Below are 270,583 nucleotides of genomic sequence, written 5' to 3'. Positions count from 1 at the left end.
CTGTCAGAGGGTGTGGCCGTGAGGGTGACAGTGTGGGCTGTGGTTGGGTGTGGCAAGTCTGAGCGACCGAGGATGTCCCGTGCCAGGATGTAGCCATGATGCTGTGTGACATGGGAGGCGGGAACTCACCCTGAGGTGGCACACCAGACTGCCCCGGGCCAGGCTCCCTGTCCTACCGGCACCGGAGAGGGAGGAGACAGACACAGGTGCCCCTGGCCACCCACAGGCTGCGCACCCCAACTGCCGCCCTTTGTACTCTCAGCTTCTGCCCTGCTCCGGGGCTGTCAGCTGGGGAGGGGCAGGGAAAGACTTTACCCTCGGGGCCAGAAGAGGCAGGCTGGGAGGGGAGGGGGCAGGCTCTGTCCCTGCCCTCCTGGGGACAAGATCCGGGCTACTCACCCACATACCCAGGGGCAAGCAGGCTTGGTGGCTCACCAGCGCTGCCATGTGAATTGTTAAACCACACTCCACCCCACCTGGGCACCTCCTGCTCCCTTTGGCCATAGCTCCTGCATTTCTGACTCCGGGTCGCCCACCAATCCCGTGGTCCTGCAGCAGGAGGGATCCCGCACCCCCCCCCCCCTCCGCACTGTGAAGCAGTCCCAGGCTAGCCTCCCTCCCCCACCCCGCCCCGCAGCAACACCAGCACCCACCACTCCCGGGCAGGACAAAAGTGCTTTTATTTATTGTGCCTGAGAGAGAAAATGAGAGGCCCTGGCTGGGCCTGGCTCTCCGCCCTCCAATCCCAGGGGCTGCCCTCCTGGCGGGGGGTTGGTCCAGACCCTCCGAGCTGGCGGGTGAGCTCAAGGCAGCTGGTCCAGGAAGGCGAGGAGGGCCCGGTGGAAGTCCCCGGGCCGGTGGAGGTAGCAGGCGTGCCCCGCGTCGCGCAGCTTCACCACGGAGTGCTGGGGCAGGTGGCGGAGCTGCCGCAGGGACTCCCGCGCCAGGATGCGGTCCAGCTCCCCGTACAGGATGAGCGTCGGGGTCTGCAGGGCAAGGCCAGGGCTGTGATCCTAGGCCTCCCAGGGCCTGGCCCTCCAGCCATCTCCTTGGGAAATCCTCCCCAAACACCCATCTTTTCCATCCAGATTGGGGGCGGGGGGGGCCGGCGGGCGGTAAGATGGTGAGTCCTCCAAGTGAGACCAGAGCCCTTTGCCCCCGGGAGGGGAGCCAGGACCGGGGTGGCCATCCCCCCGTCCCCCCTCCCCCAGTACCTTCACGGCCCAGAACTGCTCCCGCGTGTAGTTCTGGGTGGCGGTGGGTGCGATGGGCACGAAGCCGCGCAGCTGAGGGTGGTCCCGCATCAGGAAGGGCAGGGCATAGCGGCCGCTCAGCGAGGGGCTCACCAGCACCGCGTTCCGCACCTCCAGGCCCCGCAGCGCGCGCGCCAGCAGCTCCGCCCGCCCCGCCTCGGTGCTCGCCTCCTTGGCCGGTGCTGAGTTCCCGAAACCTGGGGTGGCAGAGGCCCCAGCTGAGGGAGGCTGGGGAGCCGGGACTCCCGCCCACCCGGCGCGGGGAGGGGCCGGCGCGGTGGCACGCGGCACGCGGCACATGCGGGCCCACAGGTCCTAGAAGCTGTTTTTGGTGATGTGGTAGGCCGGCTGGAGAAACCTTCCATCCATCATATCGGCGAAACGGAAGAAGACTGGTAACACGCAGTGTTGGGGAAGATGTGGGGAAATGGGCACTTTCATCGGGGACTGATGGGAGGAAAAAGCCAGGTAGCAGTTTTGGAGGGTCAGGAAATAATTGTCAACATTGAAAAGATGTGTGTCCTGCCCTCACCGGTTTGGCTCAGTGGATAGAGCGTCGGCCTGCAGACTGAGGGGTCCCAGGTTCGATTCCGGTCAAGGGCATGTACCTTGGTTGCTAGCACAGCCCCAGTAGGGGGCGTGCAGGAGGCAGCTAACAGATGTTTCTCATCGATGTTTCTAACTATCCGTCTCCCTTCTTCTCTGTAAAAAAATCAATAAAATATAAAAAATAAAAATAAGAAAGATGGGTGTCCTTTAACCCATCAACTGTCCTTGGTAGCTTTCCTACGTTAATGATTGCCCTCGTGCTCAAGGCAGCAGGGCCAAAGGTGCTTCGGCATCCAAGCATGTCAGCTGAAACCTCCAGCTCCAAATCCATCCCCCCCACGGCGCAGTGATGGTAGGATCCGAGAGACATGGTCTGGGGGAGAAGACCACGCTGCCGAGGGGTTCACGAAGCCGAAGGACACCTGTCACATTCACAACCCCCATCACCCAGCCCCGCACACTTTTCTTTATGTGCGGACATGTCCGGAGGGGCTGGCTCCCCCAGACTGCTGGATTGAGAGGGCCCGGGTGTCTGAGGGTGCCACTCCTATTTGATTTGTTTGTTAAGCCTCACCCAGGGGTATTTTTCCATTGATTTTTAGAGAGAGTGGAAGAGAGAGGGTAAGGCAGAGAAAATATTGATGTGAGAGAAACACATCGATGGGTTGCCTCCTGCATGCGCCAGGACCAGGGCTTGGGCCGGGGAGGAGCCTGCAACCCAGGTGCGTGCCCTTGACCGGAATCGAACCCGGGACCCTTCGGTCCACAGGCCGACTTTCTATCCACCAAGCCAAACCAGCTAAAGCTTGTTTGATTTTTTTAATGCCAAGAGTGATGGCATAAATCCTTTGACAGCTAAAAAAAACAAAACCAACAGCTCTCTAGTTTGTCATGAAAAATATGGTGAGGTCTCCCCCCGAATCCAGTGAAGCGAGGCACGGTCCATCTGCTCGGTGAGGCACAGCAATCCGCCCAGGTTACAGGTAGGAAATGCAGACCTTTTCCTGTGCCACCTGTGACCTGTCGCTGCTCGTCCAGGTACAGGGGTCCATCTCAGGGCTTTCCTACCCCCCACACCCCCCCTGGGAAGCCACCCCTTGGACCAGGCGGGGCTCTCACCTGGGAGGTCAAGGGCCACGGCCCGGTAGCCCCTGTGCGCCAGCAGCTGCAGCGTGCCCAGCCGCTCCCACGTGCGCGAGGTGAAGGCTTTCCCGTGGAGCAGCACCACCTCCACCCTGCGGGCACATGCGGGGTGGGTCTGAGGCTTTGGCGGGGCCCCCCTTTCTTCCTGGGCTTCTCCCACTGCCCTCCCAGCCCTCAGCACCCCGCGTGGAGCCGGGAGCCCACCCAGGGGCGCCCCTCCGGCCTCATCCTTCCACCGGACCCGGGGCAGCACCCACCTTCGCGCCCGCTGGAGCGGGAGCACCTCGCGGTAAAAGATGGGGGAGTTGCCAGGGGTGAGACCGGCCAGGACTGTGACGTTGGGGTCTCCCCAGAGCCAGGAAGCGTGCTCCGGGGGGCCTGGCAGCCCCACGTACAGCAGCAGCATGAGCAGCAGGCCCAGGCCCAGCAGGGCTGTGTGGGGCCGGCTCACGGAGGCTTGTACCACCGTCTGGAGGAGGAGGAGGAGCGGAGAGCAGGCTGAGGCCCCACGTGGCCCCGGGACTCCATCCCGAAACCCCACCGGGAAGCGCCCGCTGAGGAGAAGCTCCGCCTTGTGGGGGGCACAGCGCTGAGGCCTCAAAGGGGAAAGGCTGGGAGAGAGGTCCCGCCAGGACCTGTTTGGAAACGGTTCTTTTTATCCCACTGTGCAGACCAGGCGTCCTCAAACTACGGCCCGCGGGCCACATGCGGGTGTTTTTGCCATTTTGTTTTTTTACTTCAAAGTAAGATATGTGCAGTGTGCATAGGAATTTGTTCATAGTTTTTTTTAAACTATAGTCCGGCCCTCCAACGGTCTGAGGGACAGTGAACTGGACCCCTGTTTAAAAAGTTTGATGACCCCTGGTGTAGACTAATGCTAAACTCAGAATGTGCCTAACCATGGGTGGGAATAGAACTCCAGCCCAGCTGGTTTAAGTGGGAAGAGGGCACAGGGAGAATTCCAGGAGGAGGAGAAGCTGAGGCATGGCGGGGGGCGGGGTGTGTGTGTGAGGGGGGGGCAGGCAAGAGAACAGCACCGAAATGCAAAGGGCAGCATGGAGGCTGGAGAGATGAATGCCACCGCCACCCCCAGCTTCCTGCCAAGCGACTTGCTTCATGGACTCCTGGGCCAGGGTCCTTTGCCAGCCCAGAGGACAGGCCTCAGGGCCAGGGCCCAGCCAGAGCGGTCAGCCGGGCTTCGAGGCTCTGCTCTGCCGCTTCCTGGCCGCGAGTCTTCAGTTTGTCAGTAAAATGTGGAGGGCAGTCCCCGCTGCCCCCAAGCCGCCCCCTGTGGGATTTCAACGACACCGTGGACTTGACTGGGGTGGCCTCTTGGGCCTACGGGGAGCCCCCTGCTTGTTCCCAGATGCCAGTAAACACAACTTTATTGAGAGTCTCCAGCCCCACCCACCTCTCCTGCGATGTTGCCTAAGCCCCACCCCCAGGCCCCCAGGTCAGGGGGTGACCCAGGAGCTGAGCGGAGGCTGTGGATGGCTTAGGTTCCCACAGACAGGGCTTCCCTGCGGCCCCTCCTTGGGGTGGAGACTGGGCCACAGGGGCCTCTCCAGGTAGAATTCGGCCGTTGCCTTGGCAACCCAGGAGGCTGGAGCACTGGGCCACCTTCCCCGCCAGGTAGCAGGCAACCTGATCTGGCTCCTACAGATACAGGGCCTGGGCTCAGGGTGGCGAAGTGCCCACGGGGGCCTTGGCATCCGCATAGACAATGACACACAGGTGTACATGCGTGTACACAGGAAAGACACCCTCAAAATCATGCCCAGCATCAGGCACCAGGAAGGCAGATGGACAGACAGACAGACAGGAACACCGTCCTGCGCACAGCCCTAAAACTACACATGCACACAGACACTGCTAGCGCACACCCTCAAAATCACACGCTGAAATAGACACAGCAGACATACACAGACAACAAGCCGGCAGACTGACACCTTCCAACACAGGCAGACAGAGTCACGGACATGCTCCCCACGACACGCGTACACCAGACCCTCCAGAACACACGCAGGCAAACGCGCGCGCGCACTCGCTGCCCCGGCGCCTGCCCCTCCCTCCCGCCGGCCTCTGCCCAGGGCGCGGGGGGAGGAGGAGCCAGGCTGGCCCGTCCCGGGGACACTCACCGGGCTGATGGAGAGCACCCGGCCCGCCGCCGCTGAGCGGGCCCCGCCCACGCGGAACCAGCAGCCACACCGACCGGCCACCATGGCGCTGCGTCCGCGGCTCCGCGGGCCCGGCCCGCACCGGGCGGCCCAGAGCGACGCCGTGGCGCGCGTGCGCAGTCCGCGGTCGCAGGCCCTGCGCCTAGCAGCCCCGATGGAGGGGGGACAAGGGGCGGCGCCCCACATTCCGCGGCCCCTTCGTCCAGATTTTCCGGATTGTTTTAGGCCTGAGAGCCGGGGTAGAGCCACACAGCCTCTTCCCACCGGGGGTCTCCACCCCCGTTCCGCCTCCCCTCCGTAAAGCGGGGTTCCGTCTAAGGGTTGAAGGACGTGCCAAGCCTTAGAGCAGGGCCTGGCAGGGAGGCGTCGCAGGGTAAGCGCCATACAAATGCACGTCCGCACACACTGGGTCCCGCACGCACTGGGTCCAGCCCAGGGCGGCCTCTGGGTGCTTCACTCTCCTGTTCCCTTACCCGTTGGGCGACATGTGATGGATGTCGGCTCTGCCCCCAGCCTCGGGCACAGAGAGGCCTGGCACAGAGGCTGCGGGACTATGCACCCTGCGGGGTGGGCGCCCTCACAGCCATTCTACAGGCCAGGAAGGAGGCTCCGAGGCGTTGGGAGAACAATCAAGGCTGCCTGGCTGGGCATTGGCAGAATCCCGCACTCAACCCTGTCGCGCCCTAGCCGGTTTGGCTCAGTGGATAGCGCGCCAGCCTGCGGGACCCTTTCGGGTTTGATTCTGGTCAAGGGCATGTACCTGGGTCGCAGGCTCCTCCCCGGCCCAGGCCCTGGTCAGGGCATGTGCAGGAGGCGACCGAACACATCGATATTTCTCTCTGTCTTTCCCTCTCTTCCACTCTCCCTAAAAACCAATGGAAAAATATGCTTGGGTGCGGATAAATAAAACAAAACAAACAGTCGAGCCTCAACTGCATGCCTGGCGAACAACTCTGGACCTGGGCAGTGCAGGCTGGGGATGGGGAGGAGGAGAGGCGGGCACAGCCAGGATGCGACCCCAAAGGAACCCCCCCTCCTCCAGCCGCGCCCTGGGCTTGTGGAGCAGGTCGCTGAGGGTCTCCGAAGGCACCCAGTCCGATGCTTGGGGCACGTGGGCCCTGCCGCCCATGGTGGCCACAAGAGGGCGCCCCGCAGCACGACCGGGCCACCTCCCAGCTCCCCAGCCCCAGCCCCTCCCCGTGTCCCTGCCCCGGGCCCCGTTCGCCTCCAGTCCTCGGCTTCCTCCCGCTGTGCGAGCCCACGCAGCTCCCCAGGTACCTGCCTTGCGCCCCAACCCTCTCGCCCTCTCTCCAGTTAGACTATTCCCAGCTTCTCCCCTTCCCACTCGGCTCCCCAGCTCCCCTTCCTCGGGCGCCCGCCCTGCCAGGCCCGCCGAGCCAGCACCGGGTCCTGGGAGGGCGCAGAGCGAGCCTTGGCGGCGCCGGGGTCGCCCCCCCCACCACCACCACAGCGGCAGTGCGCCGAGCACCCTGCGTCCCTCGCGGGCGGGACTTCCAAATGCTTTTTCTTCGGAGCGCGGCGGTTTCCGCTTCCAGAAAGTGGGTGTTTTTCTCCAGCCCCGACCCGACCCTCTCCTTCCTGCGGGGCCAAACGACGACCCTTAACGGTGCCTGGAAGGGGAAGGGGTTGGTGAGCAAACTAGTCAGCTACTAACTGAGCAACCACCACGCTCAGGAGTGAGCGCCAGGCCGGCCCGCAGGGTTTCGCCACCGCGGCCCCATTTAACCCCATGGACTCCCTGGGAGCTGAGTGCTCCTGGACCGTCCCCATTTGCAGAAGAGGATGCCAGCATCTTCGTGGGAGCCCCCTGTGTGGAGTGCTTTCCGAGGGCAGGCACCCTCACTTCCCTCTTCTTCTTCTTACCTCGTTAATTCTTGATGTCGGCTTTCACGGCCCATTTTTCAGATGAGGAAACGGAGGCCCAAGCCCACACAATTAAGTGAACGGCGGAGAGAAATAACACCTTCGTTTTCCTCGCTCCAAAGCTTGTTGCGAGAGTTCTGGGAGCCTGGGGGAGGGGGAGGGGGAGGGGTGCTTGCTGCTCCCCTGGACCCTTGCCCTCTCTGTGGCGCCTTTCCCACTTTATCGCCCCCCCCCCCCCCCCCCCCCCCGTGGCTCATCAGCCTGGTCTTGAACCGCAGGCGCTGCAGGCGGCAGCATGGCGGACGTGGAGCAGCGGGAGGGCACCATCCAGGTGCAGGGTCAGAGCCTCTTCTTCCGGGAGGCGCGGCCTGGCGCGGGGCAGGCCGCCCGGTTCTCCGTGCTGCTGCTGCACGGGGTCCGCTTCTCCTCCGAGACCTGGCAGAAACTGGGCACGCTGCTCCGGCTGGCGCAGGCGGGCTACCGGGCGGTGGCCATCGACCTGCCAGGTACCTCTGGGCAGGCTTCTGTTCGGGAGCGGTGGTGGGGACCTCCTTGGGGACCCGGGTCTGGGGGTCTGGGGGGACTTGGGCCAGGGCCCAGGGCGCACTGCAAGAACTCGAGCCTCCCTGGTGTTGACCGGGATTTGCCTGGACACTGCCCAGCTGCTCCGGGTGTTGCCCAGGGCGGTGTCTCAGAGCCTCTGTGTCCTCGGCTGTAACGCGAGATAACGGCGCTCCTGTGGGGGTTGGCGCTGGCGAGAATGGAATGATGTCCGCGTGACTCTGGCCAGGACCTGACACAGTCACTGGTGCTCAGCCCACTGGAAGGAACGTGTTTTGACAGAGCCACAACCCTGGGCCCCGCTGGAAGCCCTGAGAGTGAGGCTGGGTGTCCGGGTGGGTGGCTAAGCCGCTCGGCAGGATCCCAGGAGAAAGCCCTCGGCTGGGTTCAGGTGGAGGCAGGGGCAGCCAGACTGGCGGTCCCACCCCCTGGTGCCGAGGGCCGAAGGGACTGCACGGCTGACCTGCTCCCCTCACTGGCCTTGGCTGGTGTGGCCTCAGTGCCCAGGGCGGGCCTCCAGGCCCAGGCGGGATTGGTCCTGACAGTGGGTTGGGCTGAGTTTCAAGGCGAAAGTCTGGAGCTAATCTTTCTGGGGGGACGATGGGACTAACCCTCAGCCCCGTCCTCGGGCACTCACCCTGCCGCCCCTGGACAGGTGCCCCCGAGCTGTTAGCTCCATTTCACAACCATCTTAAACGGCAGATCCCTTTTCCCCTTTATTTTTTTTTAAAAATACATTTTATTGAATTTTTTACAGAGAGGGAAGAGGGATAGAGTTAGAAACATTGATGAGAGAGAAACATCGATCAGCTGCCTCCTGCACACCCCCTACTGGGGATGTGCCCGCAACCAAGGTACATGCCCTTGATCAGAATCGAACATGGGACCCTTCAGTCCACAGGCCGACGCTCTATCCACTGAGCCAAACCGGTTACGGCCCCTTTTCCCCTTTAACAGCTGGGGAAACAGCAATGGAGAGGGCCGAGGGGACCCTCCCAGGAGCACGTGGATTGCTAGTGGATGGAAAATTGGGACTTGGGTCCGGCTGTGTTGGACTTCAGGGCCCGGTTCTGTCCAGAGCACTGTGCCGACGAGGGAGGGGCCTCATGGCGGCCACGGACAGGACCGTCCCGGCTGCGGCAGAAATAAAGCGGGGCGTGCTGCACGGAGAGACGGACCTAGGAGGGCTTTCTGGGGGAAGGGACCCCCCCACTCACCGGCTCGTCTTGTTTCTTCCACACTGAAATCCCTGCAGGCCTGGGCCGTTCCAAGGACGCAACAGCCCCGGCCCCTATTGGGGAGCTGGTCCCCAGCAGCTTCCTGGCAGCTGTGGTGGAGGCCTTGGACCTGGGCCCCCCGGTGGTGGTCAGCCCGTCGCTGAGTGGCATGTACTCGCTGCCCTTCCTCACGGCCCCCGGCTCCCCGCTCCGGGGCTATGTGCCAGTGGCCCCCATCTGCACTGACAAAGTCAATGCTGCCGACTACGCCCGCGTGAAGGTACCCCTGTGGGAGGCGCGATGCCCCTGCCAGGAGCCGGGGCAAGTCCCTCCGGGGCCTTTCCTCACCTGGGAGTGGGGTAGCCGGGGGCGGGGTAGCTCCTGGGCTTGACTTCGATCCCTGTGCCAAGCCTTGTGCTAAACTGCTCTGGGACAGACACGAACCCACACCCCGTCCCTTGGGCGCTGGCTCCCCCCATCCCACTGGGCCAGCTTGTCTCTCCCCTCATTTTGGGGTGACCCCAGAGAGAGGCTGAAGGGATGGGGAGGCCGGGGCCGGTGTGGCAGGTCCCCATTGATTTTGCCTCTTTCCTCTCTCTAGACCTCAGCTCTGATTGTCTATGGAGACCAGGACCCCATGGGCCAGACCAGCTTTGAGCACCTGAAGCAGCTGCCCAACCACCGGGTGCTGGTCATGGAGGGGGCGGGGCACCCTTGCTACCTGGACAAACCCGAGGAGTGGCACGCGGGGCTGCTGGGGTTCCTGCAGGGACTGGCCTGAGGCCCCGCTCTACCGTCCGGTGGTGGGCTGCTTGCCTTTCTGGGGGCTCTCTCTCTCCCTGCACACGCAACAGGTGTGTGTGTCTGTGTGTCTGTCTGGGTGCTGGTCTTTCGGGTCTGTCTGTCTGTCTGTCTTTTCCTCTTTCTCTTGCAGTGACACACTGAGGAGGTGAAATCAAGAGAAAAAAAAATCAGGAATCCACGGACGTGATCTGGTGGAGGGTAACCCATTAGATGAGCTTCTGCCCTGGGCTCTCCGGCTCGCTCTCCTCCTTCCTCTCTCTGCGCAGCCCACCCCTCCTGCCTCCCACATCTGCCCTGGCTGCCCCAAAGGGCACTCGCAGCCCCATCCCACCTCTTAGGCCACAGAACACACATGCCCATATGCATGCTCACACGTTCCCAAGTACGACCGCACCCCATAGGTACAGGCTCCTGGTGGGCTGCACACTCAGGTGCACACATGCCTGCTTGTACGCCTACAGAAGCATTCACAAAGGCACGTGCCCTCCCATCCATCCAGCACCCCCATGTCTGGGAGGGTGGGGACCCAGAGACCAGTCCTTGCAGGACATCCTCTGCCAGGCTTAGGCTGTGGCCTGCCCTGAGCTCCACTCCCGACCAGAACTGCCCCCCAAAGGAGAGGACCACCCTTCTGACCCTCAGATCTCCCCCTCCCCTTCTCCCTTCCCCCTTCCCGGAGGCGCCACACCCTCCCAGGTGGTTAGGCCTGGGTCTTCTGAGCCAAACCAAGCTGCTTTCCGGCGCCCAGGCCGGGGGTGGGGCGGAGCGTGGAGGTCCGTGAAATAAAGTGAAGCGATTAGACCCCTCAGGCTCTCGCTGCCTCCAGAGCGCCGCCCCTCCCCCGCCCCTTGGGACCGCCACCACCACGGGCCCTCCCCCACCGGCGGGACCAGATGGTCCCCTGCCCTTTGTCCACCGGGCCAGATGGAGGGGAAGGGAGATTGGATTCCCCTCCCCGCCCCCACACACCCAGGTGCCCAGAGACTCAGCTGTGGGGGGAGGTGGAGGTCAGTGGGACTGGGCTGAGCCGATTACGGGGGGGGAGGGAGGTGGCTTTGCTCTTGGGGCGGGGGGAGGGGGCAGGAGGGCCTGGGAACAGCCCAGCCTCTGCCGACTCCAGCCCATTCCCCACCGGAGTCTCAACTTCGCCGGCCCCCCCAGCGACCCCAGCCCCCAAAGGAACTCCGGGGGTGGCTTTGGGGGTATCGCGGGCGGGTGCCGGGTCACTTCGTTCTCAGGCCCCTCCTCCGGCTGCTCGGTAACCTGCCCTGGGCGGGCGGGGGCCGGGCCTCGCGGGAGCCGAGGGCGGCAGGGGGTGCGGGTCCGGGGGGGAGGGGGCCAAAGCCCCGCGCAGGGACGGGTGGCGCCGAGGGGGAGATAACGGACGCGGCCCGCGGAGGGTGGAAGCCACGTTCCCGGGGACCGAGCCGAAGCGGGGCAGTGCGGGGGCCGGCGGCGGGGTGCAGGGGGCTCGGCGGCGGCGCCGGGCGGGCGGGCGGCCGGAGGAAGGGACCCGGACCGGGCGCAGCGCGGGGAGGACCGAGGCTGGAGCTCAGCCCGCGTCTCCCGCTCCCGGGCCGGGGGCGCCCCGCGGGGAGGGTCGCCCGCTCTCCGGAAGCGGCGCCGCGCGGGGCGCACCCGGGCGCGCGGGGCGGGGCGGGGCTGCGGCACGGGGCGGCCGGGGCGGGCCCGCGCTGTAATCGGATCCGGGCAGGGGGCGGGGAGGGCCGCCGGGCGGGCCGGGGGGTGGGGGTGGGGGGGCGCGGAGCCGGGCTCCGGGCCGGCCGGGCTCCGCGCCTGTCAAACCCCTCATTGTTCGCAGCTGATGTCACTCGCAGTTGTGCGCGGCCGCCTCTCCCGGGGACAATGTGGGACTGAGCGGCCCAGCCGCCGCGCCGCCGCCGCCGCCGCCGCAGGACAGCCCCAGCGAGGTAGGGCGCGGGCCGGGCGGGGCACCGCGGGCCGCGGAGTGTGGGGGTTCGGCCGGGGTTGGGAGCCGGCTCCCGAACCCACAAGCCGGGGTCCTGGGTTTGGGGGCCTGGGAGACTGCAAGGAACACGGTCCCTGTCGCACGCGGACCCAGGCCTGCACAGATGGGGGGCGCTGGTCTGCTGGAGGAGCCCCCAACACCGGGGAGGAGCTTCCTGGACGCGAGACCCCAGATTGGAGGCCTCGCCCCACCTGCTGTTTCTGTCCTTTGGACCTGCCCTGGGTTCTGGTTCTGCCCATCCTTGTCCCCACCTGCCGTCCCCCTGCGGTCCCCGGCCCAGTGCACACCCCTTCCTATTCCGCAGTCCTCCCTGGGGCCACACCAGGAGGGTGTGGAGGTGACAGGGGGGGCTCCCAGGGGTCCCTGGTGCCTGTGACTTCAGCCCCTCAGCTCGGACCTGGCTTCTTGGCTGGAGCCCTTGGGGGTGGGGGGCTTTGGTGCCCTCCTGGTCAGAGGAGGGAGGTGACCGGCTCCTGGCTCCCTGTCCCAGGCCCGCCATCTTGAGACCTGTGGCACCCAGTGCCCCACCCGGCCCTGCACCCTGGGGAGTGGGACTGGAGGGATGCGTCCAGGGCCAGTTGCCGTCCCTGCTCCCAGAATGTGGGCTGCGGTCCCCACCCAGCCCGGGATGCTCCCCTTCATGCTGGACCATCAGGGCGTGTGTCCCCAGGGGCCCTCCTTCCCCACAAAGAGCTCTTCCAAGCCCAGGACTCCCTGGGAGCTGAACCTCAACTCCAGCCCTCCCTGTCTCTTGGGGTGACCCTCTTTGTCTCAGAGCCGGCACCTGGGACCCTATACTTGTCCCATCTGAAGGTCCTGGAACCCTCTCAGTCTCCAAGGCACCCCTACCCCAGCCCCCACCCCCAGCCTTCATCAGCATGCAGGCCCAGGCTGCCCAGACACAAGGGGATTGTTCTTCTCGCATGCTCAGGGCGGGGGGCTGGGAGCGGGCGGCCCACACACCCTGGCAGGCCCAGGCCACAGGGAGGCTTGCTTTGCCCCACCCTGTGTCCCCAGACAAGCTCTGTCCACCCTCCCTACGCCCATCACCGCCCCGCTCCAGCCTCCATCACCATGGCATGGCGCACAGACTTCTTGGGGAAGAGATCGGAGCTACACAAGGGGACCCCGAGCTCCCCCCAGCTCTGCCCCTTGCCTCTCCTGCAGCCTCACAAACCAGCCCCTTCCTCTCTGGGCCTCAGGTTCCTCTGGTGAGGCCCTTCCCGCTGGGATGGGCCCAGCCTGGCGGGGTGAGACCTACGCCACACCCAGCTGTTCTTCCAGCGCCCACGGCCCCTGCGGAAACGCACTTGGGGTCCCCAGAAGTCTCAAAGCCCAGGCAAATCCCCTAGCCCAGTGACATGCCCGGGGAGCCCCCAGACCCAGAGAAACAGCAGGGACAGGATCTGGGGTGCTGAGGAATGAGGCCTGGGCATCCCGTCAGGTAGATCCTGGCCCTCCTGTGACTGGTCCCCATGTCATCTCTCCCCATCCTCACTGCTCCTCGGGGACCCCTGACCCCCATCTCTGGTCCCTGATGCCCAGGCCCTGTGAGCCCTCTTTCCCCTGCACACTCAGCCCGGTCCTGGCTCCTGCTCTGCGGAGTGCTCCGTGTTGTGGAGAGGCAGGTTCGGGAATGCCCGATTGGGGCTCCCTTGAGTTGTAGACATACCTGTGGGGGCCCAGAGACCCGAGGGATTTTATCTGACGTGGATGGGGAAAGCTTCGCAGGCGAGGTGGCTTTGGACAGAGTGGGGAGGACGGGCATTTCAAGCCGGGATCGACCCGGGCAGAGGCCCAGAGGCCTCGGAGGTGCTGGGTGTGTTTTGCAGCCTGGTGTGTGGGGGATGGGATGGAGATGAGACAAGAGAAGTTGGCAGGGGCCCGATCGAGAAGGCCCTTGAGTGCCTGTCTGTGGAGCTCAGCCTCAGGCACTGGGGAGCCAAAGATGGCTATTGAGCATCCGCATGACCCCGGCCCCAGAATGGAGAACGGAAGCTAGAGGTCTTTCTCAATTTGGGTGAGACCGTGAGGGGATGGGTACCCGTGGGTGGGGCTGTGCCAGGAAACTGCCCTTTCTGCTGGAGCCCAGTCCGGACCTGGGCCTGCCTTGTTTTCCCCTGGCTGTGCGGACTCTTGGGGAAGGGGGCAGGGGTGCCTAAGGATGCTCTGAGGAGGCTGTCGCATTCCTGGCCCAGCCAGGTTGCCTGAGCTTCCCTTCTCTGCCTGGCACTGAGCGACCCAGGCCACTCCCCTGCAGGCCCCTCCTCCCCGGCTCTCCCTCTCCGGAGAAGTGGGTATGAATGGCCACCCTGGGAGGCCGAGCGGCTGGGCGCGTGGATGCTGGGGCAGCTCTGTGGAGGCCTGGCTAATCAGGAATGGTGAGCTCCAGAAGGCCAAGGGCAGGGGAGTCAGAATCCCTGTGTGCCCCCGGTCCAGTGTCCAGCCCCCGGCCGCGCCCTGCTCCGCCTGATCCCACGCATTCCCCAGCACCGCTGGGCGTGGCCACCATGGCTGCTTTGGGAGTCGGTTGCTAGGTTAGGCGCTGAAGGTGCTGCGGGATGCTGGGGGATGTGAGGTGGGGGGTGAACTTGGAGACTGGACCCCTCTCTCCCCAGCCCAGGTGGGCCTACAAGCCCTCGTCGGTCCAGATGCTCTGGCCAGCAGAGCCCAGGGAATCCCCCAAGGGGTGGGCCGGTCTGCGGAGCCGCCTGGCCCCAGGAGCCCTCCCCTCCCCCGGATTGTTCTTGCTCCAGAACAAAGCCAGGGTGGACACTTGATCCCTGCCTGTGGGGGGAGCTGGCTAAGCCCCCAGCCCTTTGATTGGGCAGCTGTCATGAGAGAGAGACAGCTGGGGGGGAGGGGCAGGAAGGAGCAGCCACCATCGCTTACACAGCTGTCACCTCCCCCCTCGGCCCCCTCCAGCCTGAGTGGCAGGAAGCCAGGGACAGGAGTGGGCGCTGGGACTGGGGAGGGGGCCGGGGAGCAGGAGGGAACCGGAGGTCAGAGCTGGCCTAAGCGGGCTGGGCTCTGCCAGGGAGCCTGCTGACGGGAGGGGCCTGGCGCCCCCAGAGGTGAGCTGGAGGTCAGTGTGGCATGAGGTGTGGCTGCCATGTGGGTGGCCCAGCAGGGACCCAGGCCCAGCAGGCTGGAGCAGCAGTGACTCCCTAGAGCCCAGGAGGCAGAGGGGAGCCGTGTGCCTAGTGGGGCCGATGGCTCTTAGGGCTCCTGGGAGAGTAATTTGGGTGGCCTGTGTCGGGACCCCTTGTTCTCTCCTAAGACAGGACAGACCTTGGGGGTCCCTCATAACAGGAAGGACACAGAGACCAGCATCACACACACACAACCAGGTGGGTAAGCAGGGCCAGGCCAGGTGGAGGCCTGGCCAAGGTCACCCACAAGATTTGGGGGAGGGGGGCTCCATGCAGACCTTGTCATTTCGGGGCAGGAGCCCAGTTCTGGCTACATTGCCGCCCTCTGACCCCTGTGTTTCTGGGTCCGAGGCCCCCAAGAGATGAGGTGGAGATGGTCTGAGGACCTGTCGGGTCTCCATGGTTACCACCCCACAGGGGTTCCTGAGCCTCAGGAGATTCTGAAGCCTAAGCCCATGGCTCTAGACAAGTTGTCAGTCCCTTCTAAACACGACCCTCACCTGCGAGCCAGGCAGGGGTCTCAGAGACCACCCCCCACCTTGGAAGAGCCCCCCTCCAGGACAAGGACTCACACTCAGCCAGGACCTGTGACAGGCACCCAGTCCCCCTGGGCTCGTCCCTCCGCGCCCGCTCTGTGACCTTGGGCAGGTTACAGACCCTCTGCAGGCACCAGGCTCCCTTTCTGCTCCGGGAATTCAGCTCTCCAGCTGACCAGCATGCTCTGAACACCCTCTCCGGCCTGTGGCCTGGCCCTGGCCTGAGCTCTGGGGACACGAGAAGGCGGCAGCCGTGGCGCCTGCTCTAAGGGACTCCCGGGCTTGGCTGTCCGGGGAGGCAGAGACCAGCGTCACCCCAAGCGCTTTGCGGGGGAAGTGCAGGCAGCCGGGGGAATGTTAGCAAGGGCAGCCAGCGCGAGGCTGGCCAGGATGTCCACGGGGCACTGTCCCTGCGTCCACAGTTGACCTCTAACCTCTGGAGAATCCGTGGGCAAAATTGGAATGGAGGGAGGAGCCGGTCGTGGGGAGGCAACAGTTACAGGGTGCTGGGGGGGACAGGGTCACCCCCATTGTACAGGTGAAACAGGCCTGATGCCACGCAGTGGCTTGTTAAGCCCCCCTTCCTACTCCATGCCCTTGACCCCTACATCAGGACAGGGTGGGGGCTGGAGGAAGGTGCCCCGAGGTCGTCTGGAGCGCCCCAGGCTGGGCCCCTCCTTTGCCCCGCGCCCCCCTGGGCAGGAGGGGTTTGCAGGGTTGGGGCTCCGTCTTGGCACCAGTTGGTCCCGCTCCCTGTGATCCTCCTCGGGGCTGGTCCCCCGTGAGCTCCCATCAAGGCTGAGCTTTGGCAGGAGACAGCCGCTGGAGGAGAGGGATTTCCAGGCGGGATTAAGGTTCAGGATTAAACCGGGGCTTGCCAAGGGGTCCAGTGGGGAGGGCTGGCGACCGGCTAATCCCAGCAGCTAATCCCAGCTCCCCTTTCTCCATCAGTTTCCAAACTTGACATTCCCCAGCCCCCCAAGTCCCTCTCCTACCCATCACCCAGCCCGGGGGGAGATTGCCTCCATTCTACGGGTGAGGAAATTGAGGCTCGGACTCCACGTGACTAGTTTCTGTACGGTAGAACGCGCTCCAGCCTGGGAAGGTGGCCAGCCCGCACACTTACCTCCTCAGCACGTGGGAGAGGGCTTGGGAAACCACGGTTTAGCCCCGACACCCCCACTCCCCAGTACTGAGTGGACCCTGCTCAGCTGCCTGCAGGGTGCCGCCGCTTTGGTGAGCTAAGCAGATAGGAGCAGCCTCTGGGGGCGCCATCCCCTCCCCAAGCCTTTGCCAGGCAGGGAAGGCCGGGCCAGAGGCCCTCGGAGCCTTGCTATCTTCGCGTCCACTCTCCTTCCGAGACCTTCCGTGGCTCCCCATGGCTGCTCCAGGCAATCCACAGGGTCCCCTCTTCCAGGAGGCCAGGGAGGGGGGCCTCCCTTTCTCAGGATCCTAGAGGCCCCCCAGTTCACGTTCGAGGGGGAGGGCAGGCTGCTCATGGAGACTGTGCTTCGCTCGTTTTAATTCCCATAACTCTTTGGGGGTGGGACTTGGCTTCCCCTGCTTCCAGTGGGGACTCCGAGGCTCAGAGGGGGTGAGCAAGCTGCCCAGGGTTGCCCAGCTCGTGAGTTGCCCACGAGCACCCCAGTCCGTGGGACATTTGAAACTCAGGGTCCCCGTCATCTCTCTTCTCTGGGAGTTTGGCGAGCCCAGCTCTGGGGCCCCCACGCAAGGGCAGGAGACCCGAGAGAGCTGAGCTCCTGTCTCACCCTCTGCCGCTGCCCCTGCCAGAGCCGGCCAGGCCGCAGCGTGGACGCACCCCCAGGCCGCTGTGGCCCCAGCCCCGCCTGACAGGATGAGCGGCTCAGATGCGGGGCTGGAGGAGGAGCCGGAGCTCAGCATCACCCTCACCCTGCGGATGCTGATGCACGGGAAGGTGAGGGGTCTCTGCTGCGACTTGACGGGGGCGGGGGCGGCGGGGGGGGCAAGGCTAGGTAAGGCCTAGCCAGCCAAGTTGGAGCTCAGGTGTCCTCTCTTCCGGGGGCGGGGTGGGGGGCAGGTCGGAAGGAGGGAGGGGCAGGGCTGGGCATTGGCACCCCCTGACTCCTCTCTGGTCTGTCCGCAGGAGGTGGGCAGCATCATCGGGAAGGTAGGTGCTGGGTTCTGCTCTGTCCCCTCCGACCTGCCCTGCGGCCTCGGTGCAGGAGAGGAGGCGGCGGGCAGGCTAAGAGCCTCCTCCATCTTTTTCTGCAGAAAGGGGAGACCGTCAAGCGGATCCGGGAGCAGGTGAGGGTGGAGTGTGGGGAGGAGCCGGGGCACCTGGTTTGGAGGGGAAGGGGGGCCGAGGTCCTGCCCTCGGGTGGGGTTTCCAGCTTTGCTGGGGCCTGAGTGGGGCGGGCGGCCAGGCTGCTGCGAGGAGGGGAGGAAGGAGCCCGCTGCCTGTTCCTGCAGAGCAGCGCCCGGATCACCATCTCCGAGGGCTCCTGCCCCGAGCGCATCACCACCATCACCGGGTCCACGGCGGCCGTCTTCCACGCCGTCTCCATGATCGCCTTCAAGCTGGACGAGGTGTGTGACCGGCTGGGTGGTGGCCCAGCTGGTTCCCTGGGAGGACCAGGACTTGCTGGGGTGGGAGGGGAGGCCGAGCCCGGCAGGGTTCCCGCATTCGAATGGAACTGGGGCGGGCTGCCCTGCAGGTGGGGGAGCCCAGGGGCCTGCAGGGGAGGGAACCAGTGGGGGCCTGCAGGGGGGAGCCCAGGGGCCTGTGTGTGGGGGGGAGCAGCAGGGGCCTGCAGGGGGGGAGCAGGGGCCTGCAGGGGGGGGAGCAGCAGGGGCCTGCAGGGCCCACCCTCCGTCCTCTCGCCCAGGATCTCTGCTCTGCTCCGGCAAACGGTGGGACCGTCTCCAGGCCTCCAGTGACCCTTCGCCTTGTCATCCCCGCCAGCCAGTGTGGCTCCCTGATCGGGAAGGCCGGCACCAAGATCAAGGAGATCCGAGAGGTGGGGGGAGACCACCCCAGAAGTCCCACCCTCCTGCCTGCCCCCAGGCAGCTCTGAGGGGGCTGCCCGTCTCTGGCTGGAGCTGACAGAGCGGCCCGTTCTCTGCTTGCAGACCACGGGGGCTCAGGTGCAGGTGGCAGGGGACCTGCTCCCCAACTCCACGGAGCGCGCCGTCACCGTGTCCGGGGTGCCTGACGCCATCATCCTGTGTGTGCGCCAGATCTGCGCCGTTATCCTGGAGGTTCTGCTCGGGGGCAGGAGAGGGGGCACACCGCGGGGGGCAGGCGAGGCGGCGGCCATGGGTCAGGACCCCCCAGGACGTCCGATGCGTGTTCCTGGGGGTCGTGGGGAGGGCCTTGACACATAGGACCCCTGTGAGGTCAGGGTGGCCTGGCGGGGTCCTGACCCATGACAGCTACCCCGTTTGTCCTTCCAGTCCCCACCCAAAGGGGCCACCATCCCGTATCACCCCAGCCTCTCCTTAGGCACTGTCCTTCTCTCCGCCAACCAGGTGAGGGGACAATGGGGGGCGGGGGCTTGTTGGAAAAGTGGGGGGGATGGAAGGAGGAATTGGGGGTCCAAGGAGGAGTGACTGCCCTGACCTGTCCCAGTAACCCCTTCCCCCGGGCGCTTCTCCATCCCCGCAGGGCTTCTCCGTCCAGAGTCAGTATGGGGCTGTGACCCCAGCGGAGGTGAGTGACCCCAGCCTGAGGCACCCCTTCCCGAAGCAAGCCTCCTCTGACCTCTGCCCCCTCTGACCTCTGCCCCTCTCCTCCGGCGCAGGTCACCAAGCTCCAGCAGCTCTCGGGCCACGCGGTCCCCTTTGCCTCCCCAAGCATGGTGCCAGGTGAGTAGCCTCAGCAGCAGGGCAGGTCCCCGGGGCCAGCAGCCCCCGCCATGGACGTGGGGGGCAGGAAAGGCCCGGAGCCACGCGCACCCCTCTTCTCCCTAGGACTGGATCCTGGTGCGCAGACCAGCTCCCAGGAGTTCTTGGTTCCCAACGACGTGAGCAGGGCCCCAGGGCCCGGGTGGGTGAGGGGGGGGGCGGGCCGGGCCTGGGCCTTGGGCAGGGCTGAACTCCCGCCTCCCCGCAGCTCATTGGCTGCGTGATCGGGCGCCAGGGCAGCAAGATCAGCGAGATCCGGCAGATGTCGGGGGCGCACATCAAGATCGGGAACCAGGCGGAGGGCGCTGGGGAGCGGCACGTGACCATCACTGGGTCGCCCGTCTCCATCGCTCTGGCTCAGTACCTCATCACTGCCTGGTGAGTGTGGGGTGGGTATAGGGTATGGGGGTCATGGGTCACAGGTCAGGGGGGCTACCTGCCTGAGAAAGGCACAGGTGGGGTGGGGTGGGGAGAGATGACCTCTCTGTCTGGGTCCCTCCTCTCCATCACTCCCTCCATCTTCCCCTCTCCATCCTTCCCGGGGTCCCCGCTTCTCCCCCCGCCCCGTACAATCTCTGCTGTCCCACCTTCTCCTGACCTTGCCCTCCTGGTCCCCTCTCCCCCCACCGTCTCCTTCCTCTCCCCCCATCTCCCTCTCTCCAGTCTAGAAACGGCCAAGTCTACCTCTGGGGGGACGCCCGGCTCGGCCCCCGCAGACCTGTCTACCCCCTTCTCGCCGCCCCTGACGGCCCTGCCCACGGCTCCCCCTGGCCTGCTGGGCACGCCCTACGCCATCTCCCTGTCCAACTTCATCGGCCTCAAGCCTGTGCCCTTCCTGGCTCTGCCACCAGCCTCCCCAGGGCCGCCGCCCGGCTTGGCGGCCTACACGGCCAAGATGGCAGCGGCCAACGGGAGCAAGAAAGCGGAGCGGCAGAAATTCTCGCCCTACTGAGGCGGCTGGGGCGCCCACGCGGGAGCAGGCAGGACCGCGGTCCCCAACACCACTAATGCTCAGAAGCGTGGATGCACCCTGCCTGGCCCCGCTCTGTGGGAGCCCCTGTGCTCAGAGTGGGTGCTGTTTCTGGCCCAGGGTTCTGGGGGCTGCGCAGTCCCAGCTAGGGGCTCCACCCCCTCTAGCTCTGTGCTTGGGTGCAGGGAGCATCCTTAGTGCCCCCAGTTTGGGGGTCACTCATGCACTCCCCATTCCTTAGGGCTTCCCAGCCTACTGCCCCCTTGTGGGGATCAGGGAGGAGGGCTGGGGCGGGGGCTGGGGGCCATGCTTCTCTCCCCACCTCCCCGCAGATTCCTGCTGCTTCCACGGATAACCCTTTTGACTGGAATGGACTGGCTGGGCTTGGCAGAGGGCAACCCAAAGAGGGGGCACGGCCAGGCCGCTCGGGGGTCCCACGGGGCAGGGCTGAGTTCTCAGCAGCAGACATTCTGTACAGTTTTTTCAATCCCCGTTTTTGAATAAATATTCTGAAACCAGGAAGCTGTGAAACACTGTGGGTGTTGGCAAAACTTCCAGAAAATGGGTGTGGCTAGCTCCAGAGGACCCCATCTGTGGCCCACCAGCCCTGGTTCTGGGCCCGCGGGACCCTCGGGGGCGGGGGACGTGTCCAGCCTCCTGCCTCGAGCACCAGGCGGACCCGGTTGTTTTCGGGCCTTTTAGAGGCGGAGAGAGGAGCTCCAGGGGCTTGGCGGGCCTCTCAGGGCGGCGGTCAGGGCGGCTCTGAGTCTCTGGTTCCTCCTGGCGTGGCCCACCCCTTCGGCTGCGAGCCCTTCGGACCCTGCCCGCCTCGCTCCTTCCCCGGCCTGAGGCGCAGCCACCTCAGCTGAGCCGCCCTTAGAGAGGGTCCAGGGTGCAGACGGGAGAAATGAAGACGGTGCACAAGGCCATGCAGAGTTAAGCCAGAACCCAGGGTTCCTAGGTCCCAGAAGCCTCTGGGCGTCCCAGGTTGCAGACCACCTTTTCCCGACAGAGACAAAGGAACCTGCCTGCGCCAGGGCAGGAGGCTGGGTGGTCCTCTGATACCACCGCCCTCTCCGGCCCCAGTTCAGTGCAGGAGTCAGAGCCCCTCTCAGGTGGCCTTGGGCATGCGGAGGGTCCCCCCTCCTGCCGAGTCCGGTTCTGGATCTGGTGCCTCAGAAGGTCCCAGGGCAGGGCCCTCTGGAGGGCCCCGTAGGCGCTGCAGGAGGGCCCGCGGGTGCCAGGTGCGCGGAGCGCAGTCCCGCCCGGGCCGGGCTCGGCGCACCAGGCGGCCCAGCGCCCGGCGCAGGGGGCGCTGCAGCAGGCCGTACAGGAAGGGGTGCGCCGCGAAGGCCGAGTAGGCGACCCAGGTGACGGCCACCTCCGCCTTGGCGGCCTGCGCGGCGGGCGCCAGGCACGCACAGCCGTAGGGCAGCCAGCAGGCTGCGAACTGGCCCAGGGCCAGCGCGGGCCCCAGGGCGGCTTTGCGCCCGGGCAGACGGGGCCGCAGGGCGGGCAGGATGGAGAGACGGCTGTCCAGGGAGTCGGAGCGCAGCCGGGGCCCGCGCGCGGGCGGAGGGGGCCGCAGGGCCGCGCGGCGCGCCACCAGGAAGATGCTGCCGTGGGCGCCGAGCAGCAGGAGGGCGGGCACCGCGAAGGCCAGCAGCGCCCAGAGCGGCCGGAAGGGCCCGAGGCCGCCGGCCAGGACGGAGCAGCGGGCCGGGGCCGGGGGCGGGGCGGGCGGCGGCCCGAGCAGGGAGAGCGCGCCCAGCAGCGCGGCGGCGGCCCACACGGCCACGAGCACCAGGCCGGGCGGCGGCCGCGCGCCGGGCCGCAGCGGGTGCACGATGAAGCGGCAGCGCGCCAGCCCCAGCGCCGCCACCCCGAGCGTGCAGGCGGGCAGCAGCGCGGCCGAGAGGAAGCGCGCGGCGCGGCAGGACGCGGGGTCCAGGCGCACGCGGCCCAGCCCGGGCGGTGGCGCGGCCAGCAGGCCCAGCGGCATGATGGAGGCGGCCGCCAGCAGGTCCACGATGCACAGGTGCATCAGGTAGAGCGCCTCCTGCAGGCCCGGCGTGCGCAGCACCACCACCAGCAGCGCGCCGTTGCCCAGCAGGGCTGCTGCCTCCACGATGGCCGCCAGGATCAACCCCATGGAGCCTGCGACTTCGGTGGCCTGGAGGAGCCCGGTGGTGTTGGCCATCCAGCGCTCGGGCTTCACCCTGGGTTGAGGTGCAGAGAGCGGAATGGGAGGACCCCCTCCCCCCCATCCCCATCACCCGCCTCTTGCTCCTCTGGCCCCTCACCTCATAGGCTGCCCAGGCTCTGGCTCTGCTGCCCAGGCCCCCATCCTCTTGGGGGTTTGGCCAGCCCCATGGAGGGGTGCAAGGCTGGGACGGTGGCTCTCTCCGCTGCCCCAGCAGCTCAGGCCCTGCTGGAGATGGTACTGGCTGTCACTCTGATGTTGCCCTTTGCAGGCGCGGAGTTGGCAAGGGCGGGGCAGGGCCTGGCACCAGCCCCCGGGTCCTCGCAGCTGCCAGCTGCAGGCTGCAGGCTGTGCTGTGAGGGGCCCAGAGCAGGACAGTGGAGGGCGGGGGGCGGGAGGAGCCAGCGTTCTCTCTCGCTCTGCGGGGGCTCTCCAGCTCTCTCCTTCGGGCAGCCCCCTCCGTGGTTCTGGTGCCTGCGGGTGGCCCTGGTCCCTGGACAGAGGGACACCATTTCCTCCCACGATGGATCCAACCCGAGAGCAGAGGCAGCTTCCGCTGTCGCGCATCTTTGGGGGGCCTCACGGTCCCTGTGGATTCCGTTCCTTTCCCGGATCTCATCCCTCTTGCCTGGAATTCCTAGAGTGGTTTCTGCGTTGCTGACTGGATCTTGACGGACGCCCGCCCTGCAGTCCACTCTCTGCACAGTGACTGAAGCGGGTCCCTCCAACAAGTCACATCCGGCCGTGGCCCTGCTCCCAGCCCTCCGGAAGCTTCCTGTCCTCAGAATGACATCCCCTCTCTCTGACCTCCCCCCTCCTGGCCTACCCTACTCCCGGCCCTAGCAGCCATCTTGGGGGTCCTCTCATGTGTCAAACAGGGTTCCACCTCAGCAGCTCGGCACCTGCTGCCTCTTCCAGCAGCACCGCCTCCCCTCCGGCCTGCCCACGGCTGCCCCTCACCTAGCCCAGGCCTCTGCTTGAGAGAGGCCCTCAGCGACTGTCCGTCTCTCCGGAGCTCGTTCCCCCTTCCCATCACCTGTCCTTTTGCCCGGCTTTGCTTTCCTTCCTGGCACTTTGCCTACCTGATCCTGAATTTCTCATCTACACGTATGCTTGTTTAGAGCCCGTTTTACTAGAATGTTAGTCCCGTGAGAGCAGGGACCTTGTCTGCGTCTTGCTCACTCTTGCGCCCCTGGGACCCATCACGGGCACGCGGTGGAGACTAGGTCATGGACACCCAGGTTTGACTCCCTCTCTGCTGGGACTTAAAGGGCCCAGCCCAGTTCTGCATTATGCAGACGAGTAAGCTGATGCCCGGTCAGGGAAGGCGTGTGTCCCCGATCACCCAGCTGAGTTGTACCTGGAAGCCAGGGTATCTGCTTCCGGAGCTCAGAGGGAGAAGAAGGCATTGGTCTCCCTGCCCAGTGAGGCCCGCAGGCCTGGGCAGCGCTGAGCCACCCGGCCTGGGCAGGGCTCAGCAGGCCTGGCAGGAACAGCGCAAAGAAAACAAGCTGGCGACGGCACTAGGAGGGATGGGGACCACGGGGGCGGAGCGTGCCTGCTCCTCCAAAGTCATTCATCTAAACTTGAAACTGTCACAACCAAGACTACTCTACCCAGCAAAGTTATCATTCAGAATTGAAGGGCAGATAAAGAGCTTCACAGATAAGAAAAAGCTAAAGGAGTTCATCACCACCAAACCAGCATTATATGAAATGCTGAAAGGTATTCTTTAAAAAGAGGAAAAAGAAGAAGAAAGATAAAAATTATGAACAACAAATACATATCTATCAACAAGTGAATCTAAAAGTCAAGTGAATTAAAAATCTGAGGAACAGAATAAACTGGTGAACTTAATAGAATCAGAGGCCTAGAATGGGAGTGGATTGATAATTCTCAGGGGGAAAGGGGTGTCTGTGTGGGGAGTATGGGAAGAGACTGGACAAAAATCATACACCTATGGATAAGGACAGTGGGGGGGAGGGGGGGAGATAAGGGCAGAGGGGGGTGGGAACTGGGTGGTGGGGAGATATGTGGGGAAAAAGGAGAAACAATTGTAATCTGAACAATAAAGATTCACTAAAAAAAAAAAAAATAAATAAAAAAAATAATAAACTTGAAACTGTCGTGTGACTGTAGCTTTTTAATTTGCCAAAACGAGTACATGAAGGCCAAGCCAGAAACTGGCTCCCCGCAGCAGGCAGGCGGCGTGCGGGGCCAGGGGTGACTCCCCTGAGCACCTGTTATTGTATAGGCTGGACTTCCGCGAACTGTGTGATTGGGACTGTGTTAATGTGCTGGCTATTGACAAAGTCAGTCAGTGAAGATGAGGAAAAGCCCGCCTGAAGGTGAGGATAAGCAGAAACTGAGGAACCTGCCTGTGTTTCATCCACGGCGTAACCACACCGAAAGGAAACGTTAACTAATCCGGGCGACATTTCACCTGTTCCCACTCCCCGCTCATCTAAAGACCAGAGGATAACGGTGAAGAGCGTGAGCGTGCCTGAGCCCTGCTCGGAAAGCGTGTGCTCACATGCATGGCACCCAGCTCAGGGAGCGTGTGCTCACATGGCATGGCACCCTGCTCAGGGAGCGTGTGCTCACATGGCATCCTGCTCAGGGAGCGTGTGCTCACATGCATGGCACCCAGCTCAGGGAGCGTGTGCTCACATGGCATGGCCCCCTGCTCAGGGAGTGTGTGCTCAGATGCATGGCACCCAGCTCAGGGAGCGTGGGCTCACATGCATGGCACCCAGCACAGGGAGCGTGTACTCACATGCATGGCACCCTGCTTAGGGAGCGTGTGCTCACATGGCATCCTGCTCAGGGAGCGTGTGCTCACATGGCATCCTGCTCAGGGAGCGTGTGCTCACATGGCACCCTGCTCAGGGAGCGTGTGCTCACATGGCACCCTGCTCAGGGAGCGTGTGCTCACATGGCACCCTGCTTAGGGAGCGTGGGCTCACATGGCACCCTGCTCAGGGAGCGTGTGCTCACATGCATGGCACCCTGCTCAGGGAGCGTGTGCTCACATGGCATCCTGCTCAGGGAGCGTGTGCTCACATGGCACCCTGCTCAGGGAGCGTGGGCTCACATGGCACCCTGCTCAGGGAGCGTGTGCTCACATGGCATCCTGCTCAGGGAGCGTGTGCTCACATGGCATCCTGCTCAGGGAGCGTGTGCTCACATGGCATCCTGCTCAGGGAGCGTGTGCTCACATGGCATCCTGCTCAGGGAGCGTGTGCTCACATGGCACCCTGCTTAGGGAGCGTGGGCTCACATGGCACCCTGCTCAGGGAGCGTGTGCTCACATGCATGGCACCCTGCTCAGGGAGCGTGTGCTCACATGCATGGCACCCTGCTCAGGGAGTGTGGGCTCACATGCATGGCACCCTGCTCAGGGAGCGTGGGCTCACATGCATGGCACGGTGATTCTGAATCTCCTTTTCGTGTGGGATGGAGCCAACAAGTCAATAGACTGATGTTGACCGGAACGGAGATGCTTCCTGTTAGAGAAGCAAGTGTGAGCCTGGGACTGGGAACGCAAGGCCCCCGTGGTGTTGGATTGGAGCTGGAGAAGCAGACACAGCACCCGCACCCTCGCGTCTGGGTAGGGTGACCCCCTGGGTGCTAATGGGCATCGTTCACGGTGGCAGAGCTGGGCGCTCGGTGTGTGCTCAGCTGGTGTGGAACATGCAGATCTGAGACACGTTGATGCCGAGACAGGAGCGATGCTCGGTTTGCCTGGCCCCGTGCGGGCCAGCGGACAGATGGCCAGGTGGGTCCCCAGATGGCCACCAGTCCTGAGTGGATGGTGAGGGTCTTTGAAAGCGCAGTGAGCAGGGGCGGTGGGGGTTGCAGTGACGGCCACAGATGGACCAGGGTGGGTGGGGGTGGGCCGTGGGGGGTCACGGTGGAGAGGAAGGGGCCCAGGCTCGTGCGGCTGCAGCACAGACAGCCGGAGCCTGGGGTGAGCGGACTCAGTGTTTAATGAACTTGCTGCCTGCAGTCCAGCCTCCACTGGCGGTCACACCTCTGGGACGGACAGGCTTGGCCTGGGTGGACGGCCCGGGCGGCTAAGGGGTCCGACACCCTCACTCAGCCTGTGCCCCTCTAACTACTCAGCCCGAAGAGGCTGCGGCACTGTGTCCCGGGGATGCCAGTCCCTCGCACCCGTCACCTCAGCAGGCGAGACTCGGGCCGCAGCCAGGCCAGGGCTAGTGGGGATGGAGGGAGCGGGGACCACTGTCTGGGACACAGAAGGGAGATTTGGGAGCGAGAAGCGGTGACGTGGGTGAGAAGACAGACGGCAGTCTGTCCCTGGCAGGGCCCGGGGAGAGGGCAGCGCTCAGAAGCACACCTCCAGCAGGTACCGCAGGCGGCACTGGCTCTCCTGGTAGATGAGGTACTCGCTCTGGGAGAACGAGGAATGGCTGAACTCGGGGCAGGGCGTGGGCTGGCCCTGGGGCACTGCCACTCTCCGGCCGTCTATCTCCAGCTCCGTGTCCTGGGTGGGATCTGCGTACACAGCAAGGGCCAGGGGTGACCCGAGGGTCACTGGTCCTTGGCCTCAAGGGTACGTTCCGCCCTATGCTCTCCCCTTCCGCCACGGAAATGCCCACACTTTCCGCCCTGCCAACCTCCAAACCACGGCACAGGCCGGGCCCCTGCCTGGACTATCCCCCTCCATTCCTTTGCCTGGGAGACTCCTGCTCATCTTTTTTTAATTTTTAAAAATTTTTATTGATTTCAGAGAGGAAGGGAGAGGGAGAGAGAGAGATAGGAACACCAATGATGACAGAGAATCATTGATCGGCTGCCTCCTCCACGCCCCCTAATGGGGATCGAGCCCACAACCTTGGCATGTGCCCTTGTCCGGAATCGAACCTGGGACCCTTCAGTCCACAGGCCGATGCTCTATCCACTGGCTAGGGCCACCTACTCATCTTTTGATGCTCAGTCAATGACACCTCCTCCTTGAAGCCCTCCTGGATACCCAGGGATGATTGGTGGGATGACAAAGGGAATGGCTGCAGGGAGGAAGCCTGCTTCTCCCAGCCCCTTCTCTGCTGCTGCCTCCTCCTGAAAGCATCCTGGGCCCTGACCTCAGCGCCCCCTCCCTCCCAGGCCCGCGCAGCCTCTGCGGCCTGGGACTCACCAGGCTCCGTGTGGCCTCGGGCGATGACGCTGTCGAAGCCGGGGGGTGGCTGCTTCAAGCCGGGCTCGTCAGCCGTGATGTGGTGCTCCCTGCCCAAGGCCACCTCCCCCAGGAACATGTAGGCGATGCGGTGGGCCCCACACAACATGGTGGTAACTGGGGGACACGGCGGCTCAGGAGGGCAGCTCGGCCCCAGCCCGACTCCCTGGGCCCCTCGCTGCTGCATGGGTACCTCCTCTCACTGGGCCCCAGCACAAAAGGCTGCCCACTCTTCCTCCTGTAGACACCCCTCTTCCTGGCCGCGCTCCCCCCACTCCCCCACTTCTGCCCTCACCGAGGTTGGCCATGGCCCCCCAGGGACAGACGTGGGTGGGGGCTTTCCTCCCTGGCCGCTCTGCCACTAGCACCCCTCACCCCCGGCCTGGACCGCCGGCTCCGGCTCCTGTGGCCACCCCGCCTCTTCCTTAGGCTCCTCTGCCTCCTGCTCGACCCCGTGGCCCTGGCCTTGGCAGCCTCAGACCTCCTGGAACTTCAGCCCCATCCGCCCTTGGGCCTTGCAGCCTCGGGTGGGTGGTGTGGTCTCAATGATGGGGTCAGCCTGGCTGAGGAGCCAGTCTGTGGGGTCCCCCCAGTGAAGACACCTCTGGATAGAAACTTGCGGGTCACCTTCTCCACAGCTGCTACCCCTCCTGCAAGTCCCTCACGGATTCTCTCCTCCCCACTCCACCGTCCTGGCCTGGGTGCTCATCCCCATGGCCTGGTGAGGGCACCGCCCCCTGCAGCCTCTGGCCTCTGCCACCTCCCCATGGCCACAGCCACTGAGGTCCTGTCACATCCAAGTCCCAAGGGCAGATAAGCCCCATGATCCTCCAGGCCCCCAGGCCCCACCCACACAGGCCTTTGCTCTGAGCTTTGCCATCTGGCCACACTGGGCCGGGCCCCACCTGCCGCACCCCAGCCTCTGCGCCACCCTGGCTGCTTGGCCCAGGCCTGGTTGGCACGCTCACCCACCTGCAGGGCCTTCGCTAGGAAGCGTTCCCATCCCAGGTGCCCCTGAACCCCAGGTGGCCCCACTGAGTGCTCTGGTCAGTCCCAGTTCAAGGGTCCTTCTCCCGGGTCCTCCCACCCTCTCAGGCCCCATGCCCGCCCAGGGCTGGGCCGAGGGCGCCTCACCGTAGCCGGCCGACTTGCTGTTCTCCGAGGCGAAGTAGATGCCCTTGCCCACGCGGCCGCCAGAATGTGGCATGATGCGCAGCCCGCTGGTGAGGATGGCGGCCACCACGGCCACGTTGGTGCCGTGCCACAGCAGCCTGCGGTTGCCCAGCGTGGAGTGGGCCTGGAACCTGTCTCCCTGGGGTGGGGGTGGGGAACAGGAGAGCCGTGCCCACCAGCTCAGGGGTCCAACTGAGGCCTGGGAACCCCGGGGCACTCACACCCTCATGCACACACCCACAAGCCCGGGCCCGGTGGAAACGGGTCCCAGAGGCTAAGACGATGCAGTAAGGGACACCTAAGCCAGGCCCTCCATCTCCCCGATCCGGGCAGGGATGGGAGGGCTTTGGGGCTCCCCTCACCTCCCCGTCTCGGTTCACTTTCCAAACGTGCCGTAGCTCCGGGCTCCTGTAGCTGCCGCCCGTCTGCTTCAAGTAGGTGTGGATCACCTGCGGGAGAGGGCGCGGGGTGCCAAGGGCCAGAGGCACGGGTGAACCCCCGCCGGTCCCCCAGTGGCGGGGCTCTCAGAGCTCAAGCCCTAGAGACACAGGGAGGAAGGCCAAGGGCAAGGGGCCGTGGGCAGCGGGCAGAGGGACGGTGCCACGGTTAGCCCTGCCGCTCGGGAGGCCCAGCCCACCTTGTACTCAGGCGCCTCTGGGTCCAGCAGCTGGAGCTGGCACCTGAGGAGCTGGTAGTCTCGGTCCAGGGGGTGCGGCACCTCCTCCACCTTCTCCTCCTCCTCGGGGGCTGCCTGCAGGGTCTGGGCCAGCTCGATGTCCGCCAGCACCTGCGGGGACGGCACCAGCGGCTCATCCACGCGACCTCTCGCCCCCCTCCTCCCACAGGACTGGCACCGCGGCCATCCTGTGCATCTGTCCCCCTGCTCTCCCCCCAGCTCTCTGTCCTCTGGCCTGCCCATCCCCGTCCATGTCTGCCTGCTGGGCCACCGGCCCCCCTCCTGTTTGAGCCCCGTCCCCCCGCCGCCCCCTCACCTGCAGCATGTCCTTCTTGGCCTGCAGGAGCTCCGGGGAGCTGATGGGCGGGGGCCGGCTGCGGCCGAAGTTGTGGGGAATGACGGTGTAGAAGTGGGAGGACAGGTCCTCCAGGCTGCGGCCGCCGGCCACGTCTGCGGGGCCTTTCAGGGCCGCCTCCAGGGCCTCCAGCGCCTCGAAGCCCCGCGCGATCTGCTGCTTGCTCAGCTTCCCCAGGGGCATCTTCTTCACGTCTGGGGGCGGGGAGCGCGGGGAGGCTCAGCCCGCTGTCCCCCCCCCCCCCCGCCCCTGCCCCCAGCCGGGCCCGGTCCTCACCCAGGTTCATGAGAGCCATGGCGTCACTAAACATGTCCTTGCTGAAGATGTTGGTGATGAGCTGCTGTGTGGCGGCGTCCAGGGAGCAGGGCCGCACACGCTGAGCCACGGTCCTCACGGGGCCTCCGTCCACCTGGGCGCAGAGGGACTGCACCTGCGGCAGGTCTGGCCTGAGCTTGCACAGCGGGCAGCTGGGTCGAGCCTTCCCTCCCTCAGCCCGGGGCCCGCCCACTCCCCGCGGCCTTCACCTTCACCACAGCCTCCTGGGCCTCGTCCTCGCCTTGCACCTCGATGAGCGTGTACTTGCCGGGGTGGGCCACGAAGTGCTCCCGCTCCGCCCAGCTGTTCTTGGTCTTTTCCCGAAATTTCTTCTCAAAGTCCTTCTTGGCATCCTCCAGGGACGCGAAGTAGCTGAGCTTGGACTGGCCCACCTCTCCCTGCAATGGACAGCCTTCAGGGGGTGCCCACCGCGCTGCCACCATAGCACCCGCTGGTCCGTGGTGCCAGGCCCTGTGCTGGGCGCCTGGCACCGTCAGCATCTGTGGCCTTGGGGCCCGAGGATGCGGTGGGACCCTGGGCAGCTGGGGCCTGTGCTGAGCCGGGGGGAGGCAGGGGAGGCGGAGCGGGCGGACTCTCACCACGCGGCCCCAGCGGTTCCAGCAGGCGAAGCGCCCGCCGTCCTCCAGCAGCTGGATGATGTAGAACTTGTTGTTGTTGTTGCCGATGTTGGTCTGGTTCAGGGTGCAGTCGTAGTCCTCGTGCACCTGGGCCAGGGGGCAGGGCAGGGCAGGCTGGCGCGGGCGGCCGCACCTCACAGGGGCCTGACTGCACCGGGCAGCAGAGGAGGCCCTGGCTGGGGAGGCTTGAGGGGGTCATAGTTCTGCCCCCCGGAGTCTGAGTGGCCATGGCTCACCTCGGGCAGTGGGGGAGGTTCTGGGCGGACAGGACGCGGCTGTGCTCTGGGGCAGGGACTGAGGGAGACCGGCTCTGGCCTGGGAGGCTCTAAGGGGGGACACACCCTCCCCGGTGGGCTGGTCTGGGGGGACACAGGTGCGCCGGCTCTAAGTGTGGGAGGGGGAGGCCTAAGAAGCCAGGGCCTGCCCTGCGGTCTAAAGGGCAGACAGGAGCCCGGCCGGCGTGGCTCAGTGGTTGAGTGTCAACCTGTGAACCAGGAGGTCAGGGTTCGATTCCCGGGCAGGGCACGTGCCCGGGTTGTAGGCTCCATCCCCAGTGTGGGGCGTGCAGGAGGCAGCCATCAGTGATTCTCTCATCATTGATGTTTCTATCTCTCTCTCCCTCTCCCTCTCCTTTCCTCTCTGAAATCAGTAAAAACACATTAAAAAGTAAATTAGAAAGAGAGCAGACAGGAGATCCCCAGGTCTGATGAGATGTGGCCCTGCCTGACCCTTGGGGTCTTGGAGACGTGCCTGACCCGGGACCCTTGAGCTCCGTGGCCAGAGCCAGCCCCACTGGGGAGGGGAGCAGGTATGAGTGTACTTGACCCAGGAGGGCAGGCCCTGGGCCTGGCTGGGGGCCCCCCTTACCTGGGCCCCGGGGCTGCGGCTGAGAGGACACGAGGCGTCCACGCGGACTGTGCGCTTCTCTGTGGGCGCGGCCTTGAGGGCCTCCGCAGTGGCCCGGAAGCTGTCCTCCTCCGTCCCCTGCCGTCCCTTCTTCTTGTCAGGGCCCTCACACTGCACAGGGGGCTTGCGCTTGGGAGCCATGGCTGTCTGGGGGCACCGAGAGGGCCTTCAGGCTTCCCTGGCCTTGCACCCCACCTGGCTGGTACAGCACCAACCTGCCCCGCCCTGGGCGTGACCTTTGGTGAGCTGCCCCTGTCTCGCCCCCCTTCCCCCCTCCCCGCCTCCATTCCACATTCCCAGCCCACAACCCGTTCTCTGCGCCCCAACATGCCTTGTCCCTGGTCCCGGGGCCAGGCCAGGGCCCTGTCCAGTGTGCCCACTTCGGTCAAGGAAGAGTGGCTCCCTCCCCTCTCTGGCTCTCCAGTTTGTCCAGGGCGCAGAGAAAGCGAAACACAAGCCTTCCCTCCCACTCAGGGGCTCCTCCTCCCTCCAGAGCACTCCGGGGCGCTGCCTGCTCCTCCCCCTTCGCAGCTGCCCGGGGCTGGTATGGGTGCTGGGCTGAGTCACCGCAGCTATGGAGGAGAATGGGCAGTGGGGGCCAGGGGCAGCACCCTTGGGGCCAGATTGGTTTCTCCCGAGGTTGGGACCCAGTGACACAGAAACCCTTCCCAGTGACCTCAATAGTTCAGGGTGCCAGCCTGGGTCCCAGCGGCCTTGAGTTGCCAGTGGGCAAGGGCAGTCCCACCCTGCCCTGCCCTGCCCTGCCCAGGACTGTGCACCAGGGCCATAGGGCACTCACCTAAGAGCAGCAGGGACCTGGGAGAGATGGAGGCCTCAGGCCCAGTATCAGGACCTCCCAGGGCAGTCCCCGTTCTAGGGGCCCCGCTAGCAACCCTCTGTCAGCCTGAAGTGTGACTTAGGGAGGGACTTCCCGACAGTCGCCAGAGGCGGGGAAAGGCTGGGCTGTGGTGGTGTAGGATTCCAGCTATTCGGTCACCAGCCCGGTGAGTCAGAGGCTGGGTCAGGCCGGCGCGTGCAGCCTGTCCCACGAGTGGGTGGACACGATCCCACACTGCCCGGGCCCAGAGGGCTGACGCGCCCTGAGGGCTGCTCCCCGGGCCCAGGCATGCCCTGCGTGTCCACCGGTGCCCGGTGGCCTTGGGCCTAGGTGTGGGCACTGCCTACCTCCCTCTGGGGGTGCCTGGATCCCCCACTACCCCACCAGTTACCTAGTGCCAGACTGGTACACCCTGGTCCCCGCCCCTGACGGGGTGGAGTCACGTTCTGGGACTCGGAACCCCGCATCTCTGGCGCCCCCAAGCGTCCCAAGGGGCGAAAACACAGAGAAGGCCCTCGCCCGGGTACGCCCCTCCTTCGATGGCAGCTGAGCAGCAGTGCGCACGCGCCCCAGCTTCGGGCCGGAAGAGCCCGGCGCGGGAGCCTATGGGAGTTCTAGGGGGCGTGGCCACAGGCGCGGACCCTCTGGGTGCTTGGGGGCGTGGCGGAGCCTATCAGAGGGCCCAATGGAGCCGCGGGAGGCGGGGCCTGCCGGGCAGTGGGGCCTATCAGGGCGCGGAGTGTTGCCAGACCGCCTGGCTTCAGCCACCACGTGAGGGCTCCGGCGGCCGCTGCCACACGCCGGGCGGGCAGCATGTCGGCGACTGCGGTGGCTCGGAAGCGGGGGAAGCCGGCCTCGGGGGCCCGAGCCGGTGCGGGGGCCGGCAAGCGGCGGCGAAAGGTGAGCATGGCGTTCCCGCGGCCCGGGGTCCGACCCGCAATTGGGACCCCCGTCATCCCGCCTCCCTCCCCTCCCAGTCCCTCCATCCCCCGCCCGGCCCTTCTCCTGGGACTAAAGCTGGAGTCAGCTTCGCCCCTCTCCGCCGGCCGAGTCCTGGAAGGCCTCGCCCTTGAGCCGGGGGGCCAAGGCCTTTCCCAGCCCCAGAGCTCTCGGGAGGCCGAGGGGCCCGCGGTCGGTGCCGCAGTGGCCGGGACCCCGACCACAGAAAGGATCGTGTACTTCCCAGGCCGACTCTGCCCGGGACCGGGGCAAGGCCAAGGGTGGCGGCAAGATGAACGAGGAGATCTCCAGCGACTCCGAGAGTGAGAGGTGAGCTCTTCGCTCCACGTAGCGGAAGGGACCGCTGAGGCCCATGCTTCGTGCAAGACTCAGTGAGTCGGGGCGGATGGGGGCCGAGAACCCAGGGCTCCGGTCCTTGGCTCTCAGATTTTGGCTCTTTCCTGCAGTTTCTGATCCTGAGAAATCTCATCTCCTTCCCTGCGGGGTCTCTGTGTGGGGAGGACCCCCTCCCCAACCCCCCAGTCCCAATGGGAGACCAGTGAGACCTCCCTGGCTCAGGGCAGGGAGCTGAGCACAGGTGACCCACCTGGAAGGGGAGAGGGATACAAGCAATGCCGGCTAGTTCTCCATTCCCTTCCCCACGGTGTCACAGGCAGGGGCCTCCCTCCCGGCTCTCAGCAGAGGCCAGGCTCCCGCTTCACTTTTGAGAGTGCGGAGGAGCAGGCAGGTGAAGACGGTCGGTGTGGGGATGGACTGAGTCCTACAGTGGTGTGTTCTGGAAACGGGAGGGGGCACTACATTGGGCCTGGGAGATGAGGAGGATCCCTGTGGAGAGGCAGGGAAGGCCTTCGGGGATCAGCCAAGTCCAGGTGTACGTGTGGGGGCCTGGAAGGGGGTGGAAGGCCCGGTGGTGGGGCCATAAGAGTTGGCTTTGGCGCTGGCCTAAGTGTTGGCCTGTGCGCCGTAGGGTGAGGGTTTGATTCCCAGTCCAGGGCACACACCTTGGTTGCAGGTTCCCAACCCCAGTAGGGGTGCATGCAGAGGCAGGCAATTGACATGTCTCTCTCATGTCCATGTTTCTGTCTCTCTCTCTCTCTCTCTCTCTCTCTCTCTCTCTCTCTCTCCCTCTCCCCCTTACTCCCTCCCTCCCTCCCTCCCTCCCTCCCTCCCATTCTCTCTAGAAATCAATGAAAAAATATCCTCGGGTGAGGATTGAAAAAAAAAGTTGGCTTTGGAAATTCTGCTTCTAAAATTGCATTTGTGTTGGCCTTCACCTGCTCACAGAAAGACTTTCATATACTTTCCTTAGGCCTAAGGTTACTATGGTTACGTGTGTTCCAAGCCCTTTGCTAAACACTTTGAAATATCTTTAAAAGGAGTTGTGAGCCCTGGCTGTTTTGCTCAGTGATTAGATCGTTGGCCTATGGACGGAAGGGTCGCAGGTTGGATCCCCGGCCCCGGTCCGGGTGCGTGTGGGTGGCAACCAGTGGGTGATTCTCTCTCTCCCCCTCCCTCCCACTGTCTAAAAGTCCGAGGAAAAGGTATCCTCGGGCGAGGACTAACAGCAGCAGCGAAAACGCGAAGTGTGTTAGATACGGTGCAGTCGTACTATAGACAGTGACGAGGACACGGCGGACCTCTGTGCCCCCACCACTCAGGTTAAGAACGAGGCCGTTTGCAGAAACTTAGAAGTCCCAGCCGCCGCTCCTGACTTGAGTTAGTAACTTATTTGGTTTCTTCCTTCTTCCCTCCTCCTCCTCCTCCTCCTTTTTCAAGAAATATTTTTATTGATTTCAGAGAGGACGGGAGAGGAGAGAGAGAGAGAGATAGAAACACCAATGACGAGAGAGACTCATGGATCGGCTGCCTCTTGCACACCCTACACTGTGGATGGAGCCCGCAACCCCGGGCCTGTGCCCTGACCGGGAATTGAACCGTGACCTCCTGGTTCAGAGGTCAATGCTCAGCCCCAGAGCCACGCCGGCCGGGCTCCTTTTTCTTCTGTTTCATCTTCTCTCTCGGGTGTAATGTACGGACAGTGACGTCCCCTTGCTCGGTGTATGGTTCTGAGTGTGAAGATACAGCAGGGTTTCCTCACCTGCGGAATCCCAGCTCCTGCAGTCAGTTCTCCTGCCGCCCCAGCCACTGCCCCTGTAGTTTCGCGTTTTCCAGAATGTCATAGGGGTGGGGTCACACAGCGTGTGCTTCCCTTGGTTTTCGTTTGCGTTCTGTCTGCTGTGTGTGAACATGGATTGATGAGTTCAGGTAAACTGAGTAGAAGTTCTGACCTTGGCTCTGTACTAACGAGCATGGTCTGGCCTTGACGGTTTCCAGGTTCCTTCCTGGGAAGACCATGGGCAAGGTCATGAATGATTCCCGGGAGCCAGCTGGGGGGCCTGACGTACTGGATATCTGCCAGGCCGTGATCAGGGGAGTGGCTGCCCCGGGTTTTCTGCTCCTGAGTCCCGGGACCATCGTCCAGCTCCCAGGAGCGAGTCAGAGGAGGGCTTGTCTTGCGTGAAGTCGGGGACGGGCATGGAGGGGGAGCGGAGCTGCAGCAGCACGAGGGCGAGCCAAGGGCACGAAGCTTCACTGCCATCCCATCCTCAGGTGGACGCACCTGTCTGCCTCGGGCTGGCCGCGGGCGGGTCGGGCTGGCTGCTCCCCAAGGCTGGGGTGGTCGGCGGTGCTCTGAGCTGCCTTGCTGGCCGGGTTGGGTCTCCATCCTTAAAAGAAGGAGAGAGGACCAGTTCTGTGGCACTTTGGACATCTGACACATCGTCACTTGTCATCAAAGGTGTGACGCGTGGAATTCCAGGGGTTAGCGTTTTTCTGCAGGATTTTGTGTGCGGAACGAGTCCGCCTGCTGTCAGGGTTGCTGTTGAGACGTCTGAAGCCATTTTGGCTCCTGACGCTTCACACGTGACCTGCTTTTCTCGGGCCTGTGGAGCCTTCCTGTCCTGCAGGGGGAGGGAGTCCCAGTGGCCTCTGGGCTGGGTCTGTTTCCTCGCTGTCAGGCCCTGGGTGGCCCTTGCCCGGTCACCTCTTGTTCTCTGCTGTGTAAGCACTGCCCGTGCGCTGGCAGGGGATGGGGGCGGTGACGGGATGGGGGAGCAGCCAGTCCTAGTGCCAGCGGAGTGGGGGGAGCCCCTCTAACCCAGCCCCCGCCCTCAGCCTCGCTCCCAGGAGGACGGAGGAGGAGGAGCAGGAGGAGCTGGAGGAGACGGCCCAGGAGAAGAAGCTGCGCCTGGCCAAGCTCTACCTGGAGCAGCTCAGGCAGCAAGGTGAGCCCAGAGCGGCAGGTGAGGGCGGGGCCTCTGCAGCGCCTGCCCTGAGGGTGACTGACCAGGTGCCCAGTGGGCCGCCCTGTGGGAGGGTGGTTTCCTGGGTGACCTTCTGGGGGGGCAGGGGTAGGCAGATCTGATAAGTAAAGGCAGGGGGTGGGCAGGAGGAGACACTGTGCCCGAGGCAGCCTGGACCTCCCGGGGGACAGGGCCCCAGTGTTGGGGCCCAGGACTGAGGCGGTGGTGGGGATGGGAAGGGAAAGGCGTGCCTTGCCCTGGCTCACTGCTCTGGTCTGCCCCGCACAGAGGACGAGAAGGCCGAGGCCCGTGAGTTTGAGGAGGACCAGGTGGCAGGGCGCCTGAAGGAGGACGTGGTGCGTGTGGAGGCCCAGTGGTGGGAGGAGGGGGGGCTGGGCTGGCTCGGGGCCCTCACCCCGTCCTCTCCCTGCAGCTCGAGCAGAAGGGCAGGCTGCAGAAGTCGGTGGCGAAGGAGGTGAGTGGGCGGGGCACTTGGGTGTAAGATGGGAGGGAATTGGGGGTCCCGTCTGGGTTAGTGGGCATATGACCCAACTGTGGACTCAGGCTGCGGGGTCTTTGCACGGGGACATGGTGGGCTTGCAGCCTGGGTCTGGTTTCCTTCTGGGCGGGGAGATGGGGGAGGGTGGTCTGTGCGCGCGCGTGCGTGTAGGTGGGGTGCCTTCCTGCCCCCAGTTGCAGTGACGCAGCCCTGCCTGCCCAGATCCAGGCCCCAGCCCCGGCCGACATTCGAGTCTTACGGGGCCACCAGCTCTCCATCACATGCTTGGTTATCACCCCCGACGACTTGGCCATCTTCTCCGCCGCCAAAGACTGCACCATCATTAAGTGTGAGTGAGTGCCTGGCGGGGTGCAGCCCTCTGGGACCTTCTGCGGGGGCTGGTCTGGGAGGAAGGAGGTATCAGGGCAACCTAAGGCCTGATGGGGAGGTTCTAGAGGCAGGTTTGTTCCCAGAAGTCTCTGGGTGACTGTGGCAGCTTCTGTCCAGGAGTGGGGCTCCTGAGCTCCCTGTCACTGTCATTGGAGATGAGGGAGCAGCGGCAGGAGGAGTCAGGGGAATCCATGCTGCTGGGCCTGGACTGGACCCTGTCCTGGGCCTCCTGGGTCCTGGCCTCTTCCCCCCACAGGAGCAGGAAGAACCGTCAGTCCCAAAGCACTTTCCTCTCCCTCCTCCTGGGCTGCATGGCTGCCCTTTAGGGTTATTGTCCCCACTTAACAGATGAGGAAACTGAGGTGACCTCTCAGTGGCTGAGCCAGATCTGACCTGAGGCCAGGACTTGTCCAGGGCCCCATGCTGCCCTGGAGGGGGTGGCAGCCAGGCCTGTTGCCTATCCCAGCCGCCTCTCTCTCCCCCGGCACAGGGAGCGTGGAGAGTGGACGGAAGCTTCACGTGATCCCACGCGCCAAGAAGGGCGCTGAGGGGCAGCCCCCAGGCCACAGCAGCCACGTGCTCTGCATGGCCATCTCCTCCGATGGCAAGTACTTGGTAAGGCCGGTGGGCCCTGGGGCAGATGAGAGGTCCGGGCACACGGGCGTCGGTGGCCACTGTCCTCCTCCCACAGGCCTCGGGCGACCGCAGCAAGCTCATCCTCATCTGGGAGGCCCCGAGCTGCAGGCACCTGTACACCTTCACGGGACACCGGGACGCCGTGTCGGTGAGGAGTGGGCCTCGGTGTGGACCTTCAGGGAGCACCGGGCGGCCGGGCTTGGTGCCGCGCCTGGGGATGGGGTGGATGAGGCTGAGGGAGCCGGAGCCTGCACGTTGGCGCAGTGAGTGGCGTGCTCAGTCACGACGGGTAAAGGGGCAGGAGAGAGCCAGGGGCTGGGTGGAGCAGGAGGCCTGGGAAGTCTGCCGCTGCCAGGGCAGGTGAGGGGCCGCCGCCTGCAGACAGGGCGGCACAGAAGTGGCCACAGTGGCCCGGGGAGCTGGCTCCTGTGCCCTCTGCCGCCTGCTGCAGCCCAGCCCTGCCCTCTCTCCGCGCCCCCCTAGGGGCTGGCGTTCCGCAGAGGCACCCACCAGCTCTACAGCACGTCCCACGACCGCTCGGTGAAGGTGTGGAACGTGGCGGAGAACTCCTACGTGGAGACGCTGTGAGTGTGTAGGTGCGCGTGGGGAGGGTGCGCGTGCGCGTTTGCGGGTGACCCATGCTCTGTGCCCCTCCAGCTTCGGGCACCAGGACGCGGTGGCCGCGCTGGACGCTCTGAGCAGGGAGTGCTGCGTGACGGCGGGCGGCCGGGACGGCACCGTGCGCGTGTGGAAGATCCCCGAGGAGTCCCAGCTAGTCTTCTACGGCCACCAGTAAGGCTGCGGGGACAGCGCCGGGCACGGGCGCGGGCACGCCCGTGGGGGGGCACGCCCTCACTGCTCCTTTCTCAGGGGCTCCATCGACAGCATTCAGCTCATCAACGAGGAGCACATGGTGTCGGGCGCAGACGACGGGTAAGAGCTGCCCGGGTGCCCCCCCCACGGCCCTGCCCCTGGGCCCTCGGCGAGGCCCCTGCTTGGCAGCAGTGTAACCGGTGGCACGGGTGCAGACGCTGAGGGGAGTGCTCAGGTGACCTGTGTCCCAGCCCTCACTGCGCCCTGTCCCCAGCTCCCTGGCCTTGTGGGGCCTCTCCAAGAAACGGCCACTCGCCCTGCAGCGGGAGGCGCACGGGCTGCGCGGGGAGCCGGGCCTGGAGCAGCCCTTCTGGGTGTCGTCAGTGGCCGCCCTGCTCAACACAGACCTCGTGGCCACCGGTGAGCGTCCTGGGTGGTGAGTGCCCTGCGGCACAGGGGCCGGGGCTGGTGCGGAGCTCACTGTCCCCCTGTCCCCAGGCTCCCACAGCGCCTGCGTGCGGCTCTGGCGGTGTGGGGAGGGCTTCCGGCAGCTCGACCCTCTCTGCGACATCCCCCTGGTGAGTGGGCCTGAGTGCCTGGCCATCTTGGCCGCACCCCAAGGTCCCTGGACTGCCTTTCTACCAGGAGGGAGCCTCCTCTCCTAGCCTGGGGCCCAGCAGGACCCTCCCTGCTCCTTCCTCTCCCTCCCCCCCTTGCCCTGCCCCTCCTCTGCACTCCCCTCCCTGCCCTGGGTGCTGGCTACAAGGCAGGGAGCCCATGGGCACAGGTGTGGCGGCCCGGCCCTGTGATGGGCTCTGTGTGGCAGTGCCAGGTTATGCTAAGCTGGGGCGTGCCCACTTGGGTGACCGCGGGAAGAGTGGCAGGTCTGTTGGTGACATCTGGGGAAGTGCAGAGCTTCGGTCAAGGCTGATGGCGATGGGGTCTCCAGGCCCCACAGCCAGGGGCCAGGCCCTGGGCCACACTGGCGTGCTTGGCACACACTGTCTCCTCAGTCCTCACAAAGCTCTGCCTCCCCGCCCGGGGTGACGGGCTGGTTGGGGTGGGGGTAGGAGGCGGAGCAGGGGTGGAAGGCAGGTCAGCTCAGGCCAGGCGGTGGGTGGGGGTGCGCTCCATCCCTCTCTCATCACCCCTTTCCCAGGTGGGCTTCATCAATAGCCTCAAGTTCTCCAGCGCCGGGGACTTCCTGGTGGCCGGGGTGGGGCAGGAGCACAGGTAGGAGGCACCCCTGAGGTGAGGGTGGGGGAACGGGGTGCTGGCTGGCGGCTGGGTGGGACCTGGGGTGGGACCTGGGTGGGACGGGGGCTGCCCTGGCCTCAGCTTCTCCCTCGCCCGCAGGCTGGGCCGGTGGTGGCGGATCAAAGAGGCTCGGAACTCCGTGTGCATCATCCCCTTGCGGAGGGCCCCGAGGCCCACGGCCGCAGGCTCCTGACCCCCGTCCCCTATTTAAGTCCTTCCCAGGCCCGCCCCGCCCTCTTGTACTAAAAGTCTCCTCTTTTGAGCCTTGTCTCCTGCAGCTTCTTGGCTGGGGAGGGAGGGGTGGCAGCGCCTGGGGAGGGCCAGGCTCCGCAGTCTGCTCTGCCGGCGGGGGGCTGCCTGCTCTCCGCCAGGAACTTCTGGACAGAGCCCTCGGCGCTCCTGGTCCCGGTCCCGGTCCCGCGAACCCTCGGTGACCTCGCTCTCTCTATCCAGGCGAGTGTCAGGCAGGCGGTGGGTCTGAGTGAAGCGAAGACAGCCAGGCCTCCTAGTCAGGCTGACCTGCCCCTCAGGCCAGGCCACCCGGGCGTGGGGGCGACACTGCACGTGCTGCCCGGGACAGGGGCAGAGGCTGGGTGCCCTCCAGGAGCCGGCCCAGCGGTGACCCTGCGGTGGGTGTGTCAGGAGTGTTGGCTCAGGCCCCTGATGTCACCCACTGGATGACTTGCTCCTGGGTGGGGCGGAGTGGGCGAGCAGGTGGCCAGGCAGCTGGAGGTGCAGGCGGCACTGACGTCCCCTCGGGGGGACGAGAAGGAGTGTTAGGGATCCCTTAACCTGGGGTGGTGGGGGGGGAGCCACATGGCTCCCCTCCTGCCCCCTCACACCTGCCCCTGCCTCAGTCCCTTAGGCCGGGAGGTCTGGCTGAGACTGAAGGCCTAAAAATCGTGTTGGATTAGGGGATGCCGATGGGATTCACTCCCCATGTCCTGCCTCAGATTGAGCTCATGGATGACAAACTTACCTCCTGAGTGACATGCCTGCAACACGGAGATGCCCCTAACATGTGAACCATTTCCATTGGCACACCCCCAGGAAGTAATTAAAGCTGGGAAGTGAATGCCCTTGGCATTGAAATGGTATGATTTCTCCTCCGGACTCCGCCGTGGTCAGCTGAGGCTGCCCTGCTGGAGTTGGGCTCGTACTTTTTTTTTTTCCCTTTAAGTATATTTTTATTGATTTCAGAGAAGGGAGAGAAAGAAACATCAGTGATGAGAGAAAATCATGGATCGGCTGCCTCCTGCATGCCCAAAGCTGGGGATCAAGCCCACAACCGGGTCATGTGCCCTGACTAGGAATAGAACTGTGACCTCCTGGTTCATGGGTTGACGCTCAACCACTGAGCCACACTGGCTGGGTTCTTGTTTTTATTTTTTAAATGTTTTCATTTCAACTTCATTTAAAAAAAAAAATCAAGCCCTAACCGGTTTGGCTTAGTGGCTAGAGCGTCAGCCTGTGGACTCAAGGGTCCCAGGTTTGATTCCAGTCGGGGGGTGTGCAGGAGGCAGCTGATCGATGTTTCTCATCGATGTTTCTCGCTCTCTATCCCTCTCCCTTCCTCTCTGTAAAAAAATCAATAAAATATATTTTAAAAAATCAAGGTGTAATTTATGTATAGTCGAATGAAGAAATTTTAAATGGGCAGTTAAACAAGTTCTGACCAATGGATCTATCCCATAATCTACACTCATCGGCATACAGAGCATGTCGATCTTCCCAGAAAGTTCCTTCATGCCTCTTTCTAATGAATCTCAACTCAGAGGCAAGCACTCCTAGCTTTCCGTCACTGTGTATCAGTTTTGCATGTTTTAAAACTTCATATAAATGGCATTAAACAGTATGTTCTGTTTTGGTTTGGCTTTCTTTGCTCAACATGATGACTGTAAGATATACCCAGGCCGCACCTGAAACTAATACAAAATAATATTGAATGTAAACTGTAGTTGGAAAAGAAAGCTACATCCATGCCAATGCGTGTGTCATTAATTAGTTCGCTTTTTACTGTTTAATAGTACGTCGTTTTATGAGTGTGCTAAAAAGTCACTGTAGACATTCGGCTCGTCTCCAGTATGTGGCTTTTATGATTATAATGCGACGAGCATTCCAACATTCCTGTACCAGCCTTGGAGCACACGCTTCCATTCTCCCGAGTAAAGCACGCCTGGGAGCGAGGGCTGAGCCATGCAGTGGGCGAAGGCATGCGCTTCGTGTTATCAGAACAGCCACCCTGACTTCCAAACTGGTGGTTTCATCTTGTCATCATTTGGTTCTCACGTTTTCCTGGATGCTTCAGCCATCTTTAATGGGTATGTTGTGGGATCCCACTGTGGTTTAAATGCTGCCATTCCCTAATAAGTAAGGGTGTTGAGCAATTTTCCATGTGTTTCGTGGCCATTTGAAGATCTTTCATGAAGTGTGGGTTTAAGCCTTTTGACCATTTTTATTGGGTTGCTTGTCGTTATTGTGTTGTAGAACGTCTTGTATTCTGGCTATGAGTCATTTGTCAGATATGTGTGTTGAAGTTCTTTTCCTAAGCTTGTGGCTTTGAAAGAGTGCCGTCTTTGGATGAGCAGGCAGTTTTAATTGGGACAAAGCCAGTCTCTCAGTACTTGAGAGTTTATGCTCTCTCCTGTCTTCGTTGAGTCCAGGGTCACAAAGGAATTCCCATGCTTTTCTTCTATAAGCTTTATTGTTTTAGCTTCAGTTTTCGTTCAGGCCTGTGATAGATCTTGAATTAATTTTGCTTTTTTGTCTATGATATTAGATAAGGGTCAAGATTTTTTTCCCATTGAAAAATGCATTTCCTTTCTGCATGGGATTATCTTGGTACATTAAAAAAATCAATAGACTGTAAATGTGAGTGTTTCTGGCTTCTCTGTTCTGTTTCATTGATCTGTCTGTCTCTTCTTACACACTAAAACCAGTAAACCATTGTCTTGAAATCAGATGATGTAAATCTTTAACTTTGCACTTCTATTTCAAGAATTTGCCAACTGTTTATTGATGTGTAGAATAGATTTTTATTGTCCTATGTCTTTCAATTTTGGGGGTGCTTTTTATTTTATCTTTCATGTTTATTTTTCTTCCCCTAAATGTAATGCAACTTAAAAAAACAACAACCTTTTTACTGATTTCAGAGAGAGCAAAAGAGAGGGAGAAAGTGATAGAAATATCAATGATGGGAGAGAATCATCAATCGGCTGCCTCCTGCATGCCCCCCCCTACTGGAGATCGAGCCCGCAACCTGGGCACGTGCCCCGACCTGGAATTGAATGGTGACCTCCTGGTTCATGGGTTGACACTCAACCACTGAGTCACATCAGCCAGACTTATCTGTTTTTTAAAGATTTTTAATAATTGTTTTTAGCAATTTTACTGTTGTGCCTCTATGATTTTATTTGTATTTATCATGTTTGTATAATTTTTGACTTGCCTTTGAGCTGAATAACTTCTTTTTTTGTTACTCTATCCAGTGAATTATTTGTTTTGGATATTGTACTTTTTAGTTTTAGAATTTCTACTTGTTTTTTTCCCTGTTTTTTAGAGTTACCATTTGTCTGCTGAAATCTCCATTTTCTACTCATTTTGTCTGCCTTTTTCTCCAAATTCTTTGTTCATTGTATCCATAGCTATATTAGTTATTTTAAATTCTTGTCTGGTAATTCCAATATGAGTCATCTATGATCTGCTTCTGTTGATTTTTCCCCCCTTTTGATTACAGGTTACACTTTCCTATTTCTTCATGTGTCTCATTAAAAAAAAAAAATCTCTGTCACCTGACTGGCATAGCTCAGTGGTTGAGTGTCAACCTATGAACCAGGGGGTCACGGTTTCATTCCCGGTCAGGGCACATGCCTGGGTTTTAGGCTCGATCCCCAGTGTGGGGCGTGCAGGAGGCAGCTGATCAATGAATTGCTCTCATCATTGATGTTTCATCTCCCTCTCCCTCTCCCTCTCTGAAATCAATAAAAATATGTTAAAATAAATAAATTTTAAAAATCTCTGTCAAACACTGTGGGTAAAAGCAGTAGAGACGCAGGGAGGTCATTTTTCAATTAATTAGGAGTTCATTTGGGTTGGGCGTGGGTTGCCACTTTAGTTAAATTCTCATCCGTGTCTGTTTCAAATGTCTTCAGAGGACTGGAGCAGGCGGAGGTGGGAGGTCCCACTAGTGTCTAGTGTCTTTGCGTGTTTCTGAGCTAAGAACGGAGGAAAGAACTTCCTGGAGGTTGCCCGTCACTCATCTGATTGTGGCCTGAGTCCCTCAGGGCAGAAGAAGACAGGAGAGCACTTGAGCCCATTGCACCTGAGATGGGACCCCCGCTGGTCCTGGGGGGCCACACAGAATTCCCTGGGCATTCTGTGGATGAGTGAGCAATTCAACTCTTGTCTCTCAAGCTAACCATTGGTAGCAATTCGCTGTATATACCTTTCTCCCCCTTTATATGCATTTACAACATCCATATATATAAAAAGCCAGCAACTGGAATGCCATAACAACCAGAATGACTGGTCGCTATGATGCCCACTGCAGCCAGCGAACCCGCCAGATCAGGGGGTGGGGCTGGCAGCTAACCTCTCTCGGCCCCTCCCCCTGGCTGGCTCTGCCCCTGACCAGCCTCTCCCACCCCAATTGAGGGCGGTACAGCTGGCTATCCCCCCGCCCCCTCTCATGGCCCTTCCCCCAGCCAGCCCTGCCCCTGATTGCCCCTCCCTACCCCAATAGGGGGCGGGGCTGGCTGGTCAACCTCCTACAGCCCCTCCCCCTGGCTGGCCCTGCCCCTGATGGGCCCCCACCCCCCTGATCAGCCCACAGCCCTTTCCCATGGCCGGCCCTGCCCCCAGTCAGCCCCTCCACCCCAATTGGGGGCGGGGTCTTCCAGCCAATTGCCCGAGACCCCTCTCCCCAGCCAGCCCGGCCAACCTCCTGACAGGCCCGGCCCTGATCCACCCCCATTGAGGCTGGGCTGGCTGGACCTCACCCGTGCACGAATTTGTGCACTGGGCCTCTAGTATAAGTATAATTATGTATCTTGATGGTTTTATTTACTTAAATGGGGTCATAATGATCTTCAACTTTTTCACTTATAAATGCATCTTGAGCCCGGCTGGCGTGGCTCAGTGCTTAGGTATCGACCTATGAACCAGGAGGTCATGGTTCGATTCCTGGTCAGGGCACATGCCTGGGTTGCGGGCTAGATCCCCAGTGTGGTGTGTGCAGGAGGCAGCGCATCAATGATTCTCATCACTGATGTTTCTATCTCTCCCTCTCCCTCCTCTCTGAAATCAATAAAAATAAAATATATTTTTAAAAAATGCATCTTGGATATACTTCCTCATCAGTACATATAGATCAAACTCATTGTTTTCTAACAGCTACACAGTATTCTATAGTGGTATGGCTGGACTGTAAACCATTAAATCAATCCCCAGTTTTACCCATCGGGGACACTGCCAATGACGGGTTACCTTTCACGCCTTTACGTCAGATGGGCCAGCACTCCGGGTGTCTGGCTTTTGTAGTCTGGGCTTTGGCCACTTCCCGCAGAAAAGAATGGAGAGACCTTTGTCTTTCCCTCGGACGGGGCTCAGCTATAGGGAGCCGTCCTGGTTCCTGAGTCATAGCTGCCCTTATGACATCATAGGTCTCCCCCCTCTCTTTCCCCATGCCTTGGCAAGAGTAACAGACCTGAGGGGATTTGAACCATCTACACCCAACCCATGTGGGACCAATGGTAAGGGACAGATGCAGGCTTTTCAGGGATGTCCCCCAGGATGAGGGGGCGCCCTGACGCCTGAGTGCGCCGGGAGCCCCGGGAGCCGGGGGCTGGGATGCTGAAGGGAGAATATCTCCTTCCCCCCAACTGCTGATTGCAGGAGGTGGACCGGCCGGAGAACATGGACGAACACGCTGAAGAGCAGCCTCAGCAGCAAGGGGAGCCGACGGGCTCCCCCCCAGCACCGCTGGCCCTAGAGGAGAAGGTGGAGGTAGGCGCCCTGACCTGGGTCCGGCCTGTCGCCTGGGGCCTGGGGCTGGTGTCCTCTGCGCGGCCCAGAGCTAAGGACAGGAACAAACTCCTCGCCTGTCCTCTCCCCGTTTCTTTTTCAGGCTAACAGTGCGGACACAGCTGAGGCAAAGGAAGTGGATAATGCTAATGAAAGACCCCAAAAAGTATGACTCCCCCAGACACACAGGGCTGGGCTGGGCTAGGGTGGGGCGGGGCTGCGGAACGGAGTGGCCCACACAGGAGAAGCGGGGCCTTGCGAAGGGTTGTGGCTTGTGCGTGTGTGTTTGCTTGTTCATTAGGGTTGAAGTGGGGAAGTGAGGATGGGGAGGAGATGGGGGGTGGAACTGCAGGCAAGTCAAACTCCGGCCGTGGCTGGGGGTGGAGGAGACTTTCCTTTTGGTGAATCTTCACCTGAGGATGCTTTTCCAGTGCTTTTCAGAGAGTGTGGAAGGGAGGGCAGGAGGGGGGAGGGAGGGAGGGGAGAGGGAGAGAGGGAAAGAGAGAGAGAGAGAGAGAGAGAGAGGTCATTGGTTGCTTCTAGCACATGCCCCGACCGGGGCAGGGAGCAAATCCCCAACCCAGGTATGTGCCCTTGACCGGGAATCGAACCCGTGACCCTTCAGTGCACAGGCCAACGCTCTAACCACTGAGGCCCACTGGCCAGGGCTGGAGGACACTTAATACTGTGGCATGCAGGGGAAGAGAGCATGCCGTGGACTAGAGTTGGGGTCAAAGACGAAAGGGCAGAATTAGCCAAAGATGCCACTTCTCCAGGAGGTGGGTGGGGCCTGGAGGGAGGGGTCCTGGGTCCTGGGCAGGTAACCACGGTAACCCTTTGACCGACAGCTCATGGTGCCCTTGCCCTAGGCTGGCCGCCAGGGCAGGTGTGATCCCATTTTATGGATGGGGACTCTGAGGCCCAGAGGTCAGTGTGTCCATGTCCGTTAGCCAGGGAGGGACGGGGACAGGACACCTGCTTGGCCCCTGGTTCCAGTCAGTGTTTCTGAGGCCCGGGAAGGAGGGGTGATTATTGATAGGGAGTCCGGTCCCTCCGTGGCAAACCCCCAGATCTGAAGTGGGTGGGTGGGGGGGAGGGCATGCTCTGAACGGCCTCTTTTTTTTTTTTTTTCTTGCAAGATCTCAGGAAACAAAAGTAGGCCGCCCCCCAGCGACCCAGAAGTGGTGAGGATCCAGGCCTGGTGGCGGGGCATCCTGGTGCGCAGGTCGCTGCTGTTTGCGGCCCTCGGCGCCCTGACCATCCAGCGCTGGTGGAAGCAGATCCACATGCGGGCGCTGGAGGCGCGGCGGCGGGCCGTGCTGGAGGCCTTCACCCGGAAGGAGTGGGCGGCCGTCCGGCTGCAGTCCTGGGTCCGCATGTGGCGCATCCGCCTGCGCTACTGCCGCCTGCTGCACGCCGCCCGCATCATCCAGGCCTACTGGCGGTGCCGCTCCTGCGGCTCCCGGGGCTTCATCAAGGGCCACTACCGAGTCACGGCCAACCAGCTGCACCTGGAGCTGGAGATCGTGCTGGGCTCGGAGCCCTGCTTCGTGTCGGAGTGTATCCCCCTCCCAGTAAAGCAGTGACGCCGGCCTCCCCGCCTGTCTGTGGGGCCCGCTCCAGGAGCTCAGGGCCAGCGATGGCGGGCGCTCAGAGGAGCTGGCAGGGGTTGTGGTCAGAGGAGAGGGACTTGGAGCCCCTGCCCAGGCTGAGCAGAGACTGGGCTCGGTGGGAGAGTGCCACGCCGGCCAACTCGGAGCATCGGTCGTGTTTGGTCTGCGGGTGCGTCGCCCCAAGGCTGTGGGTCATGGGAGCCTCGAGGGTGGCTGGGTGGTCACGGCAGTGGCAGCACGGTTGCCAGGGATTCGCCCACCCAGGCCTGCTTGGTCTCCCACGCCCATGATTGACAGGAGCCCACCCACCCCAAACTCTGGGATCCAGGCTGCTGTTGGTTGGGAATCGCCCCGGGACTCCCAGGCAGGGAGAGAGCGAAGGAAGGCAGGCTGCTCCAGGCTCCCGGGCGCAGGCCCGTCAGCAGGGAGCCCCACACGAGGCTGGTCCTGGGGACCAGGACGAGCGAACTCTGCACCCGCCCACAGGATGGAAGCGTACCGAGGCCTCACCGGATCCAGGCACCCGCGCCGTCCAGGGGTCTCACCGCTGCGCTTCCCCCTCCAGGCTGCGCCTTGGAAGCAGCTCCCCATGGGAACGGGCGGGGTACCCCTACTCTACATCAGCAGCAGAACAAGGGAAGTCGCTCCGCAAACCTCGAACCCGGGCTGTCGGGGACAGACAGCGTTCCTGGTGGAGGGGCAGCTGCAGAAAAGGCACCCCGGCCGGCCCGGGCGTCATGGTTGGGGCGCCGCCTGTCCCGGCCCTCGGGGAACAGGGAGCCCACGTCCGCACACCTTCCTGTCCGTCTCCCCTTGAAACGGGGGGAGCTCACCCTGGTGCCTCCAACCCCGTCTCAAACCCAGCGTCCCCAAGTCTCCGGTCACATTGCTCCTCCAGCGTCCGGACAGAGCTTGTCCTCCCACTCCCTGAATCCACCTTTGGATTTGATCCCCCCGTCTGTCCCGTCTCCCATGGCTGCCTCTGTGCTGGGCGGGCGCTGCGCCCCCTGCCTGAGCCCCCGGCCGGGCCATCACCCCCTCCTGTGGCTCCGGTGCCCGCTCCCCACATTGGCCGCTGCCCCGTGAGAACGCTCCGCTCCCCGGCATGGCTGGTGTGAGGCGGAGGGTGCCCTCTGCGTCCCGCCCGGGGGTGGTACCGGCCACCACCGTGACCTTGAGCCCTCCTCGCCAGCCTGGGTCCTGACTCCGTGCCAACTGGCCGCTGCGTGGACTCCTCTCTGTCAGGGCCCCGGGTGGGGCTCATCTCCGACGCCAACACCTTCCTCACCCTCTGGCATCCACACCTGCTCCGGGCCGCGGTGGCGCTTCCCCGCCCCCTGGTACACCCAGGACGCCTGTCCAGCCCGGTGCCTCTCAGACTGATGGTTCAGGAAGGGCAGGGAGGGACATGAGGGAAAGGATGAGTGGACACTGAGATTTCAATTAAAACACAGCGATAAGCCCTGGCTGGTGTGGCTCAGTGGACAGAGCGTCAGCCTGTGGACTGAAGGGTCCCGGGTTCGATTCCATCAGGGGCACACGCCCGGGTTGAGGGCTTCATCCCCAGGAGGGGGCGTGCAGGAGGCAGCTGGTCAACAACGTTTCTCCCTTCCTCTCGCTCTAAAAATAGTTTTAAAAAATGTTTTTAAGTAAATAAAGAAGGGAGCACAGACCCAGAAGCTCCCGTCGCGGTTGAATGCGTGTCCCGGGAAAGGAGGGGCGGAGCGGAGAAGGGAGCTGCCCCGAAGGTGAGACGGACGGGGCTCCGAGCAGGTCGCCGCGCAGTCCCCTGACGGATGCGGGCTCAGTGCTTCAGTGTCTGGGGGACCTCAGCCAAGGACCGCCCTGCTCGGCACAGCGGGGGGGGGGGGGAGGGACGGCGGGGGGAGGCGCCCCGAGGGAAGAGGCGCTGAGGCGCTGAGCGCTGCACCACCTGAACTGTCACCCAAGGGTGCGGGCGGGCGACGGGGGTTTCCATGAATTCCGTCCCCCTCTGGCTTCTCCCAGGTGTTTCTGGGCGGTGAACTCGGACCCAGCACACCGTCCTTAACAAACGTGCCGCGACGGGTGCCCGTGAAATGTGTTGCTACAAACAAGGGTTTTCTATTCAAATGTGTGTATTTCTTTCTAGAAATCCTTACCCAAGGACATGTATTTATTTAGTTTTTTGCTGTTGTTAATCCTCACCCAAGGAGTGAGGATATATTTTTCCATTGATTTTTAGAGAGCGGGACGGAGGGCGAAGAGAGAGGAGAAGCACCCATGTGTGAGACACACATCCATTGGTTTCCTCCCACACGTGCAACCCAGGTACGTGCCCCTGACTAGGAATCGAACCCGAGACCCTCAGGTGTGAAGGCTCTAACCATTGAGCACGCCGGCCAGTGCTGAGGATGTTTTTGTCGATTTGAGAGCGAGGGAGAGGAGAGAGAGGGAGAAACATCTATCGGTTGCCTCTGGTACACACCCTGATGGGATGGCACCACACCCTGGGCATGTGCCCTGATCAGGAATCGAACCCACAACTCTCCGGTGCACAGGAGGACGCTCTGGCCCAGCCACACGGGCCAGGGTGCACAGCAGGCACTTAAAGTCACAGGGAGTGAACTGTGAGGGTCGGTGGCTACTTGTAGGTTCTTGCAGCTCGAAGCAAGTTACCAGAAGGCTCAGAGCTCACCGAATGGGCAATCACAGTCTGTCTACGAGCGAGAGCAGGGGGCCTCCTCCAGCCTGGGACGCTCCACCCACCCCGAGGGGCAGAGAAGGCCGGGCCGGGACACGGGCGTCAGAGGGGCCAACCTCTCCACCCAGGTGGGGTGCTGGGCCAGACCCGGGCAGGAGAAAGAATGGACGTCTGACACGTGGGCTGGGGTCAGCTGGGTTGATGGCCCCCCAAAACTTGCATTTCCAGGTCCCCCGGGACCCTTTGAGTCTGAAGAAGCACGGCAGACCTCCCTGAGGTCACCGGTGGCCACGCGCACAGACCGTGGGGAACGGGTGACACAAGCGACAGAGGCAACTACCCTGCGCTCGCAGGTGACCCACCGCTGTTCCCGCCCCCCTGTCCCCTCGGCTCAGACCTGTGGGCCGACCGAGGAACATGCCGGAGCCTGACGTGCGGATGGTTAGGGTTAGGAAGTGCGAGCCAGCCCAGCAGACAGCCGGAGCCGGAGCCTCCCCCGGGGTCGCCCCAGAGGCAGCGGTGAGGGAGGGCCTGTGTGGGAGGAGGCGTGGCCGGGGTAGTTGATGTGGACCTTGCAGGGTGGTCAGCCTCCTGGGAACACCGGTGGCTAACACGATGAGTACCCACAAGCTTTTTATTAAAAAAATTGTGTTTATTGGCTTCAGAGAGGAAGGGAGAGGGAGAGAGAGAGAAACATCAGTGACGACAGTGATGAGAGGGAATCCTGGACCGGCTGCCTCCTGCACGCCCCACACTGGGGATGGAGCCCACAACCCGGGCCTGTGCCCTGAATGAGAATCGGATCATGACCTCCTGGTTCACAGGTCGATGCTCAAGCACTGAGCCACGCTGGCCGGGCCCCATAAGCTTTAAGCACTTCATATTTTCATAAATTTTGTCCAATTAAGCCTTATTTTTTTTTGGTTTGTTTTCAGCTCCACACATCTTCCCACCATCGGTTTTACCACATCTTAGCGGATCCCACTTCAGGGTGCAGTGAGTTAGTGTTTTCTCAGCGTCTCCCACCAACACTGGCACTGGTTTCAGGCAGACTCCTCACCGAGCCCGGGTCCCTCCGTCCCTTCCCGGTTGGCAGCCCCGCCTCGGACGCGCAACAGCTGAGCGGGACTGGCGACATCTGCCGGCTCGTTCGGAGCCAAGGAACCCACTCGAAGCCATCTGGCTCTGCCTTTAATTGACTATTGATTTTATTCCCAGTGTCTTCAACGCCTGGCGCCGCTCTCTCACGGAAAGGCTAATGGTGTTAAGTTTATTTTCTCCGGACACAGGTTTTGTCTCTTCCAGTGGCTACAATTAAACATGATTTAATTAACTCGCCGCTCGTAAACATCTCTTCCCGCCCGGCTAACGAACGAGCCATTTGGAAGCTGCTGGCAGACTCTTCCATCTTTTATTTTTGGGAAGACAGTCTGCTGGGAGGAGAGTCAAAGCTTCGCACGGCCACATTTCACCTGCAGTGCTCTCTCGGGAGCGGGGACACTGGGCCGCCGGGTGCGCTGAGGGTCTGCGTGATGCGCGCGCTGCTGGGCCATTGTCTTCGGTGAGACCTGTTCAGGGCCACGTCCCCCTCGTTTCTAGTTTTGACACGGCGGGTCAGCACGGTGGGTCAGCACAGCCTAGCAGCGTGTGGGGCCCACAAAACCCTGGGTGCTCTGCTGTGTGCAGCCGACGGCAGACTGGGGCGTTCGATGGGCCAACTCGTCTTCGGCCGGGCTCCCCGAAAGCGACTCTGAGATGGGAATCTGCATGTGCTCTCCTAAGGAAGCGAGGGGTGCAGCATGGGGCAAAGGACGAGACTGACCTGTCACACCTGCACACGGTCCCCGCCGATCCTACAGGAGGCGTGGCAGCCGGGATGGCTCCTCCAGACTCCTTCCCAGTTGAGGCGGGGGGAGGGGGGGGGCCTGGCCTTCGTCGTCTCCTGCACGCGTTTGCCAGCGCTTCTGTAACCAAGTACCATCCACGCGTGGCTCAGAGCAGCAGGCATCTGTTGTCTCACCTTTCTGGAGACCAGGAGTCCAGAAGCAAAGTGCTGGCAGGGCCGTGCTCCCTCGGGAACCGGCAGGGGGCGGATCTTTGCTTCCTTCTGGCTCCTGGTGGGGTTTGGCCGTCTTTGGAGTCCTTGGCTTACAGATGCATCATCCAATCCCAGCGATGCCAGGTGTCCTTTCTGCAGTCTGGCAGCTTTTGCTTAGCTAATTTTTAAAGATTCAGGATGGAGGTTTCTCGGATTTTCTTCTTCTTCTAGAAACAGTGAGACTCAGAAGCATCGGAAAAGCATGTTGAGAGCTGAGTCTCGGAGTGAGGCCGGGCTGGGACCAAGGGTTGGCTCCCAGGCTGATCCGCTGGGAGACCAGGGTAAGCCAGGTAAGGTCTCTGCACCTCCGTTTCCTCACCTGTGAAGTGCGGGAATGTCATTACTCCCTTGATCCTGCCAAGGACGTTAGAACTAGGGACTAGACGCTGGGGACTGATGTGGGTCTTCTTAGAATGGAAGAAAGGCCTTTTTCTTTTTCTTTCTCTTCTTTTCTCTTTCTTCCTTTTTTTTTTTTTTTTTTTTTTTGCTGTGGCCTTTCACAATATATGAGAAGCACCTGGTAATTAAACCCTAAGATTGTTAGCTCCTCGGGTTCAAACAGCCCCTCTGTTCAAACTGAAGGACAAGATGAGCTACTCTCAAGGCTACATTCTTACATACATACCCTCCTCCCTGCTGGTTTACCACCCAGGGATAATTAGTAGAAAGTTCCCTTCCCGCCTCCTCTTCAAACAAACCGCTTTGGAACTCTTCATAATGTTCACTCTAAGAATGTTTTACAGGCTTGGGGAAAATACTGATAAGTCACCTCCCGAGGACATCTGCCCCTGACGAACTAACAAACTTTGTAAAGACAGCCCCCCCCCCCCGGGAGTCTTCTCAATTTCACCAGCAATGGCAGCAACCTGAACCTCCACCTCCCCTCCTTGTCCAAGGCTTTAAAAGGAAGAGTAGCCCGGCCGGTGTGGCTCAGTGGTTGAGCGTCGACCTATGCACCAGGAGGTCACGGTTCAATTCCTGGTCAAGGGCACATGCCCGGGTTGCAGGCTTGATCACCAGTAGGGGGCATGCAGGAAGCAGCCGATCGATGATTCTCTCATCATTGATGTTTCTCTCTCTCCCTCTCCCTTCCTCTCTCTGAACCAATAAAAATATATTGAAAGCATTTTTAAAGGAAGAGCAGCTGTTTTTGTTCTTTGCATTGATTAGCAATGCCCTGGCCCTTTCCCTCTGGGGAAAGTAAAAATAAACTTTCTCTCTGCATCTCTCTCTCCTTTTAGTGGTGCATTCTTCCGCAGCCCGTGTCACTGGCCCCAAAACCCTAACAGGTCTCCTAGGGGCCAGGTTTCCCTCGCTTCACCGTCCATGCATCATACCCCATTATTCTCCCATTCTCCAGTTTACCCTGTCTTCCCCACCGCCCTCACCCCATTAACTTTACACCGACACCCACCTGCAGCCTTAAATGGCCTCTCCCTCTCTTCTCTATCTCCCCATAGCTCCATACTGGCCACCCCTGTATTCACTCTGCATAATGCAAATGCGATCCTCCGTGAGCCCTGGGCCGTGACCCTGAGAGGGGAATAGGGCCTCATGCCGACCAAGTGGGTCAAAGGCCAGGAGCAGGTGGGAGGGGCCTGCTCCCACAGTGGCTGCTCTTCACCCACCTCCCAACTGTGACCCTGAGGCCCTCAGGGGAAAAGGAGGACAGGAAAGTACCTGAGACCCCCTGAGCCTGAGCTGGGGGTCCGCGCTGGCCCTGGGGGCTTCCTGGGTTTTCTGACCTGCATGCGTCCTGCTCTCCCAGCGGCCCGATAACTAAGTAGACAGGAGGTTCAGCCATGACAAGGGGTACTCTGTTCCCCCAGTTTTGCTAGCTCCGTGGTCGGCAAACTGTGGCTCGAGAGCCACATGCGGCTCTTTGGCCCCTTGAGTGTGGCTCTTCCACAAAATACCACGGCCTGGGCGAGTCTGTTTTGAAGAAGTGGCGTTAGAAGACGTTTAAGTTTAAAAAATGTGGCTCTCCAAAGAAATTTCAATCGTTGTCCTGTTGATATTTGGCTCTGTTGACTAATGAGTTTGCCGACCACTGTAGCTAGCTCATCACAGATGGCCATTGCTAACTTTTGGGTATATTTTCCTAATAGCCACCTCTTTTAATATAATGCCTTTACAACTACACACACACACACACACACACACACATACACACACACACACACACATACTGTATATACATAAATTGCTAACTTTCTCTTTCTCTCTAGTTGCTCAGTGGTTAGAGCGTTGGCCTGTAGACTGAAGGGTCAAGGGTTTAATTCCGGTCAAGGGCACATACCTCAGTTGCAGGTTTGATCCCCAACTCCGGTTGGGGTGGGTGTGGGAGGCAACCAATCAATGTGTCTCTCACATCGATGTGTCTCTCTCTCTCTGTCTCTCCCCTTCCCTTCCACTCTCTCTAAAAAATCAATGGGAATAATAGCCTCAGTATTTATATTGAGCTTATCTTGATCTGATGAATTTGTTAATCTTACTAAATCCTGTACACCTGACTATATCAGTACACAGAGAGCATGCAATTCTCATGCTCGGTGCACGAAATTTGTGCACAGATAGGGTCCCTAGGCCAGGCTGGTGATCAGGGCCGATCTGTGGGGCGACTGGTGGGTGGGGTGATTGGGGCCCCCCGCTGGCACCCACCTTGGCTGGCGGCCTGGTGCTGCCCACTTGCCGGCCCTGGTCGGGGGCAGCTTCTGCATTGAGCGCCTGCCCCCTGTGGTCAGTGTGCGTCATAGCGACCAGTCATTCCGCCATTCGGTCAATTTGCATATTGGGTTTTATTATATAGGATATCATTGCTTAAATGAACTGAAATTCATTGAATGGATACCAGCCAGGCTTTCGTGAGTATCATTACATACTTTTGTGGCACTGGGTCAGTGTTTGGGGTGGCCTTTGTAGGCAGCACTCTGGCCACAGTGCCAGGAGAGAAAGGACAGGTGTCCTAGGTTTTCCTCAAGGGGTTCTGGTGCTGAGTCATAGGTGCCCTTATGACATCACGGCTCTCCCCTTTTATCTCTCCTGCCACCAGAGCTGTGGCTGGAGAAGCACAGACCTGAGAGGGATGGGAACATCTAGCCCCTGACCATGGGTAATTTAGTGCAGACCTGAGGCGATCTGACCATCTACCCCAAGTCCCAAGCGTTTAAGGTTTTGTGGGATCCACCCAAGGTTTCTCTGAGGGCGGTGCACTGCCCATGGTCCCCCCGGGTGGGGTTTCTCCCCCAGGTCTGAGGGCCTAGGACAGGCCAGGAAGACTGGGACTGGAACTGTGTGTGTGTGCACATGTGTGCATGTAGAACTTTATACTGATGTCTTATTAGGGTTTATGCTCTTTAAAAAAATATTTTTATTTCAGAGAGGAAGGGAGAGAGAGATAGAAACATTCTATCTAATAAAGAGAGAATATGCAAATTGACCGTCACACCATCACAAAGATGGCGGTGCCCACAGCGGAGGCCGAGTTCCCATAATGAGCCTTAAGGAGCAATCAGCAGGGACCTGAGGCTGCGTGGCGCTGGGCCGGGGCAGGGGACCTGAGCTTGCGCCCCCCGCACAGTGGGGCTTGACAGGGGCCCTCAAGGTGCGCCCCACACCCCAGTGCTGGGCCGGGGACCTCAGGCTGCTCCCTCCACCCCGGGCCGGGGGACCTCAGGCCACACCCCCCACTCCGGTGCTGGGGGACCTGAGGCTGAGCCCCCCCACCTGGCGGGGCTTGACGGGGGTGGGGCCGGCCGGGTATGGATCTTGCCCAATGGGGGTGGGGCCGGCTGGGTCTGGGTCTTGCGCGATTTTGAGGCGCACATGAGTGGGCAAGGATTTGACTCTGGTTCCTGTGGCATGCTCCAGACTCTGACAGGAGGAAGATTTTCATATACATGTTACTAATTTCTTTTCATCTCTGACACTTCTATTATAGAGAAAGGGCAAATAGCAATATTAAAATATTTCCTCTAATTAATTCCCTTTTAATGTGCACGGGTTTCGTGCACTGGGCCACTAGTCAATGATGAGAATGATTAGTCGGCTGCCTCCTGCACATTGCACACTGGGGATTAAGCCCACAACCCAGGCATGTGACCTTGACCAGAATCAAACCCGGGACCCTTCAGTCCACAGGCTGGTGCTCTATCCACTGAGCCATACCACCCAGGGCAGGGGTGTCTGTTGCTAGAGGATCTGGGCGCTTTCCTGGTGCACCTGAGGGCGGAAACGTGAGTTTCCTAAGTGTTCCGTTTTCTTTCCTTACAAGCTTCCTCAGAATCCACCAGAAGGGTTAAGATCGTGCTGACACCCGAGGGAGAGACACCCGAGGGAGAGACACCTGAGGGAGAGACACCTGAGGGAGAGACACCTCGGGAAGCGACACCTCGGGAAGCGACACCTCGGGAAGCAGCCGTGTCCATCCAGGCCTGGTGGCGGGGCACCCTGGTGCGCCGGGCGCTGCTGCACGCCGCGCTCAGCGCCTGCATCATCCAGCGCTGGTGGAGGCAGGTGCTGGCCAGCGAGCTCGAGGCGCGGCGCTGGGCGGTGCTCCGTGCGTACTCGCTGAGGGAGCGGGCGGCGGTCAGGCTGCAGTCCTGGGTCCGCATGTGGCGCATCCGCCTCCGGTACTGCCGCCTGCTGCACGCCGCCCGCATCATCCAGCTGTACTGGCGCTGGCACAACTGCCACACCAGGGGCTTCATCCAGGGCAATTACGACATCAAAGAGAACCAGCTGAACCTTCGCCTCGAGGTCTCCCTGGGCTCACAGGTCTGCAAAATACACCAGTCCACACCTCTCCCAATAAAGGAAACGTCAGACCTGTGATTCCTGTGTCCCCAGCTCCGTCAGGTCCACTTCAAGGAGGTCGTTGCGCCAATGGAGGCAAATACCGGGCATCTCCTAAAGCAGCTCCCAGGCAGCGGCAGGGGGACCTGGGGGGCAGGGCCTGTGTGGAGGAGGAGGATTCAGAGCCTGGAGCTGGAGGAGCAAGGGCCAGGGATTGATGAGCAATGTCTGCCCTGGGCAGGGGCGTTGGGGCTGCGCCAAGTCGGCCAACCAGGGACACCCCCTCCCCATGGGGTCTGTATAAATGGTATGTTCAGTCATTTTACAGCCCATACTAGGAGCCGTTGCACGAAGTTTCGTGCAATAGACCTTCCTTCACCCGGCTGCTGGCACCAGTTTTCCGCCAGCAGCCGTTTTCCTCTGGCCACCCGCCGATCGGAGCGCCTCCCTCCATCGGAAGCCACCCCGAGAGGAACTCCGATCGGGAGGCGCTCCGATCGGCGGGTGGCCAGAGGAAAACTGCTGCTGGCGGAAAACTGGTGCCGGCAGCCACGCAATCGGCCACCCCGAGTTCCCCCACCTGCGCCCTCCGCCGGCTCCATCGGTCCTCCCGCAGTGCCGGCCATTGGGGCCTACGGGAGGAATGGGGGGGGGGGGGCAGGGACTCACGCTCATCCTGTCAGCCCAATTGGCCACCCCGAGTCCCGCCCCCAGCCTGCCGCCGGCCCAATCGTGGGCGTGGCGGAGTGACGGTTATTTGCAGACTTCCCTTTTATTAGGTAGGACCATCTTTTGCTCCCCTCCCACAACCTTTAAAATACACTATTTTTAAATTGTGGTGAAATATACATAGCATGACATTTACCATTTTAAAAAATATGTTTTAAATTGATTTTTAGAGAGAGGAAGGGAGAAGGAGAGAGAGAAACATCAGTGATGAGAGAATCATGGATCGGCTGCCTCCTGCACACCCCCCACTGGGGACCGAGCCTGCAACCCAGGCCTGTGCCCTGACCCGGAATGGAACCGTGACCTCCTGGTTCATAGGTCAACGCTCAACCCCTGAGCCACCCAACATTCACCATTTTAACCATTTTAAGTAAACAGCTCATCGGCACTGGCTGTATTCACTTTGCTGTTGAAATTAGCAGCGCCATCCATCTCCAGGAGGTTATGGAAACCCCATTAAACACTCTCCATCCCCCCCCCTCCCCAGCTCCCGGCCCCGCCACGCTGGCCTTTCTCCCTGTGAAATCCACTGGCTACGTGCCTCCCCCGGGAGGACCCTACAGCGTGTGTCCTTCTGGGACCGACTGCTCTCCCTCAGCACAGTGTCTGCAAGGCTCGTCCTGCCGCGGCCGCGGCCGCGTCCCTGCCGTTCTCGGCCGGCCACGCTCCGCTCGTGCAGAGACCGCTTTCTGTCCATCCGTTCCTCCGCGGACGGACACGGCGATGCTTCTGGCTTCCGGCCAGTGTGAGTCGTTAACGCTGCTGTGAGCACGAGTCTCAGAGACCTCTGAGACGCTGCGTTAGATCCTTTAGGCCCGTGGTCGGCAAACGGCGGCTCACGAGCCACGTGCGGCTCTTTGGCCCCTTGAGTATGGCTCTTTCACAAAATACCACGTGCGGGCGCGCACGTACAGTGCGATTGAAACTTTGTGGCCCATGTGCAGAAGTCGGTTTTCGGCTCTCAAAAGAAATCTCAATCGTTATACTGTTGATATTTGGCTCTGTTGACTAATGAGTCTGCCGACCACTGCTTTAGGATATGTGCCCAGAAGTGGACTGGCTGGGCCAGATAATTCTATTTTTAAAAAAATATTTTTTTATTGATTTCAGAGAGGATGGGAGAAGGAGAGAGAGAAACATACATCAATGAGAGAGAATCATGGATCGCTGCCTCCTGCACGCCCCCTACTGGGGAACCAAGCTCACAACCCGGGCATGTGTCCTGACTGGGAATTGAACCGTGACCTCCTGTTTTATAGGTTGAAGATGCTCAACCACTGAGCCACGCCAGCCGGGCCGTATAACCTACTTTTAGTTTCTTGAGGAACTGCTCTGCCCAATTCCGTGGCACCTGTACCATTCTCCATTCTGTTGGGGGGTATTTGAAAGGTAAACAGGAAGGAGAAAAGAAAGGAATCCGAGAAGGCAGGTCTAGAAAAAGCCATTTGGGCAAGAGTTGGGAATGGTGAGGTGCAGAGCCACGCCGCCCGATGGAATGGTTAGTAGCTATTGAAACTTAAATGAAATAAAACTAAAAATTCAATTCTTCAGCTGCACTAGGCACATGTTGTTGCTGTTAATCCTCACCCGAGAGTATTTTCCCATTGATTTTTTTGAGAGAGAGTGGGAGGGAGGGGGAGAGACAGAGAGAGAGAGAAACGTCCATGTGAGAGAGACACATTGATTGGCTGCCTCCTGTACCTGCCCTGACCGGGGCTGGGATGGAGCCTGCAACCGAGATACGTGCCCTTGACCGGGAATTGAACCCGGGACCCTTCAGTCTGCAGGCCGACGCTCCATCCACTGAGCCAAGCACTGGGCACACTTACATCCTCCACAGCCCTGCGTGCCCAGTCGCTGCCCGTTAGGGCCGCACAGATGCCGAACATCACAGCGCTACACGGAGCAGCGCTGCTGACGGTGACCAGGGGAGGTGGCCGGGAGCACGCCGAAGGGTCATCAGACATAAGCATGGGGAGATGGGGAGGGACATCTTGGCCGATGGTAAGATCACCAAGAACGGAGACCAGGGCAGGGGTTCGGGGACTACGGAGGAATCTGCTTGCTGCTCGGTCCGCGGGGAGAGGAGTCCGGGTGCGGGACGGTGGGTGCGGATGAAGGGCCTCGAACTCGTTTCCTACTAGTGCCCGGGTTCCCACCTGCCCGTCAGCACGCCCAGCGGCCCCGCCCCCCCAGAGGCCAGCCTCCTGCCCTTCCCTGCGGCTGTCACCTGCTCCCCGGAGTCAGCCGGGTGTTGGCATTCCCCTAGGTTCTGGCCAAAGACCCCGGCGCCAGCCCGACAGAGGAGCCCGGGGCCCGTTCTCCTGGGCAGGGGACCCCACAGGCTGCCGGAGGGGCGTCCCTCACACCCCGGGGGGCGGGCAGGGGCTGGGACTGGCTCTGTCATGTGTCGGCATAGACCAGGACTACAGTTTCCGTTTGATAACCGAGTCAGCAGCATACATTCATTGTAGGTTCAGCACAGGGGCCGCGAGGCCGCGGGAGCTGTTTTCCCGGGAGCAGAGGCGGCGGCAGGCCCGCGTCCTAACCTTTCCACTCCCGGGGGCACCACGCGACAGCACATCAGCTCAGACCTTTACTGGGGACCGAGGGTCCGTGCCCCTGCCCCCGGCCTCAGGGGTTGGTGATCTCGATGTGGAACTGCAGGTGGGTGGCCGTGACCACGCAGTGTCCCCGGAGGAGCGCACAGGTCTGGCAGCGGTGGCTCAGCCAGTGGCAGCGGATGAGGTAGATGGCGCTGAGCACCTGGGTGTAGCGCCAGTGGACGCGCCACATGCGGACCAAAGACTGGAGCTTGACCACCGCCCGCTCCCTGATGGCGAAGCTGACCAGCGCCTCCCGCCGCTTCCTCTGCAGCAGCTGCTCCAGCGCCTGCCGCCACCAGCGCTGGATGATCCAGGCCCGCAGCGCCGCGTGCAGCAGCGCCCGGCGCACCAGCTGGCCCCGCCACCAGGCCTGGATCTTCCTGGCCGCTCTCGTTCTTCCTCGCTAGGCAGAGATCAAAGACCCCTCTCAGGAAGGCCCCGCCCCTACCTCCCAGGATTTGCTGCAAGGGTCCCTGGTCTCTTTCTCTCTCTCCCTCTCTCCCTCTCTCTCTTAAATATATTTATTGATTTCAGAGAGGAAGGGAGAGGGAGAAGGAGCAATGATGAGAGAGAATTATTGACTGGCTGCCTTCTACACGCCTCACACTGGGGATCGAGCCCACAACCGGCCATGTGCCCTGACCGGGAATTGAACCACGATCTCCTGGTATTGAACCATGATCTCCTGGTATTGAACCATGATCTCCTGGTTCATAGGCTGATGCTCAAGCCCTGGGCCACACCGGCCGGGCTCTCCATTCACTCTTCACGTCACAGTCAGACCCAGACCCACAGCCCAAGCTGTGCAGGGAGTGGCGGGAAGGAGCCGGCGCCCGAGGACAGAGGCAAGTGCTCTGGGTTTCTCTGAACCCCATGGGGATGTACCCACCGGCGGTGGGGGCGGCGGCTCTTCTTCTGGTAACATCACCAACTGAATGTCTTCTTCGTACACGACCTCAATTAAAACGAGATTGCCGTCTTTCTGGCCTCAAAATTAAACGGGAGAAACGAATGGGTGAGTTAGACGCTGCTTCTCTCCAGGGCCTCCCGCTGCCTCAACAGCCCCTCTTTTCCCAAGATCTCTCAAGCCCCGGGTGGTTCCCGCCCACCCCAGGCCTGCCGAGGAGCCCTGGCTGTGTCTCTTACACAAAATCGAACCCCCATAGCGGTCTTTAGATGGTTCACTAGCCTTGGTTTCTCTGCTCCCCGAGCCTGGTGGGGGTCATATGAGGGAGAGAGCGATGAGCTCACAATCGCATTATGACACGAGGGTCAGGACACCTGCCCTACAGCTGCGTCTTCCTCAGAAGCAAGCCCTGTCTACTTCCCCCGCGACAGCTGTCCCAGGGCCGCGGACAGGTGACGCACTTGAGTGCCCCCCACACCTGGGCTCCCCTCCAGGCCCCTGCATGTCCTCCCCGTGACGGACGGTTAGCGGGGACATCGGTGGTGTCCGCTTCCCACTGGGCGCTGGGGGGCGGTCCTTACGATGCCTTGAGAGGATGAGTGGTTTTTTCATTTGCGTGGAACCACGCCTCTGGGTCCCCCCTCCGTCCCATTCCAGCCGCAGAAGCAGCTGGGATTTCAGTAGAGCCGGAAGCAAAGCCAGCGGCCATTTCCCTTCCACGCTGCAGCCGGGCCCAGGTCAGCATCAGGCCGGCGACCCCTTCGTCCAGTGTGTGGGGGTCCACATGAGCGAGTGCCAGGAAGCAGGAGCGAGGGGGCCCGGCGAGCCAGGCGTCCAGCGCCACCCCCAGGGGACCAAGACCACACGCCACATGCGTTTCCTTGTCAAGTACCCGCGCTTCCGGGCTTGCAGCGGCCACGCCCATTCTGGCCAATGACCTGTTCCCAGGTGTGACTGACAGCCAAGTACCTTCCCCACATCACCCCAACTTTACGGGGCACGGGGCTGGTCTCCCCCTCTCCCCCCCTGCCCCCCGTGATCTGGGATCTGCGGGAATAGACTGGCGGCTCCACGGGGAGTGAAAGCGTCAGCCTCCGGGTGCCGCTGCCCACGTGACCTGCCCGTGGCAGTTCTTCCCGGCTCCTTTCCTGTTCTCATCACTAATGACCACGGAATCAGCCACGGGGGAGCGGGAGGGCCCACGGCAGCACATCTCCAGACACTTCTAGTGTCTTCTCAGACTTGGCACTTCCGGTCGGCCCCTGATTCGGGTTTCAGCACCCCAGTACCCCGTAGGAAACAGAGACCAGACGAATCTAGAAAACAGTAAACCAAGGAAGGCTATTGAAGATCCACCCTGAACAAGGCACCACACCCAGGTAGATTCCTATCCAAAGGGTTAAAAATTTACCCATTTAGATATTTCCAATGTGACCAACTATTCAAAGCTATTAGTAATGACTAGAGGCCCAGTGCACGGATTCGTGCACCGGTGGGGTCCCTTGGCCTGGGTGTGGCCACTGGAGGTTGGCCGGCCGGGGAGGGACCACGGGAGGGCTCCAGGGCATGTCCGGCCCATTTCACCCAGTCCCAATGAGCCGGACCCCAGCAGCAAGCTAACCTACCAGTCAGAGTATCTGCCCCCCTGGTGGTCAGTGGGTGTCATAGCGACCGGTTGACCAGTCGAACGGTCGAACGGTCAGACACTTAGCATATTAGGCTTTTATATATAGAGATAGACATTTCCGCCTGTTCGGTGTGGCTCAGGGGTTGAACATCAACCTATGAACTAGGAGGTCACAGTTGGTTCCCGGTCAGGGCACATGTCTGGGGTATGGGCTTGATTCCCCAGTAGGGGGCATGCAGGAGGCAGTGGATCAATGATTCTCTCTCAGTGATGTTTCTCTCTCTTTCTGAAATCAATAAAAAAATATTTTTAAAAGATAGACATTTCTGTCAATGCTTCCCCATTTCAGTGCTAGTCTCGCCAGGATCGTGACTAAGTGCATTGATCTTGTGGAGAAAGGCGGCCATCATGATGCTGAGTCCCTTCTAAGAATGTGGACTATCCACATAAAACTTTTCATTGACACATGAAACTGTGGACGTAAGGGGCCACATGCTGACCTGACCAGCTCAGGGAAGGCCTGCGTGGCGGTCTTGGGAACTCTAAGAACTATGGCAACCACAAAGGATGGTCTGAAATTAAAACTTTAACCCAAAGCAGTGATGGTGGGCAGTCATGTCCTAGGCCGGTATCTCCCCTGACAAGGTCAATCTTGACCTTAACTGAGCCCATCTGTCTTTTTGCATCTATGATAACACTAGAGGCCCGGTGCATAAAATTCATGCACTGGGGGGAAGGGGAGGGGTCTTTCAGCCAGGCTTGCACCCTCTTGCAGTCCGGGACACCTCACTCTTTACCTCCTGCCTGCTGGCTCCTTACCACTCAGCTCACTGCTCCTTAGCACTGCCGCGGAGGTGGGAGAGGCTCCCGCCATGGCCACTGCACTCACCAGCTGTGAGCCCGGCTTCTGGCTGAGCAGCGCTCCCCCTTTGGGAGAGCACTGACCACCAGGGGGCAGCTCCTGCATTGAACGTCTGCCCCCCTGGTGGTCAGTGTGCATCATAGCAACTGGTTGTTCCACCCTTCGGGCAATTTGCATATTCGGCTTTTATTCTATAGGATATCCTTGAACCGTCAGGGTAACTTGTAACTTCCCCTTTTTTCTGGACCCCTCAGGGCACAACCAAATGCCCTGGGCGCCAGGACAGAGACCACAGATTCCTTCATTGTTGTTGTTATCATGTTAATTGTTGACTGTTAGCTAGCCTGCACCCACCTAAGTAAAAGAAGTATGTGTCTCTCATTTTACTTTTTATCCATCCCCAGAGGTCCCGCCACCCGCCCCCACTCACTTTGCTTTCTCCCGCCTCCCTAACCCATCACCAATGGATTTCATGTAACCCACCTACGGCTCCTCCTTTGATTCTAATGTATAAAAATGGGTGAAAACCCGCCATTCTCTGGAGCACTAGCCCAACCCGTCGAGGTTCTGCTTCCTGGCAATTGTCGACAGTTTGGCTCAAATAAACTCACAAAAAATTCTTTACAGGTTTGAATGCTTTTCCGTTAACAACACTTACCCTTTAAACTTGTGCAATCAGTGATTTTTAGTGTATTTACAAAGTTGTGCAATTATGGCCGCTGTTTGTTGTTGTTAGTATCACCAATGCCCCCCATTTCCCCACTTTTTGTTCCCCTCCACTCAACCCCTGCCCCACGCCAGGCCTTCCCCAAACTGTTTTCTGTGTCCATGGGTTATGCATGTATGCATATGTGATCTTTGGTTAATCTCTCCCCATCCCCTACCCACCCTTTCCCCCGCCCCCTGAGATCCGTCGGTCTGTTCCATGCATCCAGGCCTCTGGACCTGTCTTGCTCATCGGTTTATTGTGTTCAGTGCATTCCACATGTCAGTGATATCCTGTGATGTTTCGCTAGCACAATAGTTTCCGTGTCCATCCACGCTGTCGCCAAGGGTAAGACAGAGACGCGGGGACACGGAGGTGGAGCAGACCTGGTCAGTTCTTTATTGGGAAGGGGATGCACTCTGTAATCCGACAAATCTGTGACCCCAGGAAGATCTCAAGTTCGAGTCCCAGCTGGTTCGCGGTGAGTTCGTACCTGCCTTGGAAGAAGCCATTGGTGTGGCAGTTATGGTAGCGCCAGTACATCTGGATGATGCGGGTGGCCTGCAGCAGGCGGCAGTAACGGAGGCGGACGCGCCACATGCGGAACCAGGACTGCAGCCGGACCGCCGCCCACTTCTGCCGAGTGTAGGCCTCCAGTGCCACCCACCGCCGCTCCTCCAGCAGCTGCGCCTGCACCTGCTTCCACCAGCGCTGGATGATGGAGGCGCAGAGCGCGGCGGACAGCAGCGTCCGGCGCACCAGGGTGCCCCGCCACCAGGCCTGGATCTGCTTGGCTCTCTCCTCTTCATCAGAGGGCTTCTTTACCTTGGGGGCGGGGCAGCAAGGAAAAGGAAGGGACACTCGGACCCGTTCCCCACCCGCCTCAGCCGCCGGATGCGCCAGGAAGGGGTCCTGTCCTCTCCCAGCCACAGCCCCTGCCCCAGAAGTCCAGGGCCCCGGGCCTGGCACAGGAAGAAGACCACACAGGTAGGTGCCCTGTCTCTGCCGCTCTCGGGGAGTGGACGCGGGCCGGTCACGCTGCCTCTGAGACTCAGGGTCCCCACCTGTCCCGGGGGGCGCCCCTCCCCAAGTCCTCCCCGGGTCCACGGACAGAGAGCACCCTGGTCTCTGGGCTCCACCTCCCACCTGAGGGCAGGGCTTCCCTCCGGCCCACCCACAGGCTGGAGACTGGAGCCCTTGGCTCTCCTCTCCTGCCGCTTCCAGCTCCCTCCGCCCCCCTCCCCCCCTCTGTCAAGGGCTAGGCGTTTCCTTGCTCCACAGTGTGGCCTCTTCTGGTTTCTTGCTCACGCGCATTCTCGGGTTCTCACACCTTAAGCGCGCACACGGGGGCACGCGCCTGCCCACACGCCACACGACGTGGGGCTTGGGTTCCCCTTTCCTTGGCAATGCCTTCCCCCAGCACGGCCCTCACCACCCCACTCTCTGCCAGGGTCTCTCCTCCCTACACGCGACTCTCCAGGTCTCAGCCCCGAGGCGCTAGGAGAAGGGGAGCCAGGGACGAGTCCATCCCTGTCCCGCCAGCTCTGGGTAGGCCGACCCTGCATCGGGGCCCGGGCCTCCTGGGTGTGTGAGGGCCGTCCCCGGGGCATCACTCACAGCACTGTCTCCCCTCACAGTGCAGCCTGGTTGGGGGACCAGTGCCTGAGCGCCCCGTGCTGTGGCCTCAGAGAGGACGTCCCATCACGGCCGGGCGACTGGGCCAGAGGGGGTGCGGGCTGGGGTCACAGTCACCCTCACGCTGAGGTCCCCACAGACCCACCTTCGGTGTGCTGGGTGGGGTCGGAGGGTCTTCTTCCTTCGTCTCTCTGGTTTCCTCACTTTTCCCTTGCTTGTATTTCTCAAGGTACTTCTTCACCTCTGCGTCCATGTTGTCTCCCCGGAACTAGAGTCAGAGGAGACAGGCGTGGCCGGTGGGTCTCCGCACAGCCCTGTGCCTGCAGCACCCACCCCCTCCGGCCTGGCCCAGAGACCCTCGAGGCCGGGTGGCCTCCTGAGGCCCCGGAATCCACCTTCCCCGGCCGGCACCGAGGGGACTTGCTGTTCTTTTTTTTTTTTTTTATTTAATATATTTTATTGATTTTTTACAGAGAGGAAGGGAGAGGGATAGAGAGTTAGAAACATCGATGAGAGAGAAACATCGATCAGCTGCCTCCTGCACACCTCCTACTGGGGATGTGCCCGCAACCAAGGTACATGCCCCTTGACCGGAATCGAACCTGGGACCCTTCAGTCCGCAGGCCGACGCTCTATCCACGGAGCCAAACTGGTGAGGGCCGCCATCTCTTGATCGATGGAGCTGCAAGGTCACATTGCCAAGAGGCATGGCGACAGGAGGGAAGTCACCTCGGCCATGTTTGTAAACACTCTCTCTCACCAGTGCCCTTCGGCCTTTAGTTTCTGTGGAGTTGAGGGTGTGAGGAGGGAAGCCCGGGAGAGGGTTAAGGAGGGACGGGAGGCGTGGGAGGCACAGGGATGCGTTTTGCTGGGAGGAGACGCAGAGAACTAGAACAGGCCGCCCTTTTGGAGGTGGGGACAGGTCGTGTGTTCCCTGAAGGAGACAAATGAAGCGGCAGGGTGACGGCATTGCAGAGTCAGGAGGCGATCGCAGGCAAGAGGGAGAGAGCCCGTGGAGGGGTGGTCTCGGCTGGGCAGGGACAACTCATTTCCACCGGAGGACGGCACTGTGGTGCGGACGCCGCCCAGATGGGGGTGAGCTGGTGGGAAGTGGGGGCACCCAGTCTGCTGCCCCCTCCTCGGTTAAGTGTGTGGTGACGTCATCTATGCTCAGGAGGAAAAGGGGGACAATTGCCCATTTGGAGAAAGAAGGGGAGACCTTCAGCTCAAAAAGCAAACTTGTCTTGGGAAGTTTGTCCAGCTGTGGCCCTGACATACGCAATCTGCAGATACGGTATTCTTCAGGGAAGTCCAGCTCTTTCTTTTTCTTTTTTTTATTTTTCATTCTCACACAGGATATTTTCTACTGATTTTTAGAGAGAGAGAGAGAGAGAGAGAGAGAGAGAGAGAGAGAGAGAGGGAAACATTGATGTGAGAGAAACATTGATTGGTTACTGCCTGTATGCACCCAGACTGGGGATCGAACCTGCAACCTGGGTATGTGCCTTGACAGGGAATCAAACTCGCAAACTTTTATTTTATTTTTTTATTTGTATTTTTTGCAAACTTTTATTTTTTAGCTTTTTAAAAATATATATATTTTGTTGATTTCAGAGAGGAAGGGCGAGGGAGAGATAGAAACATCAATGATGAGAGGGAATCATTGATCGGCTGCCTCTTGCACCTCCCCTACTGGGGATCGAGCCCGCAACCCGAGCATGTGCCCTTGGCCGCAATCAAACCTGGGACCCTTCAGTCCGCAGGCCGACGCTCTATCCACTGAGCCACACCCGAAAACGTGACTGATTAGCACCCGGTCATTATTCGATGCAGCTGGTCCTGACGTCACAGTGGCTGGTTTTGCTGCTTTTCTGGGCCTGGAGCTGGAATCCAACTGAGGCCTAGTTACCTCTAGGGAGGAAAGGTCAGAAGGTCCAAACCACGTGACCAGCGACCTGCAAGGGGGCAGAGGTCACCCTGGGGCGAGGTCCCACCCAGGATTGATTGTCCATTGCCTGTGCATTGTTTCTGTGCCTGCAGGTTAACACACCCCTGAAATGCCCCTTTCAGACTCCCCTCTCTCTGTGTCTCTCTCTCTAAAATCAATAAATTAAAAAAAATCAACACAGAAACAAACAAACAAAAAAACGCCCCTGCAAACTTTGGGCTCCAACCAACGGCGCCACACGGCCAGGGCAGCTCTCTGGAGCCGACCCAGTTCAGGTGAGGGGTGGGTTCAGCCGGGTGGAGAGAGGCCGGCGGTGGTTAAATGGTGAGAGGACGCGCAACAGACAGGGAACGCTCAGCTGGGGACGGGGATGCGGGGGGGATGGCGTGACGGGCAGTGAAACGTGGGCGAGGCCAATTCCTACGAAGTCTCAATGAGGACCAGAGAGAGGTTTGGGTCGATGCCTAAGAATCAGTGGCTCTGCCCTCGCCGGTTTGGCTCAGTGGATAGAGCGATGGCCTGCGGACTGAAGGGTCCCAGGTTCGATTCCGGTCAAGGGCACATGCTTGGGTTGCAGGCTCGATCCCCAGTAGTGGGGCGTGCAGGAGGCAGCCGATCAATGATTTCCTCTCATCATTGATTTTCTCTCTCTCTCCCTCTCCCTTCCTCTCTGAACTCAATAAAAATATATTTAAAAGAAGGCAGAAGGCAGAGAGCAGGAAGAGTGGAACCCCAGTGTTGCTGGGGTCAGCTCGAGGGGGCAGAGGTCACCCTGCGGCCTGGGGCGGGGTGGCTGGAAGGGGTCAGTGGGGGGAAAAGGAGACATATGTAATACTTTCAACAATAAAGATTTAAAAATAAATAAAAAGTAATGACAAACATCTTAAAAAACGTTTTTATTGATTTGAGAGAGAGAGGGAGAGAGACAAACATCGATGGGCTGCCTCCTGCACGCTCCCTACGGGGGATGGAGCCGCAAGCCAGGCCTGTGCCGGGACTGGGACCTAGCCGGCGCCTTTGGTGCCTGGGACGACGCCCAACCCGCTGAGCCACGCCGGCAGCGCCCGTCGACTTTTCCCATGGTGCATTTCTGTTGTTTGGCGGAAGAATTGGCCTGCGATGGGTCGGACGTGTTAAGGAAACGGCCCTTCCCCACAGACAGCCGCGAGGCAGCGGTGCCCAGCGAGCCCACAGGAGTGGGGGCTGAGGTCGCACGGGAGTCCAGATCGCTGGAGGTCAGAGGCAGGGCCTCACCCGCCCATGTGGCTGTCCCTAAGATGGGTCATGCCTAGCGAGGGGGTGACGGCAGTGGCAGCCCTGTCTGTGTGCAGCGCCCCGAGAATCTGGTCCTCAGGAGGGAGGGGCGGGAGGAGCGGACCTGCTGCTTCCCAGAGGAGAGGCCTGTGAGCCTGGGGCCGGCCACGCGCCTGCCCTCCATTGGGGGCTGGCGGGACAGAGAGCTGGTGCGTGCGAGCCGGAGCCCCGGCCCGACGGCAGGATGACGTGGCAGCGGGACCACAGGGACGGCGCTCACAGGAGGTGCCCAGTCTTCAGGGTTACAGAGCCCAGCCCCACCCTGGGCCAAGGTCAGGAGACCAGCCGGTGCTGGGTCCGCGTTTCCCAGGCACAGAGGAGGGCGGGGCTGACGCTGTGGGCTCCCGAGGCGTGGGGGTCACCGAGACACACGGGCCCGGTCAGACGTTTATTGGGGCTTAGAGCCACCTAGATGGTTAGAATCTCCACGCGGAACTCCAGGTCTTTGGCAGCGCCCATGCGCTGTGCCTGCGGAGCCTGGCGATCCTGTGGATCCTGCGGATCCTGTGGAGCCTGTGGATCCTGCGGAGCCTCCTGGATCTGGAAGCGGAAGCAGCTCTCGGGGTCCCCGGAGAGGCAGACGGTGCCGCGCATCCGGCAGTAGCCGCGGTGGCACTGCCACCTGCGGAACCAGGACTGCAGCCTGACGGCGCCCTGCTCCTCGACCGCGTAGATCTGCAGCACCCCCTGCCGCAGCCCGCACCCCCGCCGCCACAGCAGCCGCCGCCACCAGAGCTGGATGATCCAGGCGCGCAGCGCGGCCGCCAGCAGGGTCCGCCGCACCAGCGTGCCGCGCCACCAGGCCTGGATCCGGTCGGTGGCGTCGCTCTCCCCTTGGGTTTCCCGGCGTCGCTTCTCCTGAAGCTCCTGCCCAAGCAAAGCAGAGGGCTCCCGTCACCGCCGCCGGCCCCGCCGCTCGGCGCTCGGCTTCTCCTGCCGTCGGCCTTCCGCCGGGGCTCCCGAGGGCCTGGGAGGCCGGCCGGCCCCGCCTCGCTGCGATCTTGTCCGTGGCCGCGGCCACTTCTGCTCGCGCTCGGAGTCACTGTGTCCTCGCCGTTCAGACGGTGCGTGCTCGCCCTGTGTCTTCTCGGCTCCGTGGGAACCCTTTCCGGCCAGAAGCCCCGGCCGGCAGGTGTGCGGCGCCACAGGGTCCCCTCGGGGGTGAAGCTCAGCATCGTCGCCCGCGAGGCCGCCGCACGCCCCACCCCTGCCACAGCCTCCCTCCTCCCGACTTCCACCCCTCGGTCACCTCACCTCCTCTGGGACCTGGCCGCCCCCTCTCCCCTCTCCAGCGCCCCCTGCCCTGTGCCCGCCTTCCCTGTGGGCTGTGTGCCCTGCCCGCCCTCTCCATCGTCCAGTCGTCTGTCCCTCCTTAGCGTGCTGGCTCAGGAGAGGGCGGGGATGTGTGGGGACAGGAGAGCAACCCTGAGCGACGGCAGGGGGACCAGGGACGGGCCCTCCCCTTCCGAGCACCCCGGGTTCTGAGGGGCCACGGTGCGTGATTCCCTCCTGCTCCCCGCGCCCCCTACCTTCCTCTTCTTCACCGTCAGCCTTTTCTTCTCCTCCTCCGCCGCGGCCGCCGCCGCCTCCTCTGGGTCGGGCTTCTGTACGCAGAAGGTGGGGCAAAGCACGCGTGAGGGCCAGCCCCAGCCGCGTCCCCAGCTGCTCACCCACCCCCAGGGGCTGCCCCCGGCAGAGGGTGGCTCCCCACCCCGGGGCGCGGCCTCCCGGCGCTTACACAGCACTGGTTGCCCATGGCTGGAGGGCAGAGGCTCCGATGTTACCATCCCCTCAGGTTGCTGCTCCATGGGCCCGGCCCGGCCAGGACGGGGGAGAGGAGGGAGCGGTGATGTCACAAGGGCACCTGTGACCCAAGGACCAGCTGGCCTGTCCAGGCTCCGCGTTGTCAGATAAGAGGGGGCGCTGCTGCCTTCCTCCTGCGGGCGGGGCCGGGTCTCTGCTGGAGCCCAGTCCCGCGTCTGTCCTTCCCCGAGGGGGGGGTCTCTGGCCCGGCCCGGCCCACAGCGTCCGCAGCTCCCATGGTGCCGAGCGGGGAGTGTGAGCTTGGCTGCCCCCTGGCCCTCACCCCTGGCCACGGCGTCCTTCCTCAGTGCGGGGGGCGGGGGATGCCCTTCTTTTCTGGGGTTCGCACCGCAGGGTCGAGGGCTCTTCCTGGCCAAGGGCACGTACCTGAGTTGTAGGGTCCATCCCTGGCCTTGGTCGGGGTGCATGTGGGAGGCAGCCAGTCGATGTGTCTCTCTCACATCCATATTCCTCTCTGCCCCCCTCCCTACCTCTCTCTCTAAAAAAAAAAAAAATCAATGGAAAAAATGTCCTCAGATGAGGATTAACGACAAAACAAACCCTCGCATCCTGTGTCTGAAACCCTGGAGCCGGAGGACTTTTCCACGCGTGAGTCATGACGTGGGAGACCGGGCCCCCCACTGGAGACGCCTCTGTGGAGGAGGCAGGAGTCGTCGCTGAAAGATCCGACCCGTTATTCCGGCTGCTTCCGGAGCCAGCTGCGCCTGCTGCCCAGCCCCGCATCCTGGCCCCGTGTCCCAGCCCCGCGTCCCGGCCCCGCGTCCCGGCCCCGCATCCCGGCCTCTTACTCCTCCAAACTGACTCAGCGGGCAGCTCCCCGGAGGGGTCGGGGGCAGCGGACGAGGCCTCTTCCTTCCGGGGCACCATCTTCTTCCCTGGGGAGACAGGGTTTGGCGGCTCTTTGCCCTGTAGGCCCGTCACGATTTCATGTCCACGCTCCCGCGGCTGGGAGCGCTCCCCCCAGGCCCCTGCGCGCGCCGGTTCCCTCTCCTCTCTCGCACGGCTCCGCAGCGGCTGTGATGCTGGGCAAACGTCTCGGAAAATGTTGAAACACGCACAGAACGTGACCGTGTCTTGTGACCGTGTCTGGTGACCGGGCAGAGCTGGTTTTCTCCTTTCTTCTCCGCCGATGCCGTCACGGCTCCGTCACCCCGTGACCGTCCACAGCAGGCCGCGCTGTGAGGGGCCCCGTGGGAGGCTGGCGAGGGCGCCCCGGCGGCGTGCTGAGTCATGAGACCGGGGGCGCCTCCACGCCACGGAAGCGCGGCAGAGCGTCCCCACAGCAACCTGCCAGCCGCCTCCTAGTCTTCGCTGAGCGGGAGCGCGTGGCGCGGGGTCACCGTGCCGTGTGGAGGTGCATGCCTCTGGCTGCGGTTCCTGAGGGTGAGGACCCTGACACGGGCGGGCCCTGGCCGGCTGGGGGAGCTTGGGCGAGTCGCTCGGCCGCTGGCGTTGCCTCCGGGGCGAGGTGGAGCGCGCAGCGGCCTCCCTCCTGCGCGGCGCCCGGTGGGGACGCAGCAGGTGCAGCCCTGGGAGAGGTGCCCGTCCCGGGCTGCTCCGTGCCCTTGGCTTTTTATTTATTATGATTATTGTGGACTCCGCTGCTACGTGGCCTTGGACAAGTGCCCTGAACGCCCAGCAAGGCCTGCTGAGCCCACGGCTCCCCCTGAGGGCCCTCCGCGCCCTGCCCAGCGCCATCCTGGCATCAGCCACACGGCCCGCCTCCAGAGGTGCCCTCTAGTGTGGGAATCCGACCACGTGACCGGTGCCCTGGGCCCCTGGCCATTTTCAAGATAAAATCCAACCTGTTGGGCACAGAATACGAAGACCCCAGGACGGAGCCACCACGGCTCCCTCTGCATTTCCAGCGGCTTCCGGCCGCGTACACCAGCCCCAGCGCACTCGGCCCGGTGTCCAGGGCCCCTCCTGCCCCGCCCCGCCCCGCCCGGGTCGGCCCGTCTGCTTCCGTGCAAAGCCCCGAAGCTGAGGCTCCTCGGCTTTCGATGCCGCAGACTCAGAGTCCGCCCTACCCCGTCGCCAGCAGCTTCCCCAGCAAACGCCTCCTTTCCGGGAGGAGCCCCCCCATTTCCTGGGAAAACCAAGCCGTGGTGTCTCGGACACCTGCCGCCCAGCCGGGGACGGACGGGGCGCCCCAGGTCCCCCGGCACTTCCAGGAGCTCACCTGCAAGACACGAGCTCTCAGGGTTTTATGTTGTGCGTGTCCCTGTCGGCTGTGAAACGCTCTCGGAAATGCCCGGGTCTTAGGAAGGTGGGCAGCTGGTTTCCCACCCTAACGCCAGCTCTGCCGGCACCTTCATTTCGATGGCACCTTCTGAGATTCAAACGAACAAACCCGCATGCAAATATCACCCTCCAGGGAGGAGGTTTGCTTTTCACAGAAATGCGGATTGGTGCCCTGGCTAGTGTGGTTCAGAGGGTAGAGTGTTGTCCTGCGGACTGTAGGGTCCCGGGTTTGATTCTGGTCAAGGGCACATGCTTGGGTTGCGGGCTCGATCCCCAGTAGGGGGCGTGCGGGAGGCAGCCGATCCATGGTTCTCTCTCATCAATGATGTTTCTCTCTCTCTCCCTCTCCCTTCCTCTCTGACATCAATAAATAAAATGAAATGAAATACATGTGGATCGGTCATTCCGAACCTACTTCACGTGTGGCCTGGGACTGAGCACATACATGAATAAACGGAGGACAACGGAGCCGGGTGGAGAGAGGGCGTCCTGGGAGCGAGGGCGTGGTCCGGGATTGGAGCTGCACGCGTCGTAGGAACGGACAGCTCTCCAGGCCTCCCGGGCATGGAGTTGTGGTTAGTGGGCACCGAACTCCACGCAGAAGTGTGTGGTGCAACAAGCATGCTTCTGAGCTCCGCCCACGGGAAAGCCACAGAGCAGTGACGTCCCAGCGGCAATGACACGACCACGACCAGACCTTGACTTCTAACCCCCACCTTTTCCAGCAGCATGCCACACTCCGGCCCACGGGGTTGGTCCTGGCGGAGGATGGGGCACCCAGGAGAGCGGGAGAGCCCTGGAGAGTCCTCCTTCCTAACGGGCACAGAGGGCCTTCAGCGCCTTCAGAACCGCGTGTGCGCGCCAGAATGGCCGGCCGGGCCGAGGAGCTCGTCGCCGGGCCTCATCGCCCCGGACCGGCTGCCTGGCTCTGAACCCTTGGAGAGGTGCCCGGTCCCGTGCTGCTCCGTGCCCTTGACTTTTTATTTATTAAGTATTATTTTGGACTCCCCGGCGAGCTCATCGGTAGGCAGCGCCACAGCGGCCGGAGGTGACTCGTCCCGAACCTGGTGCGGGCCAGCGTCTGCGGGGAACAGAGCAGCCCAGCTCGGGGGGTCCTGCTGGGTCTCGCCCTGGCTCTGGGTGCCCAGACCACGCAGGACTTCGAAGTCCCGAGGTTTTCCCAGGAAAGTGACGGGAGGCCGTGCGTGAAGGCCCCTCCCGGGACGCCCGCCGGTGCCAGCTCCGTGCCCGTTAGCCCCCAGGGCTCCTCACTGCGTCTTGGCCGTTGGGTAATGGCCTGGCCCTGTCTCTAGCCCGTTTCCTACTGGGTGGCCGTCTTCCCGCGTGTGTCTGCTCAGACGACCCTCCGCCGGGAGGACGGTCATCTGCCTGACACTCTCTTTCTGTGTGCTGTCTCGTCGCCCGGATATCTGTCCACCCGTGTCCCCCTTTATAACGGGGCTGAGACATTCTTGAGCCGGCGCTTTCCGTCAGGGCCACACGGGCTTCCATTAGACGCTGGTGTGTTTTTGGTGGAGGTCTTTGGAGGACCCTGCACGCCGTGCGACCCTCTTTGTTGGAAATAGTCCCTCACTGGACAGGGCACCTCCTGTGACGGTTCCCTACGGGGAGAAAGGTGCATGGACCTAAGTGTGCGCACTTGCAGATCTACCCCGTGTGGAGGAGGCTTGGGGGCCTGGGGCTGCAGGAGCAGGGACGGCGATGGATTAGCAATGTCTGCCCTGGGCAGGAGTGTTGCAGGGACACCCCTTCTGTGTCACCGGTGACCCCTGCCCTTGTGCAGCATGGGTGCGCGTGTCATCTGAGGCTCTAATCCTTCCGCTCTCCCGATGACACTTAGAGCAATTCCAGAAGCCTCCCTGTGCCCACGGAAGCTTGCACGGCCGGCTCTGGCCGGCTCAGCCTCCCTGGCCTCCCTGGCGGCTCTGCACCCCCCGCCCCGTCACAGCACGTGGCCCCGGCCGACCCCTCTCCTGGGACCGAGTGCTTCCAGGGGGTGCGGTAGCAGGCACAGCGGTTCTCCACGCGGGGTTTCCTGGAGCAGCAGCCACGGTCTCGCCAGCAGCGTGCTAGAAACACATGTTCTGGGGACCCTGACGCGTGGACTCAGCACACGGGAGCGAGCCGAGCCACGCAGGGAGGTGAGGGGTGTAGGTCCCGCCCTCCGCAGCAGCTCCCTGGGCACGCTCCGGGGGCAGAGCTCCGAGGTCGTCCTGGAGGTGGAGGCTGCCATACACGTGCGCTGCATGGGGTGGGGTGGGGGGAGGGGCACCCGGCGGGAGAGGGACCCACGGCCCAGAGACTCCCAGGGCCCTTGCTCCAGGGGGGCTGCCGGTTGCCCAGGACGCTCCTGCTGACGGGTGGGGGAGGGGGCATCGTATCCAAGCACACACAGGCGAGGACTGGATCGCACTCAGCCCTGCCGGTGGAAGGGACTGGCTGGCTGAGTCAGGAACCCCGGCTGAGTCCTCTCGCCACTGCGGCGTCACCAGGATGGCCCTGTCCTCTGGGCGCTCAACTGAGGGACAGTCCCTCACTCGTCAGGAATCCCCTAAACACGCCTTCCGCCAGGGTCTCGTTTAAAAACATTTCTGAAAACGACTTCTTGAAAAGCAGCTCACGTAAAACTGACTTTTTAAAATTGTTACCCGAGGATATTGCCCCATTGATTTTTTTTTTTTAAGAGAGTGGAAAGGAGGGAGGAGGGGAAGTGAGCGAGAGCGAGAGCGACATGGATGTGAGAGAGACACATCAATGGGTTGCCTCCTCCACGCACCCCAACTGGGGCCTGGAATCTAACCTGCAACCGAGGTTCGTGCTCTTGACCAGGAATTGAACCCTCGACCCTTCAGTCCATGGGCTGACACTCTAACCGCTGAGCCAAACTGGCCAGGCCTACGTGTGTATTCCTCTGCTGAGATCTAATCCACTCGTTTGCTCTCTGTCTGAACTGACTTAAGTGAAAAGGGGCTCATGGGCTCCCAAGGCTAAGAATTCCCAAGTCTAGCTAGTGGCAGATTCAGGCATGGCTGGATCCAGGAGCCCAGAGGAGTCCTTAGGCCTTCGCCTCTCTCTCTCCATCTCATAGCTCTGCTTCCCTCTGTGTTGGCTCCATTCTCGGCAAGCTATTTTCTTTCCCTAAATGTTTTTATTTATTGATTTTAGAGAGAGAGAGAGGAAGGGAGAGGGGAGAGAGAGAGAAACAGCTGCCTCCTGCACACTCCTGACTGGAAATCAAGTCTGAAACCTAGGCATGTGCCCTGACCTGGAATCGAACCCGTGACCTTTTGGTGCACAGGAGGATGCGAGACCACCTGAGCCGCACGCGGAGGGCTCAGCAAGCTATTTTCCTGTGGTGCCCCAGGAGCTCCGGTCCCAGAACCCTTTTCGTTAGCAGTGCCGGCAGATTACAAAAGGCGGTCTCTAAACGTCATGGGGAGAGCAGGAGGATTAGAGCTCAGATGACATGAGCACCCATGCTGCACAAGGGCAGGGGTCACCGGTGACACAGAAGGGGTGTCCCTGCAACGCTCCTGCCCAGGGCAGACATTCCTAATCCATCGCCGTCCCTGCTCCTGCAGCCCCAGGCCCTCAAGCCTCCTCCACACAGCACCCCAGCCAATCCCGGCCGCTGCCTCCAGCTGACCTGGGAGACGCCCTGACCGCCACCGGCTTCTCTGCTCCGTCCTGGAGACGAGGACCCCCTGGGCTTGTCTGACAGAGACGCGGGGACACGGAGGTGGAGCAGACCTGGTCAGTTCTTTATTGGGAAGGGGATGCACTCTGTAATCCGACAAATCTGTGACCCCAGGAAGATCTCAAGTTCGAGTCCCAGCTGGTTCGCGGTGAGTTCGTACCTGCCTTGGAGGAAGCCATTGGTGTGGCAGTTATGGTAGCGCCAGTACATCTGGATGATGCGGGTGGCCTGCAGCAGGCGGCGGTAACGGAGGCGGATGCGCCACATGCGGAACCAGGACTGCAGCCTGACCACCGCCCACTTCCGCCCAGTGTAGTCCTCCAGCATCACCCGCCGCCTCTTCTGCCTAAACCTGGGCCCATACTGCCCCCTAGTGACCACACCTCTCTCCCAGCAAACAGACCTACATCCTGGGCTCAGAGCTACATCCGGGTCCCAGACTTTCATGGCGGGGCCCAGGGGCCCAGGCCACAAACACCGAACACAGTGTTGTGTCAGGAGACTAGATCTCCATGTGAAACCCAGACCACCATTCCATAACACAGATGTCCAGGTGAGGTACCAGACCTCCCCCGGGGCCCAGACCTCCCTCCCTGGCCCAAACTGCCCTCCCAGGACACAGACCTCCATCCGGGGCTCAGACCTTTATGGCGAGGACCAGACGGCCATTCCGGGGACCCAGACTAGAACCCAGTGCCTATTCCTTTATCGGAGTCTAAATATCCAGGCTAGTCCAGACCACCATTTCATCATCCCGAGGTCCTGCCCTTGACCCAAACCTCCCACCTGGGCCCATAGCGCCCCCTGTGACCACACCCCTCTCCCAGCACCCAGACCTACATCCGGGGCTCAGACCTACATCCGGGTCCTAGACTTTCATGGCGGGGCCAAGAAGGCCAACTTGGAGCTCAGGCCACAAACACCAAATCCAGTGTGGTATCAGGGGACTAGATCTTCATGCGTAACCCAGACTACTATTCCATAACCCACATGTCCAGGTGAGGTACCAGACCTCCCCCGGGGCCCAGACCTCCCTCCCTGGCCCGAACTACCCTCCTAGGTCCCAGACCACCATCCAAGGCTCAGACCTACATCCAGGTCCCAGACCTTCATGGCGGGGCCGAGAAGGCCAACCCGGGGCCCTGGTCACAAACACCGAACACACCTAACACAGTCTTGTATCAGGGGACTAGATCTCCATCTGTAACCAGACCACCACCCCATAACCCACATGTCCACTTGAAATACCAGACCTCCTCCCAGGGTTCAGACCTCCCAGGACCTAGATGTCCATCCAGGGCCCTCCCAGGACCTAGACGTCCATCCAGGGCTCAGACCTTTATGGCGAGGACCAGAAGGCCATTCCGGGGACCCAGACTAGAACCCAGTGCCTATTCCTTTATTGGAGTCTAAATATCCAGGCTAGTTCTGACCTCCATTTCATCATCCCAAGGTCCTGCCCTTGACCCAAACCTCCTACTTGGGCCAAAGCACCCCCTGTGACCACACCTCTCTCCTAGCACCCAGACCTACATCCGGGGCACAGACCTACATCCGGGTCCTAGACTTTCATGTTGGGGCCAAGAAGGCCAACCCGGGGCCCAGGCCACAAACACCAAATCCAGTGTGGTATCAGGGGACTAGATCTCCATCTGTAACCCAGACCACCATTCCATAACCCAGATGTCCAGGTGAGGTACCAGACCTCCCCCCGGGGCCCAGACCTCCCTCCCTGGCCCGAACGACCCTCCCAGAACCCAGACCTCTATCCGGGGCTCAGACCTACATCCTGGTCCCAGGCCACAAACACCGAATCCAGTGTTGTATCAGGAGACTAGATCTCCATTCGTAACCCAGACCACCATTCCATAACCCAGATGTCCAGGTGAGGTACCAGACCTCCCCCCAGGCCTCATACCTCCCTCCCTGGCCCGAACTGCCCTCACAGGACCCAGACCTCCATCTGGGGCTCAGACCTATATCCGGGTCCCAGACCATCATGGCGGGGCCGAGAAGGCCAACACGGGGCCCAGGCCTCAAACCCAGAATCCAGTCTTGTATCAGGGGACTAGATCTTCATCTGTAACCCAGAACACCATTCCATAACCCAGATGTCCAGGTGAGGTACCAGACCGCCCCCCAAGGCTCAGACCTCCCTCCCCCGCCCGAACTGCCCTCACAGGACCCAGACCTCCATCCGGGGCTCAAACCTCCATCCGGGTTCCAGACCATCATGGCGGGGCCGAGAAGATTGGGTTCTGTATGGAGATCTAGTCCCCTGATACAACACTGGATTCGGTGTTTGTGGCCTGGGTCCTGGATGTAGGTCTGAGCCCAGGATGGATGTCTGGGTCCTGTGAGGGCAGTTCGGGCCGGGGTGGGAGGTCTGAGCCTTGGGGGGCAGTCTGGTACATCACCTGGACATGTGGGTTAGGGTCAAGGGCAGGTCCTGAAGATGATGAAATGGTGGTCAGGACTAGCCTGGATATTTAGACTCCAATAAAGAAATAGGCACTGGGTTCTAATCTGGGTCCCCGGAATGGCCTCTGGTCCTCGCCCTAAAAGTCTGCGACCCAAATGTAGGTCTGAGCCCAGGATGTAGGTCTGATTTCAGAGAGAAATGGAGAGGGAGAGAGAGATAGAAACATCAATGATGAGAATCATCTTATATCAGTGGAATTAAAAAAATATATGTCAAATATCAAAATATACATTATATCTATATCTATATCTATATCTATCTATATCTATCTACATCTATATCTATATCTATATAATAAGACAAGAGTCGGCAATAGGGGCAATAGGAGATTTACAGTTATGAGCACACAAAAACAGTTTATTCTTGTGTTTTTTATATATTTATTACTTAACTAGAGGCCTCTTGTACGAAATTCATGCATGGGGGCGTTGTCTCTCAGCCCAGCCTGTACCCTCTCCAATCTGGGTCCCTCGAGGGATGTTCGACTGCCCGTTTAGTCAGACATCCCGAGGTCCTGCCCTTGACCCAAACCTCCTACCTAACCGCTTCTGCCTGCCAGCCTGATCACCCCCAAACCAGTCCCCTGCCAGCCTGATTGATACCTAACTGCTCCCCTGCCAGCCTGTTTGCCCCTAACTGCCCTCCCCTGAAGGCCTTGTCACCCCTAACTGCCCTCCCCTGCAGGCCAGGTCCCCCCCAACTGCTCTCCTCTGCAGGCCTGGGTCCCCCCAACTGCCCTTCCCTGCAGGCCTGGTCACCTCTAACTGCCCTCCCCTGCAGGCTTGATCACCCCCAACTGCCCTCCCTTGCAGGCCTGGTCCCTCCCAACTGCCATCTCCTGCTGGCCATCTGGTGTCCACATCGGGGCAGGATCTTTGACCACATGGGGGTAGCCATCTTATGTGTTGGAGTGATGATCAATCTACATATTACTCTTTTATTAGATAGAATAGAGGCCTGGTGCATGGGTGGGGGCCAGCTGGTTTGCCCTATAGGGTGTCAAGGATCAGAGTGGGGGTTCCCTTGGGGCATGGGGTGGCCTGGCTGAGGGGCCTGTGGTGATTTTCAGGCCAGCCATACCCCCTGGCAACCCAAGCAGAGGCCCTGGTATTTGGGATTTATTTATTTTATACATTTGAAACTTTGTAGCCTGGAGCAGAGCCAAGCCTCCTGCTCGCTCTGTGGCTGCAGCCATTTCTGTTGGAATTTATTTATCTTCTATAATTGAAACTTTGTAGCCTTGAGTGGAGGCCTGGGCTGGCCAGGGTGTGTGGAAAGCTTGGCTTTCTTCATCGCTGGGGAAACCCAAGCCTCCCTCCTGCTCACTCCGTGGCTGCAGCCATCTTGGTTGGGGTTAATTGGCATACTTTGTTCCTGATTGGCTGGTGGGCGTGGCTGGAGGGTGTGACAGAGTGACATTAATTTGCATATTACTCTTTTATTAGATAGGATTATTTATTTATGATGATGAACCTACTTTTGCCCACCCCTGTATATTGAAAGAGAGAGCGAGACCAAGAGAGGGAACCCGTGGGTCTAGGTCCAGGGAACGCCACACTGAGCCCAGAGCCCCTGCTCCCCTGCAGGGCACAGGAAATAGGGCGCGCGGGAAAATAACCTCAGGCCGAGATGGCGACTTCAAGCCAGGAAAGCAGAGTCAGGAAGACACCCAGGCAGGGGGTGGTGGTGGGGGACAGAGACCCTCGTGATGGAGGGGGAGCTCCACCTGGAAGCAGACAGTCCAGGAGGGGGGTCAGCAGGGGCCATGTGCTGTGACGGGGTGGCGGGCAGACTTGGTAACAGCAGAGCCGCCAGGGAGGCCAGAGAGGCTGAGGGTGCCAGAGCCGGCCGTGCAGGCTTCCGTGGGCACAGGGAGGCTTCTGGAATTGCTCTAAATGTCATGGGGAGAGCAGGAGGATTAGAGCCTCAGATGACACAAGCACCCATGCTGCACAAGGGCAGGGGTCACAGGTGACACAGAAGGGGTGTCCCTGCAACGCTCCTGCCCAGGGCAGACATTGCTAATCCATCGCTGTCCCTGCTCCTCCAGCCCCAGGCCCTCAAACCTCCTCCACACAGCACCCCAGCCAATCCCGGCCGCTGCCTCCAGCTGACCTGGGAGATGCCCTGACTGCCACTGGCTTCTCTGCTCCGTCCTGGAGACGAGGACCCCCTGGGCTTGTCTGACAGAGACGCGGGGACACGGAGGTGGAGCAGACCTGGTCAGTTCTTTATTGGGAAGGGGATGCACTCTGTAATCCGACAAATCTGTGACCCCAGGAAGATCTCAAGTTCGAGTCCCAGCTGGTTCGCGGTGAGTTTATACCTGCCCTGGAGGAAGCCATTGGTGTGGAAGTTATGGTAGCGCCAGTACATCTGGATGATGCGGGTGGCCTGCAGCAGGCGGCGGTAACGGAGGCGGACGCGCCACATGCGGAACCAGGACTGCAGCCGGACCGCCGCCCACTTCTGCCGAGTGTAGGCCTCCAGCATCACCCGCCGCCTCTTCTGCCGCAACAATGGCAGCTCCCGCAGCACCTTCCTCCACCAGCGCTGGATGATGGAGGCGCAGAGCGCCGCGTACAGCAGCGTCCGGCGCACCAGGGTGCCCCGCCACCAGGCCTGGATCTGCTTGGCTTTCTCCTCTTCATCAGAGGGCTTCTTTACCTTGGGGGCGGGGCAGCAAGGAAAAGGAAGGGACACTCGGACCCGTGCCCCACCCGCCTCTTCCCTGCTCCACAGTGTGGCCTCTTCTGGTTTCTTGCTCACGCGCATTCTCGGGTTCTCACACCTTAAGCGTGTACACGGGGGCACGCGCCTGCCCACACGCCACACGATGCGGGGCTTGGGATCCCCTTTCCTTGGCAATGCCTTCCCCCAGCACGGCCCTCACCACCCCACTCTCTGCCAGAGTCTCTCCTCCCTACACGCGACTCTCCAGGTCTCAGCCCCGAGGCGCTAGGAGAAGGGGAGCCAGGGACGAGTCCATCCCTGTCCCGCCAGCTCTGGGTAGGACGGCCCTGCATCGGGGCCCGGGCCTCCTCGGTGTGTGAGGGCCGTCCCCAGGGCATCACTCACAGCACTGTCTCCCCTCACAGTGCAGCCTGGTTGGGGGACCAGTGCCTGAGCGCCCCATGCTGTGGCCTCAGAGAGGACGTCCCATCACGGCCGGGCGACTGGGCCAGAGGGCGTGTGGGCTGGGGTCACAGTCACCCTCTCGTTGAGGTCCCCACAGACCTACCGGTGGGATAATGGGTGGGGGTGGGGGTGGAGGCACTTTCTCGACTTCTTCCTCCTGTTGCATATACAATGTGATCTCTTGAGTGTCTTCCACTACGATTTCCACAAGCTGGCCCTCCTTCTGCAATGAGAGTCCGAGGAGACAGGCGTGGGAGGTGGGTCTCAGCACAGCCGTGTGCCTGGAGCACCCACACCCCCCTCCGGCCTGGCCCAGAGACCCTCGAGGCCCCGGGAATCCACCTTCCCCGGCCGGCACCGAGGGGACTGGCTGTTCTTACACAGAATCGAAGGCCCATGACATGGAAATAGGTGGTTCCAATCCCGCAGGCCTCTTATCCCCTCCCACAATGCTCCATCGCTGAGCGTGGTGGTCCCGTCGCTCTCAGCTCTGCACTCCTCCGGCCCAGGCTCCGGCAGGAAGAGAGGAGGTGGGGGAGCAGTATGATGTCATAAGGGCCCCTATGACTCGGGGGCCAGGATGACTCCCCACAGTTGAGGCCTTTTGGGTGAAAACATGTGCAACGCCTCTCCATCCCTTTCTCCCATCCATGCCCAACCCTTGGCTGACGGCGCGAGGCTCCGAACGCTAGCCCGTTGGCGTAAAAAGTGCATAAAGATCCCCCTTTCCGTCGGCTGATGGAAACCTAAACTGGAGACAATTTACACTCGATCAACCAGGAACTCAAACGCATGGACGTCAAGGACCCAAAGGATCCGAAAGAACGAGGTGGGAGCCGCATTCTTAAACGAGTCCTTCTTCACAAAAGGAGATTTGCAAGTGGCCGGCAGCACATGAAACACTCCTTAGTCGTGAGGAAAAGGAAGTCAGAGCCCCTGGCTCAGCTCTGGGCAGATACAGAACGGCTACCACAAAAATATTTCCCGGAGAGAGCAACCAAAGGGCTTGTATGCATGCATGTAAGCATAACCCATGGACACAGACAGTAGGGGGTGAGGGCATGTGCTGGGGGTGGGAGTGGCTAGGGAGAGGTCAATGGGGGGAAAAGGAGACGTATGTAATACTTTAAGCAATAAATAATTATATATATATAGCCTAGCCGGTGTGGCTCAGTGGTTGAGTGTTGACCTATGAACCAGGAGGTCACAGTTCAATTCCCAGTCAGGGCACATGCCCAGGGTTGCAGGCTTAATCCCCAGTAGTGGGCGTGCAGGAGGCAGCCGATCCAAGATTCTCTCTCATCATTGATGCTTCTATCTCTCTCTCCCTCCTTCTCTGTCTAAAATTGATTTTTTAAAAAACACTTTCTTAAAAAAAGGCATTTTAAAAGGAGGGGTCAGGGGTGCATACACTATAACAACGTAGCCAGAATTATCCTTGAGGGTGATGGTGGGATTAGGGGGCAGAGTAAGTTTCTTGGTTGAATCCCCTGGGCCTGGCCCGTCAGCCGGATCCCAGTTGTCGACTTCTCAGGAGAGCGAGGAGCCCCCAGGACCAGCCGGGGCCCCCGGCTCAGGCTCCAGTGGCTGCCAGCACGCTTCTGTCTTCCTCTCTCTCTTCTTCCTCTTCCTCTTCCTCTCAGGGCCTCAAGGTCACAGGCAGGAGTGAGTGAGGAGCAGCCACTGCACGAGCAGGGCCCCCCTCTGCCTGCTCCTGACCTCTGAAGGTCAATGCGGACCCTCACGGGCCGGGCGGATCTGGTGTCTTGACCTTGACCATGGCCACCTGGCCTGGATGACTGAGCCCAGAGCGCCGACCCCATCCCCAGCCCCTTCCTAAGTGGCCCCTCCGCGGACCCAGCAGGTGGGGCTGGGAGTGGAGGCGGACGCCAGGACCGAGGGTTTCACGCAGCGACGGAGGCCTCTGCGGGGGCCGGTCCCACGCTCTGCTCACCAGAGTGACGGTCATGAAAGGGGGCACCAGGGCGGCCCCGGAGACGTGTAACAGGATGCAGAGGTCACACGATGGGGAGCAGGGCCTTCGTGTAAGACACGGACGGGCAGTGCCCTAACCGTACGCGGCCGGGAGCGCACGGGAGCGGTCACCACGGACAGGGGCGTCCCCCAGGCACTGGGCGCCCGGCAGGCCTCAGGCAGACAGACGGGCGAGGACCCGCATGCTGGAGCCAGGGCCGGAGCGGCCTTGCGTGTCCCAGCGGCCTCCCGGCCGGTCGGCACCACCTGCGCCTCCAGCGCAGCCCTAACTGGGGACCTGGAAACGCGGCTCCATCTCCCGACGGGTGACCTTGAGGCCCTGAGAGGAAGAGGAAGACAGAAGCGTGCTGGCAGCCACTGGAGCCTGAGCCGGGGGGACCGGCTGGTCCTGGGGGCTCCTCGCTCTCCTGAGAGGCTGATAACGGGGCACCTGGCGGATGGGCCAGACACAGGCAGGCCTGGCGGCCGCTGCCCCTCACAGCGGGCAGGGCCCAGGTTCCATTCTGGTCAAGGGCACGTACCTAGGGTGATGTGTCCCTCTCACACCCATGTTCCTCTCTCTCGGTCTCTCCGCTTCCTTCCGCTCTCTCTAAAAATCAGCGGGAAAATACCCCCAGGTGAGGATGCACAGGATAAAGGCCACAAAGGTGCAGACACAAAAGCAGGCGAGTGGGTCTTTAGGGTGAGGAAGGGCGTTGCAACAAATGACACATTTCTCCGGCGGCGAGGATGAAGGCGCAGCGGCCTTTATATGTTCACGCCCGCCCCCCCTCCCCAGCAGTTCCCCGGGGTCTCAGCTGCATCGCCTTCCATAGCCGCTTCACGGGGGGTGGGGGTGGGGGAGGTTGGCAAATAGCACTTCCTGTGGGAGCCTGTTTCCGAGGGACACTCGGGACGCACAGAACCGGCTCCCGGGCCCACCGCACACGCACACGGGCAGCCGCAGGAGCCGGGACAAGCCCTGTTCCACAACATTCCCGCCGAAGCCAGGACGGAGCTGCTCCATTCGGAGCCGCCTCAGGGCACCCTCAGTCCTGCCTGTCCCTGGCGAGACGGCGCCCCCGTCAGGCGGGCGTGGGGAGGGTAGACTTCCCGGCGGGGTTCCTGTCTGCGGGGGAGGGATCACCGACCCGCCTCTGTCTCCAGGCTTCCAAACCTCACCTTTGCCCCTGCCCGTCCGTCCAGGCGGGTGCCGGTCACGGTCACGGCAGGGCACGTCCCTGTGGCCACAGCAGCACTGCCGTCCCCGCGTCATGCGGAGGATGCCTCACGGGCAGGCCCCGGCCTGGACGACGGGTCCGTTCCCAGGGGTGCCTGTGAGCCCCGTGAATCTAACCCCCAACTACGCTCAGGCATCCCGCTCAGCGTCCCTTAGGCCCGTGCCCAGCGCCGCCGCCCCTGCGCACCCAACGGAGGGCGGCCGGGTGCCAGGGCGGGCACGGAGGCCCCTCCCGCTGCAGCTCAGACATCTTCTTTCAGGAACTGGACACAGACCCACGCCCGCCTGGGACAGACAGGCCCCTGCCGCTCCGGGAAGCCGGCGGGGAGTCTTCATTCCCACCGTGAAAGGCCTCGCTGGGAGGGACGCTGCCGGAACCCCTCTTCCCTGCCACTGGCAGCAGCAGCAAGAAGTGACTGGAGGGGGGGAAGAGCAAGACTTGAGTTACCAGCTGCGTGAAGGCAAGAGATCAGGGCAGGCCCCCGCCACGCTGGGAACCCAGCCATCAGGCCGCTGGTCCCGGGGTGAGAGACGCCAGGGGAGAGGAGAGACGCGGCTGAAACGTGGTCAGACCCACAGCCCGCACCTGCCTCTGCCCGGGAGCCAGGGAGCAGGTGGGCGGAGCCCCGGGAGGCGGTGCGTAACAGTTGAGGGCGGGGCCGAAGACTAGGGTGACCCCCCTGACCTTGGGTGAGCGTGTCTAAAGACCAGGGCCATGGACGCAGGACAGGTGAGCAAGGCCAGGACAGGAGGGACCTGCCCAGGGGGCGACGAGCAGTGTCTAAAGGTGAGTGGAGGGTCGAGAAGCGGACGGAGGGGACCCAGGCCAGGCCCCCTTCCTCGCGGCACCCGAGGCGGGGATAGCACCGGCGGGGGACCTCACGGCGTCTCCGCGTTCTCCCCTCCCCGGCCAGCGAGAGACGGCGGCCGTGATGATCCAGGCCTGGTGGCGCGGCAGCCGGGTGCGCCAGACGCTGCTGCACGCGGCGCTGCGGGCCTGGGCCATCCAGTGCTGGTGGAGGTCGGCGCAGGCCAAGACGCTGGAGCAGAGGCGGCGCCTGGCGCTGCGGCTCTACACCTGCCAGGAGTGGGCGGTGGTGAAGGTCCAGGCCCAGGTCCGCATGTGGCAGGCCCGCAGGCGCTTCCTCCAGGCCCGCCAGGCGGCCTGCACCATCCAGTCCCACTGGCGCTGGCACGCCAGCCAGACCCGGGGCCTGCTCCAGGGCTGCTACGAGGTCAAAGCCAGCCACCTGGAGCTGGACATCGAAATCCTCATGGCCTAGGCGCCCGCCGGCAGAGCCAGGGGGCTGGATCTCTCTTCCAATAAAGATGCTTACTGCCCGGCCGGCGTGGCTCCGTGGTTGAGTGTTGACCTATGAGCCAGGAGGTCACGGTTCGATTCCGGGTCAAAGGCACATGCCCGGGTTTCGGGCTCGATCCCCAGTAAGGGGCCTGCAGGAGGCAGCTGATCCATGATTCTCTCTCCTCATTGATGTTTCTCTCTCTCTCTCCCTCTCCCTTCCTCTCTGAAATCAATTAAAAATGTATATTTAAAAAAATTAAAAAACCATGCTTCCTGACCCCAGTCTCGCGCGCCCTTTGGGAATCAGACCCATGGAAGAGGGACTGGCCGCTGACCTTCCTGCTTCCACCCCAAAAAGACTCCCCAAGCCCTGGCTCCTCCTGCAAACCTGACCCATCTGGCACCGAAAAGAGACCCCAGGGCCCAGGTCAGGCTCGGACCCCTCGCCAGTCCGACCCGGCCCCGCCCCATGCCCGAGAGGCACCGGCTTTGCTTCTCTCCAGCCCCCGCCCAGGCATCGCCTCTCCGGGAAGGACGAGCAGCCAGGAGGCCTGGATCCTGCAGGCCTGTGTTTGTCAGGGCGGGGGTGGGGGTGGGATGGGGGGGGGTCCCCCCTCGCCCTGCACAGCACCTGGCCCAGAGCCAGGAGGACGGGGCACCCCGCTGAGTAACAGCAGGACAGGCGCTGCGCCTCGCGGGGGGCCAGGACAGGGCTGGGAGCAGCAGCTGTGCCCGCCGCTCACCTCCCCCTCTGGGGGGCCTGGGAGACAAGGCTTCCCTCCCCCCAGCCCGGAGAGCCAGGCGTGGGGGACGAAGGGGGCAACTAGCAGAGGGGAACTAGGGTGGGCTCGGGGCGGGGGGGGGAAGGCCATTCATTTGGGGGTGCAGCCTCTGAATGCTGCCACCTCCTCAGAGGCAGCTGTGCTGGCCTCCCCCCCTCCAGCCCCCTCACCCAGATCGCCTCTGTCCCCTAGCGGTCCCCAGAGGCCACACCCCCTGCGGGTCTGCGAGGGGGTGCTGGGGCCTCAGCTCCGCTGGGCCTCCTGTTACCTCTCGGCGTCTGTGGCTCACCCCTCTCTGTACCTGACCTCCCAGTCTCGGCTTTGTCGTCCATGCCCAAGGTCCCTCGCTCTCAGCCTGTGTCCCTCCGAGGTTTGTCCCTGAACCTGCCTCCCAGAGGCCCGAGGTCCAGGGCCCTCCCCGGGGCTTTGCGATGGACGGCCTTGCAAGGCCGCGGGATCAGTGCGGCGGTGCACACGTCAGAGGGCCTCATGGGCCTCCCGGCCAGCCAGGCTTTCCCTCCCCGGGCCAGTGTGTGTGTGTGTGTGAGTATGCACGCACATGTATGTGCACACATACGTGCACATGTGTGTGCCTATGTGTTATGTGTGTGTGTGTTTGGGGTTCAGGGCAGGGGGTCTCCAGAACAGCTGTGGCAGGTTCAGGCTCCATCAACACCCGTCCCCTCAGGCCGCTGCAACGGCAGCGATGCGGCCAGGCACCTCGCTCTTCCAGGGGACCCCCTTCAGGAGCTTCCGACACAGCCCCCCGCTCCCCCTCCCGCAGCAGCGGGCGGCAGGACCCGGTGAGGTCGGCAGCTGAGCTGAGCGTGAGGGGGCTCGGCAGGACCAGCCTGGAGGCGCCGCCCTGCCCGGAGGGAGTGGGTGTCGGGCTCTCAGCCTGCAGTGGACACAGGCCTCCCAGGGATGCGGAGAGGGCCCGCCCGGCCCGGCGAGGGCTTCTGCTTCCCCTGGGCGCGGCCAGGCCTGGGCCCCGAACCCTGGGTCACGGTCTGGGAGCCGCTGAGCGAAGGCGGTCCCAGCCCAGGCTATGCGCCCGCCTCGGCCCCTGTGGTTCTACCTGGGGACAGGAAGCTGATCGGGGCAAATGGAGGTGATACTGGCCGAACGGTGGGCCTTGTTGTGCGGAAGAGGCAAAGGTCGGGGGGCGGGGGGACAGGACAGGTGCAGCGCCAGCCACACAGGAAGCTTCGAACTCAGGGATGGGGAAGCGGAAGGAAGGGGATCGGGGGGGTGACCTGCGGGTACGTTAGACGGAGAATGAACAGGAAACCCCAAAGCAGATGGCTGTTACAAAACAGGACCTGTCCATCAAACTGGACAGTGTCCACCCAGTAGCTCCTGTCCTCAGGGTCTCAGCAGGGGACTGGCCGCAGGGACTGGGAGGGAGGTAGAAACGCTCCGCAGATGGCCGCCAGAGGGCGCTGCAGACCCTGTGACAGCCTCTCGGACGACAGGGGCCGTCCTGACCTCGAATTTATTTATTTCTCGTGGAGAAGGGACCCAGGCCGGGGAGCCCAGGCCCCTCCGGGCCCCAGAGGCACACGGTCCCCGAGGGAGGCACGCTCACCTGCGGGCAGCCCACCCCGGCGCAGGGCAGCCGCCTGGCACCTGTGCTGTGTGCCCGGCTCCCATGGTTGGGTCCGTGCATCCATGACGGGTTAACGGTCGCCAGGCCCCCCAGGACCAGGGCCCGGTGCGGCTGGAGGGCGTGGCCCCATCAGCCTCCTTCCTGATTCCGAGACTAAAGGCGGGGTGACGTCTGAGGCCCGGTGGCTGCTTTCGCACACTGCAGGGCTCCCTGGGGCGGGGGTACCGTCCGTGTGGAGGAGCCCACGTGGCGTTCAGGAATTGCTTCAGTTTCACTCCAGATCCGTCTTCAGTGAGAACCGAGTAAAATTAAACCGCCCTCACTGAAAAGGAAAACAGACATGTGGCTGGTCCCACGTTAATGCAGGATCTCTGAAAACGCACCGGAGCTGTCTAGGCGGCTGCCATACGCGACGCTGACGGAGCTTCTATTTGGAGGAGGAGGCTCGAGGCAGTATTTTTATTTCCCTTCGGTGCCTGGCGCTGCTGCAGAGCTTCACCTCTTTACAAGGCGCATACGCCCTGGCCGGGGTGGCTCAGTGGACAGAACATCGGCCCTCGGACCGAAGGGTCCCGCGTTCTATTTGGGTCAAGGGCATGTACCTCGGCTGCAGGCTCGATCCTGGCCCCGGTTGGGGTGCGTGTGGGAGGCGACCAATTGCTGTGTCTCTCTCACACCAATGTTTCTCTCTCTCTCTCTCTCCCTCCCTTCCACTCTCTCTAAAAATCCATGAAAAATTATCTTCCGGGGAAGATTAACAACCACAAAGATAATACAAGGAGCATCTAGTATGTTTACAGGAAGAATGAAGTCATTTTCCCTAAACACACTTCCTCATGTCCCTCTTCTCGCCCCCCCTTCCACCAGCCCCCACCCCTCCCCTCCTGCTTTCCCCAGATCCTCCTCCTCCCCAGACAGAGAACCCTGTCCTGGCATGCAGCCGGCTGGCCCAGGCGCTCTGTCCACTGAGCCACCCCGGCCAGGGCGTGGTAGGTTCCTTTCCTGGTTCTGTGGGAGGGTGGGGGGTGGGGGACATTTCCAGAGGGCTCTGGAAACTCTGTGACCCCTCTTTGCCTCTCCATTTCCTGGAGATCCCCCACCCCCCACCACACACACACACAGGAGAGGAGGTGGGAGCAGCTGGGTGGTGGGGGAGGAATGGACGGGTTGGGGGGGGGGAATGGACGGGTGGGGGGAATGGACGGGTGCTCCCCACAGGCCGGGTCCTCCCTCTGCATGCATAGGCCTGGGCGCTGGTCCTCACGCAGCACCTTTGAGCCGCCGTAGCTGTGAAGCATGTTAATCACGACCTTTTCAAAGCTGCTCTTCCATTGCAAGGAAAGCCCTGAGCCAGGTGGAGGGGGGCGGCCTGTCCAGGGGCTGGGACGGGGAACGGCCTGCAGGTCCCATGGGTGCAGCGCCCTGGTGCCGGCTGCGGGGGGCTGCACCCCGGCCTGCGGCCTTCGGGGCCGGGGATCTGGAACAGACTCCCCATAAGGCTGCCGAAATTAGCAAGTGCAGCCCGAGCCAGTTTGGCTCAGTAGATAGAGCATCGGCCTGTGGACTGAAGGGTCCCGGGTTCGATCCTGGGTCAGGGCACATGCCCAGGTTGTGGGCTCCATCCCCAGTGGGGGGCGTGCAAGAGGCAGCCAAGCAATGATTCTCTCTCATCATTGATGTGTGGGTCTCTCTCTCTCTCCCCCTTCCTCCCTGAAATCAATAAAAGTATATATTGAAAAAATTAGCACGTGCCAACACCGCGTGCCGTTACAGCCGAGTGTCGGTGAACAGCGAACAGGACTGGCCTCGGCTGTGGCACACGTGCCCGGGGCCGTGCTTGTACTGAGGAAGCAGCCGGTGTTCGCGTGCCGCCCGGACGTCCCTGGGCGCTCCGGAACGGACTGGGGACCCCGACACCCCCAGGACGGGCTGGCGAGGAAGAGTTTCCTGCCGTTTCCTCCTTCCGGTCTGGTTTTCGTTTTTTAAACGGTTCACCCGAATGTCCACAGCCGGGCCGGCCTCTACGGCGATGCGTTTGCTTAAAACTGGCGGCTGTCTCCGGCCTGCCCACCTCCCGGCGCAGGGCCCGTGCCTCGGAGATACCACAGTCCCAGGGCTCCCGGGAGCTGCTGGTTTGGGTTCGGTGCCCACTGCCCCTCGGCCACAGGGGGGCAGCGGTCCCTGGTCCCTGGTGCCTCTGCGCCCTCTGCCGCGGGCTCCTGCCTGCACAGCTGGGGAGGCCCAGGGCGCGGGGCTCCGGGACCCGCCAGGCCCTCTCCCCCACCTCTCCCCGGCCCACAGCGGGCGGCTCCCGCTGCCAGCCTCTGCCCTCACCGCTCATCTCCGCCCTCCTCTCGGGCTCCTTCTGACTGTTCGCACCCTGGGAGCCCACGCCGCCTCTCCGTCCCCTTCCTTCCTCACACCAAACGCTCAGCCTGGCTCCGCACTGGACGTTGGGGGGGGGGGGGGGGGCTCCTCCAAGTGGCAGGCAGGCCCCCCGCCGTGGCAGAGCCCACAGTTCCCGGCACAGCCAGCCGCCCTCCTGCCCCAGCGCCCACGCCATCCAGGCCGTGCCCGAGTGAACCTGCTGCTACGCCCGGCAGTGCCCGGCCAGTCCACAGTGGCTCCTTTTTTTTTTTTTTTTTTATTGATTTCCGAGAGGAAGGGAGAGGGAGAGAGAGAGAAACATCCATGATGAGAGAGAATCACGGATCAGCTGCCTCCTGCACGCCCCCCCCCCACTGGGGACCGAGCCCGCACCCCGGGCCTGTGCCCTTGACTGGAATCGAACCCGGGACCCTTCAGTCCGCAGGCCGGCGCTCTATCCACTGAGCCAACCGTCCAGGGCAGGCAGTGGCTGGTTTTAAGAGAGGGTGGTTGCCCTGGCCAGGGTGGCTGAGTGGATGGAGCGTCGGCCGGCAGGCTGGAGGGCATGCACCTCGGATGCAGGCTGGGTCCCGGAGTGCGGGAAGCAACCAACCGCTGTGTCTCTCTCACATGGATGTTCTCTCTCTCTCCTCCGCCCTCCCACTGTCTATAAAGATCAATGGGAAAATATACTGGGGTGCGAATGAATAAAAACGACAGTAAAATCTGGTTTTAAAAAAAGAGAGAGGCTGGCTTATTCACTCTGTCTCCCCCCAGGGCCCAGCATCAGGCACAGAGCAGAGCCCACAGCGCGGGCTGCGTGGCGGCTGGGAGGCTGTGGCTGGTGCGAGGACCTCCCTGGGCCGAGCGCCAAGAGGGCTGTTTTAAAATAAAGACACTTTATTTACAGGTAATACAAAATAAACCACAGGACACACTACTGTGCGGGGGGAAGGGCAGCCCCCCCATAACCCCCCGCCCCCCCAGAATAACTCATAGAAAAATGTAAAAGGCCCAGGAGGGGTGGGGGGCAGGGCTGGAAGCACCTTTGCTGACTGGGGAGCGGGGCCCGCAGGCCTCAGCCGCCGTGGGCCAAGGTCAAAGGGACCCTGGCGGCTCCCTCCCCTCCTGGGCCTGGCAGAGCCCGCGGCCAGGGCAGTGGGTGGGTTGCAGAGGTGCCCGGCCAAGGACCCGCCTTCTGACGCCGAAGGGCAGGAGTGAGGAGGTGGGCAGGTGCTGGGGGGGGCGTGGGGGCGGCTGCTGGCAGTGCTCCCGCCAACTCCCTCCCGGCTCTGGTCACGTCACGTCTGCACCGTCCCGGGAGCAGCTGTGCCGAGGCAGGGGTGCGGGGTCCTCAGAGCGACGACGTCGTGGAGTCCACCACCTCGCGGCCATTGCAGACGGTGGGGACAGACGGAGAGGCAGACCCTAGGGAGAGGAAGCTGGAGATGGGGGCTGACCCCGGTCCTCCATCGAGGGCGGGCCCCCCCCCACCCTCGCCTGTGCCCAGCGGGGGAATCGCAGCGGCCGCCCAGGGAGCGGCACCAGGCTGAGGAGCAGGTGGGGGGGGGGGCACAGGCGGAGGGGGAGGTGGGGGGCGGGGACGCTGACCTTGGCCGAGGCTGGGGCCGGCCCGGGCCGCGGTGCTGCCGAAGCGGCTGGTGGGCGCGCGGTGGCTGACCACGTTCTTCTGCGGCTGGAAGAGGATGATGTGCAGCTTGGGCGCGAAGAGGCAGCCGAGCACCACGGAGCCGCTGAGGCTGACGGACACGCACATGGTGGTGGTCTGCACCTGCGGGGGCACGGCCGTGGGTGAGTGGGTCCCAGAGGCCCGGGGACCCCCACCCGCCGAGGCTGCGGGGCAGGGAGTGGGCGAGGTGGTAAGCGTCCAGCACTGGGCCTGGGCCCGCTCGCCACGCCCCGGAGGGTTCTGGGAAGGCTGGGCACAGGCCAGCATCGGCCCCAGTGGGCCATCTTCCCAGGCAGCCCAGGTACCAGCCGTGGGGCGATCATGCAGGGGAGCATGTACGCGTGGGAGTGTGTGTGCGCACGTGTGTGCTCACGTGTGTGTGGAGGGACGCAGGTATGGAGGGCATGTGTGTGAGTACCTGTTAGGCATGTGTATGTAGGGGGTGGGGAGTGTGTGCAGGAGCAGGAGGGACGAGGTGGGTGTGTGCCAGGTGGACTGAGGTGTGCACATGCGTGTGAGTGTAGAAATGCATGCGTGTGTGTGTACCAATGCATGTGTGAGCACTCTGTGTCTCAGGTGAGCCCTTAGCCACCAGTGACAGGCATGCAAATCCTATGCAAATGCAGCTGAGTGAGCGCCACGCCTCCCACGCTGGCTCCGCCTCCCAGGCAGGTGGCCCAGCAGGTGCACAGCCAAGCCCAGCAGACCGGCCCCAGCGCAGCCGCCCGCCTACCTCTGTGCGGGGGGAGGGCCTGTGCAGGGCTCTGGCCTTGGTCTCCTGCTCCTTTAACTGTTAAGGTTGTCAGTTCAGACCCTGCTCTACACTCCCAAGCTGAGTGCCCTCAGGCAAGGACCGAACCTCCCTGAGTGTCCCAGTCGGTCTGTAAAACGGGAGAGCCACGGGGTTCGCTCCAGCGGAGGGGTCGCCGAGACGATCCTTCTCCCACTCAGAGCCCAGCTCCCCGTGGCCTCTGCAGACAGGCCCTCCCTGAGCCCCGAGCAGCCTGCAGCCGCCTGGGGTCCACCTGCCGTGCCTCCCTCAGCCCGTGCCCCGGCCCCTCCCCCCGCCCCCTCCCCCTGCCCCCTCTTTGCTTCTCCTCCCCTGCCTCCCTGTCTTCATCTCTCAACCCAGAGGGACACAGCCCAGGGGCCACCACACCTCACCGCACGGCTCCAGGGGCGTCGGAGAGGGTACCCACCGGAGCTGCATGCTCCCTGGCCCCCCTCCTCACTCCAGGTCTCCACCTGCACCTCTGCCGCCCTGCCCACCACGTGTGCCTCCCCCCTCGCCGCAGGGGCAGTGCCCACCCTCCGCTCCAATCAGCGCCTCCTCGCCACCGTCTCCACCCTCCCTGCTCACAGCTGCCCTCCTGCCTGCAGAGCCCCGTTCCAGGACTCCTCCTCCACGAAGCCTTTCCTGCCCTGGCAGCGGGGCTCAGTTGGAGCGTCGTTCCACACACCAGAAAGTGGCGGGTTCGATTCCCATTCCGGGCACGTACCCAGGTTGCGGTTCAGTCCCCGGTCGGGGCGCATACGGGAGGTCACCATCAATGCTTCTCTCTCCCTTCCTCTCTCTCTGCATTCTCACGGGGGCCTTTGTCAACCTACCCCGGTCGGCAGCATTTCCTGACTTGTCTCTGTCGTCAATCCCCTGCTCACCCACTAGCCCTGGAGCCCCCCCCCCCCCCCCCGCGAACAGAGTCAGGGTCTCCCCTCGTCAGCCAACCTCAGCAAAGCAGGGCAGAGACTCTGCTCATTGGACACAATTCGCACCCCCTGTTCCCTCCCTCCCCCTTCCCCCGACCAGGGGATGAGTCCTCAAGGCGTCTCTGCTCCCTCTCACTCCTCCGCGTCCTGGGCCGATTCCCCAGGCCCCCCTCAGCCTTCCCACCTTCCTCGGGGTCCAGTCCCAGCTGGGCCACCGCACCCTGTGGGCCGCCGGGGGAGCGTTTAATGGTGGGAGCCTCCGTGTTGTCAGGAGGAGGAATGAGATGCCAGGCGACAGGAGCCCGGTGCCCGCCCCGCCCCCGGGGGCCGCTCACCCGGTAGTCGCTGGAGGTGACGTAGAAGATGGGCAGGAAGGCCAGCCAGATGATGCAGGTGGTGTACATGGTGAAGCCGATGAACTTGGCCTCGTTGAAGTTCTCGGGGCACTTGCGGGTCTTGAAGGCGTAGAGCGTGCAGAGCGCGATGAGCAGCACGTTGTAGGCCAGCGAGCCCAGCATGCTGGCGTCGCGGTGGTTGCAGCGCAGCGTCACCACCTCCCGCCGCTCGGGCGCCGTCTCCTTGCCCGTGCCCGGCGCCTCCACCACCAGCCAGGCCGTCACGATGAGCAGCTGGCCCGAGATGAGCGCCAGGCAGATGGCCACCTGCGAGGCGGGGCTGATGAAGCGCGGCCGCTGGGCGCCCTCGCGGGCGCCGCCGAAGATGCGCGCGATGCGGTTGGTCTTGGTGAGCAGGGCGGAGTAGCAGACGGAGAAGGCGGTGCCCAGGCCCAGGCGCCGCAGCGTGCACACGGCGGTGGAGGGCTTGGCCACGAAGGCGAAGGTCATGCAGTAGCAGAGGAAGACGCCGCCCAGCAGGATGTAGCACAGCTCGCGGCCCGAGGCCTTGACCACGGGCGTGGCGTTGTGCCGCACGAACACGCCCAGCACGAAGAGGGTGGCCAGGGCGCCCAGGCAGGCGATGGTGACGGGGCCCACGGCCCAGGCGTCGCCCCAGCGGATGTACTCCTGGGGCAGCTCGAAGCAGCCGGTGAGGTTGGCGTTGGGCCAGTAGCCCAGGCCGCAGTCGGCGCAGGTGAACTCGTCCCGCCGGTACTCGTAGGGCTGGCAGGGGATGCAGAGCCAGCAGCACACCTCGCCCGGCTGCACGCTCTTCACCTCGTGGCGCAGGCAGGGCTCGCTGCAGCGGGAGGCGGGCAGGGCGCCGGCCGAGGGCGCGGCCCAGGGGATGAGGCTGGCGTCCAGCGTCAGGCCTTCCGCCCAGTAGCCCACCTTCTGGTAGCGGTAGCGCCCGCCGCCCGCCCGCAGGAAGGTGAAGATGTTGTAGCGGCCGATGCCGTCGCCAAAGCGGTCGAAGCGGACCTCGCTGTGGGTGTCGGCTGGGCGGAAGGGGGCTGGGGTGCGGGAGGGCAGGAGGAGAGGGCTGGGTTGGTGGGTCGTCCTGGTGCGGAGCCCCAAACCCCAGAGCTGAGGCCGGTCCCCATCCTGCTGATCCTGCCCCCCCGCCCCCCCGCCACACACACACACACACACACACACACACACACACACACACGAAAGCCGGCCCTGCCCCCCGCAGGTTGGCTAAATGAGAGGCTACAACAAACCCCAACCCTAAGCCCCAAGTAGACCCCAATCTTAAAGCCCAGGCATTACCACAACCTAAAGTCCACCGTGACCCCCAATCATAGCTCCCCCAAACCCAGCCCCAGATCTAATCTCCAAACCTTCCAAGCCAGGCCCCAGCACACACGTCCCTCTCCCCTAGCTTAACCCCGAGACCCCCAAAGCCGACCTGGGCCAAAGGTCCATTCCTGGTCCCCCTAAATCCCCCCACTGACAACCCCAGCTCCAGCCTCGCCAGTCCTAACATTGGGAGCTGAACCCCAACGCCAGTGGCCCCCTTAACCGCTGAGGGTCCCCCGAATGTGCTTGGCAGGCAGCTCACAAATCACTTCTACTCCCCCACTTTCCCATCCCATGAGCCTCACGTCTCCCAGCCACACTCAGGGGCACCCCCCTGGCGTCCTGGGTCCCCGTGAGAAATCAGGGTTCGAGCAACAGCTGATGGGCTCGAGGCCCCGTGGGGAAGGGTGCAGCCTGGAGTCCCATCAGGTCCCCGCAGCCCCCCCACTCCGTCCCACCACGCCCCGCCGCGGCCCCGCGCCCACATCAGCCGGCCCAGACCCTGATTCTCCCAGAACGCCAAACGCCAATCTTGTTGGCACGGCGACTCGTCCTGACCCCGCACCCCTCCCTGTCCCCTGGGATCCTTCATGAAGCATTCATGTCCCTCAAAACTGGAACTTGCCCTAACTGGTGTGGCTCAGTGGATAGAGCGTCCGCCTGCGGAATGAAAGGTCCCAGGTTCGATTCTGGTCAAGGGCATGTACCTTGGTTGCGGGCACATCCCCAGTAGGGGGTGTGCAGGAGGCAGCTGATTGATGTTTCTCTCTCATCGATGTTTCTAACTCTCTCTCTCCCTTCCTCTCTGTAAAAAATCAATTAAAAAATTAACAAAACAAAACAAACAAACAAAACCCTGGAACTTGTATTAGCATAACCTTTGGCTTGAGTGGAAAATCAAGATGAGGAAGAGAAATTCCCCAGGAAAATGGGGTGTCACCTGAGGCTCACTCTCAACCCACCCTGCCCTGACTCACTGCTGCTTCGCTGCCTGGGAACAGGCTCGGGGTCTCCTGGCCCCTGCGCCTGCGTGTAGAGGCGGGAGCGGGAGGGAAACGCCCCACAGGAACCAGAGACCCCCCAAGTGCAGGGCCAGCCGGACGCCCCTCTCCGGAGGGGTCTCAGCAAGTGGAACCTCGTCCTGGTCCCACTCAGGCCCTCCCGCCTCGCCGTCCCTGTCCCGGCCGGGACCCCCGCGAGTCCCTCACTTGCTGTTGGCTATTTTCATGGCCAAGCCCTGGACCCCAAGGGCCTGCTCCCCCCGCCGCCGGCCGCCCGTGGGCCCCGTTACCATCGAACTTGACGTTGAGCACGAAGTCCCTGTAGAGGCGCCGCCCGTTGACGGGCCGCATGGCGTCGCAGAGGCGGGTGGAGTTGGGGCAGAGGGCGCGGTGCATGTTGTGCAGCGCGTGGGCCATGGCGTACACGGCGTTGACCACGAACATGATCTTGGACTCCTGCTCGAAGGGCACGGCCCGCAGGGAGTGGGCCGCACAGTCCCGCCGCCGGAAGCTGCAGCGGAACCGCTGCTCCCAGAACTCGCGGAACCAGGGGTTGCGGCTGTTGTTCCAGGGGTCCAGGCCGCGGAAGTAGGCGGCGAAGTCGCCGATGGGGTAGGAGGCCAGCTCGATGGTGATGGCGCCCTCGGCGGCCCCCTCGCTGCCGGCCACCACGCTCTCCAGGGCCCCCCAGCCGTCGCTGGCCACCCAGGTGAAGCTGGCGTTGAGGCGCTGGGCGGCGGCCAGCAGCTCGCGGGCGTCCTCGGAGCGGGCGAACAGCACGGCCACGCGGGCGCTGGGCTTCTGCAGCAGCGAGCGCACCACGCCCTCGAAGGCCGCGCGGCTCATGGCGCGGCCCACCTTCTCCGAGGCGGCCACGCAGATGTTGCGGGCGCGGGCCTCCAGCTCGAAGGCCTCGATGCCCGTCTCGCCGTAGTCGCCCTCGGAGGCCACGGTGGACACGTAGGTCCAGTTGAAGAAGCGGAGGATCTCGGCCATGGCCTTGGCCTGGAAGAAGTCGGGGGGCACCGTGCGGGCAAAGTAGTCGTAGCGGGACTTGTCGCTCAGCTTGGCGCTGGTGGACGCGTAGCTGATCTGCGGGATCTGAAACAGCCGCAGGAGGTTGGCCACCTGGGGGGTGGGCAGAGAGGGCGAAGGTCAGACAGAGGTGTCCCCACAGCTGTCCGACCTCGGGGTCAAGTGTTCACGTGGTCGGCCGTGAGGTCACCCTCTCCCCAAAGTCCCGGATCCTGTGTTGCTGTGGCTTCCCCCCTCCCCCCGGGGGACAGGAGTTTTCTACCCCTTCCCAGGGGCTGGGAGAGGGACCCAGGCCGAGCACAGAGCCCTGAGCCCCCCTGTACCCCCCTCAGACACATGGCACATGGCCGTCGCCAACGTGGGAGCCAAGGAAGGCCCAGCCACGGGGGGGAGAGGTTGGCGCTCGGCTGCGCAGGGAGGAGGAAGGCGCCAGATGGCCTCGGGGATGCTCAGGGCTTGTAAGCCCTCGACCTGTCTGGGCAGTTAACCTTCCCAGAGTCGGTCCTGGTGGGATGATGGAGAAAGGAGGAAAGGGCTTCCCAGCAAGAAAGACCCCGATCTGAGGGCCCCCACAGCCGAGAGCCCACGGGTGGGTCTTCCCTGAGCCCCACCGGCTGCCTGGCAGCCCCTCTCCCACCCGGAGGCTTGGACCTGCCCCGACAGTGCCGTCTCACCAAGGACCCGGGGAGAAGGGGGCAGCGGGGAGCAGGAGAGGCTCAGGTTCGCAGGAGGAAGCCCAGGAGACCAGGGGGACCCTCCCCGCCCCCACACAGTCGGCTTCTCTCCCGCCCGTCTCTCTCCCCGGGGCTGCTCCTGGCTTCTATCTCCCACCCCTTTTCAGTCCACGGAGAGATGATCTAACAGATCCCAGGACCTTGGCTGAGAGCCCTAGGTTCCCATCGCCACGGGGCGAGGGCCTTGGCGTGTGGCTGCCTCTCTCCAAGCCTCAGTTTCCTCACCTATGAAATGGGTTAATAATAAGAACAGCCAGTACTGACCATGCCCTTCTGACCCGCCAGCCCCCTGATACATTCTGGGCACGTGTTACTTCATTACGTGCCCACCACAACCCTAAGAGAAGCAAGTGCTGTGAGTCCCGCTTTATAAGGGGAAACTGAGGCACAGGAGAGCCGAGTGGTGCCCGGAGTCACGCAGTAAGTGTGTGTGTGGGTGTGTGTGGGCGGGGATCCTGGATTCAAACCTGGAGCTCTGACTCCAGAGGCCTGGTATTGCCTTCTCAGGGCTGTTGAACATCAGGTGTGTGTGTGGGGGGGGGGGGGTTGATGGGAGTGTGATGCTTTCCCTGCACAGTCTCTAAAACTGGGCCCCCCATGTGACAGGGCCCTTCTCAGTCCCCTGTGCAGAGCCACTCCAAGGAAGCTCCTAGTTCCTCCTCCAGGGCAGGCAGCCCAGAGCCCTGCTCAGTGGGCATCTGGGGTCCCCGCCCTGGCCTCTCTCTCCAGCCTCAGTTTGAGCCGCGCACCCCCCCCCCCGCCCATACCTGGATGGAGACGTCACTGTAGGAGCCGCCGATGACACCCGTGATGGCGGTGGGAGCATCGTCGTGGGTGGCATAGGAGCCGTCGGGGCAGACGTGGCGTGAGCCGTCGGCGCCCCGGCTGAGCGAGGCGCGCACGAAGTCCAGGGCCTGCTCCAGGGCGTGCGTGTCCTTGGAGCAGGTGTCCAGGATGTGCGCGCCCAGGCGCACGCCGGGCAGCAGGCGCGGGTCGCGGTTGATGCGGTCCAGCGCGAAGAGCATGGCCTCCAGGCGCTGGATGCCGCGGTGCTCGTTCACCGGCCCGCACTCCTCGGCCGGGCCGCCCTTCTGGTGCACGGGGAACAGCCCGCCCAGCACCAGGTCCCCCTCCAGCGTCAGCACCTTCTTGGCCGGGCCCTCGGCCCCAGCGCCCCACAGCAGCAGTGCCAGGAGCCCCAGCAGTGCTCCCATGGCCCCAGGCAGGGGGGGGGGACCCCGCAGACCTGAGCCTCCAGGGGGTGAGGGCAGAAGCAGCAAAGGCAGAGAGAGGGGGAGAGGAGGAGCAGGAGCGGACAGACAGGAAGGAAGACGAGAAGGGGCCCGGCTCCTGCAGAGAGAGAAACAGACAGACAGACAGAGACAGAGAGAAGCAGAATCTGAGAGCGGCTACCCCTGCTGACTGCCTCCCCCAAACCGCTTCCCCAGGCACTCAGGAGCCGGGGAGAGCGATGACACGGACAGGCTAGGAGCTCCCGAGACACCCCGGCCCTGATCCGGGGCTGGAGCGGGCCCTGTGTCCATCCCAGACTCAGCAGAGAGGGCGGGAAACCCCAGCCAACACCCATCTCCCCGCAAATCGAAGAGCGTCCCGGACCCTCACTAACCTCCCAGGACCCCAAGGTCAACAACTTCGCAGCAGAGACCAGATCCGACTCACAGACGGGCCCAGTGCCCACCCCGAGCCACGGCTTTCCCGACGGGGCCCTGCTGGCTGAGAGCCGCCAGGGGAGAGGGTGTTCATCTCCAGCGCCCAGGGAGGCTGGCGCCCAGGTGAGCCCCCAGGGTCCTAGCCTCTGGTTCTTCAAAAGCCGCCCCCCCCCCCCGACCGCCCCTACCTGGGGAGTAAGAGAGACCCTGGGCACTGCCGTTAGGCAGCCAGGGAGCCCCAGGGAGGGACGCCGAAGTGGCCCCGGTCCTGAGGCAGCAGGGGATGTAGATGTGAGGATGCGTGTGTCTGTCGGGTGGGGACGGCTCCTCTGGTCCGAATCTCACAGCCTGCTCAGGGCGAGGCTTCCCCCCCTGAGCTCGGCGCTGAAGCGGTCTGGGACTTTGCCTGCGCTTCCTCTCCAGCTCAGAACCCAGCCGAAAAAGTCACGTCTCCAGCCTCCCCACCCGCAGCGTCAGGGTCCTGTTCCCCGGCCCAGCCCTCAGAGACCCGTCCCTCCCTCTCCCCCTCTGCACCCCTCGCGTGCCCTCCCAGACCCCTGCCCCGCACCGGCTCACGGCTCACGCAGTCACGCAGCTTGGGGAGCTGGGAGAGGGGACCTGAGCCTGAAGAAAGGCAGCAACTCGTCAAGGACCCAAGTCCTGGCCACGGAGGCTGAGCACTTACTGCCCTCTGCCCCTCGCCTCCCCAGGGCTGACCTGCAGCGGGTGCCAGGGTGGGGGACTGGGGTCCTGTCGGGGCCAGGCACACCGGAGAGGGAGGGGAGCATAAAGACCAGCTCGGATGGGGACAGGGACCCAGATGGGGGCTGAGGCCCAGATCTGTCAAGACCACGAACCTCTGACAGGGGCGGCAGGGACCAGAGCTCTGACGGATGGGGACCGAACCCTGAGAGGAGACAGACCCTGCAAGCAGGCAGCCCCAGGGGCCTGGGCCCCAAAATCCGGGCAGGGAGCGGTCCAGCCCGAGAGGCTGAGACAAAGACAGAGGCACAGACAGAAAGACAGACCAAAGGACGGAGGAGCAGAGGCACGAAGGGGAGGGACGAGGGAGCGCCGTGCAGGGCGAGCGTTTTCTGGGAAGCAAGGCGGGACGCCGGGGGCTGTCTTCCCGCTTCTGGATACCCCGGCAGGGACGGGGCGCCCCAGAACCAGAGGGCCCGCGGGACTCCGGGACGTGGGGGCGATGAGGTCGGCTGCAGCCACGGGCTTACCCTACCTGCGCGCCCGGCTCTGGCGCGGAGAGGAGCGGAGAGAAGCCGGGGGCGCGGGGCTCGGGCTCCCACTGGCTCGCTCGCCTGCTCGGCGGCTGTGAGCTCTCCGCCCGCCCGCCCCGCCGCTTTCAAGGCTGCCGCCCCGCCCCCGGCCCCTCCTCCGGCCCTCCCCGCTCCCACCTCCCGCTCCAGCCCAGCCTCCGCCCCGCTCCGGACTCCTCCACCCGGGCCGCCCGCCCGGAGCTGTCCGCCTCGTGGTGCTGAATCCTCGCCGCTCCCGCCAGGCGTCGGACCGGGCCCTTGGCCCCCTGGGCCCTGCGGTCATACTCCGCTCCAGAGGGCAGCGGGCATGGGGCACCGGGCTGGGAAGGTCACTGAGGCCCAGGAGCAGGGCAAGCGCTAAGGGTTCCCACCTGTGAGAGCAGTGGGGCTGGCCTGGGGTCGCTGGGTGAAGGGGCACGTTGGAGAAGGGTCAAGGGCTTAGACAAGTCTGTCCCCGTCCTCACATCCACACCCTCCCCCCCCCACACACACACACACACGGACGGCAGCTTAGTCCACATGCCAGGCCCGGGGCAGGGGCAGGTGTCTTCAGCCCCATGTGAGAGCTGGGGCCTGAGTCACTCGGAGGAAGAGATGGGGGGGCGGGTCAGAGGAGGTTGGGGCTTCCTCTTCTTCCTGCAGATGACCTTTAAGCTGCTACTTCCCCCCCACACCCACCCCCCAGCCTACTTCCCCCCCACACCCACCCCCCAGCCCTGACCCCCCACAACAATCCTCACCCTCATGTGCAAAGGCAGAGGGGGTCTGTGGGCCAGGGACTAGGTCCCCCTGAGGGACACGCTGGGGCTGGCAGGGCATCTGGGAGGGAGAGGATTGGGGAAGAGGCTCCTGAAACAGGCGGCTCCGTGGGAGGGAACGGGCTGGCGCAGGAGCAGAGGGAGGACAGCTCCGAGATGCTCTGGACTCGCCTCCTGCCGCAGAAAGGGGAAGGCGGCCCAGGGTACCGGCCCAGGGCCAGCCTGTGCTGAGGGACTTGGGAGGGGCCCGTGGACCTGCCCCAGCGAGCACACGCACACTGACACGTGCTGAGGCGCACGGCATCCCCACACGCTGCCCTGGGGCTGCCCTTTCTTCTACAGGTGTCAGCAGAGGCAAGGCTAGCTCAGGCACATGCTAACGAGCACATGCCAAGCCCAGGCCCTCAGGCACACGCATCTACGTGTGCGTGGCAGTTGCGGGGTGGGGGGGAGTGTCAGCACAGAAGGACAGGCTTTTGCCTGGACACAGAATCCCGAGGCCCCACTGCTCTGGAAAGAGCACAGCTGTGAACACACGAACATCAAACCCCAACAATCCAACTCCGTGGCTGACGGGCGGCGATGGGGCAGCGATGGGTGCGGCGATGGGTGCGGGTTCAGAGCTGTCAGACAGCTGGGGAGGGAGACAGGCTGTCTTCCCGCTCCCGCTGCTCTCACCTCACCTTTCGGGCTGGCTCAGGGACTGCTCCCTGGGGTGGGTGAGCCATGGGCCAGGCCTGAGCAGAGCGGTTGACAGCAGCAGGACGCTGAGGTGAGAGGAGCCGCTCACCAGACAGCCTCACAGAAGATGCAGCGCCCGCCCCATGGCAGGGCCTGCGGTAGCGGGCTGCATGTGCTGCACGGTCCCACGCAGCACACGGACATGCAGTTACACACCCAGCCCTACGGAGCTGCACATGTGGATGCGGCCATACGTAGCAATACATGTAAGCACACTCAGCTGTACATGCAGACACGGCCATAATACACAGATTTATTTTTTTATTTTTATATATTCTTATTGATTTCAGAGAGGAAGGGAGAGAGAGAGAAACGTCAGTGATGAGAGGGAATCATTGATCGGCTGCCTCCTGCAGGCTCCACACTGCGATCGAGCCTGCAACTTGGGTTTATGCCCTGATCCGGGATTGAACCGTGACCACCTGGTTCATAGGTTGATGCTCAACCATAGTGCCATGCCAGCTGGGCCATACATAATACACAGCTTTAAATGCGGACACACGTATAGCTGTACACATGGACACAAACATATGGCCATACAGCACGTCATGAATAATAGAGCCACCCCTGAGGCTCGTTCAAGCTGCCCTCTGCCCTGTGTGGACACACATAGCCGTATTCACGCAGACACACAGAAAAAGACAACTGCACACGTGAACACACAACCACACACACAGCTGTCCAGACACAGCCACACACAGAGAGCAGCGTGTGGAAAAAGCCCCCGGTGATGCTCCCCCCGCCAACCTCACACCCGGTCACACAGCATCCACACGGACACAGCCACCCCAGCACATCACACCCTCATGCCCACTTGGCACAGCCTCCCCAGCAGACCCATCCAGGGTCACACACAGAATCAAAAGCGCGAGCACGTGCGCACGCACACAGGCAGGCACACAGACGCGGGCGAGCACAGCAGGGACACCTCACCTGCGGGGCAGACGCCAGCAGGAACACAGGCACACTCGAGCCACAGACACGAATGCATCCCTTGCAGGCTGGCCAAGGCAGGCCGTGAGCTCCCCACTCCCGAGCCCGGGGGCGCCCTGTGCCCAGTTCCCACACCCCTCGTCCTGCTCTCCAGCAGCTGGGGGCCCTCTGGCACTGCTGCAAGGGAGGGGCAGCTGCACTGGGGCCACAGGGCAGGGAGTGGAAGGCCTCCCGGAACCCTGTCTGCCCCCCACCCCAGGGTGCTGTCCCCCTTCCTCTTCTTGGGCTGGGGTGCTCCTGCCCACTCCCCACCTATCTGCACAGGGCTCCCCAAGGTAGAACACACACACACAAATGCACAGCACAACCCCAGGTGCAACAATAAAATCTTTTGCTTTATTCTGGTTCCTGGAAGCTCCAATGTGAATCTGAAAAAAGATGTAACAGAGGCAGCAGCCCGGGGCGGGGGGCAGGGAACAGTCCCTGCTCCTTTGCCCTGGGAGCCAAGAGGGCAGTGAGGACAGGGCTTGGCTAGAGGCCGGGGTCGAAGTCAGGTCCCCTGAGACCCCTGGCCCTCGCCTGGGCCCGGAAGGTGGAGGAGGAGGAGGCTGAAGAGTCTGGTCAGTTCCTTAGTGACTGCAGCACAGAGGATGGGGCCATGGGCTACTCCTCACCTTTTTCAGGGGTACTGAGCTCTCGGGGCCACTTGGGAGCTCCCAGGGGCTCAGCCTCAGGGCTCAGCCTGGGCTCCCCCAGGGGTCCCTCGCCCTCCAGGTCCAGCTCCTCGAAAGATGAGCCGCTGGCGCCCGACTCGCTGTAGCTGTGCTCGCTGCGGGTGTCACTGTCGTCCCAGCTGCGGCCGCTCACCCCTGGGGACAGTGTGGCCGCGGACGTCTCCCGACTGCCAGGACCCACCTCCAGGCTCACAGAACTCCCATCGCTCAGCGTGTCAGCTCCTGGGGCAGGAAGAGGGAGCCAGGTTAGCCAGGACCCCGCCCCTCCTCCAGAGGACAGAGCTCGCCCACCAGCCCAGCCACTCAGCCTGCACTGCTCATGAATAATAAAGCCAGCCGGCCCAGGAGGCTCATTCCAGCTGCCCTCTGCCCCCTGCCCTAACCCGCTGCCCTGACCCGCTGCACTGACAGGGCAGAGGGAGCCAGGAGGAGGGGGGAGGACAGCCTGCTGTGCACGCCTCTCCCTACCCCGAATTAGCCTCAGCTCCCCGCACTCCCACAAAGCCTGCCCCCTCCAGACAGTCCATTAAGGATCACTGGGCCCTGAGGTGAGAAGCCAAGGGTAGAACAAAGAGACCCAATTGATGGCCCCCTCCACCCCCATTTCAGGCTTGGAGAGAGGTTTGTCCAGCGACTGAATGTGGCCCAGAAGGCGTGAGGATGGAGACTGTCCCCCTCCCCCCATGGAGGGCCCCCAAGGAGCAGCCACATGTGGGAAGTCAGCTGGCCCTGCCTGTGGCCCTGCTGAGCCTGACTGGAGGAGGCGGCGGGCCGGAGAGCGATGGAGTCCTGAGGAACCCTCTCCTGGCTGTTTGAAGGAGGGTGCTGGGAGGAAGCTCCCCTATGCCCGGGTCACCCAGGGGAGCCCTTACCTACCCCCACCACGGGTGGCTCCTGAGCCACAAAGCGGGTGTGTGGGGGGGGACCGAGAGCACTCTGCTGGCAGCCGGGAGCCTGAGACAGTGCTGCGCGGGGCTGCGGGGCCAGTCCCCCCATCTGCTCCTCCGCCCCATCTGCTCCAGGCAAGCAGCCCTTGTCTGCCCTGCTGAGGAGCATCCCTCAATTCACCTCCCAGATCAGAGGCACTGACAGCAGCTGGGGTGGCGAGGAGGGCAAGGCTCAGGCCCACCGTGAGCGGGAGCGGGACTGAGAGGAAGCTGACAGGCCCTCTCCTGTGGGAGGGGGGCGGGGGGGTTGCTGCCCAACATCACAGAAGGTGAGGGGGGCCAGCGTCCCAGATCCTGTCTCCATAGTGATGGAGCCCAGAGCCAGGCGCAGCTGGGACTGCCTGGCATTTGGAACTTTGATTAAGCCTCAGCTGGAATCGAGGGTGGGGTGGGAATTTGGGGTCTGCCCTCCTCGTCCCCTTGGCCCCAGGAAAATGCCCTCTGGGCCCATGGCGGAGGTGCAGTGAGCCCTGGAGGGACCAGGCTGCTGGCCCAGCGCCCTCTTCTTGCCGGGGCCCCAGTCACGGCTCCCCTGGTGCAGGCATTCACGAGTGAGCCCAGGCCACGCCCTGATTTAGGGGTGGTTCCCTCTGACTGGGTCACAACTCCAGCCCCACGTTTGCTCCTTAAATAGTGATCAGTGCCCCAGGGCTGCCGGCCTGAAAGGAGCAGAAGAGGCGGCCCCCTTCAGTTCTCCTGTTCTTCCCAGGCCCCGGCTCTCTTGGGACGAGGGCATGGAAACCTCTCCTGCTCCCGGGCTGGGAGTGGTCAGGGAAGGAGCCCAGGGGAGCCTTCAGGCCTCCGAGGGCAGCCCCTGGGACGTGGGGATGCTTCTGGCAAAGGAGCACAAGGCAGGGAGTCAACACCCCACCCCCCTCCCCAGGGATGCTGGGGCAGGGACGAAGCTGCCACCTTCACCCCAGGCCCACCTCCTCCGCTGCCCACAGCCAACGCAAGGAGATCAAATCGAATCGCCTCTCTGGAGCTGAATAATACATCAATGTAATAACAGGCACAGGCAGCTAATCACCCCTTCCCCTCCCAGCCCCAGAGGGGCCCAGCAGGGAGGCAGGCGGGACAGGCCGAGCCTTGGGCGGCCAGGCTCCCAACATGCACTGCTATGCACGTGTCAGGCACCTGGCAGGCAGACACCCAGAGCCGCCCTGGCCCCTGGCGTCAGGGCAGACCCTGTCAGAGGGGGCAGACCCCTCGGCCCCCACACCAGGGAGTGGGCGGGCAGGCTGGTGGGAGGACAGGCCCAGGCGCTAGGGCGTGGGAGCGCTGGCTGTAGCCAGCTGCAGCGGGTGCCAAGCAGTTCTTCAGTCCCCTGGCAGGTGGTGTTTGGGAGGGAGGCTGGGTGGGTGGGCCAAAAAACGGGGGAGAGGCAGCAGAGGGGGGTCGAAGGAAGGTCAAGGCACTGCCCCTCCCTGCCCTGGGACTGCCTGGGCCCGCTGACCTTGGGCCACATCCTGTGTCCACCGTCAGGGCACTGGAGCGTCTGCCAGCACTACAGGAGGGTGCGAGTGGCGCCCCAGGGAGGTAATTAAGCGGCAGATGAAGCTAACTGTGCTGGACGCAGCCCCCAGGGAGTGGACTGCCGCTCACACCCCCACCCGACAGCACAGGCCTCTCCAGGTGACCTTGGCTGCTGAAGGGACTGACAGAGGGAGTCTCCCAAAGAGGCAGTGAAGGGGGACAGCCACTCTCCTCCCAGCCTGCACCACTCCTACAGGGGCTGGACCTCCAGACCCACACGAGGCTCCACATTCAGGACCAAGGGTCAGACCCCTGGGACACTTGGGATGTTCCCAGCAGGTCTCCTCCCCCTTGGGGACAGTTCGTGGTCCTAAGAGGTCATGGCAGGAGGGAGAGCTGAGAACAGGCAGCAGCCTCTGGCCTGGACCTGGGTCTGAGGGCTGGCCCTGGTGGGAGGGCCGGGCACCGATCCCCTGCCCCTCTGCACGCTTTCTGGCTGCTCCTCGGCAGGGAGGAGGCGGCTGGCTCTGGGCGGGGCCATGTACTGGGGGCAGGAGAGCACCTGTTCCGCTGACCTTCCAGGTCCAGTGCCAACCTTGTTTCCCGAGGAGCCCCACATGGCGCCTTTCCCAAGCGCCCCAGCCCCTCCCCCGCGACCCAGCTGCCTGTGAGCCGTATTTCCAAGGGTACCCCTGTGGCCCCGGAGGGAATCAGGCAGAATCTTGTATCTGCATTGCCAGGGGTAACATGTGAGTCCACATCTACATGGCCCCACGTGTCTGGGAACAGCCAACTCTGCCTGTGGGTCCCGGGGGGGCAGGTCTTCTTCCACCTCGGCCAAGCTTCCCCTGGACACCCACAGGCAGCCCACGTGCCGAGTGAGGGCTCCCGGCAGGCCCACCTCGCTCCCCGGCCCTTGTACCTGTGCCGTCCGTTTGGGCATCACTGGCCTCCGCAGGCCCCCGGCCTTTCCGCTCTGTCTCCTTCACCTCAGGCACATAGAAGTCTCCCTGCCGGGCCAGCGGGCACATGAAGTAGATCTGGTCTTGCTGGTAGATCTCCAGCCGAGGGTGGGCACACAGCTTCCGCTCCTTGCCAGACAGGGACAAAAGGAGGAGTGAGCCCTGCATGCCTCCTGTCCCCGAGTGGCTACTGTGCCTTCCTCCCCAGGGCTGCTCTGCCTCGGGCCCCGATCTCCCTCAAGTTCCCAACCCCACACCCCAGGGGCAGTGGTCCAGGGACCCAGGAGTCCTTGGGGCAATACCCTGGGACAAGTGCTGGGAGAGCCCAGGAGCCTGTCCCCGTGAGTCCTAGTGCAAGGCTGGGACCAGAGGCTGTTCCAGAAACACTGGTCTCAGCCACGTAGCCTCACGCCTCACACCAGACGGGCCCACGAACCACGGCCCGAGGCGCCCAAGCCAAGGTCTGACTTGCCAGACTTTCTATCCCAGGACCCCTGCCCTGACCTCCCCTCCACCCTGGACAATACGGAGTGACCCACAAGAGCAGGAGAGGCCAGTGCCCTGTCCTTGCAGACACGTTCCTGACAAACCCTGGACAGGGCTCCAGGCCAGCTGAGCCTAAGCCCCCCTTCCAGTCCCGTTGCCCTGCAAGTTCAGGTCCATGCCAGCCTCCGAAACCGTCAGCGGTGGTTGGCTCCCAGGCCTTCCTGCACCCGGGCCCAGAGTTCTAGCCGAGGGGGAGGAGCCAGACCCTAGGCTGGAGGGGAAGGCAGGACAAGTAGATCTAACAGCGGACATTACCCCAACTCCCCAATGGGCCCCAAGTTCTGAGACAGGCACTCCCCTCCCCTCTGCCTGGACCCAGGCCCAAGACTCCCAGCCCTCGGTGTGGGTGGAAGGGGCACAGACAGATGCCCGAGTGCCCTGAGGCGGGAACAGTCCAGGACAGGGCCAAGTGCATCCTGCTCCTGAGCCTGCCCGCCCCCTTCGTGCGATGGAGCACAATTACCGCTGAGATGACCAGAGGCTCCTGCCCTGCCACTGCTCACCCACCAGCCTTCACAACATGGCTATTTATAGCGCCTGCCGGCTCTCGCCACGAGCTCTGAAATGAGCCTTCCACTCAGCAGTAATGAGAGACCCGGCGGCCGGCGGGCAGAAGCCACTCCAGGACTCCACTTGTCTGCCTGTGGCCGAGCCCAGGCTGAGGAGCCCCTCCCTTAAAGCACGTGAAGAGGGGAGAGGGGGAGTGAGGCAGAAAGCACCGGAAGGCCTGTGCCTGCGTCCCCCTGGGCTCGAACGCAGGGTGGGACAGCCGAGCCCTGACTCCTCCAGGGTCAGTGAAGGAAAGTCATTGTCTTTGATCGTAGGAGCCAATCTTTTCTGCCGACCTGGTGCCCTCTGGGCCATCTCCCGGGCCATGCCCCGAGCTCCTCCCATCGCTGAGCACACGGATGGCTGCCTGGCTTCTCCACCCGCCCACACACTCTGCCCTGGCCCCTCAGGAGGGGGCTGAGCAAGGACATTTCCAGCAGCAGGAGCGACCAGGCTTTGGGGCCCTTCCAACGCCCGCACTCGGGGTGGGCATCGGCCAAACCCGAGCCCCTCTCGGTGAAATGGGCCGTCTCCAAGGCCAGGGGGGGTCCGAAGGGGGTCCCGGGCCCTTCCTGGCAGCCAGAGGGAAGCAAAGGGAAAAGGGCCCCGGACCCAGTCAGGACACGGCCTTCCCCAGCAGCCCCATGCCCTGGGCATTCAAAGGGTCCACGGGGAGTGCCTCAGTGGCCATCAGTCACCTGGCGGCCTGGCTTTTGGGGACGCCCCTGGAGCCTGTGCCTGTGCTCCCCAGAAACTCCAAGGATAGTGGAGCCTACCCCTGCCTACACTCGAGCCTACTCAGCTTCCCTTCAGGAAGTAACGGGGAGTTAAGAGGGAAGAGTGCTCTGTCTACCCTCCTTTCTAAGCTGGGCACCAGGGTGGGCAGCGCCAGGCAGCCACCTTTGCCACCTGCTCTGCCATCCCCCTCATTGGCAGGCAGGAGGCAGCTCTGTGGCTGCTCTGCGCATCTGCCTCCTCCGGAGAGCGGGCTCTGAAGTTGCCTGGCTGTGGACAGCCCTGTTGCCATGGAAACTGCATCCTCCATCCCTGCCGTCGCCTTCATCTCAAAGCCATTGGGGAGAACAGAGGAACCGGGGAGACAGAGGAGGGAGAGAAAACTGTGGCCTGGCCACAGCCCCTCCTTCCCTGCCCAGCCCTCCCTCCTCACAGCATCCCACACAGGACGCACCAACTGCCCAAGCCTGCCCCAGGCCTCGGGAGGGGCAGCCTCACACCCCAGCCACCCCACCACCTGGAGACCCTGGCACTCACTGTTGGCAGGAGGTGCCAAGCTCACTGAAACCTCACTGACAGCTCAGCCCCAAGTCATTTTAACACATGCTGGGCCCTGTCCACATTCAGACGCAGGGGCTTGGAGAAGGCAAAGGCACAAACTTCCAACCCAGCCCACAGGCAAGGGTCGGGCTGAGAAACGTCCCCCAGCCTCTGTCCCCTGAGCAGCAGTGAGTGCAGTGGCGCTGGGGACGGAGGGCGCGGGACAGGACTCGCCATAGCCCTGTCCCTACGTGAGCGGGCGGAGGACAAGGCCTTTCCCTCCCGCCTGAGGGCAGAGGGGCCGCTCAGCAGGAGCTGTGTCCAGGCGGCATGTCCACGAGCTGGTGGCCACAGGACAATCAGTGAAGGAAGGCAAGGGCAGCTGCCTCCCCTCCGCCAGCCCCCGGGAGCCCTGGGAGACAGACTGCCAAGAGCCAAGGACAGAGGGCAGGGCCGCGCTGGCTGGTACTGCCGGAGAAAGGGCCCGAAGTCCTCCCGGCCTGGGCACCCCCTCCCACAGCCCGACGGCCAGAGGCTTGAGGAAGCGTCACTGGGACAGGGTGCCTGCTCTGGCCACTGGCCATCTGATGAGGCCACCACCCAGGACAACTCCCTCCCACACAGTCTCAAGGGGCCCCCGGGGGCCCCTCCAAGGTGGGAGATGCAGGCCGCCAGGTGCTCCCCAGCGAACAGAAAGCAGTCAGCCAATCAGGCCCGGGCGCCGCCAGGAGCTGCTGGAAACTGGACGTAGACGTTCCAGTCCCTGAGACTCACCTCCAGGGTTCCCTCCCTCCTGGACTTCCACAAGCAGAAACCAAGGGGGACATGGGACACGGGTGGCGGGGGGGGGGGGGTGTCTAAGAGACCTCACTTCCCCACCCCCCACCCCTGCACTCACACCGGCTCACTCACCAGGAGCTCGGGCAGACAAGGGAAAGAGCAGTGCCCCCAGGCCCCCTCGGTACCACTGCCCAGCTACCTTGGGACACAATTCCTTGCCTCGGGGGGTGCTCACCTCCTAGTTGGGGCAGGCATTCAGCCCACACAGCAAAGGGGCTAACCTGGCATGCTGGGCCAGGGTTTCCCACAGGAGCCACAGTCCTCCCCTGAAGTTCTCACTGAATGAGGGCAGGGGATGGGGAGGTTGCAGGGGAGAGAGAACTACCTGAACTACCCTCATCAGATGTTCTACTTCAGCTAGGGTGGGGGCAGGTGAGGGTAGATCCCACCCCCAGGCAACCTAGAAGCTACGTCTGCTCAGAGCTAAGTGACCTCAAATCCCCCAAAGGACGAGGCACTGGGTGCCGGCCCAGGACTGGGTCCACATCTCCTACAGGAGCTCTAGGCCCAGGAGGGGATGAGGTCTGCTCTTCCGGCTCCAGCCAATCACAGCCCCTTACCTCCTGCCCCCTGTTCAGCCTGAGCTGCCCAGTCCTACCCGTCCATCCACACCAGACTGGACAGCTGGGCAGCCACACAGCCAGCACACAGCTGTTGCATCGCACCTGAGGTGGTGGCATCCCTGCACTGGGTGAAGTGAGGCATGCTCATTTTTAATTACACAGACACTGACGCGCACCGCCTGCACGCAGCGGTCCCTGCAAGTGGGGGCTCCGGCCCAGGAGGCCCCTTAGGCAGCTGGTCTGAATCGCACATGCAAAGTGATGCAAAGGAGGGGGAGGCGTAGCAGGGCTGCTGCTGGAATGTGGCACGTTGTTATTATTCTGCCCCGGAACTTCTGTCAACTTCCCCTCCCTCACTCCCTCTCATCCCCACCGGGCCTCCCAGCAGCCTCTGGCCAAGAACCTAAACCTGTCTGTGGGGCCGGCTGTGACAGCAGGGAGAACCTGAGAAGCGGTGGGGGCTCCTTCCCCTCTGCAGCAGGAGGGCCCAGGGCTCTGAAAGTGACAGGCAAAGGGACAGGAGTGAGAGGGCTGCCGGGGAGGGCAGAGAGAGGGTGGGAAGGGGCCGAGATGGAGGCAGGAGCTGGAGCCTGGGCCTAGCTGCTGACAGATGGGTGGCTTCTCTCTGGATCAATCCCCCAACTGTAAGATAAAGAGATCGAAAGAGAGGATCTCAAAAGAAGTGAGGAATTGGGAGAGATGAATAAAACACCATTACTTAAAGATCAGGCAACTGTATACTTGAAAACCCCCAAAAGAATCAATGGAGACACTGCCCCAAACATTAAGGCCACTAAGTAACCAAAGCACAGCCTTTTCTGTGCATTAGTCAGACAGAAAAATAATGGAAGGAAGAGCTGAAGGCTCTCTTGGGACGGTCTAGCCCCTGGGTGACCTAGAGCCTGGGAGGACTGAGGAAGGGGAGTGTGAGGGAGTGGGGCGCTCGCTGTGCCTGCTGCTGCCACTGCCTGAGACTTTTCATTTTCACCTCAGAGCCGGCAGCGTGCCATGCAATTTACACCTCTGCTCATATTCCCGCGCCCAGGTCCTGGCTTCCCGGGCGGCGGCCCATGGGAGGGCCTCAGGGGCGCTAGAGACCAGGGTGGGCTGGGGCACCGAGGAGCAGGGGAGGGCGATTCGCTCTGAGCAGGCGCAGGGAACGCCAGCCCTTAAGCACCCCAGAGCCCGGGTGGGCTGGGAAGCCACCCCCAGGCCCCGCATCTCAGCCCTGCTCTGGCCGGGGAGCATGTGGGGGAGAGCCCCATGGGGAGCTGGGGGCGCAGTCCTGGGACCCCACCACTCTCCCTTCCAAAGGTGCGAGGGGCGCCAGGGCAGGCCCACAGCCCCCCAGGACAGCTGACAGCTGCTGGGGTGGGCCTGTGCAGTCAAGGACCTGGGCCCGCCCCGCCCGGACAAGCCCACGCAACGCGGCTGACTGATTACCCAGCAGCAGGAAGGCTGCTCGGTACAGATGGGCAGATGGAGCCGTGAAGCCGAGCACCTGGGAGCCAGAGGAACCAGAAAGTGCCAGAGAGCAAGGACAGGTGGGTGAGTGGGATGGAGAGGAGGGGAGGAGCGGAGGGGGAGGACTGGAGGAGGGAGGAGGAGGCCCTGATGTCTCATCTCAGGTGGCACCTCTGACCTCTGGCCCCTCGGGAAGCCCCTCCCCAGGAGGCCCTCTCCTGACCCTCAGCAGACAGCAGGCTCTCCTGATCCGAGGGCTCTCTGAAGGGCAGAGCTGCCCGGCTCTCGAGGGCCAGCCCAGCCTCCTTCCCGGAATCCCAAGCCTTCTGGAGAAGAGCACAGGATTTTTCCCAAGGCCATCTGCCTGGGAAGAGGCTCCCTTGGATTGGTAACCGCCCAGCCCACAGCACACCCAGACGAGCCTCAGCCCCCAGGGTCCTGCAGGGCTGCCAAGCGCACATACCCGAGCTGGTATTTTGAGAGTGGTAGCTCCCACGCCCGCCCCAGCAAAGGCTGGCTTTGTGCTTTCGGTCCTGGGGTAGGGGAGTGGGGAGGGGTGAAGCCAGAGAGGCTGGGGAGCAAGCTCCAGGCCTAGGCTGACAGAGCGGAGAGGCCTGGCCTCCTGTGGGCCCCCCCCCCATCTCAACATCCAGGGACATGGCAGGGAGTCTCCTCCTAGTTTGGGGGTGTCTGGGAGTAGTCACTGCTCCTCTCAGCTAACTTCTTACCCGCGTTCAGAGCCCGGCTGTGGCCTCTGGCTCCTCCTCCCCACCTTCCCGTGTCAGGTCCTGTTCCTCAGGCTCCTCTGCTCAGACGCCCAGACGCCATTCAGCCTCCTCTCCTGGGCCCAAACTCTTGCTCCTCCCGACTTAGGCCACAACGGGTACACAGGCCATGCCCATGTCTGTGCCTCTGCCCGGCCTGCCTTCCAGCTGGAGAACGCCACCTACCCTTCAAGGCTCAGCCCCAAGGCCACCCACCCCAAGGCTGCTTTGCTGCCCCTTTGAAGCCGCCGTCCCTCTGCATCCACTCCTGCTGGGCAGGGCCAGGCCTGTGGTGGGGGCTCTGGGGGAGAAAGAGTCCAGGGCTCCTCACGCGGCCCCAGGTCCTGGCGCTGCCGAGTGCCCTCCTCTCTGGGCTGGGTAGGCCGGTTAGCAGGGGGCAGCACTGGCAGGTGAGCTGGCCCTGGAGCTGCAGTGAGGGAGCCGGGGACAGCTGCTTCCGCCTCACTCAGGGTGAGGACACGAGGCTTTCTGGGCGTGTCTGCTGCCAAGCCTCCCTTCGTGGTGCCTGCTGGGTAGTGGGCTCTTCCTGTCCTTTGCTCCTGGCTCCCACTGCCTCCCAGACCACGGGCCAGAACCCCCGTGGGGAGCAGCATGGCCCTGGCAGCGGGCATCCAGGTGAGGAGGCCCCAATGCGAGTAAACGTTGGGGTCACCTCTCCCCACGTCTGCCACCTTTGCTGAGCTAATGTGGAAGGGCTCCAAGCTTTATTTTTAATAAGGGAAGCCCTCTTCACACCCCAGTGCAGTCCTTTTCTCCTCCAAACAAAAGCTCCCAAGGTCATCTGGCCTGAATACCAGGGGCAGAGCAACGCCCTCATCCCGGCGTCCAGCCGAGGGGCACCTCAGCACAGACCCTAGGCTCCCCAGAGCAGGCTGAGAACTGTGGTCGGGGTCCCTGCCCACTTTCAACCCGTGGCAGGACAACTCATCAACCCAGCTGTCCCTTTTTTGTTATTCATTTAACAAGCAGTTACTGAGCATCTTGCTGGGTGCATGCTCAACTAGGACGAGGCATATAAAGAGCTGAGCAAAGTTGGTAGCATGTTGGAGGTGTTGGGTAAGTGGCTTTTTGCTCAACTGAAAACCTAATATGCAAATGAGGTCTGTCGGCGGCTACGGCACTCTCCAGTTCCTCTCCAACTCTACGGAGAAAGAGCCAGTGTCTGACCTCCAGGGCCTGCCGACTTCCCAGCCAACCGCCTCCCCTCGGACAATGCCCTGGGCCAGGCCCAGAGCTCAGGGACCTCCCCCACCACTCCCACACCCGGGTCCAGGCCGCTCAGTCCCGGCTGCTCCGTGTGCCTGACCTTCTCATGAAGGCGGCTCCACCCTGCGGTGGGTCTGGGGGCCTTTCCCAGTGCTCTGGGCTGACACCTGGGCCTCGTTTCCTCTGTGGCCTGGCAATTTCCAGGAGGCCCAGGCCCCTCTTACAGCTACCAGGTTCCCCTCCAGGGTCAGGGAGTGCTCTCTCCAGCCCTGGAGGCCACCTCCCTAGCCTCCAGTGGATGTAGCAGCCTGACAAAGCTGGCATCGTCCACAGACTGGCAGTCACGCTGCCCACAGCGCTCAGCCGAGGCCCCAGTGGTTTCCGCGAAGAAAGGCTGCGTCCCAGCCCCTCCAGCTTAGCCTGCCGGGCTGCCGGGCTGGGGAAGGCGGCCGAGAGCCAGGGCTGCCACACGGACCACAAAGCTGCGATCCAGCCATCCTCCCAGAACCCCCCGAGACCTGACAAATGATGCTCGCTGGGCTCCTCACAGTGACCCCAGGACCCTCGCTGTCCCACGAGACCAATCCTGCCCCAGGCTCGCCCCCCTGTGACAGCCAGGGCTTCTGAGACCTCCCCCGCCACCCTGCCTCCTCCTAACACAGAAACTCCTGCCATTCCACGTGAAGCACCTCCACGACCCAGCCTCAGACCCAGAGAGCAGTCAGAGAGGCGGAGAACAAGGGCGTGTGCGTGTGCTCGCTCTCTCTCTCTCTCTCACACACACACATGAGCGCGCACACGATTAAAGGCAGCCAGCTGTCAGGGCTGAGAGTCAGAAGAGCCAGAGTCTCATTAGCAGCCTCCTCTCCCTGGTCCCAGAGCAGCGGGATGAGGGCAGCGTGGGAGGGAGCCTTAGCTTCTCTTCTGTCTCCTGCGCTGAGAGACACAGGACCTCCCCTGTCCACTGCGGGCCGAGACCAAAAGCAGAGCCAGCCCTTCCGTGTCTGTCACCTGGCTTTGCTCCCCAAGACACCAGGTCAGGCTAAACCAGGGGCAGAGGAGACCTCCGCCTCCAGATCCCCGCAGAGCACCTGGGCCCACCTCCCCGTGGGCAGCTGGCATCTCTCCCAGCCGGTGGCCAGGCCCAGGTGCCTCAGACACCCCCGGAGAAGCCCCCGCTCCCCCTCTCCCCGGCCTCCCTGTCCCAGGCCAGAAAGAGGACGGTACTGAGTCCCGCCCCCCCTCCAGCTCCAGCCCCACCCCGGGAGAACCAAACCCAGCGCACAGCTGACAGGCTCCCACAGGGGAGGAGGGGGCGGCACTGGCGGAGGGAGGAGGAAGAGCTTTCATCAAAGAGGTGACGTCAAAACCAGGCAACCTGTGAAGCTGTCAGGGGCCGGGGAATTTGGACAAAGGCGTCTAAAAATAAACCCGAACCAGGAAAAGGCTTTGGTGGAGGAGTTGCTCGCCACCTCGCCACATGCCACGCATCCTGCTCTGAGGTGGGGACCCAGGAAGCCTCTTCCCAGAGGTGCGGCTCCAGACTGGCCCCGAGGTAGAGGATGACACAGACAGAGCTGGGGACACCACCACCAGCCTCCCTGGGGCCTGAGAGTCCCCACCCAGGAGACGTGCTGCGGCCTTGGGCACTGACCTCTCCCTTCCTGCCCGCACCACCAGCAAGGCCCCCAGCTCCTGCCACACCCTGACCCTCAGCCTCCGGCCCACCCCACAGGCAAGCCCACCTCCCCAGCCCCTCAGCTGCCACCCCAGCTCCTAAAGGAAACCTGTGTGCTGCCCTCCTGCGGCTCCTCTTGACCACCAAGGCCACGGCCGGTCGGCCAGGCCCCATTCCCGGACTGTCCCCTCGGCCCGGCCAGTCTCAGCTTCCATTTCCATCACAGAGGCCCTGTCCCCCGGCCAAGCTGCTCTGGAGAACAAAGCCACCAGGTCCCTACAAACCCACTGAGTTCACATTCCTGCTGACTCCTCCCACCCCCGCTCCTCCCCAACATCCCATTCACCCCGAGTCCCCAGTGCTCCCCAAGGACAGTGAGTATCCACCTCGTCTGAGCTCTAGAGCCACAGCCAGCCCAAGCCCGGGCACACTAGGCTCCGGGACAGCCCCGAGCCAGGACCGGTCTCTCCGGCCCAGACCAGGTTCCTTTCCTGCGGGAACACTGCAGCGCCTCCCACAGCCTCTCTCCGCACTCCCTCCCTGGGCTCAGAGCCCTCTCCTCCCTCCCCAAGGGCTCCTCTAGAATTGTGCCCAAGGTTACTCCTCCGAGAGGCTGTCCCTGGCCACTCGGTCCACGCTGGTCCCATGCCTTTCTCACCCTGTTCTTCCCTGTGCTATGCCTCCCATTCTTGTCTGACACTGTCTCCACACCTCTCTGTACATGCCTAGCTCATGCACAGCATCTCCCATCGTGTCCAGCACAGCACCTAACACACAGACATTCAACACACACAAGCTGGATGGGTGACTAAGCAATGGCTTCCAAGCCCAAACTGGGGTCACTGCCCTAGCGCCCGAGTTCACAAAATGTTTTAGAGAAAGAAGGATGTGCAACAGGGAAAGTTAAAAAAAATCTCCTGGCGGCTGGCTCTCTGGCTTCCTCCTCTCAGACGGGTCCGCCAGCATTGCCAACAAGAAGATCAGGAACCGAAGGAGACGAGGCCCAGTCCTGGGCTCAGGAAACAGGGACATGGCCCCGTAAGAGGCAGGGCCAGAGTCAACACACGAACCCTGGCCTGCCAGCCACCGGGAGCCGCAGGCCCCTTGCTCCGCAGGCCTCCAGCACGATGGGGTCAGGTGGCCTGTCCATCCTTCTGAGTCTGGAGTGGGCGCTGAGCACTGAGGACGTCTCTGGTCCAAGCCACAGCTGAACCGACCAGGCCAGGTTTCTGCACGAGCTCCCTATGCTCCTAGCAGACACTCCGGTGCCCTCTCCCCAGAAAGGAGAGGTCAGTGCCCAAGGTCTTGGGCATCGAGAAGAGATGCCAGCAGCCTCTGCCCATCTTCCCGCCCCACAGGCACCTGCCCCACAGGACCCCAGGGTGCTGCCCACCCAGAGTACTGGCTGCACCCACCGCCCCCGGCACACACACTCCAGGCCTGTCTCACCTTGATGTAGGCATCCAGGGCAGGATGGACGCGGCGGGCAGCCAGCCAGATGGACAGGGCGGTGGTGTAGGGGAAGGTGGCTGTCACCACGTGGCTGGGTGCCGGGAAGGAGAACACCTTGAAGCCAAATTTCTGGTAGAGCTGGATGAGCTCAGAGGAGGGCGACTCCTCCCCTTCACTCAGAATGCTGCCCACTGCACAGCGGCACTTCTCGGGGGGCACCTGGGGAGGGAGAGCAGGGGTGTCTGTTGAGCAAAGGAAGAGGTCCTCAGACCTGGGTTCTGTGCCAGCTCAGGCCTGGCAGAACCACCAGCTCCAAGAGACCATGCAGCCCCAGACACCAGGATGGAGAGCACTGCTTTCTTGCTGGGACCCGTTCATGGCCCCGGCCCATGGCATCCTCTGCAGGACTCCCCACCCCTTCCGTCATTCCTCCAGAAGCATGCCAGGCCCCGTGCTGGCTGTAGAGGGGCTGCAGGAAGCGAGAGCGCGTGGAACTGTGGGCTGATGAACTGTGTGAGAGCCCTTCCCCGTTCCCTCGGGCCTCCAGGCCTCTTCTCAGCCCACACCCGGCCCAGGCCCTGCCCCTTCCCGGCTAGGCCAGAGGTGGCTGGTCCCTCCGAGTCTCTCTGGACCCCTGGGACCAGCATTCCACTCTGCTCCCCCATCTCCCACCAACCCCACCAGGTGGGGGGCCTGTGTGAGTCCCTGACACTTCCTAGGCCTGACTCCAGGCCTGTAAGGCCCAGCACTTGCTTCTCCTCCTGCCACTTGAGTCTGTCCCCGCCCTCGGGCTGAGCCCCCAGAGGCACATATGTTTCTGAGTCAGAGAGACTAACCACCGACTGCGTGCTCTCAATCCCGGGTGTTCCTGGTCCCGGATGCACAGGGTCCGCTGACCCCTACATTTAAACTCTACCGCCACTTGCTCCTCAGCACCGTGAAGTCACTGCCACCTGTTCTCGCCTCTGCCCTCCCTCCGGCCTTTCCAAGCCTGTCAACAGCCCTGGGGCCCCTCAGCTCTGCTCTGCCTTTCTACTCTGGCCACCCGAGCTGCCCCTGGTGGTGCACTTAGCCTGGCACTTGGGCACCGACTCCAGGCTCTCACCTCTATGCAGTCCCTGGGGGTCACTCCAGCTCCCTGTGGCTCTGGTTCCTTGCTGCCCTTGAATCCCAGGGCATTAAGCCTGGCTCAGGGCTTTAGTGGCAGGAAACATGGTTTCAGTGGTCAGGACCACACCTCTGGAAAGAGGCAGGCCGGGGCGTGAGTCTTGAGTCGTGTGATTCCGGACACGTTCCTTGGTTTCCTGGAGCCCAGTCCCTTGATATCCACGTACAGAACTGTCATATTAAAGCCTCTGCCTGAGGCCCGAGGCTGGGCCAGCACTCAGCACATGCGCCATAACTGCTGTCGGTTATTAGCACCGATGACACCGGCCAAGTAAGTGACCCTTGGCCTAGAATGCCCATCCACCCAAACCTCTGAACATGTACCCCCTCCCTGCCCATCCTTCAGGTGCAAACACCCTCTCAGGGAGCCTCAGGGAGGCTCAGAGGCACCCCACCTCCCACACCAACACTTTGCTGTAAACTCTTCCCCACATCAAGTCCGCTTAGCAGCAGTCACTTCTCTGGCCTGAGGCTCCTCCCACCCACCCAGGCAGGGGTGCTGGAGATCCCTGCAGTTCCAACTCTTGTCTCTAGATGGTGCCACAGCCCCACGTCACACCCTAAGAAAGACCGGAGGTTCGGCAGGATCCATGCCTGCTGCAAAGCCCGCATTCCCATTCCCGACCCTAGCAGCCTAGGCGGGACAAAAGAAAGATCCACCATAAGGTACATGGACATTTGGACAGGAGGTCCCTTCATCTCTGGCAACCCCTGGCCTGCCTGGGTTTGGGTCCGAGGGTCTTTCCTGGGATCACTTCAGCAGCTCAACATCCTCCTCAGTCCCCAAAAGGCACCAGAAAGTCTGTGATACTCCTGCTTCGTTAGAACGCTCACGGTTTCCAACTCACCTCCAGGATGACACTCAAGCCCAGCACGCAAGGCCATCTCAGTGGCCCACACGACATTGCCCGCACACTCAACCGGCACCGTTTCTGCATCCCGAGGTGCCCCGGGGCCCAGAGCCCAGTTGGGCAGGTGCCCACTGCATGTCTTGAGCAGCAGAAGGAGGGGCAAACCCAGGCTCTGGCCCAGCTCGCTTTCCAGCCTCCTCCCCCACCACCCCCGCACAGGCCCACACAGCACTCGTATCTGCAACTCCCTAAACAGGCCATGCCTCCCGTGCTTCCTGCCTCTGCGTAAGCTACTTCCTCTGCCCGAATGTCCTTCCTCGTCCGGCTCCGGAGTCCCTTCTCCTGAGAAACTCCTGCTCATCCTTTAGCTCAACTCGCCTCCTCAAAGCCTTCTATTGCTCCCCGCCCAGCGGCCCCTCCTCTGATCCCAGACGCCTGTGAGGGCCCTAGCCAGTGTGGCTCAGTGGATAGAGCGTGGGCCTGTGGACTGAAGGGTCCCAGGTTCGATTCCAGTCAAGGGCACATGCCTGGGTTGCAGGCTCGATCCCCAGTGTGGGGCGTACAGGAGGCAGCTGATAAATGATTCTCTCTCATCATCGATGTTTCTCGCTCTCTCTCTCCCTCTCCCTTCCTCTATGAAACCAATAAAAATAAGTAAAACATAGCCAATGCCTGCGAGGGAGCAGGCCGTGTGTTGCACTGGACTGATGTTTCCCCACCTCCCCTCAACTCCAGGCCTCCAGGCAGGACCCGCAAACACAGAAAGCTCTTGGGGTGTGCTCAGTGGCAGCACATGCACACACAGACCCTGCACCTGAGCAGCCTCCTCTCCCTCCACCTTGAAGGAGGAGGAACTCCTGCCCTGGCCGGTTTGGCTCAGTGGATAGAGCACTGGCCTGTGGACTGAAGGGTCCCAGTCAAGGGCACATGCCGGGTTGCAGGCTCGATCCCTGGTAGGGGGTGTGCAGGAGGCAGCCGATCGATGATTCTCTCTCATCATTGATGTTTCTATCTCTCTCTCCCTCTCCCTTCCTCTCTGAAATCAATAAACTTACTTTTTCAAAAACGAAAAGAAAAAGGAGGAACTCCTCTCACTGGTCAGTAAAGCAGCCAATAAGGAGACGAGGCTCCTGAAACCCTGGAGGTGTTTGGGGCACAGGTGCTCCCTCCCTGCCTGAGCATCCCCTCAGTTCCACAAGTGAGGACACTCACTGCCCCTCGCCGGCCCTGGCAGTGACTCAGAGGCTATTCAGCAAGCTCACCTCCTGCCGAGCTGGGTCTGGGAGGAAGCTGAACCGGCACCAGCAAGGAGGCAAGACAGGCCCTAAGACCAGCTGGGAAGTGGCAGGGCTGGTCTCGGAGCAGAGGGGCTCCCTGGCTCCCAGGCCAGCCAGGCCCGCCTCCAGGGGTATGGCCACTGAGGTGGAAAAGGGCTCAGAAAGTGGGAATGTCCTGATAGACAGAAACCCCACCCACCTGAGGTAGCCTGGGCTTGCCAACCCCACCTGTCTGCTCCCTCCCTCCCTGTAACAGGCATTTCTCTGGGAACCTGGGCCAGAACTAGCACCGGCGAGGAACGCACCAGGGAGAGGGAGACAGGGGAGGGGACCCAGCACTCTGGGTGAAGGGAGGCCCATTCGGAACCTGCCCTGAAAGCAAGAACAGCAGAGCCTCTCCTCTGGGCGGTGAGGCCTCCTGAGTCCTAGCATGTGAGATGGGGCCGGGGGGTCCTGCCTGAAACCTAAAGCTCCCTGAGAGGCCAGAATGAAGAGAGGCTCCCTAGAGACCTCACTGCGTCTGGAAACTGGACAAGATCAAGATTATCTTCCAGGAACCGGGCAGGAAAACGGGGTCCTCTGGCTCAGACCACACCCAGGCCCTGGGCTCAGCGGACACGGCCAGCCCGGGCCCACACCTGCATAACCTCACTGTCTGCCATCCCCAGGCCCAGGGGCTGCCTGACTCCCCCCAGCCTACCCAGCCCAGAGCTGCCCCCGGGAACAGAGCAGCCGCACCTGCCCAGGCCGGAGGCTGAACAGTGGACTCACCCACCCTCCTGAGTGCTACCGGCCAACACACCGAGCCCCGCAGGTCCCACCGCCCTGGGCACCAGTAGGAAGGACCTGGGCAACGCAGACCCCGGGCCAGAGGAGAGGATCTGAACTTCAGGCCGAGGGGAGCGAGTCCGCAGGATGCCCAGCTCCAGAGTGGGATCCAGGTGCTTTCTGGGCACTCCCACCTAGAAGTGTGCCAGGGCATTGTTCACCCCCAAGCATAACCCTAACACCAGGTGTACCTGACAAGGTGCTCACCACCCGCCCCCGCTGCTGTCTTCCATGCATCAGCTCCTTATCGAAACAGCACTGTGTCGCCCTAGCCAGTGTGGCTCAGTGGACAGAGCGTCGGCCTGCAGACTGAAGGGTCCCAGGTTCAATTCGAGTCAAGGGCACATGCCCGGGTTGTAGGCTCAATCCTCAGTAGGGGGCGTGCAGGAGGCAGCTGATCCATGATTCTCTCTCATCACTGATGTTTCTCTCTCTCCCTCTCCCTTTGTCTCTGAAATCAATAAAAATATATAAAAAAAATAAAACAAACAGCACTGTGCAGTCGACAGTGTTACCAACGCTGTTTCTGAGACCCAGAGAGCAAAGCTGTTCAGCAGAGGCCACACAGCCAGGCAGCGATGGAGTCAGGATTCGAGCTCCCGCAGACCGGCCCGGACCTGTGCCAAACAAGCCCGTCTGCTCCACTTGGAGCCCGAGGAACAGGCCCAGGCTAGGGATGGCTTCTCCCGGCGCTGCGCCTCCTCACATGCCCCGGCGGCCTGCAGGGGGCAAGGCCCGAGGAAAGTGCGAAGTCCGGAGGCACAGGCCTCGGAGGCAGGGGTGCTAGGCACCTGCTAGGGGCTTCGGACAGGCCCCGTCCTTATTAGTCCCCTAAAAGCAGCCACGCTGAGGCAGGGATTCTCAGAGACCCAGAGGCTCGCCCAGTCACCGCTGGCAACGGGGAAGCTTGATTCAGACCCAAGAGGACAAGCCCCAAGCCCGTGCCTGCTGAACCTCGCCTCCCCCTTCCAAAGGCCGCTCTGCCGTCCTCCCAGGGCTGCCCACACCGTTACCCGGCAGCGGAGCAAAGGCCTGGACTCCTCTGAAGGAAATCATCGCAGGGTGACTGGGTAGGGCATGGCCTGGGCCCTCAGGAAACGCCAGCCCAGCCCACACTCCCACTACCCTGGTTGAGGCGTCAAACTTGGGAAATCCCACTCCCTCACCCCTTCCCAGGTTCCATGTGACCTTGGTGCCCCCTCCTCCCTCCGTCCCCCACCCCACACACAGAGGCTCTGCCGCCTCAGCCCCTGCAGACCCGGAGACCAGGCTGCCTCTCAGTGACGGGGAGAAGGACCTTCAGTGGCAGTCTAGCTACTAAAGGCAGAACCCAAGTGCAACCAGTTCCCCCACCCACTCCATGCCTGGGGCAAGGGCAAGCACCCCCTCCCAGGCCTTGGCCAGGTACTGAACCAGCCGCCCCACCGGCCTCAGCCAGGCTCCCACAAGGGCAGCAGGCAGGTTGCTTAAACCCCAAACATAGCAGTGATGGTGACAGCAGCAAAGGGGGCAGGAGGTGGACTGGAGGGCCGGGCTGGCAGACAGGACAGACCCATGGCCACAGTAACAGCAGCCTGGCCACGAGGGCCCGTCCATGGGTCAGAGCTGGGCAGGATCAAGTGAGGTGCTCGAGGCCCTCCCAGTTCCATCCCCCGCCCCTACACCAAGGCTCCCCAGAAAGGAGGGCCATCTGTGAGACTGCCAGGGTCTGCCCACTTCTTGCCATGTGCTCCCTCTTTCCTCCCCCCACCTCCACCAAGACCCTCAGAGATGGAGAACAGAATATCCTTGCTCCTGCCCGTAAGAACCACTGGCTCAGACCTTGCAGCCTCCTCCCATCTGGAACTCCAGGATCCAGGGCTGACTGATACGCATACATTAACCTATCTGCCTACCTATCTACCCACCTACCTGCCTGCCCATCTCTAGGATGTATGTGCTCGAGCAGCCTCTGATAGGAATGTGTCCGCAGCCATCGCCATGATCTTGCCTTGATGGTGCCCTTTCCTGTGGGACTTCCTGGGCCCACAGCCAGGCCAGGTGAGGCCTGTCTGGGAACCAGCCTCCCCGTGGCCAGCTGAGGCCTGGAAGGGGCGTGGCTAGGGAACTGTCAGTCCACACCTCAGGGGTGGGCAGCATCCGCAGCAGGTGGCCAGCTCTCCGCGGGTCGCTCACTGCCCGACTGACTGTCAGAGCCTGAAACAGTCTCCCTTCCTCCCCACGCTCACTGAGAAGCGGGCCTGGCTCCCGCTGGGCTGAGCTGGGGAGGGAGAAAGAGGGGATGGGACACTCAGACAGCTCAGCCAACAGCCCATCCCTTCCTTCCCTGAACCACAATATGTAGGGCCCCAAGCTGGCCACTGCTGGAGGAGGGGGGGGCGCGCAGCGCCAAGGAGCAGAAAGCTTGGGTTCCCAGGCTCCCTCAGGACTGGATGGGGCCTCTCGTCCAGGCTCCCCTGACACCCTCCACCGAGAGGGCCTGAGGGCGGGGCTCCTTGGTCCCCATGGTGCCCCAGTGCCCAGCAGGTGGCACAATATCTGTTGGTTAGAAATAGAAAAGTCTGAGTGACCCGAGTGAGAGAAGCACCTCAGCTCCCGATACCTGCTCTGCAGTCTCCTCTAAGCACCAGCAGTGAGGGCCTGTGGCCCCAGGTCCTACCACAGCCGTGAACTCCTAGAGGTCCGGGGTTCCCCGAAGCTTGTAGGATCTCTGCCAGCTCCCGGAGTAGGTGGGGACTAAGCATCCCTGTCACATCCAGGTGTCAGGATGTGACCCAACTCTGAATGGGGACGCAGTATCCTAGAGTGACCCAGGACTGGGAGGGGCAGGACCAGAGGGGCCACTCTGACCTATACGCTCATCCTCTGTGCTGGCCAAATGTCCAGTCGGGCCATGGTTTAAGCCCGGATCACCAGGACTCGGCCTAACCGCGCAGCACACCTAATTAGCATGTCTTTTCCACCCTTTTTATTGTTGCTGTCAAATATCTGTTGAGGGCCAGGTGCTGGGGGGAATGCCTCACCTGTGCCACTTACTTTATCCCCTGCCAGCCTAACTATGAAGGCAGGGATTTTAACACTCCCCTGCGGATGAGGAAATGGAGACTCAGAGAGGTTATGTAAATGCCCAAGACCACACAGCAGGAGTGAAGAGATGGAACCAGAATCCTGAAATGCTGGCCTCAAAGCTATTTTCCCAGGCCATATTCCCAGGCCATGGTCCCCAAACTGGCACCCAAGTCAGGCAGTACCCAGCTAACCCTGGCGGCCCACAGGGTCTACCACACTTCCGGGAGAGCTGTATGGTGGGCTGCCTGGAAGCAGGGCTGGGTCAGGAGGCTATATGGAGAGCGCCACGTGCCAGGGTTCTCCTATCTCACTTTTCCCTGGACCAGCCTTGAGCACAGACCCAGGATGCTGCCTGGGCCACTTCCCCTCCTGGAACGAGCCCCTCCAACCCGAGGCAGTGTGCTGCTCCGGGAACAGGTGGGCAAGCCCATGAGGAAAGAGGAAGCCACAGGACGCTCCTCCCTCCCGCTGAGGCCTTACCGAGGCCAGGTGTGGAAGGAGGGGCAGGGACTTACCCAAGAGAGGCTCCTGCAGGGTGGGGGTCGGGCACCCTGCCCAGGAGCTTTCCACGGGCCTGCCCCACTCACTTGGGTCCCAGTGCTTTTGACTCCCACTTACTGCCATCACCCAGCTGTGTGACCTCAAAACCTTAATGTCTACTCATCCCTCCACCAGCTTATGTCACCTCTCACCAGAGGCCAGCCCAATACCCTCCGTGGCCTCTCGGCCTCATCTCCTTCCTTCCTCCACCTGCCACCCAGCAGCTTCCTAAATCGCAGATGGCAAATGGTGCTGCACTTCTCCTCGCACTGCCTGGCCCAGCGGACCCTGCTACCTCTTTCTCCCCTCCCCTGTGTCCTGCCACGCTTCCCCGGTCACCCTGCGTCTGCCGGCCCTGGCTGTTGTGGTTCCCTTGGCCACGAGGCCCTTCCCAGCAGAGCAAAATCCCGCTCGGGCAGAAGGCCCAGCTGAAACCTAGCGCCGCGCTAGGGCCTCCCTGGCAGACGTGAAGCACCTCCTCCAAACCCACAGCTCAGAGTTCTGTGGGAGATTCATTTGTGTGAACCTGACTTGCCGACCGCAGGAAGCTTCCTGAGGGCGGGGCCCCGTCTGTGCGCATCTCCGGGGTGCGGGTGTGAGCAGGAGCAGGCACAGAGAGCGCCAGCACACCCTTGTTTTGACTGAGTGCCCCAGTGAGGCCTGGTCAGGAGACAATGGGTAGGCTGTGGGCCTTGCCCACGTGAGCTCTCCAGGCAAGGAAACCAGAGCCGGGGATTCCAAATGCCCGGTCTGCCAAGGCTCAGAGCTGGAGGCTGAGGAACCCTTCGCAGGGCTGCCAGCTGTGAGCACCGCCCCTGGCATTGCAGGAGGCCACATTGGTGAGCCCTGACTCACCGCAGGCTGTAAGTACAGCTGGACGCCCACAGGGTGCCAGTGATGCCGGCTTAGTCTCCGACCCCAGCATCTCAGACATTCTGGGCAGCTCACTTGGCTCCACTTGCCCCCAAGGCCCTCTCCAAACCAGGCAGCTTGACATCCCAAGCGATGCCTTATAAACAGGTCAGGGGTCGCCAGGATGACTGCGGGTGGGGAGTGGGATTCCAAGTCCCACGCCCAGAGCCTACCCCCTCAGCCCTTGAGAACCTGGCACCACAGCAGGAGAGCTGAAAAAGGGAAGGCACAGAAATACCACGACATGACCCCAAACGGAGGGCAGGATCTGAAGGCCTGGCCTTAGAGCACTGGCCGCAAACGGGGGTGAGAGAGGGGGGACAACAAGGGAGGAGGCAGCGGACGAAAGCCTGGCTTTGGCCTCCTAGTGGTACGGTCCCCGCACTCCGAGGTCCATAGGCAGCCAGGAGCCAGGGGAATGAAACCAGCACACACTCCTAGAAGGGAACCCAAGTCCAGGCTAAATCTGGAGGGAGCTTTGAGCTCAGAGAGGAGGGGTTTGCAGGGCCAACTCGAAGATTTTCCCACCACTTCCTTAAGACACTAAAATGCCCCTCCCCCAACAAGCCCTGCCCCACGCCCGTCCACAGGGCAGAAGGCTCCTTACCATGTGCGGGTTGTCATAGTAGACGGCGATGGAGCGGAGCCTGGGGCAGACACTGCAGCTCTCGGTGAAAAGCCGCCCCGTCTCGCTGTAGGGCCCCACGTGGAACTTGTAGGCCACAGTGACATTGCGGAAGCGGGGAGAGCCGGCGCTCACTGCCACCCCGGCCAGCAGCCCTGAGTACCTGGCGAAGGCCAGCAGGGTCAGCAGCAGCAGCAGAGTCAGCCCCCCAATGAGGCCCAGCAGCAGCAGGTCCGACATGGCTCTGTGCCCCCGACGCCACGCCCCAAGGCAGCTGCAAAGGAGACAGGAGAGAGAGGCTGGTAGCCTGCTCTGACCAGTGTGCCCACCTGCCCGCCAGCCTGTTCTGCCCAACCCCAGCCCTGCCTTGGGTGCTCTGACCCAGGAGGAGGAGTGGCCAGAGGTGTTTACCCATGGAGTGACCTAGAAGGGAGCTACAGAGGATGACTGAAGCCACAAGCCTCCTTATTTCTTAACCACAATCACTGAGGCTCTCGGGGCAGCTGTGCCTGTCAGCTGGCAGCCTTGGTCATACCTGGGGAGACTGAGTCATAGAGGGCCCACGAGTGAGTCAGCCGGGGACATACTCCCAGCCCTGACCAGCCTCGCCTGAGATGGACCAGACCTCAGCCAGCCTGCCCTTCCCCCACATGGCCTCTTCCTTCCCCCAGCGAAGCCACACTACCTGCCCAGCCTCCCCAAGCCTCATGGACCACTGCCAGACAGAGGACAAGCGAGTGCCAGGGGTCAAACACTTATTAACAAACAGGGAAACCATGAGGAACAAAAAGGGGGGAGGGGGGAGGGATGTGCCAGAGAAAGAGACTCTCCTAGGAAATTCTCCTTTGCTAAGCACATCTGGCCTGAGGAATCTTGCTATCCAGCAAGCTCGCCCATCCAGAACCAGAGGACACCAGATCAAAACAACCAAAATCCAGGCTACGCTTCCCAGGCTTGAGCCACCAGTGCTAACAAGCTTCAGCCCACTTCTTCAGCCCATAGGTTAGAAGCCGCCAGGAGGAGGAAAAGGCTGCTGAAGTGGAGACACACAACAGGGAGAAGCAACAGTTACTGGTCCCTGGCCGGAGCGGTTCATCCCATGGAGGAGGAGTGCTGGCCTGTGGGGGGTGGGGGGTCCACACCTGGGGTCCTTGTCCCTTCCCACCCCAACATCTCCAAGTGTTTAGAATTTAATTTTTATGGTTCCGATCTCCTGTACCAGGTAGTTCATAGAAAGGCATCTTGGGATGGGGTGTGTGTGTGTGGGGGGGTGTCTTTTTTCCTTTTTGTGTGTATGTCATTTATCTGACAATTCTCCCTCCTCCCCACTGGCCTTTCCCCATTCCTCCTAGTCCTACAATACAAACAATAAAGACATTCATTTCAGGGGGAGCAAACTATCCAGGAACAGGCCCAGGGGCACCCCAGAAGCTGGTGTGTGAGCCCTTCAAGGCAGACTGGCCAGCCCGACACCCCACTGGGGCAGAGTCCTAACCCTCATGTTGAACGGAGTGGCCTGAGGGGGGCGGCGGGGGTGTGTGTGTGTCACAGCACTGAGAAGACTGTTTAAAGAGGAAGGGAAGCATGTGACCCCACATATTTAAAATTTCAAAGTTTTGGGCGCGCTGAAAGTCAACACTTCAACCCAATGGAAAACTCAGCTCTATGGAATAATTTGCTCCCTGTGGGTTCTGTGTGTCAAACATTTTGCTGAAACACTGTCTTGGGAGTCAGCGTGCACACAGGACCTGCCTCCCTCACAGAGAAGCACAGCGAACGTCTAAGCCCCCGGTGTCCTGACGCTGCGGAGTCTCCCACGGGTGCTCGCACCCACCGGGGTCCTGCCCCCACAGCCGCGCTGTCTTTGGGACGCCATTCCCTGTCCTGCTCAACTGGCCCCTGGTCAGATTGCTCCTCGGTTTTCTTTGACGATGATGACGATGATGATGATGATGATGGATCGTCCACTAAGTACTTAACGTGAGGCCAGGCCCTGTCTAAATGTTAAAATGCAGCTACTTCCTGAGTCCTCAGAACAAGGCAGGGACGGGTTAGGCAGTCGGTGCTTAGAGAGGAAGAGACTTGCCCGAGGTCACACAGGTACCAAACAGACCTGGACCACAATGCAGGCAGAGGGCGGCCCATAGCCTCATCCCTCCTTTTCCACTTTCCCTCTCCTCCCTGGTGACAGCATTTCCAGGAGAGCCCAGGCGTTTCACCCTCACTGGGCATCTCTGAAGCCCAGGCTCTCGGCCGGCCGGGCGCTCTGGGTCTCCTCTCCCAGCTGCCTGGGGAGTGACCAGCCCCTGTCTGACCTCCCCTCGGGGCTGCACACTCCCTGTCCCCTCCAAACAACTTAGTTCCCACCTTTCTCTTCCTCTCACCTCCTGAAGGCTCCGAAAGGGGGGAGATAATCCTGAGGGCCCAGAGCTTCCATCAGCAGGGGAAGGGAAGGCGGGGGAGCAAAGTGGGTCCCCCACCCCGGGGGGGGGGGCAGACCGAGAAGGGCAGGGCTGGGGGGCTCACCTGGAAAGCCAGGCTCCCTTTCAGCAACTCATGGCACTCAGCGCGGCTGGGACCCAGTGCTCCAGGCGCTCCAGTGCTGGGGGCAGAGAGAGGAGCGCTGAGCCGGAAGGCAAAGACCCCGGCGGCCTCCAGGAGAACCGCGCTCCCCATCACAAGGCTGCGACCTCACCACCACGTCCCCTCGGGGAAGTGAGAAGCCCAACTCGGCCTCACAGAGTCCCCTGCGCCAGGGCCCGCTCCGGCCCCAGTTTTGGAGAGCCGCCTGCCTTCTGGGAGGGCTCCAGCCCCGCGCCCGGCCCCGGAACAGCTCCTGCCGCTGCCCTGGGCAGGCTGGGCCCCGCCCGAGCCGCTGGGGGGGTCGCCTCCCCGGGGCCGGGGTGCCCAGGCGGCTGTGCCGCGCCGGCTTCCTGGAGCCGCTCACGTGCGGCGCGCTGGCCCTTAAAGGGCCCCGCCGTGGGCGCGGGCGGGCCGGGCTGCGAGGGCCTCCCGCTCCGGGCGCCCCCTGGGCCCCGCCCCTCTCTCCTCAGCCACGACCTCAGGGGACCCCGGGCACCTCCCTAACTTAAGGGGCGCTAAAGTTTGCAGCCAGGCGGCGGGCTCGGGAGACAGGGCGGAGTTCCAGTGCGGCTCCTGCCTCCGTGTGCGGCTCCTGCCTCCGTCCGCCGCCCCACCCCTCGGGCTCAGCTGCCTCGGGACGGGCCCGCACCGTAGCCGAGACCGGGCCGGCCGGGGGCGCAGGGCTGGCCCAAGGTCGCGTTCGGGCCCTCGGACCCGGCCGGGGCCAGTGGTCAGGGAGTCGAGGTGCCAAGAGCGGCCTGGGCCGCGGGGGTCACGGAGCGGGCCGCGCCCGGGCAGACGGAGGTGCCAGGCCCCCGGCGCGCGGGAGGCGGCCCGGCGGGAACGCGCTCCTCCGGCCCGGCCTCACCTCAGCGGCCACCCGCCGCGGACGCCGACGCGCAGGCGGCTCCGGGTTCGGTCGCGGAGCCTGCGCGCGCCCGCCTCGCACGCTCGCTCCGCCCCCTCTCGCGGCGGGACGTGGCCGTGGTCGTGGGCGCGTGCGCGCGGGGCCCGGAGGGCGGCGGCCTGCCCCTCCGCGTCTCCATGGCAACGAGCGTGCGTCTGTCCTCGGGAGCTGTCAGGGGGCGGGGCGCACGGGCACCTTCTTGCCTCCCGCCCACCGCGAGGTTGGCGAGGGTGCGGCCCGAGCAGCCCTGGGCCTCTGGGTTGGCGAGGGCACCGAGACAGCGCGGCCCCAGGCGCGAAGGGAAGGCTGCCGGGTGGGCCGCGATGGGGCGCCAGGCGGGGGTCCGGGAAGCCGGCGCCAGAGAGGAGCGTTGGACGGGGTTTCCGGCATTTCTGCGGTCCGTGGTCCTGCCACTTTCTCCCACTGAGGCTTCGCGACAGACCTGGGACCAGAGCAAGGCAGGGCCACTCGCTCCCGTCTTAGAGCGGAGTGAACTGAGGCCCAATCTGAGCGCAAGGAAGTGGAGCCAAGCTCCGGACAGCACACAGATCAGCTTCCTGCCTCCAGCTCCACCGCACTCCACCCGCCACCCAAAGCACGGGCGGGACCTGTCACCCAGCCACCATGCCAGGACAGTCCTAGGGGCTGCGGATACCGAGGGAACAAAAAACCAAGGCCCCACCCCCCGGGGAGCTCGCCAGGGCCACGCCCCCTCCTCAGGCTCCCCCCTCAGGCCCGGGAGGCAGCTGGGGGAGACTGGTCTGCCCTCAGCTGAGCATGTACCAGGTAACTCCCGGGCCAAGTGTGAGCTCCTTGAAGACAGGTTCAATCTTCAGCTCCTATTTCTAAGGACCTACAAGCCCTTTCAGGGCCCCAAAGGTAAAACCATAAAAACCTGCCCTCCTGAGAGGCCCAGTCTTGCAGTGGAAGCAAGTCTTCCTGGGCCAAGCGTCACCTTGGTGCACCTGACACAGAGGTTTGATGCCTGGGAAGGCACTCGCCTTATTGCAGAGCCCACCACCCCTGCTGCAGACTGGGCACACAGACTCTCACAACCTGGCTTCCTTCCCCCCAGCTTCACCCGTTCCCTCCTCACCCACAGGGCCCCGTACAGGCGCTTGGGGCTGGGCCGGCAGGGTCGTGGCAGTTGTTTTGCTTGTGAACACCAGGCACCTGGTCAAACCCTTTGGGCAAGGGGCTTACACACTTGGAAGCATTTCCTGAGGCGCTGGGTTCTGCTTCTCAGAAGCTTGTGGGCTCCTCCCATGAAACCCTTGTCTGGAGCTGCCCTTTCCTCATCTGGTCCTTTCTGTTCACTTCTTTTTTTAAAGAATATATCTTTATTGATTAGAGAGAGGAAGGGAGAGGGAGATAGAAACATCAATGATGAGAGCGAATCATTGATCAGCTGCCTCCTGCACACCCCTCACTGGGGATTGAGCCCACAACCCGGGCATGTGCCCTTTCTTGACTGGAATCTAACCCACGACCCTTCAGTCCGCAGGCCGACACTCTATCCACGGAGCCAAACCGGCTAGGGCACTGCTCACTTCCTTTAGCCTGGTCGGGGAACTCCAGGGCCCCACGTCAGAATTCAGGGTGTGCCTTAGTTGCCTCAGCGCCACTGTCTGTCGGAAAGGAGTCTGCCTGTGACTGGGACTGCAAGCCATCAGCCTTCAAGACTTCCTCTCAGAGCAAGCCCCGCCCTTGGTAGGATTCCTGCAAGGCCTCCGCTGGCCACCAGGAGGCAGCAGCCAGGGCACTTTCCTGGGGGGCGGGGTGGGGGTATGGGGGGGCGTAGTGTCTGAGCAGAGGCTCACCTAGCCATGCCCACCCATGCTCCACTCCTAGTGCTAAGTCCCAATAGCCATATTCTCCCTCATGCGCCCCGATTTGGCCTGTGTCTCCTGCTTTCCCCTGTCCAAGAGGCCCTAATTCTCCCTTAGTAAATTTCCAGAGTTTTCCCAGGGCTCCTCCCCTGAAACAGAAGGGTGGACACTCTCCTCCTTCCCCAGCTCCTCGGGTTCCAGAGCCCTGGCTAGCTCTCTGGGAGGCAGTGGTTCGATCCTCCAACTCCTGACACGTGGAGAAGGCTCCTGTGGTGCTGCCCAGGCCCCAGCCATTCACAGCCCCTGCAGGGCTGAGGACCAGTAGCCGCACGTCCGAGGCAGCTTCACTGTGTCCTCTGGAAAGGCAGTCCTGTCAGGTGAGCAAAGGCCGGAAGAGGCTAGCGAACTCCACTGCACGATCACCTGCAGGGTCTGCGTCTGCCCCGCCCCCCATGCTATCCCTCAATGCTGTTATATCCCTTTCACCACTTCCCAAACAGCGGTGCAGACAATTCCTTGATCAAACACCATTGCCTTCTTGAGTTTAAATTTTATTTTACAAAAAGAGAAATAAAGAAAACTGATAGGCAGTTATACTGACTTACAATTGTTCTGTTTGCTTTAAAAAAGTGACATGAAACACAAGTAAAAATAAATACGTCATAGAAACAGCCAGTTGCCCAGTCTCTGGGGCAGGAGCACCTGCCCTGCGAGGAGGGAAGCCCATGACTACACCGGCTGAGCACCAGCCACAGGTGCTCCTCAAAGCCAGGTGCAATCCCAGGCCTCAGGGGGCGTCCTGAGGAAAGAAGACGGAAAACCAAAGCCAGGTGCCAGGTCCCTGGGGCCCCAACCCCCCCCCCCCCCCCCTCTCCTGGCAGCAATGTGGCCTTAGTGGTTATCCACTGCGACCCCCTCAACCCACCTGGACCTCCTTCCCCGACCCCTCTGGAGAGGGTACAGGAAAAAACCAGTCTGGAGCGGGCTAAGGGGATTCTTCTGGTGAGTCCCCAGCCCACCCTGAGTAACACAACCAGACAAGTCAGTTTACACTCATGTGCACATGAGCAGGTGTGTGCATGTGCACACACACTCACAGGCACACATGCACACACACACATACACACACCTGGGCTGAGCTCTCTCCCAGAGGAGGGTCCTGGATCAGGTCACAGTATGAGGTCCCCCCTCTTCTAAATATCACCCCAGTAGTGGTAAGAGAAAGTACCCAAATCTCTCCCAGCCTCTGCCCCAGACTCTGCAGCCTGCCCGGCTACCTCTCCCGGACTCAGATGCACCTATTCCTGGGTCACAGGTCCGAGAGAGAGGCAGGCTCAGTCCCTGAAGAGCGAAGAAGTTGGACATCGCCTGCTCAGGAAGCTCATCGTAAGACTTGGGTATTCATAAAAGGCCCAGGGCCAAGCTAGTGGCACAGACAGACATTAGGTGTAACAGTGAGTACACAGGGCAGAAGAGAAGCGCCAGGAGGAGGGGAATGGATGGGGAGGGTGATGGATGGAGAACGAAGCACTCAGACAGGCCTGGAGGGGCAAGTTCCTGGGAACAGTGAGCAGAGGGCCAGAAAGTCTCCTGGGGTCCACTGGGGAAAGGAGCCCCTCTCTCAGGAGCTTTGGTGGCAAAAGAGCCACTTAGCTGGGTGCACAGGAGGCCATGGTTCGGAAGGGAGACCGGTCTGAGGAATCACAGGAAACTGGGAAACAGGAGGAAGGGGTCATGGCCAGGAACACTAGGAACAAGGAATGTAAAGCCCCAGACCGTCCACATGGGTCGAGCACTCAGTTCCGGAGCAAGGCCAGGCTTGCGGACCGAAGCAGACGACTTGCTCTGCTGCTGACTCTGGGAGTGCCCGTCCCCCCCGCCCCCCCGACGCCTAAGGTTTGGTTGACTGTTTCAACCCATCAGCAAAACTCCCCTAGCTTTGCTTCAGACCCTGGAGTGGGAAATGTCACATTTAGTTGTGAATCACAAGTATATAAATTTCATACACTAATTCCTAGGGGAGAGAGTTCCAAGGACCAGAGTTATCCTGAAGTCGGGAGATGACAAGACAGATGCTGAAGCACAACTCGAGACGGTGAGGACTTGGCCAAATCTAATCTGATCCAACAGGGTTCACTTACTTTCTTAAGTGGCTACTCTGTCTCTGTTCATTTTTTATCCACAAAGATACTAAGAAAAGGAAATCGCACATCACTACACGTGGTAATCCTGAATCAAGCTGTACCATACATAGTCCCTCGGTGAGAACTCAGGCTGACCCAGCTGGATGGGGCTTCTGTGGAAGATGAGGGAGGGGAAACGCCCAGGCCGCTCTCCCCGCTCCCTCATCTCCCCACCCCTCCCTCACGCAGGCCTGGATGGCAGGTGGAAGCCACCAGCAAGTGTCTCTATCAAAGAAGCTGTAGAGCATGGTTCTTGGCCTCTGAGACAGTTCCTGCTTCCCTCACACACATGCTCACTGCCTACCAGCACACAGGAAGAGACAGCAGGAAAGTCAGAAGAGTTTTCATGGTCATTAAAAAAACACACATGGAACTGGTAGCACCCCAATTTCCCATGACCCCACCCCACCTGCCTACACAGTATAAGCTGCACATATCAAACAGCCTTCTCCAGCCAGGTCTGCCTCCCGAAGCTATGGCTTCTCTCCAGTTAAAGCAAGACCCAGCCCCTGGAAGCACTGGGTCGACAGCAGGCACGCGCTGCCTCAGAATACCCACTCACTTCCCGGTACCTCCAAAGCCCATCCCTCCAGGGACTGGTCTCAGTTCCTTGCTGGAATAGTTTGTGGATTCCTGGAGCCTGCTGCTGTGATTTTTTAGAGGTGCACACAGAATGACCCCTCCTTAGACACGCACGCACACACGCACACACACACACATGCACGCACGCACCCGCTCTGGGATCTCAGTGCTCAGGGGCCTTGGAGGTATCAACTGTGGCCCAGGGTGTGAGTGCGCTCAGCCAACCGGAGATCTGGGGTAGCTCACGCCCACGGCACCAGCCTCAACCTGAAAGCCCACAACTGAGTCCACGCACCATCCGCTCCTGGTGCACCTGAAAGAGAGAGCACTGGCTGGAGGTGCTAGCTTTAAATTACTACAATAATTTGCATAGCTAAGTTGTAGATCTAAGGCTTCTATGAGTAGGAGAGTTAAGAGTCTGACAGGGTGCTTATGAAAACAGAAAAAGAGCGCCTTAAGTCCCACTCTTGGTGTAACCGGACAGCGCACACACACACACACACTCGTACATGCACACCCCCATCAGCCATCTCCTTGTCTCTTCTCTGGAGACAACACCCCAAGTGTGTAAGGCCCCCCAACAATGAAAACCAGCTGGAGGAAGAGTTGCAGAAGCAGCTACTACTAGGGGTGACCTGACTACACTGCCTCCAGGGCAGGGGCGGCAGGGGCAGCAGCTGCCCAGTGAGGAGGACCCACGGGGAGGGGTGCAGCTCTGAAGACAGAGACGGTGTGTTCATCACCAAGAACTGCCTGGAGCGGCCTCAGCAGCCAGGGAACGCCAAGCGGAAGACAGCCGTGTTTACGCCTAAAGACTAGATGCCCCGCCCTGGCATTGGCAGCAAGAACGAGTCGACCCAGAATGGCTGATGTGTTCTTTTAGGACCAAGCCAGGCTTAAGGCTCCTACAGAGGAAGGCTCCTCCATGTTCCTTCAGAGAGGATGGAGGCAGCACACAGCAGGCCCACACTGACCATCTGATAGGCTGGGGAAGCCAACACATTTCCCCATAGGAAATCAAGTCTGTTCCCTCAACGCAGCCACTATACACAGCACAGCGAGCCTGCCTCTAAGGTCACCAGAGGAGGATGCAACTCCAAATTTGGGGTCACTTACTTTCCAATAGCAAACTCCATGTCCCCCTGTTTCCACCTCTGTGGAACGAGTCTCATCCACCAATTCTCCAGACATAGGGTTCCCTGGTCTTCCCGCAAACGTGGCTGTTTGGTGCACACCTTGGTCAAGCCTGGCTTTCCTTCCATGGCCAGTTCGCCACCCTCGGGGATGTACTCACCGGCAGCTACGGGGTCTGGGGTCTCTTAAAACTGCCTTTCCCATCTCCTACCCTCTTCCCGACCCCAGCCTCCCCCTCCCACTCCCAATAACAACAAAAAGACACATGAAAAGTCTAAATAATAAATAATTGCCCATAGAAATAAATTAACTGAGCTCTCTACCAGGGAAGGCAGGGGCAGGAAAGGCCACTGGGACGGGCAGTGGGGGCTCAGGTCCATCCCTGTGAAGCATGTCCTTCCAGCCATGGCGCCATGATCTCGCCCCCACAGCACACGGCTCCCCTCCCACCTCGCCGTTTCTCCCCCTGGAAAGGGCTGCTCCGAGGCAGCCCTGGGGAGAGGCAGAGAGGGGCGATGCCCGTTTCTCCCGTTGTCTCCCCCAAACTCCACAACCAATGTGGCTCTGAAAACCAGGACTCGGGTTACCTGGCTCCTCTTCACCCACGAGAAGGAAACCTGTGGCTTCCACGGCTCTCCTGGGCGCACCCTGACGTGCATTCTAACTGCCATAACCACCACACTCTGATTTCCATTTTTAAAAAGATAAATTCATTTTTCCCCCTCATCCGTCCCTCCCCTCCTCCCCCCCACCTTCATCCCTGCTGTTACATACATGTACGTACATAAACACACACACGCACAGCACACATACCTGGTCTGCTTCCTTCCCACCCCCTAAAAAGACTCCACGTGGAATCGCAGTCTGCTCTCCCTGCCCACACTCCTTCCTAACCCCGCCCCCCTCGCTCCCCTCCCTCGTCCAGGCCAAGCTGTCACCCGGTAAGGCAGGTCTCTTGGGAGAGAACATTCCCAAAGACAGAGATGGGATGTGAGCGCCTACACTCAGAGGGGCAAGCGGACAAGCCAACAGCTAAGCAAGGCAGCGGGAAGAGAGGCGGGCTGCCCGGCCCCCAGTCCTGTTTGGGTCCCTGATTTCCCGCGATTGCTGCTCTGCTGGAATTTTTTGCCTCTTTGTTGAGCTGCAGCAGAGCCCTGCCACTATGGTCACCCCCCTTCCTTGTCCTCTTCCTGCCCCTCCTGCCAAGTGCCCTACTCTCAGAAGCCCAGACGGCTGCCTTCCAGCGTGGTGGGCAACCTGCTGGGGCCCTGAGTGAGGTGGAGAGGGGCTCGCAGCTATTTCCCAGTGACCTCTATCACATCATCGTCCTTGTCCTCATCGTCATTGGAGCTGAACCCCACCTCAGCCACCTCGTGAGAGTCAAACGGAGGCACCTGGGACTGGAGGAGGCCGCCAGCTGGGTAGCCCGCGTGGGAGGACATGTAGCCTGGGTAGACCGACAGGCCCCGGGAAAGGTTGGTGGGCAAGACAGGGGTGGGGAAAGGCGCAAACATCCTCGGCTCGGACAGGAGTGGCTGTGAGAACGGGAGTGAGTAGCTGGGCAGCATCCCTGGAACAGAGGGGTTCAGCATGAAGGAGGGGGTGCTGGCAGTGACTGAGGTAGCCGTGGAAGAGGAACTGACGGGGCCTGCTGGCACCAGAGGGTCAGTAGTCACTGGAAACACCAGGCGGGCATCTGCCAGCAAATTGGACAGCTGGTAGTAGGAGGGGGGACTGCCCATAAACAGGGAGTTCTCCCCAGCCTGGGAGGAGAAGGGGGCGGTGAGGTTATGGTTTAAGGAGACGGGTGGCATGGCAAACCCGCCTGCAACTGGATACCCGTGTTCATACGGCTGCACGGGGGCTGGCAGATGGCCCTTCCTGGACCGCCGGCGGGCTGACTCCTGGGCAACAGATGGTGTGACCAACTTCCGCTTGTGGCCCCGTAAATCCAAGACTGGGTGCCTGTCACCACAGGGCTGGCCGGTCACCAAGAGGGAACTGTTGAGGCAGTGGCTCCCAAGTCGAGGCTCCGTCCCGAGAGCGGTCCCAGGCACAGCACTGCCGTCCACCAGTTGGGCAGGGGGGCCAGGCAGGCCGGCGGCGGAGCTGGGGGAGCTCTGGCGGGACTCGCGGGCAGCGGCCACGTCGGCGTACTGCTGCAGCTCGCTGAGGATCTCCGGGCTGTCGGGAGAGACGGGCCTGGCCAGTCCCTCAGGGTCTGGGGCTTTGGGTGATGAGGCACTGGGTCTGCCGTTGCTCGTAGACTCGAGAGAAGGCCCCTGGGAACCTGGGGACAAAACGTAGGTGACTGAGAACCAAAATGGCCAGGGAGAGAAGGAAGATATAGGGGAAAGTTCCATGAAAGAACAAAAAACTTTGTGTCCCCCAAAATTCAAATAGTTGATGTATAGAGTTACCCAGTTCACTTTCCCCTAGGAAACAGGTCTCTCTTTCCCAGATGGTAAACCTCCACAAGGTGAAGCCACGAGGTCATGGACGTGAAATGCTAAGTCAGCAGTCTGACCCCGTCAGGCTGGCAGTGACCAGGACGGAAGAAAAGAGGGAAGTGCTTCCAACAAGCCACCCGTCCTGGCTGAAAACCAAACCAAAGCCGTGGCCGTGGAAGACGATGGGTCGCCTGGAAACGGGCTCTGGCCTGGACAGCGGGCCCCGTGGGGAGCTGGTGACTCCGTGTGACGACGGTGTGGCTCGGAGGGGAAGGCCCTTGCCCTTAGGCTCTGTGTGTGAACATGTTTAGGTAAAAGTGACGTGACGTCCTCGCTTTGCAAATAGTTCAGATAACGGGCAGGGAGAGACAAAGCGAGTGCATGCTGAAAGGAACAGTCATGGGTCTTGGCGCCGCGACGTGAGTGCTCACGGTGCCGCTCTATCAGCTCGGCTGGCTGTGCACACACATCCCCACAGTGAGAGCTGGGAGCAAGCAGTCTGGCTCTCGTGCCTCCCGGAGGGAGGAGGGAGGAGGACTCCCACAGAGGGGAGCCTGGCCAGAGCACCTCACTGTGAATGAGCCCACACTCTCTGACCTGGCGGTCCGCCCACGTCTGGGGATTCTGCTGCAGATACACCACGTGCCTGGGAGCCAGTTCTGCATGTGGAACAAGCCATCTGAGCGTCCCAGGACAGGGGGCTTGGGACACACGGTGCTGTCCCACCCACGGCATCCTGTGCGCACCCTCAGGAGGCACAGCTACAGCAGATAAGGCACCAGCCCTGGGCTGCCTAGTGAGTAAGGACTAGCCAGTGTATTGTACAGTAAGTGAGCATTCACTGTAAAAATACAAAGGAAAGTCATACACACGTTTTTTTATCCAGACAGGCACACATGCTTTTTGTCCATAAAGACACACACATCCCTGTCCTGGACTCAGAGTATCTCTGAAAATGACAGGCGAGAAGTGACCGGCTGGAGGTATGGTGGGAGAAAAACTTACTTTTCCCTTCACCCCTTTTCCCTCCACCTTTTCAATTGTGAGCCATGTACACATTATTTACTAAAAAGTCAATTACAAGTGAAACTAAACCAAAACAAAACACGTGGCCAGCGGCGAACGGGAGACACAGCCGCACACTGTACCTGAGGCAGCCATCCGACCATCTTCAGGGGCTTTGGGTTTGCCCGTCGCTCGGACAGCAAAGATCCGCCCGTCGCTGGTGCGGATGTACGTCCCTAAGAAGCACGAGGAAGACTGTGAGCAGCGGACATGCCCTCCTGCCAGCCCGGGGGCTGGGAAACAGCTGTAAAACCAGCCTCACACCCTCTCAGACCTCTGAAATGAGTGGTGAGGATGGAGCTGTGGCCCAGTATTATCCCTTTCCCCACAACACGGGCTGCATCAGCACTGCCACAGGCCCCGCTCCAGAGCCTGGCCCTCTGGGAGATGGACAGGCACAGAACACATCAGGAAGGCTCACGAGTGGAGGACCACCGGCACTCTGGCCCACGCCTTCCTGCCTCACTCCCCTCGCTCTGTTGGTGGGAACAATTCTAGAGCTGCATTCTATTCCCACACACTAATCTACCAGCCCATGTTTTTATCAATCTGGAAAATCTGGGCTGCTCCAGGCCGGAGATTGGCAAACTTTTTCTTAAAAGGCCAATTAGTAAGTAATTCTGGCTTTGTGAGCCATCAGCTCTCTCTTGCAACTATTCGACTCTGTAGCATAACAGCTAGGTGCCTCTATGGTCTAAAAATATTTATTTATGGACATTGAAATGTGAATTTTGTGTAATTTCACGTTACAAAATATTCTTCTTTTGATCCCCGCCCTCCCCTCCGAACCAACTGAGAATGTAAAGCCCGTTCTTGCTCACAGGTACAGGGAGAGGCAGTGGCGGACTTGGCCGGTGCACGGCAGAGCTCGCCCTTTACCCACCCTGCTCTAGGCCCACAGGAGCCCAGTAAGGGGCAGGTACCACCTCCCGTGTCTTGTATTTCACAGCAGCATCTTTCCTTGAGCCTAAAGGTACTGTGAGCCAACAGAGGCCGGGGCGACCTCCTTACTAACGCCGAGTCAGGAGCTCAGAGTGAAGGCTGACTTCCCGGGAATGACAGGCATCGACACTGTCCCGACAGGGTCCGCCCAGATCTCCTCCCAGCAGTCTCACCTCCCTTGTGAGGAGGCAGAGGCAGTGGATTTTCCCAATGACCACTCTTTGACCCTACTTTTCCCTCCTGTTCTAAATCCCACTCTTCTGTTTGAAATTCGCCAACAAAGAGTGAACCCACAAAGCCTAGCACCCCATTCTTGGACCCTAATAAAGGCAGAGACCCAGGTCCATGTTCTTTCTCTTTCTCCCCCATGACCTCCATGTGAGACCCTCAAGCGTAATGTACCCCCCAGATCCTGTGAGTAATGCTCTTGTATCTACAACGTTCCCTGATGGCTGCTGTGTGTCACAGTCATAACAGCACAGAACTGGTTCAGCCGCAGCACTGGCCCTGGAGAAATGTCTACGGGGGTTCCAGGTGAGGCAGGCATTCCTAGCCAAGAGCACCGCAATCAACAGGCTGAGACACAAAACAGTGTCTATCCAAACCCACCCCAAATTCTCCATAAAAACAATGTCAAAATACAGGGATGCGGGGACCCTAACTCCCTTCTCTTCAGCCACTGACAGATATCCCTGGGGCCCCGCCCACTCTACTGAGCTCCTGGAAATGGCACTTCCTCATGCTTCCCCACAGGTCCGGATTCTGCTTCCCAGCCCGGACAGGGGACGGGTGGGCAGTCAGCCTCACCTTTCGTCCCGCGGATGATGTGGATGCTCTCCCCAGCATTAATTCTCGCCTGTACATCTGTGGAGCTGTTGAGTCCAGGAATAACAATATCTAGTGAAGACACAGACCTGAGATTTAGATCACACGGGGCCTGACTAAAGCAGGGAAGGAAACCAGTCCACAGCCACCCCATTCCTCAGCGGCTTCTCTAAGGCCTCTCAGCAGGCAGAGGGCAGAGCCAGGACGGCAAGGCCCGCCCGCAGCCCTCTCACAGCTGTCTAATAGAGAATACTCTGAGAACCAGGAACTTCTGAGAAAGCTGATCATCTTTCGGGTCAATTTCCCTGATTTAATTAAAATTTCATAGAGTTTCTGGTTTAGAAAAAGTTGGTTCAAATGGTTATTTCTCTGTATTTTTTCTCCTCTCTGAGTTATGTGCAAGCACCTGCTCCACACCACTTTGGGACGTTCGAGTGTTCAATAAATACTGAAACTCCTGCGGGAACCAAGTGACCGGAAAAGGGACAGCACCCGACCTGTGGTGGTGACCACCTTCTGCACAAGGACGCCCGCGCGCTGCAGGTAGTTGATGGGGAAGTTCACAGCTGGGTTTGTGCTGGAGGCACAGCTGACGCCGCCTCCCAGGGGGACATGCCGGGGCATCATGGGGATGGGGGTGGACTGTACAGGACGGACGCTGGCCACAGGCTTCTCATCGCTCTTCAGCGTTGGCTGCCTGTGAGAGAAGGACAGCGCACTCAGAGAGGTCGGCGGAACAGCCACCCTTCCCTCCTGCAAAGCCTGCGGAGCCCGTCAGACCCCAGCCACAGCCACAGCCTCAGCGGCTGCAGAGGAAGCGAGGGATGACGCCTCTCGGAGCCTAAGGAGTCAGATGTCAGGGGGAGGACGCCTTTCCGGGGATTCGGACGGTCCATCTACACACACCAGGCATTCGTCCTTGGAGGAAAGTTAGGGAGAGGCAACGATGCCACAGGGAGGGCAAGTTCTTCAGAACCCAGTGCATGTGAGCTGAAGACAAATGGGTGGAACGTGCCCACTCACCAAGGAGAAAGGCCACGTGACGCCACATGTGCAGGTGAACTCGAGAGGCCACCTGTCCAACCTTAACGGTCTTTACTCTCTGAAACTTGCCCATGAGCAGCAGCAGAACACGCTGACGGCACTCCTAGGCCCATAAAGACCTGGCCTTCACCCTTGCACTCAGCGCTGAGCAAGGTCTAGGACCGAGGTGCTACGGGTAGGACGGGCTGTACAGGAGGGTTGGGTCTCTGTGTTTTGGGGACCCGCACCTCCCAGGAAAACAAATGGACTCTCCTGAGTCACAAGACCAGTAGCTCACGCTTCCCGCCAGAGCCACTTACAACCCCGGGGCTGCTGACTGCCTGGACACCTCACCCAAGAGCAGAGCCCGTCCGTTCTCGGCAGCCGAAGAGCAAGTTTACACAACGCTGCAGGGGGAAGGTTTGGGCCTGGCTCTACAGCAGACCTTCCAGCCCTTTCAGCAACTCACCAGTTTCTCTGACTGAAGGCGGGGATGCTGGTCAGGCTCTGGTCGCTGGCGGGGTAATACTGCGCGTATGACGGGCGGGTGTAGGGGACTGATGTGCGTTTATCTTCCTCATAGCTTTTCTTTGCTGCTTTTTTCTCCGCCTTGGTCAGCTTGTGATCCCTTCGGTTAAGGAGCAATGACTCATGCTCAAAAGGCTCCTGGGGATATAGGAGAATGTTGACTTAATTATCAGTTTTTGTGCAAAATGATGGGAACGCACTGAGCCTTGCTTTGACACCAAGGAAGGGCTGGCCGGCTCCAGCACTAGCGAAGAGCCTGCTCGCAGACACATGCAGGTCCGCTGTTCTGTCGAGAGTACGACTCACAAGTCTGACAGCACAGCTTTAGACCACCTTCATCCGCCTTTCACATCAAAGGGAGGGCAGAGGTCAGGGAATTAACAGGCTACGTTTTTAAAACGTGCCATCTCTGTGCTGGGAAAACACTAGCAAATTACTCGCCATGGCTGAGCCCAGTGCTTGTAGGACCAGACCAGGGGCAGGAACTGCATGGGGCAAGGAAAAGAACCACGGCGTTCAAGCTGCCTGCGTGAAACAACAGTTCGCACAGAGACAACAAGCTCGCCGGACGAGCCTCCGCTGCGGGGCACTGGCTGCGTGCACACCGGGCTCTGACCTTGGTGATGAGGTGAGGGTACTTCCGACAGGCCAGCTGCAGGACTGGCTCCTTGATGCCCTTTATGTCCAAAGATGCTTGGGGAGCCGGCTCCTTCTCAACGAAGTGCAGTAGGTTCTCCACCTCCTTCCGGGTAAAGTTCAGCATTGGATTGAGATCATCCACCACGCGATCTGGAAGGGAGAAGATGGGGACACCGTAGGTCAGTATGTGGCAAAGACGACTGCAAAGCCACAGCTACAGAGATCAGCAGAGAGGAGAGAGGCTGTGGGTGGCACAATGGGCACTACACCTGAGCCACCGGAGGCGGCTCCCCCATATCTGAAAGTTAAAGACCAGGTGCGAGGCCTTGGTGAAATGGAAGGATTTTAACAGAAACCTGCTAGTTCAGCTCTTATCGCTAAACCCACCTTCAACAAGTTGAGGTCAGTCCCCTCTTAGGCAATTATCTGAGTCAGAATGAGATGGGAGGACTGCTGGCTTTCTATCCTGGGAAGCCTGCTCGTGTTCCCACAATCTCCCTGTCCCCGAACGCCTGGAGACAGTAGGACGGCGGCCTATATCAACGTGTCTCTTCTGAACCCGAAAGGCGGCCCACCTGACATGCCCTGCTTGGAAATCTGACGGTCATAGATCTTCTTTTCGAGGGTGAAATCAGCCACCAGGCGGTAGATGTGGCAGGGCTTTTTCTGGCCGTAGCGGTACACCCGGCACACTGCCTGGGCATCATGGCAAGGGTTCCAGGAAGCGTCAAACACCACAACTCGGTTGGCACCGATCAGATTCACGCCCAAGCACCCAGCCCTTTAAAACACAAACCAACAATCACAAGGCTTGCATTTTAAAGATAGTTTTCAAGTCAGTTTTACCCATCGTGACTCCTTCCCCACCACCCTCCTCTTTGTCCTAAGCCCCACATACTGAGATTCCTGCTGTCCTGCTGATGGACAGTGCTATGTCCTCACCCACTCAAAAGTATGCCCTGAACGGGCGACACGCAAGTGCCTACCAGCGCAGAAAGCAGCCGGCTCTCCTCCCTGCTGAGTGTGATGTCACTTGGCGAGGGAAACTGCCAACAGCTCAGGAGAATGACTGGTTCATACCCTATCAAGGGCATTCTGCTTGGCATGAGACAAACAGACCAGCAGCCCTTTACAGTGCTATTGCACTTGCTACTTGTTAAAACACCCTACATCGTCTCAGCTTCTCCACATCGTCTCAGCTTCGGAACATTCCAAGGGAAAAGCTAATTACAACCAGTGTTAATGAGGGTGTCAAAGAACTTAACGACAATGTCACCATCACCCTTTAACACAACTTCCTTCTGGGGTCCCCTCTCTCACTTCAAAAACAAGTCACAGCCCTGAGCAGATCTCTTCTGATGGAAACTGGATGAGCCTTTGGGGTGCCTACCCCTGTGGCCAGTTGCCCAGAACACGCCCTCTGGCCTATCCTCCCGGGACCCACTCACCTTGTGGAGAGAAGGAACAGCCAGGTGGTGAGGTTGCTGGGATCATTGAACTGATTAATGAGCCGCTCCCTCTCAAAGGCAGGGGTGCTACCGTCGAGCCCTAGGACAGAAGGAAAGCCTCAGAAATGGACAAATGAGGGCAGGGGACACAGCAAAATCCTGGGCAAACGTGTTTTAAAAACAAAGCGCGCACACACTACAGAGCTCAGGTCTACCCTGAGACCCAAGTTCCTATAACTTAAAAATACCCCAGGTAGTTCCCACGCGCAACAAGGATAAGAAACTGTTTCTCCCTTTAATATCTTGTGTCGATTCTATGGCCAAGGTTCCCAGACTTTAGAGGGCCTAAGAGTGACCCTAAGTATGGAGGCTTGGTAGACACTGGCTCAGGTGGCCCTCTCCTCAGTCCTGCGAATCCTGACCTGACAGCACAGACGGACCAAGGGTTTGTTTTGATAGGGATGATGTTCCTCCACTAGGAACCTGCATTAACAAGCTCCCGAGGCGGAGAACTCGCTACGGGGAGACACAAGAGGAACAGATAGGGAGCAGTGGGCGGGACTTCGGAGTGAAAGGAGGAAGCATGAGTAAGGCCGGGGCGGCTTCTTTTGTCACCTTGGGTAGAGCAGAGAAAAGGGCAAAGCTAAGGGTATGGACTTGCACATGGAGAACGGAATTGCTACAGTTCAGCGTCACTGGCTGGTACTGGAGGCTCTCTCATCAGCACTCCAACCTACCTTTCCAACCTGAGTTCTCACAAGTTCAAGCACAGCTCAGCACTGACTCATTGGGCAAACCCAGAGACAATACAAAGCTCCAGGCCAGACCATGTGCCGGGTCTCCTCGCACCCCTGAACCTCTGATGCTTCTCAACAAGCACCCTCCGCCCCACAGGAGACGTCTGGCAGGGCCTGGAGACACTGTCGGTCGGCATAACTGAGTTGATGCTACTGCCATCTAGTGAACAGAGACCAGGGATGCCGCTCAACATCCCACAGTGCACACGACTGCTCCGACAACACAGAATTACCCGCCCAAATGTCAGCATCTGGTCAGTAAGGGCCTGACGTCAATACTTCTCACCCTCTTAAGGAACCTTTTTATACGTTTTTTCCAGTCACCATGCCCCCATGTAATTTTACCACCACAGATCTATGGTATATGTTTACTTCCTATATGCATATTTGTGCTTTATTCTTCAAAAAGTTTAAGTTTTTTGCCCAAGAACCAGCGTTCACTGTTCCAGGGCTGCTATCTCCCCACAGAGAATGCATGATCTAGACTTGTGTTCACTCGACTCCTTCCCCCTAGAATGACCTCTGGGCCACACAAGCCCTGTTATCTGTCAAACCGTCTCCATGTTTGCAAGTCTAGTGCAAGCTTTGCCTCCTCCAGGAAGCCTTCTTTGACCATCCTTACCAGGACAATTCTGCCTTCCTTAGAACCCAAGGATCTGTCCTCAAGTTGTCATGTCTCAGATGAAGATGAGGCCTATGCCTGCTACTTCTCTGTAACCCCCACCCCCATCTCGCCTGAGCTCCTCAGCCCCTAGGACAGCACCTCACACACAGCAGCTCACTCTCAGCCTCAGTCTCTCTCTGCTCCTTGGCTCATCTCTCTGTGCCTGGTCTCTAGGACTGTGGCTACAAACGAAATATTTCGTAGAGAGAATGGAGTAGAAGAGAAACTGAGAGAGAAAGTAAAACCCTTAAGCAGACCTCGCCAAGGCTTCAGGAGCCAGGCAGCAGTTAACTCACGGAAGTAGCTGACGTTTCGAACCCACTTCTGTACTCCTTGCCCCTCAGCACCGGGTAGGCAGGGCACATCGCGTTTCCCTAGGAACTCCTCGATGAGAGCCAAGGTGGAAAGGCTCTGGCTGAAAGGAACAACACTTGGTCAGAAGGCTCCCAGACCCACGGGCACCTCGCTCCCCAGCAGGCCCACAACTGTGTCCAGTCCTCTGATGGTGGGAGCTCCCACAGCCTACTCCCTGTAAGAGGTAACCCCACAAAGAACCACCCAGGGTCTTCTTTCTAGCTCATAGTGGGAGCAGTCATCCACACAATTACTGCCGGCACCCGGCTAAAAACTCTCTACCCTATGACTTGCTCAGCTGGGAAATTCTGGGGTTTCATTCAGTGCCTAGTATCCAATAGCATCAGCATTAAAAACCCACACTGTGGCCAGCCAGGGTGCCTCAGTGGTTGAGCGATGACCCAGGAGCCAAGAGGTCATTGGTTTGATTCCTGGTCAGGGCACATGCAGCCAATCGATGAAATTTCTCTCTCATCGATGTTTCTCTCTCTCTATCCTCCCTTCCTCTCTCTCTAAAATCAGTAAGAACCTACTTTAAAAATAAAACAAAACCCACACTACATGAGTAGACTTCAGAGCCGACTACAGGCCACGGCAATTCCCGCGTCTCACTAGGGAGACGAGCACTCGGCTGCTTCCGAGTTGGCAGAGCCGCCTCCTCAGGAGTGATCCATACAAGCAGCTCCCCCGCCCCCATCAGAACCACCGCTGCCCTTGCAAATGGGTCCCATGCGGAAACCCTCATTCCGAGGCTGCCAAGCCAGGCCCTGCCACCGAGTTCTCATTGGAGCACACTGGGCAGAACGCAGGAGAAGCAATCTACTCCGTGTCTGTTCCCTGAGGACTCAGGCCTTGATGGGACTCAAAAGCTCTGGCCAGACTGAGAATGTGACTCTGGAACAAATTGCTTTATTTTAGCCTTATATACAAAGCTTACTTATTTTAATAAGGCCAAGAGAAAGAGAAGCAGATTAGACCAAGGACCTGCAAGTGTTTTCTGTAAAGAGCCAGACAGTGAATAATTTTAGGCTTTGCAGACCAGTCTCAGCTGCGTTTCCTTTTTCTTAAAACCCTTTTCAAATGTGAAACCTAGTTCCCAGGCTTTACAGTAACAGGCCACAGTGGAAGGGTTAGACTGTGATCTACAATGTTAGCCTATGGTTTCAAATTGTTCTCTGAAGAGAAGAGCATTGGACCAAAACACTCCAAGAAAAAGACAAAATGCAAGACCCCCCCCGCCAAGCAGCACTGGCTTGCAGAGGCACGGAGAGCGGAAAGGGCGCTGGCATGATGCCAGACGTCTCGCTCTGCAGGGATGTGTCGCTGTTACCAGAGCCACACAGTGTCATTCGGAAAGTTCTCTTCTACCTGAACACGAGGATCTTGTCGCCAAGCTTCACGCTTTCCTCGATCAGGTGGAAAAGCAGGACCATCTTGGGAGAGTTCTCCAGGACCCCCGTCTGGTAATTAGTCAAAAGGTCCTTGGCCTGCGAGAGAGAAATGAGGCAGCGTGAGCAGGTCCACAGAACTCTCTCCCTCCAAGACAGCAGCTCACGGGCCGCCTTCATGGGTCCCTGCGCAGGCCTGGGCAGCATGTGCACTGCGCACCCACCCTTCCCCACGTGGGCTTCACACACCCCTTCTCAGTGCTCTACGGCCACAGGAGGACATGCCTGACTCACCCATTCATACGTGACGATGTTGTTGCCTCGCTCCTGGAAAGGGTTGAAGCCGACCCCTTGTAGGAACTTGCTGTTGGCTGCCTCTCCCAGCGAGGCGGCCAAGGCGCTGTCCTCCCCCTTGACTTTTGTTCCCTGTGACGGGCAGCGGGCACTAGTCCCTGCGGAGCCGAGCTCTTCCACGTCTAGGTCCTGCTCATTGGCCAGGTTCTCCTTCTGAAGGGCTTCATACAGCACGTCAGGGTGATTCCAGATCTGAGGGTCAAGTGAGAAACAAGGTGGCCCAGGGCTGAGAACAATGTAAAGCTGTTCCAGAGTCTGGAAACATGTCCTTGCTCAAACACACACCTCCCACAGCACACAATCACCAAAAAAATTAAATATCCCAACACCCTCGGGCTGAAGACCTGCACATTCGTTTCCACTTACTGACTGATCACATGACACACAAACAGGAGAGGTCACACCAGGGGCAAGCCAGTATGTTTGGTACATAAGCCTTGTATTCTATTCTTGTTCAGTAAGAATGCTCCTGTTTCACTGAGTGGCCACCGTCTACCACAGTATGAAGCAAGACAAAGTCTCCCTATGGACAAATGTATCTGCCTTCTAGCTGACCAACCATAAGTCATTTGAGGGGCTACTCCTGGACAGAGTTGAGAATCCCTGGGGAGGAGACGGGGTGGTAAGATGGGCATTGGCACTGCAGCATGCTCCAGACCATGTCTACCCTGGTCTCGAGGACTGTGGCTACAATCGAAATATTCTGAAATGCCATCTATCCCCAGCCACACCCCTTCAGCTCACGTATTAAAGCAGTGCCCAAGTATATCTCTAGTGACACATGATCTCGCTCATCTAGGGGAAATGATGAACAACATAGACTGAGGAACAAGAACAGAACCAGAAACAAGGAGGCATCGATCGGACTATCGGGCCTCAGAGGGAGGATAGGGGAGGGTGGGGGGAGGGGGGAGAGATCAACCAAAGGACTTGTGTGCATGCATATGAGCCTATCCAATGGTTAAGTTCAACTGGGGGTTGGGGCATCCGTGGGGAGGGGTGTGGGATGGGAATGGGGGGATGAAGACAAATATGTGACACCTTAATCAATAAAGAAATTAAAAAAAAAAGCAGTGCCCAATCAGAAGTAATGCCCAGCAGGTCAGCTGAAAGCTGTCTAAGAAACAGGTCCCCCGTCAGATAACAGGGAGCACTTGGCCAGGTCAAAGACAAGTGAGTGTTCATCAACTTGCTCACGAGGCTGAGTGCTAAAGACACATGGCCTTGCTGTCCCCAACCATCTGAAGCACTGTCAGGATGAAAGACACCCCAACCCGATGAAATACAGACGCCCATGGAAGGTGCCCCAACAACCAGTCTGAGCTATAGAGTTCTTGAGTCCCAATCACGCAAGCAGGGACACTGCCCCACAATGTCCTGCCATCACCCGCTCTTCCAAGTGAAAACCATCAGCGAGAAAGGAAGTGGCTCCTCAAGTTTGAGCTGCACAGCACAAGGGCACCATTCGCAGTTCAGTGTGAGCACCACTCCCGGGAGTGTGCGCGTGCAGCCAACACCTCTCTCCCGAGAGCCCCCCGTCCTCCATTGCAGAGGCGGCCCCTCTGCTCCTCCTTTATCAGGAACCCCCAGCAGGAGTAACTCCTGGGGCCACGTGCATGCTTGGCCTGTGTCTCAGTATCCCTGAGGCGCCCACGCACCTTGCAGCACACACAGAAAGCCTTGAGAGGGTTCAGCCCCAGCCAGCCACTGCTGCCGCAGTCCCGGAAGCGGTCCATGAACTGTGTGTACAGATCGCGCTGGATCTGGGAGAGCCGCACCAGGATCACATTCTCTTCCTTGGCAGGGAGGTGGATCTTCAGCACAGTGTGGCCTCTCCTAGAACGCAGACCAGAACGGACAAGGCGCTTTGGCCGGGCGTCAGTGCAGGACAGAACAGACCTGCTTCCCGCCACACCCACCTCTCGAGGTTCACAGCAACCATCAAGACGAAACTCATTAACAAACAAAAAAAAAGACAAAACTCATTTTAAGGATGAAAACGAAAGCAAGAGGCAGTGGCCTGCCCCAGGTCACTGACAGGATGACAAAGACCAGGAATTCCAGGTTCTTACCCCGATTCGGGGCTGTTCCTCTACGCTTTCTCCACACATGCCATGTTAACCAGGAAAAACAGGGGACTGCTGGGACCAGCGTAGCTATGCGCACCAAGAGGCTGGCCCAGGCAAGACCCACCCTTAGAACCACCCGTCCCCCTTTCACACGAGTCAGCAGGATGCCAGCTGTCTGCTCCTCAGCAGGTAAGGCAGGCATCCATGGCAACCACAGATCAACTTCTGAGAGAAGCACTTCTAGGCCAAACTTCCAGAGGATTGAAACAGCGGTACCCAGCCTCTGCCAGCGACTCAGGACATGCCCTTGAGTAAAAGGAAGTTGGACTCGTGGCCCTCCTGGAGTGCCGCCCACTCCTTCGGAGGACGGCTCACCTCTGCACGAAGCCCTCCAGGAGGCTGTGCAGGACGTGGCTCCGGTACCGCATGAGGCGGACGTCCTGGGGCGTGCTGTCGATACACTGCCCGTTCAGGATGGGGCGCTCGAACATGTTGCTGAACTCCTGCCGGGTGCCCAGGAAGTCCGGGCGCACGAAGTCCACCATGCACCAGTACTCGATGAGGTTGTTCTGCAGGGGGTACCCGGTCAGCACCACCCGGCGGCGGGAGCGAATGCTCTTCAGGGCCTGCGAGGTGCTGGCCTGGCAGTTTTTGATGCGGTGGCCCTCGTCGCAGATCACCACATCAGGGCCAGGGCGGCTCAAGGCCTTCTCAAACTCTAGGGAGGGAAGAGGATCCGGAGTCAGAGGGTGGGAGGGCCTGCTCTTAGTCAACAGTATGAGAAGTAGGGGTGCACCCTGGAGGAGACAGAAGAAATGAAGGAAGCAGGAAAGCAAGAGTCAGCCCCCATCGCTGAAAGGGAGCCAGCCATCCAAGCTCCTATGTGGCGTGTGACACGTGAGCCTGGCCTGTTGACTCAGAAAATCTCTCCCCCTCCTCTTCCCCCCTTTATGCTCAGAGTAAAACCGACTCGCATTCCTAGGGCTTAGACCAACTGGGCAGCAGAGCGCATGGCTTTACAGAGCACCCGCCGAGGACTAAACGTGAGTCTGGGTGAAACTGACAGGAGTGGTCTGGACACTTCAGCCTGCTCTCACCACGGTCAGCATCTCGGTGGCAGAGGGCTCGCTGCGGGGAGCCAGCTAGGGGCAAGTCTTCCTGGACTCACCCCCCAGTCCTTGCTAAAAGGCCAGCTCATCCCAGCTGTGTAACAGAAGCGACCCTACAACCACATAACCTCAGGGTGAAGAGACCTAAGACGGAAGGGCCTCTGACCCCTCAGGAAACGTTCTTCCCCAAAGGGACAAAGGCCCTTGGAAGAGGGAGGAGAACTGAGAGGAATGGCTTTCACTAGCAAACCGGCATAGATTTTGTTTTATAAATTCACAAGCAATAGCATCAGTACTCCGTATATCTGTGACTTAGGACTTCATAAACGTGGTCTTCATGCTGCCTCAGAACACCTCTAGGAGGTGGTAAAGGCAGCAGCTACTCTCCCAGGTGCTCTGTGAGAGAAACGGGTCGGACGGGCCGGGGGCTCCTCTGAGCCAGTCTGGGGCCTGGTCTAACCGCTCATCCACGGCCTCCAAGAGCCAGGATTTCTGGTTCAAGGCAACACAACTCACATCAATAAAGCTTCACACTTGACGAGGCGCTATTGCAGACACTATTTCTTTTCCTGAAAAACCCCTAGGACCCCAGGAGAGGCTGCCCACCTCTCCGAAACTCCTGCTGGCGATCTTCCTCATCCAGATCAATGATGACCGGGTGAGACCGTTTCTTGCTTCTCTTCGGTCTACCTGTGGCAAAGGATTTCTTCAGGGTGAGGAGTCTGTACATTTCGTACCCCATCAGCAGCACCCCACCCTCCGACACCCAATCAGCCATCACTTTAGCTCGAGCTGCCATTGTCCTGAAAGAGTGAACAGAGAGAAAATATTACTGCTCCCACTGCTCCCAGGAAGAAGTGCTCACAAGCACAGCTGTGCTGATGTACACTCAGGATCCTGACTGCCAAAGGCCAGGGGAGCTGCACAGGGCTGGCCGCTGCCCAGGACTTTCCCAGCATCCTAGAGATTGCAGCGAGGATGGACGGGGTCACTGATGGTGGTTAAATAGCAAAAAAACAGAAATTCAAGGGCACAAGGCAAGCAAAAGCGGCAACCTCCTTGGATGTACATGCATGACTACAATATCTGAGGGCGAGTTATTCCTACAGTAAATAGAAAGTACTAAGGCAAGGGCTGCCTCCTGCACTTCGGCTGCCCAGGTCCTGGGAGCTGAAGAGCCAGGACAAGCAGGAGAGGAAGAGCAGACAAGACCAAGGACACTCGGCACAGTCCCTCCTTCCTGAGCAGCTGAGCCCTGCTGCACGGGGACTCAGTCCTGAAAGCTGAGCAAGAAGAGCAGGTGAGAACCACCTGGGGGCCACCACAGTCTCCTCATTTACATGTGCATGACCAAGCCTCGCAGGAGGCAGTCTCTACAGAGAACAAAGCCTGCCTTCTCGATATCCATGCCGAGAGGCAAGGGTAGCATAGAGGCAGACCTGCTGGACCAAGACATACCTTTAGATTTTTGGGAATCAGGTTGAATATATGGAGAGGAAATACAATTTTATTGAAAACTGAAACAAAAAAAGGTTTGCACCTTTCAAAGCCTGGAAGTTGTACCATTAAAGGTCAACTGTGTCCTGTATCCCTGACTGGGTGGCTCGGTTGGTTGGAGCGTTGTCCCACACACCAAAAGGCTGCAGAGCCCATCCCCAGCCAGGTTATGTGCAGGAGGCAAACGATCGATGTTTCTCTCTCACACTGATGTTTCTCTCTTTCTTTCTCTCTCTCAAAAAAAAATTTAAATAAATAAAATCAATAAACATATCCTCGGGCGAGGGTTAAAACAAAGGTCAACTATAGATCAATGGTGCGCTGCTTAAAGGAAGAGGCTGATGAGCTGCTAGGAAAAGAGAAAGTGAAAGGTAAAAGGTCAGATGGGAAGTTTTGTTTTCTCATGTTGAATGGTATCCTGGTACACCTGGGAAATGAGACGCTGCCTGCCGAGTGTTCAGGTGTAACAGCAGCCTCAAGCAGGACACAAGAAGTTTCCCAGGCCACATAACTCCGCCTTTACTGAAAAGCCAGGTAGAGAAACAATGAGTGGCAAGAAGAGAGAGGGACACATCAAAACCCAAAGGAGTCTGGGAGGTCAGGCACGGGCCCTGGACACCAGGCCCGGGAAGAAGTCTAGAGGAAGGGCAGAGGGCGGGCAGGCACCTACTTGTGCTCATCGTTCAGGATGTGGACTTTAAAGAAGCGAGGCTGGACCTCCTCGGGCTTGCTGTCGGCTGGCAGGGCTTCGGGAGCTGGGAGCCACATGTTGAACTCCGCCAGCCAGTTCTGAAGAGTATTAACCTGTCGGAGAGCCAGGCCAGAAAGAGCGCTTTGAGGAGCCAGCTCCGAGCTGAGCTCCTCCAGCTTTTCAGGGCCAGGAAGGGTTCCCGAGCTCTTCAGAGGGTGCTAGGTGATGCCTCCTGAACTCTTACCGGCACAATGGCAAGGACAGTTTTGGCTGGCGTGTGGCGGAAGAGGACGTCGACGAAGGAGATCACTTGCAAAGTTTTCCCCAGACCCATGCTGTGGGCCAGGATACAGCCAAAGCCACTGCTGGTCTTAAACCTCTCCAGGGACTCAACCAGGTTATCATACAGGAACCGGATCCCGCCAATCTGGCAAGGAACACACACAAATGTCAGGAGTGCTGGCAAAGACCAGGGCTCTGGGTTCCTCACCTTGAATTAGTCAGCAGTGAGAGCAGACAGCTGGTATGGACGCCTAAAAGTCTCCCTGCACCATGCCCAGTCTATTGGCTGGCGACAGACTTGTGGGAGAAAACAGAAAAACCTTCAGCTGGCACCGAGGCCGATCCCAGGCAAGAAGCTGCAGTTCCTAGCTCCTGGCAGGGCCCCTCACTCAGCCGTGGCCTGGCTGCTCACCTCCAGCAGCCCACTCCATGAGGAGCCGTTCGTACTGTTGGAGTTCTCATGTTGGGTCAACCTCTGTCCCTCTGGAACTTTCGCTCACTAGTCCTGGTTCCAGGCTCTGGGTCAACACAACTCCTCTGCTCCCTCCCATGAGAAAGGCCCTCAGACCTCTGCCTCTCACATCTCTTCTGGAGCCTCAGCTTCCTCATCAAAGCACTGCTCTCCAGAGAGCATCTCAACCAGTCTCACAGGTCCCAGAGGGAGGCTCCCGATCATTAAGCCAAGAGATCCAGCATGTTCTGCATGGCAGGGCGAACCGGGGGCATGTCCCTTCCCATTCATCGGGAATCCTGAAGCATCAACTGCTAGGAAGAAGGACCAGGCCCTCCCATCGCTGCTCGTGGTCCAACAGCACCTCAGAGGCTGTGATGCCAACAAGCACCAGCAGGCAGTGTCCACAGGGAGGAAGCTGGAAGGAAACGAAGGGTCAAGAGTTGCTGTACCTGATGGGGTTTCACTGCCCGAGCCAACTGTGGGGCCAGGAAGACATTTTCCTCCTCCGGAGGGTGGTTCAGGTTGACGAGGACGCGCCCCAGAGCATCGCGCTGGTTTAAGACGTCATTCACGTGGGTGCCACCCTTCTCCTCTTCCTCATCCTCCTCGCTGACAGACTCGCTGCTGTCCACAATGTGCAGAGTGTCCTCCTCGCCAGAGCTCAGTTCAATCACCTCTGAGACAGCCGACAAGACAGACAAAGACAAGCCCAGGGAGCAGAGTGACTTACTGCCCACGGTTGGAGTGACAGAGCACAGAGAGGAAGGCAGGCCTTGTTATCACCTATGACGACTTCTCTCTCCAGCTTCAAGTTAAGACAAGGGGAGATTTACATTTACCAGGACGACTCAGGGAATCTGAGACCTCAATGTGCATGAGGAAGGACTGAACTCTTCTATGAAAGTTCTGGCTTCATCTTACCATCTCGGCTGCTTTGTTCATCCTCGCTGCCACTGCTACTGTCCAAACAAATGACTTCCTGGGCCAAGACCCGAGGAGGCAGTTGGGGACCATCACTTGCTCTTAAGACAATTTCCTCTAAGAAAAGAAAGATGGAAGGGAACGTCAAACCACATGTGGCACAAGCGTTCTTTTCAAATATCCCCTCCTTTGTCGCTCTCACCAGGACTACCCCCAGGAGAGAAGCAGAAGGCATCTCAAAAACCCTCAGCCCTCTTTCCAAATCCCCTTTTCTCAGCTGGTTCTCACTCCGATTCCACCTGAGCACTAGAACAGGCCCCAGTCCTTGGACATGTTAAGATCCAAAGTTAAGGGGGGAAGGGGCAGAAATGTAAGTAAGATCAGTTTGAGGAGCACACGTTCAGTCATCTGAACTTTGTAAATGAGATCCCTCTGCGCTAGTGCTCCCAAGGAGCTGACTGACACGAAAGGATTCCTGAGAGATCAGACCTGACTCCCGATCTGTCCTTGACCACATGGGCTCTCAGGCCTTCCCTCCACCTCTGCTCACCGGGCAGGAAGTCCAAGGGAACAGTGGGAATGGGAGCTGCGTAGTCCTTCCTCTGCTGCTCCAGGCGCTTCCTTCTCTCCAACTCTTCTTGTTGTGCTGCTTTGGTAACTGCCTCCAACTGGTCCTCCCGGAGCAGCTTTCTAAGCATCACAATGAGAGGGCACTTGGGTTCGCCTGAGATCTGAGCGATGCAATGTCAAGCTACGGGGGACTCAGCACTGCGGAGCTCAGAGCACAGAGGTGAGCGGAGAAACATCAGTCCCACCAAACCCACGAAATGAGCAAGGTGTGAAAAAAAGCGACTTCAAGGCTCAGGTGTCCCTGGCCTTATATTTTATATATATACCTATTGGTCTCATATGTTTTTTATAATATTATTTAACTTCCTGACAGATGCCCCTGCCGACTCATCTCTGCACATAACAGAACAAGAGTAAAATAGAGTAATATGTGATTCATAGAGCTGAAAAGCCAATAAAAATAGAGTCGGCATATGGAAAGTAGGATTACGGATGATTCTATAACCTTATTTCCCAAACTCAGAGTAATATTTTTGAGTTGTCATTATGTTAAAGAGGGTAGGAGGAGAAAAAGAGCATTTCTCTCCTTGGTAGTCGGAGGGCCGTGGGGATTTGGGCAGTGAAGGAAGTGCACGCTTGCTGATTTCTTAGCTCAAGGAAGAAGCCGTGCTCGGGACCAGACATCCCCTCCCACTGAAGCTGAGTTCTAAGAAGATTAGACCTCAACTTAGTTTATTTCCTCTTGTTTTGAGACATCAGGGAAAAAATAATGGAAGAACCGGGGTCCAAGCAGAGCACCCTATCATGCGTGGGGCCTCCAGAGTGGGACACTGCCTGGCAGAGCTCGAGTGCCATCCGTCTGCTCGCATCTGGCCCTGAGCGGCACCTTCACTATTCATCTGGGCACACGCTCACATGTTTGTCCTTTGGAAAGAAGACTCTGCTACTCAGACCAGACCTCCTGCTATTGACAGCCTTCAAGTGAAGGAAGGTACCAACCCCCCCACCGCCCCCCGCTTTCTCCTCTTACCCGGAGCACAGCTCACCGTATGTTCCTCCTCATGTGGGAGGGCTTCTGAGCTCTCTTCTTTTTGGGGTCGTCAGAGGCCAGGCTCTTGCCTTGGTGGCGCCGAGGCTGCTCTGAAGGCTCAGACTGAGATGAGGTAGTTGAAGTGCACCGCGGTGGCCGCTGCCCATCTTCCTCCGGCTGGGCACACTCACTGCCGTACATGTCCTCCAGGGATGGGTCTGAAAAGGTCCGGGGAAAGAGGTGCCAGGGACCAACTTTTACTGGGAAAACGAGTTCTGATGCCGGACACACCTGGGCTCAAACTTCAACTCAGCAACTTATTAGCTGGTGATCTTAGGCAAGTTACTTACATCTCTCGGGACCTCAATGGACTTGTCTACCCAATGAGGATCATGATGCCCACACTTCAGAGCTGCAGTGAGGACTAACCAGTGCCCAATCCTAGCACCACGCCTGGCCCAGGGCAGGCTCACACAAAAATGACAGCCATCATTCTTGCTATAAGTTTGCGCTGCGGTCTGAGTAAGGAAGCTTCGTGGCCTCAGTCTGCTCAGAAAGGAACAGCTGGGTTCCAAACACAGCTCACACTCACCTGTGTGACTCTAAGCACGTCTTACCTGCCAACAGGAAGAACAAGTGTCTTCAAGTGCTCACTTGTCCAATTCACCACCTACTTATGAGGGTGTACATACAACATGCAGGCACTGTCCTAGGTGTTTTAGGGACTATGTATACCACTCCTTCCCTTCAAAAAGTTTGTTTTCTAGACAATCTGATTAAAGAATGGGCAGAGGACCTGAACAGACACTTCTCCCTCCACAGGAGATACAGATTGCCAGTAGACATATGAAAAGATGCTCAACAGCACTAATTATCAGAGCTGCAAATTAAAAACTATAATGAGATATCCCTCACACCCATCAGAATGCTTATATCAATAAATCAACACACAAGTGCAGGCAAGGATGTGGAGAAAAGGGAGGCCTCGTGCACTATTGGTGGGAATGCAGATTGGCGCAGCCACTATAAAAACAGTATGGAGCCGAGGCCGGTTTGGCTCAGTGGATAGAGCGTTGGCCTGCGGACTGAAAGGTCCCAGGTTCGATTCCGGTCAAGGGCATGTACCTTGGTTGCGGGCACATCCCCGGTGGGGGTTGTGCAGGAGGCAGCTGATCAATGTCTCTCTCTCATCGATGTTTCTGACTCTCTATCCCTCTCTCTTCCTCTCTATAAAAAAATCAATAAAAAAAAAAAGTTAAATTTGTAGTTTAAAAAAATATTGATTTAAAAAAAAGAAAAAAAAAAGAAAAACGGTATGGAGTTAACTGAAATAATTAAAAATTATTTCCAATCCCATTTCTGGGTATTTATCCAAACAAATCCAAAATCCTAATTCAAAAAGATATCTGCACCCCTATATTCACTGCAGCATTATTTACAATAACCAAGTGTTCACTAATAGACAATTGGATAAAGATGTGGTACACATATACAGTGGAATATTACTCAGCTATAAAAAAGAATGACCAGTCCTGGCCGGTTGCTCAGTGTTTAGAGCATTGGCCCTCATACCAAGGGGGTTGTTGGTTCGATTCCTGGTCAAGGGCATGGGTCAAGGGCACGTACCTCTGTTGCAGACTCAATCCCCAGCCCTAGTCGGGTGCATGCGGGAGGCAACCAGCTGGTGTGTCTCTCATATTGATGTTTCTCACCTCTTTCTCTCTCCCCCTCCTCTCTCCCTTCCACTCTCCCTAAAAATCAATAAGAAAATATCCTCAGGTGAGGATTAAAAAAGAAAAAAGAGTGACCATTTGCCACAACATGGATGGATAGAGAGGATATTATGCTAAGTGAAATAAGTCTGACAGAGAAAAACAAATACATATGATTTCACTTATATGTGGAATCTGAAAAACAAAATAAATGAACAAATAAAACAGAAACAAACTAATAGATACAGCGAACAAACTGACAGTTGCCAGATGGGAAGAGGTTTAGGGGGCTGGGTGAAAAAGGGGGAGGGATGAAGTACAAATTGGCAGTTACAAAACAGTCATGGGGATGTACAGCAGAGCTTAGGGGATACAGTCAATAATACTGTAATAACTCTGTATGGTGTCAGACAGTACTAGTCTCACTGGGGGAATTACCTCCTACATATATAAACATCTGCCCAACCACTATGCTGTACACCTGAAACTAATGTACTATTGAATGTCAAATGTAACTTTAAAAGTTTTTCAAAATATTTTAACCCTTTGCTTGCTTTTTTCTCGATTCCTTTATTCTAATGCTAACTGTGTCGAATCACACTCGACATCCGAGTGCAAAAGGTTAAAATAAAAAAGAATTCTTTTAAAAGAGGATGACATGCACAAACTGCATTTTGTTATTACAAACACACATCAACACCCCCCATGAGATTGCAGACCACCTCTTTATTCTAAACTTGCCATAAAGACTGCCACCCAACGGCCACTGCAGCCTCTCTGCACCTGCTCAGAGTTCAGCCTTACACACACGTGAGCATCTGCACGTACAGGCCCTGTGCCAGGGCACAACGGGACGGTTCACACAGGAAAGCACATCCACTCTGAGGTGAGTGCCAGAGCCACACCTGGGAAAGGACCCTAAGCCAGGCTTGCTTAGGTCTGGGAACGAGGGTGCTTCCTTGGGAAAGGGGAGGCCTGGGCTCAATGTAATAGAGTAGGTAAAGGAGGAAGGAAAGAACAGTCTGAGCAGATACAGGAGCACAAGCAAAACGAATAGACTTTAAACAAGGAGGAAAGATTAAGAAAACGCAGGCAGTCCAATAGGGGCTCATTAAAAATGAGAGAGCAGCCGAAACCGGTTTGGCTCAGTGGATAGAGCGTCAGCCTGCACACTGAAAGGTCCCAGGTTCGATTCCGGTTAAGGGCATGTACCTTGGTTGTGGGCACATCCCCAGTAGGGGGTGTGCAGGAGGCAGCTGATCGATGTTTCTAACTCTCTATCTCTCTCCCTTCCTCTCTGTAAAAAAGTCAATAAAATATATTTTTTAAAAAAAATAAATAAAAATGAGAGAGCAGCCCTAATGGGTTTGGCTCAGTGGATAGATGTCAGTCAGCCTGCAGACTGAAGGGTCCCAGGTTTGATTCCGGACAAGGGCATGTACCTTGGTTATGGGCACATCCCCAGTAGGGAGTGTGTAGGAGGCAGCTGAATCTATGTTTCTCTCTCATTGATGTTTCTAACTCTCTATCCCTCTCCCTCTCCCTCTCCATTCCTCTCTGTAAAAAAATCAATAAAATATATATTTTTTTAAAAATGAGTGAGCAAAGCAACAGGAGGGCCTTCCAACCCAGCCACTTCCCTCTCTCTTCCCAGGATCCCCTCTCCCAAGGCTGACTTAGGTGTAGAGCCAAGGTCCTTCCTGGAGTCAGCACAGAAGTCAGCCCCTGTCCAGGGAGGACCACCCAAGGCCTCTTCTTCCTAGCACCTTCTAGGAAATTTCACTGCCTGGTGTTTGGGTGGGGAAGGGATGCTAACGTGGCCACTGCAAGAGTGGAGGGTGGCAGGGGATAGGTGGAATGGAGCTGTGTGCACGCATGCTCACATGCTAATAAGTGCACAGCCTGGGCGATTCACTCCTATGCATCAGCCCTGGACGCATCTTCCTTGGCCCTCACACCGAGAGGCCACTGGAGGTTTCAGGTAGACAGCCTGTGCTTCTGAAGAGCAAAGGGGAAATGGCGGAAGGAGGCACCAGACAAGGACTGTTCATGATGGGCCACCGCAATGCCGTTAACATCACAGTCCCCTCTGTTACCACGGAGCCTGCAGCTGGCCTTTCACAAAGGCCTCCCAGAGATGGCGGAGTCTGGGTGGCAAGAAGCGCCGGGAATGCGACGCAGGCGTAGGCTCAGGGGCAGGTCCCGCCTGCTGAGGAAGCAAGGTCCCCTGCTCCTGCGTCCAGCCAGCCAGGCGAACAGAAAGAGAAGCTCCGAAGTGCGGCGGCCAGTCAGACTAATTGCCACCAAATTCACCACCCTCCTAGACAGTCCTCTCCTGTTTCCACCCGAAGCACCACAGGAGGAAAGCTCAGCAAACTGTTTTCCTTAGGAACTATCATTCCTTCAGGCCCCTCACGCCTCCACAGAGCTAATACCCCCATGGGATTGTCACATGACAGTATTGTCACCTTCCGCCTAACTCACAGCCCTGTGTTCTTTCCTCCTAAAAAACAAGGCCATCAAATCCCTCCTACCAAAGAACCAGGAGTGTGGACAGCAGACTCCCTAAGAGGGAGAGCTACTGCTGAACGGCCACTTTCACCAGCACTGCACCTTGGCCTACACACCAATCACACTTGGGGCTGGGTTGGCACACTTCAGCTTGGTGTTTTGCTGGGTCCTCTGAACTGGTTTGGACAATGACCTTTGATGTTCTCCTGGCCTTAAGGCTTTTTGTTTTGTTTCTATTTCACAAGCAAATTTATGAAGTAACCACTCGGAGGAATAGTTGGAGGCTAGGTTGTTAGGGAGAAGGCAGATAAGACAGAGTCCAAGTACAGAGGGCAGGCCTTGAATAAGGCCAAGGGTCTGAACTTGATCTGCTGGGCAATGGGAACTTGTTGCCAACAGTTGTATTTCTTCCTTCTGGTTTTAGCCTTGCAGAGTGAACTGTTCTTGGGAGGAGGAAGAACAGAACCTGACAGCCTTTCAATATCACAGACAAGTTCACTTTCAAACATTACAACTTGTGAGGCCTGGCTGTGAATTCCTGTCTGGCAGGGGGTGGGGGTGGACATCTGCAGTAGGAATTTAAAATGATTAGACACAGCATATAAAATTCTCCTGCACACTTGGTACAGACTCAGATTCCCCCTTTTCTTTATAAAGAGGAGACGAGTCTAAACCAGCTCTTACCACCCGGCATTCTTTGAACGAACCCTCAGCCTCTGGGTTCAACAACCACTGCTGGCTTGCTGGAGAGCTTCAGTTTACGGATGTGCTGATATTTAGTCTGTCACGTAAGTCTGTTTTCCAGTGCTTCATGGCTGCCTCATGCTTATTATGAAATGTCTGGTTTCTACATAACGTTACACCACATCTTCAACTGTTCCTGCCTTGGCCCGGTGGATCAGGTGGTGGAGTGTCATCCTGTACACCAAAAGGTTGTGACTTTGATCCCCGACTTGGGCGCATGCAGGAAGCAACAGACTGATGTTTCTCCCCATTCCCTTTCCCTCTCTCTAAAATCAATGAAAACATATCCTCAGGTGAAGATTAAAAAAACAAAACCAAGATCAGCGAATTCCACATCTTACCATGTGCCTCTTGGCATGATACAGTAGGATGTGTGCGCCACAACCTAGGACTCATGCGCCAAAAAACTGAGCCTGCATCTGAAACTCACCTTGTTATCTCACTCGCAGTTTGCAAAACTACGGGGGCCTAAGGACAATGTTAAACTTGGCACACGATACCACAGGGGTGCATGCATGCTATTTTACAGAGGAGGAAACTTGCCCCAAAGCTGTAAGTAGTAAAGACAAGATTCAATGTCAACCAGGTGGATGATCTGCTCCAGAGTTCATGCTCTTAGCCACCACATTGCACAGTCGCTCCTCTACCCCATTTCCCAGAAGGTCATGTGGGAAAAAAATAGAGTTCAGAGACAGAGTTACATAAGTTCTCTGTCTTGGTTTACAACAAAGGTTATAGCAAAAATGCAATACAGAGTGCTGGAGCCATTAGAAAATCATATTGGGGGAAGAGGACATGAACTTGACCCCTACTTCACACCACACAAAGATCAACTCCAGATAGATCATAGAACTAAGTGCAGATAAAACATTAAAGTTTCTAGAAGATAACAGGAAAATAGCTCTATGACCCTGGGGGAGACAAAAATTTCTTAAATAAGGCATAAAAAGCACTAAATATAAAGGGGAAATGATAAATTTGATTTCATTAAAATCTATTCATTGCCCTAGCTGGTTTGGCTTGGTGGATAGAGCATCAGCCTGCGGACTGAAGGGTCCGGGTTCGATTCCGGTCAAGGGCACATGCCCGGGTTACAGGCTTAATTCCCAGTGGGGGCGTGCAGGAGGCAGCCAATCAATTTTTCTCTCTCATCATTGATGTTTCTATCTCTCTCTCCCTCTTTCTTCCTCTCTGAAATCATTAAAAAAATATATTTTTTAAAAAATCTATTTATTGAAAATACAATTTTAAAAAAGAGAAAACTGCAAAAAAACAAAAAAACATAAACCCCAATATTAAGAGGGTGAATATCAATATAGAAGGGAAAGATGTGTGTGTGTGTGTGTATTTAACTAATTCAGATATAATGACTATAAATCAATAAGAGATGGATGGAGCCGAAACCGGTTTGGCTCAGTGGATAGAGCGTCGGCCTGCGGACTGAAAGGTCCCAGGTTCGATTCCGGTCAAGGGCATGTACCTTGGTTGTGGGCACATCCCCAGTAGGGGGTGTGCAGGAGGCAGCTGATCGATGTTTCTCTCTCATCGATGTTTCTAACTCTCTATCTCTCTCCCTTCCTCTCTGTAAAAAAATCAATAAAATAAAAATTAAAAAAAAAAAAAAAGAGATGGATGGAAAAAAGAAAAGAGGTTAGAAAAATATGTTCACCTAGACAGTTTGGCTCAATAGACAGAGCGTCGGCCTGGAGACTAAAGGGTCCCAGATTCGATTCCAGTCAAGGGCACATGCCCAGCTTGTGCACTCAGATCTCATTGATGTTTCTATCTCTCTCCCTCTCCCTTTCTTTCCGAAATCAATCAATAAAAAAAAAAGTTTTCTTAAAAAAAAAAATGTGTTCAGGCACTTTACAAAAGTGCAAATGGTCATTACAAGCATATGGAAAAAGGCTCAACACCTTACATAATCAGGGAAATACAAATTAAACCCACAGCCAGAAGCTCCCACTCCATGGATTACTGGGAAGAAGTGTTAAAGGTCCTACAGAGTCACTCTGAATAACTGAGTCAACATATGACATGCTTTTCTGAGGCAGATTTACAAAACTATTTTCTATCCCCAGCAGATTTCTGTCCTTTGTGTCTCTAAGCCAGACACACAGAAAGGAAGGAAAGAAACTGGTATCAAAATTGGCACCACTTGCACTAACCGGTTTGGCTCAGTGGATAGAGCGTCAGCCTGCGGACTGAAAGGTCCCAGGTTTGATTCCGGTCAAGGGCATGGGCCTTGGTTGCGGACACATCCCCAGTAGGGGGTGTGCAGGAGGCAGCTGATCAATGTTTCTCTCTCATCGATGTTTCTAACTCTCTATCCCTCTCCCTTCCTACCTGTAAAAAAATCAATAAAATATGTATATTTTTTTAAATTGGCACCACTTAATTTCTAACAAGAGGTCACCCTAAACTCTGACTCAGGCTGTTCTGAAAAATCAGTCCGGTACTCACAGTGAGAGTCTGAAATAGCACCTGTTAGAACCCAAGTAAACAGACCCCGGGTTCCAGGTATATCCCAAACCACCACCCTGTAGGCCCCTGCCTACCTCCTCCCCTTGCTCTCTATGCTCCAGATGTCACGGCTTCTACCTTTCTGATTCTTAAACAGATTTGTTTCCACCGCAGGGCCTTTGCCCTGGCCCTCTGCCTAGAACATTTCACTCCTGATTTCTTTACATTGCAAGCAAAGAAGACAAGTAGAATGGGGTCAGAGAAAAAGCAAACTTCCTGTAGGAGAGCCGGAGACCCAGTGGCTGAGAAAGAGACCAGCTTTCCTTATCCAGTGGTCCAAGGTGGACGGGGTCAGCCTGAAGCCAAAGTTGACATCAAGGAGGCTTGCTGTCAACAAGATGGCTGTGAAACAGGTTACAGAAGGGCCTAAGCACACCGTTATCTACCTGCAGTTCCAGGTTCCTACTATCCTGATACGCCATATAAAATAGACAAGAGTAAAATAAAATAAAGAAGGCCTAGATGTTCTAAAACGACGTACCCATCAAGCCAGTCCGTGTCCAGACCTTGATTAGCTAACTTAAACCAGGGCTTCTCGGACTTCTCCACTGAGGGGTCCTACATGCCCAGCAAGAGACTAACGCTGACGCTGAGCTGGAAGAAAATACTGAGCCAGAAAAACCACTGCGTAAGGAAAGCTCATTCCCGAGGCACCAGGTTTTGAACTTTTGCCTCTAACGAAAGACCCCAAAGATGCTGACACCCAACTGTGCCCATTTCAAAAGAATAGAGAAAGCCCAGTAGAGACATCAAGAGAAAAAAGCCAAAACCAAACCAAAACAAAAAACCCAGGGGAATAAAAACCAAAGCCAAAAGTTCTCACACCATGCCATGGGGCCCTAACATGTTATAAAAAGAGCACCTCTTCATCCCACTCTTCTTAAAGGCAAAGCCCTGGTGCTGTTCCCCAGTAGCCAAAGCCTCCCTGCTCTGGCACAGCCAGCTCTCAGACTAATGTCCTACCAGGCAACATTCAAAGGGCAAGGGGGAGACGACACCCAGTTTAATATAGCAAAGCTAAAACTATCCTGAACTTCCCATCCACTCCCTCCTAGTCCTCCCACCTTGGCAAAGGTTCATCCTCCTCCCAGGCTTTACCTATTCCGTTTTCAACCTGCCCCACACATCCAATAAGTCACCAAGTCTATAAAGATAATCAAGTAGGAGAAAGTGTGACCAAGTGCTTGTGAAAGGACAGAGCTAGCACTTAGAGGGAAATTTGTAGTTTTAAGCTAGAGGCCCGGTGCACGAATTTGTGCACCAGTGGAGTCCCTCAGCCTGGCCTGCGGGATCGGGCCAAAACCGGCTCTCCGACATCCCCCGAGGGGTCCCAGATTGCGAGAGGGTGCAGGCCAGGCTGAGGGACCCCACTGGTGCAGATCAGGGCCAGGGAGGGACAAGGGAGGTTGGCCCGCCAGGGAGGGACCACAGGAGGGCTCCACAGCTGGATCCCAGCAGCAAGCTAACCTATTGGTCGGAGCAACTGCCCCCTGGTGGTCAGTGCATGTGATAGCGAGCGGCTCAGTGACCTCAGCATATCATTAGCATATTACGCTTTGATTGGTTGAACGGCTGACCGGACGTCCAGACACTTAGCATATTAGGCTTTTATTATATAGGATAGCCCACTTCCTGGGAAGAAGCGTGTGAGTTCATGGTTGCTGTGTTTGCAGTCTCTGTCTTTTCATGATGGATGACCTAAGAAACCCAACTGGAAACAGCCCGCAAAGACTCCATGGGAAGAAAAGATAAGGCCACCTCCAGCACTCACCATCCAGCAGGTCCTCCTCCTCATCCCTGCTGTGCTCCTCCACTGCCACCTCTTCCTCCTCCTCCTCCTCTTCCGCATCCTCCAGCTCCACGTCCGGGTCCAGGTCTGGATCGCTCCCTGAGGCGGATTCGTCTGACATGGCTCCCAGAGGTCCTCAGTGGGCATTACCGACTCATGGTGCACTGCAGGGGTCCTGGGAAGAGGACAAGAGGCAGCAGCATCACCACGGGCTTCATTTAGAGCAGTGATTCCCAACCTTCCTAACGCCGCGGCCCTTTAATACAGTTTCTCATGTTGTGGTGACCCCCAACCATAAAATTACTTTCGTTGCTACTTCATAACTGTAATCTTGCTACTGTTATGAATCGTAATGTAAATATCTATGTTTTCCGATGGTCTTAGGCGACCCCTGTGAAAGGGTCGCTCGACCCCCAAAGGGGTCTTGACCCACAGGTTGAGAACCACTGATTTAGAGCATGAGTCCTTCAAAGAGAAAATGCCATGAACTCCCTGAAGCTTTTCTAAGCAGGACAAGGTAACTCAACTCTGCCCACAAGTGACTGGCCCTGCACTATGTTTTGCTGACTCTCTGCCCACCTCAGAACTCCCATTTGTTCATTCCTTCATGCATAAACTGTTCCCTAAGCACCAACTCTCTATATCTATACATACCTATACATGTACACATATTTCCAATTTTTAATAATAAAATGTGGGGGAAGAACACAAGAGAAATAATCTTTTACAAGACAAACTGCTGCAGACAACCACATCAACAATCAGGTCATCCTAAAATTCCTCCATCTCCCAAAATAAAACTGAAACACAAGTCTCTAATTATTCAACACAAAATGCTACTTCAAAGCTGCTATCTCGTATTAAGGTGCAGACACAACCTGAAACAGAACTTCTATGTTCTCTTGAACAGAAAGAGAAACAAAATGAAGCCAGCTGGACCCGTCAGAGCTGCGGGAAACTAGAACTTAAGCTTAGGCTGCTCAGTTTAAAGCCCCAGGAATTGTGAATGTGTATGTCCTGATGGGTCAGATACTTAGCCTCTCAAAACAAGGAAGCCAAGAACAGCTGTGAAATGATTCAGGAACAGAATTTAAGTTTTGGCATTAATTACACACTTCCAGAAACACCCACCAAGGGCACCGCGCTGCAGGGAAAAGAGGGGCCCACAAGTACCAATCACTAGAACTACTGCTGAGCCACCAGCCACTAGGTGACAGAGCAGATTCCGAACCTCTGAAGGAATGACTGCTGATGGCTAAGTTCATTAGGTCTTAGACAGGAAGTAGTATATCAGCTGCTTTGAAAATGAAATTTCTTTCTGAACATTAGTATGATGAGAATTCATCAGTAACCACTCTGTGTTTGGAAGTCAGTGTCTGTAACCAGCATAAGCCCTGTTCATCCCAGACTGCTTCGAGATAAGTGTTTGGCTTACAGTGTGCTTGGCTGATTGTGGAGTGGCTTTTAGAGAACAGATTTTAATTAGCAAGTACGTTTAGGTCACCTGAATTCCCGTCATTTTAGAGAAGAACAGGTGTGGTGGTGGAGAATGTCAATAGGTAGAGAAAAAAGGAAATCTTTTTTTTTCTTTTTTTATTATTTTTTTACAGAGAGGAAGGGAGAGGGATAGAGAGTAAGAAACATCGATGAGAGAGAAACATCGATCAGCTGCCTCCTGCACAGTCCCCACTGGGGATGTGCCCGCAACCAAGGTACATGCCCTTGACCGGAATCGAATCTGGGACCCTTGAGTCCGCAGGCTGACGCTCCATCCACTGAGCCAAACCGGTTATGGCGAAAAAAGGAAATCTTAACATTTGCAATAGCATGGATGGACCTGGAGATATAATGCTAACCGAAAGAAGCCAATTAGAGAAAGACAAGTACCACTTAATTTCACTTATATGTGGAATCTAATGAATAAAATAAACTAACAAAATAGAAAGAGACTCATCGATACAGAGAATAGACTGACAGCTGTCAGAGGGAAAGGGGGTTGGGTGGCTGGGTGCAAAAGCAAAACAAAAAACCACAACTCAGACACAGACACAGGGAAAGAGGGCTGGGGGCAGTAGAAGAGGGTAAAGGGAGGATAAGTGGTGATGGAAGGACTTGCTTGGGGTGGTGAACACACAATTCAATATACAGGTGATGTATTGTGGAATTGTACACCTGAAACCTATTTAAATTTTATTAATCAATGTCATCCCAATAAATTCAATAATAATGAAAAAAGCTAAAAGTACAAACTCACTGAAACTGGAGCAAAGTCTTACCCTTACACTAAGTCTGTATGCCCCACACTGCAGTATGTAAAAGGTGTTGTGTAAAAGGCATTCAGTAAACATACTGGATGACAGGAAGAAAAAAAGGAGAAAGAAATGAGCTCTTGGTAGAACTCGATCCATGTGAACCCTGCTGCATCCCCAGTGAGGAGGGGCTCTGCCTCCAGCTCAGAGAGACCAGGAGAGTGATTATGGCAGTGCTGCGACGTAATGAGGACCTCTATTCCTACAAAACAAATCCTAGGAATCAAGTTCTATCTTAATGAAACTGGAGAACTAGCTATTTAAAGGAACTCTAGAGAGAACCACTTTAAAAAGCAAACATTTAATCCCCAAGCAATATGTTAATATCTACAGCTTAATATAGTGGGTCCCTAAAAGAAGACTATAATTATAAAGAAACCCACAGCCAATCCCAGGCCAGCCCCTCACAGCAATCTTGAGAGTGAAGAAAAAGGCTCTACTGCCCTAGGTAAGTTCAAAGACAAGGACAACTGTCTATAGAGTGGTGCCTGCCCAGGAATCAGGGGAGTTGATCATGAGGGCATAGTCCTTAGACATACCCTAGGGGGGTGGGGATACACAGGAGAAACACACACACACAGCCTGTGCTCACAAAGCAGACCATGCTTGGAGAGTCCCTATTGAAATCATAAAACTGCAGGCGCGCCCGGCCTCTCCACAGCAGGGCAGCCCTTGCAATTTCAGGGATGTCTTTGTGGTCCTTGGCAGCATCTCGATCCTGCCTTTGATATAAAACAATCCATTCCAAACTGCCATGTCCTCGTTGATTTTTGTGACCTTCAGTAGTATATTGTTTCTTCAAACAATCTCAAAGCAATTCCCACGGCAGTGCCACTCACACTTTTTTTCCATTAAGAATATAAACAGCCCAGCTGGTGTGGCTCAGTGGTTGAGTGTCAACCTATGAACCAGGAGGGCAAAGTTCAACTTCCAGACAGGGCACATGCCCGTGTTGCGGGCTCGATCGCAGTAGGATCGTGCAGGAGGCAGCCCATCAAATCTCTCTCATCATTGATGTTTCTCTCTCCCTCCCTTCCTCTCTGAAATCAATAGGGAAGGGGGGTTGAGTGGCTGGGTGAAAAAGTAAAATAAATAAATCATATATATATGAACAAAACCATGCATTTATGCTAATTTACAAGGGGGAAAAGTCTTTTAAGAGCATGAAAAGCATTCAGTCCAAAACTTTAGGCAACACCCCTTTAAAAAACCCTTTAGTCAAAGATGCGGGGGGGGGGGGAGTTCAGTCCATATATAGTCCTCTCTGGGTACCCACAAGATCCTTCCAGTCTGTGAGATATCCACTGGAGTGGATCTCTCCTGTGCAAGACAAAGGCCTGATGTGTAGTTCAAACTTCCATGTAGCCCAAATGCCTTCTGATGATCAGTTACTTAAAAACACATTTTACACACACAAAGCAGCCACAGAACTCAACTCCCACAGCTCAAAATATTTGACTTGGAAATCTAATGAGACTTTTGGTAATTTGGAACTTAAGACAAAATAAGGAGGGAAAGGTAAACAAACATTCAGGACTCTAAGGAGCCGGGCCACAGGAGACAGCGCTCTCCAGTCTCCAGGTACCACAAAGAAAGAGAAAGTGGCATTTTAAAATGTAGCAGAGAACCATGTTACATGAACATCAAAAAATATTTGGACAGTCCATGCCATACTCCAATAAAAAAACTACAAGATCAATTTGATATAAAAATAGTATACACACGTTATTTTATAAATGTAATTAACCATCAAGGGCAAACTTTCTCAATGACTTAAGTTAATTCTACATTTGCAAAGTCAAATTTTACTTTTACCACTGGATCTTGGCCTTTAAAATGGCCAAGGGCTGAGGTTCCCTGCGTCCCCCCCTCAAAGATCCCTGGCTTAGGTCACTGGCCAGACATCCCGCAGGGTCAGTCCCAGGGGTTGAGTACGTAGGAGTAAAGCTCTAGAAGGCCACTACTAAGGGGAGCAAATAAAAGACTCACTTCATTCTCCATGGAATAAGCTGGAAAAAGGAGGGGGATGGTGTATGGGGAGAGGAACTGGGAGGAGAGAAGGAACAATTGAGTTGGAAGATATGAGCTAAAGCAGGGATGGCAGCTTTGGCTATGAGAAGCCTATGACATAGCCACTACTCCCCAGAGAAATCGGGGCTCTGAAAAATTCTCTCTCTCTCTACACACACACACACACACACACACACACACACACACACACACACACGTACGTTAAAACATCAGCTCAGAGTAATGTGAGTGAGGGCGGTAAAAAAAAAAAAGGTTCCCAGATCTCTGAATACAGGGACTGAAACAAGAGGAAAAGCAATTGGGTGAGTATGTACCTCTCAGCTTGGGAGCCCTGTGTCTCTTTCCACACAGCTCCGCTTCATACAGAGAGAAGGAGCCACACGGCAGGGCATGGATGGCCACTTCCTAGGCTTCCTGGAGCCTAAGCCAGCCCCGAGTCCAGAGCCGCCTAAAAGCAGGTCAGGTCTATCTACTAGATGGTGAGACTGAGGCTTGGAGAACAGCCCAATCATGCTCCAGTGCCACCCCTCCCACGCCGTCCCCACCACTTCAGCTCCCCGACCTCACAGCCTCTTCCCAAAGCCCAAGCCTGCGAGGCCCCTCCCCTCCTGAGTGTTCTTGTGGGCACAGAGCCACGGAGCTCAGTCTGGGCGCCTGCAAACCCAGACAAACACAAGCTGTGCACAGAGGGGATGGTGCCCTGATAACTCTGCAGTTAGCATGAACTTTGGTAAAGACTTCTCTGTATCTAGTCAACCTACTCACGAGACACAATCCTGAAAAGTTCTATGCAAACAGCATTTCAACAAATCAAAGCTTTTATAGCAGGGACCCCACGTGATGCTTCTATAATACAACTCGTAACCACTAATTTTCTGAGTCGATGAGGATCACTTTAGATTTTCATTTTTTCTTTTAAAATAGCTATACCTCGAAGGCTGTATAGTGAGTGTGGTCCTTTCTAAATTGGATGACTACTCCTTTTGTGATATGTACTGTTATATTGTCAAATATTTTACAGGGAAATGTCTCTACTAATGTCATTTTATTGTATGGTTACTCAAGCTTTTCACTTTGGCTCTGCCAGTGACTTGGACACTCTCTATATTTAGCTCCTTAAAGACATAGGTAAGCGCTGGCTCCACTTCTCCCAGTTCTAACATGAAAGGCAATGCTAGTCAGGTGCAGCCTCCTTAAGATACCCAGGGTACAAGACACAAATATATTTGGTATCCTTCCTCCCCCAACCCTCTAAAAAAATCAATTAAAAAAAGAAAAGAAAAAAGCCACACACACACAAAAACCACCACCCCAAAACCTAAGATTAAAAAGGCTAATTAGCCTCCCAGCTCCCCCAGGCGCAGACAGGATGGCCTCCTGCTAGGGGGCAGGCCTCTCTCCCTGGTCCCCTGGGCCCGGGAACTGGGAACTGGAACCACCTGAGGCAAGTCTCAGGGGTTCTCTGTGGAAGGCTCTAGGTCTGATCAATGTCATAAACAAACAGCACCCCACAGGCAGGTGGAAATTAGACTCACCAGCTTGCCCTCCCTTCTTTGTGTAGATGTGGCCCAGTTCTGAACAGTCTTCTAAGGAGACTTACATAATCGATCCTAGATTACACGTTTCACTGGTATTTTATGGCCAAGGTTATCCAACCTGTGCCACGTTCGTAGGCTCTCACACACTGCAGCATGGTAGCAGGAAGGAGCTGAAGACTCAGACCACTGAACCAATCAGAGGTACTTAGGTCAACTTGCCCTGTAAGTCTCTCTGTAGTCTAACACTGGACCTAAACACTGAAGAGAACAGTGCCATCCGAATATTAGCGAAGATGAGTGAGAAAGAAAGTGTGCACTGACCTACAGCCAATTCAGTGAAGTAGAAAAAGGCTGCTTCGTTCAAACTGAGACTCCTACACTTTCTCTGGGGGAAGCATGTGGAGTCTAGACAAAACTCAGGCTATCGATTCAGCAAGTAAAAGGGGGACCTGCAGGAAAACCTCATTTCTGTGAACAGAAAATAATGGATCTAACCCTTGGGAAGAAGGGCTATCTGTCAAAGACTGGAACATGGCCTGTGTGCGTGCCACAGATAAATAAAGATGCTATTACATGGAGACAAGGCCAAATTTCATTACACCAAATGGGAGGCCCAGAGAACATAAGAATTCACACAGGGACCGTATGGCCAGGAGATGGAAGAGGGGGTGAAGGGCAATGGCCTGAAGAAATATTTGAAAGAAAAGTCTCTCATAGTTATTTTGGTGCTCAAGGACACTCATTCACCCTAGTCCAGGAAGGGGTACAGTCTGGGGCTGCACGGTTTCTCTCTGACCGGGTGAGGCTGCACCCTGGAATTAAACTCCCAACCTCTGCCTCATCAGCACTCACTATGCCAACTTACAACAGTCGGCGACCACCATCCACAACAGCCCAGTTGACTGACAGTGCCGAACATACCGGGCACCTGGAGACAACTGCAAAGCCCAGTGACTGCTCCGCAGGCCAGCTTTTAAGCGGGAAGGTTAATGGAGTTCCAATCTTCTGGTCTTTCAGTCACAAGCAGCTAGTAAACGTCTTAGGGCCTATTCTCAAGTGGACATGGTCGCAGCCCTGCAGCCAAAATAAAAGTGCCCCCAAGAGAGGAGCGCCCCTGCAGCGGCTCCGCGCACTTGAGAAGGCTCCGACTACACCGCACACTAACACCAGGACACAGGTGCCACGCAAAGCCCTGGAAGCCCACTAGCAACTGAGCCCATGATGTAACTTTGCTTTCCAAAAGTTGTCTTTCTCTGGGCTGCCTCTAACCTGGACAGGAAGTAACTAACTTTTAAGTAAGATCTGAAAGCAGCCACGGCATGTGGAGGGAATTATTTGGGAGGAACTTCAGTGAAAGAAAGGAGATCTTGATCTGTGGAGGACAAGCTGATACTCCGGGTACTCTACCAGCTGGTAACTAACCCCCCACATCTGGGCCTTTTCCAAGGTCGGGGAAGTCAACATTTTCATTACCTGCAGACTTAACAATCAGTTGAACCATCACAAAAAGTACTACCAAATGCTTTGGCCCAGAAAAGAGTTAAGAAGAAATAACCCTTCTCTGCAAAATGACAGAGCAGATGCTATGGTATCACTGCTACATTCTGATGATTTTTGATAAACACAGTGGGGACAGAGCGGAGTGGGGGGGACAGGCGTGGGGGACACGGAGAACATGACTTACAACAAACCAAGAGGTTCTTTTACCAAAGTGCACACTCTCTGTGCCCTGGCATAAAGAGGCTCTGAGATCTTGGATCAGACTGTTCTTGAAGCTTCAGGGAAGAACAGAGGTGATGACTGAGAACCAATACTTGGAAAGCTCTTACATTGTATGAAACCAGAACCATTACTTACGGCTGCAGCCTCCTAGGGAACTAACTAGTCAACAAAGAACACTGAACGGCAGTAGAGGTCAATTTTAAATAGGAGGGAAAAGATGGCTCAGCATAGAGAGCTCCAACATTTCAAGTGCCAAAATCAGAAAAAAAATTCAGGCTGTTTTTAATAAGTTACATCACTCACGTCAGAAATTGACTCATACCTACAAGTTATTAAAATTGACAAAACAGCTCATCAACTGTGGAAGATTTGGTGGTCTTTGGAACGTCTCCATCTACTAGTAGAATCACAGCTCCAAATATTCAGCTCAACAAAAACTTATTCAACAGCTACCTTCTACTGGGAACACAAAGGTAAAGAGCAAACAGGTCAGGTCAAGCATTAAGAGGAGTTCAGCCCTAGCTGGCTCAGTGGATGGAGTGCCAGCCTGTGGACTGAAAGGTCCCGGGTTCGATTCCGGTCAAGGCACATGTGCTGGTTGCAGGCTCGATCCCCAGCAGGGGGCATGCAGGAGATAGCCGATCAATGATTCTCTCTCATCACTGATGTTTCTCTCTCTCTCCCTTCCTCTCTGAAATCAATAAAAAAAGAGGAGTGCAGTCCAAAGTGAGTTTTGAAGAAAGAGTTGAACAGAGGTAATTGGCGGGGGGGACGATGACAGGAGACTAGCTGCGGACTGTGGAAGAGTTCGAAGACGGAGAACTCTATAAACAATGTTTCAGAGACAAGAAAGAGCAGAATGTGCTCAAGGAAACCCAAGATGTCTGTATTACTGCGGCCTAAAGGACCAGTGTCGGGAAGAGGAGAAGATAAGCCTGGAGAAGTCACAGGCCAAGGTCAGGGAGCACCCTGATACAGCTGGGGAGGCTGGCCTTTGCCTACGAGGAGGATCAGGAGTGACACGGTCAGACCTGTCTTTCATAAAGATCACGCTGCACCACAGCTATATGCTGTCTCACACGGTAAACAGACTCCAGCTCCTTTCTCAATGTAACGTGGGCAAGTCACTTAACCTCTCCCAGCCGGCGTCCTCACCTGTAAAACGGAGGTCCCCTACCTGCTTCTATGAAGAGGAGCAGGCGGTACGTGAGTAGAAGTGTAAGCTGTACTAGGACGGTACACAGCTCAGTGTTCAGCACGTTGTAAGTATTGAAAACATAGTCTGGAAGGAAAGCGTGCTCTGAGGCATGACGCAGATGGAATAGAGGAGACGGAACAGCAGCCAGTGAACAAGCCCGAGGAAAGGCCGGGTTTGCGAATGTAGGAGTAAAATATCAGGGCCGTGAAGTGCTGCTCTCCTAGCGGCCATGAGAAAAAGACACGTGGTTTCTCTTCCAGGTCCCCCTCCGGGGCCTTGGAGCTGCTGCCACCTCCTGCCGCACTGCTGAGAGACAGCGGGGAGGTCACGAGTGGGAGCTCTTTGGCATCAGAGGGCCCAGGTTAAGGGCTCCACTGAACTGGAGCAAACTGCTTGCCTCCTCCTCCTCTGGGTACTGACACCTACACTTCAGGGGTTGTGAGGGTTCACGCAACCTATGACCCGGCAACATAATAAGCACGCAGTAACGTAGCACAACGCAAACAAGTCCCACATGGATGTGAAACTTACTTTACAATGTCTCTCAGGAAAGCACTAAGCCTTCTCACAGCTCCAGCCCGTCTGGAACCTGGGAGCCGACACCCAGCACATCAGCATGCTCGCTCTCAGACAACTGAGGCTCTGCTTGGGGAGAGCTTGTTTTTATTTCCAGTATGTGTGTAACAACTTTCACCATATTATGCGCTATCTGGTTTCTAAACAAATAAAACCGGTTTTGGGGAGCTCATCTCTGGAGACAGCAACTGGGATACTGTACAGTTTTACTCAAAAGTTAAGTAAAAACTTGGCCCCAAGCCCAGAAAACAGGCATTCCTCCCAGACAAAACTGGATAAACCAAGCCTACAAACAATGAGTGGAGAAAACAGTCCAGCGGCAAGAGCCCACAGCCAGCCCACGCTGAAGGGCCCCCCGGTAGTCCGGAAGGGAACCAAGTAGGGCTCTGGAACGGATGGGTTCAGGTCTGAAGCAGTCGGGCGGGGCAGGAGTTAAGCGAGTGTAAGACACCAAAGTTACTAAATGAAAAGTATCTGGGACACAGATATTCTCCTCTTACGCCAGAGATAAGGTTTATGGAAGCAATAAGAACCAAGTGCTCTGCCCACATTAAGATTCAGACTCATTATGAGGAAGGCAGCTGGGGACATCGCCCGGGGAAGGAAGAGCATCAGCAGAGACAAAGTTTAAACACATTCCATGTGGAAGAGTAACAGTTCCCACTTCAACAGGCTACTTTGTTGATGCTGCTGTTTCAGATCCGATTTCTCATAAGGAATGTGTCATTAGGATACTTCACAAGGCATTATCTGCCACTTTTACTTATGAAATAGCTAGAGAAGTGAATCTTCAAGGGACAAAAACTTGCTAAAATGCCCTTGAAGTGGAATTGTTCTGTAAGATGCTGCCATAGCGCACATGGTTTTGATTTAAAAAAAAAAAAAAGATCAAAAAATAAAATAAATCAAGTTTTTTAAAATATATATATTTTATTGATTTTTTACAGACAGGAAGAGAGAGGGATAGAGAGCTAGAAACATCAATGAGAGAGAAACATCGATCAGCTGCCTCTTGCACACCTCCTACTGGTGATGTGCCCGCAACCAAGGTACATGCCCTTGACCGGAATCGAACCTGAGACCCTTGAGTCCGAAGGCCGACGCTCTATCCACTGAGCCAAACCGGTTTCGGCTAAATCAAGTTTTTTTTTTTTTTTTTTTTTATTAAATCAAGCTTTTAATACACAATCTGAAATAGCCACTGCAGAGTCAGTAGATGAAAAGCGAGTCCCCAGACTCACAGACGAGACAAGGTCACAGTCTCTCATGAAGGAATCTGGGCTGAGGCACCGTTTGGGTCAACTGGTGAATTCAAATTTGCCCTAAGCAGAGCATGCCAAACACACCCGGTGACGTTCATGAACACAGCCACCGACATGTGAAACAGATGACTCTGCCAAGGCGGCTCTGACCTGCCAGGGAAGGAAGAGCCTTTCTGAGAACACGGAGACAGCAGAGCAAATTTCAGGGGAAGATTTTTTTTTTTAAAGAATTGAACACTTCAAAATGGTGAAATGTATGGTAAGTGAATTATATTTCATAAGGAAGGAAAGAGAAAGTTAAACTACGACTCTATGGGACAGAGGAAATAATTTTGCCTGAAAAGGCTGGTGAAGGCTTCCCAGAGGCGGCGGTAGGCCTGACTGTCACAGGACAAACAGCTTTCCTTCAGGAGAGCGCGATGTCGCCACCCGGGAGAGGGAGGACTCATGCGGAAGTCAGTTCTGTGGGACCAGAGGCCAGGGAGTCAATGGGAAACCGACTGCAAGAGATGGGAAGTAGATGGGCCAGATCTTGATCCAGCAGTGCCCCGAGGACCTTGCTAAGGAGTCTGAACTTTGCTCTATACAAGGATTGGCAAATACGTGGCAGTTGGCACCACTTTTCCTGTCTGCCCGGCAGACATAACTATATGTCACTGAGCCTTTCTCTGCTGAGCTCAAGAGCTGACTTAATATGTCCACGCAATCCTCCCACAGTCCACGTGCCCCCAACAGGAGGAATCGCTAAAGGATCGCAAGCAGGGATGTAGCATCAGAAACTTGTTTGGGGAGCAGAACGGTGCTGTGGTTCCACATTTCTGAAACCATCTTCTCACAGCTGGTGGGCATTTCACGGGGCTCAGTGGCTGGAGTGCTGTTCCATACATTAAAGTGTTTCGGGTTCAATTCCCGGTCAGGGGAGAGGTTGTAGAAAGGCGCAGTTAGGAGGCAGGCAGAGAATCACCATAATGCAGAATCCTAGAAGTGAAGGTCAGTGTCTCCTTGGTTTTTTGTTTGTTTGTTAATCCTCACCCGAGCACATTTTTCCATTGACTTTTTTAAAAAGATATATTTTTATTGATTTGAGAGAGGAAGGGAGAGGGAGAAAGACAGAAACATCAATGATGAGAGAGAATCACTGATATGCTGCCTCCTGCACGCCCCACACTTCGGATCAAGCCCACACCCAGGCATGTGCCTTGACTGAGAATCGAATTGTGACCTCCTGGTTCATAGGTCATCGCTCAATCACTGAGCCACACTGGCTGGGCTATTTTCTTATTTTTTTTTTTAGAGTGGAAGGGAAGGGGAGAGACAGAGAGAGAGAAACATTTATGTGAGAGAGATACATTGATTAGTGGCCCCCGCACACACCTCCCCCAGGGCTAGGGACTGAGCCCGAAACCAAGGCTGTCTTGACTGCCTCCTCTTTAGCGAACACATACATGTTCAATAATATCTGCTGGGTGGGTGGATGAATGGATGGATGGAGACAAAGACCCCCAAAAAACGTTTGAGCCCCATTTAGGTGAACTACTTCGCTAAGCTCTTTATGTGCGAGTAAATAAGGTAGACTCACAACCCTGCGAGGCAGCATCACCGTGACTCTCCTCCCTACATGTCAAGATGAGAAAACAAGCTCTGAGCTGCCTGCCCAAGTTAAAGAGCAGTATCAGAGCTAGGACTGCAAATCAGGTCCTCACTATTAAGGAAACATTGTTAATTTTTACTAGGGTAGAAAATAGCAAGATAAATGTTTAAGGAAAAAAAAATGTTTTTATTAGACACACACACTAAGTGACAATGGCTGAGGTTAGCCAATAAGACATTTTTTAATAAGTGGGGAGGATAATTGAAAGAAAAAAATTGGGGAAATGTTGATAATTGTGGAAATTGGGTCCATGGGGCTCATGATACTATACTCCCTACTGTTGTATGTGTTTGAAATTGTCCATAATAATAAGTCTACTCATGTGCAGCTTCCCTCGCTGCAGAGATGGTAGGGAGTGGGGAGTTGGTCAAACCAAGGGAGAAAAAAACATCAAGGAAAACAATCTTTGTCCAGACAACAAGGAATTCACCTCAGAGATGGTGTGCAGGAGAAAAATAGGACCAGAAACCAGACCACAAAGAATCAAGAGACATAAAGCAGGTGGTAAGAAAATGGCAGTAAAAGCGCATTTTAGGTAAAAGAGACAGGGAGAGGAAGGCGGGGCCAGGCAGCACAGGAGGCCCAGAGCCAGCAGTCACTCTGGTTCTCCCTTGTATGCAGGTAAAAACAAAAAGGGGAGGGAAGAAAAAAAAAAAAAAAAGGGGGAGGGAAGGAGGATAGAAAGAAGCTAGAAGGAGAAACTGATTAACCAATCAATTGACCAATCAATTAATACTAGTATACATGAAATAAACACGACAAATGCTCATCCTCCTCAACGAGGAAATGTAAGTTATTAGTTATCTATGCTTCAAATTGGCAAAGATTAAAAATATTGATAATGTTCGGTGCTAGAGGAGAAATATAAATCGATACACTAATTATTGGGTAATATCTAGCAAACTTTTAAACCTGCTGTAGGAAATGGGAATCTGAGGGGCAGAGAGAGCTCAACTCAAGTGAGGCAGCGCAAACTGCTGGCAACCAAGACATCCCATTGTCCACAGCATAATCCTTGACACAGAAATTCCAGTTGCAGGATTTTATTCTAAGTATGTATACAAAGTGTAAAAATAGGTATACAATGTATAAAAAGAGGTATGCAAAGATACATATCTTCAAGGATGCTTGTAACTACAAATAAAACAAATGTCTATCACTAGGGACTAAAAAAATTTATGCAAGCACACAATGTAATACTATGTAACTATTAAAAGATAGGATTTTTTAAAAAAAGATATGATTGATATATGTCCTAAACTTGGGAAAATACAAAAGCATTAAGTGGGGGGCAAGGGGGGTGGGGAAGCAAGTTACATAGGAGTAGATACAAGGTGATTTCCATTTCTGCAAAGAGGATCTCTCTCCCCCCCCCCCCCCGCACACACACACACACACACACACACACACACACACACACACACACGTTAGCATACACAGTGGGGGGGAAATGTGGATAAATGCAGACCAAATTCTTAATAGTAGTTAACAATGAGACACTGAGCTGAAACCGGTTTGGCTCAGTGGATAGAGCGTCGGCCTTCGGACTCAAGGGTCCCAGGTTCGATTCCGGTCAAGGGCATGTACCTTGGTTGCGGGCACATCCCCAGTAGGGGGTGTGCAAGAGGCAGCTGATCGATGTTTCTCTCTCATTGATGTTTCTAACTCTCTATCCATCTCTCTTCCTCTCTGTAAAAAATCAATATATTAAAAAAAAAAACACAAAAAAACAATGACACACTGAATTACGGATTATTTTCCTTATAGATATTTCTGCTTATGTATAACTCTCATCGATGGTGCTCTAAAACCTTAACTGGGTGCTAATACCTCCAATGTGCCTAAGCTGACTAAAGTTGTCCATGTTTTTATTGCTTCTAATTTATACTGTAACAACTTCCTTCTCAACATCTCAACACTGCTGGCAAAAAGACTTCAGTTAACAGTTGCCTGCCACATTTAAAGTGCCTTACGCTTTGTCTGTGTCCTTTTATCTCATGTCAGTGTTTATCTTTAATGCAACTACAGTTACTGTCATGCTTTCCTCTCCTCAGCCTGTTACGTTTGTCATCTGCATGACGGAATACACTATGTAGCTTTGTTAAGTTTCCTCACATCTGGCCTTCAGTGGAATTTCTATGTGGTCTGATCAACCATAAAAATGAAATCAAAATAATTTAGGTAGTATATTCTCTCAAGTTATTTACCACTAAGAACTGGCAGCCGAAACCGGTTTGGCTCAGTGGATAGAGCGTCGGCCTGCGGACTGAAGGGTCCCGGGTTCGATTGCGGTCAAGGGCATGTACCTTGGTTGCGGGCACATCCCCAGTGGGGAGTGTGCAGGAGGCAGCTGATCGATGTTTCTCTCTCATCGATGTTTCTAACTCTCTATCCCTCTCTCTTCCTCTCTGTGAAAAATCAATAAAATATATTTTTTTTAAAAAAAAAGAACTGGCATAATTCCAGAACTTCTAGGTTAATAACTCAGAACACACAGCCTCCTAACAGAATATACCAGTTTCAGAGTTAGCACAATATTAGGCTGAGCAAAAAAACTAGTAATAAGTTCAAATTCCTAAATAAAGTTTGGGCAAATAATCTTATAGTATCCTGAATACGACGACAGTGAACTCAGATGAGTCTCCAAAAGGTCCATCAGCCGACAAAAGTCGCAACATCCTAGTGTTGAATCCACTACGCACTCCAGGGCTGGCCAGTGTTTGTCTGGAGACCTTGTGGCCCAAACTGACGTAGTCCCTCGTCTTCACACGAGGACGAAGTGCGCAAATGAGGAAGCAGTGGAAGATCTGGATGACGCCAATGAAGAACTGCTACATTCTCTTCCAAAGGGAACTTCTGCAAGACCCAGAGGGCAAGGAATAGCCCCTGGCCTCAAAACCATGGACCTATGAAATGAGCAATACATTTTCCCAGCCAATTAAATACTGCTTTTAGCACCTGGAGACAGGAAGGCAGAGGAACGCTGTCTTTGGGAATACGAAGATCAGACACGGCCATGCAATCAGAACTGCCATTAGACCACCAGCTCCGCAGGGATGACCTCCTGCCATTTCCTGTGCTGCGGTCTTTCATCTGTTCAACAACCAACATTCACTGAGCAGCTACTCTGTGTCAGAAGTGGTTAGGCACTGGATATGAAAATAAATAAGACAAAGTCCTGCCCTCAAGTAGGTCACAACCTAGGCATGGAAAACATAAAAATACTACAAGTTAAGAGTATAGTGTGATTATGAAAAAAAGCTGACCGACCACAAAGGAGAGGTTTTCAGCTTAGTCTGAAAAGAAGCAAGGGAGGCTTTGAGGAGATGGTAGTGCCTGAAGTCCCGGTCAATTCAAGCCTGAGTCAGACGGGCATGCTGGGACCTTCCAGGAGTTTACTGTGGAGCCTTAAGGGCCAGAGGAATTGTGGCTGAGGAGGGACCAGACCAGAAGACACCAAAGAGGCCAGGTCATAAAGGTCCTTGTGAGATGCTGACATAGAGACACACGAGGAGCTATATGTTCACAGTATTTCAAGGCCAGAGGAATATTTACTTTTAACTGGAGTTAAAGACCACCTAGTACAGAGGCTGATTTGACTGAGGAAGACTAGAAGAGATTTAGAGCCAGTTATTTTGAATCCCTTATTTTTCTCTTGCCTTTTTTCCCCCCTCTCACAGGGAAAAAATAAACCTGAACAAGTCTATAACAAAACTGTGAACCTTCTGTTCATCAAAAATATTTCTGAACAGAGTGCTAGATTCTATCAAAGTAGCTCAAATTAGAGAAAGACGACATCTGGAGACTTTCCAACATGTGGCACCCTCCAGGCAAAAAGACTAAAGTCAAGTCTCTGATGGCAATAGAAGCTAGAGAAACATCCAAAATAGGGGCCACACAGACACAATGCTGCTTGGCATACCCTCGCACTCTGCCAATGGGAATGCCCACTGTTCCCCAAACAAGGACATGCCAAACAGTTACGTCTGGCTTTTCCATAGGAACTTCCAGGAAAAAAACCTCCCAGTGCCAGGAATAACCCTGGACTTTATAGTGTGGACTCTTGCCCACCGTGTACCTTGACAATTCTCTCACCTGCCCAGGGTGCCAACGGGTGAACACAGTAGGCTGCCTCCCTCACCAGACAAGGAAACTGAGCCCCTCATCCATGTACAGGACTCAGCTACACTCCTACTACTAGGACCACTGAGAACAGTGCCCCTATCAATCACTCGCTACAGTAACTCCTAGCAGCAAGCCCTGACCCCCACGAAGCCCCAGGCCCTCATCTCCAGTCCTCACCACAACCTACAGAGAAGGTTATATTAGCCCCATTTTACAGATGAGAAAACAATAAATAAAAAACAAGGCTGAGAGAGGTTACCAGCTTACCCAGTTCAAAAAGCAAGCAAGAGTTAGAGGTGGATAACTCCAAAGACCATGGTCTTCCCACTGTACTAAGCACCTTAGAAGTTTCCTAATAAAATAAAACCTCTAAGCCTTCTTTCAAGAAGTTTCTCAAGTTCATCCATTTGAGCAAGAGATAGACATAGACAAATCATTTCCTTGAGTAATCACTTTGCCTTCAAAGCAATAAATAAACCAGAAAGCTAAATAAATAAACCAGTTTTTATTTTCTTAGAGATATTTCAAAGAATGTATTTATTGCCCTGGCCAGTGTGGTTCAACTTGTTGAAAGCTGTCCCATGCACCAAGGGGTCGCCGGTTCAATTCCTGGTCAGGGCACATGCCAAGGTTGCAGGCTCAATCCCCAGTAGGGGGCCTGTGGGAGGCAACCCAATCTGTTTCTCTCTCATATCAATGTTTCTCTCTCTCTTTCCCCCCTCCCTTCCTCTCTGTAAAATCAATAAAATCATATATATTTTTAAAAGAATGTATTTATCTAATTGCTTTCATTTTAAATTACTTCATTTATTTTTGGCCAAATATAGAGGAGAGAGTTAAAGAGAGCAAAGGACAAAATTCCATTTTACTAAATCAGAATAGAGATTACAATTAAAGCAAAAAAACTATTCAAATATAATTTACATTCTATTTTATGCAGTACAAATTAAGAGGCGATTTCAAAAAGAGTGTCTTACCTCAATCTTATTCTTCCTGTTCTAGGGGCCAGCACTCCAAGTGATCAGCAAACTCCCAGCCTACATACAGTGAACCAGACAATGGGGTGAGCGACGCCTTGGTGCTCCCAAAACCCCAGTGGGAAGGAAAGTGGGCCGGCTTCTGGGGAACCTGAGCACACACACACAGTATCTGTACATCATCCTCATCCAGACACACCGAAACAAAATGTTTACCTGGTGGTCTGTCCACAGGAGCACTAAGTTCCCAGGTGGACTTAAATAAAACAGTGCAAAAACAATCCCATGCCAAGTGAACACATTATAGCTAATCTTTTCTATGGAAATATATGAAGATAATCAATGTCACTCATCAAAGTCAATCCTTTATAAAAACCTTATTCACCGGCTTTACTGATCAGAAGCTTGATATACCTGAATCGCTTCTTCCTTCTGAGACCTACAGCCACTTCTGAACTAAGAACTACTACTATTAAAATGTCAAAAATATCACCATTGTGAAGGTGCCCACCCCAGTGCCTGGCATAACTCAACAGATATTGGTTTATGAAAGAATGAATTTCTTAAGACAGAAAATTTCAGAGAGACAAAGAATACAATGGGCCCTAACCGGTTTGGCTCAGTGGATAGAGCCTAGGCCTGCGGACTGAAGGGTCCCGGTTCGATTCCGGTCAAGGGCATGTACCTTGGTTTCGGGCACATCCCCAGTAGGGAGTGTGCAAGAGGCAGCTGAATCGATGTTTCTTTCTCATCGATGTTTCTAACTCTCTATCCCTCTCCTTCCTCTCTGTAAAAAAATCAATAAAATATATATTTTTTTAAAAAAGAATACAATTGAAGGAACATGCTTTTTTTTTTTAATTAAGGGGAAAACAATCCCCAGAACTACCAATGTAACTACAAACAGCCAAAATTACCTCACATCTCCCCTGAGAATGTCCGAGTATACTAGACTCCAGCTAGCAGTACCTCCTAGCACTAAATAAGCTCGCAGTGCTGTGATTCTGATCCTGTTTTTTCCACGTGGGGGTTGCCATCTCATCCATGGACAAGACACCAACTTCTGCATGAAGACTCCCTCCAGAGCGCTGTGCACAGCTGCTGGCCTGCCAACTGGAGTTTGCACACTCAGTGATGAAGAAGAGACACCCTTTACGGACTAAATTCACTGAACACAGGTGACTCTTCCAGGGAGGATGAAGTCCTGTGAGAGCTGACAGTCAAGACTTAACAAATTCGCCCGGCTGGTGTGGCTCAGTGGGTGAGTGCTGTCCATTGAACCAGGCGGTCACAGTTCCATTCCCAGACAGGGCACAGGCCGAGGTTTCCAGATTGATCCCCAGTAGGGGGCGTGCAGGAGGCAGCGGATCAATGATTCTCATCATGGATATTTCTATCCCTCTCTCTGAAATCAATTTTTTTAAAAAAGATCTAACAGGTTCAACATAATGACTTCATAAGAAAAAGTAAAGTTCCATGAGTGTAGGGCTATAAAGAATTAAAAAAATTTTTATTGAATTAATTGGGCGACATCGGTGAATAAGACTACATAGGTTTCAAGTGTCCAGTTCTGTAACGAATCCTCTGTCTATGGCATGGCGTGTTCACCACCTGTCAAGTCTCCTTCCGTCACCGCATATGGGACCCATACAAGAACTTTTAACATAAACTGCTCAAGTTTTCACATCCCTCTCCGGAGCTGCCCACAGGAAGCCATGACACCGAAGTGAAAACAAGCCTAGATTGAGATTTCTAAAAACTGGACTGAAAAAAACACACACAAACCTCCCTAGAATGTACATATACTGGGGGGGGTCTACGTTTGCCTATCGTTACAAACCACAGCCACAGGGCTGCAAAGCAAGTATGAGTCACGATTCACACACAAAGGAGGACAAGACAGGCGCGGAGGAGAGCTCTGAACCCACACGCCCCGAAGACGTGCTTGGCTCCGAACCCGTCCGCGATCGCTCCCATCCGGGCCCGGGGTAAGAGGGGGTGGGCCGCACGGTGCTCTCCTCGGGAGCAAACTCCTTCAAACCCCCAGACGCCCCTCGCAGCCCATCACCCAGCGCAGCCCGCCCCGTCCGCCAGCCGCACGGGGATGGAGGCTCACAGGCCGGAGTCGCCCGCGCCCCCGCAGCCAGAGGTCAGCCTCCGTGCGCCTCCCGCGTGCCGCTCCCGGCCCGCGCCGCCAGGGCCCACCCGGAGCCAAGGCTCCAATCTCAGCAGCCCCCCGCCTCCCCGCCCGCAGCCTCACCCTGACGCCCAGGGAGCCCACACGCCAGCGCCAGGGACCCTCCTACGACACCCCCCGCCTGGGGACCAGGCAACGACGGGCTGCCCCCGGGCCGCGGAGGGAGAATCCAGCTCTTGGCTCTCCAGCTCTTGGCTCAACCCCCGGGGCCCAGCGGGGCTCGGCCTTTCCAGGAACTAACCGCCGGTAACCTCGGGGAAGCTGAACTCTCCGCGCCTCTCCTCCCCGCAGACCCCGCTCGGCCAAGTTTCCCGACCTCGGGGAGCGGGGGCGGGGGAGACGGACGCGCCGCGCCTCGGGGTCCGCGCCCCCAGAGGGCCCCGGAATTCCGAACGCGAACCCCGCGTTCGCCCCACAATGGCCGGCCTCCAGGGCGTCTGCCCCGGGCGCTGGGAGCGAGCGCCGCCGGGGCTAAGCCTCCGCGCCCCTGTGCCTCCCTCCCCCGCTACAAACCCCGAACATCCAGCCGCCGGGCCCGGGGCGAAGCGAAGGTCCCCCCCAGCCTCCGGCCCCGGAGTTTCCCGGGTCGGACCCAGCGCCCCAAGGCCCGGGCCGCCGGGACCGGCTGGCTGGCTGTCCCAGGCCGCCGGGCGCCGGGCCCGGGCCGGGTCCCCTCCGGGCCCCATTGTTGCGGGTCCCGGCGGCCGAGCGGGGAGCGGGGCCGGCAGCGGCACTCACCTCCGGCGCCGCGGCTCCGGGCCGCGCCGGGCCGGGCAGGGCCTCGCGCCTCGCGTTCCGCGGCGCCCGCCTCGGCGGGGTCCGGGCGGCAGGGGCGGGGGTGGCGGCCGAGGCGGGAAGCAGCCGGCCAGGCCCGGGCGCCGCGCACTGGCTCCGGCCGAGCGCCTGGCTTCTCTGGTGGCGGCGGCGCTCGCAGCCTCCGCTCGCGGTCCGCGCCTGAAAGCGTCCCCCCCCCGAGGCCCGCGCGCCCGGCTGCCCGGCCGGGAACACACGCCGCCGAGAGGAACGTTCCGCCGGGAGCGGGCGGCGGCCGTCCTACCCTCGCGCCGGGAATGGTGAAAATTAGGTGATGGAAGTAGAAGTGTGTGTTCCCAAACTGTCCACAAGGCTAGACCTGCCGAGTGGCCAAGAGAACTCAGGCAAGAAAAAGAAAGAAAAGATCCAAATTGGAAAGGAAGACGTAAAATGATTTCTGTTCCCAGGTGACATACTCTCTTACATGTAGAAATCTCTCAAGATTCCACACACGAAAAAAGGTAGAGCTAATAAATTAATTCAGCGAAGTTGCAGGATACACAACCAACACACTTAGTTGCATTTCTACACACCGACACTTGAGTGGAGCCGCGATCCCTCCCCGCACAGCGCTGTCTAAACCACAGATGCCCGTGTCGGGAGGGCGGGCGGGCGGCGCACAATCCCGGGCCGGGATCCCCCCCGCCCTCCCGCCCCCGGGGATGGTCCAGGGCCGGTCCGAGGGAAAGGGTTTGCACCCCGCCAGCCACCAGAGAGGCGCGCTGGCCACTCGGCGCTTCCGCGTGTTGTAGTGTAACCCCCATCTTACAAAGGACGCCTCAAAAAAGTCCAATTATGGAGTCATTTATTAAAGGCAGGTGGCATAAGAGGGGCTAAAGCTCCAAATCTCGAAGCCCCAAACAGCTCGCCACGTCTGGCTTATATCGGCAGACTATCACAAAGGTATCGATTACATCTTTGGGTCTGGAATGAGGAACCTGTTTCAGGATTTTACAGAAGTGAAACTGAGCAAGTTAGTAATCTGAAGTATCTACGAATCACTGAATCAACAGAAACACATTATCTGGGACGGACCACCTGGACAATTTAGAATAATTGTGCTGTCCAGATTCTGGGATCACTGAGTCAACAGGAATGCACTATCTGTAGCTACTAAGGCAATTTAGGATAATTGAACTGTCTTGGGTCCCAGGAATGTGCTTGGATGACCAGTGAGATCACAATCAATGGGATATTCAAACCGCTATCAGGGGAGCATTCAATCATACATAAGTTCAGAAAATCAAAATAACTTTTAAGTGAGTACAGAATCCAAAACAGCAGTTTCTTCCTGAGATGATTGCTACCATACTTCACGTGGAGCCTCGGTTCCTCCTCGTGGCTCCCTTGGGGGTGACCTTGAGGGTAACCTTGAGGGCTCCTTAGGATTGAATGAGTTGATGGACGTGCCTGGCGTGGAGAAATGGGGCTCAGCGTTGGGGCAAGGCCATTGCTGATGCTACCAATGGTTACTGCCACCATCGCTTCCTGCAGAGGCCAGCACCGCCCTCGGGCCCCTGAAATGGGTCGCACCACGTAACTCCGGTTTCCCAGCCCCTGTCCCGTTTCCTGTTGACTGAAGCGGTCTTCGGAATTCCCTGGAAAAGAAGCGGCACAAGAAAAGCTTTCTTGATCACTGACACGTAAGGGGAGACTAAGGGCGCAGGTTCTGCTTCCTCAAGTTGGCAATTGCTGCCACGTGGGCTCCAGGGAAGGAGAAGAGCTTACTGAGTCCGCTTGTCTCCACCACCAGGCCAGGTTTTCCTCCTCTTCCTCCTCCTTCTCCGCCTCCTCCTCCTCCTCCTCCTCCTTCTCCTCCTCCTCCTCTGAGTGAACACTGGCCAGATGAAGAAAACATTCTGACAGCGGATTTTTTATAAAAGGTTTTGCTTTCCTCATAAAATCAGTGGCTTAAAAAAATTCCTTTCTTCTCCCCACCTCCCTTTTCTTCTGGGCCTTCACACCTCTAGACATCAGACATACCTAGCAAATCTATTATATATAATCGGCTAAGTGACCTGCCATCCCGCCGACAGGCCGGTAGGTATGACGCCCACTGACCACTAGGAGGCAGATGCTCAACGCAGGAGCTGCCGAGGGACAGCAACTTTGCAGAGTGCCCTCTCGCACTCCGGGACCGCTGGGGGATGTCGCACTGTGGTTTTGGCCGGATCCCCGCAGGCCAGGCGGAGGGACCCACCTGCCAAAGGGACCCGCTCACTCTGCAGATGCCCTTTGAGCCCCGGTGCAGCCCCAGGTGCAGCTGGCCGGGGAGGGACAGAGGGAGGTTGGCTCCAGGGGGTGTCCCACCCATCTCGCCCAGGCCCACCCCACTGGCCACCTTCTAATTAATTTCCTTTCAGTGTGCATGAATCCATGCACCGGGCCTCTAGTTAAGATATAAAATGGCAAGTGTTCCAAACGAGCAATGGAAAGAGATCTGCAGAAGGTGCTACCAAAAAGGATCATAGCTTTCGGTGTTCTCAAATGTTCCATTCTCACTTAGTCCCTTGGTTCCTGAGACCCGGGAGGGCTTAGCTTGCTCCTCAGTCCTCACTGGTCTGAAAAGACTTCACAGAAAGGTTCGCTTCTGTCCGTCACTGTGTCTCACTCGTGGACTGCCCTGTGGATTGTCCTCTGGAAGTAAGGAATGGGCCCCGCCCAGCTATAGTCATTTTGGTAACCACCCAGAAATGGCAGGCTCATGGGTTAAAAAGCAGCGCGCCCAAAACCTCCAGAGGTTCTCTGCTCCCTCAGGCAAGGGACTTCATCTTATGCAACGGAACAAGTGTTGCTAAAGAAAGGCGTTTGAGGGTAAGGAGGCCTTGAAGCGCAGAACAGCGTGGGAACGGCCAGGGATGTAGGAAAGAAAGAGGTAGTCCTGGCTGGGCTTCGGGGTTAGCTGGGAAGGCCGGGATGGGTCATTTCTGGACTCTCACGGTAACTCCTGAAAGCCCAGTCAGGGACCACGCCTAGATCACTTGAGAGCCAAAAGTTTGAATGGCTCAGGCTCCATTTAACCAACCCTGTTAGGGCTGAGAGAAATGTGAGGGGCCCTGGGCTTCAGGGCCATGATGATATGCACACTCTCCTCTCACATGGATACTCCCAGAGGCAGGGTTGTCTTCTCCCCTCTCCCCAACCCCGCAGAGAGGAAGGGAGAGGGAGAGAGAGAGAAACATCAATGATGAGAGAGAATCATTGATTGGCTGCCTCCTGCACGCCCCCTACTGGGGACTGAGCCCGCAACCCAGGCATGTGTCCTTGACCGGAATTGAACCTGGGACCCTTCAGTCCTCGGCCTGATGCTCTATCCACTGAGCCAAATCGGCTAAGGCAGGGTTGTCTTTCATGATAAAAACACTCAGCATGCCCTACCGGGTTTGGCCCAGTGGATAGAGCGTCAGCCTGCGGACTGAAGGGTCCCAGGTTCAATTCCGGTCAAAGGCACATGCCTGGGTTGCAGGGGCTTGATCCCAGTAGGGGGCGTGCAGGAGGCAGCCAATCAATGATTCTCTCTGATCATTGATGTTTTTCTCTCTCTCCCTCTCCATTCCTCTCTGAAATCAATAAAAGATATATTTAAAAAAAAAACACACACACAAAAAAAACAACAGCACACTAGAAAGAAAAGGAACCTCCTTAACATCATTAAAGATTAACAAAAAAATCAACAACTAACATTGTACTCAATGGTGAAATATCGCAAGTTTTGAAAGCTTTCTCCTTAAGACCAGGAATGAGACCAAGATGCCTTTTACTACTGCTATTTAACATTCCCTTTCACCACTGCTATTTAACATTACACTGGAAGTTCTAGCCAGAGCAATTAGGCAAGAAAACAATGAAAGGCAACCAAATTGGCCCTTTTGTGATAAAAACAAGACACTCAACAAATAGGAGACTGCTCCAACATGATAAAGGCCCTCTATGAGAAGCCATAGCTAACACCATATTCAATGACATGACAAAAAACTGAAACGTTTTCCTCTAAGGCCAGGAATAAGACAAGAGATCCACTCTTACACTTCTATTCCACACGGAACTGAAAGTCCTAGCCAGAGAAATTAGGCAAGAAAAAGAAAAGATATCCAAATTGGAATGGAAGAAGTAAAATTATTTTTGTTCACAGATGACATAATCTTAAATGTAGAAAACTCTAAAGATTCCACACACCCAATAAAGTTAGAGCTAATAAATCAATTCAGTGAAGTTGCAGGATACAAAACCAACACACAAAGCTTAGTTGCGTTTCTATACACCGACAGTGAGCAATCTAAAAAGGAAATTAAGAGAATAATTTCATTTACACTGGCATCAAAAAGAATAAACTACTTAGGAATAAACTTAACCAAAGAGAAAAAATGACGTGCACACTGAGAACTAGAAAATGTTGCTAAAAGAAATGAAAAAGATACAAATGAATGGAAAGCCATCTGTGTTGATGGATTAAGATGTCAATTCTGCCCAAAGCAATATGCAGGATTGATGCAATTCCTATCAAATCCCAATAATGTTTTTGCCAAAGTATAAAAATCCCAAAATCTAAAATTCATGTGGAATCTCAAGGGACCCCAAATAGTTAAAAACAATCTTGAAAAAGAAGAACCAAGCTGGAGGATGCACACTTCCTGATTTCAAAGCTTACAATGCTACCGTAATCAAAATAGTATTGTACTGGCATAAAGATAGACATGTAAATCAATGGAACCAAACAGAGATCCCGGAAATAAACCCTCACACACATAGTCAAACGATTTTATTTTATTTTTTAATTTTTTAAAATATGGAACGCTTTGCCCTGACCGGTTTCGCTCAGTGGATAGAGCGTCGGTCCGTGGACTCGGGGGTCCCGGGTTCGATTCCGGTCAGGGGCATGTACCTTCGTTGCGGGCACATACCCAGTAGGGAGTGTGCAGGAGGCAGCTGATTGATGTTTCTCTCTCATCGATGTTTCTGACTCTATACCTCTCCCTTCCTTTCTGTAAAGAATCAATAAAATATATTTTAAAAAATAAATAAAAATAAAATAAAATAAAATATGGAACGCTTCATGAATTTGCGTGTCATCCTTGCACAGGGGCCGTGCTAATCTTCTCTGCATCCTTCCAGTTTTAGTATGTGTGCTGCCAAAGCGAGTACCATAGTCAAATGGTTTTAGACAAGGATGCTGAGATCATTCAATGGGGAAAGGACAGTCTTTTCAACAAATGGTGCTGGGATAGCCACACGTTAAAAAAAAGAAAAAAGAAAAAAGAAAAGAGCCTGGCCAGCATGGCTCAGTGATGGAGCGTTGACCTATGAAGCCAGAGGTCACAGTTCAATTCCTGGTCAGGGCACATGCCCAGGTTGTGGGCTTATCCCAGTGGGAAGTGTGCAGGAGGCAGCCAATGAATGATTCTCTCTCATCATTGATGTTTCTCTCTCTCTCCTTCTTTCTTCCTCTCTGAAATAAATAAAAAAAAATATTTTAAAAAAAGAAAAGAAACTAGACCCTTACCTTACACCATATACAAAATTAACTCAAAATGTAGCAAAGACATAAATGTGAAACTCCAAACTATAAAACTCTCAAAAGAAAACAGAGGGCAAAGTTTCATGACATTGGATTTGGCCATGGTTTCTTGGATATGACACCAAAGACACAAGCAACAAAAGAAAAACATAGACAAACCGGACTTCTTGAAAATGAAACACTGTTGTGCATCCATTGACACTACTGACAAAGTGAAATGGCAACCCACGGAATGGAAGAAATATTTGTAAATCATATATCTGATAAGGGATTAATATCTGGAATATATAAAGAACTCCCACAATTTAACAATAAAAAACTCCACAACCTGATTCAAAAATGGGCAAAGGACTTGAATAGACATTTCCCCAAAGCAGATATACAAATGGCCAATAAGCACATCAAGAGATGCTCAACATCGCTAATCACTAGGAAAATGCAAGTCAAAACCATAACGATATACTACTTCATACCCATTAGGATGGCTATCCTATGTAATCCTACGTAATAAAAGGCTAATATGCAAATCGACTGAATGGCGGAACGACCGGTCGCTATGATATGCACTGACCACCAGGGGGCAGACGCTCAATGCAGGAGTGCTGCTCAGCCAGAAGCTGGGCTCACAACTGGTGAGCGCAGCGGCTGTGGCCTCTTTGTGTGGCCTCCGCGGCAGCACTAAGGATGTCCAACTGACGGCGGGGAGCGGGCCTAAGCTGGCAATCGGACATCCCCCAAGGGCTCCCAAACTGCGAGAGGGCACAGGCCGGGCTGAGAGAACCCCCTCCAGTGCACGAACTTTGTGCACCAGGTCTTTAGTGATAAATAATAATATAAAAGAAAAACAGAAAATTACAAGTGTTAGTGAGAACATGGAGAAACTGGAACCCTTGTATGTTGCTGATGGGAATGTACACTGGTGGTTCCTCAAAAAGTTAAACAGAATTATGATGTGACCCAGCAATTTCACTCCCAGGTAGATGACCAAAAGAATTGAAACCATGGGCTCAACAGATATTTGTACACCAATGTTCATTGTAGCATTATTCCCAATGGTCAAAAGGTGAAAACACACACACATAAAACACCCCGTGTTCATCAACAAATTAATGGATAAATAAAATGTGGTATTAGCCACACAATAAAATGTGGTATTTAGCCATAAAAAGGAATGAAGTACTGATACATATGGCAACATATAGCAACATATTGAAAACAATGTTAAGGGAAAAAAGCCAGACACAAAATGTTCCAGTTGGATGATCCCACTTATATGAAATATCTGGAATAGGCAAATCCATGGAGACAGAAAGCAGGTTGGTGCTTGCCAGGGGCTGAAGGAGGTGGGCGGTGGGCATGGACAACAGAGAGTAATGGCTTCATGGTTTTATTTTGGGGTGATAAAAATGTTTTGCTTTCAACAATAAAAAATTTAAATTAAAAAAAAAATGTTTTGGCCCTAGCCGGTTTGGCTCAGTGGATAGAGCGTCAGCCTGTGGACTGAAGGGTCCCATTTTCAATTCCGGCCAAGGGCACATGCCTGAGTTATGAGCTCGATTCCCAGTCGGGGAGTGCAGGAGGTAGTTGATCAATGATTCTCTCTGATCATTCATGTTTCCATCTCTCTATCCCTCTCCCTTCCTCTTTAAAATCAATAAAAAAATATTTTTAAAAATGTCTTGCAACTAGATAGCTATGGTAGTTGCATAACATTATAAATGTACCGTGAGGTGTTCAAATGGTTAATTTTATATGAATTTTACTTCAATGTATAAAGAGAAACTAAAGCTCAGAGAGGTTGAGTTACATGAGATCTCACAGCCAGTTCCTGTAGAGCCAGAACTTAAACCCAGATCAAATAATTCAAAGATCTCTCTCTCTCTCTCTCTATCTCTCTCTCTCTCTCTCTCTCTCTTGAATCTGCTCTCAGAAAATCACCAGCATAACAGTCATTTACCTCTGAAGTAAGTAAATACCCCTACTTTCCTATGATATATATATACATAGATATACATATATACATATATATATGGGACGAGGGATGATGCCTTCCATATAGCAGGTGGTCAGTACCTGTTTTCCTGAGTGGGGGAGGAAGAATGGTCTCCACTTACAGACTCTGAGATCGAGAGAGAGAACTTGGAGTGTCTGGGAGGGGCTGTAAATCCCTCCCAGGAGTGAAGGGTTCTTTCTCAGGGAGTGGGGTGGGGGGTGGAGGGGGGCCAGCTCCTCTCACATGCTGTGTGACCTTGAGCAAATCACTTAACCTCCCTGAGGTGGGTTCTTCCTCTGCAAAATTGTAACAACCTGCTCGTAATGGTGAGAAAGAAATGGGAAAAGGGCTTAAACTCAGGAAGGCCTGAACATAGGGGCAGGTTTATTCAGCTCAGAGAAAAGGCGGCCAACATCTCTGCTATTTTAAGTCAGCTCTGCCATCTCCTCCTGGAGAACATTGTGGGCTCGGATTCCCCTCCACGTGAGCGTGAGCATGGCTGGGATTCCCCAGACTCAGCTGTACCCCTGCCATTACCTCGGTCTCAACACCTATCTCGTTCTCACCAGAGCTGGGACCTGTGACCTGTGACCTGTGACCCACTGACTCCTCCAGGTGGGACCAGGTCGGTGCATCTCAGAGGCCTCACCGGCTGGGACAGGCCTGAGCTCCGTGTGCCTGGGTTGAACGCAGTATCAGGGCTGTCCCCAACTGCCATTCGCCGTGAGGAGGTTCCGCTTCATGCTGATGACCCTGGGGATCTGTTACACCAAGATGCAAGGGACACAGCCCGGGAGGCCCTGAGGGACACCGCACACGGCACAGAAACAATTCTAATGCAGCCTTCATCCCGCGTGAGCAAGCCACCTGCAGGGGGCAGAGGAGGAAATGCTTGGTTCAGAGGCTCCAGGAGCCTAGTCTCCCCTTCAGTGTCCAGGTCTTCCCCTCCTCCCATAGCAGTCCCCCCACGTGTGGCGAAGCACTGGCTGCTGGGTAATGCAATGGTTGGACCCGTTCAGGCCCCGGGGCCACCATTCCCTGCTCTAAGTTAGTAAGATCCTCCTGCCTCAATGCCTGGCCCAAAGGTCACGTCTCCTGCGATGCCTCCCTGAACCTGAAAGCCAGGCCTTCCCTGGGCGTTCTTGGCACTTCATCTCACATACTAATTGGGCACAGGGTGTTTCGGCCCTGGAGACAGCGGTCGGCACACAACTTCCCTCTATTCCAAGAGCTTGTGTCCACGGGGGAGGCAGAGCAGTGACAGGCAGCCACACCACAGGAGGGAGCACAGGGCAAGTACGCCAAGCGTTGCAGGAGGTACCTTTGGGGTCTACCTATCCCATGTCCTCCTTTCCTGTGACCGACGGACTCTCCGATGGGACCAGGAGTGAGGCCCGGAGAGTGTGTCCCTGCCATCTGTCCCAGTGCCCTCGCTGAGGCTGATCGGCCCAGGGAGGATGCCCAATTGTAGATGGGCCAACTGGATTCTATAACTCGAGATATAAACTTGGAGTCAAATTTCAGAGACACAGAGACCTATGAGGCCAGCGCCAGAGAGCACAGCACGGGCTGAGAGCCGCAGAGAGAGGAGGGAAGGGCCCTGGCAGGTGGCTCCGATGGTTAGAGCATCAACCCATGTGCCACGGTTTCTGGCTTGGTCCCCAGCCAGGGCACATACAAGAATCAATTAATGAATGCATTAACCAGTGGGACAACAAATTTGATGTCTCTCTCTCTCTCTCTCTCTCAAAATCAATAAATAAAAATTTAAAAAAGAAAGAAAGAAGAGAAGGAAGGACTAAGATTCTTGGGGTGGATCCAAAAAGTGCCCCCTTCTCTCCTTACAATCAGTTCCTTGTTTTGCTTAAAGAATCTTTGGAGGTGGGGAGGGGTTTGACTATTATCACCATGGCGGTAACTAAGACTGGGGGGAAGGCAGGGGAGGGCAGGCAGGAGCAGGAAGGGGGTGAGGAAAGACGGAGAAGAGGGTGATGAGCAGGGGGAGCAGCAGAGGCCAAGGCAAGCGGTGGGGGCTGCACTAGCAAAATGGAAAGAAACGAGGCCAGAGGTGTGACGGGGCCTTGGAAAGCACACTGACCGTCTAACAACTTGCATTTCCAGTGCTCCCAGGAGTGGGGGCTGGAAACCAGCCCTGGGGTGAGGGGGCTCTCCAGCGGTCCAAGCAGGAGAAGCGGGTGGACTCAACTGAAGGGGGCACAGATGGAGTCAGAGCTGTTTAGGGAATGGCTGTGGGGTCCTGGTAACTGGAAGTGAGGTTAAGGGAAGGGAGGAGTCAGAGTGACACCTGCCTACTGGGGATGCCTTTAAAAAAATACATTTTTATTGATTTCAGAGAGGGAAGAGAGAGGGAGAGAGAGAAACATCCATGATGAGAGAAAATCATTCATCGGCTGCCTTTTGCACGCCCCCTACTGGGGATTGAGCCTGAAACCCGGGCATGTGCCCTAGAGGTTCCACAGAATTGGTCGGGACTTGGCCACACCCTGTCCTGCAACTCCCCACAGGGTTCCCTTTAGCTACTTGATGAAAAGATGCACAAGACGTCACTGGGGGGAAAGGATTCCATGGTAAAGTAACACTGATGCAACGTGTAGTAGACTTATGAGCGACGGGTGGGGAAACTTGCCTCAGGCCACGTCTGTCCCCAAGCACTCTGCTGGCCTAGACCAGTGGTCGGCAAACTCATTAGTCCACAGAGCCAAATATCAACAGGACAACGATTGACATTTCTTTTGAGAGCCAAATTTCTTTTTTTTTTTTACATTTTTTTTTATTGAGGTATTATGAGCCAAATTTTTTAAACTTAAACTTCTTCTAACACCACTTCTTCAAAATAGACTCGCCCAGGCCAAAAACCGACTTCTGCGCATGGGCCACGAAGTTTCAATCACACTGTACGTGCGCGCCCGCACGTGGTATTTTGTGGAAGAGCCACACTGAAGGGGCCAAAGAGCCGCATGTGGCTCACGAGCCGCAGTTTGCCGACCACTGGCCTAGACAGACCACGGAGGCCCTGGGTGTTGGCGGGGCTTGAATGAACGACCCCAAGGCCCAACCTGCAAACCTGGAGAGGCATGTGCCGCTGCCTTGGCTCAAGGATCAGAAGCCATCGAGACTCTGGTCTGTTCTTACCAGGAGAGAGTGGAGGGCTCTGGCCTGGCGGTGGGGCTCCTGGGTTGCCGGCTGCCCCACTGCTGCCTGAGCACAATCACTCAGTCCCTAGACTCTGGACCCTTGAGGGGGGCACCTGTCATCTCCACCAGGGACACGGGGTGCAGGGCCAGGCACAGAGCCGGCTCAGGAATCCTTGACTTGACTGAAAACGATGTTGTTCAATTGTTTTTTGTTAATCCTCACCCGAGGATATTTTTTCCCTTGATTTTTAGAAAGAGTGGAGGGGAGGAGGACAGAAACACTGATGTGAGACACATCAATTTGTTGCCTCCTGCAGGTGTCCCCAACTGGGGTCTGGGATCGAGGTACGTGTCCTTGACTGGACTCGAACCCAGGACCCATCATTCAGTCCGTGGGCTGACACTCTGTCCACTGAGCCAAACCAGCTAGGCTTGTTCATTTGTTTTTATTTTTAATTTTTATTTATTATATATATGTTTTAAAAATTGATTTCAGAGAGGAAGGGAGAGGAAGAGACAGAAACATCAATGATGAGAGAAAGTAGTTGATTGGCTACCTCCTGCACGCCCCACACTGTGGATTGAGCCTGCAACCTGGGCATGTGCCCTTGACCAGAATCGAACCCAGGACCCTTCAGTGCACAGGCCGACTGAGCCAAACCAGCCAGGGCTCATTTGTTTTGAAAACAAGGCTTCCATCGAGTGGCCGGCTCCCCAGCCCCACACCAGGGCGCCCTTTCACAGCAGTGGCTGACGCTAAGGTAGGCGGTGAAGCCCCTCCTCCCAGCTGCTCCCCCCCAACCCCCCCCCCCCCCCCCGCCCGCAGTGGGGAAGCCAGGGAAGCCAGCACTCCCATTTCTCACATGCCCCTTCCTACAAGCAGGCCATCAGGGCTGCGTGTCCGTGCAGTGGGATTTGGCCGCACCACGAGCTTGCCCAGGAAGTGGGCCGAGGGGGCGGTCTGGTCCCTGGTCCGGGGTCTGACCTCTCGGCCATGAAGCACTGGGCCCAGCGATGGTGGGAGCTCCTGCCCCCGCCCCCGGGTCTTGAGGGACAGGCCCCGGCCCCAGCTGTTCTCACCTCCTGGCAGTGACCAAGGCCCGAGAAACTGTCCCCATCCCCAGGTCCCCAGCAGACCCTTCGCTCCCCAGGACCTGAGCCCCTCCAGACCCCACACGGCTCCCCGGGGTCCAACGGCCACGTCTGAGGCCCCCAAGGAATTCCCACTGGTCCCTGCGTGTCCTGATCCCCGGGCAGCGGGAGGCAGCCAGCTTTGTGACTTCACAGAGGGCTGTTCTGTGATGAGTGTGGGGCTGGGGAAGTAGGAGCCGGGCAGAGGGCCTCCCGCCAGGAACATCATGTGACTTTTCATGGAGAGACACCCCCACCTCTGAGGCATGACGAGGAAGGAGCTGCCTCACGGTAAGAGCCCAGGACACCCCTCTCCCCGCCGGCCTCGGCTGCCAGGCCTCCCTGGGCGCTCCTGGCTGCCCCTGGCACTCTCTCTTCGCGGTCCAGGCGCAGTGCTACCCGGTCTGGGCAGGGGCCGCCGGTGGTGACGCCAGATGGTGGCCATGGTGGGTCTCCGACCGACCGCAGAATTGGGGGGCAGAGCAGCTTCCTCCCAGAGACGAGGCCACTCCTCTCCAGGCTTTTCTAAGCGGATGAGCTGGCCGAGGGGGAGGCTTGACGGACCCGAGTCTTCATCAGGGTCTGCGCCCCCGCTCCCCAGAGCACTCCCAAGTGGCTCAGACCAGATTCCCGAGTCCCGTGAGGAAGTCGTGTAGCTACACACAGGCATTGCCTCCAAGCCCAGGACCTCTCTCCCCAACGCGCACTCGGCTGTTTCTTCCTGGATGACATCCCATTCCAGAAACCGAGGCGAGAGAGCTGGGTGCGCTTTCTCCTGGCCTGCCCTGCACTGCCCGCCCGCCCCCTCTCACCTGGAGCAGTGCCTCTGGGAACGGCAGGGTCGCGGGAGCCAGCAGGGATGACAACTGGACCTGCCAGGGGCGGGGGCCTGGGTGGCAGAGTTTGGCCCTGGTGCTGCAGCCCCTCTCTGTGCCGGGCAGGTGCATGTGAGGGTCCGCCGGCCGCCCCTCAGGCCTCTACTTTGATTGTGACATCACCATCCTGCCAGAGAACCCCAGGGAGGGAAGTGTGCTCCGGGCAGGAGTTCCAGATACTTCCACCGGTGGCAGGGCGGCTGGCTGGCTTGGGGAGGGAGACATGTGTGGCTTGGCGTCCAAGGGGCTCTTCGGCCTTGAGTGCCGTCACCCCTGGGTGGTGGGAGCCCTTGCCGGCATGAGGAAGCCCAGGAGCAGGTGCTGTTCGCCCACCCTCTGACCCCCTCGGGCTTCAGTTCTGGGCTGGGACCCCGAGTGGACCGGCCATCCCCAAGACTGGTATCTCGGCCGCTTCCCAGTGCTCCTGAGAACATGCGCTGGGATTTTTCCGGTAAGGAGCTCACTTCTCACTCACACGAGGGAAGCCTGAGCTCTTCCAGCCCGCAGGACGGGGGGCAAAGAGAAACCAGCGGGGCGCAGGTGGTCCTGAGAAACTTCCAGGGGGCGCGCGGACCCAGAGCAATCCACTTAGCCGGGGGAGCCATCACTTAGCTGGCATCGCTGTGTGCCAGGCCGAGGCCCCCAGCTAAGCACGTTACAAGCGTGATGGCATTTGATCCCCGGAACGATGCTAGCAAGGAGGTGTCCTTGTCCCCATGGCCCAGGCAGGGAAGCGGAAGCTCGAGGGGGGAGGCAGCGAAGCTAAGGCCCCACCGCTGATAAATGGAAACACCGCTGTTGGGATGCACATCTGACAGCCCCCAAAGCTGGCCTCCCTGCTGACCCGCCTCCTGCAAACTCTCCCCGATACAGAGGAGCACCGGCATTAGGGGTAGCGGGGGAAGGGCAGAATCTGAGCCTGATCCACCCAGATCATCAGCTTTTGGGTCAGGGAGCCTGGACCACTTGGCCTGTGTAATGTTTAATGAGACCCCCCGGGAGGCAGCGCTTCTGATCTGCTTGTAACTATTTCTCAGGTGACTTAAATGAGGCCCTGGGGGCTGCAGGCGGGGAGTCCTTGGGGACTGTGGCTGAGCAAGTGGTTCCGGGGTGGGGCTGCCAAATAAAATATAAGATGGCCAGTTCCATTTTAATTTCTCATAAACAATGCTATTTAAAAATATAAGTATGTCCTAAATATTGCTCGGGGCTCTTCTGGGAGCTCCTCGCTCTGACTGGTAGGTGGGAGCTGGGGGTGGGGGGGCGCTGGGAGTCGCTGCTTCATGTCCCAGTTGCGCCTCAGACCTATCTAGGAGGTTGTGCTGTGGGAGCAGGAGACAGGGACTGCCCCTGGAGACCGAGACAGGTGTGCGCTTCCACTGTTGTCTTTTTAACTTTGTAAGAAATATATTTTTATTGATTTCAGAGAGGAAGGGAGAGGGGGAGAGAGATAGAAACATCAACGATGAGAGAGAATCATGGATCAGCTGCCTCCTGCACGCCCCCCCTACTGGGGATCGGGCCCGCAACCCAGGCATGTGCCCTGACCGGGAATTGAACCTTGACCTCCTGGTTCATAAGTCGATGCTCAACCCTGAGCCATGCCGGCCGGGCTCAAGTGTTGTGTTTGTGGAGCCTCAGTGTTCCCTCTGTAAGACGAGTGGATACGAGGATGTGGCCCTATAGGAGTGGTTGCTTTGCACACGTCTTGGACAATGGGGGTTAGTGTTCCATTTTTCTAGGAGACTGTAGGGGCTCCCAGGTGGGGTGGCGGGTGGGGAAGGGAGCACTGAGTGGATGACTGGAATTCCCTTTCAGTCCAGGCTGGCGTCCCCAGGGCCTGGCAGCCCCGAGCCTCTCCTTTGATGGCTCCTGTGACCCCAGACACTTGCAGGAGCTGTGCAGCCACCAGCAGAGTGGCAGTGGATGTGGGGCAGTTGGCCTCTCCTCCCGGCCCTAGGGAGTTGCAGGAGGAGGCACAGGGGTTGTGGTGGCACCAGGATGCGTATTGGGCTAGTGGGAGTCCTGGGTCAGGTGAGCCTGGAAGTAGGCAATGGGAGGGAAGGGGTGGTGAAAGGGTGGAGAGGGGGAAAGGACCTCCCTTGGGCCAGAGGACTTGGTGCTATTGGCTTTCCTACCCATGGGATGGCTACTCCTACCCCAGTGCATGGCCTTGCTTGGGGGTGAGGGCAGGTGGAGCACACCTGAGTCTGAAGCCCTTGGTGCTGGGGATGGTGATGGTGGTGGTACACAGGCAGGTGGAGGGTTGGAGGAACAGAGTCCAGAGATGTTTTTCCAAAGAGGTCAAGAAACCTCTTTCAAAAATAAAAAATAAAAAAAGAGGAGTATTTTTCCAATGATTTGGAAGCGATATGCCAGATCAAGCTGGCCATGTGGGCCTGGGTTTTCTGTGGCTTTGTGCTTGTGTGTACTTACATGTGAAAATGTTGGCTGTGCAATGTACAGGTGTGAATACAAGGATCTGGCATGCATGCCCGTCCTGTGAAGTGTGTTAGTGAGCATGCTTGGAATGTTTGTGCAGCCCAGAAAATCTGGGTGCTGCCCTTGACCTATCTCAGGGTGGGGTGTCTAGGAGTTCCTGCAGGTGTGTGGTTATGTGTGTGGGGGGCTGCTGGCAGGGGTCTAGGGTAGACGTTACAGAGTAGAGATTCTGGAGGGAGCAGTTTCTAGACAGGTCCTGTGTAGCTCCTGCTCTGTTTCCCCAGTCCCCTGGTTTCTCCAAAACCCTTCCCTCCCTCCCATCCCTGACTCGACCCCAGACTGGGATTCTGAAAGGGAACAGTGCCATCTGGTGGCAGGCTGAGGCTGTGCCAGGAACCGGTGAGCTGGACCCTGTGTTCCCACGAGGGCTCTGCCTTTCAGGACCCCAGCCAGTGTGGACGTCACCACTAGCAAAGGAAATCTAAGGCCTGAACACTCCATTCTTATGCACTTGGGTTTATGGCCCAGGGAAATATGGCAGGAAAGTCAGTGGAAGGAGTGCTGGTGGACAGGCCTGGGAAAGTTACAACTCCAGCCCCTGGACCCATGAACCTGGGCCCCATTCCTCTCTGCACGCAGACTTCTCACCTGTAGTGGCGGCTAACGGTATCTCTCTGCGGGGTGGTAGTGAAGGTTATATGGAAAAGTGTTGGTAGGACACCTGGCTCAGAGCTGAGCCTGCTGTAAAGTCAAAGGAAAGGATAGTGGCCACTATTGATACAGGCAAAGTTCCAGAAGCACCGAGAAGAGAGCTGTGTGTCATGGGAGGCGGAAGGGAAGCAGAGAGGAGCCACGCTGTGGCACTGCCACCCCACATCCTAGAGTTTTGTGCTTGAGCAGCTGCTCCCAGTTACACACTTACGTAAAGGAGGGAGGCCTCTTTTCTGGAAAGAAGGGAATGGGGTGCAGTGGAGAATAGAATCAAGAGACTTTCCCCCCCCCCCGCCCCCCCGCAATCCCCCCCCCCCAAAAAAAAAGAGACCCAGCAATCAGGCTAGCTTCTTTGTTGTTGTTGTTAGTGTTTTGTGTGTGTGATAAATATTTATTGATTCCACAGACTTCACTAGGCCTTGAACAGAAAGACAAAGAAAAACAGAGCCTTCTGTTTAGTGGGGGCTGTGATTTCTGATGTGCTTGTGGGAAGAATTTTCTTAGATCCTGGTATGTTAATAATGGTGCAAATGGCAGAATGGGACCAAAGCTCTGCCCAGTCACAGGGGGCGCGATAAGGTCCTGAGAAGGAAGCAAGCGTTTATACGGCTGGCTGGGAAGGACTCGAGTTCCTCCTCCTTTTTCGCTTCCGCCTTCTGAAGAAGCCAATCAGTACACGGCAGTTCGCGTGAAGCCTAAAACTACAAATCCCAGAAGTCAATACGCAGGGGCCGAGTGCGCACGCGCCAATTAAGACTGAAGGGTCCAGGCCCTAGAAGCGGAACTTCATTTCCCAGGCGGCTGCGGGGTCCGACCTGGTCCCGCCGCTCGCGCTCCCCCCCCCCGCCCCGCCTCCCCGCCTAGCGAGCCTCGCGCCAAGTTGGGGAGGCGCGCGCGCGCGCGCACGAAGCACGTAGCGCGCCAGTGACGCATAATATGTGGGCCGCTCCTGAGCCTTGGTCGCGCTGTGTGTGTGTGAGGGAGAGTGCGGGACCTGAGGCGGTGTGTGTGAACTGTGGCCGCTGGCCGGGTCGGGGGGGAGCGGCGGAGCCGCCCGGGAAGGTGAGTGGGTTGGGGAGGGAGACAGGTCTCTGCGAGGAGCGCGAGGAGATGGGGCGCGTGGCCCGGCGGGCGGGAGAGTGGGCGCCGGGCTGGGGGAGGGGCGGCACCTGCCTGGGCCGCCGGCGGGAAGGGGGCGGGCCGGGCCGCCGGGGAGGCTGGGCCCCGGGCCTGACAGGACTTTTCCTCCTCCAGGTTCTGGGCTCGGGGGCGGGGCCTCCACGTTCTCCCCCTGGTCCGCGAAAGAGGCTCCGCGAGCGTAACTCTTCGGCTCCGAGTGGAGGGGTAGGGGTGTGCCCGTCCCTACCTATAGGAGGGGCCCCCCTCATTCCCCTGGTCATCTCTTTCCTCCCAATCACACAGTCTCCGTTCCGTACGGTCTGGGGGGCTCCATCTTCCCCTCCGTACGGCGGCCCCCTTCCCACACTGTCTCCGCCTCTAGCTCCAGTCACCTGGGCGGGCTTTCCCCTCCCTCGGCCGGGAGCTCCCTCCCCCTGCACCCGCCCGGCGGGGCGGAGCCTTCCGGGCACTCCTCCCACCCCCCACCCCCTGGTGGAGGGGGGCGGTGGGCCGAGTTGTGCAGGTCGGGCGGCGGGAGCCAGACCTCGGAATGCGGGCCACGCTGCCCGGGAACCCGTTTCCGTGGGTTACAGTCGTTTCCACCCGGGGTGTCACAGGCGCTTGCTGAATGCCGTCTTCTCGTCCTAGACGGCTTCCTCCTTTGGTCGCTGTGTTCGCACGCGGGCTTCGCATTTGTTGAAGCAGTTCTGCAGCCTCAGTGGTAGCTCCGAGTCCCCAAGGACTGGCCCCTGTCCACATCACGCTGTTTTCCCCTCCTCTGCTTTTAGTGAAGTCTTTTAATTAGTCTGCAAGTTTTAATTACGCCAGCAGCATCTTTCTGTTCTGAACGCTTTGTTCATGTAGAGGGAGAGGTTCATGGACAGTGTCGTCCTGTAATTTTCTGGTTTACTGGAGTTGACCTTTGTGGTTTATATAAGCTTGTATGTTTAGGCTCTTTAGGAATCGATTTGCTTGAAGCTGTCAAGATTCGGGTTTTCCATGTTTGGATGTTGAGCTAAAAGAGACTTGGGGTGGTGAACACACAATACGATATGCAGATGATACCTTATAGAATTGTACACCTGAAACCAAACCTGTGTACTTTTATTAACAACGTCACCCCAATAAATATAATAAAAAAATTTTAAAAGGAGCTAATAGAATGTGGGGAATATGTAGGAAATCATTTAAAAAAATTTTTTTTCTGATTTTCTCTTCCCTATTTTATTTTATTTTTTTTTAAATATATCTTTATTGATTTCAGAGAGGAAGGGAGAGGGATAGAGGGTTAGAAACATTGATGAGAGAGAAACATCAATCAGCTGCCTTCCGCACCCCCCCCCCCCCCCCCACTGGGGATGTGCCCACAACCAAGTTACATGCCCTTGACCAGAATCGAACCTGGGACCCTTCAGTCCACAGGCTGACGCTCTATCCACTGAGCCAAACCAGCCAGGGCAGGAAATCCTTTTATGCTCAGAATCTCTCAAACAGTGGCAGAGCACAGTGTTTTACTGTTCCACCTATTCTTCAGTTGTTAAGTTTAATAGAGGAGGAATCTGGTGGGATGAACCACATGTTAGCTTAGCTTGAAGTGATTGAAGTTGGTTTATTATTAATTTTCTTACTTTTTTTTTTAAAGGAGATGGTCATGGACAAGTAATAGAAAATTGTTATAGTGATTTCATGTTTCATACTAATTATTGCGTAAATTTTACCTGAAGCTCCAAACTTTGATTTTTTCCTCTCTCTCTCTTTTTTTAAATAGAGAAGAACGCTTTCAAATGTTTGTTTCAGGTTTGTAACCTTATGGGGTCTTTTCTTAAGGTGGACCTTATTTTAGGCTTTGGGCAGTTTTGCGACTAGGCCATTTAGAATATTAGAATAGGAGAGATTTTATGGTTCATTAAAAAGTTACAAAATAGCCCTGGCTGATGTTTCTCAGTGGTTGGAGCATCTGCCTGTGCAGGAAGGGTCTTGGGTTCTATTCCCCTGCTAGGCCATGTACCTGGGTTGCAGGTTTAATTCCTGACCCAGGTGCGGGGCGCGTGTGGGAGGCAACCAATCCACGTCTCTCTTTTCCCCTCCTTCCCTCCTCCCCTCCTCTCCTCCCCTCCTCCCCTCCTCCCTTCCTCCCCTCCCCTCCTCTCTCTCATTAACAAAAACAGAAAGAAGTTACAAATTACTTGAAAAATGGTACAGCTAGGGTATTAATGTATGATGAAAAATCTTTCTCCTACCTTTATTCTTTGTCAGTTACCTGCCACAAAAGTAATAGCTATTCTCCTTTTCTTGTGTATTCTTCCAGGGATATTTTATTTTAGGGATACACACACTCTTTGCTTTTCTCACTAGACAATATATTTGAGAATTGGTCCAAATTAGGAAAGAAAATACTTCTTAATTTTTTCCAACTTTTTATTGTGAAAAATTTCAAACATTAAAAAGCTGAAAGAATAGTAAAATGAACACTTGTTTATCCATCCAGATTCAGTATTTTGCCATATTTTCTCTACATATGGGTCTGGTGTATATTTATTTTGTGAAACTATTTGAAAATGACTTGCAGACATACTACCCCTAAATACTTTGGCAGCCATCCTTTAAGGATAAGGACATTCTACATATTTTTGTAGGACTTTATATTATTCTTTGGATGGACAATATTATCACTTAACCCTCACAACAATACTTTCCATTTTATAGATATGGAAATTGAGACCTGGAGAAAAATAACTTTATCAGGATCTCACAATTAGGTCTGTAGAGTTGGGATTGGATGCTTGAAATCCTTTTTTACCAAGTAACAATTGATTAGTTTTGAGGACCTCTCAGCCCATTTCATCATCTGTAAAAGAGGGGAGCGTGGTGTGAAGATTTAGGAAATCATAAGTGAATTACTTAGCTAAATGTCTGCTCCATACTGATATTCAGCAGTTGGTAACTATTGTGTCACTATTGGACAGGCCATAAATTCTATACCACTTAAAGAACTCAATTTAAAACATGGTGAATTGAGAATAAAAAGAAAAAATCAAAGAAGAAAACAAAACAGAACATGGTGAATTGAATAAGGTACCTTGCACTGTCTTGTGCTTAACAAGATGGGTAAATATATATATATATATGTATATATATATATATATATTTTTTAATAGAAAGAGTGGAAGGGAGGGGGAGAGACAGAGAGAGAAACATTGATGTGAGAGAGACATTGGCTGGTTGCCTCCCACACGCACCCTGACCAGGGCCAGGGATCAAGCCTGCAAGTTGACTGGAATTGAACCCGGGACCCTTCAGTCCGCAGGCCAATGCTCTATCCGCTAAACCAAACCAGCACAAGCATGTCAGACTCACTGCCAGCCACGAGTTTGACATGCTTGGGCTGGGGCTTCTATATATATATAGGCTAAGTGACCAACTGTCCATCTGTCTGATCATCCATCCCACTGACCGGCCAGTACATATGACGCACACTGGCAATTTAAAAATGTTGACTCGCGCATGCACGATGCATATAAAGTTCTCGCTGGCGCCAATTGCATGTGTGTGCATGAATCCCTGCACTGGGCCACTAGTATAATATATTTTGTATTATTAGTCTTTCATTGATAGTAAAATGAATTGTTGATGTTGTTACTTTAATCTATTATCCTATCTAATGAGGGAATATGCAAATTGACTGTCACACCATCACAAAGATGACGGCGCCCACAGCGGAGGCGGGGTTTCTGTGACACAAGATGGCTGCACCCACAGTGGAGGCTGAGTTCCCGTAACGAGTCTTAACGAGCAATTGAGGGACCTGAGGCTGCATGGCGCTGAGCTGGGGCAGGGGACCTGAGGCTGTGCCCCCTGCCAGTGGGGCTTGACAAGGGACCTTAGTCCACACACCTCTCCCACCCCCCAGTGCTGGGCCGGGGGACCTGAGGCTGCGCCCCCCACCCCGGCGCGGCTTGACAGGGGACCTCAAGGGGAGCCCCCCAACCCAGTGCTGGCCTGGGGTACCTCAGGCTGCGTCCCCCAACCCAGCGCTGGGGGACCTGAGGCTGCGCCCCCCTGCCCGGCGGGGCTGGACAAGGGTGGGGCCGGCTGGGTCTGGGTCTCGCACGATTTTGAGGCACCACGGGTGGGGGGGGACTTGACTCAGGGTCCTGTGGCGCGCCCCAGACTCTGACAGGAGGAAGATTTTCGTATGCATCTTACTAATTTTCTTTCATCTCTGACACGTCTACTATAGAGAAAGGGCAAATAGCAATATAAAAATATTTCCTCTAATTAATCCCCTTTTAATGTGCATGAATTTCGTACACCGGGCCACTAATAAGTTTATAATTTCCCTGGGCAAGTGGTTATTTCCAAAGTTAGAACTATTCTCAGTCATAATTAATCAGAAGTTTGAAAATGATACCAGAAGTATGTGTTTAAATTAAACTCTACAATTTTAGTATTTTAATGCTCTTGAGTTGACCTTTATTAGAGGTAGTATTTTTTTTAAACTTTGCCTTTATGTGCTCATTAGGCTGATTGCTTGTTTTCCAAAAGGTATTCCCTTATAGAACTTTTTTCCATTAAAAAGATTATAAAATTCATATACCATAAATCAACCATTACCAATTTTAAAGTGCATATAATTCAGTGACATTTAGTATATTGAGTGTTGCGCAGCCATCACCTCTTTTAGTTTCAAGATATTTTCATCATTCCCCAAAGAAACTCTATATATACACATTAAGGAGTCATTTCCTATTTCCTCCATCCCCAACCTCCTGGCAACCACTAGGCAACTTTCTGTAGATGGAGTTACCTGTTCTGAATATTTCATATAAATAGAATCATACAGTATGTGACCTTTTGTGTCTGGCGTCTTTCATTTAGCGTATTGTTTTCAAGATTCATCCATAGCTATAACATGTATCAGTACTACATTCCTTTCTGTGGCTGAATAATAGTGAATTTTATGGATATAACCACATTTTGTTTATCCATTCACTCATTGATGCACATCTGCAGTTGGTTCCACCTTTTTGCTAGTGTGAATATGCTGCTTTGAACATTTGTGTACAATGATTTGAATATCTATTTTCAATTTGTTTGGGTATATGCATTGGAGAGGAATTGCTGGCTCATATGGTAATTCTATGTTTAACATTTGCTTAATTTTTATTTTTAAAATTTATTTTATTTTAGCGAGAGAGGAAGGAAGAGAGCGGAGAGAGACACAGAGAGAGCAAGAAACATTGATTTGTTGTGCCCTGACAGGGAAATTTTTTTTTTAAGTGAAGTAACTTAAAAAAAAAATCTTTTATTTTATTATATTTTACTATGTTTTATTTTATTTCAGAGAGGGAGAGAGGGGTAGAAACATCAATGATGAGAAGGAATCATTGATGGCTGCCTCCTGCACGCCCCCTACTGGGGACCGAGCCCCAAACCGGGCATGTCCCCTGATCGGAATCGAATCCGGGACCATTTAGTCCACGGCCTGACGCTCTATCCACTGAGCCAAACTGGCTAGGGCCCGACTGAGAATTAAACCATGATCTTCTGGTTCAAAGGTCGACACTCAAAACACTGAGCCATGTTGGCCGGGCTGAAAGTGTTTTATTTATTTCATATTTGTATTGTTTACTACTAATATATGGCAATACAACTAATTTTTGTGTATTGACATTGTACCCTGTAGCTGTGCTTTGCTGATTTGCTTGCTTAATAGTTTTTTGGTGGATTCTTTTAGGATTTTCTATATATAGGATGATATAATTTGTGAATAAAGATAATTTTACTTTTTCTTTTCTTGGATGCCTTTTATTGCTTTTTCTTGAATTGCTCTGGCTAGAACTCCAGTACAATGTTTAATATGTGGTGCAAGTGGGCATTCTTGTCTTGTTTCTGATTTTAGAGGGAGAGCTTTCAGTGTTTCAGCATTGAGTATAATGCTAGCTGTGGGTTTTAAAATGCCCTCTTCTGCTCCCAGTTTATTGTTTGTTTGTTGGTGGTTTGTTTTGTTTTTTATCACAAAAGGGTGTTGGATTTTGCCTAGTGCTTTTTCTGTATCAATCAAATGATCATTTTTTCCTCCTTCATTCTGTTTGTGTATTATATTATACACATTATATATATTATAATGTGTGTGTATTATATTAATTAGTTTTCATATGTAGAGTCACCCTTGCAATTATGGAAGAAATCCCACTTGGTTATGGTATATAATCCTCTTTATATGCTGCTGTATTCAGTTTGCTAATATTTTGTTGAGGATTTTTGCATTTATTTTCATAAAATATATTGGTCTTTAGTTTTCTTGTGATGTTTTATGTTTTTTGGTATGGGGCGATGCTGGCTTTGTGGAATAAATTAGGAAAAAATGGTGGCTCCTGTTCTGTTTTTTGGAAAGGATTTAAGGATTGATGTTATTCTGTAAATGTTTGGTTAAATTTTTGGTTCACCCAACCCCCTTGGCAAATACTTCTCAAGATTGTTAAGGTCATGAAAAACAAGGCAAGACTCAAAACTGACAGACCAGAGGACACTAGGGAAACGACAGCTCAGTGCCAGTGTAGTGCACTGGGGAGATCTTGGAACAAAAAATGGACATGAATGGAAAACTGGAGAAATATGAATCATGTCTGGAGTGTAGTTAGTAGCAATGTACCAATGTTGGGTTTCTTAATTTTTGACATTGTACCACTATAAGGTAGGATGGTAACATTAGAGGAAACCGAACTGCGTGAGGAGTATGTAGGAGTTCTATCTTTGCAACTTTTTTGTAAAGGTAAAATTCCAAGAAATTTATTTTTAAAAATGCATGTATAGTTAGTAATTACAGTAAAAAATACAACTGGGGTTTTCTTAAGGTCAGAACTCTTTATTTGTCGGTCATACCTGTGGTATTTCCTTTTGTAACTTTTAATTTAATCTTTTTGTTTTTGGAAATATTTGTTCTTTGGAATTATGAGTAACCCAGATGACATGAATCACTACTACTAGAACTGTCTCTACATTATTAAAATGCAAATGTTTACCTTTTAGATACTTTTACATACTTCTTTTGGCCTTGTGGTGGATATCTTTAGAAAAGTGAACAGTAATCCTAGATCAGCTAGTAATCCCTTTCTGGTGTGAAACTTTTTAAAATGGTTGCTATTTCAGTGAAAATAATACATTTTGCATGGCAGGAGCTGACATTTTGAACCTAAAACTACCTTGGCCAATAAGTGGATCTATAAACCATCTAAACATTTGGGTCTCATTCCCATTTGGAGCCTCTTGTAAACCTCTCTTCCCAGTGTAGGTATGTCTCATGCAGCTTCTCCAAGGCCTGTCTCAGCTCCTTGTCCTTGTATAACCCCCTGGCTGACCACTCAACCCAGCAACCTCCTTCCAGGAAATGGCCTGTGAGAGAGGTTAGGAAGCCTGAAGGACAAACGGGCTTATAATACTCCTTTCCAGCTTTCATGTTGGTAATGATACCCACTTTGTTAAGACTTAAACAGGGACATGTTTATTTTTCATAGAACTTTCCTCCGAAGACTTATAAAAGAGCAAAACATTTTGGGGAGTTGCTTTTGCTACATTTTGTATTTTATTATTTTTATTTATATTTATTTAAATATATTTTTATTGATTTCAGAGAGGAAAGGGGAGAGAGAGAGAGAGAAACATCAATGATGAGAATCATCGATTGACTGCCTCCTGCACGCCCCCTACTGAGGTTCGAGCCTGCAACCTGGGCATGTGCCCTTGACCGGAATCGAACCTAGGACCCTTCAGTCTTCAGGCTAATGCTCTATCCACTGAGCCAAACCAGCTAGGGCTACATTTTGTATTTTAAAAATGTGGTCTCAAAGTTTTGGAGCTCAGCTGTCCAGACCTGGGATCATTTATGTATACACACTTTAAGGGGTGAAAGGGGCCATAGCTTTTGTCTGATTCTCAAGGAGTTTCCTGATCCTAGAAAGTTTAAGAATCATGATTTCAGTCCGTTTCTCTATCTGATTTGACGTTGAGTGAACTGAAGCTGAGAGAGGTGACGACTTGCTCATCATGACTTGAGTGATTATCCAGGCTCCCAATCCCACATTTCTCACTGGATCACAATTAAAAATTTTCTAAAGAGTTAACATTTTCATGCTTTTAATTATTTCCTATGCTTGTTTCTTCCTTTTCTTTTCCCTCACTTTCCTTTTTGTGGGAAGTATGTCAGGTTTATTTGTCTTTATTATTATTTTTTGCTTCCTTAGGCCAAGCCATGACTACGGTAGCAGTACATGTGGACTCTAAAGCTGAGCTCACCACCCTGCTGGAGCAGTGGGAGAAGGAACATGGCAGTGGGCAGGACATGGTACCTATTCTTACCAGGTATGAACAATTAGTTTTTTATTGTTTTTATTTTATTGATTTTTTATAGAGAGGAAGGGAGAGGGATAGAGAGAAACATCTATGAGAGAAAACATCGATCAGCTGCCTCCCGCACACCTCCTACTGGGGATGTTCCTGCAACCAGGGCACATGCCCCTGACCGGAATTGAACCTGGGACCCTTCAGTCCGCAGGCCAACGCTCTATCCACTGAGCCGAACCGGTTAGGGCGAACAATTAATTTTTTAAAAAATTACTTTTTAAAGAAGGAAAACTTGTAGAATAGTATAATTAATTTTAGATACTGTACCACTATAAGGAGAGATAGGAACATTTCACCTTAACTGTGAATTCTGAATCCATTTATTTCCCTTTTAAAACTAGTCTTTATCTCCCTACTTCTTGAAGCTCTTTACATTCCTTTTTTTTAAATTTAATTAAAAAATTTATCTTTATTGTTGAAAGTATTACAGATGTCCCCCCCTTTTTTCCATTGACCCCCTCCACTCCACACCCGCCCCTTCCACACCTCCACCACACTATTGTCTGTGTCCATAGGTTATGCATATATGCATATAAATTCTTTGGTTAATCTCTCCCCCCTCCCATCCCTCCTTAAGTTTCTTACCTTTCCTCTCAGGCCTTTTATTCTCATTCTCCTCTGTAAGTTCTTCTGCCTGTGTTTTTTTTTCTCTCCTGTTAATCGATTTCAGAAAGGAAGGGAGAGGGAGAGAGAGGGAGGGAGAGAGAAACATCAATGATGAGTGAGAATCACTGATCGGCTGCCTCCTGCACGCACCCTACTGGGGATTGAACCTCCTGGTTCATAAGTTGACGCTCAACCACTGAGCCATGCCAGCCGGGCCTCTTCTGCCTGTGTTTTAAGTCCGGGGCTTTGTTTGTGGTTTTCTTTTCCATTCACGTAAGGAATGGAAGTATGTGGGAAGTATGTCAGGTTTATTTGTCTTTATTATTATTTTTTGTTTTTATTTTATTGATTTTTTATAGAGAGGAAGGGAGAGGGATAGAGAGAAACATCTATGAGAGAAAACATCGATCAGCTGCCTCCCGCACACCTCCTACTGGGGATGTTCCTGCAACCAGGGCACATGCCCCTGACCGAAATTGAACCTGGGACCCTTCAGTCCGCAGGCCAACGCTCTGTCCACTGAGCCGAACCGGTTAGGGCGAACAATTAATTTTTTAAAAAATTACTTTTTAAAGAAGGAAAACTTGTAGAATAGTATAATTTTAGATACTGTACCACTATAAGGAGAGATAGGAACATTTCACCTTAACTGTGAATTCTGAATCCATTTATTTCCCTTTTAAAACTAGTCTTTATCTCCCTACTTCTTGAAGCTCTTTACATTCCTTTTTTTTAAATTTAATTAAAAAATTTATCTAAAGTTTAAACAGATAAATGCATTTGTTCATAACTGCTCTGATACATGGGGAACATGTGAAAGTACATTTTTTTTTTTTAAGGATAGTTGTTGACTGGTGGAAAGGGGGTTTAATTTGTAGATGCATTGGAGATTAAGAACTAATCACAAGATACTTGAAATGCAGTCACAGTGAATTAAAGGATCTAAGTATTGTGCAGTTAATATGTGGATTATTGATGTAACTGAAAGAAGGAGAGAATCATAAATGGGGATCATGTTAGCAGTGGATTCCCTTAATTGCTCTAAAAATTTTATTCTACCGAGATAGTTTCATCTCCGTCCATGATTTAAAACATTATTCCTATGTTAGCTTTCAAATCTCTATTTTTACTTCAGACCCCTCTTTTTTAAATTTCATATACATTTCTCAGCTGTTCGTTTCACACATCTTTACCTGTCTATTGCACAGACATCTAAAACATACCATGTCCAAAGTAGAGCTTATAGTCTTCATCCTTCCTCCCTCCTGTTCACAGCTTATTCCATGCCTTGGTGCAAATGGTTTTAAACTAAAAAACTGAAAACCATCCTCTTTAGTGTATTCCTCTACCAGCACAATTGAGTCATCACGCTCTGAGGATTCTGCTTCCTCCTCTTCACCATCCCATCACTGCTTTCTTCATTAGGTATCAGTTGGTTCTTGCTTGGCCCGTTAGGCAGTGTGTATTATCCCTTTGTCTCCAGTTTACCCTCTTCGAATACATCCTCCCCTTTGCTGAAAGATTCATCTTTCCATACTCAAATCTGATTGTCATATCTCTGTTCCTGACTCTTCCCTGGTTCCTGTTTTCCTATAGAATAAAATATAAGCATCTTATTTTTATTTTCTAAATTGATTTCAGAGAGAGGGGGGGGGGAGTAAAGGGGAAGAGAGAGAGAGAAACATTGATTTGTTGTTCCACTTATTTATGCAGTCATTGGTTGATTCTTACATGTGCTCTACCAGAGATCAAAGCTGCAACCTTGGCATATTGGGACGACGCTCTAACCCAGGGGTCCTCAAACTTTTTAAACGGGGCCAGTTCACTGTCCCTCAGACCGCTGTAGGGCCGGACTATAGTTTAAAAAAAACTATGAACAAATTCCTATGCACACTGCACAGATCTTATTTTGAAGTAAAAAAACAAAACGGCAAAAACACCCGCATGTGGCCCTCGGACTGTAGTTTGAGGACGCCTGCTCTAACCAATTGACCTAACGGCCAGGGCTAAAATGTAAACTTTTTAGAGTGGCTTATGAGGCCACTTATGTTTGGCCCCACCTCCTTTTTCTGCCTCAGAGCGTTAGTTTCCTTAGTTCCTTCAGTAAGGAGCAGTACCATATTTTCTAATGTCTGGTGTATCGGGACTACGCTCTAATCAACTGAGCCACCTGGCCAGGGCCAATGATCTATTTTTTAGGGATAAAGAAAACTGATCTTATGAAAGTTTAAACAGATAAATGCATTTGTTCATAACTGCTCTGATACATGGGGAACATGTGAAAGTACATTTTTTTTTTTTTAAGGATAGTTGTTGACTGGTGGAAAGGGGGTTTAATTTGTAGATGCATTGGAGATTAAGAACTAATCACAAGATACTTGAAATGCAGCCACAGTGAATTAAAGGATCTAAGTATTGTGCAGTTAATATGTGGATTATTGATGTAACTGAAAGAAGGAGAGAATCATAAATGGGGATCATGTTAGCAGTGGATTCCCTTAATTGCTCTAAAAATTTTATCAAACACATGTACTCAAAAAAATACTCAAATGTTTTATTTTCAAGGCTATTTCACGTTTATCGTTATTGACCATCGTTGTCACTATGCTAAGTTATTCAGCAATGCAAAACCTAAAATAGAGGGTCCTGTCTTCAAGGTGCTAACTTCTGGGAAGCAACTAGTGGATAAGAAACAATGCAGAGTAGTACAAAATAAGTGCTAAATCTGGCACTTACTTTCGTAAATATTGAAAGTATTGAAAGTATTGTTCATAAATATAGTTGAGGTTATGAGAATGGAAAGAACTTGAATGAGTCAGCTTCTTTTATTCACTCAACAAATATTTGAAGACCTTTTGTGTGTCAGAACTCAATGAGACACTTCTCTGAATCTCAACTTCCTCATTTTGTTACTAAAAGTATCACAGAGTTACATTGTTAAAAGAAAGCCACCCTCAGAGCTACTTGGGAAAGCCTGCATAGGCAGACAGTGGAAATCTAAGGTTAGAATCCTGGTTTTAACTCCAATTCCAGTGGGCTTTCCAGTACAAGATGAGGTAAAGTTTCCTTGGAAAAGGGATTTGAAAGATAGTAGAATATAGTTTGATGAAAAGCAGAGAAATAGGTTTTCTAGAAAATGTGAAAAAGGTGACTGAAAAAGGCATTGAGGAGAGAAGGGACTGGGGCATATTTTGTAGCAGAGAGGAAATGGGCCCCACCAGAGTGGAGGGTGAATAGAAGGCTGGAATGGAAAATTGTATGGAGTAAAATCCTAAAAAGATCTTCAAGGTTAGAGGGGAGTTTAAGGACAGTAGGATGAATTCAGAAGTATAGTTTATTTTAGATAGGGGCACCTTCCACCACCCTCCAAATTGTGGGTCTGTTAGTTCACTGGATATTTCTTGAAGTCCCTTCCTGTTTTTTTCACCCGCTCCTCAACTGGCTGCGGGTTTGGGTATTTGGTATATTCCATGGGAAGCAAATGAGCCCTGGCTGTGTAGATTGGTTGGTTAGAGTGTTGTCCAGGTACGCCAAGGTTGCCGGTTCTATTCCAGGTCAGGCCACATACAGAAGCAACCAACGAATGCATCAACAAGTGGAACAAATCGATGTTCCCTCCCTCCCCCGCTCACCCCCCCCCCCCCCGCCCCGTCCTCTCTTTAAAATCAATACATAAAATTTTTTTTTTTAAAAGGAAGAAGCAGGAAATGAATTACAGGCCTACTTAATCTTTTATTGACCACTACTTTTTAATGCTCTTTTGGCAGTTTTCCTAAGAAAAATGTACCGCTGTTTATAACTTTAATTGATTTTATTATTTATGTTATTTTATTTATTATATCAAGCCTTTGACTTGATTCTGTAAAAAAGGCCTGGCATTGGGCCAAGCTGTGTGAGCTTAATCCGCATTATTGAAATATAATTTATATATTGTAAAGTACTTTGCTTGATGGATTTTTTTACTTGTAAAACCATCACCCAGATCAAGTTATAGAATTTGCATAGCACCTCCAGAAGGCTCCCTCCTGCCCTATGCCAGTCAGTATCTACCTTAAGTTATTTTCTGTTTGTTTTTGATTCTCATTTTTAATAGTAACAACACCTAAATAGCTCTCACATATCAGGCTTTGTTCTAAGCAGAGTACATATATTAACTTAACCCTCCAGGAACAGGTGCTGTTACCCTCATTTTACAGAGGAGGCACAGACAGGTTAAGTAATTGGACACACAGTGAATGGAAGGTTTGAACCCTGGCAATCTGGTTCCAAATCCTTGTTTTTAATTTCTGCCGTGCTATATTGCTTAGTTTCCACTGGAGAGTCTAGTAGGTCTTAGGTAATTTTACATATATTTTGTGTAATTTCCTTTTGTGGCAAAGATAATTTTCAGTTTAGAGGGAAAGGTAGAAAAAGTAGAAATAATTCTGAGGCTTGATGGGGAAAAATATACTAGAGTGGGTAAGAATTTTTGCAGGGAGCTTAACCCTAAGACTAGGAAGTACGGTTTTATGGAAATGAAACATAAAGGAGAGTTTGAGTTAGGACAGCATCTGGATATTGGAGGGTGGGACAACCTTGTATTTGATTGTCATTATAGTAGATGACAATGTCAGTCTTACTGAGGGTTCTCTTGCCTTAGCCCGTTTGGTTCAGTGTATAGAGTATCATCGGCCTACAGACTGGAGGGTCCCGGGTTTGATTCCGGTCAAGGGCACATGCCCAGGTTGCGGGCTGGATCCCCAGTAAGGGGCGTGCAGGAGGCAGCCAATCAATGATTCTCTCTCTCGCTCCCTCTCCGAAATCAATAAAAATATGTATTTTTAAAAAGTGATTTTTGTTTCAAAAAGAATGCATGAATACAAAGGGACTCTCTCTTTCGCTCACTCTTGCTTTCTCTCTCTCTCTCTCTCTCTCTCTCTCTCTCTCTCTCTCTCTCTCTCTCGCTCTCAAATCGATATAAGATAAAAAAACACACACATATTCTGTGAAAGTAGCCAGATATAAAAAGAGTGTATGGATTCTGTTTATATGAAACTGTGGAATAGGCAAAACTAACCTATAGTAAGAGAGAGAAGATGAGTGGCTGCTTGGGCGCATGGGTGGGAGCTTACGTGGGGGAAGAATGTTGTAGGCTGAGGCAACAGCACAAAGAAAGGCCCTGAAGCAGTAATGAACTTGGACTCTGAAAATCAGAGAAGGCCATGTTACTGCAGCTTAGTGAAAGAGGAGTGGAGGAGAAGTGGTCAGAGATGCAGACAGAATCTAGATTATTCTAAGCCATGATAGTATTCAGTTATTGCTGTAAGTCATTGGAAGTTGGAGGGTGAATTGTCGGGTCAAGCATTGAAGCAAAAAAGCGAGACCAGTGCAAGCAGTCCAGGCAGTTGATGATGGTGGTCTGGACAAGGATTGGAATGGTCAAGATTTGGAGAAATAATTGAAGTCAAGAGATATTTTGAAGGTAGGACTAACAGGAATTGTGGGGGATGAAGAAAAAACGAGGATTTTAATGATGACTCCTAGGTTTTTGGCTTCTGAGGGAATGACAGTGGAAATGTCTGCTATTTTTTGAGACAGGAAAGGGGAAAGGAATGATTTTGGGAGTAGAAATTGTTTTATAAGATGGTTGTTTAGATCTCTGTTTATCAGAAAAATACCCTTTTCTTAACTTTTTGCTTTTATTTACACTTTGACTGTTGACTATTGTAGGTGGTGGCACATGTTTTTATATGCTTGTCTAGAGTTGACCCTGTCTTCCCTTTGTGCTAGGATGTCTGAATTGATTGAAAAAGAAACTGAAGAATATCGTAAGGGGGATCCAGACCCATTTGATGATCGACATCCTGGTGAGACCTGTGTTCTCCTAAACGTGGCTCTAATTTCCTTACAAAAGAAAATTGCTTTTAGAAAATATTTTTCAATTGAAATAACATATTTTATGCTAAGTTTTAAGACCTAATATTTGTTAAAATATTGTTCAAGGCGGGAGCAGTAAGGAAAAATAAATTTCTGGAAAAATGGAAATTATTTATAATATTTACACATCAAATAAATGTGGGTATACCTTATTGACTCATTTGGTGTGATTACAGAGCCTTAAAAAGAGAAAAATGTTTTCTCTTTCTGACTTTTAAACCAAAAAATGTCTGTGCCTTGACCTTCCTAGCAATGCTAACTTTTCTTTCCCTGATGGGGAATGTAGTTGAGAATGCATTCAGTGCCTTGCTTTCGTTATGAACTTGATACTTGGAGCCTTGAATAATAAACAGATTTCTTGATGTCTGCTTTAGTGTTTGGACAGCTAAAATATGCCCTGTCATGATTTGGTTTTATTTTGGGCTGATTTAATTAGAGTCATGACAACCTAGCCTGCTTTGGCATGGAATTTGCTGTATGGAACTTGAGACTGCTATTTCATGTTCTCTCTAAGGTAGATAAGCAGTGGGCAAAGCTTAAGTCATGTAGGGGCCTACACTGCACTAGACTTTCTCTCTCAAGAGCCAGAGCTTTGTGGAGAGAAGAGTCTGAAATTTAGAATATGGAGAGAAAGTAAAAATGAATGGGAGTTACGAAATAAGAACATTATATATCCACCTGAATGTTGCAGGGTTTATTTCTATTTCTTAGACATTTGTTCTCAAAAGTAAGTTAGGCATTTCAGTTCGAGTGTCCAGTTGTTTATGGGATGTTACCTGCTGCCCTGTCCTAGACATCCCCACTTGTGACTTCAGAGGACTTATTTACTGTTTAACCCACATTTTCAGTAAGGCAATCAGAGTACGAAGTATGAAAGTAAATGTGAAATAAGAATTTTAGTTAATGTATGGCATTATGAAAAGAACTAAAAAGAGAGATAATCATGCTTAGTGATACTGCCTTAGAAAGGATGAAATGGTAACGAGGTAGAAGGGAGAGACAGAAAGATTTGCTTTTTTTCAGTAGAAATGTAAAGACAATTTTTTTCTCCCTACCTCTCACGTTAAGCAATATTTGTCATTAACCCTAATTTCTGTTAATAAATATAAGGGTCTTAGTTTCATCATTTCTAAACATAGAAAGTTGGGAATCTGAGGTCCTCATTTATTTTTATGATACTCTTCTCTAACTTTTCTTTTTTGTGAATTACTTTGGGATACTAATTACAGCTTGGGAAAAACTTCATATCAGCAACTTACATCTTTTTTTATCCTTTGACTAAATTTTTCACTCTAATGTTTTGAAAAGAAAACTAAAGATAGATAGTATCTCTTTTAAAAACAAACCTCTCCAACCATTAACTATTTTACCTTTAGGCTGTGTGTTGAGTAGATCTTAGGTTCTAAGTCTCCTTTCTTTCCCCTGGGGCTCAGAATTCAAAGCCAAGGTTACTGTATCTTTAGAGTTGATTGCTTAGTGGGATTCCCACCCCTACTCCCAGCCTGGGATGGCTGCAGGTTTGAGGACACATCCCTCCTGCTGTTGGCATTGTAGTTGAAAGGGGGACTGGATTTGAAGCCTGCCTTTCCCAGGCCACCCATCAAAAGAAGTGTTTCCTACCTTTCTGTGGCTGGGAAGTCAGGGTTTTTCTTTGTTTTAGACTCCTTTCTGATTCTTATGTACACATTTTGTATATATTTGTAGATCTTGTGTACATTTAACATTGCTGGCCTGGTCTAGTGCTCATTTAATTCAGCATTTCAATGTAGGCAATAACCTGGGAGATGTGACTGAGTTTTATATTGTCACTTTTAAGAAATCTAATTTATCAAGGAATCTTTCTTTGTTTCTGTTTCTTTTTGTTTGGTATTTTAATAGTATTTATAACAACCGGGGTGCCATTACAGAGGTCTAAGTTGCTTGACGGGGGTGTCTTACTTATTCCTTTGTTGGTTCCCCCTCTTCTTTCGGTAGGTCGAGCTGATCCAGAGTGTATGCTGGGCCATCTGCTGAGAATACTCTTCAAGAATGATGATTTCATGAATGCAGTAGGTTTGCTTTTTACTTTTCTCCAGATTATCAACAGTTGATGCTGTACATTAGTGCTTTTTTCTAAATAGCTTACTTTCTCCTGAGGCCTTGACAAAGGTGGGAATAGAGTAGATAGGTTTTAATTTGGTATTGGTTCAGTGAAATGAGAGGAATCATGGCCTCATTCTTACCAAAGTCCCAGGTATTTTCTCAAGGTGTGTACTTTGTTCAGTTGAATATTGGTGAGGGCTCCCAAGGCACCTGTGTTTATCTTTGGACAAGATGATTTTGAGTTTGGGAATATAGGAGTCCTCTTGGGTTCCACAATAGAAAAATGAGAGGGATGTATGTGGCATGATTCTGCATTGACACTGCAGTGTGTTCATTGGGAATATGGATGGAAAGAAACGTGCCTTCTCTAACTCAGGACTGTTGAGGGGAAATACACACATACACAGGACTATTGAGACAGGGGAAATACACACATGCACATCTCACTCACAGCTCCTAAACATAGTAATTGTCCAATAACTTGTGGCTGTTTTTGGAGGCAGGATGGCATGATGCTTGAGAACATGGGCTTTGTCCGGTGGAGAGGATCCATGTTTTGAGTTTAATGCATCTCCACCATTTACTGATCTTGAGGCAACTTAAGCTTCTCCAGGCTTTATTTTCCTAATCTGTAAGACAGGGGATGATAGTTCTTACCGTAAAAGGTTTTTATAATCCTCGAATGAAATTTAGCATGAAAAGTACTTAGCACAGAACCTGGTTCATGAGAGCTCAGTAAGTATTAGCTATTATTATCTATAATATATCAACTTCCCAATTTATTTCTCTATTATCAGTGTATCTTCTCAGCTTCAGATCACTTCCAGCTGCTTTCCAGACAGTCCCACTTGAATATCCCCCACGGACTCCTTGAATTCCACGTGTCTAATTGTTTGGTCCACAGCTGTTTTTTCGTTCTCTAGCTCAGTAATGGTGTCCTTGTCTAGCCAGATAGAAGTTATCCTTTATTCCTCCAAACTCTCTAATTCAGTGGTCTTATCATTCCTCCTCCTTAGCCTTCACAAATCTCTCCACTTCTTTCTGCCCTTGTTGCCAGACGTAGGTTTAGTCATTACCATCTCTCACTGGTTAATTCAATAGCCTCTTAACTGGTTTCTCTTGGTTGTCCTCATCCAACCCATTCTTTTTTTTTTTTTTTTTTTATAATATATTTTATTGATTTTCTACAGAGAGGAAGGGAGAGGGATAGAGAGTTAGAAACATCGATGAGAGAGAAACATCGATCAGCTGCCTCCTGGACACCTCCCACTGGGGATGTGCCTGCAACCAAGGTACATGCCCTTGACCGGAATTGAACCTGGGACCTTTCAGTCTGCAGGCCGACGTTCTATCCACTGAGCCAAACCAGTTACGGCACAACCCATTCTTTTTTAAAAAATATATATTTTATTGATTTTTTACAGAGAGGAAGGGAGAGGGATAGAGAGTTAGAAACATCGATGAGAGAGTAGCATCGATCAGCTGCAACCAAGGTACATGCCCTTGACCGGAATCGAACCTGGGACCCTTCAATCCCCAGGCCGACGCTCTATCCAGTGAGCCAAACTGGCTAGGGCCCAACCCATTCTTCACTTTAGAGTCCAGAAATCTGTCTAAATTGCAAAAGTTATCATGGTACCCTCTTGCTTAAAATACACGAGTGGTTTCCTGTTGCCCTTAAGATAAATCTTAAATTTTTTAGTTTTGTTATATATAACCAATCTGTCTCTGGCCTTGGTTCTCTCAATTTTCAGTTCTTGCACGTTGGCCCTCCTCTCCTCTCCCCTCTCCTGCTTAGCTACTTCTACATACCCCTAAGTTCTGGCTTGGAATGCTTACCTGTCTATAGCCTTTTGGGATTCCTCTGCAGGGGTTGTGTGGTCTCCTACATGCTTCTGTAGCATCTTGTACTCATGATACTTGTTTTCTCAATCTCACCTTTGTTGGACTTTGATGGTGGGACTGTGTCTCATTTACTGTTGTATATCCAGCTCAGAAGACAATGCTGCTTTGTAGTAGAGAATCAATAAATACTTGATGAGTACCCAAAGAAAAGTTTTGTTAATACATTCATTTATATATCCTATATAATAAAAGGCTAATATGCAAATCAACTGAATGGCGGAACGACTGGTCTGTATGACATGCACTGACCACCAGAGGGCAGACGCTCAATGCAGGAGCTGCCCCTTGGTGGTCAGTGCATTCCCACGGGGGAGCGCGCAGCTCAGCCAGAAGCCAGGCTCACAGCTGGTGAGCGCAGTGGTGGTGGCGGTAGCCTCTCCCGCCTCCGGGGCAGTTGAACATCCCCTGAGGGCTCCCAGACTCTGAGAGAGCCCAGGCCGGGCTGAGGGTGCCCCCAGAGTGCACAAATTTTGTGCACCGGGCCTCTAGTTACAGATAGCTAATCTAATAATAGACAAATATGCAAATTGACCACACCTTCGCTACACCTAAGCCACGCCCACCAACCAAGCCACGCCCACCAACCAATCAGGATGAGTATGCAAATTACCCCAACAAAGATTTGCATATCAAGACAGCGTCGAAAGAAGCCAAGAGCTGCAGAAGGGGGTAAAGCTTCAAAGAAGCAAGCAAGCGGGGAGGGGTTGGGGGGAAGGGAGGAGCGAAGTCAGGGCCGGGGGCGAAGGGAAAAGCAGGCGGGCTGGAGGAGAAGGCGGGCGGGCGACAGGGGTGGAGCGGAGGCGGGGTAGAGTGCAGCAGGAAATCCTATTGCAGGATTTTTCCTGCAACGGGAACGCTAGTAAAAATATAAAATTCACTTTTCTCATAACCCCTGTCAAGAATCTGGTGGGGGTGTTTATCTTTCCCTGCTTTATCTTTCTGGAAAAAAAAAAGTATATGAACATAGGGGGGTGATTCCTTTGTGATACTCTTTGAGCTTTAATTTTTATGGTTGCTGAGTTGTTTTGGGGGAATTGGATTGTAAAGCCGCAGAAGAGATTACATATGATGTCATCATGGCTCAGCGGGATCATAACTATAGTAATTACAGGTTTGCCTAGCTGGTGTGGCTCGTCATACCTGGGTTCCACCTCTGGCCCCAGTTGGAGCTTGTGTGGGAGACAGCCAGCTGGAGCAGCTCAGTGGCTGAGCTTCGAGCTATGCACCAGGAGGTTAAGGTTCCATTCCCAGTCAGGGCACATGCCCGGGTTATGGGCTCGATCCCCAGTAGGGGGCATGCAGGAGGCTGATGGATATTTCTCTCTCACCTAGTTTCTGTCTCTCTATCCCTTTTCCTTCCTTTTTGAAATCAATAAAAATATATTAAATAAAAATCAATAAATACATATTTAAAAGTAATAATAATTAAAGGTTTAATTAGTAATTGTTAGGTACAGTCTTCTTTAATACGTCTTAGGCAAGCGATAAGAATATATTAAGGATTTGTTAGGCTTTATTAATTTGGGTTGAATTTTAGACAAAACATATTCCTTCTTGTCTGGACGGGTAGCTTGGTTGGTTAGAGTGTCATCCCGTGTACCAAAGGTTGTGGGTTCAATTCCTGGTCAGGGAACATAACCTAGATTGTGGGCTCCATCCCAGGACAGGGCTTGTACGGGAGGCAACATTGATTGTTCTCTTTCATATATTTCTCTCTCTCTCCCTCCCTCCCCTCCTTCCTCCCGTTTCTCCTTCCTCTCTCTAAAATCGATAAACATATCCTTGTGTGAGGACTATAAACAAATAAAAACTATTGCTTCTTTTCTTCACAGCTGGTGAATGCATATGTGATGACAAGCCGAGAGCCCCCTTTAAATACTGCAGCTTGCAGACTTCTACTGGATATCATGCCAGGGCTGGAAACTGCTGTTGTTTTTCAAGAAAAGGTATTTACGAAAAAGAAAAATGACCTTATTTTGTAATTGAGTAGTGATATGTTGATTTGCCTTTGTTAAAATAATTGTTACAGTTTTTTCTTATTATAATAGTAATATATGTTAAAGAAATGGAAGAAATCAATACAGTAAGAAAAAGTTATTTTTTCCTTTTAAATATATTTTTATTGATTTCAGAGAGGAAGGGAGAGGGAGAGAGAGATAGAAATATCAGTGATGAGAGAGAACCATTGATTGGATGCTTCCTGCATGCCCTCTACTGGAGATTGAGCCCGCAACCTGGGCATGTGCCCTGACTAGGAATCAAACAGTGACCTCCTGATTCATAGGTCGACACTCAACCCCTGAACTAACTACACTGGCCAGGCAAGAAAAATTTAAAAGTAATTATTTTAATGAGTACTTGCTGCTTGGGTGCCACAAAAAGTATTTCAGAGAATAACATTGTAATTATTGCTATAATTTGCAGTATTGTATATTAAAATCTTCAATTAGCTACCACTGCAGGAGACCAAAAAAAAAAAAAAATCTGTATCCTTATGAGTTCATAGTATTCTCTTACTAGAGGCCCGGTGCACGAAATTCGTGCATGGGGGGGTGGTGGTGTCCTCAGCCCAGCCTGTACCCTCTTAAATCTGGGACCCCTCAAGGGATGTTCGACTACCTGTTTAGGCAGTTGGACATCCCTCTCACAATCCAGGACTGCTGGCTCCCAACTGCTCGCCTTCTTGCCTGCCTAATTGTCCCTAACCACTTCTGCCTGCCAGCCTGATCACCCCCTAACCACTCCCCTGCCAGCCTGGTCACCCCTAACTACCCTCCCCTGCTGGCCTGGTCGCCCCCAACTGCCCTCCCCTGCCAGCCTGGTCACCCCTAACTTCCCTCCCTTGCCAGCCTGGTTTCCCCTAACTGCCCTCCCTTGCAGGCCTGGTCCCTCTCAACTGCCCTCCCCTGCTGTCCTGATTGCCCACAACTGCCCTCCCCTGCTGGCCATCTTGTGGTGGCCATCTTGTGTTCACATGGGGGCACCCATCTTTGACCACATGGGGGTGGCCATCTTGTGTTTTGGAGTGATGGTCAATTTGCATATTACCTCTTTATTATATAGGATTCCTTTTATTTCTATAAAATTGATAGTAATGTCTCATCTTTTTTTATTTCTTTAAAAATATATTTTTATTGATTTCAGAGAGGAAGGAAGAGGGAAAGAGAGAGAGATAGAAACATCAGTGATGAGAGAGAATCATTGATCAGCTGCCTCCTGCTCACCCCCTACTGGGGATCAACCCCACAACCCAGGCATGTACCCTTGACCGGAATTGAACCCGGGACCCTTCAGTCCGCAGGCTGATGCTCTGTCCACTGAGCCAAACCAGCCAGGGCTCATCTTTCATTTTTGATTCCAATAATTTGAGTCTTCTCTATTTTTCTTGGTTAGTCTAGCTAAAGATTTGTCAATTTTATGGGTCTTTTCAAAGAAACAACTCTTGGTTTCATTCATTTTCTACATTTCTCTATTCACTATTTTATTTATTTTCACTCCAATCTTTATTTCTTTTTAAAAATATATTTTTACTAATTTCAAAGAGAGGAAGGGAGAGGGAGAGAGTGATAGAAACATCAATAGTGAGAGATAACCATTGATCGGCTGTGTTCTGCACGTCCCTTACTGGGGATTGAGCCCATAACCTGGGCATGTGCCCTGACCGGGAATCGAACCGTGATTTCCTGGTTCATAGGTCGAAGCTCAACCACTGAGCTACGCCTGCTGGGCAGGACTTCTCAGCATTAATAATGTTAAATGTGCATTGTGAACTTCAAGAGGGATGTAAAAATTTTACTGCTCCTCACTTGGTCATGGAACCTTTCTGGTCTTAACATCTGAAGTAGGTCTGTATTATGTGGCTATTGATTTTTAGCTTGAGTTTTAAAATCTAAATAGGATTGTATTTCACAGATGCATAGATATTTAACTGAAACCATCTACTATTAGACACTTAGTTTGTTTGCATTTTTAAATTTTATGACCAACATTAAATATTTTTCATAAGACTGAGGTCTTTGCTTGCATCTTTAATTATGAAAATAGTATATTTTTCTGCAGGCTCGATCCCCAGTATGGGGTGTGCAGGAGGCAGCTGATCAATGATTCTCTCTCATCATTGATGTTTTCATCTCTCTCTCTTCCTCTCTGAAATCAATAAAAATATATTAAAAAAAAAGAAAAGAAAGTAGTTTTTTCTGAATTGTACTTTTTCATTTCCTTTACTATAGGAAGGAATTGTCGAAAATCTTTTCAAATGGGCCCGAGAGGCTGATCAGCCATTGAGGACGTATTCTACTGGACTATTAGGAGGTGCTATGGAAAATCAGGACATTGCTGCCAACTATAGGGATGAAAATTCACAGCTGGTAAGGACTATATTAAAATGAATTTTTGTATAAGATGGGAGAATAATCAAGTTTTTTCTTGCTACTTAAACTTGAATAGGTAGATCTTATTTATTATTTTATACTGGAGTGTACCTGTAATTTCAATATTTTCAGATTACTTTTCATAAGAGTTTTGATTTTACTTTTTTTTTTTAACTTGGAAATGCTGTTTTTTATCTTGTCAAGGATCATGATAGTTTATATACCAAATAAAAAATAGTACCATTTCCTTTCCTCCCTAACAGTGGGTTATGAAAATTTTAAAACATAGGATGAAATTGAAAGATTGAAAGAACTTTACAGTGAACAGATGTATATATACCACTTAAATTGTGAATATTTTACCATACTTATTTTTTTAAATGCAGTTCAAACTAAACTGTGGACATAATCCCTTTTTTAATTTTTTTAAACACATTTTTATTGATTTCAGAGAGGGAGAGGGAGAGGAGAGATAGAAACATCAATGATGAGAGAGAATCATTAATCAGCTGCCTCCTGCACATGCCCTACTGGGGATTGAGCCCACAACCAGGCATATACCCTTGACCAGAATCAAACCTGTGACCCTTCAGTCTGCAGGCAGATGCTCTATCCACTGAGCCAAGCCGGCTAGGGCTCCCTCTTTTTTTTTTTAAGATACGTTTTTATTGACTTTAGAGAGGAAGGGAGAGGAGAGAGAGAGATAGAGACATCAATGATGAGAGAGAATCATTGATCAGCTGCCTCCTGCACACGCCCTACTGGGGATTGAGCCCACAACCAGGCATATACCCTTGACCAGAATCAAACCTGTGACCCTTCAGTCTGCAGGCAGATGCTCTATCCACTGAACCAAGCCGGCTAGGGCTCCCTCTTTTTTGTTTAAGGTATTTTTTATTGACTTTAGAGAGAAAGGGAGAGGAGAGAGAGATAGAAACATCAATGATGAGAGAGAATCATTTATCAGCTGCCTTCTAATTGAGCCCACAGCCTGAGCATGTGCCCTTGACGGGAATCGAACCCGGGACCCTTCAGTCCGCAGGCCAATGCTCTATCCACTGAGCCAAACCGGCTAGGGCCCTCTCTCTTTTTAAAACTAAGCACAATACCACATTTTAGGAGTGGCTCCAAAAAATACTTAAAAGTAAAAAATAAATGATGAACTTAAAAAACAGATTATGTAACTATGTATAATGTAGATGGCAATTTCTACCAGAATATAACTTAAAACAGATACAAGTTTGAGAAACCACATATAATTTTCAAAGACCCTTAAAAGATTGTAAATACTGTGTATCTTAGTGTCTGCCTCTTTAGTTGTGTTGGTGCATCCAGTTCATCTTGATCCTGAGAGGTCAGTTGTGATGACGTGGTGTATGTGCAGGTCTTCTGGTTTGGGTTCTCTGGGAAATTTTATGCGGAATTAGACTGTTAGCTGTTGCTTATTTTATCAAGCTGTAGGGATCAAGTCAACATATTTATTAAATCTTTACTGTTACCAGGCATTGGGGAAGTGCCTCGGTATCTAGTTCTCTGTAAGTGGGAATAAATATTTGTTAAGAATCATTTAAATTAAGATGCAGAAGAGACAATCCGGTTTATTCCAATATCTGTTGATAGGTAGCAATTGTGCTTCGAAGACTTCGGGAGCTACAGCTTCAGGAAATGGCTTTGCGGCAAGAAAGCAAGCGTCCCAGCCCCCGAAAGCTCTCCTCTGAACCCCTGTTGCCTCTGGATGAAGAAGCGGTGGATATGGACTATGGCGACATGGCTGTAGATGTAGTGGATGGTGAACAAGAGGAAGCCTCTGGAGACATGGAGATCTCCTTTCACCTTGATTCAGGCCACAAGACCAGTAGCAGAATGAACTCAGCAACAAAACCTGAGGAAGGAGGATTGAGGAAAAACAAGTCAGCGAAACAGGGTGACAGAGAGAGCTTTAGGAAAGCCAAGCAGAAGTTGGGTTTCTCATCATCAGAACCGGATCGGATGTTCGTTGAGCTGTCCAATAGCAGTTGGTCAGAAATGTCCCCCTGGGTGATTGGCACCAATTATACCCTTTGTCCTATGACTCCTGCCATTGAACAGCGGCTTATTCTCCAGTATTTAACTCCTCTGGGAGAATACCAGGAGGTAAGCTTATTGGAAATACTATGTTCCCACTTTGGAATTACTGTGCTTATTTCTGTGATATTTTATGGTAGCATTTCTACAATGATGTGTTTTTACTCTTAATACAAAAAAGTCTTTGCCCCAAACTGGCAAACTCTTATACTTCTGATAAGGCCTGTTCGATCAAAGTGTGTTGGTATGTTTATCTTCATAAAGGAGGTAGGGAAGAAGCGCCTTATTTCTTCTAACCTCAGAATGGAAGAGGAAGTAGGTGGAAATAAAGCCAGATGTTAAGACTTGTTCTCGGTCTTCATTTCAGTTACTCCCCATATTCATGCAGCTTGGGTCCCGGGAGCTGATGATGTTCTATATCGACCTGAAGCAGACTAACGACGTTCTACTCACGTTTGAGGCGCTCAAGGTAAAGTTCTCACCCATGTTCGGTGACCGAACATTTTATCGACATGGATGTGCCTGTGTGTTTTGGTACACAGCATCTTTGGGTTTTTATTGCTCGGGGCTTTCTATTGCCAGAAATATCAAAATAGGAACAAACAAAAAATTCTTGTTTAGATAGAAGAGATGAGACTTACCAGGTGCCTCTTTGTGGTAGTGACCTGAGAAAAACCACACGCGGTGGCCTACGTGTTAGAAGGGAACAGTACCTGGTATGGCTGCTTTTTGGGGTGTGAGTGTGGTAGAGGTTTGTGTAACACAAAAAATAGAGTAGAGTGGAAGGGATTTGAATACTGTAAGTATGAGTCTGGGTGTTGGGAGAACTTCTGAAGAGGGCACATATCTGTTGTTTGTGCTGCTGAATTTGGGGAGATCTGCACAGGTAACAATACACGTAATTGTAAATCTGTGTTTTGTCTATTTCTGTGCCTGTGTCACCACCCAGAAGACACCTTGGCATGAGAAAGTGGAGAGGGTGCTCTAGCTCTTCCAAGGCCCCTCCTCATTGGCCTGGACTTGGAGCCATTAAGCAGCCTGCTGCTTGCATAGCACTCCCTGCCCTTAAAATTGCCGAGAAGATAGGTCTACCCAGAAAGGCTAGTGGGAATTGAATAGGGAGCTAACAAAAGTTAAGATAAACTTTACAGTATATTTAAAGTGCATTTTGATTAGTTCTAGTTTTGATAATTTGCTGAAGATAGTTCTTTGGATAATATATTTAGGATCAATGTAAATGAAATGACAAGACAAAAATGGAATCTTAAGAGTGTTTTTTTAATTTGTTTTTCTTAAGCACTATTTGTTTTACTTCTGTTAAGAGGATTCTCTGTATTTAGCAGCTTAATATTTTGTGAATTGATCATGTGATTTTTCTAGATCAGAGATTTTCCATCTTTTTCATCTCATAGCACACATAAACTAATTACTGAAATTATGTGGCACACCAAAAAAATGTATTTTTTGCTGATCTTACAAAAAAAATAGGTATAATTTTGATTCATTCACATCAGATGGCTGTTGTTGTATTGGCTGTTGTCATTTCTTTATTCAGTAATTTAAGGGAAAAGAGGTCAGTGCCCCTGGCTAAATAGTCAGGTATTGCATATCTTAAAAATTCTTGTGGCACACGGGTTGAAAATTGCTGTTCTAGATAGTTCTATGGTAACATGTGTCACCTTTGTTTAGCACCTAGCATCTCTCCTGCTCCATAACAAGTTTGCCACAGAATTTGTTGCACATGGTGGAGTACAGAAATTACTGGAAATTCCTCGTCCCTCTATGGCTGCAACTGGTGTATCCATGTGCTTGTATTACCTGTCCTACAACCAGGATGCCATGGAAAGAGTAAGTCCAGTCCATTCAGGTATATGGGAATGGGCTGGGTGGGTGACAGTCTAGCATATTTATAGAAAAACTTTTGGATAAGAAAAAAAAAAGAATAGTTGGAGTAAATTTTTTTTTATTTTTTTTTATTTATTTATTTTTTTTTTTTAAAATATATTTTATTGATTTTTTTACAGAGAGGAAGAGAGAGGGATAGAGAGTTAGGAACATCGATGAGAGAGAAACATCGGTCAGCTGCCTCTTGCACACTCCTCACTGGGGATGTGCCCGCAACCAAGGTACATGCCCTTGACCGGAATCGAACCTGGGACCCCTCAGTCCGCAGGCCGATGCTCTATCCACTGAGCCAAACCGGTTTCGGCGTAAATTTTTTTTTAACATTATTGTTTAAAGTATTAATATATAGATTTATATAGGTCTCCTTTTCCCCCCATTGACCTCTCTCAAGCCACCTCCACCCCCGCTGGAGTAAATTTTTTAAAAAAATTATTTATTGGAGGAGGGGGAGGGAGAGAGAGGTGATTTATTGTTCCACTTATTTATGCTTTCATTGGTTGCTGCTTGTATGTGCCCTGACCAGGAATTAAAACCAGTGACATTTTGATGCACAGGACAATGCCCAACCAACTAAGCCACACCTGCCAGGGCTGGAGTAAATTTTAGTGTAAGAAGCAAGAAGCGCCAAAACCGGTTTGGCTCAGTGGATAGAGCGTCAGCCTGTGGATTGAAAGGTCCCAGGTTCGATTCCGGTCAAGGGCATGTACCTTGGTTGTGGGCACATCCCCAGTGGGGGGTGTGCAGGAGGCAGCTGATCGATGTTTCTCTCTCATCGATGTTTCTAACTCTCTATCTCTTTCCCTTCCTCTCTGTAAAAAATCAATAAAATATATTAAAAAAAAAAAAAAAGAAGCAAGAAGCCTGAATGTCTTTACAAAGATTTCTAAAAATATAAAATTGTTTAAGAAAAGTCCTTTTCCCCCCTGAATCTATGGGGGCGGGGAGGAGAAGCAAGATGGATTGGGGTTTTATTTAGTTTTTGCCATTTCTGTTGCATTAAGATTAGTCTTGAAGCTCTTTTAAGATGTCCCTCAGTGGTGTTATATTTTGCATTTTTTAGTCAATTTATTATAAAAACAACAGGTGGTGCTTTGTGTGTGTTAACAAATAGTTTGTGGTGAAGATAGTAAAATCATTTTAGTTGGTTTCAGGGCTCCACAACCAGTCTAGTTATGTTTTTTCAGTTTAGATTTTTAAAAAAATATATTTTATTGATTTTTTTACAGAGAGGAAGGGAGAGGGATAGAGAGTTAGAAACATCGATGAGAGAGAAACATCGATTAGCTGCCTCCTGCACACTCCCTACTGGGTATGTGCCCGCAACCAAGGTACATGCCCTTGACCAGAATCGAACCTGGGACCCTTGAGTCCGCAGGCCGACGTTCTATCCACTGAGCCAAACCAGTTAGGGCTAGTTTAGACTTTTTTATTTACTGATTTTAAAAAGGTATAAGCTGCCTGATCAGTGTCATTCACTGGTTGAGCGCCAACCTATAAACCAGCAGGTTTGATTTTCAGTCAGGGCACATGCCCCCGTTGCAGGCTCAGTCCCCAGTAGGGGGCGTGCAGGAGGCAGCCGATTGATGATTCTAATCATTGATGTTTCTATCTATCTCTTCCTCTCCCTCTCTGAAATCAGTAATAATATATATATATATTAAAAGGTGTAAGTAGATCGTACATTTAAAAGTAATGGGTCCCCAGACACCCTTGGGAGAATCTGGTTATTTCTATACCTGGAACATTTTCCTAATATTTTATGTGATGTGGCTCTTTTGGTAGAGTGAAGTTGGTAAATTCTTTTGGGCCTGTGTCTTTGTTCCTCTTTGCATGTGTATTAATAAGGTAATGTTTTGATTTTAATGTTTTTTCCTCTTGAGATCAACATTATGCAAGGGTATGTAGTCTTTTAAGAATAGTAACCTAATTATGTGTGCACATATACAAAGCAATTATGGCTAAGATAGAAAGTACCAAGCAGACCTGGGCAATGCTTTAGACAGCCTTGTCTGCCCACAGAATGTGTGTGGAATCAGTGAGCGAATGGGTGCTGCACTTGTGGACTTTAGTATCGGAAGGCTCAGTCGCTTTTACCACCCTGGGAAAGTCCCTTACCTCTCTGAGCCTCCTCCTCATCTGTTAAGTGGGAATCCTAATGCCTGTGTAACAGCATTGTGAACATTAAAGGATGTACATATTTGCAAAATTTGGTAGTGAGTGTAGGTCAAATTTAAATATTTATCTTAAATGTAGGTTGTTTTCAGGTTTGGACTAGATTGTTATAAAATTTCATTTGTAACTTAAGCTTTAAACTCAGAGTGACTTGACCAGGAATGATCATTGTATTGTGCACAAGTATCTATTGACACTGGTGAATTTGTCATCTTTTTGCAAAGGTTCTTTTACCCCCAAAATTTAAAAATTGTTTTATTTTTATATTTTTCAGGTTTGCATGCATCCCCACAATGTCCTGTCTGATGTGGTGAACTATACCCTGTGGTTAATGGAATGTTCTCATGCCTCAGGATGCTGCCATGCTACCATGTTTTTCTCCATCTGTTTCTCCTTCCGGGCCGTGTTGGAGCTCTTTGACCGCTATGATGGTCTTCGCCGACTGGTGAACTTGGTGAGGTTCTTCAGTGGCTTCTCTTTGCAGGAAGTAGGGGTCCTGCTGGTCTTGGCTGCCCTTCAGCAGCATTGAGAGGAGGCTTACTGGAGGAAGTCTGCTATCTCTTTTTCTCCCTCAGTCACAGGTTTCTCTTCCTCTTAAGTGTTTAGAGGACTCTGTGCCAGTATAGACCTGCCTTGAATTTAGTAATCTTATAGAAGGAATTGCAGTCAATAATCTTTCTAAAAGCAAAAGGTTTTGTGCCCGTATGTTTTTAAACAGGATCGAAGGCTATGTAATCTTTCAGTATGGGTTTACTGTTTTGCTTTCATGTGGCCACTCTTAGCATGTATGGGAAGATGTGCAGTGTTATTGGCAGTCTGTTGAACATAAAAGTTCACTGAAATCTTTTCCCTTCTTTCTTCCTATTTGTTGTCTCCTCCCCTTTACCTCCCTTCTCCCCCCCCCCCCCCCCCCGCCTTTGTCTAATTTTTTTGCTTCTTTCTTAACAGATCAGTACTTTGGAGATTCTGAATTTGGAAGATCAGGGTGCACTTCTGAGTGATGATGAAATATTTGCTAGCCGCCAAACTGGGAAACATACTTGCATGGCCTTGCGCAAGTACTTTGAGGCTCACCTGGCCATTAAATTGGAACAAGTGAAGCAGTCACTTCAGAGGACTGAGGGAGGCATTCTTGTGCATCCTCAGCCCCCGTACAAGGTGAGAGGACCTTACTTGGAAGGAACTGTTAATGCTCTATACCTCTTGTGGGCCTGAAACTCACAGTCACATCAGCGGAGTCTGCAGAATGTGGATTGTTGTGTTATACTTGTCCTTTGTGGAGGCAGGTTACCTGAAAATGGATGCAGCAGGTGGATTTCAAGGATGCATTTTATTCCCAGTTGTGAGTTGCTACTTCTCTGGGATACTCATGAACTGAATGTGTGTAACTTCATTTCTCAATCATTTTTGGACTTGCTACGTTTTGGGATGAAGATTAGTATTTGCATGTTTTAAAAATCACAAGTTGAAAAGAAACCCATTATTTTACATGCTGCTTTTTCTTCTTAAGCTGGGAAATAGATGCATGCACTAGCAAATTGAACATTCTGTTACCTTTTTGGACAAAATGTATTGTGAGTCTTGTTATAAATGAAAGATTAAACATTCATTTTTTCACATGTGGGCTATAGACGGAAGGATTGTGGAAGTTGAAAGCTATTATTACTTAGCTTTTTTGTTAAAACCTGTTGGTCATTGAGCTGCGCTGGAGCAGGTAGCAGGCAGATGATAGAGTTCTTTAATAATATGTCTCTCTCCTCATAGGCATGTTCGTATACTCATGAACAGATTGTGGAAATGATGGAGTTTTTGATAGAATATGGCCCAGCGCAGCTCTACTGGGAACCCGCTGAAGTCTTCCTCAAACTTTCTTGTGTTCAGCTCTTGTTGCAGCTTATCTCTATTGCCTGCAATTGGAAGACCTATTATGCCAGGTGGGACCAGAGGGAGGTTTCCAAGGAAATTAGATTCTGCTTTCTGCTGAGGTTGATGTTGGTTTCACATAGTGTATGCTTAACAAGTACTTGGTGAACAATATTGAAATTTTGGCTTCAAACCTGAGAAACTAGATTAAGCATGATGATACCTTTTTTAATTTATAGACGATTCATTTATATTTATGGTCCTGGTGCTTATAAATACTGCACACAGGCAGGGGTCAACTTCTGTACTCTGAGAAGTTACATAATTTACATGGCGACAGCGCAGAGGTAGGGTGGAAATCCTGTCTTGAGACTGGGGTCCAGTGTTCTTTGGTATTAGACTTCAGATGTCTCTGCTGCTTGACAGTCATATATAATGTTTATTTTATCCTCACGTGAAAGTGTATTTTTTGCTTTTGATGTGATTTTTCACAGTTCAGTTAAAAGCAGTCAGCAGAGCAGGATGAGGCTCCGAGAGGACAGCTGATCGAATCAGGAGGGTGGGTGGGTTCTGTAGGAGGAGGATGGAAAAGGAATTAAAACGATATTTTGGTAAAGATGGAGTCTGAAGAGGAAATAAAATAAAGTTTTTATATATAGTGGTTCTTTTTAAAAATATATTTTTATTGATTTCAGAGAGGAAGGGAAAGGGAGAATCATTGATCGGCTGCCTTCTGCACCGTCCCTCCCCACCTCCCCCACTGGGGATCGAGCCCACAACCCAGGCATGTGCCCTTGACCGGAATCGAACCTGGGACCCTTCAGTTCCCAGGCCAACGCTCTATCCACTGAGCCAAACTGGCTACAGCTCTCGACTTTCCCCATCCATTGCCATAAAGACAAGAGAGTCTATTTATGGTGTGTGTAGTTTGTTTGCTAAATCCCAGGACATTAAATCCAGGGGATACTTTTGGAGCATCCAGTTTCATACTCTTTCATACTTAGGACCACTTTCCCATATTAAAAATTATTGAGAACTCCAAAGAGCTTTAGTTTTGTGTTATATCTGGCGATATTTATCATATTATAAATTAAAACAGAAAATGTGACTATATTTATGAATTTATTTAAAAATAATATGAATCCATTGCATGTTAGTATTTTTTATGAAAAATTTCCAAAATAAATCAAATGACTTCAGCAAGTTTTTAAAATGTCTGGCCTAATCTCTTATATTTGCTTTTACATTCAATCTTTTGTGCCATCACACATGACATAGCCCCTGGATAGCTCCGTGGTACACTAGTGAGACACTAAGGGTGGGACAGGAAGCAGCATCTCACCATTACTATGGAAACAGCTTTCCTATCACAGAACCTTCTGAGGGCCTCAGAGACCCCCAAAAGTTCCCCAACCACACTTTGGAAACAGCTGTTTTGGGGTATTAAAGTAGGTTATTGTATTTACTTTGAGAATTTTGTTTAAAAGGTGATGAAAGCTCAAAAGATAATGAGGAAGGTTATAAATACATTTTGGAGTGGTAAAACCTTACATGGATTATTAAGAATATATAAATGTGTTTGGAATATGTCCTTTAAAAGTTTTTTTTTTTTTTAAATATATTTTATTGATTTTTTACAGAGAGGAAGAGAGAGGGATAGAGAGTTAGAAACATCGATGAGAGAGAAACATCGATCAGCTGCCTCTTGCACACCCCCTACTGGGGATGTGCCCGCAACCAAGGTACATGCCCTTGACCGGAATCGAACCTGGGACCCTTGAGTCTGCAGGCCGACGCTCTATCCACTGAGCCAAACCGGTTTTGGCTAAAAGTTTTTTTTTTAAATAAAATTAAATATTTGTTTCTGCTTAGAATATATAAAGTCTTACATAAAGAGAGAAGAAATTATTTTTAGCCACTGTTAATTTCTTCAGTCTTTCTATAATGTATGTAAATGTACATAATTGAGTTATAGTATTTAATCATATTCATCTTTTTTATGAAATATTTTAAAATATAGAAAGGTACATAGAATGCTCTGACTGCTCCATACCAGGGTTGGCATGTTGCTGTATGTGCTTCTCTCAGAGTTCTTTTGCATTTCCTGCCTCCCCAGAATGGCCAGTCTTCTGAATGTGGAGTGCGTTCTCTCCATCCATGTGTCCATACTACACATTGGTGTGCACACGAACACTAATCTAGTCCTCTTTTGTATGTTTTTACATTATATTTATATTGCAGATTTTTTCTCATGTTTTTGAGTTTTATATATGTTAATATTTATTTGAACTCTTGTATTACTATCTACAGTTTGTTCTATTGGTGGATATTTAATGTTTGTTGTGGGTCTTTATTTTTATTTTTTGCTTTCAAATGAATGGTACCATAAAACTCTTTGGAGTCTTTAGCAAATATGTCAAACTCGCAGCCAGTGAAATGAGGCATGCAGCCCACTGTCTGCGAGTTTGAGATGCTTGCTAAAAGGACATGATGTGTACAGTTGAAAATGACCTATCGTTGTTTTGTCCCATTGGCAGTATATGGAGTTTCATTTCTCTACCTTCTTGCCAGTACTTTGTATTTTCAGATTTTATATCTTAACGTTTTCTATTCATTAATGTTGAATTTTTAGCCTTTCCCCTTGTCCTTTAATAAGAGTTCTTTGAAAACAGTTGTCAGTACCTGCAGAATAGCTCATCATTTGAGTGTATCATAACTAATACATGCATTCCTGTTGTCTAGGTAGGTTTTCTAATTCTTTTGCTATTCGTTTGTATGATGTGATAATGGACATCTGAATTGTTTGTATGTCTGATTATTTCCTTAGGACAGATTCCAAGCGGTGAAATTCCGGGGCCAAAGGTTAAGAACATTTTAAGAATCTTGTTTCATATTGCAGATTATTTTCTAAAAAGAGTGTCCTAATTTCTCCCCCACAAAAGTTGGAGAGCAGTAGACTACATTGTTACAGCATTGGGGATTATTCTTAGTTTGCAATCTTAGCAGTTTGATAGGTGAAAATGCCATCCCCATGTTTTTTTGCAAGTAATGTCACAGTGACTTATAAATCATCTTGATGTTATGGTTAGGGACAGAGCCCCACAGGTAGTGATTCTGATCCATTCTCTCCCCCTCTTTTTAACTTGTTTCTTGTGGCTGTACCCTATTTCCCTTTGACTAATTCTTCTTCCTGTCCAGGAATGACACTGTGCGCTTTGCTTTGGATGTCCTGGCTATTCTTACTGTTGTGCCCAAAATCCAGCTCCAATTGGCAGAGTCAGTGGATGTGCTAGATGAGGCTGGCTCCACCGTCTCCACTGTAGGTAGGTTGTACCTGGCCATTTTGTTACTGGTTGGTCTGGATTTTGTCCCCTTTGCTATTCTGTTTGTGGTTACTTAACTGACCTCAGTAGTAAGAAAAGAAGGTAGTAGGGGAGGGTACCTTGTCTGTCCCATCTAAGTCATGCAGAACAGCTTCATATAACGGAGTCATGTTAGTGAACTCGTGTTCTGAGTGGTACAGGCATTTCTGCTGTAATAGTGTAAACCTTGTACTCTGCGGAGTCACGTGCTGAAAATGAGGTGTATAGGAAAAATGGTTGGGGCAGATAGGAAAAACTTAAGCTGCTTTGTAATTTAATCCCTAATAAAATTAGTAATTGGCAAGCAGCTCAGAATGGATATCATACACAACAAAAGGAATATACACGGTTTGAAAATGCTCCACTCTATTAAGCAGGGCTGATGAGGGTTGCTGCTAAAGTGAGCATGGAAGTAGCGTAACCGGCTGTGGGTCCTGGGGTGCACCTCCCGGAGAGCAGCGCAGGGCACAGCCACTTGTTTTTGACTTTCCTCACACATAGCAGAAAGGTTCCGCTGCCCCTGGAGCAGCCAGGCTGAGGGGTTTTCTTTCCTGTTGAAGGTTTAATTTAGTCCCACTATTTTTCATCTTCTTACCTAGGGAAAATTGCATAGTAACCTTAGTGACCCTCACATAGTATTGCCTTCATTCCCCTATTTAACCATTGTACGTGAGGTATTGCATTATAAAGGTACATGATAGTACAACTGATTGCATTTTACACAAACAATTCCTTATACATTTTAAAAAAAAAAGTGTGGTAGTTTTAAGTGGAACAAAATGAATAGAACTTTAAATTTTGACTCTGAAACAACCATTGAAGTTGGCCATTAGTTTTGTGAGAGATAATATAAAATGTATTGTCTCCCCTCTCCCCTTTCCTATTAGGTATCAGCATTATTTTGGGAGTGGCTGAGGGTGAGTTCTTTATCCATGATGCTGAGATTCAGAAGTCAGCACTTCAAATTATCATCAACTGTGTGTGTGGCCCGGATAACCGAATTTCCAGTATTGGTAAATTTATCTCTGGAACTCCTCGGAGGAAGCTGCCTCAGACTCCCAAAAGTAGCGAGCACACCCTGGCCAAGATGTGGAATGTGGTCCAGTCCAACAATGGCATCAAGGTGCTTTTGTCCTTACTGTCCATCAAGATGCCCATCACAGATGCAGACCAGATCCGGGCCCTGGCCTGCAAGGCCCTGGTGGGCCTGTCTCGAAGTAGCACTGTCCGGCAGATCATCAGCAAGCTGCCCCTTTTCAGCAGCTGCCAGATCCAGCAGCTGATGAAGGAACCTGTGCTGCAGGACAAGCGCAGCGACCACGTCAAGTTCTGCAAGTATGCCGCCGAGCTCATCGAGCGGGTGTCAGGGAAGCCCCTTCTCATTGGCACCGATGTGTCCCTGGCACGACTGCAGAAGGCAGATGTTGTTGCCCAGTCAAGGATCTCCTTCCCTGAGAAAGAGCTGCTTCTGTTGATACGAAACCATCTCATTTCTAAAGGACTTGGGGAGACAGCCACTGTGCTGACAAAAGAGGCTGACCTGCCCATGACTGCTGCCTCCCACTCTTCTGCCTTTACCCCAGTCGCTGCTGCTGCTTCTCCTGTCTCTCTCCCCCGAACCCCTCGCATCGCCAACGGCATTGCAACTCGACTAGGCAGCCATGTGGCTGTGGGTGCCACTGCTCCTCCTGCCCCCACTGCCCATCCTCAGCCACGGCCCCCCCAGGGCTCACTAGCTCTGCCCGGCCCGTCTTACGCGGGCAACTCCCCTGTGATTGGTAGGATCAGTTTTATCAGAGAGAGACCATCACCCTGCAATGGCAGGAAAATCAGAGTGTTGCGGCAAAAGTCGGACCATGGCGCCTACAGCCAAAGCCCAGCCATAAAAAAGCAGTTGGACAGGCATCTTCCTTCCCCACCGACGCTGGACAGTATCATCACAGAGTACCTGAGAGAGCAGCATGCGCGCTGCAAGAACCCCGTTGCCACCTGCCCACCTTTCTCCCTCTTTACTCCTCACCAGTGTCCTGAGCCAAAACAGAGGCGGCAGGCGCCCATCAACTTTACCTCCAGACTGAACCGCAGAGCGTCGTTTCCAAAGTATGGCGGGGTGGATGGCGGGTGCTTCGATAGGCACCTTATCTTTAGCAGGTGAGGAGGCCCTCTCAGCAGTGATTAGTCCAGAAAACCCTTTATTGGCCTGAAATACCAGGGATGGTCACTTGATGTGAATAAATGAGCAATGTGACTGTACTCCCTTTTGTTAACCATGGGTTCCTTGTGTGATGGTTCAACATCTTAATTGACTACTATGTGTTCTTATTACAACTAGTATGTTTTCTAGAGCCTGTGGGACCTGCTGTCTCTAGGATCCCCAGCTTGTTTCTGTGCTGGTCCAAGTGGTCTCTTTTGGTTCTTTACAAATCTTAGGTAAAGGTCATGGGGTTGCAGGCTTTAAACATGGGGACTTTATTGTTTAAACTTGTGGAGAGAGGTCCTTTTCTCTCATTTGAAATGAAAATGAACTAAAGGTCATGTGTTGTGATATATTTGAAACAAAAGCTCTGTTTTTTTTTCTTTCTTCCTTGTAGCAGAGTTTTCTTTTTCTGAGTCCCTGCACATTCTTTGTCTCTGATTCTCTTTCCTTGGTGTAGGTTCCGTCCTATCTCAGTGTTCCGGGAAGCCAATGAGGATGAGAGTGGCTTCACCTGCTGTGCATTCTCAGCCCGGGAGCGGTTCCTGATGCTTGGCACCTGCACTGGGCAGTTGAAGCTCTACAATGTGTTTAGTGGACAGGAGGAGGCCAGCTATAACTGTCACAACTCGGCCATCACACACCTTGAACCTTCCAGGGTAAGGGTCCCATCCTAGGTTGTTCACCGTCATTCTTCCAAGATGGGTTGGTGAGCTTTGGCCCCATTGGCTGGCTGGCTGGCTGTGTACATAAAGTTTTATTGGAACATAGCCATGCTCACGTGTTTATGTATTGTTTGTGGCTGCTTCTGTGCTCCAAAGTGGAATAGCTGCAACCATGTGGCCCATAAAGTATTTATCTGGCCTTTTAAGTAAAAGTTTGCCAACCCCTGTTCTAAGACCTGGAGATATATCTATTATCCATATATCTAATCTGTCTACGATCGATCGATAGATATATGTGTTTGTATATATCTACGTATTTTAATTTGCCTCAGTTGGAAAACTGAGATTACCAACTATGAATATAAAACTTCTCTTTTTATGTCAGAAATCTCAAATTACTGTGAATTTTAGGAAAATAAGCATTGTATGATTCCAGTGGGTCATAGTTTATTAGAACTATTTTGTGGATGGAATTGACACCTTTGCTATTCCTAAAAGTCAGGACTATTAAGATGACAGGATAACTTGCCTCATTTTAGAGTGAAGGAGGCTTACCCTTTATTGAGTTTTCTCTCTGAAAAACCTTTAAGAGTCCTAGCTAGAAAGTGTAGCAAATGGTTTTAGTTCACTGATATTTCAAGGGTGAGGAATATGGCCAAATGTTAATAAACGAGGAACCATTTGGTCTCTTTCCAAGTTTCCCCCCTCTTACCTTAGAACTATTGTATTTTATATTATTAGCTCAGGAGGACTTTGTGTTATCTTAAATGCAGATAACTTTTAGGGTGCATGTACTTATGTCCTCACACTTTCTGACCACTTCTTGGTTCCTGGGAGTTTTTCTTTATAATTCAACTATATTTTTAAAATTGCATTTTAAAATTCTAATGGCAGATAGTGAAACTCAAGTTGGGCCTCCTCCTTCTTTCAGGACGGGTCCTTGCTGCTGACATCTGCTACTTGGAGCCAGCCTCTGTCTGCACTTTGGGGAATGAAATCGGTGTTTGATATGAAGTATGTATCTACTTGTACAACCTAGTCTCTGTGTTCATAGTTTACTGTTTATACCCCCTTCATCCTATTCTTAGAGTCAGAGCCTTTGGGAAAAGAGAAATGCTGTGAGTTATTGCTAGTTTCTCTCTTCCTCATCTGTGGCTTACGTTTAATAAGATAAGATTTTATCTTTCTTAATTCCTAGATATGCTGACTAGGAATATACATTCCCATCACACAACAGACCCTTCACTGATCCAAAATGGCAGATCATTTATTTTCTCCCGTTTACATGTGACAGCTGCATTCTTTGCTGGGACATATTTCAAAGGCACATGTGCCTTATTAGTCATTTTTGTTGTTGTTAATCCTTACCCGAGGATATTTCTCCATGATTTTTAGAAAGAGTGGAAGGGAGAGGGAGAGACAGAGAAACATTGATGTGAGAGAGACACATCGATTGGTTACCTCCTGCACCCTGTCCAGGGATGGGGAACCTGCAACTAAGGTACATGCCCTTGACCTGAATCAAACCCGGGACCCTTCAGTCTACGGGCCGATGCTCTATCCACTGAGCCAAACTGGCTAAGGCTATTAGCAATTTCTTTAATCATGTAATTCCCATTGATTATTTTGCATCTGCTTGGATGAAGGGAATTTTCTTTTTAATGTTAAGTGTCTGATATTTTCCTCTCTGGGAGTGAGAATCTCCAGGTGAGTGTGGCTGGGCATGAGCCTGAGGATCACCTTTATTTCCAGTCAGTGAGGGATTATGTCCTGAGTCCTTCCGCTTGTCCACAGGCATTCCTTCACAGAAGATCACTATGTGGAGTTCAGTAAGCACTCTCAGGACCGGGTCATCGGCACGAAAGGAGACATTGCCCACGTAAGTACTGAGCCCTCTGCTTTCACACTTGTTAGGCCTTGTGTATACTGAGTGTTCTGGACTGTGTGAGGACTTAGGTCCTGGGCAACTAGAAATCACTCAGCGATATTCTTTCTGGTTAGGGTCTGGAGGTGTAAGGAAGTAGTTAGGGATGAACAGGAACTTAATCTGGCAAGTTGAGAAGATGTCATTAGTACAGCAGATACTTTAACCCATTGTACGCCATAAGCGTCTGTAGACGCAAGCTGCAGACCTCCACATGCCACACGTGTCCATAAAAAAAATTGTTTTTCCTAAGTGGCAGTCCTGACCAACTTTAAAATAACTTTTCGTGAGAATTTTCAGCTGAAAATATTCAAGAACACTCAAATTGTAATATACTTACAATATTCATTGCAAATTGATTTTTTAAATTACATTCAAAATATCGTGGCGTGTGGATGCATGGTAGTTAACTGGTTAAAATACTAAGTTTTAGATGAAATAAAGTCCCTGCCTTTATGGGCCTCACTGGGGAGACAGTAAATAAAGAAGCAGATAAGTGGTATGTCAGGTAGGTGCTGCTGAAGAACAGGAAGCAGGGTAACGGTAGAGAGTGCTTGTTAGTGTGCGGAGTACTTGTGTTTACTCTGGGATAGCTGGTGTGCGTCAGCGGTGTCTGGAAGGAGGTGTGGGTGCCATGCAGATATCCAGTAAGGCAGCAGGAGACCCCAGGAAAAAGGTGTGCCCTAGAAGACCAGGGAAGACTTGTAAGAAAGGATGATGGACTGGGTCAGAACTGCAGACGCGTTCCATACGATGAGAATTGAGAGGTGACCTTTGATTTAACAACATTGAGGTCATTGTTAACTATGTCAGGAGCTAGTTCCATGCAAGTTTCCATGGGATAGGAACCTGATTGAGTGGGTTCATGAGAGGAGGAGAGAAGCAGATGGCACTGAGTATAGACCGGTCTTTTGAAATGTTTTGCTGACAACAAAGCAGAGAAGTGGGTAGTAGCTTGAGGTGAGGGATACGGGGTGGTGAAGTGTTTCTCCCAAGCTTTTGTGGTAAAATATGTGGAAGAGTTGAAAGAATAGTGCATGTACCTATCACCTAGATTCACCAGTTTGATAATTAGCCATATTTCTGTGTAAATGTGTTGTTTTTCTGAATCATTTGAAAGTAAGTTGCAAACATCATGACGTTTTATTCCTGTCTTACAGCGTATACTAGTATATCCTAACAGTAAGGACATTCTTACATAGTCACACTCTGTTATCAAGGCTAAGAAAATTCATAGTAATTCCCAAATGTCATCCAATATCCATTCCATACTCAGTTTTCCCGATTGTTCCTGATATGTTCGGTTTCAAATGTTTTTTTTTGTTTTTTGTTTTGAACCAGGATCCAGCCAAGATTCACATATTGCATTTGGTTGTTATGTCTCACTAATGTTTTAAAGCCAAGAATCATTTCTCCAGTTTTCATGACATTGACTTTTGAAGAGACCAGGCTAGTTGTCTTGTCCCATGATCTGGATTTGTTTGTTTCCTTGTGGTGTCTCCTTATTTGTTTCTATATTAAAGGAGGATCTTTTTTTCAAAAAAAAGATTGAAAATTTTATAGTATGTCTGTAAGCTGATGGGAAAGATCTGGTCTCTACATGGGCTGCACATTGTAGACTTGGAACTTTCAGTATTTAGGGCTAAAGTATGTACATTGGGAGATTTTAAGGAGAAAAGCGTACTTCATTAATGCCTTTCCCCAAAAGTTACCCTTAAGATATTCTGTGGATAATTGCTGGTTAATCCATATGGAGAATCAGTTTCAATCTTAGAAACACTTTGTTTCTTGAAAGGGGGTGGGGAAGAAGAGGGTTTTCTTTCCCCTGTTGCAGTCACACTTCTCATTGTCCTCCCTGTGAGGACTCTTCAAACCTTGAATGGGAACCAAAGCACTTACACTTGGCTGTGATGGTTGTGGTCTTCCTATCTCCCAGTTATTTTGTAATATCAGGGCTTTTGTAATTTTGGTGGGTTTTAGAAAGCTTGGGAGAGATATTTTATACAACTTCTCTTTGAATTTGTCGGTCTGATTTTTCTCTTCCCATCCCTTCTTCTCTAAAGATTTATGATATTCAGACTGGCAACAAGCTGTTGACTCTGTTTAACCCAGATCTTGCCAACAACTACAAGAGGAACTGTGCCACCTTTAATCCTACAGATGATCTGGTCTTAAATGATGGCGTCCTCTGGGATGTCCGCTCTGCGCAGGCCATCCACAAGTTCGACAAGTTCAACATGAACATCAGTGGTGTTTTCCATCCGAATGGGCTGGAGGTCATCATTAATACTGAGATTGTATCCTTTATCCTGTACCCGTGTCGTACTTTCCACTTCTCTCTTTGTGATAGAGAAAGAATTTACTCTTTTGTCAGTACCTGTTGAAAGTACACAGGTCCCACACCGGCAACACTCGGGTGCCCCTGCTTTGGTTTGAAGTGCTGGCGCGTCTCCAGGGCACTCCGACCGCTGGTAATTACCGGTGACTCTCACTAGCACATTGTGTTGTGAAAACTGACCAGATTCCTGCTCTTCGTTTTCCCAAGTATCGAAGTGACTTTTATCTGTCTTCAGAAGGATTTACCTTTGCTCTATAGAAGTCAACTGCTAGGCTAAGAGTAAAATGAAGTTCTATTGAGAGGAAGGCAACTCATGTAGCTTTCATGTATGTGAGGATACTGAAGGAGATTTTTAGGGACATTATTCTATAACCTGCTTTTATTTTACCCTGATCTCATTGACTTTTAAAACATTAATACCAGTAGGAGGGGGGAAAGCAATATTTCAGAATTCCCACCAGGTTGTTAGATAGGAAGTCTTGTATAAAATAGTTTTTCTTAAAAAATAAAAAATAAAAGTTTTCCTTGACCACTCCCCTCCTAGTGGGACCTTCGCACTTTCCATCTTTTACATACAGTCCCTGCTCTGGATCAGTGCCGAGTGGTGTTCAACCACACAGGGACAGTGATGTATGGAGGTAATACACTTTTTACTTTCGTTATTTTCTTTCTCCCTTCTCTCCCCCCTCACTTAGTTTGAAACTTCCTTTTTGGAAAGTGCTCTCAAATGTGAACTGGAAAGCATTTGAAAGTTCTTGTATGAAAGATAAAATGATATACAAATGATGACAAAAGAGAAGATGAAAAATATGTTGATTTAGGGTAAGAGGCCACTGGCTTTGAAGATAAGTAAATCTTGTATAGAAAGCGATTCCATATGTGTATCATTACGAACTTAAAGGAAAAGCTTTGCATTTGTTGTCTTGTGATGTTGTCCACCTTCACCCTTCGCCACTTGTTGGGAGCTAGACGAGAGGTTAAGGATATTGTTTGCTGTTAGTTGGGATTTGCAAGGACGACACCTGTGAACAGGGGATGCTTTGATTCTAATAGTGTTGCCCTCCCCTGCTCTTTCCCCCTTTCTTTCCCACCAGCTATGTTGCAGGCAGATGATGAAGATGACTTAATGGAAGAGAGGATGAAAAGCCCTTTTGGATCATCCTTCCGAACATTTAATGCAACTGACTACAAACCTATAGGTAAGTGTGAAGGGGCAGACCTTGATCGTTTTGTTATATTTTGATGATGTAATTTTCATTGAAAAGCAGAGGAGTTAGGGAAATATTTGTGACCAATTGCCTTGAATTCCTTGAGAAGAAAAGCTGATTTTAAGGTCACAGCAATAGTCCAGTCCCGAGCCTTGTCACATTGTTTTCCAGCAACCATCGACGTGAAGCGGAACATCTTTGACCTGTGCACAGACACCAAGGACTGCTACCTGGCTGTCATCGAGGTAAAGGGCGCTTCGGAAGCCTGCTCTTTGGTTGGGATGTTTAGGGTCACTGCACCACAGGGATTTTGATCGATGTGAGATATGTTATAAAGTGGCTGCATTCCTGATGGGAGGTTATTGATAACCTCATTTGCTGGGGTTTGGGAGACCTGCAGTGTAAGAGAAATAAGAAAATGCTAATATAAAACTGCGTGCAGAGTCCTGTCTCCTACTATCTTGGACTCACATGTCACCCTTTTTTAGAGGTGTCTGCCCCTCTCACCAGAGCAAGACAGGTTTGTTCCAAGGATGGTGTCTCTCTTGTGTTTATATCCCTCACTAGCCCAGCCTTCTCTTCCTATTTTTCATTCCTTCTCTGTGTCCCAGGTATCACATTTTCAGAATCTTAAGAATTTGGGGAGTTGGGGCCTTTGATAGCTGCAGGGTCAGGGTGCACGGGTGCTAATCAGAGCCGAGGTGTGGGATGTGGTAGGCCTTCTGAAGACTCCTGTGAACTGGGTGCTCTGTTTCAGAACCAAAGCAGCATGGATGCTCTCAACATGGACACGGTGTGCAGGCTGTATGAAGTGGGCAGGCAGCGCCTGGCAGAGGACGAGGACGAAGAAGAGGACCAGGTCAGTGTCTTTGAAGTTTCTTTCTCCTAACGCAGTGGTCGGCAAACTCATCAGTCAACAGAGCCAAATATCAACAGGACAACGATTGAAATTTCTTTTGAGAGCCAAATTTTTTAAACTTAAACTTCTTCTAACGCCACTTCTTCAAAATAGTCTTGCCCAGGCCGTGGTATTTTGTGGAAGAGCCACATTCAAGGGGCCAAAGAGCCACATGTGGCTTGCGAGTCGCAGTTTGCCGACCATGGTCCTGACGTTTAGAGAGGCCATGCTCTTCTGCTTTTCGCTACAGGGGTTTTTAAAGAACAGCCTCTGCTACCTGTTGGCATATTCTGAAAGCCCGGCATGTGCCCTTGATCCCTGGAACTCAGAAGGAAGTAGGTTTTATGGCAGAACCTTAACCAGTACCTGATGGTCCTGTGCGCTCCACTCTGTTAGGACCAGTGTCCTGGCTGACTCACGATGTCAGTTCCATTCACAGTTTCCTTTCAGAGTAGCAGAGCAGATAGAGCTTACAGGGAAAGAGAGGACTTCGATGCTTTTGGAAATTAAACCTGTATGAAATGTGAGTGGATAGTATGTCCCAGGGAGTGTTAGCTTTTCCTTTCCGAGGCGATTAGTTTATGGTCATGTGCCAGGTGCTTGCCAGCACAGTGTCCGTATCGGTTCCAAAGAGCTTCGGCAGATCTTTCCTGTTTAACATCAGTGACCAGGGCTTCACTTGCTTGTTGCAGAGTTGGGTTCCTTTTGTTTTTTCTCCTCCCGCTGTGGTGTTGCTTAGTTTTGGTGCTTGTCTCCGCTTTAAGGGCAGAGGTGCTCTGGGTGGGGAGGGGCCACCGCAGGACAGGAGGAAGCTCTCCTCCAGCCTGCCCTGCTCTGGTAAATGCTGCTCCCTGGCGACTGAGGCAGGAAGGAAAAGGAAGTGTCCTTGGCATGGACAGCGAGGGTCAAGAGCAGCAGGCTCCAGAGGGCCCTAATGAGTGGCCTTAGGCCCAGTCTGTGAAGCCCGCAAGCATTCCGGCGTGGAGACTAGGTGTGGGTGTGGTGTGCAGTGGGGGGTGAGTTAGCATTGCTTCTGCGTCGCACAGGATCTGGGCACGTTTCCTACCTACTGCCGCCATGGTCCATGGCCCATTTCATATGAAGGACATCCATTTGAAAACTGATTTCACCCTTAAGTCCTTGGTGTTTTGATTTAGAGATGTTTTAGTGGGATAGGGGAAGGGAGAGGGAGATAGAAACATCAGTGATGAGAGAAAATCATTGATTGGCTGCCTCCTGCACACCCCCTACTGGGGATCGAGCCCGCAATCCGGGCTTGTGCCCTGACTGGGAATTAATTGAACTGTGCCCTCCTGGTTCATAGGCTGACACTGAACCACTGAGCCAGGCCGGCTGGGCTAGACCATATCTATTTAAGCAAGTTTCCTTAATTCTGCCGACTCACATGCCCTCCTAGAATCACGCAGTTGTGTTTTGCTGCATTTACTATCTCCAGCACAGTTCTCCTCACTTCTCCCCTTTCCTGTGTGTGCTTCACCTGATTTTAAAACTGGAGTCTTACTTTTCATGTGTCATTTGCTATTTAAAGTGTTGTCCTCATCTGCTCTCTGCGAGCAGGTCTCCTCCGGTGTCCCAGGTGTGACTCAGTGCGTAGGGGTGCAGGCACCTGGAGCAGCACCTCTGAATTTGCCTTCCGCCTCAGCACAGCACACAGCCTGACGGTCAGCGGCCATCTGATCCGGGCCTGGCACACAGGCCTGTATAAATGTGACAGCTATAATCTTTGGTTCTTAAGGTTGCTAGGCTGCTGGCCTTCAGGCAATTTGATAGGAGCGGAGATAAGCCAGCCACTTATCAAAGCTCCTGTTATACACTGGAATTTTGGTATTTGTGTTTTTAAAAATCAATTAAATCCAACTTTGATGTTGGCTTTTAGGAAAATTACAAAATCAAAGATTAGTAATTGATCATAGTTCCTAGATTTTGAAAAGCCAATACTTTTCAACTAATAGTTCACCTTACATTTATATTAAAAAGCAAGGGGCTAATACTCTTTTTCTCCATCCATTTTGGAACCCGGGACCACTGCATGCTGTGCCTCCTACGGCCAGGAGCGGGGGTGGGGGGGACTGCTCGTGGGTCACGCTCCTGCTTGTAAGCCTGGTCAGGGACGCCTGAAAGGCTGCCTTTTTTTTTTTTTTAAGTTTAAAATGTACATTAGATTTTTCAGTGAGAAGAGAGAAAAAAAAGTATTTACAACTCGGAAATGAACTTGTAGCTTTTAAGGACAGTTAACACCGGAACAAATGTCAAAAGGAAGAAAAGCAGGAGTTTAAGTTTTACAAAAAAAGGCATATTGAAATATCATTACATTTTTAGAAAAGTTATTCTGCTATTCTTTTTTAGACTCCCATCTTAAAGTGTGACCAGACGTTTGTTTTTCTAAGGGATGGGTTATAGTTTTGAAGGGAATACAGGCTAAAAGCTCTTTAACTCAGAGGTCTTGTGCTTCCTGGCTCTTCATTGGGGGCATGTCACAATTCCTGGGGAACCTTCCTAAACTCCACCCTGTGAGCCTCATTTGTAAGGACTGGCTCTGGGGGTCCTGAATGTGGTTTAGCATGTGTGTTTTGTCAGGTGATTCTGATGCTTACACCTGAGCAGAACCACTGACTTAAGTCACACCAATTAACAAGAAATTGGGATTCTACGAAGTTGGTATTGGTATTAGATAGTCAGCAGTCATTGCTGGTATTCTGGAAGATGGGCAGCACATGGAGCTTCTGGAAGGGATAAGGTCGCAGAGAGCTGTGGACCGGAGATGGAAGGGGAAGGGAGACTGCGGTGAGCTGGCTGATGGAGTAAGTGGATTTTATATTTTATTTATTATTGCAGGAAGTAGAATCTTTTTCCTACTGGCCAAGCTGTTGATACTTGAGCAGGAGGATAAGTGACTGACCGTTAGTAACATTTACCCGGAAACACCTGTCATCTTGGTCAAAGCTAAGAGGCGCCGTGTCCTCTTCTGCTTGAAGGGAAACAGCTTGGATACTAGTGCAAAGTGGAATCTGTGGCGGAATGCAAGGGCGGACAGTTTCTCTAGCACAGAACACGGCTTATCTGTGAGTGTTCTGGACGGTGAACGTCTGCTTTGTTTGGTTCAGACCCTGCTGCTTATGGCAGCACCGTGACAGGTCTATTCACGTCCTTGCGAGAACGTGAAGGGCTGAGGAGCTGATGGCTCAGCAGCTGTTCTTCGTTTTGTTAGGTAGGAGAACAGGCAGATTCCAGGGGCAGAAGCTTTTGTCCAGTGCCGCCTCTGATTTCACTTGGTTTGGTTGGTGCAGGACTGAGAGGAGCCAGCCCCTTTGGGGTCATTAGCTAGGAGGCTACACCATCAGTGGCAGAGGCCTCCGTAAAGCGAGTTTTGTTTCTTTGGGTAGGGCTGCGTGACCAGTAACGCCTTCATGGAGTAAGTCATCCTGTCTGGTGTCTTGGGGGCCATGTACATGCCGGCCGCTGCCTCACTGATGAGTCTGCTGGCTCTGAGTCTGTGCTAACCTGGTGACCCGCTCTCTACTGGCAGTTCCCTCCCGTCCTTAGGGAAGTGGGGCAAACTCCCCAGCCAGGCCTCTGTTTCCTCCTAACGGACCTAATGCTCTCTTACCAGGAGGAGGAGGAGCAGGAGGAGGAAGACGACGATGAAGATGACGATGACACCGATGATCTCGATGACCTTGACACTGACCAATTGCTGGAGGCGGAGTTGGAGGAGGATGACAACAATGAGAACGCAGGGGAGGATGGGGACAATGACTTCTCTCCCTCTGACGAGGAGCTGGCCAACCTTCTGGAGGAGGGAGAGGACGGGGAGGATGAAGACTCCGATGCAGACGAGGAAGTGGAACTGATCCTGGGGGACAGTAAGTCCAGGACGACCGTGGGGCTGAGCCTGGGCCTCCAGGGGAAGATGCCTTCCCTGTGCCAGCCCCGCCCAGTGTGGAAGCCACACCAGGAGTTCTCTGCTCCTTCCCTGTCCACCCCACCCTCTGGCCCCTGAGAAAAAGCAGTTTTCCCATCTCTGACCTCTGCTCTCCCATCAGACTATGTAACCAAACAGCTGTTCTCTCTCATCTTTAAAACGGAGGCCGGCAAATGATTTCTGTAAAGGCGGGACAGTAAATGTTTTACTTTGTGGGCCACATGGTCTCTGCTGCCGCTTCTCAACTCCTCTGTTGTGTGAAAGCAGCCAGACACGCGGGTCATGGTGCTGGCTGCCTAGAGGGTGAGCCTCAGAACAGAGGCCTGAACCTGCTGGACCGCTCGCTCCTTCCTACAGCAACAGAAGCCTCTTGTGGGCCTTTCTGTCTGCTTTTGCCTTAAAGACCAGGGGGCACAGGTTTCTTTGTGTTTTTTTTTTTTGTTTTTTTATCTTCCTCCCCCCTCTCTATTCCAAGTTAGAAAAACTCCCTGTTTCCAGCAATATCCCAATAGGAAGGCTTCTGAAGTCAGACTGTCCCTGACTAAATGCTAAGGAGTCTTGAGGAACCAGCCGACAGTTCTCAGGGTCTGCCAGCCCCGCAGCTCACGAGTGTTTCCAGAGGACACGGTGGGCAGCATCTCTGAGGTCACTGCCTACCTGACAGCGTAATCCCTGCGACAGCCAGCCATTTCCATGTAGCTAACCCGGCCAGTCTTCCACAGCCAGGGCGCGTTACACCCAACACAGCCACTAGCCACGTGGCCGTTGACACTGATGCATCGTTCTAAAAACTCACGTTCCTCATTCCCATGTCCACATTGCCAGTGGCAGGAGACTCGTGTGGCTGCCCTTGAAGGGCACCGATCCAGAACACTGACTTCACTATGGAAATTGTATTGTGCTGGCCTGGGCCCAACAGATGCCAAGTGTCTTTATAGTAGATGTTCGGTGTTGATAACCAGGAGCAGGAGAGAGATCTGACACATGCTTCTGGCCCTCAAGATTGAAGGCAACTGGCTGAGGGCAGACTGTCTTTCTCACCGTCCTCTGTGGGCTGGGAGGGAGTGCCATCTGCTGTCGACCAGCTTCCGTTGTTTCCATGCTGGAGGTTAAGGTGATTCAGTGAAGGAAGCTTGCTTTGTCCCTAGCCATGGTCAGACTAAGGGCCAAGGGACAGTATTGACACTATCAGGGCAAGTTTTACCGAACCTTTTCCGTCATCGGAATAGTGACACATAGGCCCCAGTTCCATTTCCCTCCAAGTACAAGCAGTAAGGTAGGCTACGGAGCAGCGGGTGAGGTGCCCGCCATGAGCCTCACTAATTCTCCTTCTTAATTGGAATATAAAGCCACAAAGCTTTATTTGGCCTGTAGATTTACTGCCTCCTCTAGCTTTTCCTGTTTAGTTTAGGAAACCTTTCTTTCCTAGTCCCCAACAATCTGGAAAACCTTAGTTCTGTCAGCAGCGAGAATGTTACTTTAACTTGGTGGGAAGCTTTGTGATGTAGAAATGCCAGAATAGATGGCAACTCGAGGACGCTTTAGCTTGGGCTCGAGAGCTGAGGTGGTGACAACAAGGTGGCACCTGCAGCGTGCGCGCCATTGCTCGGTTTTACACCCACAGCTGCTCGCAGGGCAGAGCACTCTCTGGGCCCTTGTCTGCTGGCCCTTCGCTCACACGGACCTCGCCGTTTGGGGCTTGTGGAGCCTTTTAGGATCTGACAGAGCCATCAAGCCTAGAAAACCACACCTTGAGCCCCGCCCACCCCTGCAGAGGCCTGGGCCCCACCCCTGGTGCTGGCTTCTCTACGCAGAACCCGAACTCCCTGAGGTCTCTGTTCCAGTCAGTTCTACCCCCTGCCCCCCAAGCCTGTATGTTACAGAGCAACAGGCTAAACCAGGCGTCCTCAGACTACGGCCCGCGGGCCACATGCGGGTGTTTTTGCCGTTTTGTTTTTTTACTTCAAAATAAGATATGTGCAGTGTGCATAGGAATTTGTTCATCATTTTTTTTAAACTATAGTCCGGCCCTCCAACGGTCTGAGGGACAGTGAGCTGGCCCCCCGTTTAAAAAGTTTGAGGACCCCTGGGCTAAATAGTGCCAACATGGTTCCCATCTACAGGGCCTTTCCGAAGGCGAGGGCCTGACCAGGGTCTCTGAGCACTTAGAGGCGCTAAAAGGCTGAGGTGGGCAGAGGGCGAGTCCTGACCCCTGAGCACCAAGCCCTGAAGGTTCTCAAATCTGCACCTGACACTCACGTGCTTCAGGGCTGTGCCATGATCCTCCAGGGCTTCGGTCCTGGGCCGGGCGCAGGTGCCGGGAGTTGGTCTGGCAACGGTGGCTCATAGCGGGGGCACTTGGGATATGAGCTTGGCTCTGGGGAGTGGGCCTGCCCTTCCCCGCTGCACTTCCTCCCGAGTCCTGGCAGCGAGGAGGCCGAGGCGGCTGTGTGATCAGCTGTTGGTTCTGTGATCTGATATGTGCTGTGTCTTTTCGGCCCGGGAACACTGGTTTTTCCGGCCACCTCTTTGCTTCTTTTCAGGACTTCCTTGAGTCACGGCCATGCTTTTCTTGATTTTACTTGATCCACTTCCGTTTCCTTCCTAAAGAAGATTGTAGTGAATGAAGGTTTGGGAACACGCTTCCTCAGCTTTTCCGAGTGGATTCAGTCTCTGGGCCCAGCAGCTGTCCTCTCCTGTGGGAACTTCAGGGCCCGGGGCATTTGGGGGGCTATAGGGCAGGGTCTGCCCACTCCTGGGGAGCCCTTGTTAAAAACCATTTCACAGCTGTGAGTAATCAAAATGGGCCGTAGGCCTTCCCCTTACCTTCTTCACTCAGCAAATTAACCAGAGTCGTGAGGAGTTAGCTACTAGGCTTCTCTCCGACTGTGGCCAGCCAGACACAGCTCCAGGGCATCCCAGCTCGTCCCGTTGCCTCCAGGCACAGGGGCCAGGCCCGGCTACTGCTGCAGCCCTGCCCGCTGTAGGGAGTCTGCTCCCTGCAGATTAAGTTGAGAAACTGCAGGGCACAGAATCCCAGGTTGACAATCTCTGCCTTGAGCTCTTTGGGGAAGAGGAGCTAAGGCGTTAAAGAGAAATCTCCTTCTTGCTTGGGCTCAGGTCCTGGGCTCAGATAGGCCTGTGCCCAGCCCTTAAGGACTACAGAGGCCCAAGGGCTGTGGGGCTCCCTCTGCTCCCCTCAGCCTGGCCCCTTTGCAGCTTTTCAAAGCATCATGGGTAGAAGCTTGAGGGGGGTTTGCCTGGTCCCTTAAGGGTCTGTATGTAAGGCAGGATGAGCCGCTAGGACTCAGAGGACACCACATTCAGGCCCTCTGAATGGTGAGAGCAGGAGGTCCCAGGGGTGACTGGCCAAGAAGTGAATTCTCCAGAGCCTGCTCCAAGGGGTGGGGTGGGTGCCTTTTCCTTTCTGGAAAGGTCACTGGTTCCAGACACAAGTGTATGCACCTCAGGCGCTTCCTCCTGAAAGCTAGAAGCCCAGCGGTGACCTGGCCTCTCCCTCTGCTTACCTTGCAGCCGACAGCTCGGACAACTCTGACCTGGAAGATGACATCATCTTATCTCTGAACGAGTGAGGAGCATCACCACGTGGAAGTCTTGGCAGGCGAGAACCTAAGTCAAATGAATTCACACCACCTTCCCTCCCTCCCTCCTCCCAGGGCTGTCCTTAGGGCACTGCCTGGCCTGCACTCAGAGGACTGTGGCTTGGAGAGTCCCCTGGGCCCCGAGGACCCGTCCAAAGCTAACAGCCACCAAGACACCAGCGGTCAGGCCCTCGTCTGTCCCTCTCCTCGGATGGACATACCTTTCCTCAAGGGAAAAACACGTTTCTGGGGTCATTTCACAATATATTTTCTTTGTATAATGTTCTTTACTTAAAGAACGAGAATAGTTTTTTATAAAACTAAAAAAAAAAAAAAAAAAAAAAGCCAAGCATTTGTAATTGAGGGTATGAACTTGTATCCACCAGGTCCTTGTCCCACTGCATTTTCTGCGGAAGAAAATGGCGTCTAAAGAACAATGCGGAGGCATTTTTACATACGTATTTAAGTGAAAGGAAAATCGTGGTTTCTTAAACTGATAAGGATGAAGACTATTTTATTATAAATATAATATATGATTTTTAACCGGTTTTGTTGCCTCACAAGCTGTCAGGTTGACTTGCTCTCCTCTGGGCCAGGGTGGGAGGAAGGCCGACTCATCGGCTCTGGGCTGGGCAGCAAGGCTGTGTGGATGCTGGTTCGTGGAGTTGAGGGAACTTAGGATATGAGTTCACTCCCTCTAGTTTTCTTTGTCCTTCAGTTTTTCAAAATCTTTTTTTCTCTTTCCTTTCTCCCCAATGTGGAAATTACAAATCAAAGGCCTTTTTCTTTAATGTAAAGTGTATTTATTTAAAAAAATACAAAATAAACTACAAGCCTGTCTTTGCTACGGCCTTTCCCTGTCCTTTTACCAAAGTGGGTCTGTCCCTTTCCTTGCAGCTCTAGCCATGCAGGAGAGAAGCCGCCTTCCGAGAGGCAGTCGGCACGGTGGTAAGGACACCTCTGCCCAAAAAGCTCTCTGGGGAGAGAAGGGGCTCAGTCCCAGGTCTGCCCCGGCCTGGCCTGCAGCTCCCTGCCCACGTGGACACCTGTCTGTCCCCGGCTCTGAACCAGGAAGGCCGCTCTGGAGCACAGGCGTGGGGCTGGAAAGTGAGGGGTCCTGGGCCCTGGGAGGGAGGAGCGGCAGAGCTAAGGAGTGGCAGCTCGGGGGCGACTGCTGCTCCCGGGGAGGCAGGGGGCAGTGCAGGGGCAGCGGGGCTGGCCAGGCTGGGCTGGCAGCTACTTCACAGGCTCTTGCAACCAGCCTTGGGGTGAACTGTGCTACCGCCAAGGACAACACCAGGTGCTTAACTTCACCCCCCCCACCTCCCACCATAATGAGAGACCCTGATGCCTTTCTTCCTGTGAGTTTGCCCAAGTAACAGCTTCTTGGTTTCTATCATGTAGGTACGTAGCTCAGAGAAGAGGGGACACATTTGGTTTGAAGTAAACAAGCAAGACAGACAGCTAAACTCACCAGGGGCTGGTGACGCCCTGCTGGGCTCGGAGCACCACAAGCTGTCACACACCGAAGCGCGCCTGTGTCGCTCAGGTACCTCTTGGTCCTCTAGAGAGCAGAGGTCTCGGCTCCTAAGTTGCGTCATGCCTCAGCTTAAATAGGTCGCTAACACCTAACCAGTAGATAGTTTGCTGGTGCTGAATGGATTAGAAGAAAACGGGTTAAAAGTAAAGAAATAGTAAAAGCACTATATTCTTCTAGTCATTATCGGAGCCACTGTCTCCCTGACTGTGGCAGGAGCTCCTGGGAGCACCCGGGCTCTCTCGGGGGAGAGGGGCCTCCGGCAGGAAAGCCAAATTCTGGTTGCCTTGACAACACACCCGCAGGGGAGCGCCCTGAGAGGCCACGGAAGCATCAGCCCTCGTCCTCATGCCACCAGGGCGCAGGCGAGTCACTTAGGAGGAGCCCTCATGTTGATTTTGCCTTTAACAACCTAGTGGACCCAGGGGAGGCGCTGGCGCCCGCAGTGGCGGCGTCTCCTCTCGGGCCTTGCCCACCTGAGCTGCCGAGGCCCCTCGGACAGGTCCCGGCACCTGTTGTGTCTTAAGTCGAAGGAAGCGGTTGAGAAGAGGGTGTGAGGGGCAGGAGGGAGTCGCACACAGGCTGTGGCTCATCACCAAAACTCGAGTTCTTTTGGGGACCAGAGAACACGTATGTAGCCCTCAAGGGGGACAAGGCGAGGCTGCAGTGTCTCCAGCCAGGTTTCCCAGGCTTCTGTTCGGGGAGCCGGAGGCGGTGTTCTGGGTCCCGAGCGCCCACTCGGCAGGCACCCCGCGAGGCCGCTCTGGCCTGTGGCCGGCATTGGTGAGACCTGCAGGAAGCCTGCCGGGCGGTGGGCCAGCCCTCCCCTCGCTCCACACCACAGGCCAATAAACTGGTTCCCACTTCTTTCTCTGTGCACATGTTTTGTTACAAACTTGCTCATTCTCCTGGGCGAGCACCAGGAGCCCAGAGAGCAGGCTTCCCGGGCACCTCCCCCTTGTTTTAAATCTCCTTCTGTCTTTGTGGACAGCATCCCCAGGCCCTCGCGACGGTCCCTCAAAACCACCTAGCAGTCACCTGCACTGCCGAGAGCCAGCTGGGGTCGCGCTAGACCTGCAAGCATGGCCTGGCCACCGGGCCGGGAGCCCCTGGTCACGTGGGGGCTCGTTTCTCTCACTGGAGCTTCCGTTCTCCCTCATCCCTGACAACGACCCTTGGGACATCCAAACCACATGAACAGTCCATGGTGTGTGGGCCGTTCTCCAGTGACAACGGCTGTAGGACACGGGTTCCTTTGCCAGCACTGGCCACAGTCTTACCAGAGATGCGTGATGGCGGTTTAATGCTGCAAGCGCTTCCCCTCCCAGCTCAAGCGCCTCCACGCCCCTCCAGCCTGGGTACCCTGAATGGAGCGGAGCTCTAGCACGCCCAGCACCCCAGGCTACCCTTTCCCCACAGGAGCACCGATCTCCCAGGGGTCTCCGCCGCCTCGGTATCCGGGCAAGAGGCCTAGGCACACTCACCTTGCACCTGGGAAAGTTAGGTCACAGCATCTTCCTCACCTGCTGCCTCCACGGCAGCATCACAAACATCTTCAGCGTCCCCCACCGAGCTCTAGGGACTCGGCACAGACCTCCACACTGACCATCGGTTCTGAGCGACCCAAGGGAGCGCTGGAATTCACAAGTTCAATAAGCACGCAAAGCTGCCTCCCCCCCATTCCAGCACGTGGCCTCTAGTGTCCCTGGGAGTCTGACAGCTCCGGGTCCAACTGGGTGTCCCTGGGTGGCTGCATCAAGGCCAGAAGGGAGGCTGAGCAAGAGGGAGTCCGCACGGTCTGTCGCACCAAGACCCTCGGGCAGCAGGATCAGGTCACACAGCTGCTAGACCACCTGCTTCCAAAGGCCTGGCGACGGGAGCTGTCCAACAGCTACAGCTCACACTGGTGGACACAAGCTGTCAGGGCCGAACAACCCCAACCAACAACTACCGCAGCTGCTCCCTACGGCCCCGAGGCACACCCCCTTCCTTTGCAGAGCTCCGCGCAGCTGGCACGGCAGTGTGCAAACTGAAGCCACCTGCTCTCAGCCAAGACGGAAAACCAGTGTGAATCCAGTTCTGACTCAGCCCAAGGAGTTGAGGGGCTGAGAACCACCAACGCAGCAGGACTTGGCAATATACCGGTGCCAGGAGGACGACGTAGGGCATTTGTGGGGAAGGTCTTCCATCTTTGAGGGGAAAAAACTTGATTAAACCAGAACTCTGAACAGGATTAAAAATCCATCCTGACAAAGGCTTTACTGACAACTTTCCATACAGTTAGTCAAAAAATTAAAAAAAATACAGAACACAGCAGACAGTATCTCGTACACTAGAAAGCAACATGACAGGAGTCCCTTCTCATCACGGTAGAAAAATCCCCAAAACCTAAGGACTCAGTTTTGGTGGGGACAGGACTTTGGTCTCCCCCTAATGAACCAAAACAACCCAGCAGAGAGAAACCAAGGGGTAGGATCGAGGCAGCGGATCAGATTTTAAAACGACTGCTTTTGTGACGCAAGCGGAGCTGGAGCCGTCGGGCTAGGCAGTGTCTCTCACCAGAACGATCACCATGTGCTCCTCCTCCAGCTTGCCCAGGGTCCTCAGTGCCGACTGGAGGTACTGCTGCGAGAAGTCGCAGGGCGGGAAGGCATAGAGCATGCCCGTGCCGTCTCTGCCCTTGGACCCACCCACCGGCAGGCTGATGACGCCCGCCGCCTGCTTCTGTTTCAAGTAGGAGACCAGGTTCCTGAGAAGCCGCCTCTGGAGGCCGGGCTCCACCAGGGGCACCCCCTCAGGGCCGGGCCCGCTGGGGGCGGCCTGCGTGGCCAGCAGCACTGCGTAGCCATTGGGGCTCCCCTGCTTGATGCGTCGTGTGACCTCGTCGAGCTTGGGCTGGTCCAGGCGGAGGCGCTGGGCAATCTTCAGCTGAGTCAACTTATTCCCCGAGGAGTGGTCTTTGAGGAGCCCGCCGATCACCCCCTGGTCCCCCTCGAGGACGTGCATGGACGTGGGGAAGCAGCTGTTCTTCAGCACCAGAAGCCCGCTCCAGCCCAGCGGCAGCGTCTGGGCGTACTCCGAAAGGTTCTTGAGCTTTTTGGTCTCCTGTTTTGGCTCCTCCAGAGGCTTTGGCTCAGCCTCCGCGGTCCGATGGTTGCGCTCGCTCTCCCGTGTCTTCTTCCCGTGGGCGGAGTCTGGAGCCTCGTGGTGGTGGTGGTGGCCCCGCTCCTCAGCCCCATGTCTGCTGTTGCTGAGGGAGTTGCTGCTCAACTCCTTGGTCCCTTCGTTGGAGTGATTCTCCTTGCGGCCGCGCTCAGGGGTGCGGTCGGAGCCTCGGTCGGCCGGCTGCCCACCACCCTTGGTCCTGCTCCGCTCCTCGTAAGGGGAGTGGGTGGTCCTCCCACGGTCACTGGAAAGGCTCCTCCGCTTCCGCCTCTCCTCCCAGGGCTTGGGCAGGCCCCGGTCCCCATCTCCTCCCCAGCGCTCCCCGCTGCGGCTGCGCACCGAGCGGCTGTAGCCCTCCAGGCTGTTCCTGCGGTCAGAGCTCTTACCGGGGCTTGTCCAGCCCCCTTCCAAGAAGGTCCGGTCTCGGTCTGAGTACAGGAGGTGTGGGGGGGTCCTATCCCGCACCCGAAGGTCGGGGTCCAGGTTGCGGTGCCGGGTATACCCGTCTGGGAGAAGCTCGTAGTGCACAGGGAGGGGGGAGGGCTGGTACTGCTGGGGATACCGAGTCTCCTCTGCTTTGGCAAAATCCACTCGCAGCCTGCGGTCTGGCCCCCCCAAGGGAAAGCCCCTCATTTTGGCGCAGGCGGCCTGGGCTGCGTCCAGGCTCTCGTACTGGATGTAGGCAAAGCTGTCTCCTTTGACATGATCGATGGTCCGAATGCTCCCAAAGCGGTCAAACTCCCGGGCCAGAGCGGCCAGTGAGGTGTTAGGTCCCAGACCCCCCACCCAGAGCCGGGTGGTGGGGTTGGCCTTGCCGTAGCCAATCTTGATAGGGTTGCGGCCAATCACCCGGCCTGACATGGCCACCTTGGCCCTGTGCGCCATGTCGAGGTTCTGGAACTTGAGGAAGGCGTACGCACCGCCCTGGCCGCGGGCAGGCCTCTTGATGACCACCTCCTCGATGATGCCGTACTTCTCGAAGGCGCGGCGCAGCTCCACCTCCGACACGCTGTGGTCCAGGTTCCCGATGAAGAGGTTGCGCGTGGCCCGCTGGTCGTCCTCAGGCATCAGGTCCTCCTCGCACACAGCCGGGTAGCCGTAGGGGCGCCCGCGGTCGTCGTACAGCCCGTAGTAGTCCAGGGCCCGCTCCCGCGACAGCCCCACGGCGGCGGCGGCGGCATCCAGGGCGAAGGCCGCAGCGGCGTGGCGGGCACGGGGCTCGCGCAGGGGCGGGGGAGCGACGGGGGACAGGGAGCGCTGCTTGTACTGGTAGCCCCCGTGCAGCGGCAGGTAGCTGAGCGGGTCGGAGGGCGCGGGCGGCCCCGGGGGCGGCGTGGAGGCGGCGGCGCTGCTGCTGCTGCTCCTCCGGCTGCTCCCGCCGCCGCGCAGGTACACCGGCTCCACCTTGAGCGGCCGGTCGTAGAGCAGCAGCTGGCGGGCCAGGGCGTGCTGGCGGGCCTCGCGCGCGTCCTGCGGGTGCCGGAAGTTCACGTAGGCGACGCGGCCCAGCTCCGGCGTGTGCGACAGGCGCAGGCTGATCTCGCCGAAGCGCTTGAACTGGTGGAAGAGCCGGTCCTCGAGGTGCTCGGCGGGCAGCGCGGGGCTCAGGCTGCTGATGAGCAGCGTCTTGTACTCGGGCGCGGCCGCCGACGAGCCGGGACCCGAGGGCTCGGCCCCGGGCGGCGGCGGAGGTGGCAGTGGAGACGAGCGAGGCGAAGCGCCCGAAGCTCCCGGGTCCCCCGAGGCCTTGCCGCCGCGTCCCCCGCCGCCGGCGCCTGAGCTCGAGGAGCGGCCGCTGCTCACACGGTGATTGGCGTCCCCGGCGCCGCGGCCGTCACGATGCCCACTCCCGCCGCCTCCGCTGCCGCGGGGTTTGTCGCGGGTCCGCGTTGGAACCGGGTGCTTGGCGCCGACGGAGGCCTTGTGCGCCGCCCGCCGCCCGCCCGCCTCCGCCTCCCGTTCGCGCTCCCGCGGCCGCTTGGCTGATGATGACGAGCCGCGCCCGCTCGGGCTCGAGTCTCGCTCGCTCTGCCTCTTCATGGCGGCGCGGCGGGCGGGCGGGCGGCCCGCAGGCCCCTCACAGCGGCGGCGGCGGCGGCGGCCGAGGAGGCAGCGCCCCCGGCGCCGCCATCTTGGACAAAAGGACTCGGCGCGGCGGCGGGGCGGAGCGGCGCCCAGATGCTGGGCGTCGCGTTATCAGGCTGCGCCAACCGCGCCACGTGACCCGCGGTGGGCGGGGCGAGGCGGCGCCGGGCGTGCGTAAGCGGCCTGCGCCGTCCCGGGCCACCTGACCCCGCGGCCTGCGGGAGAGCCCGGCCGGGCGGTGCTTTGGCGCCACCGTGTGGCCAACGTAGCTGAGGCTGGGGCTCCGCTGAAGTCGGTCCTCGCGAGCGCGCGGCTCGCACCGCTCCCGACCCTCCCTCTGTGCACGCCAGGACGCAGCATCCCTCCTGCCCCACCGCGGCGTCTCCCGACTGGGGTTCAGGACTGACAACCCCGAGGATTGGAGCACGCCGCTCCCTAGGCCCGGTCCAGGACCCACGCTCACAACTCACCTGCAGCGCCCCCAGCTCCCCATCCCCACCCACCAAAGGCCGAGGCACAAAGACCCGAGACAAACCTGCAACTTCTGGGCTGGGAATAAGCTCCTTGGCCCCAGACAGCGGGCTGCAAGGGCGCAGGGAAGGCCAAGTCCACTAGTTAACCTGGATGCCACGCTCACCTCACTGGCCAGGGCCCTCCTCTCCGAGGTGAAGTGAGGAGCCCGGGAGAGGTGCTGGACCCATCGCAGAACCTGCCCACAACTTAAGCCACAGGAACGTGGCTGCCCACCGCCTTTCCTCCCGCACTGGAAAGCCGCTCCGGGGGCAGCGAGACAGGTGCAAGGGGGAAAGGCCTTAACAAACACCCGCAGCACTGCACGACCTGCTACAACCCGCTCCTGCATAACCATGGGGGCAGCCCTGGGGCTGGCGGCTGTCTTCCCGGTGGCCTGGGGACACGGAAGCCCTGGGACAGACCTAGGGGGCTAAGCTGAGGCAGCACCATCTTCTGAGACTTCTGGCTCCCACCGTGGATTTTCACAGCACTTTTCCTGGGCTCAGGACACTGCCTGTCAGATTTTAAGAGCCCCAGTTCCTCCCATCAGGGAAGTCTTTGCCTGCGAAGTGGCTCAGCCTCCTGGCGTTCCTGACACGGTGCTGCCACGCACTCGTGGGCTGCACGGAGGGCCTTATGCAGGCAGACTGAGCCCAGGCCCGCACAAATGACAAGGGCTGAGCAAGTCCTTGGCAAGAACTGCTTGTCCTTCCCTGCACGTGGTCTCCGCGGGTCCGAGGAACAGATGTTTCCATCGAGTCACAGCTCCTGCCGAAGCACCAACCCCACAGAAAGCCCTGAGGACCGCAGCCGCTAGGCCTCTCGCACGGGCTCTTCTGACAAACCGACCCCTCCGGGTCTTGCAAAAGCCCAGTGAGGCCCCAGGGCTGGTGCTGACACTAGACCACAAGCTCCGATGAGCAAGTGCCTCCATGGCCAGATCCGGAGAGCGGAGCAGCCAGGCCAAGAGCATCTGAGAAACGTGACAGCGCTCAACAGCTACTGGTCGTCGTCGCAGGAAACCACTGCCTGGATGTGCGCCCTTCCTTGTATCTCAGACTCCACCCCCCGCGCCTCCCAAGAAGCGGTGCAGCCTCCAGCCGGTCACGAGGGTGAGGCAGTCACTGTGGGAATTAAGCCCAGCTTGCTCCTGGGTCCCCCCCGCCCCCAACCTGACAGCCCAGCCCGCGTCCCACCCTGGCATCCCCAGCACTGATGGTCGGGGCACCAACGTGAATGGACCGGAAACTCTGGAAACTGGGAAACATCAGCCGGTGGGATCTTCATGGGGTAAGACCCTATTTCAGGTTCAGTTCCCCAAGGACAGCTAGAAGTTTTCTTCCTTTAATAAAAAATCCCAGACACACTGAAGTCCCAGAGAAAACCAGCAACAGAAGGAAGGGACCCCCGACAGGGGTGCTGGAGGGCCAGCACATCAGGACAGCTCCAGGCTCCACACCCGACTCGGCCAGGAGCTGGTCTAGAGAATAAATTACAAAACGCTGTTTGGGGAAGACACAGCTGAACTGCTTCCTTCCCTCGAGTGCCCAGGGCTGGGCCGACTACAAATCAGTCCGAGAGCTGGCTGCCTTGGGGGCGTGTTTCGGCATCAGTTCATGGATCTTGCGGATGTAGTCGGACTTTTCGGCGCAGCCTTTGCACGTCTCCCCCCAGTCGTCCAAGATCTTCTTTAGCTCTTTCACGCGCAGCTTCTTCAGGTCCACTGTGCTCAGGTCGATCTGCTTGTCTGTGGAGAGCAGGAGTGTTACCAGCTGGGCGGGGCGGCCAGACCCCCAGCAGGCCCAGGCGGGACCCCTGCACAGCCAACCACCCCTTCAACAAGCAGCCCTACTGGTCGCGGGGAGACAGTTCTAGACACACACGGCGTGTCGGTGCCCATGCCCCCGAGGGGGTTGGCCTCTTCACCAGGAAGGCCGGGCTCCTGCTGGCAGTGTCGCCAGGGACAGGGATGGAGGCACAGCCGCCCAAGCGCCTCTAACTAGTCATGGTGGAGGTCAAGTTACTGTAAAGTGACAGTTTCAGGGCGACAGAGCAGGTAGACCCCCAGCCCACTGCCCAGCACAGGCCTTGGTCAGGCCCCGAGTCAGGTGCTTACGCTCCACTACCTGTGACCGAGAGAGACCTGTGCCACCGCACCGCCCAAGGTCTCTCTCGGAAGCCCAGCCGTCCTTGACACAAGAATACAGGACTTTGGACACTCACACCCAATGAAATGTGTTGGTGACACTGAAATGGCACAGAAGAAAACAACCAATCCTGGCCCTGACCCTTCTTTCCAGCAGAGACCGACTCAGCAGGAGACCCGAGGCAGCGCGACCCCCGGCCTGCCCGTTTGGACACAGCACTTCCTTCAGGATGACAAAGGTCGCGCGGCCTCAGAGCTTGCAGCCAGGAAAAGCCCGTTAACTCCCAGGGAGGTCACACCACACCCTCCTCAGCCCTCAAACCCATGTCCCCAACTCTGTCCAGACCAACAGCCAGATCTGTCTTCACCAACCTGCCAGGCACCCTGTGCCCAGCTCACCACCTGTCATGCCACACTGGCTGCCTCTGCACTGCCCATTTCCTCTGTCTGGAATGTTCTTCCATTCCCTTGGCTAATGTCCCACCTCCTTCCAAATTTGCTGAAAAGTCACCCCAACGAGACCTATTCTGACCTCCACCCATTACGATGCCAGATCTGCACCCCCCACTGAGCACCATCTGCCATGTTCAGCCACATACCCCGGGCTCTCGTGTGTCACCCAGCTCGAAGGCAGACCCCACGGCGCGGGCACCGAGCCGCAGAGGCCTGTGACGCAGGCCTGGCCACACTCACCGTACTTCAGCTCGCAGATCTGGCTGTCTTTCTTCTTGAGCTTCTCGCAGACCTTCTCCACGGGGATGTGGTGGGCCAGCGGCTTGGACACCTCGTTGATGATCTTGGTGGCGGCGTCATCTGTGGCCCCAATGTAGTAGCACTACAGCAAGAAAGGACACGGCCTTCAGGAGCCGGCGCTCGAGTGGCCACTCCTCCAAAACACACTGACAGCTCAGAGCATCTCCTTCCTCTGCCAGGGCCTGCTTTTCCCGGGCCGCCCTGTCCTGGCCGTCAGACGCAGTCAGTGTCAGCCCCGAGTCGTAATACACGCTCCGTCCCAGAACTGGCAGCCACCACATGAGGCTAAGAGCCACCAGGGTTCAAACCTTTAGACAGACAGACAGACAGACAGAACCAGACTGCCAAGAAAATAAAAACTACAAAAGCCACCGCCTCACTGGAGGTCCTGTCCCCCATCGGGCCGGGCCCACCCTGTGCACACTGACACCTCTGTCCTCGCTCATGCAAGCTCGTTCTGGCCTCTGGGCACTCCCACTGGCTGTTCCCTCGGCCTGGGATGCTCTTCCCCCACCCATGACCCTTCCCCAGAAAGGCTCTTGACCTGTCCTGTCCTCTCCACCCCACCATCTGTTTTCCTCCTGACACCCACCATGCATCCTTCCTTTGCCTGTCACCGTTCTCCCCAGACAGCCCCAGCGCCAGCACCGAGCAGGTGCTTAGTCAATAGGAACGGGACAAAACACACGACACCTGCAGAGAAAGCACTTCAGTCGGGCACGAGTTCCCCGACAGAACTCACTCAGGCCTCCTGACCAGACAAGTGGCCGGGCCCCCGCCCAGGCCTGCGAGGCAGGGGTTACACAGCCGGCGCCAGCGGGGACAGTCACCAGCTACTCACCAGCCGATTCTCTTTGCCTCTTGCTTCGCGGCAGAAGTTTATAAGTTCTTTTTCGATAGAGGCTGGTGAGAACGTGACATCTCTGTCTTTGAGGTCCTGGTAAAATCTTCCCAGATAAGAAACACAAACTGGAAGAGAGAGAAGGGAGGTGATGCTCAGCAATCGCCCAGCTGCACCGAGCCCACAGGAGGTCACGCGGCAGCAGTTCTAACAGGAGGCACCGAGGGAGGCCCATTTCCCATCGCCGGCTTTTCTCCCCGGCTCCCCGTGGGCCGGAGCGCGGCTCCGGGTGGCCGGGGTCCCCGGTACACCCAATGCCCACAAACAGCTCCTCCCTGTTTCTTCCGTCAAGCTTGAGCCCAGACGGAACGTGGCCTTGACACGGACTCACTGTGACCTCACAAATGGACAAACTGGAGGCCGAAGGGCAGACGAACCAAATGCTGCTTATTTCCAAATACCACACCGGCCCCCGCGGTGCGGCTTCGCACTCCCCCCGCCGCCCGGCCCCGGCGCGGTGCCCAGGGCCGCCCTCCCGAGAGCCTCTGCCCAGCGGTGGGGAAGGACGAAAACTCCGCGTTATCGCCACTTCAGGCCGCTCTCAGCACGTCCCAGTCCTAACTTTCTCTCGCCCCACGTAGTTTTCTGTGCCCAGCGTCGGCCCCTCTTCGGGCAGATCCCGCTGGGATAGGCCGCCGCCGCCCCGCCGGTTCCGGCCCCAGCCCCGGCTCCAGCCCCGGCCCCGGCCCCGGCCCCGGCCCCTCGGCGGCTCAGCGTCGAGTCAGGCCCGCCCCGGCCCCGCCGTACCTTCGCAGTCGCCCGGCCGCAGCGCCCGGCCGTCCGGCAGCACGCTCAGAGCCAGCGCCACCGCCAGTCCGTGCGTGGCCCACATCCTCCACCTCCTCCGCCGCCGCCGCCGTCCGACTGAACCGCGCCCGCCGCCGCCTCCAGGTTCCGGACGCACGCCGTAGCTCCCCATTGGCGGGCAGCCCCGCGCCCGCCCACACGCCGCGCCCCCATTGGGCCACGCCTGCCAGAGCCCAGACGGGCGGCTCCACGCTGCCCTTCCCCATTGGCTGGTGGCGGCACCGCCCCCGGCCCTAGACAGTTGTCGGCCGCTGATTGAAGGAGGGCGTCCGCAGGAAGCGGGGGCGGCGGCGGCGGAAGCGGCACGACCGCCATCTTGGGTAGGGGCAGCGGTTGTGGCGGAGGCGGGGCGCCTCTGGCTCCAGTGGCGTCGGCCGCCGTCCGGCGCCTGCTGAGCTGTCCCGTTTCCCCGTTCTGGGCCCCACGCCCGCCCAGGGCCTCGACTCGTGGCGCAGGCCAGGGGCTCCGGGGTCAGTCGCGACCCAGCGAGGCTGGCGGGAGGGCGGCCGCCGCCGGCAAGGCTGCGAAGTGCTCTCTCCTCAACGATCCGGGGGCCGGGAAGCCGCCTCTGCGGGGGAGCCGGCGCGTGCGGGGCCCGCTGGCCGGGTCCGAATTTTTCCCGCAGCCGGGCGCGGGCCGAGGCCTCCCCTAGGAAGGGCGAGGTGCCCGCCGCCTGGCAGTGGGAGGGGGAGGCTTAGGTCTGTTCCCTCGGAGCAGCTCCCCGAGTCTCCCAGCCCCGGAAGCCTGGCCGAGGTGGCTGGCGTCCCAGCGAGCGTCAGGCCCCGGCTGCCAGGCCCCCCCGGAGGGTCCGGGACCCAGAGCCG

At 55.5% G+C, this 270,583-nt stretch overlaps 19 protein-coding genes, 3 long non-coding RNA genes and 1 other non-coding gene across 42 annotated transcripts; 8 read left to right on the top strand and 15 right to left on the bottom strand.

Annotated features, from left to right (window-relative positions):
* Positions 1–667: 667 nt before the first annotated feature.
* ABHD14A (abhydrolase domain containing 14A) lies at positions 668–7,165 on the bottom strand. 2 transcript variants are annotated; one of them, XM_054729601.1, is made up of 5 exons: positions 7,007–7,165; positions 3,203–3,414; positions 2,922–3,037; positions 1,215–1,450; positions 668–986 (listed from the first exon to the last, which is right to left on the bottom strand). In XM_054729601.1, the coding sequence occupies exons 2-5, from the start codon at positions 3,349–3,351 to the stop codon at positions 804–806; spliced, it is 684 nt and encodes a 227-aa protein (XP_054585576.1). In that variant the 5' UTR covers positions 3,352–3,414; positions 7,007–7,165; the 3' UTR covers positions 668–803. The 2 variants fall into 2 exon arrangements, with proteins under 2 accessions (XP_054585576.1, XP_008153393.2); XM_008155171.3 differs by lacking the exon at positions 7,007–7,165 and adding an exon at positions 5,084–5,220.
* Positions 6,332–10,389, top strand: ABHD14B (abhydrolase domain containing 14B). Its single transcript, XM_008155181.3, has 4 exons — positions 6,332–6,396; positions 7,285–7,512; positions 8,823–9,064; positions 9,386–10,389. The coding sequence occupies exons 2-4, from the start codon at positions 7,302–7,304 to the stop codon at positions 9,563–9,565; spliced, it is 633 nt and encodes a 210-aa protein (XP_008153403.2). The 5' UTR covers positions 6,332–6,396; positions 7,285–7,301; the 3' UTR covers positions 9,566–10,389.
* A 961-nt stretch (positions 10,390–11,350) lies between these two features.
* Positions 11,351–20,639, top strand: PCBP4 (poly(rC) binding protein 4). 4 transcript variants are annotated; one of them, XM_054729921.1, is made up of 14 exons: positions 11,351–11,519; positions 14,863–14,928; positions 17,058–17,202; positions 17,392–17,415; positions 17,520–17,552; positions 17,718–17,834; positions 18,134–18,265; positions 18,378–18,506; positions 18,702–18,776; positions 18,913–18,957; positions 19,049–19,112; positions 19,218–19,270; positions 19,360–19,529; positions 19,815–20,639. In XM_054729921.1, exons 3-14 carry the CDS (start codon positions 17,122–17,124, stop codon positions 20,101–20,103), a joined length of 1,212 nt encoding a protein of 403 aa, XP_054585896.1. In that variant the 5' UTR covers positions 11,351–11,519; positions 14,863–14,928; positions 17,058–17,121; the 3' UTR covers positions 20,104–20,639. The 4 variants fall into 4 exon arrangements, with proteins under 4 accessions (XP_054585896.1, XP_054585895.1, XP_008153413.1 ...); XM_054729920.1 differs by having other exon boundaries at positions 14,859–14,928; XM_008155191.3 differs by lacking the exon at positions 14,863–14,928.
* GPR62 (G protein-coupled receptor 62) lies at positions 14,854–22,321 on the bottom strand. Its single transcript, XM_054729924.1, has 2 exons — positions 21,256–22,321; positions 14,854–14,891 (listed from the first exon to the last, which is right to left on the bottom strand). The coding sequence occupies exons 1-2, from the start codon at positions 22,319–22,321 to the stop codon at positions 14,854–14,856; spliced, it is 1,104 nt and encodes a 367-aa protein (XP_054585899.1).
* A 2,131-nt stretch (positions 22,322–24,452) lies between these two features.
* PARP3 (poly(ADP-ribose) polymerase family member 3) lies at positions 24,453–45,895 on the bottom strand. 4 transcript variants are annotated; one of them, XM_054729499.1, is made up of 11 exons: positions 45,764–45,895; positions 31,546–31,731; positions 30,640–30,765; positions 30,250–30,438; positions 30,002–30,155; positions 29,687–29,919; positions 29,332–29,481; positions 29,057–29,143; positions 28,656–28,833; positions 27,483–27,638; positions 24,453–26,842 (listed from the first exon to the last, which is right to left on the bottom strand). In XM_054729499.1, exons 2-11 carry the CDS (start codon positions 31,723–31,725, stop codon positions 26,673–26,675), a joined length of 1,623 nt encoding a protein of 540 aa, XP_054585474.1. In that variant the 5' UTR covers positions 31,726–31,731; positions 45,764–45,895; the 3' UTR covers positions 24,453–26,672. The 4 variants fall into 4 exon arrangements, with proteins under 4 accessions (XP_054585474.1, XP_054585472.1, XP_027988205.2 ...); XM_054729497.1 differs by lacking the exon at positions 45,764–45,895 and adding an exon at positions 32,814–32,940; XM_028132404.2 differs by lacking the exon at positions 45,764–45,895 and adding an exon at positions 32,384–32,515.
* On the top strand, positions 33,157–40,541 carry RRP9 (ribosomal RNA processing 9, U3 small nucleolar RNA binding protein). Its single transcript, XM_008155200.3, has 15 exons — positions 33,157–33,322; positions 33,609–33,691; positions 36,557–36,666; positions 36,973–37,040; positions 37,118–37,159; positions 37,406–37,532; positions 38,064–38,188; positions 38,265–38,357; positions 38,693–38,793; positions 38,867–39,001; positions 39,080–39,142; positions 39,297–39,442; positions 39,521–39,600; positions 40,182–40,255; positions 40,379–40,541. Exons 1-15 carry the CDS (start codon positions 33,236–33,238, stop codon positions 40,470–40,472), a joined length of 1,428 nt encoding a protein of 475 aa, XP_008153422.1. The 5' UTR covers positions 33,157–33,235; the 3' UTR covers positions 40,473–40,541.
* A 35-nt stretch (positions 45,896–45,930) lies between the features above and the next one.
* LOC103300466 (IQ domain-containing protein F1) lies at positions 45,931–47,893 on the top strand. The gene is made up of 4 exons (XM_028132440.2): positions 45,931–46,029; positions 46,172–46,282; positions 46,404–46,466; positions 47,440–47,893. Exons 1-4 carry the CDS (start codon positions 46,027–46,029, stop codon positions 47,884–47,886), a joined length of 624 nt encoding a protein of 207 aa, XP_027988241.1. The 5' UTR covers positions 45,931–46,026; the 3' UTR covers positions 47,887–47,893.
* A 2,941-nt stretch (positions 47,894–50,834) lies between these two features.
* Positions 50,835–51,929, top strand: LOC129147118 (uncharacterized). Its single transcript, XR_008554447.1, has 2 exons — positions 50,835–50,949; positions 51,532–51,929. It is a non-coding gene; the product is annotated as an uncharacterized LOC129147118 (long non-coding RNA).
* A 3,788-nt stretch (positions 51,930–55,717) lies between these two features.
* LOC103300476 (IQ domain-containing protein F5) lies at positions 55,718–57,527 on the top strand. The gene is made up of 2 exons (XM_008157362.3): positions 55,718–55,806; positions 56,968–57,527. Exons 1-2 carry the CDS (start codon positions 55,803–55,805, stop codon positions 57,525–57,527), a joined length of 564 nt encoding a protein of 187 aa, XP_008155584.1. The 5' UTR covers positions 55,718–55,802.
* A 3,273-nt stretch (positions 57,528–60,800) lies between these two features.
* IQCF2 (IQ motif containing F2) lies at positions 60,801–62,071 on the bottom strand. Of its 3 annotated transcripts, none has more exons than XM_028160763.2 (3): positions 61,970–62,071; positions 61,713–61,805; positions 60,801–61,226 (listed from the first exon to the last, which is right to left on the bottom strand). In XM_028160763.2, exons 1-3 carry the CDS (start codon positions 61,985–61,987, stop codon positions 60,852–60,854), a joined length of 486 nt encoding a protein of 161 aa, XP_028016564.1. In that variant the 5' UTR covers positions 61,988–62,071; the 3' UTR covers positions 60,801–60,851. The 3 variants fall into 3 exon arrangements, with proteins under 3 accessions (XP_028016564.1, XP_028016571.1, XP_054585771.1); XM_028160770.2 differs by having other exon boundaries at positions 61,713–61,810; positions 61,970–62,062; XM_054729796.1 differs by having other exon boundaries at positions 61,713–61,810; positions 61,958–62,031.
* Positions 62,072–65,301: 3,230 nt separating this feature from the next.
* On the bottom strand, positions 65,302–71,693 carry LOC103300495 (IQ domain-containing protein F5-like). Of its 2 annotated transcripts, XM_008157387.3 has the most exons (4): positions 71,561–71,684; positions 71,352–71,426; positions 66,706–66,828; positions 65,302–65,750 (listed from the first exon to the last, which is right to left on the bottom strand). In XM_008157387.3, the coding sequence occupies exons 1-4, from the start codon at positions 71,576–71,578 to the stop codon at positions 65,316–65,318; spliced, it is 651 nt and encodes a 216-aa protein (XP_008155609.2). In that variant the 5' UTR covers positions 71,579–71,684; the 3' UTR covers positions 65,302–65,315. The 2 variants fall into 2 exon arrangements, with proteins under 2 accessions (XP_008155609.2, XP_027988259.2); XM_028132458.2 differs by lacking the exons at positions 65,302–65,750; positions 66,706–66,828 and adding an exon at positions 70,204–70,689 and having other exon boundaries at positions 71,561–71,693.
* Positions 71,694–77,651: 5,958 nt separating this feature from the next.
* Positions 77,652–78,055, bottom strand: LOC129147154 (IQ domain-containing protein F5-like). Its single transcript, XM_054708130.1, has one exon. The coding sequence runs from the start codon at positions 78,053–78,055 to the stop codon at positions 77,666–77,668; it is 390 nt and encodes a 129-aa protein (XP_054564105.1). The 3' UTR covers positions 77,652–77,665.
* Positions 78,056–82,299: 4,244 nt separating this feature from the next.
* On the bottom strand, positions 82,300–86,989 carry LOC114235104 (IQ domain-containing protein F5-like). 2 transcript variants are annotated; one of them, XM_054729727.1, is made up of 3 exons: positions 86,891–86,989; positions 83,332–83,451; positions 82,300–82,757 (listed from the first exon to the last, which is right to left on the bottom strand). In XM_054729727.1, exons 2-3 carry the CDS (start codon positions 83,392–83,394, stop codon positions 82,314–82,316), a joined length of 507 nt encoding a protein of 168 aa, XP_054585702.1. In that variant the 5' UTR covers positions 83,395–83,451; positions 86,891–86,989; the 3' UTR covers positions 82,300–82,313. The 2 variants fall into 2 exon arrangements, with proteins under 2 accessions (XP_054585702.1, XP_028016206.2); XM_028160405.2 differs by lacking the exon at positions 86,891–86,989 and adding an exon at positions 83,609–83,720.
* Positions 83,863–87,788, top strand: IQCF6 (IQ motif containing F6). Of its 3 annotated transcripts, none has more exons than XM_054729729.1 (3): positions 83,863–84,057; positions 86,703–86,903; positions 87,357–87,788. In XM_054729729.1, exon 3 carries the CDS (start codon positions 87,375–87,377, stop codon positions 87,723–87,725), a length of 351 nt encoding a protein of 116 aa, XP_054585704.1. In that variant the 5' UTR covers positions 83,863–84,057; positions 86,703–86,903; positions 87,357–87,374; the 3' UTR covers positions 87,726–87,788. The 3 variants fall into 3 exon arrangements, with proteins under 3 accessions (XP_054585704.1, XP_054585703.1, XP_008154361.1); XM_054729728.1 differs by having other exon boundaries at positions 83,863–84,248; XM_008156139.3 differs by lacking the exons at positions 83,863–84,057; positions 86,703–86,903 and adding an exon at positions 87,060–87,229.
* A 6,069-nt stretch (positions 87,789–93,857) lies between these two features.
* On the bottom strand, positions 93,858–101,587 carry GRM2 (glutamate metabotropic receptor 2). Its single transcript, XM_054729853.1, has 5 exons — positions 101,141–101,587; positions 98,895–99,732; positions 96,236–97,311; positions 94,115–94,295; positions 93,858–93,931 (listed from the first exon to the last, which is right to left on the bottom strand). The coding sequence occupies exons 1-5, from the start codon at positions 101,585–101,587 to the stop codon at positions 93,858–93,860; spliced, it is 2,616 nt and encodes an 871-aa protein (XP_054585828.1).
* A 4,536-nt stretch (positions 101,588–106,123) lies between these two features.
* Positions 106,124–133,046, bottom strand: TEX264 (testis expressed 264, ER-phagy receptor). 3 transcript variants are annotated; one of them, XM_028132501.2, is made up of 6 exons: positions 132,947–133,046; positions 132,022–132,097; positions 129,478–129,769; positions 120,224–120,445; positions 109,829–109,997; positions 106,124–106,705 (listed from the first exon to the last, which is right to left on the bottom strand). In XM_028132501.2, the coding sequence occupies exons 3-6, from the start codon at positions 129,733–129,735 to the stop codon at positions 106,413–106,415; spliced, it is 942 nt and encodes a 313-aa protein (XP_027988302.2). In that variant the 5' UTR covers positions 129,736–129,769; positions 132,022–132,097; positions 132,947–133,046; the 3' UTR covers positions 106,124–106,412. The 3 variants fall into 3 exon arrangements, with proteins under 3 accessions (XP_027988302.2, XP_054585932.1, XP_008153426.2); XM_054729957.1 differs by lacking the exon at positions 132,947–133,046 and adding an exon at positions 132,728–132,940; XM_008155204.3 differs by lacking the exon at positions 132,022–132,097.
* Positions 133,047–139,479: 6,433 nt separating this feature from the next.
* Positions 139,480–189,614, bottom strand: RAD54L2 (RAD54 like 2). Its single transcript, XM_054729492.1, has 23 exons — positions 189,417–189,614; positions 186,482–186,541; positions 169,075–169,267; positions 159,830–160,031; positions 158,764–158,903; positions 158,214–158,330; positions 157,742–157,968; positions 156,801–156,983; positions 156,536–156,669; positions 154,975–155,171; positions 153,635–153,977; positions 152,849–153,026; positions 151,131–151,382; positions 150,817–150,935; positions 149,391–149,509; positions 147,634–147,733; positions 146,761–146,966; positions 146,163–146,335; positions 145,488–145,684; positions 144,493–144,692; positions 143,978–144,067; positions 142,312–142,404; positions 139,480–141,003 (listed from the first exon to the last, which is right to left on the bottom strand). The coding sequence occupies exons 3-23, from the start codon at positions 169,211–169,213 to the stop codon at positions 140,009–140,011; spliced, it is 4,404 nt and encodes a 1,467-aa protein (XP_054585467.1). The 5' UTR covers positions 169,214–169,267; positions 186,482–186,541; positions 189,417–189,614; the 3' UTR covers positions 139,480–140,008.
* Positions 189,615–190,279: 665 nt separating this feature from the next.
* LOC129152176 (uncharacterized) lies at positions 190,280–191,277 on the bottom strand. Its single transcript, XR_008558916.1, has 2 exons — positions 191,220–191,277; positions 190,280–191,089 (listed from the first exon to the last, which is right to left on the bottom strand). It is a non-coding gene; the product is annotated as an uncharacterized LOC129152176 (long non-coding RNA).
* Positions 191,278–194,526: 3,249 nt separating this feature from the next.
* LOC114228626 (U6 spliceosomal RNA) lies at positions 194,527–194,633 on the bottom strand. The gene has a single exon (XR_003614756.2). It is a non-coding gene; the product is annotated as a U6 spliceosomal RNA (small nuclear RNA).
* A 6,904-nt stretch (positions 194,634–201,537) lies between these two features.
* DCAF1 (DDB1 and CUL4 associated factor 1) lies at positions 201,538–260,256 on the top strand. Of its 5 annotated transcripts, XR_003614123.2 has the most exons (26): positions 201,561–201,576; positions 214,676–214,793; positions 221,211–221,287; positions 223,332–223,405; positions 227,177–227,290; positions 229,574–229,711; positions 231,335–231,847; positions 232,146–232,247; positions 233,468–233,626; positions 236,130–236,309; positions 236,804–237,013; positions 237,620–237,789; positions 240,917–241,041; positions 241,968–243,231; positions 243,735–243,933; positions 244,871–244,953; positions 245,734–245,818; positions 247,927–248,160; positions 248,746–248,839; positions 249,296–249,400; positions 249,581–249,654; positions 250,167–250,268; positions 253,939–254,191; positions 257,785–257,872; positions 258,750–258,800; positions 259,257–260,256. XR_003614123.2 is itself a non-coding variant. In XM_008155225.3 (25 exons), exons 2-24 carry the CDS (start codon positions 214,684–214,686, stop codon positions 257,841–257,843), a joined length of 4,524 nt encoding a protein of 1,507 aa, XP_008153447.1. In that variant the 5' UTR covers positions 201,561–201,576; positions 214,676–214,683; the 3' UTR covers positions 257,844–257,872; positions 258,239–258,699. The 5 variants fall into 5 exon arrangements, 3 of the variants coding, with proteins under 3 accessions (XP_054564025.1, XP_054564024.1, XP_008153447.1); XM_008155225.3 differs by lacking the exons at positions 258,750–258,800; positions 259,257–260,256 and adding an exon at positions 258,239–258,699; XR_008554466.1 differs by lacking the exons at positions 201,561–201,576; positions 221,211–221,287; positions 223,332–223,405 and having other exon boundaries at positions 214,776–214,793.
* Positions 237,820–257,719, bottom strand: LOC129147128 (uncharacterized). The gene is made up of 3 exons (XR_008554468.1): positions 257,077–257,719; positions 256,510–256,854; positions 237,820–238,288 (listed from the first exon to the last, which is right to left on the bottom strand). It is a non-coding gene; the product is annotated as an uncharacterized LOC129147128 (long non-coding RNA).
* A 1,355-nt stretch (positions 260,257–261,611) lies between the features above and the next one.
* On the bottom strand, positions 261,612–264,723 carry RBM15B (RNA binding motif protein 15B). The gene has a single exon (XM_008155242.3). It carries the CDS (start codon positions 264,592–264,594, stop codon positions 261,931–261,933), a length of 2,664 nt encoding a protein of 887 aa, XP_008153464.2. The 5' UTR covers positions 264,595–264,723; the 3' UTR covers positions 261,612–261,930.
* A 1,757-nt stretch (positions 264,724–266,480) lies between these two features.
* Positions 266,481–270,099, bottom strand: MANF (mesencephalic astrocyte derived neurotrophic factor). Its single transcript, XM_008155252.3, is given in 5 exon segments — positions 266,481–266,899; positions 267,992–268,133; positions 268,893–269,020; positions 269,700–269,834; positions 269,837–270,099. Coding segments are annotated over 5 exon segments (828 nt in total). The 5' UTR covers positions 270,075–270,099; the 3' UTR covers positions 266,481–266,714.
* Positions 270,100–270,583: the final 484 nt, after the last annotated feature.

Source organism: Eptesicus fuscus, chromosome 18 (genome assembly GCF_027574615.1).
Source record: "Eptesicus fuscus isolate TK198812 chromosome 18, DD_ASM_mEF_20220401, whole genome shotgun sequence".
In the NCBI taxonomy this organism is placed as follows: domain Eukaryota; kingdom Metazoa; phylum Chordata; class Mammalia; order Chiroptera; family Vespertilionidae; genus Eptesicus; species Eptesicus fuscus.
This window is presented reverse-complemented; position numbering and strand designations above follow the sequence as displayed.

Bases quoted from the DNA above. Each gene is read 5' to 3' on its own strand.
- ABHD14A (XM_008155171.3), bottom strand. From the start codon at position 5,167: ATGGTGGCCGGTCGGTGTGGCTGCTGGTTCCGCGTGGGCGGGGCCCGC. The intron at 3,038-3,202 runs GTGGGTGCTGCC...ATGTGCCCGCAG, and splicing joins CCGCTCCAGCGGGCGCGAAG to GGTGGAGGTGGTGCTGCTCC. The intron at 1,451-2,921 runs GTGAGAGCCCCG...CTGCCACCCCAG, and splicing joins CGTGGCCCTTGACCTCCCAG to GTTTCGGGAACTCAGCACCG.
- ABHD14B (XM_008155181.3), top strand. From the start codon at position 7,302: ATGGCGGACGTGGAGCAGCGGGAGGGCACCATCCAGGTGCAGGGTCAG. The intron at 7,513-8,822 runs GTACCTCTGGGC...AAATCCCTGCAG, and splicing joins GGTGGCCATCGACCTGCCAG to GCCTGGGCCGTTCCAAGGAC. The intron at 9,065-9,385 runs GTACCCCTGTGG...TCCTCTCTCTAG, and splicing joins CCGACTACGCCCGCGTGAAG to ACCTCAGCTCTGATTGTCTA.
- PCBP4 (XM_008155191.3), top strand. From the start codon at position 17,122: ATGAGCGGCTCAGATGCGGGGCTGGAGGAGGAGCCGGAGCTCAGCATC. The intron at 17,416-17,519 runs GTAGGTGCTGGG...CTTTTTCTGCAG, and splicing joins TGGGCAGCATCATCGGGAAG to AAAGGGGAGACCGTCAAGCG. The intron at 19,271-19,359 runs GTGAGCAGGGCC...GCCTCCCCGCAG, and splicing joins AGTTCTTGGTTCCCAACGAC to CTCATTGGCTGCGTGATCGG.
- GPR62 (XM_054729924.1), bottom strand. From the start codon at position 22,321: ATGGCCAACACCACCGGGCTCCTCCAGGCCACCGAAGTCGCAGGCTCC. The intron at 14,892-21,255 runs TCCGCATGCCCA...CTCTGTGTCCTT, and splicing joins CTCGGCAGGAGGGGGGACCC to CCTGTTATGAGGGACCCCCA.
- PARP3 (XM_054729499.1), bottom strand. From the start codon at position 31,725: ATGGCTCCCAAGCGCAAGCCCCCTGTGCAGTGTGAGGGCCCTGACAAG. The intron at 30,156-30,249 runs GTGAAGGCCGCG...GACCTGCCGCAG, and splicing joins CCCAGGAGGCTGTGGTGAAG to GTGCAGTCCCTCTGCGCCCA. The intron at 26,843-27,482 runs GTGAGTCCCAGG...CTGTGTACGCAG, and splicing joins CCGAGGCCACACGGAGCCTG to ATCCCACCCAGGACACGGAG.
- RRP9 (XM_008155200.3), top strand. From the start codon at position 33,236: ATGTCGGCGACTGCGGTGGCTCGGAAGCGGGGGAAGCCGGCCTCGGGG. The intron at 33,323-33,608 runs GTGAGCATGGCG...TGTACTTCCCAG, and splicing joins CCGGCAAGCGGCGGCGAAAG to GCCGACTCTGCCCGGGACCG. The intron at 39,601-40,181 runs GTGAGTGGGCCT...CCCCTTTCCCAG, and splicing joins CTCTCTGCGACATCCCCCTG to GTGGGCTTCATCAATAGCCT.
- LOC103300466 (XM_028132440.2), top strand. The intron at 46,283-46,403 runs GTAGGCGCCCTG...TTTCTTTTTCAG, and splicing joins CCCTAGAGGAGAAGGTGGAG to GCTAACAGTGCGGACACAGC. The intron at 46,467-47,439 runs GTATGACTCCCC...TTTTCTTGCAAG, and splicing joins CTAATGAAAGACCCCAAAAA to ATCTCAGGAAACAAAAGTAG.
- IQCF2 (XM_028160763.2), bottom strand. The intron at 61,227-61,712 runs GTGGGTACATCC...ATCTCTGCCTAG, and splicing joins AGCCGCCGCCCCCACCGCCG to CGAGGAAGAACGAGAGCGGC.
- LOC103300495 (XM_008157387.3), bottom strand. The intron at 66,829-71,351 runs GTAGGGGGCGCG...CTCTGACTCTAG, and splicing joins TGACGGTGAAGAAGAGGAAG to TTCCGGGGAGACAACATGGA. The intron at 65,751-66,705 runs GTGGGTCTGTGG...CCCGCCCCCAAG, and splicing joins CCCCACCCAGCACACCGAAG to GTAAAGAAGCCCTCTGATGA.
- LOC129147154 (XM_054708130.1), bottom strand. From the start codon at position 78,055: ATGAAAGTCTGGGACCCGGATGTAGCTCTGAGCCCAGGATGTAGGTCT.
- LOC114235104 (XM_028160405.2), bottom strand. The intron at 82,758-83,331 runs GTAGGTCTGTGG...CCCGCCCCCAAG, and splicing joins CCCCACCCATTATCCCACCG to GTAAAGAAGCCCTCTGATGA.
- IQCF6 (XM_008156139.3), top strand. From the start codon at position 87,158: ATGGACGCAGGACAGGTGAGCAAGGCCAGGACAGGAGGGACCTGCCCA. The intron at 87,230-87,356 runs GTGAGTGGAGGG...CTCCCCGGCCAG, and splicing joins GCGACGAGCAGTGTCTAAAG to CGAGAGACGGCGGCCGTGAT.
- GRM2 (XM_054729853.1), bottom strand. From the start codon at position 101,587: ATGGGAGCACTGCTGGGGCTCCTGGCACTGCTGCTGTGGGGCGCTGGG. The intron at 99,733-101,140 runs GTATGGGCGGGG...CCCACCCCCCAG, and splicing joins ACAGTGACGTCTCCATCCAG to GTGGCCAACCTCCTGCGGCT. The intron at 94,296-96,235 runs GTGAGCGGCCCC...GTGCCCCCGCAG, and splicing joins TCACCTCCAGCGACTACCGG to GTGCAGACCACCACCATGTG.
- TEX264 (XM_028132501.2), bottom strand. From the start codon at position 129,735: ATGTCGGACCTGCTGCTGCTGGGCCTCATTGGGGGGCTGACTCTGCTG. The intron at 120,446-129,477 runs GTAAGGAGCCTT...CTCCCTCCCCAG, and splicing joins ACTATGACAACCCGCACATG to GTGCCCCCCGAGAAGTGCCG. The intron at 109,998-120,223 runs GTGAGACAGGCC...CTGTCTGGCAAG, and splicing joins CCCTGGATGCCTACATCAAG to GAGCGGAAGCTGTGTGCCCA.
- RAD54L2 (XM_054729492.1), bottom strand. From the start codon at position 169,213: ATGTCAGACGAATCCGCCTCAGGGAGCGATCCAGACCTGGACCCGGAC. The intron at 155,172-156,535 runs GTAGGTGCCTGC...TCACTCTTTCAG, and splicing joins ATCCTGAACGATGAGCACAA to GACAATGGCAGCTCGAGCTA. The intron at 146,336-146,760 runs GTGGGCCGCCTT...TCTCCCTTCCAG, and splicing joins TTCCAAGCAGGGCATGTCAG to ATCGCGTGGTGGATGATCTC.
- DCAF1 (XM_008155225.3), top strand. From the start codon at position 214,684: ATGACTACGGTAGCAGTACATGTGGACTCTAAAGCTGAGCTCACCACC. The intron at 214,794-221,210 runs GTATGAACAATT...CCTTTGTGCTAG, and splicing joins ATGGTACCTATTCTTACCAG to GATGTCTGAATTGATTGAAA. The intron at 243,934-244,870 runs GTAAGGGTCCCA...TCCTTCTTTCAG, and splicing joins CACACCTTGAACCTTCCAGG to GACGGGTCCTTGCTGCTGAC.
- RBM15B (XM_008155242.3), bottom strand. From the start codon at position 264,594: ATGAAGAGGCAGAGCGAGCGAGACTCGAGCCCGAGCGGGCGCGGCTCG.